Raw genomic sequence first — 283,043 nt, 5'->3', positions numbered from 1 at the left:
TGTATGGAACACGGGAAGGATGCCTGTTTGAATGCCTCTGTGCATGCAGTAGTTATTCTGATCTTGTCCTCGCAATCCCTATGTGAGTAATATGTCAGGTGTTGTTGTATATTCCTAGAGTTGTCATTTAAAGCTTGTTCTTCAAACTTTGTTATCAGACTTTCTCGGGATAGTTTACGTCTGTCTTTAAAAGTCTTCCAGTTCAGTTCCTTCAGTGTCTCTGTGACACTCGCCCATGGATTAAACAAATGTATGGCCATTCATGCTGCCCTTCTCTGTATATGTTCAAAATCCCTCATTTGCCCTATTTGGTATGGGTACCACACACACGAGCCATATTCTAGTTCTAGTTCCAGTTGCATGAGTGATTTGTGAGCAGTCTCTTTTGTAAATTGATTATACTTCCCCAGTATTCTACCAATAAACCAAAGTCTACCACCTCCTTTACCCACAGCTGAGCCTGTGTGATCCTTCCATTTCATATCATTACAAAGTGTTATGGCCACATACTTGTATGGGTTGGCTGATTCCAACAGGGACTGATATTATAGTCACAGATCACTATGTTGTTTCAGTTTGTGAAGTGAACAGTTTTACATTTCTGAACATTTAGAGTAAGTTGCCAATCTCTGCAACATGTTGAAATTTTATCAAGATCTGCCTGAATATTTATGCAGCTTGTCTCAGGTAGAACTTAATTATAGATAACTGCATCATCTACAAAAATCCTGATTTTGCTATTAATATTCTCTGCAAAGTCACTAATGTGCAGCATGAACAGCAAGGGTCCCAGCACACTTCCCAGGTGCACACCTGAAGTTACTTCTACATCTGACAATGGCTCTCTAACCAAAATAACATGCTGCATCCACACTACTAAAAACTCCTCAATCCAGTCACAAATTTCACTTGATGCCCTGTATGGTCATACTTTTAACAATAAGCGTAGGTGTGGAATTGAATCAAAGCTTTTTGGAAATCAGGAAATAACATATGTACCCGTTAGCCTTGATCTAAAGCTTTCAGTATGTCATGTGAGAAAAGTGTGAGTTGGGTTTCACATGATTGATGTTTTCATAATTCATGCTGGTTGGGATTGAGGAGGTCATTATTTTCAACATACCTCATTATGTTGGGGCTCAGAATACATTCTAAGATTTTGCAACAAATCGATGTCAAGGATACTGGACGGTAGTTTTGTGGATCACTTCTACTACCCTTCTTGTAGAGGGATTTGCCTTGTGCTTTTTTTTCCAAGAACTGGGCATGGTTCTTTGTTTGAGGGATCTCTGGTAGATTATAGTTAGAAGAGGGGCTAACTTGGCCACAAATTCAGTATAGAATCTGATATGGATTCTATTGGGCCCTGTAGCTTCCTCCAATTTTATTGATTTCAGCTGTTTCTCAAGACCACTCATACTAATATTTATTTAATTCATCTTTTCTGTGGTACGAGGATTAAACTGGGGCTATTTTCCTGGGTTTCATTGTAAAGGAACATTTGAAAGTGGAGTTAAGTATTTCAGCTTTTGCTTTGCTACCCTCAATTTCAGATCCTGTCTCATTCGCTATGGACTGGGCTCAAACGTTAGTGCCATTAACAGGCTTTACACATGACGACAATTTCCTTGGGTTTTGTGAAATATCATCTGATAATATTCTCTGATGGTAGTCATTGAAGGTATCATACATTGCTTGTTTGGCAGACAAATGTGTTTCATTCAGCATCCCTTTATCTATAGCCCTAACCTTCGTTTTACACCTATTATGTAGTAATCTTTGTTGCTTTAGAAATTTCTTTACAGTGACTGTATACCATGGAGGTTCCCTCCTGTTATGAACTGTTCTACTGGGTACATATCTATCCAGTGCATGGTCAACTATTCTTTTAAACTTGAGCCAGAGTTCCTCTACATGCTTCTTCCCTGTGCTAAAATATTCAAGTTCCTCACTGAGATGTGACATTACTGATTTTTTTGTCTAGTTTACTAAACATATACATCATTCTGCTTGTTTTAGTTGTTTTTGGTAATCAGTGTTGCCAGGATCACAGTTACATGACTCTCAGAAGCTATCCCAACACACCACTTCACAGCAGCTGCCAATTGTTTGACAGTAGTGAGGGTGATTTTCATCTGTTTATGAATGTCAACCAACTCATCCTGTGTTTGAAAACAACGTCCACAGTGGGGCTAATCAGTGTTGCCAGGATCACAGTTACATGACTCTCTGAAGCTCTCCCAACACACCACTTCACAGCAGCTGCCAATTGTTTGACAGTAGTGAGGGTGATTTTCATCTGTTTATGAATGTCAACCAACTCATCCTCTGTTTGAGAACAGCGTCCACAGTGGGACTGTGTTTTGGCTGGTGCAACATGTTACAGGGCAATGAACAGATGTATTGATGTAATCCACATGTAAACACCATTATTGCTTTGTTGCCAAGTGATTTGAAATCTAGTGTAACAGCAGAATTCAGGGAGTGCTGTAAGGATGCTGCAGATGACAACCAAACAGGTTCTGCCATGAAAAGAAATGGCACCCCAGACTATCACTCCTGGCTGTCAGGTTGTATGGCGGATGACAGTTTGCCATTTGCCATTGTTCTTGAAGGTGAGAGGAGAAATGGCCACATGAATAGAGAGAACGTGATTGTAGGTGGAAGATATGTATGCAGAGTGGCAAAAATTGATTCTCAGATATTCTAGAAGGTAGACGTATGGGTGCTTCAAGCAAAAACTAAAAAGTAAGATGCAGTCTGAGAGGAGAGACATCGTTTGGTCCCAGAGGAATAGACTCATCCTGAAGTGAGAGCGACACAAAATAGCCCGTCAGTAAAGCTACTGTTTGGATAAGAAATATACACATTAAAAGTCTTTAATAGCTGCATTGAGTGAATATAAGTGTTTGTGGTAATAAAAGTATTTCACTTATGTGTGTTATGAAAATAGACATATTTGAGATCACAGGTGGTGAGAAGTTTACAAAAAGGGATAGTGTTCTCTTGTTTGTGGCAGAATGTAATGAGGGTTGTGCAAACTCAGATCATGTGGCTGGTGGCTGTCAGTTACATGTGGAGCAATAACCAGATAATTAAGCCCACTGATTATCTTTTAATCTGTTGAGCTAAGAAGTTGCTAATTCTGTATAAGAATTTGAGCTAATATGCAAATGTGTTTTCTGTTAAGGCAACACAAAAACTTGTGGTAAAAATTGCTAGTCTCCTAAAATGTTTTGAGGTTAATTATAGCTGTTAGTAAACTCGGAAACAGAGCTAATTTATGATAATCTTTAATGGAAAACTAGATGTAACACAATATGTTAGAATATCTGCTACAGTAATTAAATCAGAAACACCAATTTACTGCAGATTACTTGTAGTTTATGCAAAGGACAATGGTAGCCTCCAAAAATTCCCCAACATGCATATTTATTTGCATTTGATATACAATGAACTTCAGGGGCAATGCATTCTTTGGCAATAATTGTGAACCTCAAATGCTGATTTGCTACAAAATTAGTTACATATCCAAAACTCTCATACAAGTAAGTTACAAAAATATACTTATGTAAGGGTGAGCATCCAAATATTCTCAAAAGTAATCTCTTTTGTAATTAGAAAACGATTGTCTTGTATGAGAATAGGCCTACTGTTCTCAAAAATTTTTAAAGAGCACAATTAAATTTAAGCATGCAATTGATGGTAATAGTCGAGTTTATTGCAACACTTTCCAATGTTCAAAATTTCACAATATCAATGGGTACTGATACAAACAATGAAAGATTCTGCAAAAGTGACCCGAATAGTAAAATCTACAAATTTTGCATGGATTTTCACTTATCTGTTTCTGTGCACACTTCTACACTGGCATGCCAAAGAAGAACACTGCAGCACAAGTTTATCTCCATCAAAATTGCTAAAATGTGCACCACCAGCAAACTACATCTTCTGCCTGTTGCAGCTAACAATGCTGCTTGTGAGTTTATACACTTGACGTCAGGTTTGAAGTGCTGCTTCGCACCATTTACCAAAAGTTTCCCCACTCCTATGATGTTACCTGCTAAATCATGACAATAAGGCCATCTGTGATTAAAACAAGACTGAGAATATCTGCAGCAGAATAGATAGCACAGACCTACTTACTAATAGACTGGAAAATGAACCAGCATAAGTGTTATTCCTCAGATCTAATTCGGTAAATATTGTTGCCATTGAAAATAAAACTTTTGCTTGCCAATGAAAGTCATTTCCTATGAAGCTGTACATGTTTTACTTTGCAGCATCAGATAAAGCACTAATCTGGTTATTGCTCCACACGTAATTGACAACCACAAGCCACATGATCTGAGTTTGCGCAACCCTCATTACATTCTGCCTCAAACAAGAGAACACTATCCCTTTTACTTCTCTTCACCTGTGATCTCAAATATGTCTATTTTCATAACACACATAAGTGAAATACTTTTATTACCACAAACACTTATATCTACTCAATGCAGCTATTAATGACTTTTAATGTGTATATTTCTTATCCAAACAGGATCTTTACTGTCGGGCTATTTTGTGTCGCTCTCACTTCAGGATGAGCCTATTGTGTTTTATTTGTAGTTTTTGCTGGAAGCACACATATGTCTACCTTCTAGAATATTTGAGAATCAATTTTTGCCATTCTCCGTACGTATCTTCCACCTACAATCATGTTCTCTCTAGTCATGAGGCCATTCCTCCTCTCACCTTCTAGAACAATGCCAAATGGCAAAATGTCATCCGCCATACAGCTTGACAGCCAGGAGCGATAGTCTGGGGTGCCATTTCTTTTCGTAGCAGAGCCTGTTTGGTTGACATCTGCAGCATCCTTACAGCACATGGCTGCCTTGCACTCCCTGAATTCTGCTGTTACACTAGATTTAAAATCACTTGGCAACAAAACAAAAGTTGCATTTACATGTGGATTGTATCAATAAATTGCAAATTTTCTACAGCATATTTGCCAAACGATTACACAGTAAGTTACCTTTCCCTCAGCTTAAATTATTATGTAGTACTGTGGTCATACATGAGTGTTATCAGGGAATAAAATTTTTTCAAGAGAAAGAGCTTCACAAATTTAGCAAGTCAATAATGTCTTGATCCATGTCTGGCCCTTATGCAAGCATTTACCTTTCTTGGCACTGATGACAGAATTGTTTGATGACCACCTGAGGGATATTATGCCAAATTGTGTCCAACTGGTGTGTTAGATCGTCAAACTCCTGAGCTGGTTGGAGAGCCCTGCCCATAATGCCCCGAATTTTCTCGATTGGGAAGAGATCTGGTGACCTTGCTGGCCAAGGTAGGTTTTCGCAATCATGAAGACAAGCAATAGAAACTCTCAATGTATGCGGGTGGGCATTATCTTGCTGAAATGTAAGCCCAGGACAGCTTGCCATGAAGGGCAACAGAATGGGATGGGGAATATTGTTGACAAGCCACTGTGCTATAAGGGTGCCATGGATGACAATCAAATGGGTATTGCTATAAAAAAAAAAATAAAATAAAATAAAAAAAAAATGGCACCCCACACCATCACTCCTTGGCCTGGACTCTCATTGACTGAAGTAGAATTGTCTTCAGTTATGAGTCCCACTTCAAATTTAGTCCTGATGACCAGTGAAGACATGTCTCAAGATGCCCTGGACAGCAGTAGGATATCAACCTGACTGTCATCTGCCATATGGCCCGACAGCCAGGAGTGATGGCCTGGGATGCCATTTATTTTCACAGCAGGCCCCCTTTGGTTGCCATCCATGGACCTTTACAGCACAGTGGCACATGGATGATATTCTATGCCATTTTTTGTTGTCCTTCATGGCAAGCCATCCTGGGCTTGTGTTTCAGCAAGTTACTGTACAATCACACACGGCAAGAATATCTACTGCTTGTCTTCATGCTTGCTGAATCTTAACTTGACCAGTCAGATCTCTCCCTAATTAAGAATATTTGGAGCATTATGGGCTGGGCCTTCCAACCATATCAGGATTTTGATGATCTGATGTGCCAGTTGGGCAGAATTTGGCATGATATCCCTCAGGAGGACATCCATCTTCTTTATTGATCAATATCAAGCTGAATAACTGCTTGCTTAAGAATCATAGGTGGACCAACATGTTACTGACTTGCTCAATTTGTGAAGCTCTTTGTCTTGAACAAATCATCCAATTTTTCTAAAATTGTAATCATTTGTTCGCCTGTACACGTACACCATGTCTACCAGTTTCTGTCCTATTCAGATTCCTTTGTGATAAGTCATTTTCTTCCTTTGTAGCTTATATTTGTCTGGTTTATGTAAGTTGTCTGGTGTTTTTGATGAATGTATGGATTGTTCATTCTCTTGACCTGTTATATGCTGTCGTTTTGATTATGCATTGAACTATTCATAAGTGGCATTTCCGGACGACTTATTCCAGAGGTACACATATCACTGTAATAACAACTTCCATAGCCTTTTGCCTGTGTCACATAAGTCCTGTCATTTGCCTGCTTCAGTATAACTGACTTCATTACCATACTGTGGTGACAAAGGATCTTGAAATTAGACAGTTTACAAATAACACTAGATTTAGGTATGTAGAGTTCATGAAAAAAAAAAAATCTCTATTTGATCTAAAATCCACTCAGAGTAAAGGAATATATACACTATTCATGTTGTCTTTGAGTTATCCATTGGTCTTTAAGATTCTGTTCAGCCAACATAAAAAAATGTACTGATTAATATTTTGCGATATTAACCTTAAAAGAATTACTTTGTGCTTCTGTTTGCACATACAGGGGCAGAGTCCAGACTCATACTTCTTCATTCCATGAGCCAACCTCTCAGACTAGCTACTTTTGTACCTTTTCTGCAGATGCTAAACATTTGCCACACTCCCTAACTGATGAGCATTCTCACGCCATCTGTGATTCTGGGCTCAGCAGAGATGGGCAAGTGTAAGATTTAACACATTGTAGCTGTATCAGTATTGAGTGTAGCTTAATACAGAATAGATTATAGAAAGTTCAGAAAAGAAGTGACTACAATTTGATCTATTTTTGCATTTGTCCTCTAGCCATTCTTTCTTTGCCAGTTTGCATTTCCTGTTGAATTCATTTTTTAGATATCAGCATTCTCACTCCCTTGTAGGCCTACATCTTTTAAGAATATGTGTTTTGCACCATTACCTGCTTGATCTTGTCCTTTAATTTAACACTATTTTCATCCCCTGACTTGTATACTCCATCATCTTCCACATTACTTTCTATTTTCTCCAGTTCATACTGAACATTGTTACTCATTTCTTCTACATCTACATCTATATCTGCCACTCTTCTGCATTACAGCTCATATGCTGATATATACTGTCTTAGCGGCCCCTTATCAGTTAGAGGGTCCGCACAACAGACAAGCAAGGTCGACTGCCAACCTCCCTTCCAGAGCTAAGATCAAAACATGGATGTAAACACCAACAGACTTTCTGCATAAACACGGAACTACTTTGTGAAAAGCCATGTGACAGAGGTCCACCAATTGGAACTAATCTGACTACGTGTATCACTCTGCCAAATTGGAATTGAAAGTGCACCATGAGAGTCAGACCGACAGTGTGTACCTACAGCTAGGACAGCTCCGGCCAATACCTATGCTGGCTCTAGCATAGTAAACACTCTCCATAGCCTGCAAAAGAAAGGTGTATCTTTGTAATTGTGTAGAGTAGTATTTTCATTATTATTTTCTTTTCATTTTCTTGCATTATTATCTGGCCCCGTCACCACAAGAATTGTGCTTCTTGTCATTCTTGTGTTTGAAAATTAGTGCATGCCAATAAGGTGTTTTTTTGTTATAATAAAGTGTGTTTAAACTTGATTGTAGTTCTTTCCTGCCGACCGCAGGACACTACATATACCACTCCAGAGGAGTCTGTGTATCCCTACATCTTCTGACTGACAAGTGGTACTCACCACCAAAAATTGTAAGATAAGATGCCATAGTAAAAGTGCAGTTATAGTATGGGGTTGTCATTTTTATTTGCATGTGGCAAGTCATGTAGGGGGACAGTGCATCTTTAACAGGGGACGTCAATTGCAGCAACCTTGTGAAAGGAAATACCTGCTTAGACATGAAGATAGAAATTCCATGAATTGTTGGTCTGGTATGAAGATGTGCATGAACAATGGAGATGAAGCTGTGTGTAACTCATTTGTTGATCTATCTGTGAGAAGTCAATGTATGATTCAAATTAGACTTCTTACCATATTTGATGATAAAGTAAAAATGTAGTATGTTGTTGTTGTTGTTGTTGTTGTTGTGGTTTTCAGTCCTGAGACTGGTTTGATGCAGCTCTCCATGCTACTCTATCCTGTGCAAGCTTCTTCATCTCCCAGTACCTACTGCAGCCTACATCCTTCTGAATCTGCTTAGTGTATTCATCTCTAGGTCTTCCTCTATGATTTTTACCGTCTACACTGCTCTCCAATACTAAATTGGTGTTCCCTCTTTAATACTTTTTTGTGGTATTCAAAAAATTTAAAAAATCTCTCTCATACCGACCTGATTTAGCTTCACTGATCAGGATAGTAAAAACATGCGTATGTTAAGGGAATTTTCATTCACAAAACAGGCTTATCGCATTCACACAGTTCAATACTGTTCTATCCTGATTAAATTGAGCTTAACTTAAATTCCATAAGGCAGTGAAGCAATTTCGAAGTCTCGGTGTGACGAAAATTGTCAGTCGATCTCCTGAAAACATTTGTAATAATTATTAACTTTCGGTGATCACATGGGGAAGACTGGAGATCTGCTGGTAAGACTGTGTTAGCCTATTTATTTGAAGTAACTGGATATCTTGAGCATACAAAATGGCAGGTTCGTCCAGTGTAAATCAGACGTTCCCCACTGATCCCGTGCAACACAGCATAGTAAGCAGACACTGTCACTAATAATCATTTAAATAATACGTGAACACACTTACTTTAGTTTAGTTCATGTATTAAATTCCTTCTCATACAGAATCTCATCAAGATGGTGACTAGCTCAACAGTACATACATATACATCCTCCTTCTTTCACGGCTAATCGGCAAGCACTGCCTCATTCTTTTCATAAGAGAAAACAGATAGCAGAGAAGCTATTCCATGGAGTAAATGGACGCTCCAAGGAATAATAGGGCTTGAAACTACATTGCATTGATAATCATCATATATTAAAGTTTAGGAATCGGTAAGATAAGAAGAGATATTTTGAGATATGTACTGAGTTATATAATTTATAAAATTTCTGAAAATATCGCAGAGAGACCGCTGCAAGAGACATTACACCTTGATGTCTCAGAACATGTCCTACCAACCAATCCCTTCTTCTAGTCAAGTTGTGCCACAAGCTCCTCTTCTCCCCAATTCTATTCAATACCTCCTCATTTGTTATGTGGTCTACCCATCTAATCTTCAACATTCTTCTGTAGCACCACATTTCGAAAGCTTCTATTCACTTCTTGTCTAAACTATTTATCATCCACATTTCACTTCCATACATGGCTACACTCCATACAAATACTTTCAGAAATGACTTCCTGACATTTAAATCTATACTCAATGTTAACAAATTTTTCTTCTTCAGAAACGCTTTCCTTGCCATTGCCAGTCTACATTTTATATACTCTCTACTTCGGCCATCATCAGTTATTTTGCTCCCCAAATAGTAAAGCTCCTTTACTACTTTAAGTGTCTCATTTCCTAATCTAATTCCCTCAGCATCACCCAACTTAATTCGATTACATTCCATTACCTCGTTTTCCTTTTGTTAATGTTCATCTTATGCCCTCCTTTCAAGACACTGTCCATTCCGTTCAACTGCTCTTCCAAATCCTTTGCTGTCTCTGACAGAATCACAATGTCATCAGCGAACCTCAAAGTTTTTATTTCTTCTCCATGGATTTTAATACTTACTCTGAACTTTTCTTTTGTTTCCTTTATTGCTTGCTCAATATACAGATTGAATAACATCGGGGAGAGGCTACAACCCTGTCTCACTCCCTTCCCAACCACTGCTTCCCTTTCATACCCCTCGACTCTTATAACTGCCATCTGCTTTCTGTACAAATTGTAAATAGCCTTTCGCTTGTTGTATTTTTCCCTGCCACCTTCAGAATTTGAAAGAGAGTATTCCAATCGACATTGTCAAAAGCTTTCCCTAAGTCTACAAATGCTAGAAATGTAGGTTTGCCTTTCCTTACTCTTTCTTCTAAGACAAGTCATAGGGTCAGTATTGCCTCATGTGTTCCAACATTCCTACGGAATCCAAACTGATCTTCCCCGAGGTCGGCTTCGATCAGTTTTTCCATTCGTCTGTAAAGAATTCGCGTTAGTATTTTGCAGCTGTGACTTATTAAACTGATAGTTTGGTAATTTTCATATCTGTTAACACCTGCTTTCTTTTGGATTGGAATTATTATATTCTTCTTGAAGTCTGTGGGTATTTCGCCTGTCTCATACATCTTGCTCACCAGATGGTAAAATTTTGTCAAGACTGGCTCTCCCAAGGCCGTCAGTAGTTCTAATGGAATGTTGTCTACTCCGGGGGCCTTGTTTCGACTCAGGTCTTTCAGTGCTCTGTCAAACTCTTCACGCAGTATTGTATCTCCCATTTCATCTTCATCTACATCCTCTTCCATTTCCATAATATTGTCCTCAAGTACATCGCCCTTGTATAGACCCTCTATATACTCCCACCTTTCTGCTTTCCCTTCTTTGCTTAGAACTGGGTTTCCATCAAAGCTCTTGATATTCATGGAAGTGGTTTTCCTTTCTCCAAAGGTCTCTTTAATTTTCCTGTAGGCAGTATCTATCTTACCACTAGTGAGATAAGCCTCTACATCCTTACATTTGTCCTCTAGCCATCCCTGCTTAGCCATTTTGCACTTCCTGTCGATATCATTTTTGAGACGTTTGTATTCCTTTTTGCCTGCTTCATTTACTGCATTTTTATATTTTCTCCTTTCATCAATTAAATTCAATATTTCTTCTGTTACCCAAGGGTTTCTACTAGCCCTTGTCGTTTTACCTACGTGATCCTCTGCTGCCTTCACTATTTTATCCCTCAAAGCTACCCATTCTTCTTCTACTGTATTTCTTTACCCCATTCCTGTCAATTGTTCCCTTATGCTCTCCCTGAAACTCTGTACAACCTCTGGTTCTTTCAGTTTATCCAGGTTCCATCTCCTTAAATTCCCACCTTTTTGCAGTTTCTTCAGTTTTAATCTACAGTTCATAACCAATAGATTGTGGTCAGAGTCCACATCTGCCCCTGGAAATGTCTTACAACTTAAAACCTGGTTCCTAAATCTCTGTCTTACCATTCTGTAATCTATCTGATACTTCTTAGTATCTCCAGGGTTCTTCCATGTATACAACCTTCTTTCATGATTCTTAAACCAAGTGTTAGCTATAATTAAGTTATGCTCTGCGCAGAATTCTACCAGACGGCTTCCTCTTTCATTTCTTAGCCCCAATTCATATTCACCTACTATGTTTTCTTCTCTCCCTTTTCCTACTCTTGAATTCCAGTCACCCATGACTATAAAATTTTCCTCTCGCTTCACTACCTGAATAATTCTTTTTTATCTCATCATACGTTTTATCAATTTCTTCGTCATCTGCAGAGCTAGTTGGCATATAAACTTGTACTACTGTAATAGGCGTGGGGTTCGTGTCTATCTTGGCCACAATAATGCGTTCACTATGCTGTTTGTAGTAGCTTACCCGTACTCCTAATTTTTTATTCATTATTTAACTTACTCCTGCATTACACCTATTTGATTTTGTATTTATAACCCTGTATTCACCTGACCAAAAGTCTTGTTCCTCCTGCCACCAAACTTCACTAATTCCCACTATATCTAACTTTAACCTATCCATTTCCCTTTTTAAATTTTCTAATGTACGTGCCTGATTAAGGGATCTGACATTCCACGCTCCGATCCGTGGAACGCCAGTTTTCTTTCTCCTTATAACAACGTCCTCTTGGGTAGTCTCCGCCCAGAGATCTGAATGGGGGACTATTTTACTTCCAGAATATTTTACCCAAGAGGACGCTATCATCATTTAATCATACAGTAAAGCTGCATGCCTTGGGGAGAAATTATGGCTGTAGTTTCCCCTTGCTTTCAGCTGTTCGCAGTACCAGCACAGCAAGGCCGTTTTGGTTAGTGTTAGAAGGCCAGATCAGTCAATCATCCAGACTGTTGCCCCTGCAACTACTGAAATGGCTGCTGCCCCTCTTCAGGAACCACACGTTTGTCTGGCCTCTCAACAGATACGCCTCTGTTGTGGTTGCACCTATGGTATGGTTGTCTGTATCGTTGAGGCACGCAAGCCTCCCCACCAACGGCAAGGTCCATGGTTCATGGGGGGAAATGTAGTATAACTTTCCTTAACACCAACGAAATTGCAGTCGGAACATGAGTACAAGGAGAATCTTGCAAAAAAACTTGGTTAAAAATAGTAAAGGTGAGCAAGAAGTAAATTAATAACATTGTCACTCGTCACATAGAAGACACACACACACACACACACACACACACACACACACACACACACACCCCTGTTACAGTCTCATCTGGACACTATGGATCTATGGAGGCAGTAACCATTTACACACACACCCCTGTTACAGTCTCATCTGGACACTATGGATCTATGGAGACAGTAACCATTTGTGTGTGATTTGCTACTGTATGAGTGAGTGGGATACTACTTCTGAGGAGGGGCTTTGTCCAAAAGCTTAAATATCTCTAATATTCTTTTTCATAGTGCCAATGTGCAACTCGCCACCTCTGTGTGGTGAGTAACAGTCTACTCTATCCATATTGTTAAATTAATAATAATATATTCCACAATGTCTGCCAAACACCAGACTTGACACCCACAGTGTTAATTCCTTACCATTCTGATCAAATCAAATCAAATTTTTATCATCATTTATCATACAGTCAAAGATTGCGACTTGTCCATTTTAAGATTAACATTCTTAGTAATAAACTAATCTAAGGTGACAATTCATATGTATTACTGTAAATGGTTATCATTGTTTTAAAAAATCTATGGGCTACAATATATATGTTGTTACTTTTTAGAGAGATACTGTATTACATGGTCATCATTCAAAAAATCTGCTACACTAAAGTAGCATTTACTTTTAAATGCTGTTTTCTTTATGTTCGATAAGATCATCACATTTATCAGTCATTTCTCCTCATCTGAATTATGAGCAGATGGTATAGTATATTGTGCATTAGTGTATCCATATCTCGTGTGTGAAACTGAAGTACGGCGATAGGATTCAGTCAAGCATATAAATAGAGTATTCATCCATTACAAAAAGAGTGGCACTGAGAAATCTGTGCAGTCTTCATTATAATGAGGTAATGTAAACTGATGCACAATATTAACACTTTTTTATATATCATCATTATCTATATTACTAAACAGCTAACCAGTTTGGCCAAACACTTGTTTGTGCTTCAAAAGAGGGCAATAAGGATAATCAGAGGTATGACACACAGATAATCATGTAAAAAAGTTTTCAAGAAACTAAAAATCATGACTCTAGCACGTATCTATACTTATGGAAGTATATGTTTTATGAAGGCACACCAGGAACATTCTTTGTTAAACAGTCAAGTTCATAACTACAAAACGAGAAATAGAGATGACTTTCATAGGGAAAGACACACAAAAGCTGTGTATCAAAAAAGTGTTCTTTATCAGCCAAATATCTTATTTAGTGCACTACAAAAGGAAATTAAAAGTATACCAAAGTTCCACATATTCAAAAAAGAACTTAAAAATGTTAAGTTTTTATAGAGTTTTTATAGTGTCGAGGAATACTTAAATCACCAGCATTCAATATACAGTAGCTTATTTCCTTCATCGTAATGACCCAAAATGCTCATTGAAAACTGAATTGTATTCATCTATTATTCTATTTTAGCATATTATGAATGTTGTCATGCATATGGTTTCATGTTGTGGTGACTACCGCACACATCGATCGCAGCCGACGCATAAAATTCGCGCCAACCACAGAGATTATTCTCCACAATTTGCACGGGAGTCACAGAGAAGAGAGCCGTCAACTGTGATTCTCATACCTACCTTTTTACTCTTTGTTGTTGATTCTCTTTTTATGTATTCTCTTACTTGACAACTTGTTATATGTGAAATAACAAAGAGAAACTTGAGTTCAGACTCCGTTAGTTTCCGATTTCTAACTGTGTTTGCGTGGGTACACACTACTTACACAACATTGGTGACCCTGACTGCAAAACAAACAGCAGATACGGATATGGACACGCCAGCAGTATCAAGACTAGTGGTTCGCGTACCACCCTTTTGGCCACACAACCCAACACTGTGGTTCGCACAGGTGGAAGCAAGTTTCACGTACACGGGAATAACTGCAGAAACAACTAAGTTTTCCCTCGTAGTAAGCCAACTCAATCATCGTTATGCAACTGAAGTTCAGGATATCATAAAAGATCCTCTGACAGAGAATGCATATGAACGGTTAAAGACTGAACTGATACGACGTTTAGCCGTTTTTCAAGAAGATAGAATCCAGCAAGTATTGATGCAGGAAGAAATCGGTGACCGGAAACCTTCACAGTTCCTTAGCCATCTCCGGAGCAAGGTGGACCCCGGCACAATTCCAGACAGCCTTCTGCGTACCCTGTGGAGTTCCCGCCTGTCACCGCAGGTAAAAGCAGTCATTGTCACGCAGAACGAGATGTCACTGGACATGGTAGCAGAACTCGCCGACCGCATACTGGAAGCGATCACGCCGAACACACAGGTCAGTGTTGTAGACATACCTGTCAGCGTAGCAGCTGCATCTACTACGGTGTCTCGGGTGGATTACGATGCACTAACCACCAAGGTCGACCTCCTATGCACACAGCTCTCGAAACTAATGTCAAATGGCTTCATTGTCAATCAGAGAAGCCGTAGCTGATGACGACATGGAAGTCGTTCTGCATCGCAATCTACAACTGAAAACAGACAGACCATTTGTTGGTATCATAGTCGGTATGGAGAGCAAGCACGTAAAGGCATTAGCCCATGCTCTTTCTCCAAATCGGAGCGGAAAGGGGCAGTAGACACTACCTCCTACCTTCCTGCATCTCGATGCCTTTTTATAACAGATCGTGCGTCAGGCAGGAAATTTTTAATCGGCACCGGTTCAGACCTCAGTATACTACCAAGGCAGTCCTTGCATTGTTGCCAGCTGCGCACTTCATTTAACTTATCCGCCGCCAACAGTTTGCAGATTTCAACATACGGATTACAACAAGAGACTCTGAACTTGCGACTCCGTAGAGATTTTAAATGGAATTTCACGGTAGCAGACATCACAGAAGCAATACTAAGAGCTGATTTCTTATCACACTTCAGACTTTTGCCAGACTTTGCCAATGCTCGCCTGATAGACAGTCTCACCAAGCTATCAGCGGCTTGTTATTATCGTGACACAGGTTCTACCAGTATTAAGTTAATTCAAATGGCAGACGCAGAGTACTGCACAATCCTAGCGGATTTTCCTGAATTAACGAAACCGCCAGGAGCACTGCAGAAAGCGTTGCATGATACAGTACACTACATAAAAACCACGGATTGTGTCTGTGCCTGTGTCATGTCGACCTAGGAGACTAGCACCGGAACGCCTTGCTATAGCTAAAGCGGAATTCGAGCTAATGCTTAAAGAAGGAATTATACGCCCGTCATCCAGTCCATGGGTGTCAGCCTTACACCTCGTAGCAAAAAAGGGTGGAGCCTGGTGTCCGTGTGGCGACTACAGAGCACTGAACACCAGAACTATTCCGAATCGTTATCCTGTACCTTTGTTAAGGGACTGCAATCACACGCTGCACAACACCACAGTCTTTAGTGTGCTAGATTGCGCAAGGGCCTATACACAAATTTCTGTGACACCAGAAGACGTACCAAAGACCGCCATAATAAAACCCTTTGGATTGTTCGAAAGTAATTTCATGATGTTTGGTCTGCGAAATGCCGCACAGACATGGCAACGTTTTCTGGATTCTGTATTACGAGGATTGCCCTTCTGTTTTGCCTACCTGGATCACGTTCTCATATATTCTGCAAACAATGAACAGCACAAGCAGCATTTAAAAGAAGTACTCCAACGCTTAGAGAAGTTTGGAATAGTGTTAAATACAGTGAAATGCCCGTTTGGTCAACCTGAAGTGGAATTTCTAGGCCATCGCATATCTGCTACAGGTTCAGCACCCTTACCCGGAGAAGTTGAGGCTATTCTACACATGCCCAAGCCTACTATGGTCAAAGAATTAAGAAGATACCTAGGCATGTTACATTTTTACAGAAGGCATCTACCACGGACAGCTGAACAGCAGCCACCGTTAAACGCGTTATTAGCCGGCCCAAAGGTTCACAGCAATGCAACCATACAATGGGATGAGGAATCTGATGCAGCATTCGAAGTGACACGTCAGAGCCTGGCTCAGGCCACACTGCTGGCACACCCTAAACTAGAAGCACCTTTGGCACTGGTGGTGGACGCTAGCCAGTTTGGTGTTGGTGCAGCCCTGCAACAATTGGTGGATACTGCATGGTAACCTCTGGCATACTATTCGCACAAGTTGTCACCAGCACAACAACACTGGAGTGCTTATGATAGAGAACTTTTGGCTATATATTTAGTGATCAAACACTTCAGACCACAAGTTGAAGCTCGTGATTTCGCAATTTTTACCGATCATAAGTCCTTGACTTACGCATTCAAGAAGAACAGTGACAAATGCTCTCCAAGGCAGTATTCTCAATTGGAGTTCATAAGCCAATTCACCATAGATTTATGCCACATCTCAGGTTTAACTAACATGGTAGCTGATTGTTTGTCACGAGTATCCAGTATAACACAGCCTGTAACTATGGCAGAACTAGCGCAAGCCCAGCAGGAAGATGATGAGCTAAATACCCTGTTGAGTGACAACACGGCATTGAAGTTACAGCTAGTTGAAATGCCCGGGGAAGATGTACGACTACATTGTGACGTACAACATGGTCGATCACGCCCTTATGTTCCAATCACACATCGCAGAAGAGTGTTTGATTGTCTCCATGGCCTATGTCACCCCACTGTTCGAGCAACTACCAGACTGGTTCCCAAAAGATTTGTATGGTCAGGAATAGACAGCGATTGCCATAACTGGACTAGATCTTGCCCACACTGTCAACTATGCAAAGTGAGCAGACACGTGCGCCCTCCAATCGGACAATTCCCGGATGTCAAGGCACACTTCTTGCACATTCATTTGGACGTCGTAGGACCTATACCACCATCAGATGGTAATCACTACCTGCTAACAATCATTGACAGGTATACACGCTGGCCGGAAGCAATACCTACCGATAACATCTCGGCGGTAACTCTGGCAACGGCATTCATGTCAACTTGGATATCGAGGTTCGACTGCCCACTCCATATAACGACTGATAGAGGATGACAGTTCGAATCAGAACTATTTGCTCAGTTAGCAAGATTCTGCAGGTACTGCCATCACCACACCACCGCCTACCATCCGGCAAGCAATGGGATGGTAGAAAGATGGCACCGTACCTTAAAAGCAGCCCTCATGTGCCACAGTACTAAATGGATGGAAGCATTACCCATTGTACTGTTAGGTCTTAGGACGATCTTTAAACCTGATATGGATGCCTCCCTGGCAGAGCTGGTCTACGGAGAAACAATACGTCTGTCCGGAGAGTTCGCTGACGACGCAGGGGTACCGAATGCAGATGACCAGTCAGAATATTTACAAGTATTGAGAGAAATGATCAAGAAAATCAAACCTGCAAAAGCATCCAGACATGGAGCCCCGGTAAAATTCATGCACAACGATTTCAAAACTTGCACGCATGTATTGTTATGCACAGATGGCGTCAAACCACCACTACAACCGCCATACACTGGACCTCGTCACGTGATACGCAGAGATGCACACACCCTAGATATAGTACTGAATGGGAAACAAGCCACCGTATCGCTAAGTAGAGTGAAACCTGCTTATATACTTCAAGACACTCCGGCGATGTCAGTGTCGTGCAGCGATCAGCACAAGACAACGATGCAGAACCCCACTCCACTACCTCCGCAGTCAATAAAGCAGCAGCCTCAATGCACCACGCGTTCTGGCAGACAAGTGCACTGTCCTGCCTGCTACAGAGAGGAACATCCGAGCTCCGCTCTCACCAAGGGGCCTCATGTGGCGACTACCGCACACGTCGATCGCAGCCGATGCGTAAAATTCGCGCCAACCACAGAGATTATTCTCCACAGTTCATACGGGGGTCACAGAGAAGAGAGCCATCGACTGTGATTCTCATACCTACCTTTTTACTCTTTGTTGTTGATTCTCTTTTATGTATTCTCTCACTTGACAACCTGTTATATGTGAAATAAATAAAAAGAAACTTATGTACACACTTCGTTAGTTTCCGATTTCTAACTGTGTTTGCGTGAGTACACACCTACTTACACAACAATGTTGTATGTAATAATATTTCATTTATGGACATATAATTGTAAATCTTGTCATGTCTTATTTTATATGTAAGGCAATGTGTGACAAACCCTATATCATTTTTATAATGATGAGATACAAGGATGCTAAGTAAATAAATAAATAAAATAATTATAAAGTTCATGTTAATATTGCATGGTCCTACTTGCAGGTTGCCTATATAAAAGCTTCCAGGGGCAACAAAAATTTCAGGATTTCTTAAAATTTTTAAATGGTGTCATAATCTTCTCATTAAGAGGTATAATCTTACAATGAAAGTTTAACACAGTCAGACAGATAGTACAGTTACAAAGTGTGTGTACGTCTTGAGGCAGCATGACTCACAGTGTGCAGTTTAGCCAGGCTATTTTCATACAGTATTTGAGAATGAGAGCACTTAGCAACATCCAACAAACTCAACTCATAATTTCAAATCTTTAAAAATGTGCTTACTACATTTTTGCTGTTCATGGAGTAAAGCAACAACACGATATTTCAATTTATTACTTCCTTACTACCACTGAATATACCCGTCAGCAAAATTATATCATTGTATGACACACAATTTAGGAGGTATGACACCATAAACATTAAGAAGCATGAAAAACTAGCTTAAAATGGAGTGCAAGTTACCCAGACTATACTCAGCTAATGTTTGGGTTAACAATGAGAGACCTTAGTGACTTCCGACAAATTTTGAACAAAATTTCAAACATTTTCTAACTTTTTCTTTCTTTGTGCGTCGCATCATATATTTAACACATTAACTCATTTGCAAAGGAATAAGATCTTTAGATAACTGGGAGGAGAGGGTGCAGGTTTATTCATACTTTTCTAAACTGTACAATAAAATTTAAAATCAAGCAGTGTAATAATGTAAAGAAAGGCGTATTTATTGAGCTATAACACTAGTGGATGCTGTGACTATCACTTGCCAAGGTATGTCAAATTTCATCACAGGATGGTTCAGTTGGCATGAGAGAGTTACAGAGATGCCTAGTAAACTCCACTGGCAAATACTACAAGAGAGGCATTGTGGAGCATGGAGGGGTTTACTACTGAAATTTTGAGAGAGCTAATTCCAAGAAGAGTGGGACATGTTACCTTCTCCCACACATCTCAAGAAATGACCACAATGAGAAAATTGGAGAAATTAAGAGTTAATATAGAGGTTTACTGACACTCATGTTCTCACTTGGCATTTGCGAGTGAAATTGGGAAGGGGGGAGGTCAAACAGTGGTACCAGAAGTACCCCTTGCCACACACCATCAGGTGATTTCCTGAGTGTTGACATAGATGATGTAGAAAAGGTGCAGATAACAATTATAACAATTCATACTGTATGCAAATCTTCCTAGGTACTGACCTTAGTATTGTTGGAGCCTTAAATACTGAAGCAAACTTCTGTAGTATAATGTACATGAGGTTTTCAGATACATTACATTCATGTAATCTTACAAATATAGTAATCTCTGACATGGAGGTAACAAAGTCAAGCTATAATAGAATAAATAATGCCACAATCAACATAAATGTGAAAGACAGCGTTAACTAGAGGAATGTTGATTTTCATTAGTTGGATTACTATTTTCAGTTGTTAGAATACACAAGCTTTGCTGTAGCAATAATAACTAAAAGGTATGAACAGAATCAGACTCTCGATAGTGCCAGCATCATTGGAACTTGGTGTACCACTTGACTGCCTTCAGGATTGGGCAAAGAGGGCTGAACACCAGCGGTCACACCAATAAATTTTAAATACACTTTATTAAATTCATCAATTTCCTTGACAGTAAAAATTAACATTGCAATTAAAAAATGTCAGCTGAAGTTCAAAGAATAATTTTCAAATCTGATGCCATGGGACACTTCACATGCTAGACTGGTCAAGGAAGTAAGACATCATCTCACTCTAAAAGACTGATGTAAAACCCGTAAAATGCATATAGTAACAATGGAGCACACTAACACTTTACACATCATAATTGATCACAACAAGCTTTCTTTCACAAACTAATTAAATATGCTTAATGGCAGTCAATGCTATGAATTTTTCTTACAGTGCACAAGCATTCAAATGGGAGCAAGCTACACACCGTAACCAATTTTCAATCAGTTCCAAAGGCAACTTAAATGTGCACAAAAATTAGTAAATATATCAGAATTTGGGGAATGCACATATGCTCAAATAACAATTAGAACAAATGCTTTGAATTAAATAAAGATCAAGTTCTTTAACAAGATGTGCTAAACCCCAAACAACTTGAGTGGTAAGACAGTAAACAAGAAACCAGATGTGGCCATCCACTTCATTGTATTAATGGAGCCTATGGTACAGTTTCACAACCTAGAAAGAATGACAGCTCCTGTCAACATGCACAGAAAGGAAGCAAAATTTATTTACCCTATTTCACAAGTTACCCAGAACATATAGTCCATATACATGAAGCACAGGCAGTGAGTCAATTACAGAATTCTTTTATAAACCACACAATTTAAAAGGGAATGCTTCTTAAAAAAAAAAAAAAAAAAAAAAAAACGTAATAATTACAGTAACCAGAAATACACTTTAAAGGAGGCTGAGTTGGACTGCATACAAATTTAACAATCTTAAACATGCTTGTCCAGCCCCAGAGAACCAAATTTATGTCAGTCAGTAAATTAGGAGCAGAGTAAATAACATCATTGGTTGAAACCACAGAAAAAATTGAAAGAACTCATTGCACAACAAACTGTCTTGCCCCAAGGCTACAACATGTGACATAATTAACGTAACTGTGAGGGAAGTTCCAAATAATGCTCACCCATAATGGGTGTCCAACAGGCTGCCAGAGGACACAGGCTGATATCAGTATAAGAGCCACTTTCTCCCAGTGGTTGAACTTCTTCACAGCTAACTGCTGCCCACAAGGATGTTGTTATGACAACAAACACCATGCAGACCACTCTGTGCAACTGGCTCCACTCTTTTCCATCCAAGCTGCCATGGCCAGGATGCCCCATGTCCACAAGGAAGGACTTCGGCGACGAATCACAGATCTAGAATATGAGGCCACTTCAGTCAGCACAAGTGTAAAATTGTGACCCCCTCCCACCTCTGCTCCTCAGTGAACCTCACTGTCTGATGGCCGAACTTCAAGAGAGTGCGGCTACTGCCACTGCAGCCCTCAGGCTGCCAGTCACCCTCTGGCCAAAGATGAATACTGTTAACAGTGTGACATGACCTATTGATTCATGGCCAGCTCAGTCAGCACCTTCAAAAGTAAGCTAGCAGAGGGGAGGGGTTACACCATTTATCAGGCTAAAGGATTTGAAATCAAATTGGATGAATTTTATACAACCATGCTGAGGCAGTACTACTGGAGAATATCAGGCAGGATTCAGAGTAGGCCATTCAACTCAAACTTAAAGCTAATGTTGAGGTATCACAGAATTTGTAACAAAAATTTAGTCTGCACATTTGTTGATGTCAAAAACATCTACAACCCAGTTGACGCATATCATTCTTCCAAATATTAAAAGAACAAGGTCTGGACCTGAAAACAGTTGTAATCATGAAACAGATAATGGCAGTTACAAAGTCCAAGGTTATATTAATGGAGGAAGTCTCACACCACTTCAAAATCAAAGTGGGAGCAAGACAAGGAGATGGGTTGTCTTCCACTCCCCCCCCCCCCCCCCCCCCCCCTCTCACCATCCCCCTGAACTACCCTTCAGGAAGTGATACAAGAATGGCACAAACAGAAATTACTCCTGGAAATTGACAAAACAATCACTTTAGACAGAGGCAAGTTACTTACAGATTACTTAGCATTTGCAGATGATTTAGCAATATTAACTCAAGATATTTCTTCAGACCAAAATCAGATAAACTCTTGAAGGAAGCAGCAGAAAAAGTCAGTCTCCAGATATATTTTGAAAAGATAGCGTACATGATCTGCAGCAAAAAAGCACCAAAATTCATGGAGACAAAATGTAGCAAAATAAAATGAGTTCCATAATTTAAATGTCTTGGTGAAACCACTCAAAAAAGGTATATCTCAGCACATAAAACTAAGACATTAAAATACAGTAATTTAACCAGAATGCCTCTATGGATCAGAAACACCAATATAGAACAGGAAAACAGACTTTGAAAACAGTGAGAAAAATGGATGCAAAATCACAAGAAAAATTTCAGGCCCAAATCTTGGGGATGCACAATATCGAATCAGAAACAATCAGGAAATCAAGCAATACACAAATATCCATAGTGATATTAGAAAATGCAGGTTAAGATTCTGTGGACATATTAAAAGAATGATCATAGACTTACAAAACAAATAGAAAATTTTTTCAATGAAAGAGGTAAAGCCAAAACAAACATGATGAATTGGGTTGGCAAGATCAAATTGATCCAAGATTGGGAGGAATTATATGAGAAGATCTCCAAAATTGTGAACTCTTCAGGTCCAAAATTCATGAATGGCAAGCTGACCAGGAAGAGAAACCAACCAATAATGTGGCTACAGTGTAGTCTGAAGGGAGAAAGGAAATGCACAGGAAGAGAATAAGGGGACAGAGGAAGGCAAATGACCATCTCTAGGCAGTTTGTGTAGTCTGAAAAGGTGTATTTACACATAATAAAAAAATATGTACCAGCTAGACATAAGATGTTTCAGGTATTTTTATAAATAAATAAGACAGTTTCATAAAAATTAAGGTTTATGGTGTGCGGTAAACTAATGATTCTTGTAACACTAATGCTTGTAAAGACTCTACTGAATTTTGAGAAGTATTATAGATTGCTGTAATTACTAGCTGTGGCATTAAGATGTGTGTGTATGATATTTCCAAAAGTCATCATACTGATGACTCCACTATACATAAAAAGAAAGTACACACACACACACACACACACATCTCTATAAATTATCAGCAAGATTTGCAGATCTGTCCCTGATGGTACATTGTGGGACCAGCTTGGACGTCAGCTCCTCCTCAGTGTAAGTATCTAGGTTATCAAGAGGGCTTATACCAACAAGTTCTTTGTATGAGGGGTGTTCAATAAGTAATGCAACCCATTTTTTTGGTCTTGGTCAATTTCAGTCAAAAAATGTGGAATTTGTTCTGGGACATCATGGAATATTCCCACTCCAACCCCTGTACTTTCGTGAAGTTCCAATAGGTGGTGGCGCCATATATAGCCTTCATAATGGCGTCTGCATTAGAGAGGCATTCCAAGCAGAGTTGTCATTGAGTTTCTTTTAGTGGAAAACCAGAGCATTGCAGATATTCACAGGTGATTTCAGAATGTCTATGGAGACCTGTCGGTGAAGAAAAGCACTGTGCTTCATTGGGCGAGATGTCTGTCATCATAACAAGGTCACACAAACCGAGTGCCTGCTGGCTACACACAGCTGTGAAATTGAAGGAATGACTTCAGAGTGTTCATCATGCAAACAAAATTCTCCTTCTCCATGAAAATGCAAGGTCCCACACAAGTCTGCACACCCAAGATGAGCTCACAAATCTTCATTGGACTGTTCTTCCTCATTGACCCTACAGCCTGGATCTTGCACCTTCCAATATCCATATGTTTGGCTCAAAGAAGGATGCATTCTGTGGGAAGAAGTACATGAATGTTGGGAGGTTATTGATGTGGCAAGGTGCTGTTCTGACGTTGACTAGTAGAGCAGGGTATTGTGCTGGCATATAGGTGCTCTGGTAAGGTGGTGTAAAGCAGTGCTATTGAACAGAGATTATGTTGAGAAATAGGATTTTGTAGCCAAAAGACTGGAGAATAATAGTGTGTATTGGAATCATAAATAAAAATACCCTACTTTTGGAAAAAAATGTGTTGCATTACTTATTGAACACCTCTCGTAAATTTGACTTGATTTTGTAATCACTGAAATAACACTTCACATCCTCTCAACTTGTGAATTTTCATTTCCTTTACTATTCACCTTCTGCTTCACTTGCTTTGCCAGGCAGTTTATTATTTGAGATGAATTGAATGATTTCCATCTTTTCAAAAAATGATAAGTTTTTATTATATACAAACATCTGACTTTAGCAGTAACTAATGTTACCCTGAAAATAGAAGTTTTTCATAAATTCCCATTTTATATATTTGCTTTCATTATTATCTGGTTCCTCCATGATTTTTCATAGAATAAAGTATCCTTAGATCCTCCTCGGTGCTCTGTATTGTCTTGGTAGCTCCATGTAGTACCTGTTGTGACACAAGGATGCCAGCTAAAGAACTCCATCTGCCATTCGCTGCTCAAGAATGAGTTCAGATACTATTTTTTTATTTTATTATTTGTCTGAGGTACTCCTTGGGTCATGTATGGCAGCTGGAGTTCTTTCAGAATCTCATTAACATAGAAATAACATATTTTGGGTCTTCTTTGGTTCCATTTCATTATTATTAGAACTATAATGAAACTACTTGTACAAATGCTTGCTCATTTACATATGACTCAGAGAGTTTTGCAGCTCCATTGTTCACGACACAGTTTCAGGATTTAATTCACCTGAATTCTGTACCCTCACACAGTGGGTCAAATCTTTGTCGAGCCATCCATGTCTAGGTTTTTTATTGTTTCTCTAAATGCATGAAGAAAGATGATATGCCCACATACCATCTCCAATCTCACTCTGTCTGCTCTCATTAATTGTTTCTAATGACATTGTCATCAGTGGGACATTATATCACAATCTTCATGGTATAAAATTTTCTCTGTGTTCTTCAGCATCACATTCAGGTTGAAACTTTGCCATACTCCAAAACTAAACAATACATCAATATTGTTGACAATAATACCACCACACATGGATCACAGCATCAGCCTCAGCACTTGCTGCAGCCAAGCCAGGCTGACCCTGACTGATCTCTGCCAATTGTGATGTCATGGCCTCCACATCGGACAGTGACTATCACACAAATGTGACAACCTTTCTGCACCTGGCAACCACACCCCCTACAACGCCATACCTGTATGGGGACAACTTAGCTGGTTTCACAGACAGTTTGGTGACACTGCGCATAGGTGTTGCCTGCCTTGCACCTTGCACATGGTCCACAATAGGTGCACTGGACCATGAAGGATATTCAAGTTGCCTCATCTCACACCATGGCAATGAATAGTCTTCCATGCTGCTGCTGCAGAATGGCAGCAGACTTAACAATCTTTACCACTCATGCCAACAATATTATCCCATCAATTTGGGCCCTGACATGAGTACTGCACTCTGACCATTCCTCTTTCATCACACGGTAGTTCTGCTATTCAGCTCCATTTGGTAAATGACTCTTTGATCATGGCTCTGAGTTTTTTACACTGGATCTAGATCTCAAAGATCTGTTCACATGTAACTTCCTCATTGCAGATGTCTGTGAACCTGTACTTGGTGCTGATGTCCTTTGATATTTCTGACTACTACCAGATTTGGTTAGCAGTACATTGATTCACCGAGACAGCACCTGGTCCATTGCCTGCATCAATATCCATGCCCTTCTGGCAGCAAACCATACCCTTGCCATGTTTCATTTGGACTACACACTGTGCCACATTTCATTGGATGATCATTGTCAGTATCTAAAAGACTGCATTACATCACTAGACAAAATCCCAACATGTCCAGTTACTACATTTTGAGATATGACTGGATTCCCTATAGCTACAGCTGGAAAATGATGCAACAAGCAATTCACAAGAATTTGGGGGAAGTCACCACAGCATGGCATCAGCTACACATTTATTAGACACAACACTCACCTCCACTCAATCACGATCACTTCATCATACCATCTCAACCTGGTCTTGACACTGTAATGGCAGTGTCTGAGCAAGTGCCTCTCTCAACACAACCTTCACTCATCAACAAGGTCAGTAACATGCCTCCTGCTGAAACTCCATGTGTTCCTGCTATCCCAGTCTCTCCCCAGATGTTGTTTGCACATTGTGCTATCAGAAACAGAATGGTGCATAAGATTACCCTCATGCCAGGCTCTCCAGTCCACCACAGGCCATACAGATTATCAATGGACAAGCTCCACACCTCTAAGGCAGCAGCTGATAATCTCGTAAAAGCTGAGTTTTGAGATCTTCAGATGGCTCATGGGCTTCACCCACGAAAGATGAGAGACTGTACATTTATGTGGAGACTGCAGGGCCATTAATCCTCACATGATAATTGACAGTTACCCAATAACAAACATTCAGGATTTCACTTATTATCTCATAGGTGTTTCTGTTTCCAGTGTCCTTAACTGTAAGCAAGTGTATATGCAGATACCAATGAGTGTGGAAGATGTTTAAAAGACAGTGATTATCGTGTACTTCAGCTTATTTGAGTTGCTGTTTTATGCCATATGGCCTTAAAAATCCAGATCAGATCAGTCAGTGATGTACTGATAGTATTTTGTTTAAGTCCTCTTTCTGCTACGCCAACCTTCACAACATCTTCATCTTTTTCCCAGACAAAGGCATGTATGAATAGCATCTTACACAAGTTTTTGACCTAATTGCTGATAACTGTGTCATGATTAACTAAGAAAAATGCCAACTTTGACAAACTGAGTTTATTTTTTTGAAAATGTTGTTTATACTGCTAGTCTTTTCCTAGGCCACAGAGCACAGAATGCATCCATCAGCTGCCACTGCCACAGGATTTTCAAGAGTTATATTGGTTCCAAGGGATTATTAATTTCTATCACCATTACCTTCTGCAGGCAGCCACCATTCTGGCCCTGCTCACAGATGTCCTAGTGGACAATAATGCCTCTGGTCTATGTAAGCTAGCTTGGACCTTCTACATGCAGCACATCTTTCACCAGCTTAAAGACTGCCTTGCACACACAATGACTGTGGCACACCAACTTCCTCACACCCAACTCACTATTACATCTGATGTGACTGACTTCACTACTCAGGTAGTTCTCCAGCAGGAAATGGCAAATGTACAGCTACCACTTCAATGTTTCTTGCATAAACTGATAGCTTCGCAACATAAGTGATCCACCTGTGACTGTAAACTTTTAGTGGTTTATGAAGCAGTTTGCCTGCTCAGAGATGATGTGGAAGGCAGGCAGGCCACTAGTATTTAAATGGGCCACCAATTGCTACTGAAACAAAAATCTGTCAGAAGACATGTGCCGCCTGTGATTCCATCACCTGGACTCTACTGCACAGTTTACCACCAACGTTCACCAACTGAAAAGAGTGGACAACTTGTTGTAAATTGTCTGTCATGGATCAATGCCATCTCCACACAAATTGAATAATAAAGTTTGTGAAGGCACAGCTGCAGGACCAGTAACTATAACACATCCATCTCGCTAATAACCTAATACTTCAACATCACTTGATTTTGGGTGCAACTAGACAGATCTTGTATGATGTGTCGCCAAAGCTAAACTAGCACCCTTGTCCCTCAGCTGCTTCAGAGAATTATATTCAACCAGTTGCATAACATCCTGGTTTCCACCCAACAACATGCCTCATCACAGATTGCTTTGCATGGCCGAACATTACAAAAGATTGTAAAGAGTGGACATGTGCACGCATGCCAAGCCAATGGGGTAAATTGGGGCACCACCTGAAACTGTCTCTTGGCCTGTTTGAGACTCCAAAAGGATGTTTCCAACTGTTCATTTCAATTTGGTAAGACCACTCCCCAAGTCCAATGGTTACTGATATATTCTTTTGGTCTTTGGCCATGTAACACAGTGAGTAGAGGCTGTACCTCTCAAGGACATCATGGAAGATTCAGCAGCCAGGGCTTTTGTTGATATGTGGATTTCTTGGCTTGGCTGCCTGGTGCCTATAAGTGCCAATCAAGGCTGGCCATTCAAATTGGCCCTTTTCAGTGAACTATGCAATCTTTGCAGCACTCATTAATATTGGACATCTGCCTACCACCCACTGAGAAATGGCCTCATCATATGGTGGCACTGCACCTTGAAAGTAGACTCATGTGCCACAGAGGCCAGTGGACTGAAGCCCTGCCTTTGGGTGCTCTTGGGTATGCACTCGACACATGAACATGACTTAGGGCTACTCTGCAGAGATCCTGTGTTGCGAAACACACCTATCACCAGCTGGTTTCGTATTGGTCATAGCCATAGATCTACCTCCCATCAACATGTGTCAAATTCCATATGGTGCACCTTCACGTCCTTCCTCCACAGCCTCACAGTGTGCCAAAAATCTTCATACACAAGGTGCTGACTGATGGTGATTTTGTTATGCTCTACAATGACATGATCCAGTTGGCCTAGCAGCCAATGCACATGGGCCCACAAAAAGTGCTTAAATGAGGGGTACATACTTTCAAAATATTACTGAACAGCAATGATAAACCAGCTAAGCCTGTGTGGACACTGCACAATGACTTGTCTACCAACAATGCATCACTTCCCTTGTGCCAGCCTCTCCCACCTCCTGACAGCATACACCGATGCTCCCAACAATTTTGATGTATTCCTTAGTGTCCAAAATTTCCTATCAGATGGCCTGAGCATCAAATTAGTTGACAATTTTCTGGTAGTCAAGAAGAAACACTTGGAAAGGCATTCCAAGGATGACTTCATCCCTGCCACTTCACACATACCTGTAATCTGCCATACGATGTGGAGTCAGTCTCTGTTATGTCATGGCTATCACCGGATAGCTACCTCATTACCACTGCAACCAGAGTACCACATCCACTCAACATCTCTTCTGAGGATTCCAGCGCTTCCACCCTGCTGGATGAACCCATGGGCTCCACTCTGACAACCGATGCCTATGATCAGTTTCACTAAGGCTGGACTTGATGACCTTCAGTACATCTTCTGGACTATCACCTCTACATGGTGACATGGAAACTGTTCCCAAGCATGGACATTCATGCTGGCATAAAAACCACCTTGAATGATATCTGCAATGTCTATGACCTCACAATGTCTCTCCTGTCACACAGGTGTCATGCTGTTTCAGCATCGTTGGATAACATCGGTACAGCAGTCATCTCTTAAAGTGCTCCACACTTCTGGGGCAGTGGGCATTGGGGGAGGGGGGGGGGGGGTAGGAGGAGGAGGGGAGGGTGGAGAGGGAGGGACCTCTATGGGACACCACAGAATATTAACCTCTCTGACTATCAACTATTCTCTCGTGCAGGTGATCTCTGAAACAGTGAGTGCACTTTAATTGGTTCTGTCCCTTCTACATCTACATAGATACTCCACAAGCCACTGTATGCTGCATGTCAGACGGAGCCATATGCCAGTACTTGTCATTTCCTTTCCTGTCCCACTAACAAATACAATGAGGGAAAAACAACAGTCTGTATGCCTCCATAAGAGGCCTAATTTTTTGAATCTTATCTTCATGGTTCTTATGCACAATGTATATTGGCAGCAGTAGAATTGTTTGGCAGTCATCTTCAAATGCCAGTTCCCTAAATTTTCTCAGCAGTGCTTCTTGAAATGTACATTGTCTTCCCCCCAGAGAATCCCAGTTGAGTCCCCGGAGTATCTCCGTAATACTTATGTGTTGTTAGAACCTACTGGTAACAAATCTAGCAGTCCACCACTAAATTGCTTCTATGTCTTCCTTCAACTCAACCTTGTATGGATTTCAAACTCTCAAGCAGTAATCAAGAATAGGTTGCACCAGTGTCACATATCCAGTCTCCTTTGCAGGTGAACCACTCTTTCCCAAAGTTCTCCCAATAAATCAGAGTTGACCATTCATCTTCCCTACCACAGTTTTCACATGTTCGTTCCAGCTCATTTTACTTTGCAAATGTTATGCCCAGATATGTAATTTTGCGGGCCTCTTCTTTTACCTTTATTATATACTGGAATCACCTGCCCTTTTTTCCAGTCATTTGGGATTTTGTGCTGGGTGAGAATTCACAATAAATGCAAACCATTTAAGGAGCCAGTAACATAGAGTACTCTTTGAGAAACTGAACTGGGATTCCATCTGGACCTGGTGATTTATTTGCTTTCAAATCTTTCAGTTGTTTCTCTATGCCAGGTATGCTTATTACTATGTCAGCCATAAGGCAGTCTGTCCAATGGTCGAGTGATGATATGTTTGTACAATTCACCTGTGTGGACAATTTTTCAAATGTGAAATTTAAAACTTCAGCTTTTGTTTTGCTGTCTTCAACTGCTACACCATACTGGTCAACAAGAGATTGAATGGAAGCCTAAGACCAACTTAGTGATTTTACATATGACCTGAATTTTCTCAGGTTCTCTGCTAGATCTTTTGCTGAGGTGTGACGGTGGTAACTGTTGTATACTTCATGCATAAATCTTTTCACAGATGCACAAATCTCTACTTATCTTGTTCTCATTTATATGTTCCCTTTTGAAATGAGAGTGCAACAGTCTCTGCTTCTTTGGCATTCACCAAATTTCATTATTAAACCATGGTGGCCTTTTCCATCCTTTATCCCTTACTAGGCACATAACTTTCACAGTTTACAATCTGCTTAACCCTTTTAGTGCCAAATACGATCTGATCGTGATCCAGATTTTCAGCGAAAAATGCCAGTAACGATCTGATCGTGATGCCTTTCTCATTCGCTAGGAAAAAAACAACTTTGCCTTCAAGCGCGGAAAAAATGAATGAGAAAGGCATCACAATCAGATCGTTACTGGCATTTTTCGCCGAAAATCTGGATCACGATCAGATCATATTTGGCACTAAAAGGGTTAAACTTTGCCCATAATTCCTTTACATCCATCTTAATGTAACTAAGTGATGTCAATGTCTTGTATTATGGTTATTTGTGCAATAAAGAGAGTGCTATCTCATATTCGGATGTGTTATCTCTCACCATGGTCCTATCCCAGGGTAGGAGACTAGAGACATGACGACTCACCTCAAAATTCTGAGACATTTTTCCTATGGCATAATGATATTACTGCCATGTCAGTCTTCTGCTAACCATGTGAAAATGTTTTCTGTTCTTGGTAATAAGGTTATGAATAGGATGCTAACGCTAATATAAATTCAAGAGTGGTGTCAATAGAAAAACTATGGCCACAGTGGCACTAGTAGTGGCAGAGACAAAATGTTTTGCAATCCAATTGAGAAGGTCTGGTGAGCAGAGAGGCCAAACCACCAGACCACCTCAATTGATACATGTTGTTGTTGTTGTTGTGCTCTTTAGTCCAGATATTGGTCTGATGCAGTTCTCAATGCTACTCTATCCTGTCCAAGCCTCTTCATCTCTGAGTAACTACTGCAATCTACATCCCTCTGAATCTGCTTAGTGTATTCGCCTCTTGGTCTCCCTCTACGATTTTTACCCTCCACTTTTCCCTCCAATACTAAATTGGTGATCCCTTTATGTCTCAGAATGTGTCCTACCAACTGATCCCTTCTTCTAGTCAAGTTGTGCTACAAATTCCTCTTCTCCCTAATTCTGTTCACTACCTCCTCATTGGTTACGTGATCTACTCATCTAACCTTCACCATTCTTATGTAGGACCGTATTTTGAAAGCTTCTATTCTCTTCTTGTCTACACTGTTTATTGTCCATGTTTCACTTCCATACATGGCTACACTCCATAGAAATACTTTCAGAAAAGACTTCCTAACACTTAAATCTATACTCGATGTTAACAAATTTCTCTTCTTTGGAAACACTTTCCTTGCCACCAGTCTACATTTTATATCCTCTCTACTTCAACCATCATCAGTTATTTTGCTCCCCAAATAGCAAAACTCATTTATTACTTTAAGTGTCTCATTTCCAAATATAATTCCCTCAGCATCACCTGAATTAATTCAACTTCATTCCATTATCCTCGTTTCGCTTTTTTTGATGTTCATCTTATATCCTCCTTTCAAGGCACTCTCCATTCCATTCAACTGCTCTTCCAGGTCCTTTGCTGACAGAATTACAATGTTGTTGGTAAACATTAAAGTTTTTATTTCTTCTTCATAGATTTTAATTCCTACTCCGAAGTTTTCTTTTGCTTCCTTTACTGCTTGCTCAATATATAGATTGAATAACATCAGGGATAGGCTTCAATGCTGTCTCACTCCCTTCTCAACCACTGCTTTCCTTTCATGCCCCTCGACTCTTATAACTGCCATCTGGTTTCTGTACAAATTGTAAATAGCCTTTCACTCCCTGTATTCCCTCCCACCTTCAGAATTTGATAGAGAGTATTCTAGTTAACATAGTCAAAAGCTTTCTCTAAGTCTACAAATTCTAGAAACATAGGTTCGCCTTTCCTTAACCTGTCTTCTAAGATAAATCATAGGGTCAGTATTGCCTTGTGTGTTCCAAGATTTCTACAGAATCCAAACTGATCTTTCCCAAGGTCAGCTTCTACCAGTTTTTCCATTTGCTTGTAAAGAATTCATGTTAGTATTTTGCAACCACGACTTATTAAACTGACAGTTCAGTAATTTTCCCACCTGTCAACACCTGCTTTATTTGGGATTGGAATTATTATATTCTTCTTGGAGTCTGAGGGTATTTTGTCTGTCTCATACATCTTGCACACCAGTTGGAAGAGTTTTGTCATGGTTGGCTCTCCCAAGGCTATCAGTAGTTCTAATGGAATGTTGTCTACTCCCAGAGCCAGGTTTCGACACAGCTCTTTCAGTGCTCTGTCAAATTCTTCACGCAGTACCATATCTCTCATTTAATCTTCATCTATGTCCTCTTCCATTTCCATAATATTGCCCTCAAGTACATCACCCAAGTACAGACCCTCTGTATACTCCTTCCACCTTTTTGCTTTCCCTTCTTTGCATAGAACTGGTTTTCCACCTGAGCTCTTGTTATTCATACAGGTGGTTCTCTATTCTCCAAAGGTCTCTTTAATTTTTCTGCAGGCAGTATCTATCTTACCACTAGTGATATGTGCTTCTACACCCTTACATCTAGCCATCCCTGCTTAGCCATTTTGCACTTCCTCTCGACCTCATTGTTGAGACATTTGTATTCCTTTTTGCCTGTTTCATTTACTGCATTTTTATATCTTCTCCTTTCATCAATTAAATTCAATATCTCTTCTGTTACCCAAGGATTTCTACTAGCCCTCATCTTTTTACCTACTTGATCCTCTGCTGCCCTCACTATTTCATCTCTCAAAGCTATTCATTCTTCTTCTATGGTATTTCTTTCCCCCGTTCTTGTCAACTCTTCCCTCATGCACACTCTGAAACTCTCTACAACCTCTTGTTCTTTCAGTTTATCCTGGTCCCATAACCTTAAATTCCAACCTTTTTGCAGTTTCTTCAGTTTTAATCTACACTTTATAACCAACAAAATTGTGGTCCAAGTTCACATCTGCTGCTGGAAATGTTTTACAGTTTAAAACCTGGTTCCTAAATTATTTTTCTTTCTCTTCCTTTTTCTACTATTGAATTCCAGTCCCCCATGACTATTAAATTTTTGTCTTTCTTCACTATTTGAATAATTTTTTTTATCGTATCATACATTTCTTCAATCTCTTCATCATCTGCAGAGCTAGTTGTCATATAAACTTGTACCACTGTGGTAGGTGTGGACTTTGTGTCTATCTTGGTTACAATAATGCATTCACTGTGCTGTTCGTATTAGTTTATGCATGTTCCTATTTTTTATTCATGATTAAACCTACTCCTGCATTACTGTTATTTGACTTTGTATTTACAACGCTGTATTCAGCTGACCGAAAGACTTGTTCTTCCTGCCACTGAACTTCACTAATTCCCACTATATTTAACTTTAACCTGTCCATTTCCCTTTTTATATTTTCTGACCTACATGCTCAATTAAGGGATCTGTCATTTCATGCTCCAATTCATTGAGTGCCAGTTTTGTTTCTGATTGATACATAGAGAATGAAATGTTAGGGTAAGGTGCTGTCACATGGTGCAGAAACCACAGTTATTGCCTGGACAGGTAATGTTCTCCAGTAGGATGCAGAAAATGGAGATACACAGCACCTGTTAATGTGTTTGGTAAAGTGTATGAGCCTATGACTCTGCCACCAATTCCTGCCCATACATTCATCCCAAAGTGCTCCTGGTGCCTCACCTTTATGATTGCTTGGGGATTTGCCTCTGCCCACATGTGTGTATTGTGGTATGCCATTTCTTGTGAATCTTACCTCATCTGTAGATAATATACTGGCTATGAATTGCAGGCATTCAGTGGCCCATATCTGAACAAGTATTGGTTTCCAGACATATCACTGTAGGAACTTTTCTTCTTATTTTGACCACTACTACCACCTGTATGAATATGTGGCACTTTTTTTTAAAAAAAAACCTCTATAACATAACAGGTTACACCAAGCCAAACCACCCAATCAATAGTGATTTAATATTAATAGAGTGAGCATATTTTTTAAATATAAATGGACTACTTGTTACTCCACTAGTAACACAATTAATTTTCTGTCACCTTTGGAGGTATAGACTGATTGAAGTGTGCATCAGTAGGGAAGTATATATTGTAGACCACTACAATTAAACATATCTGTTAACACTATGTGCTTACAAAGGTGACAAATGAAGATCTTATACAGTTAGCAAGAAACCCATTATTCTAGGGATAAAAACTGTCTTCTTTTCAGTTTATCGGTTCAGCTCACTGTAAATCTGCTACTGTTTCCTTGGCAGAGTATTGGGTACACTGATAAATATCAAAGAATCATAAACAGCTATGTGCCTAGAAAAAGGTCTGTTTCTAATTGATACAGTTGATTATTATGCTAGCCTAGCATAAGGTATTTTGGATTTCCAAATCTACAAAATTATAGAAATAGTGGAAGATGTTTTACTTTTGACTACGATATTTCTGACTTCACTGTCATATTTCTACAGTGAGCAGATTAAAAATCTTCAGAGAATGGAAATGATTTTTGTATCTTCTGTTATGGTTGTGTTCACCAGTTGATTTAAAATTGATTTTTTATTATTAAATATTAATGCCACTAAAAGGTAAATTTGCTGGGAAGCTGGGTGAAGGAATTTCCAGCTGTTTTTAAATAGGCTTATGTGAGGTCTGTACTATAACCTACTTTATGCTTTATAGTTACTGCTTGAACTGTATGCTATTTACTTTAGCTGTATTTCACTGGAAGATAATTCCATAAAACAACAGAAAGTGATAATATGTAAAATGTGATAATATTTTTCTCTGCATATCAATAACAGAGAGCTATTTCTAAGTGTAAAACATTCTGAAATAAATTTCCTGATCAATACTTGTGTTGCAGATATAAGTAATTTTTGTAGAGAGTTGTTTACCTTAACAAGTCACATGATACTACAATTTTCACTGATGAATTGTCATGCAACAATCTTGAACAAACTTTGAACAAAGTTCTCACTGAAATTTTAAACTGGTTTTCTTCGAAAGGTCTCTCAGTCAATGCATATAAAATCCATTATATGAGACACTATACACCACAAATAAATTTTGAACAAATTAATACAGTGTCCCCAACCAATACAAAAAGTTGAGGATACCAAATTGCTGTGTGCATGTATAGACTTCAACTTTAATTGGTCTGCCCACATTCTTCAACATTTTGAAAGCAATATTTTCACTTAGAAGAAGGTGTAATTAGATGAATGATGAACAATAACTTCACTTAACAAAGGTTTATTCAGCACTTGCACATACAGGAGCATGGAGTGAACTGCCTCCAGCCAGAACACATATGGTATATACAGGGTCTCCCATTTATCTTGACCACCCTAAATAACTGTTTGTCCAGATGCAAATTACAAAATGTTTCAAGGAAATGTTCTTTAGCCATAAGGGGGGACATCAATCAGCATGATTGCCTTCATTGTAGATTTTTTTTATTTTTTTTTACGAAGATATGAACAGCAGTATGACTTTTTTAAATGGCACCCTGTATTTTTCATTTGGAAATTCATTTCCTCTCCTAAAGACCTAATCAAAAATGTATCACAGTGTACCATTCACTGAAACACAATGTTATTAATTACATAACGCATCATTGACTTTGAGCCCAGGATCACAAACTCATCCACTTGCTGGAGTTATCAGAAAACAAATGAAAACCAAGTAAAAACATAACACAAAATTGACTTTGACTCTCCTGTACCATTTCCCAGGAGTAGAACATTCAAAGGTGCTCAGAGTGCTGACCCTGGACACTGATACACTGGTGCACTCGTTGAATGAAAGAATTATGTACTGCTTCCAGTGCTTCCTGCTGAAGAGAATTACAAGCAAGCACGATAAGTTGCTGCATGTCCTCTGGAGTTGTTGGAATATTACAATAGACATCGTCTTTAATGCATCCCAAAAGAAAAAAGTCCAGAGAATTTAAATCAGGAGACCTAGCAGGCCAAGTAACTGTTCCTCCTCGACCAATCCATCTGGCAGGATACCTTTGGTTCAGAACACGACGTGCATGCAAGGCATTATGTGCTGGACATCCATCATATTGATACCACATAAGCATTCTGGTTCTTAGCAGCACTTCATCCAGAAAAGGAGGAAGAATTCATCTGAGGAAGTTGGCATATACTGTGCCATTTAGACTACTGTTGATGAAATAAGGGCCAATAGTTGTAGTACCAAACATCCCACACCAGACGTTAACTCTCCATTGATGCTGATGTTCCACCTATCTAAGCCATGTGCCCACTGACAGAACTGTACACAGTTCTGGAAATTATTCCCATGCAATTCCTGATGTAGGTGTACATAGTAAGGATGGATCCCGTGACATATAAGAATACGATCTACACTGGTTTTAGGAATGCCAGTCTTGTGTTCAAGCTGTCGTGTGCTCACATGTTAATTCATAGCAGTGGAAGTGAGAACATTAACTTTGGCAGCTTTGTCTGGGTGAGTGCTATCACAATTGCATTGTCGTGGGTTGATACTTCCCATTTCCTGAAGCATTGCAACAAGACAAGAAAATATCCATCGGGAAGGTGGGTTTTTTGTCAAGATATCGCTCTCTGTACAGTTCTGCTGCCTGCGTAGCATTTAGCCTACCATCAACAACAACAACAACAACAACAACAATAAAAGAAATGTTCTGTTAATGCAGTTTGTAGGAAGGACAGCTTTTACTGTATGCCTACTCTAATCAACAGTATTTAAAAGGACTTAACTACTGTACTAAATGTATCCATACATAAGAAAACAGTAATGCAGTTACTGTTCTGCTAACTTACATTCCCCATAGATGAGTAGCATTTCTATCTTCTCTTTGTTGGTGTACATTCTACTCACACAACTCTTCAACTGATGATGGTTGATGAAACGACAGGTGTGCATTCTATTTATGTTTACATTTGTCCTCTGTCAACGTCAGCACGTGGATGTGTTCCATTACCCTGAGTACCTGCAGTAAGTGCTGGGAGCGTCAACGTCATTGTTGTGTTATGTAATTAATAATGTTGTGTTTCAGTGAATGGTACACTGTGATACATTTTTGAATAGGTCTTTAGGAGAGGAAATGAATTACCGAATAAAAAATACAGGATTCCATTTAAAAAAGTCATACCGCTGTTCATATCTTTGTAAAAAACAAAGCTACAATGAAGGCAATCACGCTGATTGATGTTACCCTGATGGCTGAAGAACATTTGCTTGAAACATTTTGTAATTTGCATCTGGACAAACAGTTATTTAGGGTGGTCAAGATACAGTAAATGGGACACCATGTACACAGTTACAGAACATTCCAGTACAATTATTCTTGACATTTGTGGATACTTCTAGAATGTACTCAAACTGAATATAGAAATTAGAATGTTACAGTTCAGGTGAGTGTTGAACTCATGACCCTCCATGCAACAGTTAGTATCATAACCACTACACCACGGTGATTGTGCTACTCAGCTTCTTCTGTGACAATATTTGCACTAAGTATTATTGGTTCTGTGCCTGAAGTGGATACCACTAAGTCTTACTACTTTGGCTATTTTCATTCATTAATGTCATATGGTATCATATTCTGGAGGAACCAACCTCTCGCAAACAAAAATTTTGCTGAGCGAAAAAAAGGTTATCAGAATAGTGAGTGGTGTCCATCATAGACACACTTGCAGGTACTTATTTCAAAGTATGGGGATCCTTAACATCTCACAGTATATAATTTCCTTGTTGATGTCTGTAATAAGGTGTAAATGGATAGATAAAAAATCTACTCACCAAGTGGCTGCAGGAGAACACACACACAAAAAGATTTAACTTTTACAAGCTTTGGAGCCAGTGGCTCCTTCTTCTGCCAGAGGAGTTTAAGGGGAAGAAGGAGATGTGAAGGAAAGGGACTGGAGAGGTTTTGGGGAAATGTCACAGTTCAGAAAAGTCACCCAGAACCCAAGGGAGACTTACTGGATGGGATGAGAAGGAAAGACTGATTGTTGGGGACTGTACTGGGCAAGATTTGAAAACCTGAGAGCTTCAAGATGGAAGACAGGATAATTTGGAAGACAGAGATTACTACTAAAGCATTATGCATGAGTTAATAAGAGTGAAAAGCTAAGTGCATTGAATGTAACAGAGGTGGGAAGGGGGACTACGAAAAATAGACAGGCCAGAAAATGAAAGATGTAGAAAACTAAAATGGCATGAAAAAGGAGTAGTTACTGTGAAGAATTGCTGAGATGGAAGGAATTAATGTAAATTAAGGCCAGGTTGGTGTCAAGAACCAAGGACGTATTGTAGCACTAGTTTCCACCTGCGGAGTTCTGAGAAAGTGGTGTCTGAGAGAAGAATCCAGAAGACATTGTGGTGAAATAGGCACTGAGGTCATGAATGTCATGTTGTAGAGCATGCTTTGCAACAGGATGTTTTGTGTTGCCATATACACCCTCTGCCTATGCTCATTTATCCTGGCTAGTAACTGGATGGTAGTCATGCCGATGTAAAAGATTGAACAGCGTTTACATAACAGCTGGCCATTTCACAGGTTGCTCTCCCTTTGATAGTATATGTTTTGCCAGTTACAGGGCTGGAACAGGTGGTGGTAGGAGGGTGCACAGGGCAAGTCTTGCAGTGGAGATGGTCACAGGGGTAGGAGCCATAGGGTAGGGAAATTGTTGCAGAAGGAGACTCGGTCTGACGAGGATATTGTGGAGATTGGGAGGGTGACAAAAAGCTATTCTAAGTGTGTTGGATAAAATCTCAGACAAAATTGATCTCATTTCAGGGCATTATTTTAGGAAGTCAAGGCCTTGTCTAAGTAGCTGATTGATACATTTGAGATCAGGATAATACTGGGTGACAAGTGGTATGCTCCGAAGTTGTTTTTTGGAGGCATCAGCAGTACCAGGATTGGATGTGATGACCCAGGAAATCTACTTCTGAGCTAGGCTGTTGGAATAACTATGTCCAGTGAAGGCTGAGGTGAGAGTGGTGGTGTATTGCTGCAAACAGTCTGCATCACAACAAATACATTTGCCTCAAACGCCGAGGCTGTATGGGAGGGAACATTTGATATGGAAGGGATGGCAACTGTCAAAATGTAAGTATCATTGTTTGTTAGTAGGTTTATTGTGCACGAAGTGTGTATGGCCTTCAGTGAGGATGAGATCAACATGAAGGAAAGTGGCATGGGATATGGAATAGGACCATGTGAAATTTAATTGGAAGAAAGTATTTAGAGATTCCAGGAATTTTAACAGTTGAGCCTCACCATCAGTCCATATGGCAAACCAAACCAGGGGCTGAAGGCTTATGGATCCCAGCAAAGCCCCCTCCAAGTGACCCATGAAAAGGTTGGTGTGGGAAGGAGTCATCCTGATTCTTTTGCATGTCTGCCCCTCAAAGGTGAAAGTAAGTATGAAGTTGATTAAGGTGAGCAAGGAGGATGTCATAGATCTAGAATCAGGTGGGTGTTAACTGAGTGGCAGACAGACCGTATGAGGGGGATGTCGGTATAAAGAGAGATGGCATCACGGGTGACAAACAAGGTGTGTGGTAGGAGTGGGATGGGCACGGATTTCAGACAATCTAGGAAATGGTTGGTATCTTTAACACAGGAGGGAAGTCTTTGTACTATGGGTTGCAGATGTTGGTCAACTAAGGCAGATATATGGTTGGTGGGTGCTTTGAAACCGGCAACTATAGGATGGCCAGCATGATTGGGTTTGTGGATCTTAGGAAGAAGGTAAAAGGTGGGAGTGTGTGGTTTGAGATGGGAAAGGAGCTCTGTGGATTGAGGTATAAGTCCTTGTGAGGCACCTGAGTTTACAAGAAAGGGCTGTAGGTCAGTTTGTATCCCATGGATGGGATCCTGTTGGCAGATGATTTACACAGATGTGTCAGACAGGTGGCATATTGCCTCACTTAAATATTCCAGTCGGTCAAGTACCACAGAGGTTGTTACCTCGTTTGCTAGGTGGATAATGATGGACTCATCAATTTTGGGGGACAAAGAGCCTGGAGTTCTGCAGAGGACAGGTTAGGGTCATGCTGTAGCGATCTGAGGAAGGATTGTGAAGCAGTGCTAGATGTGACAAATCCCTGGATGGCTTTTAAGGGACGATTTTGAGTTGTTGGTGGTGGATCAAGTTGGGATCATACTTGGGACTGTTCAAAGTAGGGTTTAATGTCAGCTTTGCTGCTGGAAGATTTTGGGATTTCGTTGCCCTCCCAATCTCCGCATCATCCTTGTCATACCTTATGCCCTCATCTCCCTATCCTCTGGCTACCACCCCTGTGACCATCCCCGCTGCAAGTCTTGTCATATGCACCCTCCTATCACCACCTATTCAAGCCATGTAACTGGCAAAACATATACTATGAAAGGGAGAGCCACCTGTGAAACGACACATGTCATATACTAGCTGTTATCTAAACACTGTTCGGCCTTTTACATTGGCATGACTACCACCAAGTTATCAGTTTAGATGAATGGGCACAGGCAGAGGGTGCATACCAACAACACACAATATCCTGTTGCAGAGCATGCTCTACAACATGACAGTCATTATCTCAGTGTCTCTGAATTCTTCCCCCAGACACCAGTTCTCAGAATTCTGCTGGTGGGAACTAGCACAACAACATGCTCTTGGTTCCCATCACTCTTCTGACCTTAATTTACATTAATTCCTTTCCAGTTTTCAGTTTTTCTTCACAGTAACTACTCCTTTTCCACTTCATTTTAGTTTTCTGCATCTTTCATTTTATGACCTGTCTATTTTTCATCGTCCCCCTCCCCACCTCTGTTACGTACAATGCTATAAAATGCACTTAGCTTCTCACTCTTATTAACTCGTGCACAATGTTTCAGTAGTAATCTCTGTCTTCCATATTACCATCTTCCACCTTGAAGTTTTCAGGTCTTCAAATCTTGCCTGGCGCATTCTCCAACAATCAGTCATTCCTTCTCATCCCATCTGGTAAGTCGCTCCTGAAACAGGGTTCTGGGTGAATTTTCTGAGGTGTGACATTTTCCCTAAACTTCTCCAGTCCTTTTCCTCCACCCCTTTTCCTTCCTCTTTAACTCTTCTGCCACAAGGAGCCACTGGCTCTGAAAACTTGTAAAAGTTAAACTTTTTTTGTGTGTGTTTTCCTGCAGCTCTTCAGTGACTAGATGTTTTATCTATATGTTTACACTATTTTGTATGTAATAACTTTTTTCTGTACAAAGCAATAGCAAATATTGTTACTACAACACCAGAACAAAAAACAGCCTGCACATTGAATTGAAAAGTCTAAATCTGGTTTAAAATGGGTTTATTACCCCAGCATTAATCTGTTCAATGCACTCCCACTGCATATCAAATCCCTTCATAAATAACTGCAGAAATCCAAACAAATTCTGAAGACTATATAACAGAGAAATCATTTTATACAGTTAATGGTTTTATGAGATGAAATGAATTCTACCACTGAACTTGGAATTGTTGTACAAATATTTTTAATTAATTTTGTTTATTGCCTGATCATTCTACAGCATAAGACAATTTTCTGTTAATTGGATATATATTCTTAATTTGATATCTTATTTACATTATATCTTTTATTGTACTTACCTAAGTTACATCTAACCTCTGTGCAGTTTGACACATTCCATATCATTGTGATTCATAAGGTACCTGGATCCATTGAACATGGAATAAATAAATAATTTGGCAATGTTCGGATTTCATTTTAGCTTGTCTTCAATACAAATACAAATGTTTGTTTTTAATCATTTGCTCTATGAATTGAAATAAATGATATATGCTTCAATGGGCTTTCAATGGGCACATAATCAAAGAATCTTATAAATGAGTTTTGCATTCCTCTCTCTGCCAAAGCTAGTTTCACAAGTGGGAAGAGTAGATCATTTTTCCCTCTAGTATTGTATTTGTGAATATCTCTATAACTCTTAAACTGCAGTGGTCTGTTGACAACAAATTTCATGAGTTAATAAATGTTCTGTGAAGCTGTAATTTGTTATTGTGGTCTTCCATCCTAAAACTGGTTTTACACAAATCTCCATGCTAGTCTATTCTGTGCAAGCCTCTTCATCTGTGCTTAACTACTGCAATCTACAGGAAGACAAAAATTATGGAATCACCTAAAAACACAACATATTACCATGCATAATATGGTGCAGGAAAACTGTTGGCATTTGAAAGAGCTTCCAGTCATCTCAGAATGAATAAATACGAGTAGCAAGTTAGGGTGACAATGATACAGGTGGATAGCAATCACTCACTCTTTTCTCCAAAGCAGACCACAAAGGCTCAGTACTATTGAGATCTGGAGCCTGTGGTGGCCAGGGGAGATGCAATCCATCCTCCTGGTAACAAAACCAGTCCTGGAGGATGTGAGCTGTGTGAACAATGGCGCTGTCATCTTGGAATACAGAATCACCATTGTACCATGGGATGGGCCTGGTCATACAAAATGGTTACATAATACTTCATAGTAATGCAGCCTTGCAGAGTAACTACAGGGCCCAAGGAATACCATGATATTACTGCCCAAATATTCACCATAACCCACCATATTCTGCTATTGGGGTGTAAACTCAACCAGAAGCTGGAAACAAGAGTTAAAAAAGACTCATCTGACAAGTAACAATCTTCCATTGCTCCATAGTCCAGGTTTCACGGCTTCGACACCATGTTTTTTTTGTTAAGAGCATTTGCATCACCGACGATTGATTTTGGAATACCAGCTCACTGTGGAATTACCTGCTTATGGAGCTCCCTTCATGTTGTTTTCATGCTAACAGTATTTGCAAATGTGACATCAGTTCTGCACTGACTTTCGCTACTGCCGCTGTCTTATTTTTTCGGTCACAATTCTCTTCAATGACAATTTGTGTTGTGACTTTGCAGACGATGACTTTTTTTTGCAGTCCCTAATGCAGTATAAACACTTTGGCTGGCATTTTTATGGAAGAGCACAACTGCCGTTAGCAGTCAGATATAATTTTGGAACCTGCAGGCTTGGTTAACATCTGCATTTATGTTAAAGCATGCATTTCACATGGTGTTTCCATATTTCTGTCTATCCACTGCATATACATTTGACATCAGTGAATGAAAATATGCAGAATATGTTAACTTACCAATTTCTATATCCCCTAAGTTAGCAACTATTACGAAGGTAATAGTAGCTGAACTGAAACATTGTATGTCTACTGTAGGGTTTCTCCAATTTACCCTGTTGTCATTATGCACATCAAAGAATGTAGAACTTTTTACCCTGTTCATTATTTTTGTTGGTAAACTATATTAATAGTATGAGAGTCATTTTTGACAGTGCAAAGATGAGTGAGCTACGTTTCTGTAAAATTTGAAGCTAGTCCATTTAAGCAAGAGCAAAATAGTTTTTGTTGATTCAATAAATTATGCAGCACCTTCACATGATAGAGTATATCATTTCTGAACAAAGCTAGTTAACATTTTAGCAAAAACACCATTTATTAATTTCCCTGAGCATGCTTCTTTGTGGGGCTTGACAGCAACACTCATGCCATTTGCAAAAACGACTAATTTTGACTTCCAATTTTTGACAATATAATGTGACTGGATAGATTAAAAAACTACTCACCAAGTAGCAGTAGGACTACACACATATAAAAAAAAGAAATTTTACTTATGCAAGCTTTGAGCCAGTGGCTCCTTCTTCTGGCAGAAAGGTTGAAGGGGAAGGAAGTGGGGTAAAGGGAAAGAAACTAGAGAGGTTTAGGAAAAGGGGTTAGAGTTGGAAAGTCATACAGCACCCTCGGTCACAGGAGACTTACAGTATGGGATGAGAAGGGAAAGATTGATTGTTGGGGACTGCACTGCATGATAACTAAAAACATGAGAGCTTAAAGGTGGAAGACAGGATAATGTCCAACACAGGGATTACTACTAAAACATTGTGCATGAGTTAGTAAAAGTGAAAAGCTAAGTACGTTATATGTAACAGAGGTGGAAGGGGGATGGCGAAAAATAGACAGACCAGAAAATGAAAGATGTAGAAAATTAAAACAGAGTGAAGAAAGGAGTAGTTACTGTGTAGAAATGCTGAGACGGAAGGAATTAATGAAAATTAAGGCCAGTTGGGTGTCGAGAACCAAGGATATGATGTAGCGCTAACTCCCACCTGTGAAGTTCTGAGAAACTGGTGTCTGGGGGTGGTGAAACAGGCACCTAGGTCATGACTGTCATGTTATAGAGCATGCTCTGCAATAAGATATTGTGTGTTGCTGGTATACACCCGCTGCCTCTGTCCGGTCATCCTAACTGATAAGTTGGTGGTAGTCATGCCAATATAAAATACTGAACAGTGTTTACATAACAGCTGATATATGACGTGTCATTTCACAGGTGTTCTCTCTATGATAGTGTGTGTTTTGACAGTTACAGGGCCGGCATAGTGGTGGTAAGTGCATAAGCCAAATCTTGCGGTGGGTACAGTCACAGGGGTAGGAACCATAGGGTGTGACAATGGGTGCAAAAGGAGCATTGGATCTGAGAAGGATGTTGCTAGGATTGGGAGGGTGATGAAACACTATTCTAGGTGTGGTTGGCAAACTCTCAGACAGAATGGATCTCATTTCAGGGCATGATTTTAGGAAGTCATGGCCTTGACGAAGTAGATGAGTAATACATTCACAACCAGGATAACACTGAGTGGCAAGTGATGTGCCCCAAAGTTGTTTTTTGGAGGGATCAGCAGTACCAGCCTATGGCTCCTACCCCTGTGACCGTCCCCACATCAAGATTTGCCTTGTGTACCCTCCTACCACCACATACACCAGACCAGTAGCTAGCAAAACATATACTATCAAAGAGAGAGAGCCACCAGTGAAACGACATGTTATAAACCAGCTGTTACGTAAACACTGTTCAGCCTCATGACTACCACCAAGTTATGAGTTAAGGATGAATGGGAACAGGCAGAGGGTGTATACAGGGAACACGGAATAACCTGTTGCAGAGCATGCTCTACAACATGACAGTTGTGACCTTGGTTCCTGTTTCAAGAGACACACCATCTGGGTTCTTCCCCAAGACACCAGTATCTCAGAACCCAGCAGGTGGGAACTAGCACGACAACATCTCCTTGGTTCTTGACACGCACCTGGCCTTAGTTTACATTAATTTCTTCTGCATTTCTTCAGAGCAGCTTCTCGTTTCTTTACTCCATTTTAGTTTTCAACAACTTTCGTTTTCTAACATGCTATTTTTCGCCTCCCCTTTCCCACCTGTTACATACAATGCATTTAGCTTTTTGCTCTTATTAACTCGTACATGAGGTTTTAGCAGTAATCTCTGTCTTGTATATTACCCTGTCTTCCACCTTTAAGCTCTCAGATTTTCAAATCTTGTTCGGTGCAGCCCCCAACAGTCAGTCTTGAACTTTGTGTGCAACATTCATTGTGATTTGTTTCTATTACTCAGTTATCCTAAACATAACTTTCTGTATCTTGTGTCTTACACAGAACTAACCCAGGAATTTGCTGGACCATGTATCCCACATAAGCTTAATTTTTCAAATAGAATATTATGACTCACTCAGTCAAATGCCATTGATACATCACAGAAGATCCCAACTGGTGATATTTTATAATTTGAAAATTTTATTATGTGCTCAGTAAAGATATACACAGATTTTTTAATAGAACAGCCCTTTTGAAATCCAAACTGTGTTTGATTAAGTATCCATTTACTACTCAGATGTGAGAACCACTGAGTTCATTATCATCTCAAAATTTTTGCAAATGATATCAGAAGTAAGACTGGCCAGTGTATACATCTGTGGAGTCGCCTTTCTTATAGAGTGGCCTAATAACTGATAATTTTAATGTGTCTGGAAAAAAAAAATAATCAGAACTAACGATGTATTACATACGTGACAAAAAATAAATTAAACAGCGACAACCATTTACTTTCTCATTGGAGATTTCATAAACTGTACAGAAACTTTTCCTTTTTAGGTTCATGTTGATCTTATTTCCAACGGGGATGAGTGACAAATATCCATTACACTAAATCTCCCCTAATTTGATTCTTCAGAGTACTGGTTTGCTACCACTTCTGAAATGGTCTCACATCTTTTTTAAAATGAAATCAATAAAAATAACTGCTGCACTTACTCTTCTACAATGTTCCCATTCTATTGATTAGAAATAGTTTCATCTTCTAAGGCTACTAACCTAGACTCTCTTTAAACAATATTCCATTTGAATGTCTTTTACTGTTTGACATCCCAATTCCTAACAAGATATGCATATTTCAATCTCTTTACTATTTTTCATAAAATGTTGCAACACTGTTTATAACATGAAAGTACTTAAGGATTCTTACTTGTTCTGGATATTTTGACAATTTCCCATTTTTGATCTGTGAGGCACTTAAATGCCTGTACTGATCCAAGGTTTCATATAAGACTTCCTATTAATGAATTTTTTAAACGAACGGGCGGGGGTGTTGCTTACAAACTAATAAGAAAATGTTGAATTTAGAGCCGGCTTTAGGCTCTATTTTATCATTAATGACCCTGACTGCTGTCACTGAATGATTCTGAACTGCATACATAGTTATGTACTATGACTAAGGGTTTATCATAATCTAACATTCCACTTACTACAGGACAGGTAGGTGTTTAACTTCTGCTTATTTACAAATACATTATCAATGTTCTACATATTGAGCTAGTTAAGGACGAGAATTTATAAATGATACTAAACTGTGTGTTGCTAATAACAACTCAAAAGGCATCAACATTTTTCATGGATATTTCTCAGTTTCGAAGTGAGGACATGTATACTTTAACAATCACAAATGCTATATTGTTCAATATTAACTCGCAAGCAAATGCTTAATGTATTTTGGCCTGTACACAATCTACTTGTTTTTATATTTTTGAATTTATGTTTTAATGAAAGTGACAACACTTTGTAATCTTAAGTTCTTGCATCTCTAAGAATGAAGTAGTGTTTGGGAGACCATATCTATGGGCTCAGCTTTTGGTATCTGTTCTTATCTTGCATTCAAATGTAGGAAAAGTCATTAAACTTGGTGGACAATTATTTCAATGTGTCATTTTTTTATGCCACTGCCATGGTCTATAGAATTAATTTTATATATGTGGCAATGTCTTTTTCTTAATTAATAAAGTTCCAAATTGCTATGTTTTGTCACCTCTCACAAACACACAAGAGACTGGAAGATTTTACAGCACTGAAAGCAGTTGGGTCCAAACAAAAGTTGACAGCTGTTGCCTATGCACTTGCCCCTGTTGAATGTAAATGCTTTTTGACTAGAAATGAAGTGAAGAGGTTCTGCTTGTGCATTAGCCAGCACAAATCTTCCACGTGTAAAAAGCCAAAGTCCTTTACAGTGTTTGCAACAAATGCACTATGAACTGTGTGACATTTACAAGCCTTCAGCTACAAGCAAGGGAAATGTAAGACAATATTTTCACACATTTAGAGTCGGCTGCACTAATCCTCATGACTGGGAGATGAGTGACATTCGGTAACCATTACTGATATTGATTATGAAAGAGGGTTCTTGTACCAATGTGAACCCTCAGCAGCAAGCCAACAAACTATTCATAAAGCCATTAAATTAAAGAACAATCTGCATAAAAAATCAAGCCAATTGTGTTTTGAGAGCAGAGAGATGTGGTCTTGCCAGATTTACAGAGACCAGCAACATTAATAGCATCTGAGGAGAACTAGTAAACATACGCCATGGCAACATGGGAAACCTCTCTCTACCTCTAATGATTCACGACAATGCATGCTCACAGACCGTCACTCATGATACATATGTGATCCAAACTTTGGGAACTTTTGAGGAGTAAGACCTTCTGAAAATTTCAGTTCTGTATTGGCTGAAACCCTAAACAGAATCATAAGCAAAGGTAAAAAAAGACTTGTTCCATGAGGGTAAATGCTTTCAGAATAATCGTACCTATGCAGAAAAATGGACAGAGAATGTTTATCCCTTAACAGTTTTTTGATCTGTGTTCTTTTCAGACCAATCAGGTCTTAATTTTGAAAGGAGTCTCAAGTAGTGGACAGGGTCACCAAGAACTGAGAGACAAGATTACACACATTGCGGAAAAAAGAAGCATACAAAAGATATAAAGATTTAAGGTAGTACAATAATAAGAAATTGCATTCACATTGAAACAGGTTAAAAGTGAATTTATTTCTGTATGAACTTTCAATACTCTATGGTGTAGGTGCATATACAAGTCTACACTACAAGGCTTCTTGCGAGAGTTTTTAACAGAATAACTTTTAGACTGATTTTAGATGTAAAGAACATTTTGTGGACTGAATGATGCTATGTCAATTATATCCACAAGCCAGTCAAGAGACCACCAAATCTTCTACAAATACAAGAAACATTCACCACAAAATTGGCAAGGCGATCAATCACTTTTGTTTTATCTGGCATTAAATTCAGTGGAGGCAAAGCATTTCTCACTTAAATTGATGAAATAACACAAACTGGACCTTCAAATAAAGCTATTGCTGTTTGCCTTAACAAATTTGTGAACACTATTCAAATATAAACTCTGGTGGTGATGACTCTCTTTGATAGCAGTCAAGCAAAGTGCTATATCCCATCAATTTATGAAGGAAGAGATGTACAGTACATAAAGAGTGAATACATATATATTCAATTTGTCTAAAACATGTTTGGATTTTTATAAATTTTTAGCTCCCAAACATTTATTTGATCACATCATGAGTACATAAACTTACACAGTTCAACATAAGTGCTGAAAGGCAAAGAATTACATGTCTTTCATGTTTCAGTTTAGTATTAATACTATAACATTTACTTGAAAGAATAATAGAAATAAAGGGACATATCCGAGGACGTTGGAATTCCATTTTATCAGAAAGGTCAATATTTAAATGACGTACATCTTACGACCATTTACAGACAATGCATATGTCCTCATTCTATTTAACCTGTAATCCTAAACTAAGCTATCACAGTGAATCATGTACAGGCTGTGATATGGTGTATCAGACCAGACAACAGATTCTTTTGCATAACAATAACAAGACTTTTATGTAAAGAAGGAAACGTTTATAAGGATATTTCTGCAGAATTTACAATTCTTATTGTTTGTATTGCTGGTGTTAACTGAGGAAGGTTTTTGAGAAGGCGGTTCACGTAATAAGCTTTGAGTGTAATATGGAGAAAGAGGATTAGAGGAAACACATTAAAAACAAAGAGAATGATTTTCCAACACATAAGATAATTATTTGATAGCAAATACAAAATTATTTGTTTACAGTGATACGTGTATGGAAACATGTGAAACTCTAATTAAATGAATAGTTGTGTTATTACCAGTTTTTAAAGCAACATAAGCAAAATGACTTGTGCAGTAAAGAATAGGTGAAATGATGATAAACTAGATTAAGTATTGGAGAGAAACTAATTCCAGTAGCTTGACAAAGCACAGACCATCATCGGAATTACATAAAATACATGCAGAGCCACTGAAAGTCTCTCTCTCTTAGGCTACAAAGAATTATGAGGCGTACAACAGAACCATTTGGTCGGCATCTCAAACGTACCATACACAATATAGCAAGCTGAGCAGGAAGATGAACCTTATTGAAAATACAAGAGAGATCGCAAGCGGATTTCTTCTGTACTTGCATTTCTGTTACAGGTGTTAAAATGGCAAACACTTTCCCACTGCAAAACAGAAAAGTCAGCCTAAAAAGTAACACAATTTGTAATGGCGTACTACATTATGGCAGCAAGCTGCACCAAAACAAATGACAATCACAGATAAATTAAAAAAAAAAATTATTGTGAATTTGATTTCTTGGCTAATTTATTTTCACAGAAAGACACATTAGTTTTTTGTTGCACACATTTATGCAAATGGAGCCACAACATTCATTTATAATGTCTAACAAACACTTAAATACATTTGTGTGTACCAAGTACAGAACACTCACCTATTAATAGGGCAATAAACCAGAAAAATATCACTCATACAGCCAATCAGAATTACATGTTCTTGATTCCACGTCCCAAGAAATTGTTGTCACACATTACTTTTCAGGCAGAAGCATATTATTCTTAATCAGCTATAAAATATATGGATGGAAAACGCCATCCCCATTTGAACTGAAATCAAGCAAGGGAAACAGCAACAGCCAACAACATCATATAGGGATATGGGGAACTTTAAGAATTTTAGTCTTCACATTGAGAGAACCATTACAAGCACTAGATAAAAAGAGCTGCATGTTGATTTACTTATTTCAAAAGTTTTTAGGCCTATGCAATGAAAAGTCACATAGTGTGTAAAATATTTTTATGCTAACAAAATAATTCTTATTCAAATGGACTGTGTGTTTTGCAGGCATCACATTTATTTTGTAGCTACACATTCACAACAGCAAAAAGTAGTTATTGTTATATGGACAATAAGCACAGATACCACAAAATTCCACATTTATTTAACTTAATTATTCTTATACGTTACGTTTAAGATCTTGCACGTCAGCAAAACATGAACGATATGCACAGTAGACACAAAGTAATTTTTTTAGGGTACAGGTGAAGCAGTAACTGTAAATTGGGTTCACAATACAACTTCGACATCACATTTTATTCACTACATAGGGGGGCTACAACATTTTGAATGTAGTATAGCACACTTATTTACAATTCTACAGGATAATAAAAAATAATGATTAAGACTCGGAAACAAAAATACACATTCTCACACAAACTGACAGTTTGAAATGTGGAACTTTTAATTATAATGGTAAAAAAAGTAATGCACCATGCTTCTATAAAATGAAAACCAACAGAGGAATGGAAAGAGATTAAGTATATTTCTTACTTTCACTTTCTACAAGTAGAATTGTGGTCATGACAATTTTATAGTTAACAGTGTCTCAGACAAACATTAAGTTTTGCACATAATACGCCTCCATATCAAATGCACAATGAGAGAACACTTCATTATGAATGGTTGCTCAGTAATCAAGCAAGATAACTGTAAGTGTCCTTCTGGCTCTCCGTTCTTTCCAAGTATTCCTTCTCAATCAGTATGTCAATACACTTCTTAATAATATGAACTCTGGGCTTAAATCTTGATGACAGCTGGTTGAGAACTTCTGCCACAAGTTGCTGATGCTTCAGGACTTTCCTCATTTTCATTATTCGGACAATTGCTGCTTGTATTAATAATTTACGGTCTTCTTCTATGTGTTTGTGTGTGGTCTCTTGTTCTACTTTCAATTCAGTCTTCATAGGTATGTTGATATTAACTCGCAGTTTCTTGTTTTTATAACCCGAAAACAAGGAGATAACAGAGCTTGGCTGCAATTCACTTTCATCATCATCCGATTGTAACAGCTTTGCTTTCAAGAGTATCTGAACAACTTGGATCAGAAAATCAAGCTTAATTTGAGTAGATTCATGAAGCTGCTGCAATACCCATACTTCACTTACATTAAACTGCAGTAAAACTGCCATCTGAAAAGTTGAGGCTTGAAGTGTGTATCTGTTTCGGAAACAGTTTGTAACGAGCTCTCCTTTTGACATGTTGTACAACCAGCTAAGTTTTCTCCCACTGTGCTGACTGCTGTAGAATGTTGCAAAGCGATGAACACTACGTTCCAATTCTGATGGCAAAGAAAATGTGAATGACTGCTGGAATGGCCAGGAACCAGACGAAAGAACTTGAATACTGAAATCTATGTCCAGGGGTTCATATGAATTAGCCAAATGCTTTCTGAAGGTCTCATTCAAGTCTTTTGATACACCAATGTCCTGAAACATTCTCTGTAATTTTGAAGTGTACTCAAATCCACATGCTTGCTTTAGTTTAGATATCATCGATGCTTCAGCATCATCACTAGCAGACATATGCTGTACAAGACGTTTTGCCAGCATTTTACTATAAAATTTTTGGAAAACATCTTTATCTTCTATATACTTGAATACTACCATGACTTGATTCAGAGTATCTTCAAGCTCTGCCTCTTCGGGATTTTTACTGCTCTTTTTTAGCAACAAATCACAATACTTAGCAAGTAGTTCAGGCGACTTTGATGAACTGTTTGCCTGACGAGTGACAGCATTGCTATTAATGAATCTCCCACATGCCTTGTCAAGGGCAGCAACAAATCCAGAATCATTATTAAAAGCTGTCAAAACCAGGGCATTGTACTTCTTATGTACTTCCAGTATAGTGTTGACATAAACTTTAGGATCACTGTTAGCCATTTCACCACATTTATCAATAGCGGCAAGGCCTTGGTTTACAATATAAATTTCAAGCAAGTTACGTAATTCACCAAGACCATCTGAAATCCGTGCCACCAATTGATACATTCTTCCAAGATCTTCGTTTTTGTCAGCATCAAGCAGATTCTGAAATTCTGCATGGAATATTTCTAAATGTTTCTGAATCAGTACTCTTTCACAAGTCTTGGCTAATCTCTCCAATGTTGTTTCATGAAGGTACACTTGTACCCTTCTTTGTTCTTCTAGAAGACGCTGCTCTGCCTTTTTCATGTACTCTGTAACTGGATTCTGGCGCAAAAATTCGGTACTTTCGTGGGTATAAAATCTTTCTGTATCTTCCAAAAATACATCTTCGAAAGAATTCATGTAGACTGACAAATTTCGCCCCTTAGCATTTGGATCTTCTTCATTGAGGCCCAATTCAACATAGCAGTTTATAACGCCACTCACAAGTCTTGTGTTAATTGTCTCACCACTGCGTTCCCTTTCTATAAATTTCAAAACTGCATTTGTCACTTGCTTATTCAGCTGCTTAAATAAATTATCTCTCCAGGTTACTAATGCCAATTGATACACTTCATACACACCCTTACGACCTTCTTCGTATTCTCGTCGAACCCAGTGCCTATTCAGATATGAACAAACTCCATTTAGCACCTTTGAACTGAATTGATAGTCTTCCCACTGTTTCGTGTAAAACTGGAGTACATCTTCATCCATGAGATCTATACCATCCATTTTCATCTTTTTGAGTAAATTGACAAGATAATTTCTTAGAAATTCTCTGAGTCTTTTATACAGCTCCAGACCCACAAGCTGTGCACCACCACTTGATACTTGTCCTTTCTTTGGCTTGTTTGTTGGGCGACTAACTTGCTGATGAACGCTTGTACAGTAATCGTACACATGGGTGTATAATTCCATGTATCGAGGTTTTGGCATACCTTGGCGATTATAAACTTGTTCGATGCCATCCTTCAGATCATCCCAGATTTGGTCGAGGTCAATCTGCTTCAGGCCTGAAGGGTTGCCATGGCTTTTATGAGCTGACATCTTACACACAGGATAAGCGAAGTGTTACTCAAGTTATTACAGGGAATACATTAAAATCTAAGATTTGCATTCATTCTGGTAACCCGCTGTTGCTCAGTCATTACACATTATGATATGTGGATCAGGAAGTTTGTAAACTTGCGTCGGGTCCAAGATGTAATCACCACATAACGTCCAGCTCTTTAACCGTATAAAACTTCGTAACAACTCACTAGTACATTTATTCTGTTCCAAATGCAAAAGCAATTTTCTTAGCAGTTGCTTCTTCCTTGGAGGAGCGAACTACACACGTTTGTACTAAACAAAAAATCTATTCTTCTTGCATCGTACTGTTAACCTCAACCACCACCATCACTGTGTGCAAGTAACCAAAGATGATAACAGCTGTGCACTGGTCCAAAGAACTTAAACCGTCACACATCTGTCGTAAGCCGAGTGTGTAACTTGTGTTTTTGTGTCAGGTGTTTGGGGTTGATTGGGTATCTTCAGTGATAAAAAAAGATAAAAGACTGGAACATGTCTTCTGTATGACACCAGTTTTTGGTTTTCTTAATCTTCATTCTGTAATTCAAAAATGACGGATGATCACGCGCTAGTATTTAGTGATGATGAAGATGATTCCGACAATGGATATAACCACCCCGAAATGCAAGGTGTCCTTAGCAAATGGACCAACTACATTCATGGATGGCAAAGCAGATTTATCGTTTTGAAGGATGGCACGCTCTCATACTACAAATCAGAACAAGATACAGGCTTCGGATGTCGAGGGGCTATTAGCATTTACAAGGCGACAGTTAAGGTTAGCTTTGTGAATTGTTGCACGAAGTACTTTTCAATCTGTTTCGTTTTGTCATTCACTGTTGTTGTATTCGAAACATTTCTTTTGTCGATACAACTGCGGACAGCACCGAAAATTAGGATAATTTTGTGTACACATGAATTAAAATCCAGCGTAAAAACAGAGTGCTAGATTTTCACAACGTTTCTGGTGATAAATGTTTTGCAAGGCTTAGTTTAATCACTCACTACCAAGGAGGTAGGTAAGATACTGAAAGGTCATTACCGATGAACTGCGAAAAAGTGACTAATTTGTGAGGTGGTGGTTCATCAAATCTATGTCGTTTCCTTCCAAAAAATATTAATATGCTACACATTGTGGAAAAGATAAATGTATCTGAACTTTCACAATAGGACGTGGACATTCTTGTTCTTATGTTTAGTATTATAATATCTGCTCATCTGTGTGATTTTCTTCTGTTATTAATGTTCTCATCTAGTTACGAGAAATCTTGGAGCGGTGAAGTCACGTTGTTGCCTGTTATTGCTAGTCGTTTTAATATTTGTTTTGAAACTTTCATGTTGAGTGTATTACAAAACACCAAAATCCTTTTTCAGCCGCATGAATTTGATGAATGCAGATTTGATGTTTCCGTTAATGACTGTGTGTGGTATCTGAGAGCTGACAACCCCGAAGAAAAACAACAATGGGTTGAAGTTCTGGAAGCGCACAAGGTAAGGCAGAACTCTACTTAGTATATAAAAATGGTACTTTGATAATAATTAAAATCTCTTTGTTTGAGTGCCCCATATTGTAATGTACGGTATGTTGCTTATGATACAAGTTCTCAATGGTCGTATATCTGAACTTTTTCTGTTGCGCGTAACTAGTTGGTTAGAAAGAGGGTGCTATTGAAAATAATTACAGAAATTGGCAAATTATATGCTAGCTTATCACAGAAGCAAACGTTTGTTCGATATGGTCCAGTGAGTCTCCACATATTTACAGTCAGTGATAAAGTGGTTTGAACTGTGTACTGTAAATAAAAGGACACAGCACAGTTGATTGGTCCATTACCCTAGTTTTTCATGTCCACAGCCTATATATCACCATTTCACCTCTGACAGGTAACACTGTTCATGTTGCTCAGAATTAAACTACATAATTTCTTATTAGTGGGAAAAGCTTTACTTATTCTCTGAATTTTCTACTACAAACCCGTTGCAAACAACGATTTTGCTCTGTTGCACTACAGAAAGATATTTGGTGCAAAGAACTACATTTTTAAATGAGAGAAGTTTGATGACAGTTCAGATGTTTTTAATCATAACATGGTATCATTGAGCTTGTGCAGTTATTAGACTCGTATTTCTCTCTTCCAGTCAGTGATATTACACACAGCATCCAGGGGCATGAGCTCCAAGCAAATGCTAAAAATTTGTTAGTGAGAGAGATCTGTTTCTGGGTTGAAACTTTTAGTCTAGCTCAGCCATAAGGCACTCATACTTTGATGACAGTTGGAAGAATTGTATTATTGGCAATTACGGTAGGTGTTCAGTTTAGAGTTCTATTCCAGCACTATTTCACATAGTAAATACCATGCTTACAGTTGCCATTTCAGTGTTCTCTCTTGAATGCCTCTAATGAGTAGTACTGTTAAAGGTAACCCATATCGAAGACAAAAGATGAAACTTAGAAAATAGGAAGTGGTGTTTGCAGAGTATTTATTTAACAGTGTGTTCTTATTTAGCTGTTCCTTTTGTTAATTAAGTCACTGTTCACAAAGAAACAGAATTCATGAATTTCACATAGCCCACATGTGAAGTATCCATTATTGATTTATAATGAGTGGTGTTGACTTCCAGTGAAAACAAACACAATTTCTAACAGTTTTCAAGATTAGAAATGATTATGCACCTACAGAGTACTGAGATACATTTTCTTAACTGCAAATATATTAAATATCTTGGAGCGTTGATAGCCCACTCTTGCTTAGAGTTATTTTTAATTCTTATGAAGATGGGTCACAACAAACTGTATTATTAGGAGGACTGTTAGGTCAAGAGCAGACAAATCGTTTGTTGATTTTGATCTGTAATGACAATCTTCATTTCAGTCAGAATCACCCATTTTTCTTTTAATAACAATAAATACCATTCACCCATTTTGATGTATTGTGTTTTGTCGGTATGATGCCTTGGAATAAATTTTAGTCCCAGAATACCTTTTTAGTTAATTTTTAGCTAACTGTACGTGAATTACACATAGCCCACATGTGAATTATTCAGTAGGCCCTACTGATTTATAATGCTGAGTGGTGACCATATCAATGGGCCATATCTACTGCCAAACAGATTAACAGGATCGATCTACCTCATATTTATTAGAGACTTTCCCCTACATCAGTGCAGAGCCTACATTGGCATTGCTGAGCCTCACACACGAGCCAATACGTGTCGTCGTCTTTGAACTGTTTCAGTTGCTCCATGGACTTGAGCAATAAGATTCTCCACTTACAGGTGTGCCATACAGTACTGTCTTCATACTGCCCCACAGAAAATAGTTGAGAGGTGTCAAATTTGGCAATTGTATTGTTGGTGGACCTGATCCACCCCTAATAATTCATTATTTGGGATATGTGAAGTTGAGGTGAGTCTGCACATTGACATCAAAGTGTGATGGAGCTCCATCATGTTGCAACCATGTGCACATCAGAACATTCATTGGCAATACATCCAATAGAGTAGGACAAAGTCTCTAATAAATGTGAGGTAGATCGATCCTGCTAATCCGTTTGCCAGTAGATATGGCCCATTGATATGGTAACCAATTATCCAAGTCCATGTGTTAATTGTTGATATTCGTCCACCCAAACATGCATGTTATGCAAGGTTAATATGCCATTTGTAGTCGGTGTGCATTCATCCATGACTAACACCAAGCCCAGGAATTGTGGCTGGAATATGCAGTGCTGCAAATACCACTTCAGAAAATGTACCCATCATGAGCAGTCCTCTTCCTGTAATGCCTGGACCTTCTGCAGATGTTATGGATGGAACTGGTGTTGATGGAGCTGGTGTTCATGGATAACACACAACTCACTACACAGCACTTTTATCTGTGTGCCATGTCTATGACAACTGCCAAGTGGTGGTGGCTGGGTCCTTTTCGAACATTTTCAGCACATCCTCCTCCAACTGTAGTGTTTAGAGTTTGAGCTGAATGGGGCAAGTACCAGGCACAAAGTGCTACTACTTCATTGGACAATGGACACACTGGAAATATCCACGTGCAACTTTCTGACTTCTCCGAGGCGTGTCTCGATGGCCGTGAATGTGGAATGGTGTGTGGTACATCTTCTTGGAAAACATTCCATCTACAATCTTGCAGTGCCTCTCCCATTGCAACCCACTGTGCGATATGCAAGCACGATGACTGTACTTTCTGCAGCTATGTACTGGTACGTGTTGCACTGCTGTCAACAATGTTACTGCACTGGCAAACCACAAAATGTCCACAATAGCATGCACACAAGGCAGATCTGAATGCGTTTATTATACATTCAGGATGATAGTCTGATGACAATTTATTCATGATCATTGACTAGATTTAAAGAAATAAATTCTGTACTTCCTGGACCAGTACCTTTATGTGTTGCTACGTCACAGCTTGTAATCAAAATTCTCAGTCATTTACAAGAGTGATAAGACGTCAACAACCGGAAAAGACACATGTACCCATGCTCTTATTATTTGGATTCAGAATGTCCCTTGCACGTAATCTCTTCTGCTATGTCAACTGGCAGCAGTGGTAGCACACATCATGGAGAAATAGTATTTCAAATAATACATACGTTTCTTGTCTGCATTTTATTCTCAAGTATGCTTTGAAATTGGTTGTTGATGCACGTTTCTTTTTTTACCTCCTTTTTACATTAAACTGGTTAATTCATTTTTGTGGTATAGCACTCTGTAGATAACTATTTTATTTATTCGTTTATTTTTTTACATTATCTAAACTCGAGTAACTTGTTGTATCCACAGAAAACTAAAACACAGTATTTGCAGAAGAATGGAAAGACTTGGTAAAACCAACCACAGGGAAGTTCAATTTGGGTTCCAGAGAAGTGTAGGAACATGTGAGGCAGAGCTGTGTGGTTCTCCAACTTATTTTGGAATGTAGATTGAAGAAACGAAAACCAGTGTCTACAGCATTTGTAGATATAGAGAAAGTTTTTGACTGTGTTGAGTGGAACACTTTTCACATTTCTGAAGGTGGTGGTTCTTACGGTCTTCAGTCCAAAGATTGGTTTGATGCAACTCTCCATGCTACTCTATCCTGTGAAAGATTCTTTATCTCTAACCTACATCCTTCTAAATCTGCTTAGTGTATTCGTCCCTTGGTCTCCCCGTACAATTTTTACCGTCCACGCTTCCCTCCAATACTAAATTGGTGATCCCTCGATCCCATCTTCTAGTCAAGTTGTGCCACAACCTCCTTTGCTCCCCAACTCTATTTAGTACTTCCTCATTAGTTACGTGATCTACCCATCTAATCTTCAGTATTCTTCTGTAGCACCACATTTCGAAAGCTTCTATTCTCTTCTTGTCCAAACTATTTATCATCCACGTTTCACTTCCATACATGGCTACACTCCATACAAATACTTTCAGAAACGACTTCCTGACACTTAAATCTATACTCAATGTTGATAAATTTCTCTTCTCCAGAAACGCTTTCCTTGCCATTGCCAGTCTACATTTTATATCCTCTCTACTTCAACCATCATCAGTTATTTTGCTCCCCAAATAGCAAAACTCCTTTACTACTTTAAGTGTCTCATTTCCTAACCTAATTCCCTCAGCATCACCCGACTTAATTCGACTACATTCCATTATCCTCATTTTGCTTTTGTTGTTGATCATCTTATACCCTCCTTTCAAGACACTATCCATTCCGTTCAACAGCTCTTCCAAGTCCTTTGCTGTCTCTGACAGAATTACAATGTCATCGGTGAACCTGAAAGTTTTTATTAATTCTCCATGGATTTTAATACCTACTCCGAATTTTTCTTTTGTTTCCTTTACTGCTTGCTCAATATACAGATTGAATAACATCGGTGATAGGCTACAACCCTGTCTCACTCCCTTCCCAACCACTACTTCCCTTTCATACCCCTCGACTCTTATAACTGCCATCTGCTTTCTGTACAAATTGTAAATAGCCTTTCGCTCCCTGTATTTTACCCCTGCCACCTTCAGAATTTGAAAGAGAGTATTCCAGTCAACATTGTCAAAAGCTTTCTCTAAGTCTACAAATGCTAGAAACGTAGGTTTGCCTTTCCTTAATCTATTTTCTAAGATAAGTCGTAGGGTCAGTATTGCCTCACGTGTTCCAATATTTCTACGGAATCCAAACTGACCTTCCCCGAGATCAGCTTCTACCAGTTTTTCCATTCGTCTGTAAAGAATTCGCGTTAGTATTTTGCAGCTGTGACTTATTAAACTGATAGTTCGGTAATTTTCACATCTGTCAACACGTGCTTTCTTTGGGACTGGAATTATTATATTCTTCTTGAAGTCTGAGGGAATTTCGCCTTTCTCATACATCTTGCTCACCAGATGGTAGTGTTTTGTCAGGACTGGCTCTCCCAAGGCTGTCAGTAGTCCTAATGGAATGTTGTCTACTCCCGGGGCCTTGTTTAGGCTTAGGTCTTTCAGTGCTCTGTCATGCTCTTCACGCAGTATCGTATCTCCTGTTCCATCTTCATCTACATCCTCTTCCATTTCCATAATACTGTCCTCAAGTGCATCGCCCTTGTATAGACCCTCTATATACTCCTTCCACCTTTCTGCTTACCCTTCTTTGCTTAGAACTGGGTTTCCATCTGAGCTCTTGATATTCATGCAAGTGGTTCTCTTTCCTCCAAAGGTCTCTTTAATTTTCCTGTAGGTAGTATCTATCATAACCCTCATGAGATAAGCCTCTACATCCTTACATTTGTCCTCTAGCCATCCCTGCTTAGCCATTTTGCACTTCCTATCGATCTCATTTTTGAGACGTTTGTATTCCTTTTTTGCCTGCTTCATTTACTGCATTTTTATATTCTCTCCTTTCATCAATTAAATTCAGTATTTCTTCTGTTAGCCAAGGGTTTCTACTAGCCCTCGTCTTTTTACCTACTTAATCCTCTGGTACCTTCAGTATTTCATCCCTCAGAGTTACCCATTCTCCTTCTACAGTATTTGTTTCCCCCATTCCTGTCAATTGTTCCCTTATGCTCTCCCTGAACCTCTGTACAACCTCTGGTTCTTTCAGTTTATCCGGGTCCCATCTCCTTAATTCCCACTTTTTTGCAGTTTCTTCAGTTTTAATCTACAGTTCATAACCAATAGATTGTGGTCAGAGTCCACATCTGTCCCTGGAAATGTCTTACAATTTAAAACCTGGTTCCTAAATCTCTGTCTTACCATTATATAATCTATCTGAAACCTTCTAGTATCACCAGGGTTCTTCCATGTATACAGCCATCTTACATTATTTTTAAACCAAGTGTTAGCTATGATTAATTTATGTTCTGTGCAAAATTCTACCAGGCAGCTTCCTCTTTCATTTCTTAGCCCTAATCTATATTCCCCTACTAAGTTTCCTTCTCTTCCTTTTCCAACTGTTGAATTTCAGTCACCCATGACTATTAAATTTTCGTGTCCCTTCACTATATGAATAATTTCTTTTATCTCATCATACATTTCATCAATTTCTTCATCATCTGTAGAGCTAGTTGGCATATAAACTTGTACTACTGTAGTAGGCGTGGGCTTCGTGTCTATCTCGGCCACAATAATGTGTTCACTATGCTGTTTGTAGTAGCTTACCCGCACTCCTATTTTTTTTTTTTTTATTCGTTATTAAACCTACTCTTGCATTACTCCTATTTGATTTTGTATTTATAACCCTGTATTCAACTGACCAAAAGTCTTGTTCCTCCTGCCACCGAACTTCACTAATTCCCACTATATCTAACTTTAACCTATCCATTTCCCTTTTTAAATTTTCTAATGTACGTGCCCGATTAAGGGATCTGACATTCCACGCTCCGATCCGTAGAACGCCAGTTTTCTTTCTCATGATAACTACATCCTCTTGAGTAGTCCCCGTCTGGAGATCCGAATGGGGGACTATTTTACCTCCGGAATATTTTACCCAAGAGGATGCCATCATCATTTAATCATTCAGTAAAGCCGCATGCCCTCGGGAAAGTATAGATTTAAATTAGAAAGCGAGCAGTTAGAATAACATCTGACGTTCACCCACAATCATCATGTAGGTAACTCTTCCAGAAGTTTTTACTGTATTTTAACTGCTCCATCACGATATATATATTCATTAATGCAATTTGTCATACATGATCCATCACAATTTGAGAAAAATAGTGATATAAATGCCTATGACACTAGAGGGAAAAAATGACCTTCACTTCCCATTATAGAAGCTGTTGGTTGGTCAGGAAGGAGATCAGTTGTCGCAAACAAAAACTATTGAGCACTTGCCCAGTAACATAAAATGTCTGGAAGGAAGCAATGCAAATTTTAAATCTAACATAAAATCGTTTCTCCTCACCAACTCTTACTATTATGTGGGTAAGCTTCTGCTTAAAAACTGGTAGCCTGTCAAAAATAAAGTTTTGTGTGTAGGATTGAAAATATGTTCATTATTGTTGACACTAATGCTGCAAACTGATTAGTTTCACATTATTTCGATCAAAATATCTGTAGAACAAGTAACTAACTAATATGTCTGTGGACTGAAGACCACAATAGTACTTTGAAGTCTGAGAATGGTTGATTGAAAATGCTGGCTGGCAGTTTCTTACTGTGTTCCCATAGTTTCATTTGTCAAGGAAATACAGCATTTCCTGCACAGCCCTTTATGGGAATTCAAACACCTACAATCTGTTCTGAATTAATTGCACACCCAAGCTATGACCGAAGATACAGTTGACTAGCCTGCAGCAAAATGTGCTTGGCTTTAATAGTAGCTTTGCAGCATATGCCATCTGGATCCCCTCTCTTCCAGTGTTTCTACACGATACTGGCTTCTGAACCATAAAGGTTATAATTGTCCTTAAAACACACTTTTAGATCCATCAAATCTTCCTTTCTCAATATCTGGCAGCTGACATCTGCATCCAGCCTCGTTTTCCTCTTCTGCCACCTCCTCCTTCAGCTTCTTTTCAACATAAAAACTCAAGAATTTAGAACATTTTGTTTCATTTGCTGAATTACCTGTGTTCATTATTTCCAAAGGTGTTCTCAATACTTCTACAGCACTGGATTGCATCTATTGTGGTTTGTGTAAGTTCAGTGACAGCCTGTTTGCTGAGAATCAGTTATTAATGTGCAAGAAAGTATTGTTTTCAGGTGTTGAAGTGTCTTCATTAGGCCTTACTATAATACTCGCATCATCAGCAAGAAGAATTATTTCTGCTTCTGGGATATTTGACGGCAGGTTATTTACATATAACAAGAGCTATCTTGACATTGAATATGTGCTACACGTTTTGTAATTATTCCAAATTATGAGGATGCTGTTTTATTGTATATGCTTTCTTGGTTTCACTTATATAGAAGGCTCTGTGACTGAAGACCAGTAGCAGTAAACAAAGAATGTAGTGTCTTTATGGCAGAATTAGTGACAAATCTACTCTCTATTTCTGCACTAAAAGACCACCTCTTGTGGACCTTAAGGACAACAGTAAGACAATTGTATTCCTCTGGTCCCCACCAGTCGTATTGGGATCGTGGGGAATGGCTATACGATCAATTTGCCAAGCATGTTGTTAGGAAGGGTTTATGGAAATAAAAGTACCAGAATTTGACACGAGGAAAACATTCTTTACTTTGTGGAGCATAGAATGAAATGTTACTGTCTGTAAGAGGGCCTGCAACTGTGTGCCTGTCTTCTCTTTGACCACTTTGACATGAATCTAATCCTCTGCTGCCTCCAGATTGATCTCAACAATCTGACACCCTGATATAATCCTATGACAATCTGACCTGCTTCGTTGTAGTTGTGACACCCTCTTGATAGTTGCCCAAATCCTGTTGGAGTGAAACCACCATTGCTGCTGCACGACGACCTTTGCAATTGGCTTCCCTGAAATCTTAGCTGGTGATGTCAAGGTGGAGAATCAGGCTTTTCATTTTTTCTGTAAGAGTAGACTTTATGTTTCTATTTGAAATCTTCATTGTTATGGTCCTCTGACTGCCATCTGGGGAGGATGGTTTCCTACTGCCACATTTTTACTTCCAAGACACATCCAGCTGCCTCCAGATGAAGGTCTGGTTATACACCCAATATCCCAACGCATTCAGATTGATTGTTGACCTTGTACAGTAGCCAGGTGAGCTTGGTTGGGTGGGAGTGCGTCTTCTGCCACATGAAATCTGCTGTGTGCCCTGATCCATTAATAAAACAGTGAAAGTAGTCAATTATTGATAATATAATGTAAATGGGTAGATAAAAAAATCTACTCACCAAGCTGTGGCAGGGGAACATACACACAAAAAGATTTAACTTTTACAAGCTTTTGGAGCCAGTGGCTCCTTCTTCTGGTAGAAGAGTTGAAGGGGAGGAATATGAGTAAAGGAGAAGGACTGGATTAGTTTAGGGAAAGGGGTACAGTTCAGGGAAGTCATCCAGAACTCCGTGTCAGAGAAGACTTACCAGACGTGATGAGAAAGAAAGACTGTTATCCTTCTCATCCCGTCTGGTAAGACTCCCATGACCCAGGATTCTGGGTGACTTTCCTGAACTGTACCCCTTTCCCTAAACCGATCCACTCTTTTTCCTTCACCCCTCTTCCTCCCCCTTCAACTCTTCTACCAGGAGGAGGAGCCATTGTGTGTGTGTGTGTGTGTGTGTGTGTGTGTGTGTGTGTGTGTGTGTGTGTGTGTGCCCCCCTGCTGCTGCCACTTGGTGAGTAGATTTTCTATCAATCCATTTACATTATACGACCCTTTAATAATTTATTCTTAACTCTCTTGTGCCAGGTTTATTTTTTGCTCTTTTGTTTATGGCTTAAAACTGCATGCCTTTTTTCCCTATGTTTTGAGGTACTCAGTATGGAGGGACCAGTGTTGACAGTAGTTTGGTACATTAAAACCATAGAATCCATCCATCCTTCCATATTTTACAGGCCTTACAGCTGACATTGTGCTTAATGTAATGAACATACCTCTAAAAATATGTGTGGGTCAGGCAGGTAACGGAATACTATTTTTAGTGATAAGAATAAGTTTCTCAGTGTGGTGTCACTCACTCAGGAACCATGGAAGTTGTACATAACCTCTCGATACCCAGGGAGTTTATTTGCACAAGTTTTCCAACTGACCTCTTCTTATCCTCTATTTACAGTGACAATTTCATGTTTGTCATATGTCCTGTTTAACAAACTTTTTTGACACTCCTGAAATACTGATTTTCCACTTATGTATGTTTCATTCCTTCTCTAGTAGGTAATGGTTTAGACAGTAATTTTCACATGTGGAGGTATATGAGAAAATTTTATCAGGATTTGCAAGTTGTTTTCAGTCCTGACATTCATGACTGGAAATAATTTGCTATGGATTGTGATGACAGCACGCAAACCATGTTGCTTTTATCTTTGTTTTTTCCCACAAGACATGCTGAAAGGTCTTTTTGAAAAGGTGTGTCTTACTTTTCTGGTATTTGCTCTGTCCATTACCTTACATGTGTACACAGTTATGTATCACAACTGAACAAAAATTCTTTTATGTAAAGTGAAGTAAAGGCAACATGCCACAGCCTACTGTGTGGCACATAGAAATAGGCAAGAGAGAACAATATTTACACTAGCTTTTGCGGTGTTGCTCTTTCTCTGGTAAAAGGACACACACACACACACACACACACACACACACACACACACACACACACACACACAAGTGAAAAGGTGACTCTTGATCATCTGTTATTGAGAACAGTTGTCTGGACAGATGAGGCTGGAAGGGGGTAGGAAAAGAGGACACATGAGGCAAGGAGTGGGTAGTGGTGAGGGTTAGGTCTTTCAACAGATGACAAACAACACAAAAGGAGTTCAGAGGGTAAAGGATGTAAAGAGATAGAAGAACGAGAGAATAGAATAAATGAGGGGAGGCAAGGAGAGGAAGGTGGACGACGAGGAAACAGAGAGCAAAGCTCAAACCATTCTTCACATCATCTACTCCTTTCGTAAAATCCTTCTACTCGACGGCCAAAACTTCCCAAATGCTACTACTGCAATAGAAACCCTTGCCCTTCAACAGTTGGAATGCCATTCTTGCAACAGCTGAGGAAACTGTTGTAGCTACTCCTGAGCTGTGCCCACATGGGATTATTTATAGCCAAGAAAAGCCTACCACTCGGGTCCAAACACTTCCTCCTTCCCTCCCCCTCCACCTGCCCCCCTTGTAGCTCCCCCGACCATGCCTTGCTGACTTATTCCACCTTCCACATCCCCAAAAATGTCCTCCATGTAACTGTTCCTCTGATTTGAAACCCACATCTCATTCTTAATCATCCTAGTCAGCCAGATCCTGCCCCATAATTATTTCACTTTCAAAAATCAAGTCTGTAAACAAGTCGGAGGTACTGCCATCCTATGCTAACTTATTTACGGGGCCATCTGGAGGAATACTTCTTACCCAGTCAACCACTCAACCCCATGCCTAGTTCAGATTTATTGTTGACATTTTTGTGATCCGGATTAATGCCCTTTTCTCCCTAACAGTGACTCCCGAATCCACTTTATCTAGTCTTTTTTAGCTCAGTGAGCCACCTTCCTAGGTCTTGATCTCCACCTCTCAGATAATTTTGTTCATATCAGGTGCGCCATCCACTGACATCATCTCCACTTTGACAGCTGAAACCAACCCATGTCAAAAAGCCCCTTTCTTACAGCCTCACCACCAGAGGACACTGCATCTGCAGTGGAAAGAAGGATTTATCAAAATATATTGATGACCAGAGCCAAGACAGTATAATATCCAGATTATCTATAAACTGATCTCTCTTGTCATCTCCGACTCTGACAACAGTAAATTGTTAATCAGCCACTGACTAGCACTCCTCTGATCAGCCAGTATCATCCTGTTCTTCAAAAGCTCAACCACATCCTTCACCAGAGCTTTGAATATATCTTATTGTGTCTTACGTAGAGTAATCCTAACCAATTATTACCCACATCACCCAAAGTAGTGGTCTGCCGTCCACACAGTGAACAGGATATCTTTGTCCATCCCTACTCCAATCCCATTCCCAGTCCTGCACCCCCATGGGTCATTCCCTTGTGGTTGACCCAGTTACAAGATATGTTCCATACACCCCTCCACCACCTCCTACTGCAATCCAGTCACAGGCATTTCCGATCCTATAGCAATCAGGGCCACATATGAGAGTAGCCACATTATATTGGGTTTCTCAGGAGGAATGATCAATATGACGGGAATGCTAGTTAGAAGCAAAAACCTCTATCTGGACATCTGCCACATCCTGAATGGTTTCCAATATAGAACAGTTAATGTACATTTGTTCTTGCACTAGTGGATTGCATTTATGTGTCTTATCCACACTTTTTACACACACTCGCTAAAATGCCACACATCTACACTAATGAAGAATATGCAGGTACAGTGTATATTTATGGCTTCTGCTGCTGTTGAAGAGTACATCATGAATGAAAACACACACAACACTAGTGTAATATTATCTGCAATATTCAGCTGTTGCACCATCATCCAGTAAAAAGATAAATATGTGGTGCAATGAAATTTTGCTGGATCAAAAATTTTAAACTAGTGCACATACAGAGTAGTTATATTTCCAGAGATGAAATATGTTAAGGTTAGATTTTGGGATAAAACAAGTGATTATTTCAGTATAAATGTCAGTGTAAATGCAATGTAAGACTATTTAACTAACATAAAATATGAGACACCTTAACTAACGAACTACATAAATACATTACAGCAGTTCATAGAAGAAAATAAATTGAGCAATAAACTTTGGTGGCATGTTCCAAAGGTGTGGCTTAACAAAATAATCTTGTCTTTAATATGTCCTAAATTACAAACAGATTAGATAGACCAGTGACATTAAACAGTTAATTAAAGCAGTTGTGTTAAAAAGGACTGCGTATAACCACAACAGGAAATAATATAGTAGCTAAAATAAAGGAAAGTGGGGCATGCGAGTAAGAGGGGTAATTTACAATATGGCCTGGATGAGATTATGAGTAGTATTTGCAGTCAGAAGTGGCAAATAGGGGAACTGTATCTGGTAATTCAGTACTGAGCCTGAGCTGATGGTCATATATTTCTTAATTTTGATACTTCATTTTTCACCTTATAATTATGGCCTTCTTTAATAGGTGATCTGCAAAAGTAGTGTCTCCTTTTGTAAGTTTCCAGCTAAACTGGTGTTCCTTCAGGCGGGTGCTTATTGCCCTGCCAGAGTGACCTATGTAGAATTTTTCACAATTACAAGTAATTTTACATATACCATACTTTTCCAGAGCTGGAGTGCTGTCTTTACCATTGGTCAAAAAGTGTCCAACAGTACTGTGCACATAAAATGATGTTTTCATGTTCCTGAGTTTAAGCTTTCTGGCTACATCCTGTGAAACTTTTCCTAGTTATGGAATTGTGCACTATTTATTGCGTTCTTGAGGTGATGGGTTGAGAACAGGGCAAAGAAGGGAGTACACCAGTTGTTTCTGCTTTTTGTATGTTGTGGGAGTCCACCAAGGTAGGAGGGTAGAAGCTGTTTGTTGCTATTTCTTTGATTGCTTTTAATTCCATTTGGAAACTGTCTTCACTTGTGGGTATGGATGTTAGGAGATTTTTGGTTAACTGAAAGGTAGGATGTTTATGGGTCACTGGGTGTTAAGAATTGCTGGGTATTACAATATCTGTGGTGGTAGGTTTCCTGTAAATCTTGAAAGTGTGGATATTGTTACTGATGTCCATAGTTAGATCTAAATAATTTTTGCAGTTATCCCCAACTCTATTCGGAATTTTATACTGTTATGTTTAAAATTTAATTGCTTGAGTAATTTTTGAAGTTGTAGATTTCAGGCAGGACTGGACTGAGGGAGGAATTCCATAGCTAGACCATCCAACTATTTGTATATCTTGCCATTAAAATAGAAATAATTTGGTGTTACGCAAGTTTGTGTAGTTAACCTTAAGTCCTGAAGATAGTAAAAATCATCATTAGGTGATGACACCTGCACTGAATATCTTGTAGCCCACGAACTGGAAATATCTAATCTCGTTTCTAGTGCTTCACCAGCTAAAGAACAAGTATTAAACAATATCAGGAAGAACATGATTGTCAATAATTTTGTAGCTCTCTAATCAAAGAAAATGCTGTTGACTTAATGACTATGTTAACACAGTGAAAGATATTCTAAACTCCACCAGCTTCCAACAGATACAGAAGGACCCCACGCAATCCTATAGTGATAAAATTAAAAGTGTTATTAAACTCTATAAAAGCATAATATTTGACCCTGATGCCTACTTTCCCACCAACATGAATCCTTGACCTCCTAGATTTTATGACCTCCATAAACTCCATAAAGATAATATGTCCTGTGGTGTCTTCATTCTCAGCTCCATGTTAGAAATTAGCCAGAGAATTAAATGAACTGATCAATGCCACAACCAAATTTAAACCTAGTCAATGTATTCTTAATTCATTTGACATTGTGGACAAGTTAAAAGACGTGCCGAGCTATTATCATTTGATGTTAGCAATTTATTCACTAATATATCTCTTCAGGAGTGCCTAAACATTCTCACAGACTTACTAGATAAATCAGCCCCAGGAGTTAACCGAGTTGTCAACAGATAACATGAGGCCAGTTACACAAACTTGCCTAACATAAAATTATTTCTGTTTTCAGTAGCAGGATGTACAAACAGCTGGTTGGTCTAGCTTTGGGATCCCCCACAGTCCAGTCCTTGCTGAAATCTTCATGGACAATTTTGAAAAACAGTTTTTGGAAATTAATCCACTCTCTTCCAAGGTTGACACTGGTTTAAGTGTGTTGATAATGTGTTGTGCTTATGGAAAGGTACTACCACACAACTTCAGAAAATCTCCAAGTAATTAAATTCCAAACACAACAGTATAAAATTCACAATGGAGTGTGGGGGTAACTGCATAAATTATTTAGTTCTAATTAAAGACATCAGTAACTCATACTTTCGAGATTTATACAAAATCTACCACCACAGGTATTGTAATACCTGCCTATTCTCAATACTTAGTAACCCATAAACATGCTGCCATTCATTCATGATACATCACCCAATATCCATCCCCATGAGTTAAGACAGTTTCCAAATGATTCTAAATGTAGTAATAATAATAATAAAAAAAAGAATCAAACAATGGCTGTACTCCTACCTTGGTGGACTCCATAATGCACAAAAAGCAGAAACAATGGGTCTACTCTCTTCTTCTACCCTGTTCTCGACCCACCACCCCAAGAACACAATAAATGGTGCACAATTCCATATTTAGGAAAAGTCACACTGGATGTAACCAGAAATCTTAAATCTAGGAATGTAAAAACATAATTTTATGTGCACAACACTGTTGGACATTTTTTGCCCAATGGTAAAGACAGCACTCCAACTTTGGAAATGAGTGGGGTACTGTCAAACGGGGTGATTTTGGACACCGGGGCGAATCGGACACAATGGCTTATTTGCTCTATGCTACTGCATAGAAACAAAGAGTTACTTATTTTAATGTCCGTGCGCCAGTTATTTTAAGCACAAGATTGCATTTATCACTTTCCACAACTTTTATTTTGCATCAATTGTTTCCCTAGGTGAATAATTGACGAACAGCCTCAGTGTTAAAAATCCATGTATTATCGTAAAGTAGAAACGTTCTATCGTTGCGCTGAGCGGGAAGTTATTGTAACCGTAACTGTTGACGCGCTCAGTAGCTAACAGCATTGAGACAATTTCTGTACAGGTTGTTCGAGTTTTCATGCAAGGTTATAAAATAATGATGGTTTTTGTAAAACTGTGTCCTGTGTGGGGTGATTTCGGACAATGCCAAGAACGTGTAAGAGCAGGAGAGGTGCTACAGTACGGTGTAATTTTGACCCGGAACTTTTAGATAAAGCTGTTCGTGATATTCAGATAGGTAAATTATCGTTCAGAAAAGCATATGATTTGTATGGTATACCTAAATCAACCCTACAAAATAAAATGCAGGAAGCACATCCGAAAAAAAATGGGAGGACAGCCATTGCTAAATGAAGAAGAAGAAGAAGAAGAAATGTTGAAGCAAGGTATCTTGAGGGCTGCACATTGGGGATTTCCCTTCACTAAATTGGATATTAGATATTTAGTTAAAGGCTACCTTGATAAACCTAGCCGAAATAAGAAGAAATTTCGTAATATCTTGCAGGAGAAGAATGGGTGCATTTATTCCTCAAACTACAGTGAGAAGATCTTTCCATTCGCTTAAGCGAAAATATTAAATGAGCTCTTGCAGAAGTGAACAAAATTAAAAGTGTTATTAAACTCTATAAAAGCATAATATTTGACTCTGATGCCTACTGTTTATTTAAATTCTTGCAAAATAAAAACTTATCTGTAATATATAAAATTCATTATATCATTCCATATCACTTATTCGTAACAAAGGGCTCCCTTAAAATGTGGAAAATGTCACCAAAATCAAATAAGAAACATGTAGGATTAAAAAAAGCAGTAACTGTCCGAATTCGCCCTCTATATACTGTAACTTCGGACAGAGATTTAAAAAACGCGTGTGTCTGAAGTCACCCCATTCCATGGGGTGACTTCGGACACTTTATTTAACTGCATCAGATAAATATACCTACACATACACTTTCTGGTCCTGGGATATTTTATTCGTTACACATATACCCTACCACTTCCTTAACAATCAATTTAATCTAACAATATAAACGAAAGTTACAATCAAAATAACGACAAAACCGTCCGAAATCACCCCGTTTGACGGTATATAAAATTACTTGTAATTGTTGAAAATTCTATATAGGTCACTCTGGCATGGCAATATGCAACCGCTTGAAGGAACACCACAGAAGTCGGAAACTTAGAAAAGAAGACATTCCTTTTGCTGACCACCTGTCAAAGGAGATCATAGTTATTCTTAGTGAAATATGAAGTATTACATAACATCCATAAAGGAAGGAAAATGAACTGTCTTGAAATAATGGCAAGTAATAAATATACGTCGATCAGTCCAAGCTTAGTACTGAATGACCAGACACAGTTCCCTTACTCGCCATTTCTAACTGCAGATACCACTCATAATCCCATCCAGGCCATGTTGTAAATTACTCCTCTTACTCATATGCCCCACTGTCCTTTATTTCAGCTACTATAATATTTCCTGTTGCGTTAAAAAAAGCTGTGTATAATCACAGCTGCTTCACTTACCTGCTCAACCTCACTAGTATATGTTATCTGTTTGTAATTTTGGACCTTTTAGAGACATTATTTTGTTCAGCCACAACTTTTGAACATGTCACAAAGTTTATTGCTCAATTCATTTTCATGTATGAACAACTGTTGCAATGTTATGTAGTTTGTTAATGTTTCTCATATTTTATGTTAGCAAAATAATCTCACATTGTATTTACAATGGAAAAATCAGTCTAGTTTTTAACATTAACATTTCTCATCTAGATGCTCTAATTTAAAATCTTTATTGCAACAAATTTCACTGCACTATATACTTATCTTTGTACCTGATGATGGGTTAACAGCCAAAAACCAGTTTGTGAAATAAATAATAAATATTGTAAAAAATATTACACCACCATTGTGTGTGTTCATTCATAATATATAAAATATTCTACGAAGAAGCAATAGAACAGTCAGTCAGTGCTGCTGAACAATACCGTCCGTGCTTTTCGATACATTGAATTTTTGATTGTGGAGTGTTTATCAGAGTTTTCAGCACGTTGTGTGAAACATGTATACTTCCCAATTCCCGTGTTTCTTTTGACTGTGTAGTTAAACAACCTGTGCTGGAACAGCAACACAGTGTTGAAATATTGCAGCATAATCATACGACCAGCACATGGCAACTTTGTGGTCGTGTCGGTATCTCACAAACATATGTTTGGTGAAACACATTACATGCGGAAAACGTGTACCCATTTCACATACAGCAAGTCCACAATCTTCTCATTATAAACAGTGCCACATAGCTTGAATTTTATCACTTGCTTCAGTTAATACTGTTCACTGACGAAGCCATGTTTACACGTAATTGAATCAACAACACACATAATAATCATTGAAGGTCACAGGAAAATACACACGCCATTGTGGAAACCATTCTCCAAGTTTGTTTTTTGATCAGTATTTGATGTGATGTGGTTGGTAACATGTTGATTAGTCCAGTCATTTTAGAAGAGCAAATTATGATACAGAATTACTTGCACAGTTGTGGAAAATTCGTCTGTTGAACTCATTGAGGTTGTTCCTTTGGCTATGTGAACTGCAGTATGCTTCCAGCATGTTGGTCGCCTCCATTTTTTAACAGACTTGTGAGGTAATATCTCAACCGCACTCACCCTAATCTGCGTATTGGTTGTAACCGTACAATTAACTGGCCACCAAGGTTGCCAAAACTTACACCATTAGAATTTCATTCACGGGGTTTGATAAAGTCTGAGATGTACAAGTGAAAAGTGAGTATGCGGGTTGAACTGCTTGGTTGCCTCATAGATACTGCTGCTCTCAGTAGGAAATGTGCCGTGTCACTCAGATAAGGAATGCAACATCACCTCTCGAGAATGCACATACATGCTGATGGTGTGATATTTTAACATTTATTGTGAATTGTACAAAAGCCATAATGTGACATGTACGATAACGCTTAGGGTGAATATGTTAAAAATTGTGTTTTTCAATAGATACTTTGTGAAACGCATGTTGTAATGTTCAGTGGCTGTTGTACTTGTGTAAACCTGACAGTGTGTTGAATAATGCTGAAAACAAATAACATTGTATATTAGATGTGTTATGTCTCGGAAATCAATTGGAATAGGGCACATGTCCATATGAAATTTTTTGTTTCAGATTATAGTCCCCTTAGTATCCCTGAATATTCGCCATACCCACTGGAACACCCTATGTGACAGCTAAGCTGCTATTACTTTCTATGTAGGCATGACACATAACCAACTGTTTTATTCACATGAATGGCCACCGCCAAACTGTGGGAAACCGTAAACTTGATCATCCAGTTGTTGAACGTGCTGCACACCACAACACAATTAACTTCAACAGCTGCTTCATACACAAGCCATTTGGGTACTCTCTTCTAGCACTAGTTCCTTTGAACTATGCAGGAGGGGATTGTGTTTCTAGCGGTGGGGATTGTGTTTCTAGCATACTGTTTCAATCCTCCTGCCCTCGGTCTCCACTAATTTGTTTCCTACTGCCTTACCTTACCTTTTCCCTTCTGTCTTCTGTCCATACCACTGCTTCCCTGCCTATATCGTGTACTGCCTTCTCCTACCACTCTTCCTCCCCCTCTCCACCAATGCAGGCATTCTCCTTCCCTCCCCCTCTGCCCCTTCTCTTTCTCCCCCTCTCTCTCTCTGCTGCTCCTCTCATCCCTTTCTTATTCTCTCTTCCACTGAGCAAGGTGGCACAGTGGTTAGCGCACTGGGGTCACATTCAGGAGGATGATGGTTCAAACCTATGTCTGGCCATCCTGGTTTAGGTTTTCAGTGATTTCCCCAAATCACTTCAGGCAAATGCCGGGATGGTTCCTTTGGTAGGGCACGGCTGACTTCCTTCCCCATCCTTTCCAAATCCGATGGGACCGATGACCTCGTTGTTTTGTCCCTTCCCCCAAATCAACCAACCACGCATTCTCTCTACCCTTCCTGTCTCCCTCATCATCTCCACATTCCTCTCCATGCCTCCCCTCCCTTAACCCACTCCCTCTCCTTCTGCCTCTTATATGCTCCACCCACTGAACTACATCATTCTTGTGCAGTGGCTGAGTCTTCTGTTGAAAGACCTGCCTCACACTAGTCCACTTTTCCCTCCTTTTGTCGTGCATTCTTTCCTATCTCCTCCCTACCTATGCCCAAGCAACTGCTCTCATTAATCAATAATCAACAGTCAGTCACATCTGTGAGTGTACGCGTTTGGGTTTCTGTGTGATTGTTTGTAAGTGAATATGTGCACTGCTACTAGAGAAAGAACAAGAACTGAAAATTGTAAGTACTGTTTTCTGTTTCTGTGTGCCAAACATGTCAGCTGTAGGTGAGTTGTTGACTTTTCTTTGTGTTGCATATAATCCCATTCAGGAATTTCAGATGCTGTTAAAAATGTTTTTAGGCAGACAGTAGTTTCCCACCAATTTTATGCCACTACTTGTCCAGGATAACTGTATTGTTCTGTTATATTTTCACTCTTTACTCCTTGACCTAGTACTCATTGTGAGAGTTTTTGATTCAGACAATTTGCTTTCGTGATTTTGAAATGCTCCAAATGAATTACTCAGCGATAAATGCTGGGGTTAATACATGGGAGGATTTAGCATCGGTGATTGGGGTAATACATGGGAGGACTCAACATCTGACCAGAGTGCTGTGTACCTCATTTACATTTACTGTGATTTTCAAATACCTCTTACAAATAAGAGTAGTGCATGGCTGCACTTAGGTGGAAATGTGTTATTGGACCCAGATAATGTGATTATGAACACCACTGGCATAAACATGTCTTTAGACGCAGTTAATGGAATTTTCACTTTAATGGAATAGACGCTTGGTAGAAGACAAAGTTTGAAATGGTGAATTTAAAGGGACTGTATCCCAGTTTGTAACAATAAAGCTGCTAGTGATGAATGGAATACATGCCAAATAAAATAAAATCTTGCTACTTTCACAGGCATCCACATCACAAATGTGCCGTGTAAATTTATTTACATTAGCTATAAAATAAACTATAAAACAGTTGTATTATGTACAAATAGTTCAGAAGATGAAGGTGGAGGGGTCGGAATGGAGTTCATATAGAACTGTCCATTCTTTACTACACAATCATTTCTTTCGTCAGTCTCACCATTAATTGTTGCCACATCTAAAAAGTGGTTAATTGGCTTGTTGACAAAAAGAGTGAATCCATATATATGCAGGGTAGTGGCAACTGATAAACACGAAGAAGAAAATTGAGGATGTTGGATGCATGGAACATGTTGCTCTAATAAAATTTTAAAATAAAAACTGTAAAGAGAAGAAGTGGAATTGCACTTAAGATCTCTTAGCAATGTTGGTCATATATTCTTAGGGAAGGTAGATCATTTGTGCAAGTTCCAATGTGACCTGTTGATACATTTCACATCTGTCCAGAAAACTGGCTAAAGTACTGCCAGTATGTCACAATATTATAGCTTTAGTTACAGTATCATTTTGCAATGATGCACACTCATCACAACATCTAGAACTTTGATGTTGTGCTCCTGTTAGGATGAGTATTAATTTCAAGATTAAATAAAAGTCAGTTCAGATTAGGAACATCAGTAGTGTATGGCTCATTCCTGTACACTAATGTCCCTACAGCTTATTTTACAGGGGTGCACATCAGTTTGTGTAGTGTGTAGTGATGTACAAAATTTTTATTGCTAGTTTGAATCGTAGGAAATTTTTTTTGCTTGTGGTGTTTTCACCCTACAGTACTTTTCGCAGGTATGTGGTAGGTGACTGTCTAAATGCGTTTCATTACCAGAGCAACTGTGAGCCTTGAATGAACATTATTTGAACTATCTTTGTCTGTTACCTGCAGTGGTATTCAGAAGGTTGCTACCTGTCTTGTATAAAAGCATCTAGCGTGGTGTTTACCATAGCCTCCAACATTGGAAAAATTATTGGCCAACATGAATATCAATCTATTACAGTTCAGCTGTAAAATATTTCTTTCTCATAATAACAACAAGCCTGCTGTATGTGTGTACTTGTGGTTAGATGCAAGTTGGATGGTTCAAAGTAACATCAGGGTGTGGTAATACAATGTGTGAGTTTGCTGTACTGTCAGTTCTGGCATTGGTGTTCAGCCTGTTTTTAGTCCAGTTTCTGTGCTTGGGTAGGTAAATGCAGCGTGTTGTTCTCATCCCTGACAGAGAAAGATTTTGAAATGATGCAGTGCCACCCCGATGAAACACTACTGTTTATGTATGGCCATCCTGTTATGTAGACATATCACAATATGATATTACCTTAGTGTCAGGTATAGCACATTGACACAGCTGTTGGTAAGGAGATTTCTTAAGAAATGACTGCATCTTGTTCTCATTGTCCCTCAAGTGCAGGAGTGTGTCATTATTCAGCTGTCCCACGATGAGTTATAAATGTGACAAAGTATCCTGTGGGCTCATTTGTTCTAATTGACATCTGAAATATTTGCCTTGGACTATGCTAGGAAATAGAGGTATCAGCAGCACAGCGAAACTTGCCGGATAGCAAATGTGAGTAGTCTGTAAGCAGCATAAAATGATCTTGTGAGATGTACTGGGTGATCAAAAAGTCAGTATAAATTTGAAAACTGAATAAATCACGGAATAATGTAGATAGAGAGGTACAAATTGACACACATGCTTGGAATGACATGGGGTTTTATTAGAACCAAAAAAATACAAAATTTCAAAAAATGTCCGACAGATGGCGTTTCGTCTGATCAGTATAGCAATAATTAGCATAACAAAGTATGACAAAGCAAAGATGATGTTCTTTGCAGGAAATGCTCAATATGTCCACCATCATTCCTCAACAATAGCTGTAGTCGAGGAATAATGTTGTGAACAGCACTGTAAAGCATGTCCGGAGTTATGGTGACACATTGGCGTCGGATGTTGTCTTTCAGCATCCCTAGAGATGTCGGTCGATCACGATACACTTGCGACTTCAGAAAACCCCAAAGCCAATAATCACACGGACTGAGGTCTGGGGACTTGGGAGGCCAAGCATGACGAAAGTGGTGGCTGAGCACACGATCATCACCAAACGACGCGCGCAAGAGATCTTTCACGCGTCTAGCAATATGGGATGGAGCGCCATCCTGCATAAACGTCGTACATTCCGGCAGGTGTTTATCAGCCAGGCTGGGGATGATGTGATTTTGTAACATATCGGCGTACCTCTCACCCGTCACGGTAGCAGTCACTGACGTTTTGCTGTCCAGCGCCACCTGTCGGACATTTTGTGAATTCCCCCCCCCCCCCCCCCTAATAAAACCTCATGTTATTCCAAGCATGTGTGTCAATTTTTACCTCTCTACCTACATTATTACGTTATCAAATTTATACTGACTTTTTGATCACCGTGTATTTAAACTTCTTGATGTCTGCATAAGCGGTGTAAAATTCATGATTGAATGAGGACAGTCTGTTCTGTTCTGAAGATAATTTCTGTGTAAAGAAAGCTGGTTATTTCCATTGGTGGTATGTGCAGTATTACAACATTGCTTCCTCAGTGGCTGCAGATGCAACCACTATTAAAGTGAGAGGTAACAGCAAACGTGTGTGTGTGCCCAGAGCACATATCCATCATCAGCTGCCTTACTTCATTAAAGGCTGTCATTGCTGTCTTAAATTCACTTTTGGGCATCTTCTGGTCTTGATGTACTTTGAGAAATCATGGAGCTATGTTGTAAAAAGGTAATTTCACACAAAATGCCAATAAAAACTGAACCCAAAAATCAGCAGAATTCTCTTACTACGATATAATGCAAAATTTTTTAAATGTTTTTATTCGTTCACTTTATTAGTTCCAAAATGCATTTGGAAGAATTAACTAACAATCTGTATTCTCACGCAGTAGTTACCGTAACAATTATTGTAAATGAATGAGAATTTCCTCTTCTGTCTTCTACATTATCAGTAATTTGACAATATAGAAATAACAGAATGTAAATAGCAAGTTACTTTGCCTACAAACCTTTGAAAAGTCTTCACCATGTTACGTGGTTGAATGCCGTAATTATAAATTTGTACAACCTGAAAACTGTACAAATCACAGCAGTATCTTTGGGCACGACTGGGAATTGACAATGAGCTTTGCCAGATCATGCGGGAAGTGTATCATTGTGTCATACACATTTGCTGCAAAATCTTCTTTTAGGGGACTACATAACAAGCTAGTACTGTTTCTGTATTCATTTGTCAGTCTCTACATGAATGACGCAAGGTGGTCTTTTTAGCTGTCATATGTTGTGGTGAGGCCAAACTGCTTTTTGATTGTAGACACATCCCTTGCTCTGTCTCAGGGTTACCTGTCGTAGTCCCACATATGTGACAGTAGTGATGTAATTATATGATGTCCTGTTCTGTGCAGGTGACCTCATGGAGTTGATATGGCAGTGTGACATGTAGTGTGTTGCCAGCAGTTATACTAATGTGCTCCCATTATTGAATATGAAATTTTTGCCGTGATAAAATGCCACACAAAATTTCACCGTAGTCACAGATTTCAAGGTATATTAACATATACATGTCATGATAGCTGGTCTGTTTGTAGCCTGTATCTATGCATTGCCTGCTTTTTTGTAGGCAAACTGGGCTGTGACAAACATTCAGTGTGTGTGTATTGCTCGGAATAAGTCACAACCACTAGTCACTCCTGTTAGGAATTTCCATTTCATAGGATAGTTTGCACTGAATTTTTTACAATTTCTATGTACCGGTTTTGTACTGGATGACCTCTGCTCTCTGGTTATAGAATGACAGATTTGAGTTGTATGACTGTGTCTCATTTTCAAGTCTGCATCCTGTTTTGTAAATGCTGATACTTGGGCCTGTAGTATGTCTGTAGGTTTATCACTTTATTTGTTTCTTCTGCATTAGCCATAGTGTGAATACCTTCAATATTCTCTTTGCCGTTTGTGCTAATTCAACCCAATCAACAATTCACATTGCTTAGATCTTCGGTGCATCCCCTGAGAAGCTCAAGGCTGCATATTGTGCAAAATATTATAATTTACCTTGGATTCAGGTAATATGCAGAGTTGTCAGATTGATTGAGTGAATATGCTATCTCAGGAGTTGTTCTATCGGAAATAGTTTTACTAGTTGTTTAGCCTCATATTGGGGTGATCGACTAATCAGTGCTTGCTTCATTGCATTATATTAGTGTATAAGCGGTGGCTGTACCAATATACACATACTGTTGTTTGGAGGCGGCCACAATGTCACTGAACCACCTCTAATCAGTCGACATATATAATACTATGAACTGGCTTTCAAGTAGCTCAAAGTAATGGTGGCTTCGTGGTCATTAGGTTGCATATCACACTGGTTTGGTACTGCTGTCACGGTGAATTACGTGTTTTACAAGTATGAACTTTGTGCTGACAGTGTGGATGATGCATTTTATTTTTTTAATTTGTTACTTAATTATTATTCATTCTCTCATCTTTTTTTGTCAGTCCAGCCTTCATGTATGTGGAACATATCGTGTTAAAAATTAACAAGCAGAAGCAGTGACTGCAGGGTACTTCTGTAAAGTTACCTAATAACAAATTATAGTTAGTTTATGCACATTGATAATTGTGGGATTTACTTCTAGATTAATTTATATATGTTTATGTGTATTAGGGGAACAAAAATCCACTACTCATCCTGTGCGACTACTCAGGTGTATTTATGTATTACTAGCTGTTCCTGGCCATGCATTGCTGAGCTCCCCCTGCCTCCGTCCATCTCCTCCCTGACCCCCCCCCCCCCCCCCCCCCTGTTTTTGTACATCTCCTCCTCCTTTTCCCTCTCTTTGTCCACCTCTACCTCCTTCCCCTTCTCTCTGTCCATCACCTCCTCCCCCTCCCTCTTTCTGCCCCCCTCTCTCGGTCCATATTCTCCTTTCCAATTTCTATGTCCATTTTCTCCCACGACTCCGTTTGTCTTCTCGTCCTCTCTCTCAGTGGCCTCGAGCCCTTTTTATTGTTGTTGAACATTCAGAGTCTGCAGTAGTATTTTAATCATAATTGAAGAGACCATAAATACAACTTTCCTTTTTGCTACCACTGTACGTGTCCAAACTTTTATTACAGTACCATGTAAAATTTGGAAGTAAAGCAGTCTAGTACTTTTTCAGAATTTTGATATCAAAACTTTCCTCTTTGTAATGTACGTATATATTGATATATGAAAAATGTGTAGCCTCTGTCCATCCTAATGTTTGTTAGGTTATTGTGTAAAAATGTGACATAAATCAGTAAAGTACTTATTGAGATTTTTGGTAACAATGTTTCCCCTTCACACTGCATATTTATTTATATATTACATATATTAAAAATAAACATATGTCTTCAAATACAACATTGTGTCAAAATTTCGAAGCAATGGATAAAGAACTTACAGACAAGTAGGATATTGATCAGATGAACATTTAGATTTTTATATATATTTCTCTTACGACTATTACAGTTATATTATATAGATGTAAATGTCTGTTAGTTCAAAATCTTAACTCATTGAAAGTTCTTCACCAGTTGCATTGAAATTTTTACACAATGTTGGACTCAAATATGTGCATGTTTTTATATATATGGAGGTGGTACATTGAGTCATGGAATATATATATATCAGAAAGACAAACTAGGTACCATAGGAAGGGGCGAGTGTTTTTTTTTCAGTTGACAAAATATTCTCTTTATTGAGGTTGAAGCTGAGTATGACAGTGAGGTTATCAGGTCGTGTATAAAAAGTCTAGGTGCAACCAAGTTAATTTTTGGATGTTTTTACTGGCTACCCAATTCTGCTGTGACAGTTTGTGAGTTATGCAAATAAGGTCTACAATCAGTAATGTGTAAATACCCAGATCATGTCGTACTAGTTGGAGGTGACTTTAACCTACAGAGTATAGAGTGGGATGTGTATGGATTGATTGTGGGGGATACAGACAGAAACTCTTGCAAATTACTTTTGAATACATTTTCTGAAAACTGTCTTGAGCAACTAGTTCAGCAGTCCACATGCAATGTAAATACTTCAAACTTTGTGCCAAAAAACAGGCCGGACCTTACAGCAGCATCAGTATAGAGATGGGGATTAGTGATCATGATGTCATTATAGCAACTGTGGCTATGAAAGTTAATAAATCAGTCAAGAAGGATGCGAGACTGTTCCTGCTAGAAAGAGCGAATAAACAATTACTATCATCTCACTTAGACAGTGAACGGACATCACTCAGTTCCAATAAGATGGATGTAGAGAAATTATGGGCAAAGTTTAAATAGACTGTAAATGGTGAACTGGAGAACTATGTTATGTGCCTTGCAAGTGGATTAAGAACAGAAAAGGCCCGCTATAGTTTAACAACGAATCTTGGAAAATGCTAAGGAAGCAAAGGCTGTTACACTCTTGGTTCAATAGAGAATGCACAAATGATGACAAATGGTTAATAGAGGTTCATGCATTTGTGAAAAGGCTGTGCATGAAGCGTACAACAGCTATCACTGTCACACCATAACATAAGATTTGGCTGACAATCTGAGAAAACTTTGGTGCTACATAAAATCCCTAATTGCATCTAAGGCCTCAATCCATTTACTTGTTGACCAGTCTGGTGTGGCAATTGAAGAAAGCCAAATAAAAGCCGAAGTTTTAAATTTTGTGTTTAAGAAACCGTTCACGCAGGAGAATCGTACAAACATACCATCGTTTGACCATCAGATAGACTCTATTTGGACAACTTAGTAATAAGCAACCCTCATGTAGAGAGAGAACTGAAAAAAGAAAAAGTAAAAAGAAAACTACCAGGTCTGAATGGAATCCAATCGATTTTACAAAGAGTACTCTATGGCATTGGCCCCTTGCTTAGCTTGCATTTATCGTGAATTCCTTGCCCAACGGAAAGGATGCAAGTTGGAAAAAGCACAGATAACACCCGCACATAAGAAGTGTACAAGAACATGCCCACAAAATTACAGACCAACATCCCTAACATCAATTTCCATCATAACCCTTGAACATATTCTCAATTCGAATATAATAAATTTTCTTGAGACTAAGAAACTTATGTCCATTGATCACCGTGGTTTTAGAAAGCATGACTTCTGTGTTTTGGAAGGCATCACTTCTGTGAAACTCAATTTGGCCTTTTCTTGCATGTTATTGTGCAGACTATGGATGAATGGTAACAGGCAAATTCCATGTTTCTAGATTTCCAGAAAGCATTTGACATGGTGCCCCACTGCAGATTGCAAATGAAGGTACAAGCATATGGTGTAGGTTCCCAGGTGCATGAGTGGCTCAAAGACTTCTTTAAGTAATAGACCCCAGTATGATGTCGTTGACAGCGAATGTCCATCCAAAACAAGGATATCGTCAGCAAAGTGTGATAGGACCGTTGTTATTTTCTATGTACGCAAATGTATGTTCAGTAAATTAGATAAAAAATCAGGAATGTCACATCTCAATTAGAAACTCTGGCTCAAGTTTAAAAGAACAGGTGATCATGCACTGGATAGATATGTACCTTGTAGAACAGTTCATAATAAGAGGGAATTTCCATGTGTCACAGTAAAGAAACGTCCAAGGAAACAAAGGTTGCTGCATAATTGGTGTAAAACAAAGGTTAGGGCTGTAGATTGAGGTATACTGAGTGAAACATATTTGGCTGTCAAGAGTGCAATGCATGATGCCTTCAGTGACAGAATATTGCCAAGTGATCTTTCACAGAATCCAAAGGAATTCTGGTCATACGTAAAGGCTGTTGGTGGCACCAAAGTTAGTGTCCAGTCTCTAGCGAATGAGACAGGAACTGAAATTTAGCGTAGCAAAGCAAAAGCTGAACTCAATTTTTAAATATTCCTGTTTTCGAATGTTCCTTTACAAAGGAAAACCCAGAAGAATTGCCTCAATTTCATTCTCGTACTACTGAGATAATGAATGAAATAAGTAATAGTGTCAGTGATGTTGAGAAATAGCTGAAATTATTTAAATTGAACAAAGCTCCAGCCCCTGATGGAATCCCTGTCAGATTCTGTACTGAATTTGCGGCTGAGTTATCCCCTCTTCTAACTATAATCTATCGTAGATCCCTCGAACAAAAAACCATGTCCCAGTTCTTGGAAAAATGCATAGGTCATGCTCGTCTGCAAGAAGGGTAATAAAAGTGATCGAGGAAACTGCCATCCAAGATCCTTGACATCAATTTGTTGCAGAACCTTAGAATATATTATGAGCTCAAACACAATGAGGTATCTAGAAAAAAATGACCACCTGTGTGTCAACCAGCATGGGTTTCGAAAACGTCAGTCATGTGAAACCCAGCTCACACTTTTCTCACATGGCATACTGAAAGTGTTGGATCGAGGCAATCAAGTAGATGTAGTATTCCTTGATTTCCAAAAAGCATTTGACTCAGTACTACACCTACATTTATTGTCAAAGATATAATCATATGGGTTATCAAGTGAAATTTATGACTGGGTTGAGGAGCTTTTGGCAGGGAGGACACAGCATGTTATCTTGGATGAAGTCATTGTTAGATGTAGTAGTAACTTTGGGTGTGCCCCAGGGAAGTGTGTTGGGACCCTTTCTGTTCATGTTGTATATTAATGACCGTGCAGATAGTATTAATCGTAAAATCAGGCTTTTTGCAGGTGATTAAGTTATCTGTAATGAAGTACTATCGGAAAGAAGCTGCATGAATATTCAGTCAGATCCTGGTAAGATTTCAACAGGGTGCAGAAATGTAAAATTTGGCACTTCACAAAATGAAAAAATGTATCACCCCATAACTGTGATATCAGTGAGTCACTGTTGGGATCAGCCAACTCATGCAAGTACCTGGGTGTAATATTTTGTAGAGGTATGAAATGGAATGGTCACACATGTTCAGTCATGGGTAAAGCAGGTGGTGGACTTCGGTTTATTGGTAGGAATACTGGGGAAGTGCAATCAATCTCCAAAAGAGATTGCTTAATCAGTTTCCAAAGGGAAAAAAATCACCTGTGCAACTGACTCTAGAATATTGCCCAAGTGTGCACCAAATAGGACTAACGGGGGATATCGAATGTGTACAGAGGAGGGCAGTGTGAATAGTAAGAGGTTTCTTTAATTCATGGGAGAGTGACTCAGAGATACTGAAGGAATTGAACTGGCAGACTCTTGAAGATAGATATAAACTATCTGGAGAAAGTCTTATTAACAAAGCTTCAAGAATAAGCTGTAAATTATGACTCTAGGAATATACTACAATCCCCTATGTATTGCTCATATAGGGATTGTGAGGATAAGATTAGAATAACTGCTGCATGCAAAGAGGCTTTCAACTGGTCATGCTTCCTGCACTCCATATGTGAATGGAACAGGAAGAAATCCTAATAACTGGTACCTTGGGATGTACCCTCCGCCCTGATCCTAACCTTGATTTGCAGAGTATAGATGTAGATGTAGAAATGATCTGGTAGACAGGGTGACGGCAATTTGTGGTTGTCTGCTGATGATGCAGTGGTGTGCGATAAGGTGTAGAAGTCAAGTGATTGTAGGAAGATACAAGATATTTTAGATAAAATTTCTAGTTTTTATGATGAATGGTAGCTTGCTGCAAATGTAGAAAAATGTAAGTTAATTCGGATGAGTAGGAAAAACAAACCCATAATGTTTGGATACAGCATTAGTACTGTCCTTCGTGACAGAGTCATGTCTTTTAAATGTTTGGGCTTACACTACAAAGTGATGTGAAATGGAATAAGCATGTGAGTATTGTGGTAGAAAACACGAATGGTCAGCTTCGCTTTATTGGGAGAATTTTGTGAAAGTGTGGTTAATATGTAAAGGAGACTGCATACAGGATGCTGAAGTGACCTATTCTTGAGTACTGGTCAAGTATTTGGGATCTGCAATTCAAAACTGAGCTGGTAGGTTTGTTGTTGGTAGGATCGAACAACACGCAAGTGTTGTAGAAATGTTTCAAGAACTTAAATGGGAACTCATGGGGGGAAATGTGACATTCTTTTTGATGAACAATATTGAGAAAGTTTAGTGAATTGGCATTTGAAGCTGAATGCAGAACGATTTTACTGCCACCAACATGCATTTCGCATAAGGATCACGAAGATAAGGTATGAGAAATGTAGAGTTCATATGGAGACATATAGTGTGTCATTTTTCCCTCACTCTTATTTGCGAGTGGGAATGGAAAGGAAATGGCTAGTAGTGGCACAAGGTACCCCCTGCCATATGTATACACACACACACACACACACACACACACACTGGTGACATCTACTGTTACCGTCAGTCCATCTTCTAGGCCTCCCTTTTCACCTAGCTGAATGGATCATACCTTTTCACAATTTTCTTTAGAATTTTACCCTCTGCCATTCTGTTCACATGTCCTAGCCATTGTATTTGCTAAATTTCACAAAAATTGCTAGGTTTCTACCTTGTATTACTTGTAATTTGACATTGTAGTGTCTTCTCCAGCCTTCTTCATGCCTTATTGGACCATAGATTTTTTGTAGTATTTTCCGTTCAAAGCTTCTTAGTGCATTTTTGCCATGTTCTGTCAATGTCTATACCTTTGAGCCATTTGTGATAACTGGGTGGACTAGGGAGTTATATGGCAGTAGCTACGTTTTTTCTTGCAACAAGATTATTTATGAAAAGTTGCATATTTGCAAAGTAGGCTCTGTTTCTTCCTTGTATTCTTTCCCTTATAGCTATTCCAATACGGTTATTATTTGTTATTAGGGCTCACAAGTTGTTAAAAGAGGACACTCCATTGAAGCATTCCCCATTAATATTTTGGTTTTTCTGGCCTCAGATTGTGACATTGTCATATATTTTGTTTTCATTTACTATGAAGCCAATTTTTTTCATAAATATGGTCCCTCTTTTTTTGGTTTTATTTACTACACTTTGCATGGCTATATTGAATAGAACAGTGGAGAGACTATGATCTTGCTTCATATCTTTGTTAAAGTCAGAGCTGTCACTTGTTCTGCTGAAGACCTTTACTTTTGCTCTTGTCTCTGTCATTGTCACTCTCACTAGTCTTATTAGTTTAGCACATGTGCCAACTTCTTCCAGTACTCTGTATATTTCTTGCCAGTTTATGCTGTCAGTACTCTGTGTAGTTCTTGCTGGTTTATGCTCTGAAATGCTTGGGTGAAGTCGATGAATAGGAACTGCAGATCTATATCGTATTAATAGAAACTTTCCATCATTAGTCTTATCACAAGTATTGGATCAGTTGTTCCCCTGTCTGGTCGAAAGCTCACTGATACTCTCGTAGTATATCTTCTGCACATTTGTGTATCCTTTCCTTTAATGTACTTGTGAAGATCTTATAAGCTGTGATTAGGAGTGTTATACCTCTTATAGTTTTCACATATTGTTCTTTCTCCTTTCTTATAAATTGGGATTATTATTCCAGTTTTCCAATTATCTGGCATAGTTTCTGTTTTCCATATATCTGATATTAATATGTGCAGTTCCTTTATTACATTCTCTCTACCAGTTTGTATTAATTCAGGGATTATTTTGTCTTCCCCAGGGGCTTAATTGTTTTTCATCTTGTGCAGCCTGGGAGACCTCTTGTAATGTTGGCTTTCTTCCCACTATCTTTCTTCCTACCTTATCATTTTCCTATCTTTACTGAAGCATGTCATTATTTTTGGCTGTAATCTGCTCTTAATTTTGCCTCCAGCATGATAGAACTTTATTTCACTCTGTTCCTTTAACTCATCATCATCATCATCATTTAAGACTGATTATGCCTTTCAGCGTTCAGTCTGGAGCATAGCCCCCCTTATACAGTTCCTCCATGATCCCCTATTCAGTGCTAACATTGGTGCCTCTTCTGATGTTAAACCTATTACTTCAAAATCATTCTTAACCGAATCCAGGTACCTTCTCCTCGGTCTGCCCCGACTCCTCCTACCCTCTACTGCTGAATCCGTGAGTCTCTTGGGTAACCTTGCTTCTCCCATGTGTGTAACATGACCCCACCATCTAAGCCTGTTCGCCCTGACTGCTACACCTATAGAGTTCATTCCCAGTTTTTCTTTGATTTCCTCATTGTGGACACCCTCCTGCCATTGTTCCCATCTACTAGTACCTGCAATCATCCTAGCTACTTTCATATCCGTAACCTCAACCTTGTCGATAAGGTAACCTGAATCCACCCAGCTTTCGCTCCCATACAACAAAGTTGGTCGAAAGATTGAACGGTGCACAGATAACTTAGTCTTGGTACTGACTTCCTTCTTGCAGAAGAGAGTAGATCGTAGCTGAGCGCTCACTGCATTAGCTTTGCTACACCTCGCTTCCATTCTTTCACTATGTTGCCATCCTGTGAGAATATGCATCCTAAGTACTTGAAACCGTCCACCTGTTCTAACTTTGTTCCTCCTATTTGGCACTCAATCCGTTTATATTTCTTTCCCACTGACATTACTTTCGTTTCGGAGATGCTAATCTTCATACCATAGTCCTTACATTTCTGATCTAGCTCTGAAATATTACTTTGCAAACTTTCAATCGAATCTGCCATCACAACTAAGTCATCCGCATATGCAAGACTGCTTATTTTGTGTTCACATATCTTAATCTCACCCAGCCAGTCTATTGTTTTCAACATATGATCCATAAATAATATGAACAACAGTGGAGACAGGTTGCAGCCTTGTCTTACCCCTGAAACTACTCTGAACCATGAACTCAGTTTACCGTCAACTCTAACTGCTGCCTGACTATCCATGTAAAGACCTTTAATTGCTTGCAAAAGTTTGCCTCCTATTCCATAATCTTGTAGAACAGACAAGAACTTCCTCCTAGGAACCCTGTCATATGCCTTTTCTAGATCTATAAAGCATAGATACAATTCCCTGTTCCACTCATAACACTTCTCCATTATTTGCTGTAAGCTAAAGATCTGGTCCTGACAACCTCTAAGAGGCCTAAACCCACACTGATTTTCATCCAATTGGTCCTCAACTAATACTCGCACTTTCCTTTCAACAATACCTGAGAAGATTTTACCCACAACACTGATTAAAGAGATACCTCTGTAGTTGTTACAATATTTTCTGTTTCCATGTTTAAAGATTGGTGTGATTACTGCTTTTGTCCAGTCTGATGGAACCTGTCCCGACTCCCAGGCCATTTCAATTATCCTGTGTAGCCATTTAAGACCTGACATTCCACTGTATTTGATGAGTTCCGACTTAATTTCATCCACCCCAGCCGCTTTATTGCACTGCAATCTATTGACCATTTTTTCCACTTCCTCAAATGTGATCCTATTTCCATCATCATTCCTATCCCATTCTACCTCGAAATCTGAAACATTACTGATCGCATTTTCACCTACATTGAGCAACTCTTCAAAATATTCCCTCCATCTGCCCAAGGCATCCACAGGATTCACCAGCAGTTTTCCTGACCTGTCCAAAATACTTGTCATTTCCTTCTTACCTCCCTTTCGAAGACTGCTAATTACACTCCAGAATGGTTTTCCAGCAGCTTGACCCACAGTCTCCAACCTGTTTCCAAAGTCTTCCCAAGATTTCTTCTTGGATGCTGCAATTATCTGTTTGGCTTTGTTTCTTTCTTCAACATAACTTTCTCTGTCTACCTGGGTTCTGGTATGTAGCCATTTTTGATACGCCTTCTTTTTCCTTTTACAGGCTGCCTTGACTGTATCATTCCACCAAGCTGTTTGCTTTATCCTACTTTTACACACTACCGTTCCAAGACATGCTTTAGCCACTTCTAGTACTGTGTCCCTGTACCTTGTCCATTCCTTTTCCAATGACTGTAATTGACTACATTCAACTAACTGGTACCTTTCTGAGATCGCTGTTATGTACTTGTGCCTGATTTCCTTATCCTGAAGCTTCTCCACTCTTATCCTCCTACATATGGACCTGACCTCCTGCACTTTCGGCCTCACAATCCCAATTTCACTGCAGATTAAATAATGATCAGTGTCATCAAAGAATCCCCTGAATACACGTGTGTCCCTCACAGCCTTCCTGAATTCCTGATCTTTAACTCTTCAAGTTCTTGAAATTTTTTCTTAATCCACTCTCTTTTCTTTCTCTTGCACAGCCCGTTAGCTCTTCTCTTTAAATCTCTATATTGTTTCACATTATTTCTGGTTTGTCTCTGTAACACTTTTCTTCTTGTCCTGTTCTTTTCCTTTATTGCTGACCTGCAGCACACATCAAACCATTCCTGGGTTCTTGTGTTCCTTCTTCCTTTTCATTATTTCTTTTGCATCATCTGTAATGGATTTTTCAATATTGCTCCATCTTTCATCTACTTCTACTGCAGTCTCTTCATTCCTCAACTTTTTGTTTAACATTACTTGGGATTTTTTTACTTCATCGGGGATTTTCTGTTTGTCAGGATTCCAGTTCATCTTCTTTTCTGTTCTGTTCCCATTTGTTAGTAACAGTTTCTCTCTCAAGACTGATTTTACCATAAAGTGTTCTGAGTAACAGTTTGGTCCTCTGCAGCTCTGTACATCTTCTATAATTGATGTGAAGTGGCATGCAGTCACTAAAATATGGTCAATCTGATTGACTACTCTATGGACTGCAGACTTCCAAATACCGAGATGGATCCTTCTGTGTGGAACGTAGGTACTTTGTAATAATCATATCATTCCTTGCTGCGAATTGGCATAGTAAGTGTCCATTCTCATTGTTTTCTTCATATAGTGAATATTTTTCAAAAGTTTCATGTTGTTGTTCATTTTTCCCTATTTTTGCACTAAGATCTCCTATTACTAGTATCAGCTCATATTTAGGTACTGCGCAGCATATTTTTTCCAAGTCTTCGTAGAACCGTCCTTTAAGTATATCCGCTTTTTTCCTGCGTTGGTGCATGTGTATTAATTTATTGATATATTCCTAAATTTCCCTCTTAGTCGAGTCTGCACATCCTTCGATTTATTGGTTCAAATTCTAACTTCTCCAGTTATTATAAACCCTGTTTCGAATTGACCTGTTCTTTGGTTCTAGATGTACATCTAGTGGTTACAGAAGTCAAGGATCACACTTTATTAATTATTATAGTACAAAGTAATATCTCTAGTTACGGTTGTATTTTCAGCAAGTACACCAAGTCCTTTCATCCATACATGAATTTTTTCATCATTACTAACTTTTCTACAGGCACAGGTATACAACATAAATGGCATATTACTATATACATAACTAGGTCTACTTTGGGTCTTGGGATCTATTCCACAGTGCCAAGTCTTGTAAGCGATGACATCTCGATCGGCGAAAGATTCAAGTCCAGGAAGTGAGGCATTCTCACAACGAACTATGGCTAGCGTAAACCAACCACTACCAGAATTTCCAGTAGCATCATCCTACGTAAAATTGACCTTGCAGCCACAGAAGAATATAGGTCCATTCAAAATACTGCCTGTGCTGTTCAATTGCCACCAAGTTTATTTTCAGGGCTAATAATGTGTTTGTAGACAGGCATGCAATGGCGCCGTTGACGATACACACGTCGACGAGGCATAGTGCTTCAATGCTGTTGCAGATAGAGCTCACAGCGGAATGGTTCCGCAGGCGTGCACTGCCCGCTTATATAGAAAGCGAAAGACCTTGGTTACGTAACGCGCTGAGAGGCTGTGAGCTCTATCTGCAACAGCATTGAAGCACTATGCCTCGTCTATGTGTGTATCGGCAACGCCGCCATCGCATGCCTGTCTACAAACACATTATTAGCCTAAAAAATAAACTTGGTGGCAATGGAACAGCACAGGCAGTTATTTTGAATGGACCTATATTCTTCCGTGGGTGCAAAGTCAATTTTACGTTGGATGTTGCTACTTCTTCCTGTTCCACTATATACCAATGCGTACTCAGGTTTATTGATGTGCCCATTTCCTGTAGCCCTACAACATCATATTTAAATTCTAAAATTTCATTGACTATTTTTTTCATTTTTCCAGGCTGAGGCATTGTTCTCACACTCTATGACGCTACTGTCAGATTCTTTATCTATTTCGTTTGCCAAGGCTGTGATACGTGTTTTCCATCCAGTTTCTGAGGCTTCTGTTGAATTTCCATAATTTTTCTAATAAATTATGGAAGGAATGGCTAATGAGATGAAGTAAAAAAAATGTCTTTAAACATCTTGAGCTTTTCAACAACGTGCCTGATGTTTTCTGGCATCCTGTTAATGTTTGTACTGGAATGTGAAGCTCCATTCTGAATCAAATGCAGTGATGCATAGTCTATATGGGAATTATTTTTACTTCTAGTATTGTGGTTGTGAATTTCACATTTCATCCTAAATTCAGTCTTCTTATTAACCACAAATACCATCAGGGAGCTTACATAGTAATGTGGGAATCCCTATGTTCCTGAAGAGGCTTCTGCAAAATGTTCAGCAATCAACTTCACATAATATTCTTACTGAATAGATGTGTAGAATTACTAGATTCTTGGCCTTCACTCTGTTGCCCCCCAAGACATTCCATTGCCCAACAAGATTATCCCATAGAAGCATTGAGTGAAAATATGATAGCAGTCCTGTCTACAGGTCAACACAGTGTGGAAAGCAGGTGGAAGTGGGCATTTCGGTTGACTTACATGCATGCCAACATTGTCACCTTTTTTTCCATTATTGTCACCTTTTTTTCCAACATTGTCACCGTTTTTTCCAACATTGTCACCTTTTTTTCCAACATTGTCACCGTTTTTTCCAACATTGTCACCGTTTTTTCCAACATTGTCACCGTTTTTTCCAACATTGTCACCTTTTTTTTCCCAACATTGTCACCTTTTTTTTCCCAACATTGTCACCTTTTTTTTCCCAACATTGTCACCTTTTTTTTCCCAACATTGTCACCTTTTTTTTCCCCAACATTGTCACCTTTTTTTTCCCCAACATTGTCACCTTTTTTTTCCCCAACATTGTCACCTTTTTTTTCCCCAACATTGTCACCTTTTTTTTCCCAACATTGTCACCTTTTTTTTCCCCAACATTGTCACCTTTTTTTTCCCCAACATTGTCACCTTTTTTTTCCCAACATTGTCACCTTTTTTTTCCCCAACATTGTCACCTTTTTTTTCCAACATTGTCACCTTTTTTTTTCCAACATTGTCACATGCTGGAAAAATCGCTCAGAACCATGGATCAGGGCAGACTTACGGGACTGTATGGGAAGGGAGACAAAAGAAGCATAGGGTCTGACCAGGATATTGCAAAAATTTGGGGTAAAGAAGGGGAGGGCAGCTATTCCAGGTGTAGTGGGCAAAATGCTGGACAGAATGTACCTCATTTCAGGGCATGATTGTAGGATGTCATTGCCTTGTTGAAGAAGGTGATTGATACATTCATGACCAGCATAATACTGATTGACTGGAGGTGTGTTCTGAAGTTATTTTTTTTGGAGGGATCAGCAGTACTAGGGTCCTGGTCCGGGAAGTCTGCTTTTGAACTAGGCTGGTGGGGTAATTATGTACAGTGAAGGCTGAGGTGAGAATAGTGGTGTATTGCTGTAAAGTGTCTACTTCTAAACAAATATGTTTGCCTTGAATGCAAAGGCTGTATGGGAGGGAACATTTGACATGGAAAAGATGGCAGCTGTCATTATGTAAGTACTATTGTTTGTTAGGCAGCTTAATGTGCAGAAGTGTGTAGCTGACCCCTCTGTGAGTATGTGTAGCTGACCCACTGTGAGGATGAAGTCAGCGTTAAGGAAAGTGGCATGGGATTCAGAATAAGACCCTGTGAAATTTAATTGGGAGAATGTATTTAGAGATTCCAAAAATTCACAATGAGTCAATATGACAAATATGTTATCAATATATATAAACCAAACAAGGGTCTGAAGGCTTATAGATTCCAGGAAAACCCCCTCCAAGTGACCCATGAAGAAACTGGCTTAGGAAGGAACCATCCAGGCCCCCATGGCCGTGATCATGTCCTAACACACGATAGAGGGAAGAAGGGGTTCCATGTCAGTCTCAAATTTCCAAGCAGTTAGGACCAAGTGCAGACATAAAAAGTCCAGTGAAGGCTGTAGATTTGTTTGCAGTAGCACCAAGCACTGTCACAAGTCATCTATGAGAGGTGCGGATTTTAAGTCTTGATTGCATGCTCACAGTAGGAGAGTTCAAGGCCTGATTAATGCTGTTTATTTGCAACCAAACTAACTACTATGATTAAGGCTAATTTCAAAAAGTCAGTATCCAAGCTCGTAGGATGAACACTAACAGAAACAGAGAACACTAGCAGCATTTTAATTACAAACTGAGAGAAACAGACTGTTGTGGCTTACCAAGGCTGGCAATGACTGATAAGGAGTTAATGGCCCAATGATCTGACTGAGAACTGCTTCTGAATACAAAATCATGGGCTTTTAAGGGATTGTGGAGGCGCACTAATTCTCCTTTCCTTTAGTTCTGACCAATCCACCAGCACTTTACAGGTTTCAGCCAATCTGGGTAGTGGCTCTGCACCTCAAAGGTGCCTGGTAGGGGTGCTTCTGGACTGTTCATTAACAAACTCTAATTATGTTAGCAACAGCATTTGGCTTAAAGCTAAATGTCACTGCCCTTCCTCTTACGGCCACCAACAACAGTGTTTTATGTCCCTTGGCCCCGTCCAGAGGCCTTTCGGGCTGTGTAAATCCATTGGCAGTCTTCAGGGGCAAGTTTAAAGATTGCTGTGTTTGTGAAAACATGCTTTTTTCTTACTATATGTTACTGTGACACTTTACAACAGTGGCTAGGCAGTGGATGGAGTTACAAGATAATTCTCTGAAGTGAAAATTTTCTTTTGGGACAGCTGCCCAGTGCATCTGCAACCTGGTTGGACTCTATCGTTACTGGTGATCTCCGGTAACCTAAATGCTACCGCTTTTGCCTGCTATCTCCATTGTGTCTTCAGTTTCTTATCTTGAAACGCCCTTGCTGGCTTCGAACAGTGTACACGTCATTACATTGTCAATATGTGACACCATGCCCCTGATCTGCTTGTATGTGTGCCCCTCAAAGGTAAAGTAGTTGTTAGTAAGTATAAGATAAGCAGGAAGGACATCATAGAGTGCAGCTGGGTGCTGGTCAAGGTAATGTTCCGCAGCAGACAGGCCATGTACATGGGGGTGTCGGTACAGAGGGAGATGTCATTAGTGGTGACAGGCAATATGTGTGACAGGAGTGGGGACAGATTTAAGATAATCTAGTAAATGTTTGGTGTCTTAAATATAGGAAGGTTTCATACTACAGTTTGCAGGTGTTGATTAAGGAAAATATATGTTCCGTGGGTGCTTTGAAGGCAGCAGCTATCTAATGGCCAGAGTCATTGGATTTGTGAATATTGGGAAGAAGGTAAAAGGTGAAGGTGCATTGTTTGGGTGTGGTGAGAAGTTTTGTGCATTGAGGTGTTAGTCCTTGTGAGGAGCCTGAGGTTTTAAGGGGACAAGGAGATCATGAGGGCTGAAAGAATTGAATTTGCTGTATGTAATAAAATTCTAAGGTTCCTCTTGATTTTAGAAATATATACTGTATGTATAGTACCTCACCGCGTTTGTGTTTAAATGCCTTTATTAAGCAGATGCGGCGCATGAATGCCTAGCTGTCACACTCCTTTCAGACACAAAACCTTGCCTATAATGTATTGTTATTTAATTTTGGCACTGCTATTTCCATAACAATTCACTTGTGTAATATCCTTGAAGACCACCAAATCAGAAACAGAAAACCTCATTGCATATTATGGTCTAGCCATCAGGAGAAACAGAAAAAATGTCATTGAGATGAAAAAAGGAATTTGGGTAACTCTGTTTGACAGAAGATCCACTGATGAACATCCACAAGATGATCTCTACCCAAAAGCAAACACTTAATGGTGCAAGTACAATAGGTGTGAAACAAATGGACAAAAGCGTACTCATGCACAACCCATACCAGAAACTGTTATGGTAGAACCAAAGCCAGTATGTAGATATCTTTCAGATTCTAAACTCCTGGAAAAATTTTACATGGAAAAACACAGAATCCGAATTAAAGCTTCACTAGTTATATACGGGCACACTTATCAGAAACTGGTTTTGTTGTCACGTCAGCTTTTCATATTAGTGTGATGGATGCCATAATACGTTTTAGTGATGGAATAACAGAGAGACAAAAAACCATGAGCAGACAAACCGTCAAAGCTGGAACAGGCAATATGTCGCTGTAGCGTAAAAAACTGCTGAAAGTCTGATAAAGGAGGCCAGAATAACAAAGTAAAGAAAGAAAACTATAGAACGTGAAACAGACATGTTGAGTCAACAAGATGGAGCTAGAATGTTTGACATGTTATCATTGAGAAGACAATGACATGCAAATCTTTTGTTTCAGTTTCCTGTAATTAACATTTTTGTGTGCTTAGGTATCATTATCTCATTCAGTACTAAAGGTACAAGAAATTTTGCATGAGTAATAATACAGTGCTGTCTGCACAGTGAACAACCTTATTCAACAGTGTATTATATATTTTGAGTTGGAACATGTCACCCGTTCTTAAATTATTAGGAAGAAAAATTGACTTCTAAAAAACATACTAAAAACTACACAAAACAAAAGACTGGTAATTATTCTTGGTTTAAAGTTTCAGCAAGCCAACAGTTAAAAGAACAAAATTTGTTATGACATTTCATTTTGAATAATACACGTAATTCAGTATGTAAGGAAAAAATCAATATTCACTCCACAATTCTTAATTTTTTTCACATAATTATTATTATTATTATTAAGCATTACAATCCATGAAGGCTTTTTGCTGCAGAATGGACAATGTTGAACCACTTTGCTCTGTCTTTACAAGTAATTTGCCACTGTCTGTCATGTCCTAGTTTTCTGAGATCGTCTTGAATATTGTCCAAGTATCTCATGCGTGGGCGTCCAAGAGGTCGTCTTCCGGTGGGAATCTCTTCAGTCACTTTCTTGATGGTCCTGTTTGGTGGTGCTCTGATGACATGCCCTATCCATTTCAGTCTTTTGGCTTTAATTTTGGCCACTATATCGGAGTCTTTATATAATTTGTAAATTTCATTGTTATTTAGCAATCTCCATTCATCACTGATCCTATCTCTTATGGGTCCAAATATTTTTCTTAAAATTTTTCGTTCAAATACTCTTAATCTGTTTTCCTCTTTTTGTGAGAGTCCAGGTTTCAGATCCATAGGTGAGTACTGGTATAATCAATGATTTGTATACTTGTAGTTTGGTGTTCCTAGAAATTAACTTGCTTTTGAAAACTGTCAAGAGACTATAGTAGCATTTGTTAGCCTTCTGAATTCGTGATTCTATTTCAATTTTTATGGAGTTGTCAGAGGTTACTATTGTACCAAGGTAATTAAATTCATTTGTCTTTGTGAAAGCTGTGTTATTAATTTGCAGTACATTATTATTTGATGGATAGCGGGATAAGATAAAGTACATTGTTTTGTCTGTATTCAGCTGGAGGCCTGTGCCATTTGTGGCTTTAATTAATTGTGCTGTAAGAAGCTTCAAATCATTCTCACTGTCAGATAATAATGCAATGTCATCAGCGTATGCTACAATGTTAATTTTGCTTTCCAGTTGTGCTCCAATTTGTAGTAGCTTTACTTTTTGGATTATTCTATTGATTACTATGTTAAAAAGAACTGGTGAGAGTGAATCCCCTTGTTTGACTCCAGTTTTAACCTCAAAGTCTTCAGAAAGTTTGCTAGCTACTTTTATTTTGTATTTTGAGTTTAAAGTGCAAGATTTTATTAAATTTATCAATTTGTTAGGGATGCCAATCTGCCTCATGCACTTCCATAAATATTCCCTGTTGATACTGTCAAAAGCTTTTTTAAAATCAATGAAAAGCATATGTACATTTTGATTGAATTCATATTTCTTTTCACCCAACATCCTTAGGACATATATATTGTCAATAGTCGATCTGTTAGGTCTAAATCCACATTGGGCATCATCTAGGGAGTCTTCAACGTAAGGGCTTATCCTTGCTAACAGTATATTTGTCAGAATTTTATATGTTGTGTTTAGTAACGCAATTCCTCTGTAGTTTGAACAATTTGTTGGGTCCCCCTTCTTGTATATAGGGCACACAACTACTTCTTTCCAATCATGTGGGACCTGTTCCTGCTTCCAGATGTTGGTGATGATTTTGTGTAAGCAGTTTACAAAAGGAAATTTACTGAGCTTCCATATATCTGTGTCTATACCATCACTTCCAGGAGCTTTATGTCTCTTCAGCTTCTTGATGCTTTCTTTAATTTCTGCTAAGCTGGGCTCTTCGTCCGATGGGTCAGCAGTAAGATATTCATTGTCATCTTCCTGAGAGACGCTTATAGTTGGAGCATTTAGTAACTCATTAAAATATTCCTTCCATCTGTTAGCAATGTCACTTCTTTCTGTTAGCAAGGAGCCATCTGGGTCTGTTATGAACTGTCCATAATTTTTTATATTCCCACTTTTAAACATATTTATGCTCTTGAAAAATCCTCTGGAGTCTGTGGTACGGTCATTCTCAGCTCTTTTTAATTTGTAATTCATAAAATCCCTTTTCTTTTTCCTAATGAGTTTCCTGGCAAGTTTCTGTTTCTCTTCAAAAATAAGTTTGTTTTGTGTTATTGGTTTTTGTAGGAATTTTTCCCTTGCTAATTTTCTATCTTCGATAGCGTTCGAGCACTCGGCATCAAACCAGGGGTTCTTAGTTGTAGTAAAATGTCCCAAAACTGAGGTAGTTGCTCGTGTGATATTTTCTTTCAGAGCGTTCCAGGCTTGATTAGTATCATCTTTGTTAATTTTACTTTCCACTTCAGGTTTGTGTGTTTCTAATTCTCTAATGTACTGGTTGAGAATGTTTGGGTTTTTCAGTTTCATTGTATTAAACCTAGGAACACCATTTAATTTAGACCATTTATGTCTTGAGAGTGAGATCTTGAACTTGGCTTTTACAAGAAAGTGATCCGAATCACAGTCTGCTCCCCTTTGACTTCTGATATCATGTATGCATTTATGATGTTGTTTTTCGATTAATACATGATCAATTTGATTTTTTGTGATGCCATCTCTTGAAGCCCATGTTTGTTTATGTATATCTTTATGTGCAAAATATGTACTTTTGATCAACATGTTTTTGGAAGTGGCAAAGCTAATAAGTTTTGTTCCGTTTTCATTACTCTGCTGATGTAGACTATGAGGTCCAATTGTAGGTTTATAATGATTTTCATGTCCTAACTTGGCATTGAAATCTCCTAGAATTATTTTAATTGAATTTTTCGAGAATGTATCATATACCTGTTCCAATTTGTTGTAAAATTCTTCTTTAATATTGTCCTCTTTATCCTCTGTTGGAGCATGGCAATTTATAACATTTAAAGTCTTATATTTGCATTGAATCGTAATGTGAGATATCCTTTCATTCACTGCCTCAAATTTCCTAATAAAAGGTAACAATTTGTTGTTTATTATAAATCCTGTCCCTAGTGCATGTATTTGTGTATCATTTCCCCCATACATTATTGTATACTTATTTTTGTTTATACTTCCATTACCCGTCCATCTGATTTCTTGTACTGCAACTAAATCCATTTTATACCTTTCAAGTTCCTGTATGACATTTATCAGTGATCCTGATCTATAGAGACTTAATACATTCCATGTTCCCATATTCATAACCTTTAAATTTTGCAAGTTCGTCATCAAGTTTGGTGGCCCAGCATTCTTGTCATTCTGATTCGTAGCAATCCATTTTCTCCTACAGGATCCTGTGATAGGGTCGCTGGCCCTAAGCACAACCCCCAACCTGGAGGACCAGGGTCTTGATTTCGGGGATGCCTACCCCTAGAGCAGTTGCTTTCACTTCAGCTAACGAACTTGCTCTGCCCGGCCTGTTGGTCCGCGGGAGGTATTTGATTTCCCTCCTACCACCCATATCTGGGAGGCGTTCCCCGATCCGCCACCTGGGGACGCGCCCTCTAGGAGTTACAGGCTCTCCCGAGGGTTTTTTCACATAATGGTAACAATATTCTAATTATTTGCTGAAGTTTTGTTCCAATGTCTGTGAAAGTTATTTTAAAAGTTATTAAGTTATTAAAGTTCAAAATATTATTAAAAACTACATGACATGATACCGAGATCCCCTTAAGGAGGGACTGAATGTCAGCTTGTGTCCCAGGGATGGGATCTTGATGGCAGATGATGTATATAGATGTGTCAGACAGCTCGGACAGACTGTTGCTTACATATTCCCATGGCTCAAGTACCACAGTGGTAGATACCTTGTCTACTGGGAGAATACTGATGGAGTCGTCAGCTTTTAGGGAACAGAGAGACTGGGAGTTCTGTGGAGGACAGTTTAGGGTCATGTTTTAGGGATCCGAGAAAGGGTTGTGAAGCAATGCTGGATGTTAGGAATTCTTGGAATGCTTGTAAGGGGTGATTTTGAGGTAGTGGTGGAGGATCGAGTTGGCACCGTTCAAGGTAGGGTTCAGTGTCAGGTTAGCTGTTGGAAAGGTTTTGGGATTGGGGTGCAAAGTGATATGGCACTACATGTGAAGGAAAATAGGTCCTTCACCAAAGCAGCATGATTAAATGCAGGTCGTAGTGCTGAAAGTTAGACTCCTGGATAGTACAGATAACTTTCCCCATTTCCTAAAACTTGCCGTTCCTTTTCCTTCGCTTTCAACCCTTCTGCCAGAAGTAGAAGTCACTAGCTCCCAAAGCTTGCACATTTACTTAATCTTCATGTATGTTTCCTCCTGCCACCACTTTGTGAGTAAATTTTTTATCTACCCTGTTAATAAATTTTCAAAAATTATTTTTTGTTGATATATTAGCACTTGTGGCAATCACTACTGCTAATGTAACTGTCCTTCCCCCCCTCTCCCCCTGTCGTCTTAGTTCGGTTGTTTATTTATCCATACCACCTATATTAATCATCATCTTGCCCCGGCATATTTGATTTCCACGTGCTTAGATGGGTTCATTGTTGTTTACAAATTTGCATACAACACTTCATTTACAATTTGTCAGCGTTTTATTTGCAAATTTGGCAGCATTTTTGTTTCCTATTTACCACTTACCTTGCTTTTATGTGATTCTTTCACATTTTTGTGCATTTGTTTTTCACCAAACCATGCTGATCAATTGTTACTGCCTCTGCTGCATATTTTCCAAATACAGTGGATTCCGTTTTTTCCATGACTTCCTCTTTCCGTTTGCCATGATTTTAAACTTTTGTCTGTTTCATGTCTTTTGCACGATATTCCCAATCGGAATTTAACATCTTTGTATCATATAATCTACTTTTGTGGTGAGAAATTCTGCCCCCCCCCCTCCCCCCAATTACCTCTTATTTATCCCTGACAATTTGCCCATTCCCCCCCACTTATCTTCCATTTTTCTGTCTTGTTTCCCTCTGTGCTTCTTTTTTTGTCACGCCCACCATCCTGAATACTTCAAACTCTCCTCTGTTGACAGGATGAATCCCATCACATATTGTATTTGGCCCTTTCAAAATAGTGCTTTTGCGCTATCAAAAGTCTCACCGTCTGTTTCTTGGAACCTGCCTGTCCCTGGGAGTCACCTCCTAAGGTCTGATTTTGAAATTCACTGTTTCTGGATGTAATCCTACTCTGCACCAGCCGCTTTTACAGTTTCAAATACAGCAATCTCTTGCACTTGGCTAATCTGTGACTTTCACGCCTCATCTTGTCAATTTCTGCACCATCAGTCTTCTTTTCTTCTACAACATCCTGTAGCTATCTACCTCTCATGTTTCCTTGGATGATGGTATCATCTGCCAGACCAACTTGAAACTGCATCAGCTGGTCTGATTTCACCTCCTTAACCAATTCAACAGTAGTGTTTCCCTTCCTGTCCTTCTCTAGCTCCCTAAACAGCCACATCATCAACCACCACTCCTCTTCCCTCCTGAACTATCTGTATTGTTAAAGACTCTCACGTTCTATCCTAAACCTGCATTTAATCAAACTCTTTGGTGAAGGAGCTACTTCCCTTAATACCCAAGGTCAACTAAAAATATCACTTTGCAAACCAATCCCAAAATCTTTCCAACAAGAAACCTGACATTGAACCATGCCTTGAACAGTATGACAAGCATTCTAAGAATTCCTAATATCCAAAGTTGCTTCACAACCCTTCGTCAGGTCCCTACAACATGACCTTGACCAGGGCTCTGCAGAACTCCAGTCTTTTTGTTCCTTAAAATTTGATGACCATCATTAACCTCTCGCCAAACAAGGTAACTACCACTGTGGTAATTAAGCAACAGGAATATGTAAGCGAGGCCCTATTCCCAGCTCTCTGACACCTCTGTGTAAATCGTCTGCCATCAAGATCCCATCCATGGGATACAAACTGACCTACAGCCCTCCCTTAGAACCTCAGGCCCCTCACAAGGACTTACGCCTCAGTCTATAGAACTTCTTACCCCACCCAAACCATGCACCCCCACCTTTTACGTTCTTCCTAAGATCCACAAACTCAATTACCCTGACTGTCCCTTAGTTGCTAACATCAAAACACCTGCAGAACGTATATCTGCCTCAGTTGATCAATACCTGCAACCTATAGTACGACAACTTCCCTCCTATATTAAAGACACCAACTATTTCCTAGATCGTCTGAAATATGTGCCCACCCCACTCCAACCATACACTTTGCTTGTCAGCATTGATGCCATCTCCCTCTATACCAGCACCCCCATGTATATAGTCTGTCTGTTGCTGCCAAAGACCATCGCATCGACACCGGGGCCTTTATCCTCGCCTTTGAGGGGGACGTTCTCCCGGAGAAGGTAAAGATGATGTGCTACCGGTGCGACGTGCGACCTTACGTCCCGCCTCCTATGCGCTGTTTTCGGTGTTTGCGCTTTGGGCACATGTCGTCACGGTGTGAGGCTGAGCCCCTTTGTGGCGATTGTGGACGTCCTCTTCGTGAGGAACATACATGCACCCCACCACCTCGGTGCATTAATTGTCCTGGCATCCACTCGCCTAGATCCTCAGACTGCCCCACATATCAGAAGGAGAAGAAGATACAAGAACTCAAGACTTTGGATCGGCTCTCTTATTCTGAGGCCAGGAAGAAGTATGACTGCCTCCATCCCGTGCCGTTGACCACTTCGTTTGCCTCAGTTGTGTCCACTCCTTCCGCGGTATCCTCACCCCTATCCTGTCCCCCCTCCACCTCCTCCGCCCATCAGGGGGCTCTGCCTCCGCCTCCCAAATCCCTCCCTTCCAAATCCTCCTCCCCCGTGGCCCCCGCCCCCTCTGCCCCAGGGGCCACCCTTCCTCCTCCTCCTCTCCCCCCGCCACCTGAGAAGCGATCCTCTTCTCAGGCGTCCATCGGGGAAACGTTCCGGACCCCAGCTTCTGAGGTCCGGCGTTCCAAAACGGACCCCGCGCGTGAGGACCTTCTTCGGGTCCAGCCCACCATCCCTGTGCCTCCTCGGCCTTCCAAGAAGGCCTCCAAGAAGAAGTCTCTATCCCCCTCTCCACCCCGGCGCGTTTTGTCTGACGCTCCATCCGTGAGTCGCTGCTCCCGGCCGTCCTCAGTTTCGCCGGGACGCTCTGCTGCCAGGCGCTCAGCTGGCCTCTTGTCGGCAAATGATGCTGCCCCTCCTACACAACCAGGGACAGTGGCCGCAGCTGGCGACGACTCGATGGAACAGGATCCGCCTCCCGCCGGTTGTAGCATTGTTCCCTCGCAACCTGGCCCTCCGCGACCGTCGAGGTGACCAGCTCTTCCCCCGTCTCGTTCCCCCAACTTTTTGACTAGCGATGGCCTTGTTACATTGGAACATAAGAGGTATTCGATCTAATCGGGAGGAATTACAACTGCTCCTCCGCCTGCACTATCCGCTCGTCCTTGGTTTCCAGGAAACCAAGTTGTGCCCGACTGACCGTATTGCCTTTACCCACTATACCTCGGAGCGGTATGACCTCACCCCTGTGGACGGTATCCCAGCTCATGGTGGGGTTATGTTGCTCGTTCGGGACGATGTCTATTACCATCCCATCCCATTGACCACCCCACTCCAAGCAATAGCTGTCCGTATTACTCTTTCTGCTTTTACTTTTTCAGTTTGTACCATCTACACTCCATCGTCATCTGCTGTTAGTCGGGCTGACATGATGCACCTGATCGTTCAGCTTCCCCCGCCGTTTTTATTGTTTGGCGACTTCAATGCCCATCATCCCCTTTGGGGCTCTCCTGCATCCTGTCAAAGAGGCTCACTCTTGGCGGATGTCTTCAACCATCTCAATCTTGTCTGCCTCAATACCGGCGCCCCGACTTTCCTTTCGGACTCTACTCATACCTACTCCCACTTGGACCTCTCGATCTGTTCTACCACTCTTGCCCCTCGGTTCGAGTGGTATGTCCTTTCTGACACCTATTCGAGCGACCACTTCCCCCGTGTCGTTCGTCTCCTGCCCCACACCCCATCCCCACGTCCTTCGCGCTGGAACATACCGAAAGCTGACTGGGGACTTTACTCCTCCCTGGCGACCTTTCCGGACCACGATTTTCTCAGTTGTGACAGTCAGGTCGAATACCTCACGGCTGTTATCATCAATGCTGCCGAACATTCCCTTCCTCGTACTACCTCTTCTTCAAGTCGCGTTTCCGTCCCCTGGTTGAACAAGGCTTGTAGTGTATTGAATACAAACGACTCCGAGCGCAATGCCGTAGAGTCATCAAAGACAGCAAAAAATCTTGTTGGGCCTCTTTCACCAGCTCCTTTAACAGTTTTACTCCCTCTTCCGTCGTTTGGGGTGGCCTGCGCCGGCTGTCGGGCATTAAGGCCCACTCCTCGGTACCTGACCTGACCTCAGGTAATGAGGTCCTTGTTGATCCTGTGGCTGTCTCCAACGCCTTTGGCCGCTTTTTCGCGGAGGTTTCAAGCTCCGCCCATTACCACCCTGCCTTCCTTCCCAGGAAAGAGGCAGAAGAGGCTCGGCGACCTTCCTTCCACTCGCTGAGTCTGGAAACTTATAATGCCCCCTTTACTATGCGGGAACTCGAACGTGCGCTTGCACTGTCCCGGTCCTCTGCTCCGGGGCCAGATGCCATTCACGTTCAGATGCTGGCACACCTTTCTCTGGCGGGCAAAAGCTTCCTTCTTCGTACCTACAATCGCGTCTGGACCGAAGGTCAGGTCCCCATGCGTTGGCGTGACGCCGTCGTTGTTCCTATACCCAAACCCGGGAAGGATAGACACCTTCCTTCTAGTTACCGCCCCATTTCTCTTACAAGCTGTGTCTGTAAGGTGATGGAGCGCATGGCTAATGCTCGGTTAGTCTGGATTCTTGAATCTCGACGGCTACTTACTAATGTCCAATGCGGCTTTCGTCGCCGCCGCTCCGCTGTTGACCACCTTGTGACCTTGTCGACATTCATCATGAACAACTTTTTGCGAAGGCGCCAAACGGTAGCCGTGTTCTTCGACTTGGAGAAGGCTTATGATGCCTGTTGGAGAGGAGGTATCCTCCGCACTATGCACAGGTGGGGCCTACGCGGTCGCCTGCCCCTTTTTATTGATTCCTTTTTAACGGATCGAAAGTTGAGGGTGCGTGTGGGTTCCGTATTGTCCGACGTCTTCCTCTCAGGCTCTCTCTTTGTCGATGACTTCGCGATCTACTGCAGTGCCCAGAGAACATGCCTCCTGGAGCGCTGCCTTCAGCATTGTCTAGACAGCCTCTACTCATGGAGTGTGGCAAATGGCTTCCGGGTCTCTGAAGAGAAGATGGTTTGTATCAACTTTTGGCGATATAAAGCGTTCCTTCCGCCATTCTTACATCTCGGTCCCGTTGTTCTCCCATTCGTGGAAACAACTAAGTTTCTAGGGCTCGCGTTGAACAGGAAACTGTGTTGGTCTCCACATGTCTCTTATTTGGCGGCCCGTTGTACACGTTCCCTTAATGTCCTCAGAGTTCTTAGCAGTTCATCTTGGGGAGCGGATCGCACTGTCCTGCTTCGCTTGTATCGGTCCATAGTCCGATCGAAGCTGGATTATGGGAACTTCGTCTACTCTTCTGCTCGGCCATCTCTCTTACGCCGGCTCAACTCCATCCACCATCGGGGGATACGTCTTGCGACCGGAGCCTTCTACACTAGTCCTGTAGAGAGTCTTTATGCTGAAGCTGCCGAATTACCATTGACCTACCGGCGCGACGTACTGCTGTGTCGGTATGCCTGCCGGCTGTTGTCTATGCCCAACCACCCCTCTTACCAGTCCTTCTTCGCCGATTCTCTCAACCGTCAGTACGGGTTGTATGTGTCTGCCCTGCTGCCCCCCGGAGTCCGCTTCCGTCGCCTGCTTCAACAATTGGATTTTGCCCTCCCTACCACCTTCAGAGAGGGTGAGAGCCCGACACCACCTTGGCTCCAGGCTCCGGTTCATATTTATCTCGACCTCAGCTCACTCCCCCCCCCAAGGAGGGTACTCCGGCTGCAGTGTATTGCTCACGGTTTGTCGAACTTCGTGCTCGACTTGCCGGTCACACCTTTATTTACACTGATGGCTCCAAAACTGACAATGGTGTTGGCTGTGCCTTTGTCGTCGGGGCCGCCACCTTTAAATACCGGCTCCTTGACCAATGTTCGAGCTTTACGGCCGAGCTTTTTGCTCTCCATCAGGCCGTTCAGTATGCCCGCCGCCATCGCCATTCATCGTATGTACTCTGCTCTGACTCACTCAGTGCTCTTCAGAGCCTTGGATCTCCCTATCCGGTCCATCCCTTGATTCAACGGATACAGCAGTCCCTCCATTCTTTTGCTGCTAATGGTTCTCCTGTCAGCTTTCTGTGGGTTCCCGGACATGTAGGAGTGCCTGGGAATGAGGCTGCGGATGCTGCAGCCAAGGCTGCAGTCCTCCTGCCTCGGCCAGCCTCCCATTGTGTCCCGTCATCTGACGTTCGTGGGGATGTATGTAAGAGGCTTGTGTCGTTGTGGTGGGATGCTTGGTCATCCCTCCAAGGAAACAAGCTCCGGGCAGCAAAACTGCTTCCAACTGCTTGGACAACCTCCTCCCGACCATCTCGGCGAGAGGAGGTCCTTCTGACCAGGTTGTGGATTGGGCATTGCCGGTTTAGCCACCGCTACCTGCTCTCCGGTGACCCAGCCCTGCAGTGCCCTTGTGGTCAGGCATTAACAGTGCGCCATGTTTTATTGTCGTGTCCCCGTTTTAGTCAATTTCGTGTTGTCCTGTCCCTGCCATCTACTTTACCAGATGTTTTAGCTGATGACGCTCGAGCAGCTGCTCGTATTCTGCGTTTTATAACTTTGACTGGCTTGTCCAGAGACATCTAACCTTTTTACTTATTTTATCTGCATCTTTGTCAGGTCCTTCTGGTGTCCCCCCCCCCCCCCCTCCCCATCCCCTTGAGTTTTACTAGATTCCATGTGCTCTAACAACAGTCACTGGGCGCTAATGACCTCAGTAGTTGAGCGCCCTTAAACCCCACAAAAAAAAAAAAAAAAAAAAATCCACCAGCCTAGTTCAAAACCAGACTTCCCAGGCCATCCCTCCAAAAACAGCTTCAGAATACACCTTCTGTCAATCAGTATTATGCTAGTCTTGAATGTATCAGTCAGCTACTTCCAACGAGGCTATGACATCCTAAAATCATGCCAAAATGAGGTACATTTTGCCCACTACACCTGGAATAGCTCCCCCCCCCCCCCCCCTTCCCCTAATTTCTACAGTATCCTGGTCAGACCCTATGCTTCCTCTGCACCCATTTCCCTACCCTGTGGCTCCTACCTCTGTGACCATCCCCACTATAAGAGTTGCTCTGTGAACCTCCTGCAATCACCTATACCAATCCTGTAACTGGCAAAAGGTATACTGTTAAAGGAAGAGGCAATTGTGAAATGATATGCCATGTACCACCTGTTATGTAAACACTGTTTGGCCCTTTACATTGGTATGACTACCACCAAGTTATCAATTAGGATGAATGGACATAAAGAGAGGGGATATACAGGCAACACACAATATCCTGTTGCAGAGCATTCTCTAACACATGACACTTGTGACTTCAGTGCCTGTTTCACCATATGTGCCATCTTGGTTATTCTCCCAGAGACCAGTTTCTCACAACTCCACAGATGGGAACTTTAATTAAAATATATCCTTGGTTCTCACCACTCACCTGGCCTTAATTTACATTAATTTCTTTGTTCTCAGTATTTCTTCTCTGTAATTATTCCTTTCTTCTCTCCCTTTTAGTCTTCTATGTCTCTTATTTTCTGACCTGTCAGTTTTCCCTGCCCTCCATCTCTACCACATACAGTGCACTTTGCTTTCTGCTCTTAATGACACGTGCACAATATTTCACTAGTAATCTCTGTCTTGTTTGTTACTCTATCTTCCACCTGCAAGCTCTCAGGTTTTCAAATATTGTCCAGTTCAGTTCCCAATAGTCAGTGTTTCCTTGTGATCCAGTCCAGTAAGTCTCTCCTGACCTGGGGTTCAAGATGACTTTTACCAACTCTCCCCGTTTGCTAAACCTCGCCAGTCCTTTATCTTCATCCCTCTTCCTTCCCCTTCAACCTTCTGTCACAAGATGGAACCACTGCCTCCAAAAGCTGCACATTTGTTTGACTTTTATGTATGTTTTCACTTGCTGTCACCTTGTGAGTAGATTTCTTATACATCCAATTACACTGGATTTTCAAAAAGTTATAATTTTCATTGTTATTAGTGTCAAATGATCCTCCAATGCAACTGCTTCTAATTTTGTGCCAGAGTCTAACTTTGCCTTAGTTACAAAACTACTGCTGTTATACTCTGTTCTGTTTTGAAAATAAACTTTCTGAGAAGGAAGTTTCAAATTCCATATGATTGGCTTGAAAAGACAGATAGTCAGTAAAAGTGAGCTATTTTGCAGTGTCTGTTCTTGCCGTATTAATCTTGGGGCAATTTTTAATAACTACTTTTAACAAAACATACATAAAATTTTGAAATTAAATGTGATACCTATCAGTTACATTTATAACTTTTGAGGTCACATTACAATTACCAGGTTTGGTACGTGCCAATAATATGGATGTTAAGTACGAAGGATAGTTCCACCATGACTGAATTGATTTGGGCAATGAAATGAGTAATTTCCGGTTCCTCTTTGGATTCATCAGATAGATTTGTTTCGTTTTGAATAAGATTTTCCCTGATAGTGTTCTGAACATTTTTTATTTTTGTCTAAGAAAATGAAATACCTAGTACATAATGAACTGGAACCGTATTTCTGCAAAACATATGTGAGAAGAAGCATGTTCATCATATTACACATTGAGTTTCAATGGAAATGCCATTGTTAAATATAAATACTTACAAATAAACACTGCTTTTTGATCAATGAGTAAGTGTTGCACATGGACGTGTCAGCTAAGAACTTTCTGTATCGGCATAGCAGATGGCGAAAAAGTTAAATTAGAAATTAGGCAAAACACTGAAGCCAACATACCCCTAAATAAATGGGATCAGATAGATCTAATGCCAATAAAAAAAGAATTTTAGTGTTTTAATGAACTGGAGTTTTCATTGTTTAGTTTAGTGTTTTATGTAGTGATGAACACACGACCAGAGGCAGGCGACTTACAAACGTCAGAACTGGCAACATTTGTACAATGCAAAATTCCTATGTAAAGGCTTTGGAGTGTTTTGGTGAAGAAGCACCCGATTTTCTCATTTACCTTTAACATTAATTTGATGGTTGGTTCAGTCACTGGAAAGAATTTCAAGGATTTCAGTCGAAGTTTAAAATTCTGTAGCACAATTTTGGAGACACATAACCACATGGTGGTGGCTTACGTTAGGAACTTCAGCCAACAATATTAGTGAACAGTGGGAGGGTACTCAATATTTTAAAGAATTCTGCTACTGTTCTATCCATATCCTATAATATCAGTTTCAATGCTTTAAAATTATTTCAAGTACAGCAGAACTTCATTTTATATTTGCATCTGCAGAGCTATTTGGTAAATTCACATGTTTGCAAAACCATGCAACTTTGATTTACAGAAGTAGAAAACATAGTTAAAATGTTTTTGGCTTGTGTTTTGGAGGTTTCTGCTCTGAGAAAAATTGACAGTATTTCTGAGGTTCTTACTAATGAACTCCTTGCATTGGATAATCTGATCCTTCTTTAGCAATTAGGTAGTTGGCTTGTAACTGTGTGGCAAGTGGTTTCTAAAGAATGTCCAAAAGCATTATATCACAGCTTGTAAATGTGATGGGAAACATGTACTTAACAATTGCATCAAAAGTTTCACGTTTTTAGACCCTAAAGAAAGAGTAGAGCGCAGAAGCTACAGTGATGTTGCTGTTGTTGTTGTTGTTGTTGTTGTTGTCGTTGTCGTCGTCTTCAGTCCTGAGACTGGCTTGATGCAGCTCTCCATGCTACTCTATCCTGTGCAAGCTTCTTCATCTCCCAGTACTTACTGCAACCTACATCCTTCTGAATCTGCTTAGTGTATTCATCTCTTGGTCTCCCTCTATGATTTTTACCTTCCACGCTGCCCTCCAATGCTAAATTTGTGATCCCTTGATGCCTCAGAACATGTCCTACCAACCGGTCCCTTCTTCTTGTCAAGTTGTGCCACAAACTCCTCTTCTCCCCAATTCTATTCAATACCTCCTCATTAGTTATGTGATCTACCCATCTAATCTTCAGCATTCTTCTGTAGCACCACATATCAAAATCTTCCATTCTCTTCCATTCATGGCTGCACTCCATACAAATACTTTCAGAAACGACTTCCTGACACTTAAATCTATACTCGATGTTAGCAAATTTTTCTTCTTCAGAAACGCTTTCCTTGCCATTGCCAGTCTACATTTTATATCCTCTCTACTTTGACCATCATCAGTTATTTTGCTCCCCAAATAGCAAAACTCCTTTACTACTTTAAGTGTCTCGTTTCCTAATCTAATTCCCTCAGCATCACCTGACTTACTTCGACTGCATTCCATTATCCTCATTTTGCTTTTGTTGATGTTCATCTTATATCCTCCTTTCAAGACACTGTCCATTCCGTTCAACTGCTCTTCCAAGTCCTTTGCTGTCTCTGACAGAATTACAATGTCATCGGCGAACCTCAATGTTTTTATTTCTTCTCCATGGACTTTAATACCTACTCCGAATTTTTCTTTTGTTTCCTTCACTGCTTGCTCAATATACAGATTGAATAACATCGGGGACAGGCTACAACCCTGTCTCACTCCCTTCCCAACCGCTGCTTCCCTTTCGTGCCCCTCGACTCTTATAACTGCCATCTGGTTTCTGCACAAATTGTAAATAGCCTTTCGCTCCCTGTATTTTACCCCTGCCAACTTTAGAATTTGAAAGAGAGTATTCGAGTCAACATGGTCAAAAGCTTTCTCTAAGTCTACAAATACTAGACCCATAGGTTTGCCTTTCCTTAATCTATTTTCTAAGATAAGTTGTAGGGTCAGTATTGCCTCACAAGTTCCAACATTTCTGCAGAATTCAAACTGATCTTCGCCGAGGTCGGCTTCTACCAGTTTTTCCATTCATCTGTAAAGAATTCGCGTTAGTATTTTGCAGCTGTGACTTATTAAAATGATAGTTCGGTAATTTTCACATCTGTCAACACCTGCTTTCTTTGGGATTGGAATTATTATATTCTTCTTGAAGTCTGAGGGTATTTCACCTGTCTCATACATCTTGCTCACCAGATGGTAGAATTTTGTCAGGACTGGCTCTCCCAAGGCCGTCAGTAGTTCCAATGGAATGTTGTCTATTCCTGGGGCCTTGTTTCGATTCAGGTCTTTCAGTGCTCTGTCAAACTCTTCACGCAGTATCATATCTCCCATTTCATCTACATCCTCTTCCATTTCCATAATATTGTCCTCAAGTAAATCGCCCTTGTATAGACCCTCTATATACTCCTTCCACCTTTCTGCTTTCCCTTCTTTGCTTAGAACTGGGTTTCCATCTGAGCTCTTGATATTCATGCAAGTGGTTCTGTTTTCTCCAAAGGTCTCTTTAATTTTCCTGTAGGCAGTATCTATCTTACCACTAGTGAGATAAGCCTCTACATCCTTACATTTGTCCTCTAGCCATCCCTGCTTAGCCATTTTGCACTTCCTGTCGATCTCATTTTTGAGACATTTGTATTCCCTTTTGCGTGCTTCATTTACTGCATTTTTATATTTTCTCCTTTCATCAATTAAATCCAATATTTCTTCTGCTAGCCAAGGATTTCTACTAGCCCTCGTCTTTTTACCTACTTGATCCTCTGCTGCCTTCACTACTTCATCCCTCAGAGCTACCCATTCTTCTTCTACTGTATTTCTTTCCCCCATTCCTGTCAATTCTTCCCTTATGCTCTCCCTGAAACACTGTACAACCTCTGGTTCTTTCAGTTTATCCAGGTCCCATATCCTTAAATTCCCACCTTTTTGCAGTTTCTTCAGTTTTAATCTACAGTTCATAACCAATAGATTGTGGTCAGAGTCTACATCTGTCCCTGGAAATGTCTTACAATTTCAAACCTGGTTCTGTAATCTCTGTCTTACCATTATATAATCTATCTGATACCTTCTAGTATCTCCAGGATTCTTCCATGTATACAACCTTCTTTTATGATTCTTGAACCAAGTGTTAGCTATGATTAAGTTATGCTCTGTGCAAAATTCTACCAGACGGCTTCCTCTTTCGTTTCTCTCCCCCAATCCATATTCACCCACTATGTTTCCTTCTCTCTCTTTTCCAACTCTCAAATTCCAGTTACCCATGACTATTAAATTTTCGTCTCCCTTCACTACCTGAATAATTTCTTTTATCTCATCATACATTTCATCAATTTCTTCTTCATCTGCAGAGCTAGTTGGCATATAAACTTGTACTACCGTAGTAGTACTGTAGTGATGTGTTAACGGTTGTAAAAATGATGCCGTTCAATGTGCTGTGGGATTACTTATTAGATGAGTGGGAAGTCCTACAGTTTGAAGAAGATGAACCAGATTTACACAACAGAGGCATTGACCATCTGACAGCAAAACATCACAAAAAGAGACTAATTATCAATATACCAAGCAGGGTAGCGCAGTGGTTGGCACAACGGTCTTGCATTCGGGAGGCCGACGGTTCAAACCCGCATCCGTCCATCCTGATTTAGGTTTTCAGTGATTTCCCGAAATTGCTTAAGGCAAATGCCGGGATGGTTCCTTCTAAAGGGCATGGCCGTTTTCCTTCTCCATCTTTCCATAATCTGAGCGTGTGCTCCATCTCTAATGACCTCATTGTCAACGGGATGTTAAACGCTAATCTCCCTCTCCTTCTCCTCCTCCTCCTCCTCCTCCTCCTCCATCATCCATAGATTTAAAGTATCAAAATGTTTCAAAACTTGTTGAGATTTCTCTTAATGTTGTTCAATGGAAATACAAACATAGAAAGAAGATATTCTGTGTTTAAGTGCACGTTAGGGGAAGAAAAGGCAGTGATGATGAGTGAGAAATTTGTAAAAAGTGTTTTGCTGAAAGAGATGCTTTGGGACAGTAGCCCCATTGACATTCTGTGTCCATTGACTCACAGCTCATCAACTGTGGACAGAAAGCAAGCACATGCAAATTATGCTGCTTGTGAGGAAGAATTTGAAAGGGAAAGAAAACTTCAATTAGAAGAAAAATAAAAAGAGGAACAAAACCAAAGGCAACTTAAAACAGGAGGTTAAAAGGATGAATAACACAAAATCAATTGACTGTGAGATAGCTACTCTGAAAGAAAAGAAAAAAAGAACACCAACTATCTAAGGAGACATGAGAGTAGCTTTTCTCTCAAGCTTCAGCTAAACTGTAGGAAGAACTAAAAAGATTTAAAGACACTACACTGGCCCAGGATATTGTGCAGGGAGCACAAACCATATAAGTAGAAGAAAGAGTGAAAGAAAAGAAGGTATAAACCACACAGAAAACTCTTGAGAAAAGAAAATCTAGTATGATTACTTCATTTTGCTGAGATTCCTAAGAAATATTAACCCAAAAATAACTTTTTGACATTTTTCCAATACTGAAGTATAGAATGTCATTTGTTGTAAAAATGTGATGACGTAGATTTTGTTTGTTAATTACGATTAACAATGCAAAATTACCAATCTACCTGCATATGTTAATTAATTTGTATGAAAGAAAAAGACGGCCATGCTCCATCCAAAATTATAGAAGAGAAATTTATTATCGTCTTAATTTGTGTATTTAGTAGGGGATTATAAGATAGAAAATGATTCATTTGTGTCATATCTGTTGACTGAAATAATTTGTTACCTTTTAAAAATATTTTATCACCTTTTAATTACTGTTTTCAAATGTTTCGTCACCTTTCTTGACCTATTCAAGTGCCCCCATTGCTCTCCACCCTTCGTGTTTAATGTTGTTCCGCTCAGAATTTAATCTTATTATAGTTGTATCACTCATTAACATGATACTCTGCTTTCTGTTGTTATGGTAGACCCCTTTTCATGCAAGGAAAATGACTTTATCATCATCCCATATTAGCTTCTCTAGTAAAATTTATGATCTACACAATCAAAGGCACTGAGATAATAGAAAATGCTAAAAGAGTGATTCTTCTTGTTAGTATTTCTGTCAGGATTGAGTTTGTAAGGTCACATTTGCATTTACAGAAGCTGAATTTGGCTGTTGGTAAAATGTTTTTCTCAGAAAAAAGGTTTAATTTTATGTTTTAAGTACTTCTCGAAATGTTTTGAGAACATAGCAAGGAGTGAGAATGTAGGAAAGAGGAAGTATTGTCTATGATTGTAGAGTGGAATTACCAAAGGCGTTGAGTGCCAAAATGTTCATAACTGAGATTTTTGATCAGAAAGTGTATTAAGCTAAGGCCATTTCCCCAAGAATCATCTCCAGTTTGAAACTGATGGCAATAGATGGCACTCCTGTCAACTCCATTAGTCATGATCTTTTGAAAAGTGTTAAGCACCACATTGATATTCTCACTGATGTGATTCAAATCGGCGTAGTTAATGTTGGTAGTTCTGAATTTAGTGTAGTTCATGCCTTATGAGGCCAATTATATACATTACCTGTATTTAAAGTGAAAAGGATATATTTTATTGTTGTGACCATGTGTGCTAGTACAATATTTAAAGAGAAGAAACCTCCAGCACTTGAGGTACCTGAATTGCATGTTAAGATTAATTATATTAAATTGTGATTTAAAACTGTAACCATTATATAGGATAGGTATTGGTTACTAATTTGGCAACCACCTTTGCTCTGTCTGCAAGGTAGTGCTAGTGTGCAATCTCTTCTGCCATATTTCACATATGTGAAATTGAATCCCTTGCTCTCCAAAAGCTGGAGAAACATTGCAGACACCACCTTCATAAGTTAGCACCTAGAGTGCAGTCACTAATTTAAATCTACCGACCCTTGTGCCAGCCCTTATAACAGTCTCCTTCCCCATTTGCCAGACGTTTTCACTGTAATTTGACTTCTAGCTACAAGCTCAGATACAGTAGATACTTGAAAATATTTTCTGTGCTTTGAAAAAATAAAGTTTATAAATTGCTCTTTAAGAAAATGGTAAATATATTGACGTACTCTCAAACCCCACTTTACACACACCACACTGAAAAGACATATCTTTTCCCTTGGCTGCTCCTTGTTTCTTACTCCTTTCTGAGCATACACTGCAAGTTTTCTGCGCTTTCTTTTTTCCTGGTGGCATTGGTATTCTCTTCAGGAAATGATTTCCAGCAAGTTGTTAAATATTAGTGCCGCTGGGGAAAGTTGAGGGTCGGTATTGCATGCCATGCACAGGTCCTTACAAACAGTAGTATTGAACTGGCTGGTACTAATTTTTTTTTTTTTTTTTTTTTTTTGTTACCTGCATGTAGAGTATACAAGCATTGGAAATAGCCATGAGAAGTAGATGAAATGACAGTTTTCTCCATCGCCTCACAGAGTGAATCTGTATGACATTCTCTGGTCACATAGATCAACACTAAACTTCTTTTTGTAACTGAGGACTTCTGCTGATTTGATTTTTTCCTCATCTTCTCCTGTCAGTATAGAAAATCATGTCTTCCTGTGCCTTGTGCTTATCATGAAAACTGCTCCTTTGTCTTTCCATCATAGGGCTAAAATATTTTTCTTACAACAGAAAAGCATTTCATTTCATGGAAGAGATGTAGCACACAAATCAGATGACATTCCTCTTTTGTTCTTTTTGACAGTGCCAAAGAGACCATTGCCTTTTACTTCAACAGCTGTTTCTAATGAAAAACTGGTATAGTACCAGTCAGTGAACAGTGTGTAACCCTTTCCTACTAAATTGTCAAGCAGTCGTAGGACAACATTGGTTACAACACTGTAGTGCACACAGAATACTTCAAAGTTCCAGATGTACCCAGACTGTGCCTCTGAAAGCATGTATAGCTTGATTCCATGTCGGTACAGTTTTTGTGGCCTATATTGTTGGAAACTGAGATGTCCCCGAAACGGACATACCCTTCATCAATTGTGATGTTACAGTTCAGTTGCACCTCTGACATATCTTCTGCTTCCCAGGTGTACTTTGAATAATGGATCGAACCCTGGCTCACCTTAATCTTTCATTTGGTTTTTATCATTTAGGAGAATGAAGGTTGGAGGTATTAGCAGAAACGCTGTTTCTGCTCATCATGTTTAGACAAAAACTGCAAGAAATTACTGTATTTGTGCTCCAGTGATGTACAATTGATGGTTCCATAAACACCAGTATAGAGTGGAATAATATTTGAGATGAAATCTCACTCCAGTCATCATTCCTCTCCACTATTGTCTGTTTCCTACCTGACATTTGCTGTCTGCGAAGTTTATGAGGACACGGGAACTGCTGTGTCACATTTTCAGTTCCATCACTAAGTTTTGAATAATAAGTGAACATGAGTGCCAGTTAAACATGACTGTAAAAACTAGCAGTATGAAAAATCGTAGAACATTATCTCATCTTATACATTATACTGAAAATGTTCGTAAACGATATAAAAATTTACCACAGTTTTCCTACGTGAATCAGATTAAGTTGGATCTTCATCTGTGTCATCAGCAACAATTGTTGTGTCAATTATCGGACTGCACTGTGGCAATCCCAAGTGATGGAAATATATACTAGAAGCATTTGCATGCCTTCCAGTAGCCAACAGATGCATAATACTACCCAAGCTAGTTAAAAGGCGAGTGGGGCAAGCTAACAATTGACTGGCGAGCACCACCTGTAATATTACGGGCGTCACAGGTCTTAAGAAAGCACACTGCCCCAACTCTGCTAGCAATGTAATATTATGGGCACGGCACTCTTAAATGTTATCTAACCTGCTGACATCTTACTGCCACCTCGAGTCATTGCTATCCAACCCCTATCCTATCCCAAAGTGTTCCTCCTTGTCAGCCCCTCATAGCAACCAGACCCTGCCTAGATGTTCTTTTCAGCTTGCCACATTCCCCAAAACTCCTTACCAACATTCCACCAAATTCAGAGCTGAAACTTTCCTGCAGTACTATTGTTAACCTATCCACCAAAACCCTCAGTCCCACAGAAGTTTCAGTCCTATCCAAAGGCCTCACCTTTAGCCCTACAGCCAAATTTAATCATGTTGGACTTGTCAAAGACTTACTCTCCTTCTCCTGATCTTTGCAATGGAAAAATTTCTTTGCCAGCTATCCCTCAAACCAAAATCAACCTAATCCCAACATTGAACCCTGCCTCTCCTGAAAAAATGAAATGTCGTGTGGCTAGGGCCTCCCATCGGGTAGACCGTTCGCCTGGTGCAGGTCTTTCGATTTGACGCCACTTTGGCGACCTGCGCGTCGATGGGGATTCTCCTAAGTCACACCACCATCTAACTTTGATCCTCCCCCTCCCGTTTCCCACCTAACCACCACTGGCTGGTCACCTTCCAGGAAAACCTTACCTCCAACTTGGCCCCACCAACCTTGCACAGGTCCCTTCCTCAGAAAACCAACCTTTCAGCAGCAGAAGTGACAGCCATGCACAACTTCAAAACAAATCCAGATGTAATCATTCCTCCTACACACAAAGGGTCCACCATTGTTGTTATGAAATGCAGTGACTACCTGGTGGGAGGCCTCTGCTAGTTATCTGATTCTTGCTGCACCTACAAACTCTGCCAGAGTGATCCCATCCCAGAAGTCCAACATAACTTCCAATCTCTGCTTAAAGCATTAGATCCTTCCTAGAAGCTCTCCCCTAAATCCATTTCCCTCCTCACACCCAACTTGCTACATGCTCTTCAAAATCCTCAAACTCAGCAATCCTGGACACCCCATTGTAGCTTATTATTGTGCCTCCAGTGTAAGAAATTGGCCCTCATTGACCAATACCTCCACCCAATTGCCCCTAATGTAGCCTCTCACGTCAAAGATACCAACCTCTTCCCTTATGTCTCGCCGCTACTTCCCTGCACACCAACATCTCTCATGCCTGTGATCTTACTGCTGTTGAACACCATCTTTCCCAATGTCCTTCAGATTCCAAACCCATTACCTAATTCCTCATACAGCACTATACTAACTTTGTCCAACTCGCAACTACTTCTCCTTTGAAGGGAAGCTATACAAACAAATCCATGGCACATCTTTGGGCACCTGCTTGGCAACCTCCTATGCAAACCTTTTTATGTGCCATATAGAGAAGATCTTCCTAGCCTCCCAAAATGACTAACCCCTAGTGTGATCCAGGTTCATTGATGATATCTTCATGCTCTGGACTCAGGGCCAAGACAGCTGTGTATTCATTCCATCACAACCTCAGCTCCTTCTCTCCCATCCACTTTATGTGGTCCTCCACCTTCCTGGAAATTGACCTTATCCTCTCTGATGGCTCCATCCTCACCTGTATCCACATTAAAACCACCAGCAGTACCTGCGTTTCGATCCCATCTACACCAGCCTGGCCACCTGGGGTTGGAATATTTGCAGTGACAAGAATTCCTTTGCGCAGTATGCTAAGGGTCTCACCAAGGCACTATCACAAGTGAACAACATCCTTTGTCAGGGCTTTGATTACATGTCATCATGCCCTGAAATGAGGGACATCCTACCCAAGATCCTTCCCACCCCTCCTAAAGTGGTGTTCCATTGGGCCTGCATCTCCACAAGATCCTAATCAATCCTTATGCCACTCCTAATTCCACTACCTGTGGGAGACCTAGGTTGAAGACCTGCCCAGTCCACCTACTCAGTGCTTCCTGTTCCAATCCTGTCACAGGCTTATTGTACCATTAGATACTGGGGCATCTGTGAAAGCAGCTGTATCATTTACCACCTCTGCTGCAATAATTGCACAGCTTTTTATATTGGTGTGACTACCAACCACCTGTCCACCAGGATGAACGGCAGTTGCCAAACTGTGGCCAAGAGAAAGTAGACCACCCTTTGCCACAACATGCAGCTGGACAAAACATACTTGACTTCAAAGGCTGCTTTTCACTATCCAAGCCATCTGGATCCTTCCCACCTTAACAGACAGTAAAATACTATCCCCACACTCCCCACCCAACAGTTTCCACCCCGTGTCCTATTACCTCCTCCCTGTTTTAGTCTCCCACCCTCTTGTGTGCCTCCCTCTGCCAACGCACCTGTCCCTCTTTATTCTCACTGGCTCATCTCCTTTTTTGCTCCCCATTTTCCCTCTCCACATCTCTCTGCCCCATAGCCTCCCTATGCTGCCCTTGTTGGAATGTGGTCCCTACACGTTCCGCCAGACAATTCTCTTCTCCTCCCCTACACTTGTACCCTGCTATGCTTCCCCCTTCACTGCTCCGTCCAGACTGCTGCTTCTGTTCTGTGTGATGTTGCATTCCGGTCCGAGCTGCTGGAGATGGTGGTTGTGTGTGTGTGTGTGTGTGTGTGTGTGTGTGTGTGTGTGTGTGTGTGTGTGTGTCCTTTTCTGATGAAGGCTTTTGCTAAAAGCTAATGTGAAAGTATCTTTTCATTTTCTGCAATTCAGTTGATCACCTTTACGGTGAACAGCAATCTCTCTCTCTTCCTTATATTTTTGATATTCTGACCTGGAGTTTCCATTACTTAATTTACATCTTTATAATTCATTCTTACAGAAAATATGGCAAAAGCAAATTCAAATGCAGAGAACTTGACAAAGATTCAAAGCTGCATGCCTTCATTTAATTCTGTAAGCTGGATTGGGTAAGCCAAGACATGTTCCCATTGGAGAGGTCCAGAAACACTAAAAACATAATAATGAGAGTGAAGGTACCAGTAGGCAGCAGATTACTGCAATGTACATAGTGTGTTGATGAAAGGAGAAAATATAAAAATGCAGTAAATGAAGCAGGCAAAAAGGAATACAAACGTCTCATAAATGAGATCGACAGGAAGTGCAAAATGGCTAAGCAGGGATGGCTAGAGGACAAATGTAAGGATGTAGAGGCCTATCTCACTAGGGGTAAGATAGATACTGCCTACAGGAAAATTAAAGAGACCTTTGGAGATAAGAGAACGACTTGTATGAATATCAAGAGCTCAGATGGAAACCCAGTTCTAAGCAAAGAAGGGAAAGCAGAAAGGTGGAAGGATTATATAGAGGGTCTATACAAGGGTGATGTACTTGAGGACAATATTATGGAAATGGTAGAGGATGTAGATGAAGATGAAATGGGAGATGTGATACTGCGTGAAGAGTTTGACAGAGCACTGAAAGACCTGAGTCGAAACAAGGGCCCCGGAGTAGACAACATTCCATTGGAACTACTGACGGCCTTGGGAGAGCCAGTCCTGACAAAACTCTACCATCTGGTGAGCAAGATGTATGAAACAGGTGAAATACCCTCAGACTTAAGAAGAATATAATAATTCCAATCCCAAAGAAAGCAGGTGTTGACAGATGTGAAAATTACCAAACTATCAGTTTAATAAGTCACAGCTGCAAAATACTAACACGAATTCTTTACAGACGAATGGAAAAACTAGTAGAAGCCAACCTCTGGGAAGATCAGTTTGGATTCCGTAGAAACACTGGAACACGTGAGGCAATACTGACCTTACGACTTATCTTAGAAGAAAGATTAAGGAAAGGCAAACCTACGTTTCTAGCATTTGTAGACTTAGAGAAAGCCGTTGACAATTTTGACTGGAATACTCTCTTTCAAGTTCTAAAGGTGGCAGGGGTAAAATACAAGTAGCGAAAGGCTATTTACAATTTGTACAGAAACCAGATGGCAGTTATAAGAGTCGAGGGACATGAAAGGGAAGCAGTGGTTGGGAAGGGACTAAGACAGGGTTGTAGCCTCTCCCCGATGTTATTCAATCTGTATATTGAGCAAGCAGTAAAGGAAACAAAAGAAAAATTCGGAGTAGGTATTAAAATTCATGAAGAAGAAATAAAAACTTTGAGGTTGGCCGATGACATTGTAATTCTGTCAGAGACAGCAAAGGACTTGGAAGAGCAGTTGAATGGAATGGACAGTGTCTTGAAAGGAGGATATAAGATGAACATCAACAAAAGCAAAACATGGATAATGGAATGTAGTCTAATTAAGTCGGGTGATGCTGAGGGAATTGGATTAGGAAATGAGGCACTTAAAGTAGTAAAGGAGTTTTGCTATTTGGGGAGCAAAATAACTTATGATGGTTGAAGTAGAGAGGATATAAAATGTAGGCTGGCAATAGCAAGGAAAGCGTTTCTGAAGAAGAGAAATTTGTTAACATCCAGTATTGATTTAAGTGTCCGGAAGTAATTTCTGAAAGTATTTGTATGGAGTGTAGCCATGTATGGAAGTGAAACATGGACGATAAATAGTTTGGACAAGAAGAGAATAGAAGCTTTCGAAATGTGGTGCTACAGAAAAATGCTGAAGATTAGATGGGTAAATCACATAATTAATGAGGAAGTATTGAATAGGATTGGGGAGAAGAGAAGTTTGTGGCACAACTTGACCAGAAAAAGGGATCTGTTGGTAGGATATGTTCTGAGGCATCAAGGGATCACCAATTTAGTATTGGAGGGCAGCGTGGAGGGTAAAAATCGTAGAGGGAGACCAAGAAATGAATACACTAAGCAGATTCAGAAGGATGTAGGTTGCAGTAGGTACTGGGAGATGAAAAAGCTTGCACAGGATAGAGTAGCATGGAGAGCTGCATCAAACCAGTCTCAGGACTGAAGACCACAACAACAACAACAACAACAACAACAACAACAACATAGTGTGTTCAAAAAAATACCACAACTTTGTCCACAAATTTTTTTATGCTTACCTTTTACTTAATGTGCATGGTCTCCTTCGAAATACTCAGCACCACAATTGATAAACATCGTTTCCAGTTCCAGAAGCAGGCTTGGAACACCTCTTGCTCTATCGCACGAAGTTCTCATCCTTTCAACAGGGTTTTCAACTTTAGAAATAAAGTAAGTCCACAGGGGCCAGCTATGGAGTGTACGGAGGACTTTGACTGCTATAGTCATGCACCAAGAGGGAAGAATGTGTGGGTGTGTTGACATGACGCAAGAACCACGAATTGTCTTGTACATTTCAGACCATTTCCTTCTCACATTTTCTTGCAGGCGTCGCAACACATACCAATAGTATCATTGATTAACAGTTTGTCCCTGTGGCACGAATTCATGATGAGTAAGCCTTCAGAGTCTAGGAAAACTATAAGCATGGCTTTGACATTTGACCTGGCCTGACGAGCTTGTTTTGGTCTTGGAGAACCTCTCCTGACCCATTGTGAAGATAGAACCTTGGTCTCACCTTCAGAACCATAGACTCCCATCTCTTCACTAGCTGTGATTCCCTTAAGGAACATCTCATTCTAATTTTGCGCAATCCAAAAGCTCTTCACAGATTGTGAGGCGAAGGTCTTTCTGGTCGTGACTCATGAGGCGAGGGACGAATGCACCACATGCCACCAAGCACATGGTGCATTCTAAGATGCCACCAAGCACATGGTGCATTCTAAGATGCCACGTCAGGATTTCATAACATGATCCAACTGAAATGTTACGTTCTTCCGCAATCTCTCTTGGACATTCAGTCTTTGATTGGCACGCACAATTTTGTTGACGTTCCTGACATGAGCGCCATCGATAGATTTCCTGAATGAGGCTCATCTTTAACTTCTGTCCATCCATTTTTAAACTGTAAGAATCATTCGTAACACCAAGTATGGCTTAAGCACTCATCATTGCTTACTGCATCATGTGGTGTGTCTCTGTAAAGGTTCTCTTGAATTTCATACAAAATTTAATGCAGACACATTGCTCCTCTAACTCTGCTATCTCAGAATTTGCAAACTCTGCGACACAATGTTCTAATCAATACAGCAGTGAACAATAACTAACAGACATACAAAATGAAAGCTTTGGTAACTACACTTTAAACATAGGCATGTGCTGGGATGCCAGTTGCATTTTGCTCCAACATACCATTGTTGTGAAATTATGGATGTTTCGAAATTATTTTGAATAGACGTCGTACAGTGTCCCAAATGGGAAACGTGACTTGATTTGTGTTTGCAAAAATACATTAATGAACATTTGTGATGTAGGCTGCAAAGAAATAGAAGTGGTAATTTCTAAAAAGGATCAGGGTGACATAAGTTACTTTGACAACAGGGAATTTAATATACTCTCTAAGTATACAGATGACGATGAGTGCTGATTGAAAAATCATGTTAATTAATTTTCAAAGCCATTACTCAAAGGCAGAATTTAACACCCAATTTCTAAGTCCAGACTTGAATATCCACAAAATGTCAGTTGCATTTAATGAAATATTTCCAAACAACAAAGTTACATACATATTGTATAAGAAGGTCTTCAAGCAACAATTTCCTGAACTGAAATTCCATCACCCCGAGCTAGATAAATGTGAAAACTGTTGACAACCTGCAATGCGAAATTCGAGAATGAACTCTACAACGTTTACATGCAAAACATGCACGAGAATTGCACCTTTGTAAGTAGGTTGTGCGGAAAATGAGATGAATCCACAGTTGCTCTTACTTAAGTGCCAGGAAGTGAAATATCCGCTATTTCTATGGATTTGCAGCAAGTAGTGTATGTCCCTACACTTACTCATTCTGAAATGTGTTAACTTCGTCAGTTAAGCTGTTTTAATTTCTGCACCAGCTTAGGTGACATCCAGACTCCCTATGTGTGTGTTTATGGCATGAAGGTACTGTTAATAGTTAATAAAATAGCTTCATGTCTTATAAGTGTTATCAATCTTGTTATTATAGAACAAAAAGAACTACATTTGTTTAGTGCTAACAGAATAGGACAAAATAAAAACAGAGTAATGATGTATTTTTACCTATTTCTGATTTTCCTTGGAGTTTTTGAAGTTATTTAGCATAATTTTCTTGTTAGCAGTCAAGGCTATTTACAGTGAAACAGATAGTTTGCTCTTGTTGAGAAGCATAAAATAGTAATGAAGTCATTTGTCCCAGCAGAACTTGAAAAAGTGATTACATCAGCAAAAATATAAAGAACTTCAAAGTTGTACATATGGAGGCAATTTGTTGCAGAATTCTTAATTTTAATTAACAAAATGAACATAAAAAATGCCTCCTGGTACTGAGTAGATGTGAGATATCCTAGAGAAAATGTAATGAAAACAATTTTCAGTGATATAGAAGACCGGAAAGAATTTCATGTTTGAAAAAGGGAAGACACAGAGGTATACACAGAAATCTGGAATACCTGTCCTGAAATGTCAAAATAGTATCACTGCTGGAAAGAAGAAAGATCTGTTGTCAGTGTTGGACTGCCTTCCTGAAGAAGTCAAGTCATTCTGCATTGAACTGTCAGGAATAATGGTGAAAAGTGTTCATATTCATATTGTTTAATGTCAGTTTTGTATTGATAAAGACATTTTGTTTTATTATTGTTTGAAAAATATGTTTTTGCAAGATCAGTGACATAACATTTTCATGTTTCATATTGTTTAACACCAGTTTTTTATTGATGAAGACATTTTAGTTATATTATCATCTGACAGACATGTAGCAACCAGATCATTATGACCACCTCCCTAAAAGCCAGTACGTCCACCTTTGTTGTGGATAACAGTCTCAACGCATTGTGGCATGGGAGTAGTGAGGCCTTGGTAGGTCGCTAGAGGGAGTTGGTACCACATCTGCATACATGTCACCTAACTCCAGTAAATTCCGGGGAGGGGTTGGGGCAATGAGCTCTGACGCCAAATTCAGTCACATCCCAGATGTGTTTGATCGGGTTCAATTCCAGGAGTTTGGGGGCGAGCACCTCAGTTGGAACTTGTCACTGTGTTCCTGACCTTGTGACATAGTGCATTATCTTGTTGAAAAATTCCACTGGCATTGAGAAACATGATTGTCGTGAAGGATTGTATGTGTCTGCAACCAGTGTATGAGACTATTTGGCCGCCATGGTACCTTGCACAAGCCCCATTTGACTCATGGATGCCCACGTGAATGTTCCCCAGTGCATAATAGAGCCACCATCAACTTATCACCATCCTGCAGTACAGGTGTCAGGGAGCTGTTCCCCTGTAACTGTGACCTCAGTTGCCTGAGACTGCAGTCGTGTGTGCGAGTTGCGTTTGCGTGAGTGCAACTTTCCTTTTCACAATATTGTTATTAACACACAGTATTGTTTATAATAGAACAGCAATGTTTTGTCATGTGACACCTTTGAGAATTATGTTCTTCAATTAGAAATTGCTTACTTAACCCTGCTTAAGTGGATGTTGCTGCCTTGTATTTCAGTCTTTCGGTCGTACATCTTGAATCATCAACTGTATATAAAGGCTGCTCATGGGGCCCACTACCTTGTCATTACAAGTTCTTCGGCTGGAATACTATCATAGTAAGAAGAGTTACTGCTTGTTGGTGACCGAGCGAGGTGACGCAGTGGTTTGCGCACTGGACTCGCATTTGGGAGGAAGATGGTTCAAACTCATGTCTGCCCATCCTGATTTAGGCTTACGTGATTTCCCTAAATCGCTTCAGGCAAATGCTGGGATGGTTTGTTTGTAAGGGCACAGCCGACTTCCTTCTCCATTGTTCCCCAAACTGATGGGATTGATGACTTCCTTGTTTGGTCCCTTCCCACAATCAACCAACGAACCGCTTGTCATTTATCCAATGATTTTTGTGATCTCTTTGGCAATGGACTTGGTAAAAATAATGTGTGTTGGCGGTGATGGTGATGGAGCATGCAATACCTATCTAACTAAGTCTAAAGGATGTCTTTTAAATCGTCCTTTTTTCCCTATGTTTACAACTACTGTTGGAAGAATACATAAAGGTTAGTATCTAGTGATTTGAATTTATGATCTTCTGTCTCATTGCTACTGTCATCAGTTAGTTGATTATGCTTGGTCATACCAACTTTATTTTTTACTATAGACTGGAGTGACAGGAAGTATTTGGATCAAGAAGGGAGGTGTGCCAGGGTAATCCATGCATTTGTGTAAACCGCTGTGCCAAGGTGGCTTAAGGGGAGCCGGAGGTGGTCAAATCCAAAAAAATTACGAAAATTAATTGTAACATTCCTCGCCCTAGAAGTGGAGTTATTACCATTTTCCCCCACGCCTGCATAGGAAATGGGTGTCCGCTGAATGCATCTAACACCCTCTCGTGACTTCCTGGTGAACTGCTTGGGATTTTCTCAGCCTGTTACGCATACAGCGCCTTATGTTACGCATACAGCGAGTGTGCAAGGGTTGGCTACATTGTTTTCTGTGACAAATGAAGCGCTAAGAGCGCGGAACATCATTTCTATGCTGTTTACCGTTTGGAATTAGTTCAGTGTTGCGCCTGTTGGTAGTATTATACTTCTTGTGTAAAGCGTTGTTCTGGTTACGATGCCACGTTTTAGTAACCGTGTATATAAGAAGAGGAAGAACGATACTACAATTACTGAAACAGTGCGTTCTTCTGCTAAGCAACACTTGGCCGGCCATAGCCCTGTGACATCTTCTAGTAAGAAGCTGACTGGTGGAAGTGACAGATTTTGTGAATATGTTAGTGACAGTGATGATATTAACGAAGTACTGAATATTGGATTATTATCTTCTGTGCTGAAAGAAAGTGTTCTGTGCAAAATGTGTTCAAGTGTAGGAGTGGGACTAGAGATAACAAAGCACTTTGGTTTAGCTTGTGAGATGATGATAATCTGTGCATGTTGCAAGTATCAAGTGACTTTCTACAATTCACATGCCAGTCTCTTTGGTGAAAATGGACGATCTATAGTGTTTGATGTGAATGTTCGACTTGTGTGTGGTCTTCGATCCATTGGAAAAGGGCCTGCTGCTGGTAAACTGTTTTGTGGTATTAGGAACTTGCCATCACCTCCAAGCAAATTCGTCTCCGGCCATCCTGATTTAGATTTTCCGTGATTTCCCTAAATCGCTTCAGGCAAATGCCGGGATGGTTCCTTTGAAAGGGCACGGCCGATTTCCTTCCCCATCCTTCCCTCACCCGAGCTTGCGCTCCGTCTCTAATGACCTCGTTGTCGACGGGACGTTAAACACTAATATCTTCCTCATTCTCCAAGCAAATTTGGGTACTACTGTGAACTGGTAGGATCCTCTGTTGAAGATGTGGCTTTGAAAACCATGAAGGAAGCAGTGGAGGAATCTGTAGAAATGAACGGTGGTTCTAGGGATTTGGTAGTGGCATTAGATGGTTCCTGGCAAAAGAGGGGTCATAAATCCCTGAGTGGGGTTGTAACTGCTACTTGTGGTGATAGTGCAAAAGTGATAGATGTTGCAATATTATCAAAACATTGTAGGTGCAAAAATAAAATCAAAGGAGAGCACAGTGGAACCTGTGAGGCAAATTTTAGTGGATCAAGTGGAGCAATGGAAGTGGATGGAGTGAAACAAATTTTTGAACGTTCAGTTCCCAGATACAACGTTAGGTACAAATACTACCTTGGGGATGGTGACGAGGATGGTGACTCCAAAGATTTCAAGACTATAGAGGAACTGAAACCATATGGAAATTAATTTGTAGTTGAAAAGTTGGAATGCATTGGGCATGTGCAAAAGCGTATGGGTGCACAGCTTCGAAGGCTCAAACAAACTTTGGGTTCAAGTAAGCTCAGTGTTGGAAAGACAATAGGAGGGAGAGGCAGGCTTACTGATGAGGTGATTGAACATCTACAGAGATACTATGGGTATGCTATAAGGCAAAATACTAGTAATGTTAGTGACATACGAAAAGCAGTGTGGGCATTATTCCTTCATACTGCCTCTTCCAATGAATACCCTCAACACAGCCTGTGCCCAAAAGATTCCTGGTGCAAATATAATGCAAAAAAGGACTATGTTCACAAACATGGTTTGCCAGCAGCTGTGATAAACGCAATAAAACCAATTTTTCATGACTTAGCACAGCCAGAATTGTTACACAAATGTCTACACGGAAAGACGCAGAATCCTAATGAGAGCGTATAAACAATTTGATTTGGAAAGTGATCCCTAAAAGGCTTTTTGTAAGCATAAAAACACTGCACTTTGGCATTTATGATTCAATAGCAACCTACAACCAAGGGAACAGTGTAAAGTGTGAAGTTCTGAAGGCATTAGGATTTACAGCTGGGGTGAACACTGTACGAGCACTAAGAAATATTGACAGAGAAAGGATAAGAGGAGCAGAAAGAAGAGAAAGGCATATGAAGTATGATGGAACAACAGGCCAGAAAAGAAGACAGAAGAGGAAGCTTTTGGAGGATGAAGAAGAAGACCCTGATAATCCATCCTATAGTGCAGGAATGTATTGAGAAACTTTGATAGCCATTTCCCGTAAATTAGAATTTTTCGAATATAAGGAACATTTTCTCAAAATCCACTCAAGCTAGAGAGATGAAATTTTTATACAGCACTCCTAGTGGTCAAACTTACATTGTAAAACAGCCATTTGGCAATATGTTCAGTAGTTTCATTTCAGTTTAATTATAAAGCAATTATTTGTAAAAAAAAGTTTGGGTCATTAATAAAAAAAATAATTGGAAGGAAACTAGAAAAGATACTCCAAAATCCCTCTGTCATAACTGCAATACTAAACCACTCTATATATAAATTTTTCTATTTGGTAGTTTATTCATAAATGTTCCTCAAACTTGGTGATTTTAACATGGGCGGCATAGGCACCTCCGGCTCCCCTTAATGGCAAATGTACTTGCCTAATAAGCAGGAGACCTGGGGTCAAGTCCCAGCCTTGGTACAGATTTTTACTCGCAGCTTCAATCTATATACATAAAAATGATACCTGTATGAGACCAGTAAAGCCTCTGACATTGTATCATTTCACTTTACTTTTTGTTTTGTGGTTAGTAATAATGTCTGCAAAGTACTACTTCAGTGTGACTTCATGGTGCGAGTTAATTACTATTGTCTCTGTGTGAACTCATCAGATTGTAGTGGCCAACAGTGTGTGGGAAAATTAGCAGGACTATTAATTTCAAAACTAACACTTTCATGTTTGTCATGTGAGAAGCAGAAATCTTTATTTAAACCTAAAAAGAAGATTAAAGGAGGATACAGTAAGCAAGTAAAAAAAAATATCGATGTTACAAAATGTATAATGTTCTAACAGTGGAATTTAGATGAAAGTTCTTGATGTTGATGTGTTTCTGGAAGTGACATTTTTAACCTTAGTTACTCTATCTGTCACCATTCATTCTGTTAGTGGCCATGAAAATGTAACTTGTCAAATGACGGCTGTGGTTTACCAAATTGCATTCACTTTTTGTTGTTGATACAAAGGCCAGTTAAAAGTTAGTGACTGAGGTTGTGGCATACGTAAGAGGTGAAACAGTATTTATCTGGATGGAACCTGCATAGCTAGCAATACAGAACTGAAATGTCTACAAGTATCATGTGGTGACAAAAAAATGTCAGAATAAAATGCTGTATATAAGCAGGCATCAGCATGCAGAGGAGTTGCTCCCGTAACAGAAATGTGATGAGTGTACTGCTACTTGTTCTTATACTATCAATAGCACACTAGTGGAAGAAATGTTCTTTGATACCTCCATCCGAGACTAATGCCGACATCAGCAACATACATTCCAAAAAAGATGTGAAAGGGAGCTTCAGCAACTTGTTGATGCCTTGTTGTTACTGATAATACAAGACACTCTCACCAGGTAACACCAAAAGTATACTTGATGTTGGTTTGAAAATTGATTTTCAAATATTCTTTAGTATTCAGACAGGTGTTCCCTGGGAACCCGAGAACATTTCAAAATTACACCAGGAAAGCATAATGTCACACAGTGTGGAAATTATTGTCTGTAGACATGAAAGATGGTGAATTTCCGTGTTCAGCAGGTAATATGATGTCTATTTCTTAGGCTGCTGTGTAGTTGGTAATTCCTCCAGTGTGTAGTAATTGCTGGAGAATATTACTTGTAAAGATACCTGGCAGGACTGCCTGGGTGGAACAGTTAATCAGAGCTGATATCACATTAATGGCTTTTACTTGACATCTGACCAAAAAGAACAGTTAATGTTTTGTGATTCTCTCTTTTATTATTTGTACCAGAACTACTTGTCAAATATTTAAAGGACCAGATATCATTCAGGGGAAAATATGGGTAACTTCTGAAAGTAGGTTCCAGAACAGGTAGATTAGGCCGAGATCATACAACAAAAAACTAAATGTCAAATTGCACTGCACCTACATATTTATTTAGAGTATAAAGTTCATTCTTAATTTTCATAAATTTCAAGTTTGAGCTATAAGAATGTGGTGTTGGTGGTGTGGAGGACACAGTTGACAGGGACTCCTTGGAAGACCTCTTTGAGATTTGGGAAGTAGTTCAGATAATTATCATGATCGTCATCTCTTTGTCCGTAGTGAGTGTGTGTGTGTGTGTGTGTGTGTGTGTGTGTGTGTTTGTTTTCCCTCATAGACTATACCTTATTAAGTACAAGTGAAGAACTATTTTTAATTGGTAAATTCGGATTTCTGGTGAATGTTACAGGCTGAATCCGGTTATGGCAGTGAGAACAACTTGAAACGTCACGGTAGTGCCGTATCGCTGACTTCAAACACTTTATCAACAGCTTCTACATCAAGTTTCAAGAAGGGTAGAGGTACAGCTTCAGAGATCGATTTGCTTTACAGCTCTTAATCTACTGTAGTTCTGTATGTGTACAGCTCCACCTGTCATGAACCATGGACCTTGCTGACTTGGGGTGACTTGAGTGGAGCAGTACAGATAGCCATATTGTAAGTGCAGCCACATTGATTCTTGAAGAGAGCCTTTTCGGTAGTTGCAGGGGCAACCATCTAAATGACTGACTGAACCGCCCTTGTAGCACTAGCCAACACAGCTTTGCTGTATTGGTACTGCAAGCAGCTGAAAGAAAACAGAAACTACAACCACAGTTGTTCCTGAAGGAATGCAGCTCTTATGTGTGGTTGAATGATGATAGCGTTCTCTTGGGTAAAATATTCTGGAGGTAAAATAGTCATGCATTCGAAACTCAAGGCAGGGGACAACTTAGGAGGATACTGTCATCAGGGAAAACAAAACTCATTCTACGAGTTGGAGTGTAGAATGTTAAGTACCTTAATTGGATAGAGAGGTTACAGAATTTAAGAAGGAAAATGGGTAGGTTGTAATTAGATACGGGGAAAATTAGTGAAGTTTGGTGGCAGGGTAAAGAGGACTTCTGGCCTGTTGATTACAGGGTTGTAAGTGTGAAGTTGACTAAGGATAATGCAGGAGTAGGTGTAATAATGAAAAAGAAAATAGAAATGTGAATAAGCTAGACATGATGCCGGCACCCATCATAGTAGTATTAGTTTATTGTATGGCAGATAGCTCCACAGATGATGAAGATATTGAAAAAAATATATGATGAGAGAAAAGAAATTGTTCAGTTTAGTGAGTGAAAATTTAAAGGAAAGGGAGGAGAAGGAAAAATTGTAGGGGAATACTGACAGAAGAGGTGGGGGGGGGGGGGGGGATGAAAGAAGTAGTAATCTGGAAGAATTTTGCACAGAGCTTAACTTAATCATTGCTAATGCTTGGTTTAAGACTCAAGAAACAAAGTTGTATACGTGCAAGAGCCTTCAGGAAACTAAGGTTTCTCATTAAATATGTAATGGTAAAGCAGAGATCTTGGAACCAGATTTTAAACTGTAAGACATTTCCAGGGGCGGGTGCAAACTGTGAGCTTAATTTATTGGTTATGAACTGTAACTTAAACATAAGAAATTGCAAAAAGTTAGGAAATTACAGAGATGGGACATGGATAATTTGATATACGTAAATCTGACATGGTGGACAGAGTTAGCAGGAGTCTGTGGCTGTTTGCTTATGATGGCGTAGTTTAGGGAAGGTGTCATCATTGAGTGACTGTAGGAGGATACAATATGACTAAGACAAACTCCATAGTTGGTGTGATGAATGGCAGCTAGCTCTAAAAGTAGACAAATGTAAGTTAATGCAGATGAATAGGAAAAACAAATCTATAATGTTAAGAGTACAGCATCAGTAGCATGCCACTTGACACAGTCGCGTGGATTAAATATTTAGATATAACATTGCAAAGCAATATGAAATGGAATGACCATGTAAGGATTGTTGTAGGGAAGGAGAATGGTTGACTATATTTTATTGGAAGAATTTTAAGAAACTGCATATAGGACACTAGGGCACCCCCATTGTTGAGTACTGTTAAGAGTATTTGGGATCTGCACCAGGTCGGATTAAAGGAAGACATTGAAGCGGTTCAGAGGCAGGCTGCTAGATTTGTTACCGGTAGTTTCGAACAACATGCAAGTATTACAGAGATGCTATGGGAACTCAAATGGAAATCATTGGAGGGAAGGCACCTTTTTTCCCCACAGGTATTGTTATTGAGAAACTCTAGAGAACTGGCATTTGATGCTGACTGCAGAACGGTTCTACTGCTGCCATCATACATTTCACATAAGGATCATGAAGATAAGATAGGAGAGATTAGAGCTCGTATGGAGGCATATAAACTGTTGTTTCTTTCTCTCTGTTTGCAAGTGGAATAGAAAAGGAAATTACTGTTAGAGTCACAAGTTCCCTTCCACCATGCACCCCACGGTGGCTTGCAGAATATGTATGTAGCTGCAAATGGAAGAACAAGACATTGTTGAGAGTTGCAGAGGGATCATTAGATAATAATTGACTGCAACAGGGGAAGCGAATACAGTAAAAGATGAAAGGAGAAAATACAAAAGTGCAGCAGATGAGGCAGGTGAAAGTGAATACAGGTGCCTAAGAGACAAGATTGGCAGAAATTGCAAAATTGGTAAGCAGCAAATGTTAGAGACAAATGAAAGGCTGTAGAAGCATGTATAACATAGCCTATATAGGAAGAGGAAAGGGGCCTATGGAGAAAAGACAAGCAACTGTATGTTTAATAAAAGCTGGCAAGTGCTAAATAAAGAAGGGAATATGCACTGAGGTGACAAAAGTCATGGGGTACCTCCTAATACCGTGTCGGACTTCCATTTGCCCGGCATAGTGCCGCAGCTCGACATGCCATGGACTCAACAAGTCATTGGAAGTTTCCTGCTGCCTCTATATCCATCCATAATTGTGAAAGAGTTTCGAGTACAGGATTTTGTGCACAAACTGAGCTCTCGATTATGTCCCGTAAATGTGTGTGGAATTCATGTCGGGCAGTCTGGCGTGACGATATGATTCGCTCGAATTGTCCAGAATGTCCTTCAGATCAGTTGTGAACAATTGTGGTCCAGTGATAGAGCATGTGGTAATCCATAAGCATCAACACGCAAGTTGCCCAATGTGGCATCAACTGGAAAGACTTGCAACTTGGCGGCCAAACATCCCCAGGTGGGGACTCGTGGCTGTCAATGCCATATGATTATCTCATTTTTCATCCATAAAAATTTCATTGCTGAACATTTGCACGTGGTCTCCAAGTAGCTGAACATAACCATTTTCCATCAGTGATTGGCTCAGTTGGGCCTGAGGAACCAGTCCTTTTCATTGGCTTGCACAGTGCCTTATTGACAACCTGGGTCTATGGTCTCATGGGGTATGTGCCACACTCTAAAACCGTATGATCAGCTCTCATCAACTGAAATTGGGACTCAGTTGACCAGGCCACAATTTTCCAGTAACCTAGGGTCCAACCGAAATGGTCACGAGCACAGGTGAGCCACTGGAAGTGATGCTGTGCTGTCAGCAGAGGCACTAAAATTGGTCATCTGATGCCATTGCCCATTAACATCAATTTTCGTTGCACTGTCCTAACAGATTGCTTGTCTGTTAGAACTGACAACTCTACACAAACACCACTGCTTTCAGTCATTAAGTGAAGGCCGTCGGCTGCTGTGTGATGAGAGGTAATGCCTGAACTTTGGTATAACTGGCACACGCTTGACATTGTGTGGATGTCAGAATATTGAATTCCTCAAAGATTTCTGAAGTAGAATGTCCTATGTGTCAGCTTGAAGTACTATTCCACCTTCAAAGCCTGTTAATTCCCTTAGTGCAGCCATAATCATGTTGGAAATCTTTTTACATAAGTCACCTGAGTGCAAATGACAGGTCTGCCAATGCACTGCCCTTTTATAACTTGTGTATTACTGCCGCCATCTGTATATTTGCATGTCGCTATCCCATGACTTTGTTGCTTCAGTGTATTTATGGACTCTACAAGGGAAATGAACAAGTAGATAATATTGTTGAAAGGGAAGTGGAAGCGTGTGAAAATGAGACAGGCGATATGGTACTGTGAGAAGAATTTGCGGAGCACTGGAAGATCTAAGTTGAAACAAAAGCCCTGGAGTAGTCAAATGTCCTCTCAGAAATATTGAGATCCTTAGGACAGTCAGCCATGACATAACTATTTCACCTGGTGTGCAAGATGTATGAGAAAGGCAAAATACCTTAGAGTCATTCCGTGTCAGAGTTAAAAGGTGTCAACCTGACCCTCTTCAATTTTCATAAAATTTGTTGTGTTCCTTGCACATGACAAGAAAATGGCAAATACCAAATTGCAGAATTTTAGCACAAGTAAGATGAGACTAGTGGCCACTCAAAAGTTCTAAAAAGAGTGGAAAATTTGACAAACGCTGCTGACAAATATGACTGTAACTTCTGTTCTAACAAAGATAGAAACCTTCCTCTTCATAATATTGTTGCATTACGTCTCGGATTTTCCATTGTTTAGTACGTGCAACAATGTGTTGCATTAATGCAAAATAAATTGTTTTCAGACTCCAACATTATGACACCGAAAAACATGTTTATTGTTAAAAAGGTGGTGTTACAACATAGCATAGTAAGTTACTACAGTCAACAGACCAGTAGCAAGCATTTATAATATATAAGATCACGCAGTACGACATCTGACCTTCAATGATGTGAAACATAATAATACTCATCCCAGCCGAGCACCTGCTTGGAGGGTACAGTAAACAGATTCAGATTTATGAGAATGTGTCTTGTCCATAGTTAAGGCATCATGTTTCTCAGGGTATACATACGAAGGTGAAAGTGAAGGCCCACAAGAATGTAAGAAGCTACTTGAAACCTTTTTGGTATCCTCATTAACATTAAAAACACTTCTAAGTGGTACTGATGGCCTTTGTAGTCTGGTTCCTTCAACCCCCACAAACCAACAAGTTCTAAACCAGTAGTGACGTTCATACATGCATACAACAAACCCTGTGATATCACTGAGATATTAGTTTTGTTGGGTCCTAGTTAGAGATTTATTTCTGATATCTAGCAAACTGGAGAAAACTTTCGTTTGGGTATTGTAGTGGCCAGCGGAAACTAGTATTGTTACTGTCAGTTGTAGGCTTAAACTAAATTATGTTCTTTTAAAATTTTTATGGACAGAGGCTGTCCTCGCCCAAAACAATCTTTCTCTAGTTTCATTGTACAATTACATGAAAAATAGGGTAGTTTCAGAATTTTTGGACACTTACAAAACTACATTTTTGTAAGTTAGTGGTGTCAGTGTTTTGGATATGTAATTTAATTCATAGGAAATCAACGTTTGTGTTTCACAGTTCAGTCAAAGAATACATCACCCCTGAATTTCAACACAAATAAATGTGCGTTTTAGAGAATTTTTGGAAGCTACCATTGTCTTTGCATAATCTACGAGCAATTTGTAACAAATCGGGGTTAGTGATTTAGTTACTTTAACAGATTTTCTAATTTAATATTTTGTGTCATATCTAGTTTTCCCTTAAAGAGGAGTAGCCCTATATATTATCTGCATTTAACATAAATTAACTTGGTTTTCAAATTTGCTAACAGCTATAACTAACATCAAAACATTTTAGGAAACCAGTAACTCTTACCACAGGTGTTTGTGTTGCGTTAATAGAAATCTCATTTTGTGTATCTGTTTCAAATTATTCTTATAGGGATTAAGCAACTTTTTAGCTCAACAGATTAAAAGATAATCAGCGGGTTTAATTTAAACTCCCTTGTTCACAGCCTTGTAATACATTGCACGAGCCAAAATGCAGCCCCACTGTGAATGCTGTTCTCAAACACGGGATAAGTTGGTTCACATTCGTAAGCAGCTGGAAATCACTATGACTACTGTCAAACAATTGAGAGTTGTTGCGAATCGGTGTGTTGGAAGAGCTTCCGAGAATCGTGTACCTGTGATACCTGTAACAGTGGTACCTCAAGTGTTACCCTCTCCCGTGGGTCCTGTCTCCTCTTCAGGAAGTACAGGATCTGTCATTACCTGTCCACTTGACTGCGAGTGGTGTATCAGTGGTGGATTTAGGCACCATCTACAGGGTGGACGGGGACCAGAGAGGGCTCAACACGTCTTTCACTGGAACTGACCCAATGGGTCTCATTTCACCTTTTTTGGGGAAACGTGTTTTGTCCGGCATCAGGAGGAGGTCTAGTAATCGTCGGCAGTTCAATCGTACGGTGAATGATGTTACCTCTTAGGGAAATGGCAGCAAGGGACTGGAAAGGACACTAGATGCACTCCGTGCATATGCCTGGGAGCCTCATTCAGTATGTTGAAGAGCCTATTCCGGCAGCCATTGAGGGAACAGGATTCAACCAATTGCAGATAGTGGTACACATCGGAGCAAATAATGCCTGTTGTCTGGGCTCCAGAGTCATTCTTTGTCATTCCAGCAACTGGCAGAGAAGGTTGAGAAGACCAGCCTTGCGCTTGGAGTTTCAACGAAGCTCACAGTTTGCAGCATTGTCCCCATAACTGATTGTGGCCCTTTGGTTCCGAGTCAAGTGGATGGACTGAACCAGAGACTTCAAAAGTTTTGCGACAATGTAGGTTGTGACTTCTGGACTTGTGTCATAGTGTTGAGAACCGTATGTTCCCCTAAATAAGTCAGGTGTGCACTTCATATCAGAGGCTGCTACTCAGGTAGCTGACTGTGTGTGGGGTGCACACAAGGGTTTTTTTTTTTTAGATTAGGCGACTCGGTCCAGTCCAGATAACGGTAGCTGTAAGAAACCCAGGAGTGTGAGTGTAAGATCAAAAGAAATGCCTCCCATAGGTGAGAGTATTAAAATCCTAATGGTAAACTGCCAAAGATTGGCAACAAAACCCCCGAGTTTGAAGTGCTCATGAAGAGCAGCGAAGCTCACATAATACTAGGTACAGAAAACTGGTTGAAACAGAACATTGATAGCAGTGAGATTTTTGAGGAAAATTTAAGTTTATATTGAAAATGGGAAATGGAGATGGTGTATTCGTCACATTAGACAAGAAACTCAATTCCACTGAGATAGAAACTGTTGCCCTATGTCAGATTGTTTGGGGAAGACCCAATATCAGGGGTGGTCATAAAATGATAATTGGATCCTTCTATCGCACACCAGACTCGTCTCCTGATGTAAAAAAAACTTCAGAGAAAACCTCAGTATGTAAGTTCACCAATCATACTATAATCATTGGTGGAGACTATAATCATCCAACAATTAATTGAGAAAATTACAGTTTTGTTAGTGGTGAGAGGGTGATACGACATCCAGTGAAACATTACTAAATGCCTTCTCTGAAAACTACCTAGAACAGATAGTTAGGAACCACTCATGATGAAAACATGAGTGCTGTTCAAAAAGTAAGGTGACTTTTCAAATTGCGTGGGCAACATACACTAAGTGTTCAAAAGTATTTGGACACCTGGCTAAAAATTAGTTCGTGGTGCCCTCCATCGATGATGCTGGAATTCAGTATTGTGTTGGCCCACCCTTAGCCTTGAAGATGGCATCCATTCTTGCAGCTATACGTTCAGTAAGGTGCTGGAAGGTTTCTTGGGCAATGGCAGCCCATTCTTCATGGAGTGCTGCACTGAGGAAAGGTATCGATGTCAGTCAGTGAGGCCTGGCACGAAGTCGGTGTTGCGAAACATCCCAAAGGTGTTCTATAGGATTCAGGTGAGGACTCTGTTCAGGCCAGTCCATTTCAGGGATGTTATTGTCATGTAACCACTCCGCCACATGCCGTGCATTATGAACAGGTGCTAGATCATGTTGAAAGATGCAGTCGCCATCCCCAAATTGCTCTTCAACAGTTGGTAGCAAGAAGGTGCTTAAAAAATTAATGTAGGCGTAAGCTGTGATAGTGCCACGCAAAACAACAAGGGGTGCAAGCCCCCTCCATGAAAAACATGACCACACCGTAACACCACCGCCTCCGAATTTTACTGTTGGCACTACACACGCTGGCATATGACGTTTACTGGGCATTCACCATACCCACACCCTACCATCTGGATCTCCACATTGTGTACCGTGATTCATCACTCCACACAACGTTTTTCTACTGTTCAATCGTCCAATGTTTATGCTCCATACACCAAGTGAGGCATCGTTTGACATTTACTGGTATGATGTGTGGCTTATGAGCAGCTGCTCGACCGTGAAATCGAAATTTTCTCACCTTTGACGTAATGGTCATAGTACTTGCAGTGGATCCTGATGCAGTTTAGAATTCCTGTGTGATGGTCTGGATAAATGTCTGCCTATTACACATTACGACCCTGTTCAACTGTCTGCATTCTCTGTCAGTCAAAAATGAGGTCAGCCTGTACACTTTTGTGCTGTACGTGTCCCTTCACGTTTCCACTTCACTATCACATCGTAAACAGTGGATCCAGGGAAGTTTAGGGGTGGGAAATCTCGCATACAGATTTGTGACACAAGTGACAGCCAATCACTTGACAATGTTCGAAGTCTGTGAGTTCTGCGAAGCGCCCCATTCGGCTCTCTCACAATGTCTTAAGACTACTGAGGTCACTGACATGAAGTACCTGGCAGTAGGTGGCAGCATAATGCACCTAATATGAAAGACGTATGTTTTTGGGGGTGTCCGGATACTTTTGATCACACAGTGCACATTCGACTATCGATCTGTTTTTGTTATATTGGTACACATGTCCCGAACATATGTTCACAGTTTCAGGTGTACAGCACACTTCATTTGTTTTTGACAGACTGAAAGGTTAGACTTCTCTTAGTGTGCTCAGTGAATTTGGATTATTAAAAAAAAATGGAGGAAAGAAATTGCATCGTATTTTGTGTGAAAAATGGAATCAAGTGCTCTAAAATACTGGAAATGTTGACAGTGGCATACGGTGAGTCTGCTCAAAAAAAAAAAAAAGTTTACAAATGGTTCAAAATGGTTCTGAGCACTATGGGACTCAACATCTGAGGTCATCAGTCCCCTAGACTTAGAACTAGTTAAACCTAAGGACATCACACACATCCATGCCCGAGGCAGGATTCGAACCTGCGACCATAGCAGTAGCGCGGTGCTGGACTGGAGCGACTAGAACCGCATGGCCACTGCGACCGGCTTCCAAGTGGTACAAACTCTTTCAAGATAGAAGATGCCAAGGATGAACCTCACTCTGGATGTTCCAGTATGTCAACAACAGATGATAACTTCGAAGCTGTGAAGAAAATTGTTTTGGAAAATTGTCGAATTACTGTAAGAGAAGTTGCTGAGGATGTTGGCAAGTCAGTCGGCTCATGCCATTCAATTTTTTCAGGCATTTTGGCCATGAGACGTTTCAGCAAAGTTTGTTCCAAAGCTTCTCAATATTGATCAGAAGAACCGCCGCATGAACATTGCTCAGGAGCTCTTGAATGACATCAATGATGATCCTTATTTGCTCAGAAGAGTCATAAATGGTGATGAAACGTGGGTATACAGTTATGACGTTGAAACCAAAGCCCAATCGTCCCAATGTAGGCATCCCAGAGAACCAAGACCAAAGGAAGCACGTCAAGTTCGATGAAATGTTAGTCCCCCCCCCCAATTACAATGGCATAGTGCATCATGAATTTTTGCCTCCAGGTTGTACAGTCAGTAAGGAGTATTACATTGATGTTATACGTCGTTTGCGAGAAGCAATACGCAAAAAAACACCCGAGTTTGTGGAAAAACAATTCATGGCTTTTGCATCACACCAATGCACCTGCTCATTCATTGTTGCTTGTGAGAAACTGTTTGGCCAGAAACAACACGATAATCATGCCTCAGCCACCATATTCACTACATTTGCCCCCCCCCTGTGACTTTTTCCTTTTCCCAAAACAGAAGAGACCTATGAAAGGACGAAGATTTTCAGTGATTGGGGAAATAAAAACTGCATCACTGGAAGTACTCAAGGCTGTACCAAAAAATGCTTGTGAAAAGTGCTTTGGGGATTGGAAGAAGTGTTGGCACAAGTGTATTGTATTTGAGGGGATTACTTTGAAGAGGAAAACATAAGTATTCATGAATAAATAAGTATTTCTTCATAAAAATTTAAAGTCACCTTACTTTTTGAACACAATTCGTATATTGCATCTAATGGCAACAAATAGACCTGATCTCTTTGAGGATATCCACATTAAAACTGGTATCAGTGACTGTGGTGTGGTTATGGCAACAATGATTGCAAAGAGTAAACTAGTTAAAAAATCAGCCAGTAGTGTCGTATGTCAATGAGAAGCCCGAAATATTCAGCACAGGTCAGGAGCATGTAGAGGAACTCTCGCTCAGGTTTAAAAGAATAGTTGACCGTGTCCTGCATAGATATTTGCCCAGTAGAACAGTTCACAATGGGATGGAACATCCATGGTGGACAGTCACTGTAAAGAAACTTTTAAAGAAACAGAGATTACTGCATAATAGGTGTAAAACAAAGCAAAGGGCTATAGATAGAGAGATGCTGAATGAATGTGTTTGGCTGTCAAGAGAGCTATATGTAATACCTTCAATGTCTACCATAGCAGAATATTGTCAAATGACATTTCACAAAATCGAAAAAAATTCTGGTTGTATGTAAAGGCTGTTAGTGGCAACAAAGTTAGTCTCCAGTCCCTAACAAATGAGACAAGAACTGAAATTTAGAGTAGTAAAACAAAAGCTGAAGTGCTTAACACAGTTTTTTTCAAATGTTCCTTTACACACACACACACACACACACACACACACACACACACACACACACACACACATAATTGCCCCAATTTAATCTTCATACCGCTGAAATGGTGAATGAAATAATTATTAGTGTCACTGGTGTTGAAAAAGAGCTGAAATTGTTAAAACTGAACAAAGCTTCAAGCCCCGATGGACTCCCTGTCAGATTCTGTACTGAATTTGCAGCTGAATTAGCCCCTCTGCTCGCTATAATCTATTGTAGATCACTCGAGCAAAAAACCATGCCATAGGTCTTGGAAAAACGCACAGGTCACACTCGTCTGCAGGAAGGGTAGTAGAAGTGATCGAGGAAACTGCTGTCCAAGATCCTTGACATCACTTTGTTGTAGAATATGTTATGAGCTCAAAAACAATGAGGTATCTTATAAAATGACCTCCTCAGTGTCAACCAGATGGGTTTCGGAAACATCAGTCACGTGAAACCCAACTCGCGCTTTTCACACACGACATACTGAGAGCTTTGGATCAAGACAGCCAGCAAGTAGATGCAGTGTTTCTTGATTTCCGAAAAGCATTAACTCACTACTGCACCTACGCTTATTGTCAAAAGTATGATCATATGGGGTATCAAGTGAAATTTGCGACTGGATTGAGGAGTTTCTGGCAGGGAGGCCATGTTATCTTGGATGTAGAGTCATTGTCAGATGTAGAAGTGATTTTGGGTGCGTCCCAGGGAAGTGTGTTGGGACCCTTAAACTGTTCATGTTGCATATTAATAGCATGCAGACAATATTAATAGTAAAATCAGGCATTTTGCAGATGATGCAGTTATCTATAATGAAGTACTATCTGTGAGAAGCTGCATAAATATTCAGTCAGATCTTGAAAAGATTTCAACATGTTGCAGAGATTTGAAACTTGCTTAAATGTTCAGAAGTGTAAAATTTGCACATCACAAAATTAAAAAAAACATCATGTCCTATGACTATAATATCAGCGAGTCACTGTTGCAATCAGTCAACTCATACAAATACCTGGATGTAACACTTTGTAAGGATATGAACTGGAATGATAACATAGGTTCAGTCTTGGGTAAAGCAGCTGGTGGACTTCGGTCTATTGGTAGAATACCACGAAAGATCAGTGTGTCTCCAAAAGAGATCGTTAGCAAATCACTCTTGCAACTGGTTCTAGAGTATTGCTTAAGTGTGTGGAACCTATACCAAATAGGGCTTATAGGAGATATCAAACATACACGGAGAACGGCTGCATGAATAGTCAAAGGATTGTTTAATCCTTCGGAGAGTGTCACAGAGATACTGAAGGAACTGGACTTGAAGATTCTTGAATATAGAAGTAAACTATCCTGAGAGTCTGTAAACAGAGTTTCAAGAACCGATTTTAAATTTGAAAAAAACTGTGTTAAGCACTTCAGCTTTTGTTTTACTACTCTAAATTTCAGTTCTTGTCTCATTTGTTAGGGACTGGAGACTAACTTTGTTGCCACTAACAGCCTTTACATACAACCAGAATTTTTAAATGATTGCTCTAGGGATATACTACAATCCCCTACGTATTGCTCACACAGGGATCATGAGGATAAGCTTAGAATAATTTCTGCAAGCACAGTGGCATTTAAACGATCATTCCGTCCTTGCTCCATATGTGAATGGAACAGGGAGAGATCCTAATAACTGGTACAATGGGAGGTACCCTCTGCCATGCACTTCACAGTGGTTTGCAGAGTGTAGGTGTAGATGTAGAATAACACTATGTAACTTGTGGGTACATGCAATTGTGTCAATTTGTGCAAACCATTCTTGAAGGAGATATTCTTCTTCATCATACTCACTGTTCGTTGTGTAATGTAAGTGACACACTGCTATGTTCTTGGAGCACCATTCAACCAGTAGTCTGGGTGTCATTAACTGAGAGTTGTAGTTGCACAGCAGACTGGCATGGGCAGCACGTCTCTTGATAATACTCGTTGTACCATCACATGGTTCTTTGGCATGTGATGCAGCAAAGAAATGACACTCCGCAGAGATATAAAAGTCGGCCTGATGAAAAGTTATCCTTACAAAGTGTTACATCCAGGTATTTGTATGAATTGACTGATTGCAACAGTGACTCGCTGATATTATAGTCATAGGACATACTGGGCTGCAGCACATCAGAGAAGTAGTGCACATATTTGGGTGTTCTATGGAAATGGGATCTCATGAAGCTAACCAAGTGAGGCTGAAAAAGATAATCACTCACTGTGTATTGTCTAAAGCATTCTGATATTATAACAGAGGAAATGTGATCAGTTGCACAGTTTTCTGGATGTCTATAATAAACAACAGATGGGTGAATGGTGGCCTGTGCATTGTTCCAATGAAACCCCTGTATCTCCTCCTGCAGGACAAGTGCAAAATCACATATTATAATGTATTCATTGTCACAAAGTGTCTCTTTCAGATGTTGTAGAAATTCAGACTGTTGGGTGACTCTGAAGGAATGCATCATCATCATCATCATCATCATCATTTAAGACTGATTATGCCTTTCAGCGTTCAGTCTGGAGCATAGCCCCCCCTATACAGTCCCTCCATGATCCCCTATTCAGTGCTAACATTGGTGCCTCTTCTGATGTTAAACCTATTACTTCAAAATCATTCTTATCCGAATCCAGGTACCTTCTCCTCAGTCTGCCCCGACTCCTCTTACCCTTTACTGCTGAATCCATGAGTCTCTTGGGTAACCTTGCTTCTCCCATGCGTGTAACATGACCCCACCATCTAAGCCTGTTCGCCCTGACTCCTACACCTATAGAGTTCATTCCCAGTTTTTCTTTGATTTCCTCATTGTGGACACCCTCCTGCCATTGTTCCCATTTACTAGTACCTGCAATCATCCTAGCTACTTTCATATCCGTAAGCTCAACCTTGTTGATAAGGTAACCTGAATCCATCCAGCTTTCGCTCCCATACAACAAAGTTGGTCGAAAGATTGAACGGTGCACAGATAACTTACTCTTGGTACTGACTTCCTTCTTGCAGAAGAGAATAGATCGTAGCTGAGCGCTCACTGCATTAGCTTTGCTACACCTCGCTTCCAGTTCCTTCACTATGTTGCCATCCTGTGAGAACATGCATCCTAAGTACTTGAAACCGTCTACCTGTTCTAACTTTGTTCCTCCTATTTGGCACTCAATCCGTTTATATTTCTTTCCCACTGACATTACTTTCGTTTTGGAGATGCTAATCTTCATACCATAGTCCTTACATTTCTGATCTAGCTCTGAAATATTACTTTGCCAACTTTCAATCGAATTTGCCATCACAACTAAGTCATCCGCATATGCAAGACTGCTTATTTTGTGTTCACATATCTTAATCTCACCCAGCCAGTCTATTGTTTTCAACATATGATCCATAAATAATATGAACAACAGTGGAGACAGGTTGCAGCCTTGTCTTACCCCTGAAACTACTCTGAACCATGAACTCAATTTACCGTCAACTCTAACTGCTGCCTGACTATCCATGTAAAGACCTTTAATTGCTTGCAAAAGTTTGCCTCCTATTCCATAATCTTGTAGAACAGACAAGAACTTCCTCCTAGGAACCCTGTCATATGCCTTTTCTAGATCTATAAAGCATAGATACATTTCCCTGTTCCACTCATAACACTTCTCCATTATTTGCCGTAAGCTAAAGATCTGGTCCTGACAACCTCTAAGAGGCCTAAACCCACACTGATTTTCATCCAATTGGTCCTCAACTAGTACTCGCACTTTCCTTTCAACAATACCTGAGAAGATTTTACCCACAACGCTGATTAAAGAGATACCTCTGTAGTTGTTACAATCTTTTCTGTTTCCATGTTTAAAGATTGGTGTGATTACTGTTTTTGTCCAGTCTGATGGAACCTGTCCCGACTCCCAGGCCATTTCAATTATCCTGTGTAGCCATTTAAGACCTGACATTCCACTGTATTTGATGAGTTCCGACTTAATTTCATCCACCCCAGCCGCTTTATTGCACTGCAATCTATTGACCATTTTTTCCACTTCCTCAAATGTGATCCTATTTCCATCATCATTCCTATCCCATTCTACCTCGAAATCTGAAACTTTGCTGATCGTATTTTCACCTACATTATGCAACTCTTCAAAATATTCCCTCCATCTGCCCAAGGCATCCACAGGATTCACCAGCAGTTTTCCTGACCTGTCCAAAATACTTGTCATTTCCTTCTTACCTCCCTTTCGAAGACTGCTAATTACACTCCAGAATGGTTTTCCAGCAGCTTGACCCATAGTCTCCAACCTGTTTCCAAAGTCTTCCCAAGATTTCTTCTTGGATGCTGCAATTATCTGTTTGGCTTTGTTTCTTTCTTCAACATAACTTTCTCTGTCTACCTGGGTTCTGGTATGTAGCCATTTTTGATACGCCTCCTTTTTCCTACAGGCTGCCTTGACTGTATCATTCCACCAAGCTGTTTGCTTTATCCTACTTTTACACACTACTGTTCCAAGATATTCTTTAGCCACTTCTAGTACTGTGTCCCTGTACCTTGTCCATTCCTTTTCCAATGACTGTAATTGACTACACTCAACTAACTGGTACCTTTCTGAGATCGCTGTTATGTACTTGTGCCTGATTTCCTTATCCTGAAGCTTCTCCACTGTTATCCTCCCACATATGGACCTGACCTCCTGCACTTTCGGCCTCACATTCCCAATTTCACTGCAGATTAAATAATGATCAGTGTCATCAAAGAATCCCCTGAATACACGTGTGTCCCTCACAGCCTTCCTGAATTCCTGATCTGTTATTATATAGTTAATGACAGATCTGGTTCCCCTGCCTTCCCAAGTATACCGGTGAATGTTCTTATGTTTAAAAAAGGAGTTTGTGATTACTAAGCCCATACTGGCACAGAAATCCAAGAGTTGTTTCCCGTTCCTGTTGGCCTCCATATCCTCTCCAAATTTACCCATAACCTTTTCATACCCTTCTGTTCGATTTCCAATCCTGGCGTTAAAATCACCCATGAGCAGAACACTGTCCTTGTCCTTTACTCTAACAACTGCATCTCTGAGTGCCTCATAAAAACTATCCATCTTATCTTGATCTGTCCCTTCACAATGCGAATATACTGACACAATCCTAATTTTCTTGCTAAACACTGTCAAATCTATCCACATCAGTCGTTCGTTTACATACCTTATTGCAACTACGCTGGATTCCATTTCTTTCCTGATGTAAAGCCCTACACCCCATTGTGCTATTCCTGCTTTGACTCCTGACAGGTAGACCTTGTATTCTCCCACTACCTCTTCTTTCTCACCCCTTACCCGAATGTCACTAACAGCTAAAACGTCCAGCCCCATCTTACTTGCAGTCTCTGCCAGCTCTACCTTCTTCCCAGAGTAGCCCCCATTGATATTAATAGCTCCCCATCTCATTACCATTTGTTTGCCAAGTCGTATCTTAGGAGTCCCTGGTTTGTCAGTCAGAGGTGGGACTCCGTCACCTCCGAAGGTCCGAGGCATTTTGCTCTGATTGTTGCCAGCATCATATTTAAAGTACCAGGGAAGCAGGTTGCTAGCCTTACTTGCCCAGAGTCCCATTGGGTTTTACCCCTAACGGCTGAGGGACTAACCGGTGGATTTGGTAGTCTTTGTCGTATGAGCACAAAGGTGACCACGACTCAGAATATGTCCGAGATGCCCAGCCTTATTCCAAAGTAACTGGTATCCCAACTGTCGGGACCACTCATACGTTGCCCGTGGTTCATGAACTAGGACATGACTACAGGAAGGAATGCAACAGAAACTTTTTTGTCTACAAGGTTTTCCAAGAAGTCTTCCACAGATGATACACAAGTCTGGCGAGTTGTTCTATCTGTAGATGCCCACAGTTTATATGCTATTTCATCAATTCCATCTTCATCAAACGACTCTTGCAGGTGTGTCATGGTAGAATGTGTACCTGTGCAGTTGTCGCTGTGAACATATAATATTTTGACTGTGAAGGTTTACAAATGATCAGAGCAAGACAGTTTAGGTGCTAAGTTGACTGTCTGTTTCATGTGTCAACTCTTTTAATCTGGAACCTTCCAAAATGATTTCACATTTTGGTGAATACTGCAAACACACACACACACACACACACACACACACACACACACACACAGTGAGTACCAGTTGCACCAGCCAAAACACAGTTCTTGGCTCACAACTGACAGAATTTCAATAACTGTGTTTTCAATTCTGGGTGTTCACCTTTGAATGCCTGATACAGTTCATGCAGGTTTCCCAACATTAGCCATTCTTGTTTATGAATCCTGGAACCATTTTCCTTGACAGAAACAAAATCCTTCTTCCCAGGCAAAAAGCAGCTTATATTGTCTCTATTGTAGCATTTTGTGACACCGTTCACAATTTCTTCACTTAAGACACGTTTAGATATTGGATTGGGGGTTGCTAAGATACCACAATCTTTGACAAATTGTTTTGCTTTTCTCACTAAATAGTTAGAGGCTCCAAATTTGTTTTCAATCCTTTTAATGCTTCAACTTTTTGGAAGGAGGTCAAAATTTGGATCTTTCCACTGCTTGTGGTGCTGGTACCTAATTTGTCTTTCAATTGGATTATCATTTCAGATTCAAAATTTGTTTCATAATCTGCAATTTCTTCCACACTAGGTACTTATACCTCAGACACTTGCTCGGACTTTTTCTGCACATACGTTTTTTCTCCCAGTCTCTTCTTTTTCTCAGGGGACTCGCCAAGATATAAGAAACTATCATTTAATGCATCTAAAGCAATTTTTGTGGCTACAGATGTGTCTGACTCATCTGAGGAGCTATGCAGGTTTGTGATTTACACTTGTTCCAATGTAGTTGGGTCAGCTACAAGCCCTTATCCCCGAGTTAATTTCTTCTACATTTATCACATACTTTGTAGTCTGTCATTGCGCCACCGATCGTATCAACCATCCACATTTACACTTTATGTGGATTTTTTAAAAATTGTATAGGGAGACATAAGAACAGAATACAGTAAGTAGGTGCAAATGAATGTAGGTTGCAGTAGTTATTCGGAGAGGAAGAGGCTTGCACTGTCTAGACTTGCATGGAGAGCTGCAGAGAACCAATCTTCGGACTGAAGACAGCTGCTGCTGCTGCTGCTGCTGCTGCTGCTGCTAGTACTACTACTACTACTACTACTACTACTACTACTACAACAATTTGTATTCAAGTAAGATACATACCCCATTAAGAAAACCAGAGTTTGAGGCAGTTGTTTTACTGCAAAGAATTTGTACACTGTCTTCAGTACCCATAATACATTAATGCATTCATAACAGCATTGGCTTCCTCGTTACCAGAACCATTCTGTAATTTTGGAAGACCTATGAGCTGTTCTCTGTTCCCAAATGCAACAGTTATTGGAAGCCTTTCTTATTTTGGGTCCCTGACATTTAGTGGTGGCAACAGTGTATCATCCCAATAAACAGTCAGAACTGCAGGGATATCATTCTTGAAAACAGATTTTATTGTTTCAGAGTGTTCTCTTCTCTTCTGCTGTCTGATTCTGTGAAGAGAAGATGATTAATACATAGCTCTTCAGTGTTGTGACCAATTGTGTCTGCAGTCACCTGAAGAATATATACAGGATCTCTTACACTCAGCTGACATTTGTCCAAGTCAGCTGTTAACTTTTCAGTAATAAAATCTTTGCACCTTGCCTTGCAGCAATTTCTTGTGAACTGATGATGCTTTATCTGATTCCTGAGATGATGAAGAAGGAAGTACAGCAGAAGATGTGGAAGTAGATGTTGTGCGCATTTGTTTTTCTTGCTTTTTCTCATCTTCAAGCTTTCTCTGCCTCACCTTTTCTGCTTTATCCACAAGTATTCAATCTACTCTTTTGAGGTAGCCTTTACGTCCTGGCTCTCTCTGTCGAAGTAACAACAACCTGTCTTCTTCTGACTTGCTTGGCACTTACAATTTCAAATAAACTGTCCAAACCATTTATAGTTCTGTTCGCAGCACTTAAGCACGTCTTGACACTTCTTTGTAATTTTCTCAACTCTGAATGCAAGTTAAAAAGTTTTTCTTCCAAAGTATAATGCACTCTTGAACCATAAGATTTGGACTTTTACTAATTGTTAAGTTTTACTTCCAGTATGTTATAAAATAAAAACTTCTATCACTTGTCCACTTGACAGTAACTCGTGTCCGGTTATTTGGTGTATATAGCTCCTGTTAAAAACACACATTGCTTGGCGCTGTGTAACTGATGCGATATGTTAGGCAGCGACTGGAAAATACATTCAATGCGATCAATAAAAAACAAACAAGTGAAATTAGCATGACATCTGCAAACAGTGTGAAAGATTATATTCCTCATTAGAGTTTGTACTCAAGTCTGCATGGGCTACAGTGTTTCAGTCACAATACAATTTTGTACAGATTTGTTTTTGAGTCATTCAAACAGTACTAAAGGGTGAGCACTCACATACTAAAGTCAGAAAGTAATGTACATATATACACTTTTCGTCCTAAAGGACATTTGAAAACGCAATTCAAAACAAGTCAAAGGTTTGATGTTCAGGGCTTGAAATGCATTATGCATTGAGATAAAATCACAATATGTGCCGAAGGTGGCTTGGTTTTTATTCTGAATAGAAATTGAAGTGTTCCAGGCTCAGAACACACCCTCAGGTAAATATAAGAAAGTTCTGTCTCCATTTATGAACAAAATGATTTTCTTCAACCTGACAACAGCTGGTCTCCTTTGGCCTATACTGAAGCTCAACACAGACAAAGTGCAAAAATATCAATAATGTGGAACAAAATCTTAGACTAAATGGAAATTTCAATGAATGTGTGATATGCAATCCTTCTACAACTGGAAAACCCAAAAATATTGTCTGTTATGTGATACAGCCCTCCCACTTAATGAACATCTGGAAATCTCGAATGCCACACTCCCATAGGGAGGCACAAGTTTGAACAGGTTCTGACAAGACCAGAATAATTTCAAAGTCATTCAATCTCACCTGAGGAATCTGTCAGTAATGAGTAAGCTAACAGTTCCTGGGAGCATGTTGCTGAACTTAGCACTGTCCACTGGAGGCGGAGGTGGCTTGCAGTCAGAAGTGATGCTGGATGCATAGCAGAAGGCATCAGTTGACTGGCTACATTGGACTGCCTGGATAGGGTCCATAGCAGTCCTAAATACTCACATAGCGGAGGTATATGATTGGCTGCCCGTGAAATGACAGAATGTAGCGAATGGTCTGCAGCAGTTTGTGTGCATCACCTGTTTTCATGTCTGGTGTACGCAAAGGCCCTCAGTGAGTGGAGCTGCAAATTTCTTGGCTCACTGGACAGTGCAGTTGTTGAATCACAGGAGCAGTGCTTTCTGCAGCTCACTTGGCAGAGGTGTGTTGCAGGGTGGTGTTGGCACCTGATTACTTCCCTGACATGCTGGAATCTTGGTATCAGGAAACTGTCACAAGTAATAGTGATATAAGTAATGATGTAGGTCAGTAATGTCTACCACACATAATTTACACTGATACAAAACTTTATATTATAGGAAAATCATTGTTTCCAAAAGAGTCGCTGGGATTTACTTATCTCTCTGTTTCAGTCTTACAGTCTCATGATGCTGTCATTGTCTAATCTTATAATCCCAAGGAGCAGTTGGTTGGTGATGACAGTGGTCCATAACTACTTCATACACGATTGTGATGACAGTGGTCCATAACTACTCCATACACGATTGTGATGACAGTGGTCCATAACTACTCCATACACAATTTTGACATCAGCGTATTGATTTGTGCAGTGCTGTAAACTGTTGTCAGATCTTTTCAGCCCACCTCAGTCCATGAACATCCTGCTTACAAGAAAATCTTGTGATGCCTTACAGAGGCACACTAGCACAGTCTCCCATTTTTAAGCATCCCTGGAGCTTGAATTAGTGATGCATCCAACTTGCAGCTCAGTTCAACAACATCTAAATACATACTCTGAAAGCCACAGTAATGTGCGTGGTAGAGGGTATTTTGTGCCACTGTTAGTCATTTCCTTAACCTGCTTCACTCAAAAATGGAGCAAGAATGGAGTCTTCTATTGCAAAGAAGCAAGGGAGAGGATGTTGTTATAGGTGGCCAGCATCCTCTTTCTACAACAAAAATACACACATGGATTAATACAGTTCTTTATTTACATGAATTGGAAACATTTACTTAACTTGAATAGTGTTCATGTGTTGTGGTATAAGCTCATCAGTAATAGTCTTCTTGCAGACTGATGTAAGGTACAATTCTGGTTGAGGTAAACTAGTCCCGCTGTAGTCACTAATGTGGTCACTGTGTACTGCCATAGCATGTGACGATCTAAATCCATTCTGCGAGTAAACTGACAGACGTCAAACTGAATGATTGAGTGAGTGAGGCCCTCCAGTCAGCGGCGGTAGCCTAAATACATGCTGTCAATAGGGCATGGCGGCGTGTTGCTGGTGAGTGTCTCTCTGGCCTCATTCATGATAGGCGCCTTTGATCCAGTGCCTACTAATTGATCTTTGCACTTCATCTTTCACATTCCTCCCCCCTGAAATGCCTCACTGTTGTTGTGTGGGGAGGATGTGAACGACAACGGGGAGGGAGGCAGGATGCTGGACATAGAAATGAACTGGTAGCCGTGACCATGGAGGGTGGCATGCTGCTGACTGTACAATCCTCCCCCACCCCACCCCTTTCCTCCCATTTGGCTTGTGATGCAACAGGAACATCCTCCAGAAAACTTCTGCCAGGGCACATGTCCAGGTCAGAGGGCGTGTCCCGGGGTTGATGATGGCGACGACGGGTCCATGTCCATTAGGCCGGTGAGCAGGGATGGCAGGGACGAGGGTGCATCGTAATTCCGCTTCTCCTGGGTGCATCAAAGTCGAAGTCTATGTGTGCTCGTTGCCGTGGGGATTGAATCTTAGGCCAAGCTGAGAATGTCTGTGGTGGAGCTGATCGGTTGTCCGCGCATGCACGACACTGTGACATCATCATTTCTGTGTGGGCGTCCATGCCCTGCAAAGCTCAGTGCCAACACACTAACTGTTGACTGCGAACAATTCCCCAATGTCCTTGGTGAAGCAGTTGTAACACATCCTTTGTCAGCACTGTGGGAATAAGCACATGTGGTTGTCCACTGTCATGTTGAACTAGAATCAGACCTTGTTGAACTGAAATGTTATGCCGACATGTGAAGTATCGTCACACAACTGAGTTCTGGATACTGTTCAATGAATGAAGCCAAGACTGGCGAGTGTAATGCAACAAAATCTGAGATGTGGACCTGCTTCCATGGCCTGTGCAATTTTTCTGTAGTGCAAGGGAAAAAATTCCAGCATCTCGGAGTCCTGCACATCGATTTGGCAACAAGATGTGGCAGACACATCAAAATCAGAGTCTGGGCCAATTGGAAGGCAAGATAAAATGTCTGCATTGCCATGCTTTGCCACAGATCCATACACAGTTTCATGCTGATACTGTGAAAGCAAAAAAGCCCAATGTTGCAATTTTTGAGCAATGCAGCTTTGACAGATGAAACAAGGACTGCGAAGGCTTGTGATTTGTTACTGAAAAGAACTTGTGACCATAAAAATAGTGATGGAAGTTGGTCACACCATACTCAATATTGAGAAATTCTTTTTCAACTTGTGAGTAATTGCACCGAGTTTTAGTTAAAAACTTTGAGGAAAAGCAAAAGATCTGTCTTGTGCACCAGTTCTGTGCAAAAGCACAGTGCTGATTCCGTAGGAAGAAGCATCGACTTGTGAAACTATTTGCTTGGCAGGGTCAAAATGCACTAAACATCTGTCACTAAGCAAAGCATTTTTGAGTCCTTGAAATGCGTCGTGACACTCTTTGGTCGATACTAAAGGCACATTTTTGTGATGCAAGCGATGCAGTGGAGCCATGATCTGAGCAGGATTCGGTATGAACCGAACGCAGTATGTCATTTTGCGTAGTACTGACTGCAGTTCAGACACATTGCAAGAAACAGGCAGGCCACGGCTTGCAAGCAAATGAGATTGGAAAGGGTGCACACCCTGACTGTTTATCACATGACCAAATTTTTTCAATTTGAAAAAAAGTCACACTTTTCTTGATGACACTTGAGTCCCGCTTCTGACGACACTTGAGGAAGAGTACGCAAATTGGCAATGTGTTCCTCTGGTGTACAGCCTGAGATGACAATATAGTCAAGGTAGTTTGAACAAAATGGCACTTTTGTTGCAGTCGGCTGCCCCAAGTAATGTTGAAAAAATGGCAGGTGTGGAAGCACTGCTGAAGGGCACATGCAAAGACCTGAACAGCCCTAAGGGTGTATTTACAACACCTTATGTGATTCTTCATCCAATGAAATTTGCAAGTAGGCATCATGCAAATCTATCTAAGAAAAGTAATGGTCAGTGCCGAGCCTGCCCATAAGTTCCTCAGGGCGAGGTAATTGACAAGTGTCTGTGGGTTGACTGTAGACTTGAAGTCAACACAAATGCGAATTTCATCAGAAGGCTTAGTCAACAAAACAAGAGGACTTGCCCATTGACTTACTTTATTGGGAGCAATTACACTATTATCTTGCAAGTCTTTCAATTCACTGACTACTTTGTCTCTTAAAGCAACTGGAATGGGTTAGGACCGGAATAACTTAGGCTGTGCATTGTCTTTCAATGTTAACATGTGCTACAAAGTTATTAGCTTCTCCAATTCCTTCTGAAACTAGTTCAGGAAATTCTTTAAGCAAGCTAGCTGACACTGACACTGAAAGTATATTGTCTTGGATTGCTAAATAGTACATTGTCTTGGATGCTAAACCCAAACAAATCAAAGGCATCTGAACTGAATATGTTCTCACTGTCTCTTGATTTCAACACTGTAAAATTCACTGTCCTAGTGTGAGATTTGTAAGTGGCGGGCAAACTACTCTCTCCAAGCATTGGAATTTACTGTCATTTGTAAGCAGTGAGGTGCTTGCTGGATTTAGAAAGGCATATTGAGCCCAACTGTTCATACATGGCACGATAAGCAAAGTTACTGAGGCATCTGTGTCTAAGTGAAAGTTCACACGACAGCCACCAATTTGTAATGAGACAAAGAATTTGTTAGAATGTTGTTGCTCAGCACTAGGAGGCACATCCTTAATCTTACTTTTGTCAGAACCTGTTGTAGGTTTTGAAAACACTGCATTCATTGCAAGTGCATGAGCCTGTTTTTTTTTTCTGGGAGTGAGCAAAACTGGCATTTTTGTGCCATTGCAAACAGATTGCTTGGATATGGCCTTTTTTTCCACGTATGTAACATGTTGCATTATGTGATGGAGAGTCCTGTCTTTTATGGCGAGCAAAACATCTAGGGCAAGACTTCACTAAATTCACGGGCCAGTTTACATGTCTATGTCGCTGTCCGCACGGCTATGTACGCGCTCGTTGTTGTGACTGCGTGGAGTGGTCGCTATAAGGGCAACTCGACCCAACAAATCAGGGCCTGGATAGTATTACACTATCTGGGACATTGAATGTTATTGTATCATGTGTCATAAAATCACTGTAAAAGTAGCCACAAACTTAAATTTACACTTCATAGTCATGCCCATTGATTAACCATTGGTGGTACATCTGTTCCAACTTTTCTGCAAGTGAAGGAACTGATATCTAGCTGCAGCTACTTGGACTTGCTGGTCATAGTATTGAGTTAATGCAGTGATTACTTGGTCGTAGATGAGATCGTCGGGAGATGCAGTTGAGAATAGGTTTTGTATTAACCGGACTACTGAAGACCCTGCAATTGAATGGAAGTACGTAACTTTACAGTACCTTGAACACGATTAACTTGACAATGTGCTTGGAACTGAGTCATATTCAGTCCATTTCTCCTCTGTTTCCTTAAATTGCTGGAATGTGGTATACCAGTCAGTGGCATGTGTTGGGCTGGTTGGTTGGTTGGTCGGTTGTGGTTGTGTGGCCAATGCAGATCGAAAAGAGGAATTTGATTAATTCTGCGGCTTCCCTCCTGGAATACATGCAACAACAAAACAACAAATTAGCAAATAGAAACAGTTGAACAAGAGTGCCCCTGCAAGCTGAAACACAAGAGAAACATGCAAAACCTTCGGCCAAGTTGATTAACTTCGATTGCCACTGAATTATCCTCATTCGCCACTGTAGTCGTGTACTGCAAGGAAGCAAGGGAGAGGATGGTGTTATGGGTGGCTATTATTCTCTTTCTACAACTCAAAGCACATGTGGATTAATATGGTTCTTTATTTACATGAACTGAAAATTTTACTTAACTTGTATGGAGTCCATGTGTTATGGTATGAGCTCATCAGTAGTAATCCTCCTGCAGACTGATGTAAAATACAATTCTGGTTGAGGTAAACTAGTCCTGCTATAGTCATGAATGTGGTCACTGTGTACTGCCACAGCCTGTGTCGAACTAAACACATTCTGTGAGTAAATTGACAGACGCCAGACTGGATGATTGAGTGATTGAGTCCCTCTGGTCAGCAGCGGCAGCCTAAATATATGCTGTCGAGAGGGTGTTGGCGGAATGTTGGTTGTGGGCGTGTTTGTGGCTTCTCTCGTCATAGGCGCGCTTGAACCAGCGCCTACTAATCGATCTTCGCACTTCATCTTTGCCGACCAATGTGTTGGTGACAGCTTACGCCAGCACAGCAAGAGAAAAACAGATGTGTGTAAGCCTCCGTATGAGCCAAATTTCTCTTATCTTGTCTTTGTTTACGGCAATAACATCATTCTGAAGTCAACCATAAATGTCAATTCTCTAAATTTTCTCAATAGTGTTTCAAAAAAAGAATTCCTTCTTCTCTAGGGATTTTCTTGTGACTTAATGAAGCATATCTATAATACGTGTTGATCAAACTTACTGGTATCAAATCTAGCATCACACCTCTGAATTGCTATGTCTGTCCTTAATCCAATGGTGGGGTCCCAGACATTCAAGCAGTGCTAAAGAATGGGTTGCAGTAGTGTTCAGTTTGTGGTCTCCATAAAATTCTCTTCCCTAGAATTCTCCCAATAAACCGAAGTCAACCATTCGCCTTCCCTACTACTGACCTTGTGTGTGGGTGTGGGTGTGGGTGTGGGTGTGTGTGTGGGTGTGGGTGTGGGTGTGGGTGTGTGGGTGGGTGCGCGTGCGCATCTGTAAGTGTGAATGCACGTGCATGTGCGCATATGTGTGCTCATATCATATTGCACTGTTACTCAGATATTTAATCAGTGTGACTCCGTCAAGAAGCACAGCACTAATACTGCATTCGAACACTATAGGATTAATTTTCCTACTCATCTGCTTTAACTTACATGCTTCTGTATTTAGATCAAGTTGCCACTATCGCTTCACTTACAAATTATCCTGTATCCTCCTACAGCCCCTCAACGATGACACTGTTCTGTACAATACAGTGTCACCAACAAACAGTCACAGACAGCTGCTTGCCATATCCATTGGGTTGCTTGTGTGAATAGAGAATAAGAATGGTCCTGTCACAGTCTCCTGGAACACTCCTGATGATACCCTTGTCTCTGATGAACACTCACTGTCCAGGGCAACATACTGGGTTCCGTTACCTAAAGAGATCTTCCAGCTACTCAGATATCTGAGATCATGTACTGTAACTTAGACCTTCATTAATGGTTTACAGTGACACTGTCTGACTTTCCAGAAATATAAGTCTGTTGCCCTTCACCCATGGTTTGCAGGATATTGTGTGAATAATGGACAAGCACAAGCAATACTTTCTAAATTAGTGCTGATTTGTGAACAGAAGCTTTTTTTGTCTCGAGGAAGTTCATTGCATTCAGACTTAGAATATGCTCAAGAATTCTGCAGCAAATCAATGCTAGGGATATTGGTCTGTAATGCAACCTTTTCAGCATGCAGTTGCACACGCTGAGGTCCAAAAGTCATTGTTTGGGAGATGTCCAGTCTTCTCTTTGCCTTATTCTATCCCAGTGATTACTGTAGTTACACAATGACATAAGCATCGAATTTTTTGATAAAATGCACTTTATCCAAAATGCCCTGGAAACAATAAATCGCAAACTGTTACTTTATACTAGAGACAAAAAATTGCATTACTTGACACTGTTGGGGCATTACAACATGTAAAAATCTGATGTGGCTGTGATGATGAACAGAAAATGCTGAATAAATCTTCTTTGATTTTTTTAACTTTATAAATTAAACAAATTTATTTCCTGATTTGTGGAAATAACTGCTTTTCATTCTTCTCTCCAAGCCTGAGAAATACTGTACATTTCCAAATAGCCATTGTACAGCTGTTCTCAATAGCTGCGTTGGATAGTGTGATATGTAATTTTATCGTTGATAAGTCCAACCTTCTGGAGGTGGCTTACATATTATCATCAATATTGACATTATATTGTGAGGGGCAGTCAAATAAAAAGAAGTCAGATGGAAAAAAGTAAATAAGGTGTTTATTATTTCGAAATTAATTGCCATAAATGTTAATTGTATCCTACTGTGAGACGAGATGATCAGTGCCTTCAAGGAAAATTGTGTGTAAAGTTGTTTTGACTATGCTGCTGAAGTTTTGCTGCGAACCTCTTGCACATCCATGCGGTTTCCATGCTTTTGGAGGCCTGAAAAAACATTCATGGCCGTTGATTTGCGTTGGATGAAGTCTTGCACATCTGGGTACAATCTCATGGTTCAGTAGGCAGCCAAAAACATGTTACCATGAATATATTGTCTGTCTTGTCTCACAGTGGGATAAATGTATTAACAATTACAGTGATTTATAAATAATAAACAGTGTACTTAGTTTTTTTTTTTTTTTTTTTTTTTTACATCTGTCTTGTTTTCCATTCACTGCCCAATCTATATTGTTATATAAAGACAAGTTGTTGTTCAACATTGTTAATAAAAATCTCAAAGTTGCTGACTGATTTACTTCAAAGGAGGGATGAATGCGGACTGAAACTTGTTTGGCTGTCAGGAGAGCAATGCATGAAGCCTTCAGTGACTATCATAGCAGAATATTGTCAAATGATCTTTCACAAAACCCAAAGGAATTGAGGCCATATGTAAGGGCTATTAGTGACACCAGTGTTAATACCCAGTCCCTAGCAAATGAGACAGGAACTGAAATTGAAAGTAGCAAAGGGAAAGGTGAAATGCTTAACTCTGTTTCCAAATGTTCCTGTTCAAAGGTAGGTCCAGGAGAATTGTCCCAATTTAATCCTTGTACCACTGAAAAGATGAGTGAAACCAGTATAAGTATCATTGGTGTAGAGAAACAACTGAAATCATTAAAATCAAACAAAGCTCCAAGGCTGATAGAATCCCTATCAGATTCTATACTGAATTTGTAGCTGGTTTAGTCCCTCTTCTAACCATAATCCTCCTAGATCTCTCTAACAGAAAAGTGTGTCAAGTAGTTGTTGGAAGAAAGCACAGCTCGCACCTGTCCACAGGAAGGGTAGTAGAATTGATGCACAAACTGCCATCCAGTATCCTTGACATCAAATTGTTGTAGAATTTTCGAACGTATTGTGGGCTCAAGCAGAATGAGGTATTTTGAACAGAATGACCTCCTCCTTGCCAACCAGTATGGATCCCAAAAACATCGACCACGTGAAACCCAATTCACACTTTTCTCACATGAGATATTGAAAGCTTTGGGTCAAGGCAGCACCAACACTTACTGTCAAAAGTACGATCACATGGGGTATCAGTTGTAATTTGTGACTGGATTAAGGACTTTTTGGTAAGGAGGACACAGCATGTTATCTTAGATTTAGAGTCATCATCAGATGTAGAAGTAACTTCAGATGTGCTCCAGGGAAGTGTGTTTGAACCCTTGCTGTTTATGTTGTATATTAATGACCTTGTGGACAACATTGTCACCTCAGGCTGTTTGCACATGATGCAGTTATTTATAACAAAATACTGTCTGAGAGAAGCTGCATAAATATTCACTCAGAGCATGATATAATTTCAAAGTGGTGCAAAGACTGGCAACTTGCTTTAAATATACTTCTCAACACGGAAAACATAATTTTCTATGACTATAATACCAATGAGTCACGGCTGGAATTAACCAGCTCATACAAACACCTGGGTATAATACTTCGTGGGGATGTGAAATGAAATGATCACATAGGCTCAGTTATGGGTTACACAGGTGGTAGATAGACTTTGGTGTAATACTGGTGAAAGCTGGTCAGTCTACAAAAGAGATTGCTTGAAAATCACTTGTGGCACCCATTCTAGAATACTGCTCAAGTGTATGGGATCTGTACAGAATAGGACTAACAGGTGATATTGAATATGTATTGAGAAGGGCGGCACGAATGGTCGCAGGTTTGTTTGACACAGGGAAAAGTGTTAGAGATTCCGAAGAAACTGATTCTTGCAGATAGATGTAAACTATCTGAAGAACCGGCTTTAATTGATGATTCTACAAATATACTACAACCTCCTAGTATTTCTCACATAGGGATCATGAGGACAAAATCAGAATAAAGACAGCATGCACAGAGGCATTCAATCAGTCATTATTCCCGCACTCTGTACAAGGGAAGTATCCAGCGCTGTGCACTTCAGTGGTTTGCAGAGTATAGATATGGCTGTAGATATAGCTGTAGATGCAGATGCAGGTGTAGAGGAGATGGTCATGTAGAATCCGGAATTGAGCACTACAAGGAATCTAATAGTGTTTACTTTTTGAGCCACCTTCCAGTAGTTTCTCAAATCAACAACTCTCACGAATATAGTTCGTTACCTTGTGTTTGTTTTGTGGGTCCATGGTGTCATGGGCGTTTCAATTACAAACAGAAACTTAACATAATGTGTGTTTGTTATTGTTAGCCTCCAGCCCAAATTACAAATGTGTATCTGCTCCACTGCAGTGCTGCTACTGTACTCTTACTCAGAAAAGAATACATGTCATCAGAAGTGTCAGGCCAAACTACTGCCTGTTGAACCCATCACTTTGCAAGTAACTGCGAGACCTTGCTGAAAAATTGGGCCCACCGTTAGCTGAGGCAACTCCTTCTGTTACGGCGGTGTGTGGCACCATTCTTGTGATGTCAGCCAAGTGGTATATCAGAATTACAATGTTTCTTTTGAATCATACAATCATTTATACAATTTCAAATGACACTAAAGGCCCATTTTAAACAATACTCAGGGGATCAGAATAGAATTTGGGCACCTGAACAGATTGCCGGTTCTGTCCGTAGTTTGTGATGTTCTCATCATATGATGATAACGGTCAGAATATGTAGTGTGTCCTTAGTGTGAAGTAGTGGCATCATTATTTTTTCTCCCCTTTGTATCCAAATAAAGAAACTACTAGTTTTTGTGTGCCCTCCTTATATGTTTCGTTTCATTAATTACATACGTGTAACAAGTACAGTCATCATACATTCACAATCAATACAAACTAGCTCATTGAGGTTTTCGTCATTTCATTAGCATGTACCTTTGTGTGGAAATGTGTGAGGTTTTCAAGTGGATCGTAATTCTAAAAACATCCTATGTCTTGATAAGTTCTAAACTGCCGTGTGTGTACATTGAAAATATTTTCCAAAAACTGATTGCAAGTGTTGTAGGGAATTTAACAAACTACAGTTAGAACTGATATCTAGCTGCAGCTTGTCGGACTTGCTGGTCATAGTTTAAAACTTCGTCTCTATCTTTGAACATGCTAGTCTCCAAAACTACTATGTGAATTTTTATGAGGTTTCCACAGGTAACTATCCACAGCACCAGTAGATGGCACTGTATGTTGTTCCATGGTACACCAGAGAACCGCTACATGGCACTGCTATTTTTTACATCAGTGTAGAAGTATTTTCGTAAGTTTATGTCTGTGACAGAATTAAGTCCTACAATCATATCTTTGGAAAAGAAAAAAAAAAAACAATTGCTTAGCTGGGATGTATGGATTTACTGATTTCACTTTGTGTATTAAAATCTTAATGAAATTGCTTTGCTTCTTTTGATGGATCATGTTTATATTTGACTTCTTGGGTAGGAAAAATAAATTTATTAGGCCTAAGTTTGGTTTGCAATTTTGGTGCATACTTATTACATTTTGATTTTGTTTTGTTTATGAATAAAAATCCATAGGAAACTTTTCAGTACACCAGAACAGCAAAAAGACAGAGTACTATGTGGTCTCAAGAATCCAGTGAAGATTGTGAGACAAACCTTCCTGTGGTTCTAGAATGTCAGGCTGTAACTACTCTTTGGAAACTTGTTCCAAAAGCGAGGTGTGACATAACTCTGATCAAGAGTGTCATGCATGATCTTACTCCTCACTATAAAGGTTGTCCAGCCATAGAGACAGGGTGACAGTTATTGAACTATATAAGAAAAAAAAGTAAATTAGTTACAGAGTATGGCATGCACACACTTTATTCAAAATGTAAATATCACTACAGATATTCGGATTTAGGTTATGACACGTTTGATATGCCTACCATCATTGGTGGTGATGGGGTGCAAACGAAAAATGAAATTCTGCGTGACCCGCTGAAGTATCAGAACATTGATGCTGTCAGTGACCTCCTGAATGGCTGTTTTCAGCTCACCAATTGTTTCGGGGTTATTGCTGTACACCTTGTCTTTAATATAGCCCCACAAAAAGGAGTCACAAGTGTTTAGATCCGGAGAGTATGGGGGCTAATCGAGGCCCATGCCAGTGGCCTCTGGGTACCCCAGAGCCCGAATGCAGTCCCCAAAGTGCTCCTCCATAACATTAAACTCGCTCCGGCTTCGCTGGGGTCAAGCTCCATTTTGCATGAACCATATCATGTCGAAATCAGGGCCATTTTTCATAATGGGGATGAAATTGTCCTCCAAAACCTTCATGTACTGTTCGGTAGTCACTGTGCCATCAAGGAATATTGCATTGATTGTTCTGTCACTGGGCATTCAAAAATGGTTCAAATGGCGCTGTGCACTATGGGAATTAACATCTGAGGTCATCAGTCCCCTAGAATGTAGAACTAATGAAACCTAACCAACCTAAGGACATCACACACATCCATGCCCGCGGCAGGATTCGAACCTGCTACCAAAGCAGTCACGCAGTTCCATACTGAAGCACCTAGAACCGCTCGGCCACACCGCCCAGCGACTGGGCATTTGCACACCACACCTTCACCCATTGAGGGCGGAGAGAGTTCTCCATTGCTAATTGCGTTTTTTAGTCCCCCAAATGCACCAGTTTTGCTTATTGACGAACCCATCCAAATAAAAGTGGGCTTCATTGCTAAACTGAGCCATGCATGTGCATACAAATTCTCATCGTGCCCCGCAGCCAACTGTGCCGTTTGAATGTTCTAACACAAACTGTTCAGAAATTGTCACCCTGTACTTAGTGCTACCCATGCGAAGCTGGACAGGTCACTAGTTGATGATGATGATGATGATGATGATGATGATGATGGTATATTGCTTAAATATAGATGTTGAGCTATTGACAGTTTTGTGACAACAGTGGTTTTGCTTCCAATATGCTGCATTAATCTCTTTTTAATCTTAGTATTTTCGAGGTTACAGCCTCTTCATTCCAGATTAGCTGCTGAAATTCCCATTTCAAAATAAATTCATATTATAATTCATATTGCAAATGCGTGACTAATATTTATGATTAATAATCAAAATTATTGTACAAGTCTCCTGCTTTAAAATCCTTGACTGCAACATATGGAGTTCATATTTGCCAGATTGGGAATTTTCTAAAGAATTGCTGCTACCACCTGTTAAATTTTGTGGAGTTACACATATTATTCTTGCAGTTTCTAAAAGAAGGGGTGGTGATGCATGAAATGTCCTGTATACATTCATATGTGAATTCAAACAGTAAAGCTATAAGCAAATGAAGGTTAGTGGAGAGATATGTAATTTGAGAATGTAAGAGGTGGGAAACTTCAGGTTTATGGATGATATTAGGCATGATTATCAAAAATGTTCTTTACATTACCAGTTTCTTAACTATCTTTATGTTGAGAGTAGTTGTGGGTTTGTACTGGTCTGCTTTATTATCGTGATGGTGGAAAATGATCTTGATTTTGAAGAGTGCTGTGATAAAAGTCCTCATGAGAATGGGGAAACAGAATTTTGAAATATTTGAAATGATGTAACCTATTTATGGGGAGGAACCCAAAATAATTAGCGACACTGGTCCACAACACCCTTCTGTAAGTTCGTGATGACACCGCTGTCTTAACAACAATGAGCTGAAGGAAATTCTTCGGACATGGGAAATAAATATTGCCTTATTTACGGACAGATTGACCACTGTACCACTGCAGCTGTGACATGTTTGTATGAGGATGTGGCCTTTGACAACATGGCAGTCAGATGTAACTCAGCATTGGGTGTGAAGTATAAAGCATAAATCTCGTGGGATCCTAATCACTTTGAATGGCGTTAATGAGCAGCACACGTCCACCATTTTTCAACGAATCCTATTCTCAGCTCACTCAGTATATTTTATGCACCTCTGGACTGTGATACAGTAACAAGTTACATGCGGTATCATTTGTTGCACGTTCCAGTACCCGAAATTTTTTAATGTACTGGTGTAAAGTACGCGAGATCTGTTGAGAACAAATAGTAATTGAAATTGGCAGTTGGTTGTGCCCAGAATGTGATGACCATACCTGATAGTGCTTTACTTAGGTGAAAAATGTGAAGTTGTCACAGTATAGATTCTGTGTTTAAAATGTGGAAAGTGCCTTCTCTCACTCTCAATAAACTTGTGGCCTGAGCCACTTTATGGGATGGAGGAAGATCAGCTGTGTAACCTCCCACAGAACAGTAACTACCGTTTTTCATTGTTGTTTTACTTCCTCATTGCTGTAGTGAGGATTTACGAGTATCTCTTCCTGTTTTCTATACTTTTTCCATCTTGCTGTCTTTTAGTTACATGTCTTCAGTTTTTCTGCGTAGTTTGTCTTTTAGATGTTGTTGTTGTGGTCTTCAGTCCTGAGACTGGTTTGATGCAGCTCTCCATGCTACTCTATCCTGTGCAAGCTTCTTCATCTCCCAGTACCTACTGCAACCTACACCTACATCTTTCTGAATCTGTTTAGTGTATTCATATCTTGGTCTCCCTCTACGATTTTTACCCTCCACGCTGCCCTCCAATACTAAATTGGTGATCCCTTGATGCCTCGGAATATGCCCTACCAACCGATCCCCTCTTCTAGTCAAGTTGTGCCACAAATTTCTCTTCTCTCCAATTCTATTCAATACCTCCTCATTAGTTATGTGATCTACCCATCTAATATTCAGCATTCTTCTGTAGCACCACATTTCGAAAGCTTCTATTCTCTTCTTGTCTAAACTATTTATCGTCCATGTTTCACTTCCTTACATGGCTACACTCCATACAAATACTTTCAGAAACGACTTCCTGACACTTAAATCTATATTTGATGTTAACAAATTTCTCTTCTTCAGGAACGCTTTCCTTGCCATTGCCAGTCTACATTTTATATCCTCTCTACTTCGACCATCATAAGTTATTTTGCTCCCCGAATAGCAAAACTCCTTTACTACTTTAAGTGTCTCATTTCCTAATCTGATTCCCTCAGCATCACCCGACTTAATTCGACTACATTCCATTATCCTCGTTTTGCTTTTGTTGATGTTCATCTTATACCCTCCTCTCAAGACATCATCCATTCTGTTCCACTGCTCTTTCAAGTCCTTTGCTGTCTCTGACAGAATTACAATGTCATCGGAGAACCTCAAAGTTTTTATTTCTTCTCCATGGATTTCAATTCCTACTCCGAAGTTTTCTTTTGTTTCCTTTACTGCTTGCTCAATATACAGATTGAATAACATTGGGGACAGGCTACAACCTCGTCTCACTCCCTTTCATGCCCCTCGACTCCTATAACTGTCATCTGGTTTCTGTACAAATTGTAAATAGCCTTTTGCTCCCTGTATTTTACCCCTGCCAACTTTAGAATTTGGAAGAGAGTATTCGAGTCAACATGGTCAAAAGCTTTCTCTAAGTCTACAAATGCTAGAAACGTAGGTTTGCCTTTCCCTAATCTATTTTCTAAGGTAAGTCGTAGGGTCAGCATTGCCTCACGTGTTCCAACATTTCTACGGAATCCAAACTGATCTTCCCCGAGGTTGGCTTCTACCAGTTTTTCCATTTGTCTGTAAAGAATTTGTGTTAGTATTTTACAGCCGTGGCTTATTAAACTGATAGTTTGGTGATTTTCACATCTGTCAACACCTTCTTTCTTTGGAATTGGCATTATTATATTGTTCTTGAAGTCTGAGGGTATTTCGCCTGTCTCTTACATCTTGCTCACCAGATGCTAGAGTTTTGTTAGGCCTTGCTCTCCCAAGGCTGTCAGTAGTTCTATGGAATGTTGTCTACTCCCGGGGCCATGTTTCGACTTAAGTCTTTCAGTGCTCTGTCAAACTCTTCATGCAGTATCATACCTCCCATTTCATCTTCATATACATTCTCTTCCATTTCTACAATACTGTCCTCAAGAACATCGCCCTAATATAGACCCTCTATATACTCTTTCCACCTTTCTGCATTCTCTTCTTTGCTTAGAACTGGGTTTCCATCTGAGCTCTTGATATTCATGCAAGTGGTTCTCTTTTCTCCAAAGGTCTCTTTAATTTTCCTGTAGGCAGTATCTATCTTACCCCTCGTGAGATAAGCCTCTACATTCTTTCATTTGTCCTCTAGCCATCCCTGATTAGCCACTTTGCACTTCCTGTCAATCTAATTTTTGAGACGTTTGTATTCCTTTTTGCCTGCTTCATATACTACATTTTTGTATTTTCTCCTGTCATCAGTTAAATTCAATATATCTTCTGTTACCCAAGGGTTTCTACTAGCCCTCGTCGTTTTACCTACGTGATCGTCTGCTGCCTTCACTATTTTATCCCTCAAAGCTACCCATTCTTCTTCTACTACATTTATTTGCCCCATTCTTATCAATTGTTCCCTAATGCTCTCCCTGGAGCTCTCTACAACCTCTGGTTCTTTCAGTTTATCCAGGTCCCATCTCCTCAAATTCCCACCTTTTTGCAGTTTCTTCAGTTTTAATCTACAATTCATAACCAATAGATTGTGGTCAGAGGCCACTTCTGCCCCTGGAAATGTCTTACAATTTAATACCTGGTTCCTGAATTTCTGTCTTACCATAATATAATCTATCTGAGACCTTCAAGTATGTCCAAGCTTCTTCCACGTATACAGCCTTCTTTTATGATTCTTGAACGCAGTGTTAGCTATGATTTATTTATGCTCTGTGCAAAATTCTACCAGGCAGCTTCCTCTTTCGTTCCTTATTCCCATTCCATATTCAACTACTACGTTTCCTTCTCTTCCTTTTCCTGCTATAGAGTTCCAGTCACCCATGACTATTAAATTTTCGTCTCCCTTCACAATATGAATAATTTCTTTTATCTCATCATACGTTTCATCAATCTCTGTGTCATCTGCGGAGCTAGTTGGCATATAAACTTGTACTACTATGGTAGGCATGTGCTTCGTATCTATCTTGGCCACAATAATGCGTTTACTATGCTGTTTGTAGTAGCTTACCCGCATTCCTGTTTTCCTATTCATTATTAAACCTACTCCTGCATTACCCCTATTTGATTTTGTATTTATAACCCTTCACTCACCTGACCAGAAGTCGTGTTCCTCCTGCCACCGAACTGCACTAATTCCCACTACATCTAACTTTAACCTATCCATTTCCCTTTTTAAATTTTCTAATGTACGTGCTCGATTAAGGGATCTGACACTCCATGCTCCGATCTGTAGAATGCCAGTTTTCTTTCTCATGATAACAATGTTCTCCAGACTACCCCCCCCCCCCCCCCCCCCCTCCCCAACACCCGGAGGTCCAAAGAGGGGGACTATTTTACCAAAGAGGACGCCATCATCATTTAACTTGACAGTAAAGCTGCATGCCTTGGGGAAAAATTACGGCTGTAGTTTCCCCTTGTTTTCAGCTGTTCGCAATACCAGCACAGCGGGGCCGTTTTGATTAGTGTTAGAAGATCAGTCAATCATCCAGACTGTTGCCCCTGCAACTACTGAAAAGGCTGCTGCCCCTCTTCAGGAACCACACGTTTGTCTGGCCTTGCAACAGATACCACTCCGTTGTGGTTGTACCTGCAGTACGGCTAACTGTATCGCGCTGAGGCACGCAAACCTCCCCACCAACGGCGAGGTCCATGGTTCATTTGGGGGGGGGGGGGGGGGGTTTGAAATATCATTCTTTCAGTTATTTTTGTACTACCAAACAATGTTATATACACAAATAGGTAATGAATGCAACAGTTGTGTATCATTTCTTTATCGTAGTTATGTAATAAATAGAATGTGGGATCCATCGTAGTAGTATCTAGATTGCAGGCCACAAAGTTCAACCAGCTAATAAATAAATAAATTTTTTACTTCCCCATATATCAACTGGTTGGTGTGGCTTCAATATTTAAACTGAAAATGAGTTTTTTAGTGTGAATTCAACTTGTTGTTTGTTGTTAATTTATCACACAAACAGTGTTACACAATGAACATTATTTTTATCTTATGAAGATAGATTTACTCTTTACAAGTACTAGAAATATGTTACCTAGGACACTGCATCCCACTAAGTACGCAGTATTGAAGTGGCACTATGCAGATAGCTTTCCAGTGGCTTCTCATTTGTATTTCAGTAGACATAGCTTTTAAGTGTAAAAGTTTTGTGATATATCTTTCATGGCCTTAAGCAAACATAGACTCAATTATTTGACTGTCTTTCAGGTTTGAAGGAAAAAGTTGCCGAAATAGAAACTTTTCGAGACATACTCTGTCAGCAAATTGATACTCTTCAACAATACTTTGATGCTTGTGCCGAAACAACTCCATCACTCCGTGGTGCATCCGGTTTGTACAATTTGATTATACTAATTATTTATGCGTTACTCAATTTGTCTGTGTATGAGTGTTGTATGTCCTGGCTATATTTAAAATTTGATAACTTGTTGTAGGAGAACTTCAAGTCGCAGACTTCAAAGGGGAAGCATTAACTTTCAAGGCCACAGCTGCAGGAGTGATAGCAACCCTGCAGCACTGTGTGGAATTGGTTGGACAGCGCGAAGAAGTGTGGAGGCGTAGGATGGAACGTGAAGTGGAGAAGAGGCGGAAGGCGGAAGAGCAGGCACGCACTGCTGCATCCCGCCGTCTCATCATACATAGCAGCCCAGATTATGAGGTAGACATCCAGAAAGAGAGAGAGAGGGGGGGGGGGGGGCTCAGATGTTACCAAAATGTCAGACCAACTAGCATTCAGTAGCACATTTAAGATCATTGAATTCAAATTGCACGTTCAAAGAATGAAAATGGGATTTGCGTGTACATTATTTTTTGCACTATTAAGTAAGGAAAGACAGCTATTAACTATACCCTCACAGGTAAGTGATTAAATTATTAATGGTGCATACAAAATGGCTATGTACATTTAAACATGAAACAGAAAACAAGTGTATCCAGAAATAACTCTTATCATTAAAGAAAGTCTTATAATGTACCATGTACACTGCTGGCCATCCAAAAAGCAACAGTCTGAAGGAAGCATCCAAATCAGGTATAATTTGCAGTATGTGTGTGCAGCAATGGGAGGTGCACATGATTAGTATTTGAGTGGAAGCACACATCTCAGGCACGAGTAGCACCACCTGCAAGCTCTTTGTAAAATGGTACAGGTGGCCATGTGGATGTAATGGAATCTTCTTTTGTGCAGTTGTTTTGCGTAAACAGTTTCAGTATTCCTCATAGAATATAGTGAGCGTCTTAGGAGCACCTTTCAGAGTTCGACCAAGGAAGAATAGTTGCCTATAGGGATTGTGGATCATCCTTCAGAAAAATGATCATGTCAGATGGATCCAACCAACTGTGATGCATATATCTAATCTCAGGATGCAGGAGGGAATGACAGACCGATGAGACAGATTGCGCTCGCCTCATTGCACCACTACACACAATGACGGGCATATCATGCAAATGGCAGTAATGGATCACACTGTCATATCACGAGCTGTATCACAACAAATTTGGTCTGTTGCGCAGAGCATGATCATCGTTTTCTTTGATACCAAGGGAATTGTGCACAAGGAATTCATCCCAACCAACCAAACAAGGAATTCCGCATACTACTGTGATGTTTTGCAACGGCTCTGTGAAAACGTACGGCGATGGTGGCCTGAACTTTGGTGTCAAGGGAACTGGCTGCTGCATTACGGCAACGCGCCCTGTCACACGGCCTTGCTCACGAGGACCTTTTTGGCAAAAAACAACATGGCGGTTGTACCCCACCCACGGTACTCGCCAGATTTGGCACCTTGCAACTTCGCACTATTCCCAAAACTGAAACTCAAGTTGAAAGGCTGTCGGTTCAACACTCTTTAAGAGGGGGTTCAAGAGCAGGACTTACAGAAAACGTTTGACCAGTGGCAGAAGCACTGGGACCAGTGTGTATGTGTGGATGGGAACTACTTTGAGGGTGATGGTGACTTTTAGTCGAAAGGTAAGTTTTTCAACAAGTGTCCTTAGCAGTCCTGAAAATCTTGTATAGCACCTCGTATAGTTAATGTAATGTAAATGGATAGATAAAAAACATACCCATCAAGTGGTGGCAGGGGAAAACACACTCAAAAGGATTTAACTTTTACAAGGTTTCGGAGCAAGTCACTCCTCCTCCTGGTAGAAGAGTTGAAGGGGAAGGAAGAGGGGTGAAAGAAGAGGACTGGATCGGTTTACGGAGAGGGGTACATTTCAGGAGAGTCACCCAGAACTCCAGATCAGGGGAGACTTACTGGATGGGATAAGAAGCAAAGAAATTTTCGTTGTTATATTAGAACGTATAGTTATGTATAGAAGTTAATGACCAGCTGGCAAACTACCGAACTACAAATAACCTACTAGATGAATACAATCATGTTTCCATAAACATTGTGGATGAGCTGAACCTTGCCATGGATGCACAAGAGGCAGCTATGGCAGCTATCATGTGCTTCTTAGACTTAAACAAAGCCTTTGACATTGTCGACTTTGACATTTTATGTGCTAAACTTAGCAGCCTAAATTTCTGGCCAAATGCAGTGCAGTGATTTCACTCATACCTGACGTCTCTCCAGCAGTAAGTCATATCTGGCACCATAAAATGACAATGGAGGCAGGTAGTATCAGGCATTCCCTGTTCTTTCGTATTAGGTCCTACACTTTTTCCATTGTACATTAGTAATGTCTCATCAATTTTTCCCTACTGCAAGTACCATATGTATGCTGATGATCTCCAGTTGTATCTAATGGAAAAATCAATGCACTTGAAGACTGCTATAGGGAATCTCAGTACCAACCAGTGTGCACCATCAAAATGGGTGAAGGATATAGGGTTAAAGTTCAACACACCCAAAAACCGCATTGTACTGGTTGGCCATTTTAGGCTCATTAACCTGTAATATTGAGAATCCCTACCATCTTTAACCCTAAATTGGACAGATATCAATTTCTCTACTTCAGTAAAGAGTCAAGGAGTAATGCTAGATGAAAATCCAAATTGGACTGAGCCTGTAACTGCAGCATGCAAGAAGGCTACAGCATCTCTCCATGCCCTACAAAAATACCAAAAGCTGTTCCCTCTTGACCTGAAAAGCAAACTTGTACAAACACTCATACTTTCAATTGTTGATCACAGTGATGTTATCTTGCAAGGCCTTTCTCAGGAAAGCTCACAGTTCTGGAATTGGTTATGAATGCTTTTGTTGGTTATATCAATAATGTTCGGCTCTTTGATCATCTTTAACCATCATATGCTCAGTTATCTTGTCTGTGTGAAGGCAAGTGCAGAGATTTCCATATCCTCGGCCTCTCTATTGTACTATCAACAAATACTGTCCCTCATCTCTCTTCTCGACCTTAATGCTGTCATGTGAACAATATGGCAGAAACACCCATTCCAATCAGAGCAAAAACCCTTTTTGTCCCCCTCCATAGAACAGCCACTTTCACAAAGTCCATCTCAGTGGCAAGAACCTGACTCTAGAATAACCTCCTGCATTATATTAGCATACTGGATAATATATCCAGCTTCAGAAGACAATTAATGGCTTACCTACAAAAGCAACAATATGGATTACCATTGTCCCTGTATGTACTCACTTCGCTATTACATCCTTAATTTTCCTTTCCACAAGGCTCGCTATATCAGAAAACGTGTATCTTGTCACCTATAAATTCTTTTTATATCTGCCGTGATGATTATTGTTGTTGTAGTTATTACTACTATTACTGCTACTGTTATCACTATTAGTGGCAGCAGCTGCAATAGTACAAGTATTGCCAGTATTAACTTCAATAGTTCACAGTTAGTATTATTTACTTATATTGCCACTTCAGACACTCAAACAATTTTAATACTATTTGCCATATTAAAACTGTTGTTTCTTAGGTAACTATGATTGAAAAAAACAAAAGGTTCTGTATGTGTGAAACCATGTATGAAACCCTTGTCTGATGTAAGAGAAGACCTGATTGACCTAATCAGATTGGGTCAAGTAATTAAATAAGTAAATAAATAAATAAATAAATAAAATATTATAAAAAGAACAGAGTGCTGCCATATATAGAGGAGATGCCGAGTCACAGACACACAATAAAAAAGTCTCCTATACATTCAAGCTCTTGGTCAAAAAGCCTTCTTCTAAAGTAGAAAACACACAGACATTCACATAAACACAACTCACTCACACATGAGCACTGTCTCTGGTCACTGAGGCTGAACTGCCTGCAGCAGCTGTACCTAATGAGAGAAGCAACTTCTGGGTGGTGGGTATAGGGAGATGGCTGGGGCATGGAAGTGGAGGGAGAAATGGTGCTGCTCGTGGGAGGGTACTTGAACATGGTGGTGATGCTAGATGCAGTCGAGAGGTTTGGGTGGGGGTGGGGGGAGGGGGGAAGTTGTTTAAGGGGCAAGAAGACTAGCAGGTGTGTTGGTGGAATTGAAGGCTATGCAGTGCTGGAGTGGGAACAGAGAAGAAGATAGGTGCGTGAAGGACAGTGACTAATGAAGGTTGAGTCAAGGACAGTTGTGGGAACATAGAATATGTTGCAGTTAAGAGTTCCCATCTGCACACTTTTGAAAAGTGGGTGCTTTTTGTAATGATCCAGATGGCACAGATTGTGAAACAATCATTGAAGTGAAGCATGTTATTTTGGTCAACATGTTAAGCAACTGGGTGGTCCAGCTCTCTCTGGGCCACAGTTTGTCAATGGCTTTTCATGGAGGCAAGCAGCTTGATGTATGTCGTGCCTGCTTTACTATACAGTGACACTGCACCTTCTTCTCCCCCCCCCCCCCCCCCCCCCCAATACACGCACACAGAACTAGCTTAATTTTTTTTTGTAGTTTATAATTTTTAATCTTGACTGGAATACTCTCTTTCAAATTCTAAAGGTGGCAGGGGTAAAATACAGGGAGCAAAAGGCTATTTACAATTTGTACAGAAACCAGATGGCAGTTACAAGAGTCGAGGGACATGAAAGGGAAGCAGTGGTTGGGAAGGAAGTAAGACAGGGTTGTAGCCTCTCCCCGATGTTATTCAATCTGTATATTGAGCAAGCAGTAAAGGAAACAAAAGAAAAATTCGGAGTAGGTATTAAAATTCATGGAGAAGAAATAAAAACTTTGAGGTTCGCCGATGACATTGTAATTCTGTCAGAGACGGCAAAGGACTTGGAAGAGCAGTTGAATGGAATGGACAGTGTCTTGAAAGGAGGATATAAGATGAACACCAACAAAAGCAAAACAAGGATAATGGAATGTAGTCTAATTAAGTCGGGTGATGCTGAGGGAATTAGATTAGGAAATGAGGCACTTAAAGTAGTAAAGGAGTTTTGCTATTTGGGGAGCAAAATAACTGATGATGGTCGAAGTAGAGAGGATATAAAATGTAGGCTGGCAATGGCAAAGAAAGCGTTTCTGAAGAAGAGAAATTTGTTAACATCGAGTATAGATTTAAGTGTCAGGAAGTCATTTCTGAAAGTATTCGTATGGAGTGTAGCCATGTATGGAAGTGAAACATGGACGATAAATAGTTTGGACAAGAAGAGAATAGAAGCTTTCGAAATGTGGTGCTACAGAAGAATGCTGAAGATTAGATGGGTAGATCACATAACTAATGAGGAAGTATTGAATAGGATTGGGGAGAAGAGAAGTTTGTGGCACAACTTGACCAGAAGAAGGGATCGGTTGGTAGGACATGTTCTGAGGCATCAAGGGATCACCAATTTAGTATTGGAGGGCAGCGTGGAGGGTAAAAATCGTAGAGGGAGACCAAGAGATGAATACACTAAGCAGATTCAGAAGGATGTAGGTTGCAGCAGGTACTGGGAGATGAAGAAGCTTGCACAGGATAGAATAGCATGGAGAGCTGCATCAAACCAGTCTCAGGACTGAAGACCACAACAACAACAATTTTTAATCCCTATGGTCTTGCGATATTATTGTATACACTATTGTGGTGCAGAAAGTTGCACTTAGATTAATGTGTGTCATTCATAATTCCTCTTTGAGTCTATATTTCAGATAGCAGAAGGCATTATAATCTGTCTCTCTTGTTTTCATTATGTCCTACCAAGTCTGACATGTTAATTTCAACAACAGGAGGGTCTGCGTAGCACTGGATAAAATCCTAATGTCATGTGTCCATGTTACACTGTATGTTCATATTTTAGTATTTTTCTCCTATCCTGTGGCAGCAAAGAAAGATGCTCATTTTATGATACTCTTCAGTGCTGCTCACTGTTTTCAGGAAGGACCTCACAGTGCTCTAAATGATGAAGAATTTTATGACGCAGTTGAAACTGGATTGGACAGGTTGGAGGAGGAGGACGAGTTCAGGGAACGACTCAAAAACAAGAGTAGCATGAAGCCTCTCTTGTCCAAAGCCTCACAACACCCACTGTGGCCTGAAGTAAGAACCGAACATTTAGAATTACCTACTCTAGTAAATTTAATGGATAAAATAGTGTCCCCTGTCTTCTTAATTGTGATTTGTTGTTGGTCTTTTGCAGAGGCATTTAATACAATTTTGGACTAAATTTTTGTGTGAGGGTTGAGACAATTCAGTCAGTGTTGTATTTTAGTATGTGTAATTTTGTTCAATGCTGTCAGTTTGATTCAGACATAGAGTGTCTCAGTGAATTTTTATGCAAGTGCTACGAACATTAACAGAAGAGTATTTTGTACCAGACACAGTTAGGATCTCAGTGTTGACTGTATTTTATCATATGAAGGTTTTAGGAATAAAGATGTGTGAGAACTGTCTGTCTCAGTCACTTATCACCAATATAGTGCATGTAACTCTAGATCTTGGTTTATCAGTATTAGCAGTCAATAGAACGTAGGTCCTGAGTGGACTCTTAATGGGGAGAGGCTAGCAGTAGAGGGTGTTCCAAGCTGGAGATGTGGCGCATGGGCCTGGTGGTCTGACCCAGAATGGTAAGGTCTTGTGTAACTGTGCTCACCTCGAGATTGAAATTGATTAGAGTAGGCCTGAGCAAGATGTATAAGACAGGCGAAATACCCTCTGACTTCAAGAAGAATATAATAATTCCAATCCCAAAGAAAGCAGGTGTTGACGGATGTGAAAATTACCGAACTGTCAGTTTAATAAGTCACAGCTGCAAAATACTAACGTGAATTCTTTCCAGATGAATGGAAAAACTGGTAGAAGCCGACCTCGGGGAAGATCAGTTTGGATTCCGTAGAAATGTTGGAACACGTGAGGCAATGCTGACCCTACGACTTATCTTAGAAAATAGATAAAGGAAAGGCAAACCTACGTTTCTAGCATTTGTAGACTTAGAGAAAGCTTTTGACAATGTTGACTGGAATACTCTCTTTCAAATTCTGAAAGTGGCAGGGGGAAAATACAAGGAGCAAAAGGATATTTACAATTTGTACAGAAACCAGATGGCAGTTATAAGAGTCAAGGGGGCATGAAAGGGAAGCAGTGGTTGGGAAGGGAGTGAGACAGGGTTGTAGCCTCTCCCCAATGTTATTCAATCTGTATATTGAGCAAGCAGTAAAGGAAACAAAAGAAAAATTCAGAGTAGGTATTAAAATCCATGGAGAAGAAATAAAAACTTTCAGGTTCGCCGATGACATTGTAATTCTGTCAGAGACAGCAAAGGACTTGGAAGAGCAGTTGAACGGAATGGACAATGTCTTGAAAGGAGGATATAAGATGAACATAAAAAAAAAGCAAAACGAGGATAATGGAATGTAGTCTAATTAAGTCGGGTGATGCTGAGGGAATTAGATTAGGAAATGAGACACTTAAAGTAGTAAAGGAGTTTTGCTATTTGGGGAGCAAAATAACTGATGATGGTCGAAGTAGAGAAGATATAAAATGTAGACTGGCAATGGCAAGGAAAGTGTTTCTGAAGAAGAGAAATTTGTTGACATCAAATATAGATTTAAGTGTCAGGAAGTCGTTTCTGAAAGTATTTGTATGGAGTGTAGCCATGTATGGAAGTGAAACATGGACGATAAATAGTTTGGACAAGAAGAGAATAGAAGCTTTCGAAATGTGGTGCTACAGAAGAATGCTGAAGATTAGATGGGTAGATCACATAACTAATGATGAAGTATTGAATAGAATTGGGGAGAAGAGGAGTATGTGGCACAACTTGACAAAAAGAAGGGACCGGTTAGTAGGACATGTACTGAGGCATCAAGGGATCACAAATTTAGCATTGGAGGGCAGCGTGGAGGGTAAAAATCGTAGAGGGAGACCAAGAGATGAATACACTAAGCAGATTCAGAAGGATGTGGGTTGAAGTAAGTACTGGGAGATGAAGAAGCTTGCACAGGATAGGGTAGCATGGAGAGCTGCATCAAACCAGTCTCAGGACTGAAGACAACAACAACAACAACAGGCCTCTGTTCAGCTGCTGCGGTGACAGCCATGGATTGCTTGCAAAACTAAACTTGTGTGGAAGGTACCATTTTGTTTGAATTATAGTAGTGAGAACAGACTGTCCGAGAGCTGTAGTGCTGTGCAGCTCTCCTTGAGGCAGGAGCCCTGCAGTCAGAGTCACGTCCTTATCTTCATCCAGGTGATATTTGAAATACCCTTGGATTATCTGATTATTACATTTTCATTGGTGGATATCAAGTATCATGTTGTTTGTTGTCTGAGAAGGATTAGAAATTCCACCCACCTTCCCCTCTTCTGAAGTTAGGCATAATGTTAGAGCAAAGCTAACATCAAACTGAAGGTTGGTTTGAACATCACAGTACTCTACTAAGAGAAGTTCTAGTGGAGCTGGTGTGCCCTAGTGGAGGTGGTATGCCCTTGCCTTCCTTCAGCCTCTAAATTGATTAATCGAGCCAGTTTAATGTGATCTCCAAAACACAGTTCACAGTGCATTTTGTCACTTTTGATATTAACAAATCTTTGCCAGAAGTGAAAGAAGTGTTTGAAGGAAATCCTTCTATTGACAGAAGACTGAATGTTGGGTGCTTGAATTTGTAGTCTGGCACTGAGCCTACCGTTTATACTTACTCATATGTGGACACGAACTGACAACTCCAACTGTGTGTTGTGTTGGGTGAGAGGTGATTGATGGGACATTTGTACGTTCCTCAAATGTGGGCTCCCCATTCACTACAGGTTCCAAGGAACAGCCAAAATCTCTCCAGTGTTGTGTAGCCCATCTAAATGAGATAATTGTGGAACAGCTATCAGTGGAGATAGTGTGGCCCATCTCAGTGGTTCCACAAGGGAGTGACAGAAGTATACCGAGTCAAGATGTAGTTCCAGTGCCTGTGGATGATACTGTAAAGCATAATCACTGTAAATGCTAGAGATCCCAAAAGTACCAGCTGTGACTTTGTCTGTGATCCACAAATGCTTTGAATAACAGTCAAGTTGTGCGCCTCTGTAGTGTCACGACTACAGGCACACCATTGCAAAGGGTTGCATTCATTTACAGTGAAGGAGGTCAATTTTACAGATCTAATGCATGGGTTGCATCACCATAGCTGCCATGCTGGTCCTTTACAAACTGCTTTTAGAAGAATCTCAGTGTGCCCTCATTCTTCTTTTTGGCTGCCTTCTTTTTATAACAGTAGTAGTATTTCAGTATTGAGATTCATAAAAAGAAGGCCCCTCATGTCAGGTCTCTAGCTGTTTGTGTAATTTCTTTTGGCAACATGTATGTTAAGCACCAGTACCGACACAAAAAAGAGCTGAGAAAATGCAGTACATTAACAGTCAGTGCAAGCTGACCTCATCATAATTTGGTTAATAGAGTTTGTAGCCTACTAAAACCCGTTTAAAACATTGTTGAACTTCACTTTTTGCTGCACAGATGGTTTATAATGTGCATAGGAGTTATAATCTAGCCCATTACAAACGTTTTATTTTGTCAATACATTTCAGTTGTCCATCTGTGTGTCTCATTTGCACATTAGTGACAGTCCTTATGTCTCATATTTCTGTGATCTCCAGACAAACCTGTTTTAAATGGTGTCGGTTTCTTACAGATAGATAGGATAACCGTGGAGCAGTTGCATTATGCAAGACTCGGTGTGGGTGAGGGAGGCTGGCAGTTGTTTGCTGAAGATGGGGAGATGAAGATGTACAAGCGAGAGGAAGAGGTCGATGGACTGGTGGTGGACCCACTGAAAGCTTGCCATGTGGTGAAAGGAGTCACGGGGCACGAGATGTGCCATTACTTCTTCTCACCAGACTACCGCATGGACTGGGAAAGTGAGTCTGATAATTTAAATTCTTTCTATTGTTGGTGATAGCATTGTCTCTGGCTGTGCAGCTCACAAGAAATGCTGCATTATCAGCTTGGCTGGAAATGCACCGATATCACCACAGGCCGCTGCAGTATGTTCTTGCATTTTGGCAACTTCGCAATTGGCTCGTGTGAATCTGCCTCATGTTTGAAGACTGAGTACTCTTTAAAAATAAGGTCCCTTGCCTGTTTGTGAAACTGTTGGTGCCTTTTAGGTGTTTCAACCATTACAAGAAAGCTCACAGAACACACAGAAATCACCAGTCGTAGTTTCACGCAGGTAAAACACATGAGAATGCTCAAGTATGACAGAAATGTACACAGTGTGGAATGCAAAAGCGGACTGTGCACTGATTGTGTGGCTGCTGACTATTATGTCATTAAAGTGTATTTATTGTTGAGAGACAAGATCTTAAAACAGAAAATGAAGACCGTTTGGCAGTAAGGACATGGTACATTTAAGTGAGATTTACGTAGATAATTACACAAGCCAGAAACTGTGTTGATCTGGTGAAGCTCTTAGAGTGTTGTCTTACATAGCTGTCAAAATATTTGAATGCACAAAGATACTCTTCTTACATTACTCAGTTGCTGTTTTTATCTATTACTTCATACTACAGTGTGAAAGGTGGACATTAGTAGAAACTGAAAAACATGTGAAAAGAAAAGAAGAATCTAAGATAAAGACACAAAAGAATATGTGGGCAAAAGAAAGGATAAAAAAAGAAATCTATGATGAAGTAAAATTAATTGAGTGTAGATTATACTTAACATCTACTAATTATTTCAATAATGACATGCTCACTTAGGTAAGCTGCCACTTAAACAAAACAATTTTTCAACTTCTAGTTTCAGTCGCACATGTATTGTAGCTAATACTATGTTGTTAGTAATAAAAGATAATCTGTGGGGTTCAGTTAGTCATAACTAATAAATGATTATACAGCATACCACGCAGAGTGCTCACACAGCATTTACTATGACGTTTAGAACTTAAATAGTGGCAACTATTTATTTACAACCGATTCAAAAGAGTTACATGTTTGCACCCGTTACTGTCCTTCGAAGTAGTCACCAGCGTTGTGTAGAACCCATTGCCAGCGATGTGGAAGGCATAGTATACTGTTAGCAGAGCCTCTTCTGTTGATGGTGCAAATGGAACAGTTAAAGTTATGGTGATTCTCGTGTACGACTATGATGGTGTTACCCTAACGCATTATGTTCCTCCATGGATGACTGTCAGTGCACAGTATTACTGTTTGTTTTTGGAGCATCACCTGCGACCGTCTTTGCAAAAGAAGCAGCGACACTTTCTGCGCAACCCAACCATCATTTTGCACAAGAATGCGCGGGTGCATACAGCGCAAGCTGTGGCTGTTCTGTTTGGTTGATGGGACTGGAAGTACTGTACCATCCACCATACTCCCCAGACTTAAGTCCTTCTGATTTTGATTTGATTCTGAAGACGAAGGAACCACTTCGTGGAATTCGCTTCAGAACTGTTACAGAGATTCGACAGACAGTAGACTGCTCCATTCGCACCATCAATAGAACAGGCTCTGCTAACGGCATACTACGCCTTCCACATCACTGGCAACGGGCTCTACACAACATTGGGGACTACTTTGAAGGACAGTAACAGGTACAAACATGTAACTCTTGTGTATCTGTTGTGAATAAATGGTTGCCACTATTTATGTTCCAACCCTCATATATTTCAGAAATGCCTGCATGTGTTTGTGTATGGAATTCGATCCTAAACATCAATAACAGACGTGATTTGTAATCAGACCCATTGTTCACAGTTAGTGCCTAACCCCTATAATAATTGTGATGCTGTGTGACTTTTTAGCAGCTATGACTGTAATAGAGCCCATAGAATATATTTTATTATTTACGATATAGTATTATCTGCTTATGATAAAGTATCTATGTAATAAAAAGTAGTAGCAAATGTATGTAATTTTTTTTCAATCAATAGTTCATATTTGTGAACATAATTTTTGTAACACTTAACGGTGCTGGTCTCATAGGTAGCTGCCATCATGTGTGGACTAGCTAAAATCTGTGGGATATTTTTATTTATTTTTTTTAAAGTTATAACTTGGTTGAAGAAAACCGTTGTTGAAATTTAAAAACTTTTTAGTTTTATTGGACTTTCTACTTCAAACTCAATATTTCTTGTATTGCTAGTGTTAAAATGGATACACAGGTGAAACTTCAATTCAGTAGTATTAATTGCAGAAAAAAATTGAAAAATAGTTCTAGTACTGTAGTACATTAGCAAACATTTAATCTTTTTGTTTACATTTCTTTTGCAGCCAGTTTAAATCACAAACAAACACACAAATTACAAGATAAAAAGTACAGTTTCGTTTTCGTAGTGCAGTACAGTGTGATACAACTTGAAGCAATTAGTGATACACTGTCTGACGTTGCATTCACTGCACACATATGAGGTGTCCATTCTGCCAGCCTTCTCTGTTAAAAGATTTTCTTTTTCCATTGTATGCCAGACATCAGCAGGAGAATCATTCATAACAGTCCGTCAAAGTAATGTGATGAACATATGCAACAACTCGGCTCTGAATAAATCTAGACTTACCACTATTTTCAGATGATGAATCATTATCAGGTATTTCATTCTATCACCTCACGAATTATCAGAGACTTGATAAATCGTTTGCTCTAAATATTTCTCCTCTTCACTGCCCATTTTGAATACAAAATTGGCATAAAAAACACACAACTTACAAAATAGAGGGAATTTGGATATCGGCTTATAAAATACATGACAATAACAAAGGATTCAATAATGACAGATTTTTATAGTGATGCTGCTACTGCCATGTAGGGGTCACAGTAGAAATTACAAAGTCTGTAGACTCCACAGATGTTCGTGGAGTTGTAAATACATTAATGAGATTGGAATCCATGTGATCCTGTTGTGTGCAGTATATGTAAAATAGTAGATCTAGATTTCACCTATTACGTAGTCATCTTCAGTGCTAAAAATTATAAAACGAGAGAATAGGGGAAAAATATAAGATAGTTGACACCATACCATAAGAGCAAACATAAGCACCACACAATTACTGTATTTGCCTGATTATAAGACGAAGTTTTTTTCACTCATTTGAAAAATATGAGAGTATCTTATAATCGCATATTAAGCTATTGCTGCTGACGTCAGTGTTTTTAATTTGTTTAATAGATTGCTCCAGCAGTTATCTTAAGTTTACAGATGAAGTTTGTTAGTGAGGTTTCATACAAATTTATTTTGGAATATCCTGCAAAGGGGAACGCAAGAAACATGAACAAAATGACAATTTTGTGAAACACTGGAAGAAGAAATAACATTAAATTCCATCAGGTTACAAGCTTTTGTTGTGCTTAAACAGATCTGGAGTAAAAGTTGCTGGACTTTTGTGGATACTCTATACATATATTGGTGCTGCTTTTTAAGTAAAGGTAACATTCAAAGGTGAAAATCTTGCCCTTCAAAAACTATTACTTGATTTTCAAAAACCCATTACTTCATTGTGCTCCCAAGTCAAAACTTTATTTAGTTATGAGAAATTGTAATGATCTACCAAGTGGGTTGCAAATGAGAAATTTGTTTGCTGTTCACTTATTAGAATATCAGGAAAAAACCTTGCCAGATTTTCATCAGCTTTAGACCAAGATGGGATTTAGATGAAATGAGAAATATAATTAATCCACAAGTAGATCTCATTAAAATGTCTGTAATTGTTATTGCAAGATCAAATTCAGTGGAAAAACCTGTTGTGGAGATAATAGCTACACGAGTCACCAGATAACGGGACAAGTGAAAGCTCGAGAATTGGACTGACTCATGATTGCGATCTTTCATTTATGTATTGGTTGCTCTTATTACATATGACATACGTCGTTGCCATTCATGTTTCATTGTTGCCCAAGTGCAACACTGGATTGTCGGAGGGGGACAGTATTGCCAGTTTGGCCGAGAACTACGATGAGTGCTGGGAAGGGAGTGTTCAGCAGGTTTCATCATACAGGTAACAGTGAGAATGTACACTGCGTACTTTGGCATTTTGTGAACATCTACCATGTTTAAACTGTAGTTTGCCTGAATCCATTTGTACTCAGAGTCGAATTGACTTTAAAAATGGACAGAAACTCAACAATAGCATAAATTTCTGCAGAAGGTGCTAAAAGTCTAAATTGGGGCTAGTGGCGTATTAAGTGTTTTGTGCCTCAATGTTGTTGATGCTCACTTTGAGGCATTACTGGAATGATAGGGATGTGTTGGCTGCTGGTTCTACACAGCCAATGAGAGTGTCGGGCAGATGATATGTTTGGAAGCAAGAGATGTGCAACATTCCCATTTCAGTATAGGTGCGAAATCTGCAGTGTGTTCAGAAAAAACAGTTTCTCAGGTCCCATCGTCACTACTGCCTCAGAAATTGCAGCATATTCCGCAGGAAAGTCAAATATTTGTGGCAACGAAGATATATGTTTCACAGCTGTCTTGTTGGGATGATAATGATTATGTTTTGAATGGATGTAATGTTAATAGTTGAGGCAGATACCTTACGTCAATAAAAGTTTGTGATGTTAATTACTCAGAGTATGCTAAAAAAATATTTTTTTCTCAAGGAATTTCTTAAAAAAGGGGGAGGGGGAGTGCGGTCTTATATTCAGGGTCATTTTATAGTGTAGTTAATATGGTACATTTGGGGTCCTGCCCACTCATCTCGTATAGGGCACCCAAAAGGATGCTGCGTTCGCGTAATGCTATACAACAATTCAATCAAATGAGATTAATAGTTTTTATTACAAAATAGAAGATTGACAATACTTAACTTTGAATGTACAACAGTGGCGCAAGCGATGGGCAATCAAAGTCTTTTGCTGCATACAAGGTCCATGTAAGCAATTGATACGGATCACACGTCACTGCTATCGAGTGCTCTCCTAGTACAGTGCTAATACTATGCTGGTCTGTATGTGCTAATACTGTCTGGCCAAGGCTGGCAGAAGTGGCGCTTACATTCATTTCACCTAGATGCCACCCCTATTGTGGTAACGTCCTGGTCAGCACGCTATGGGCCAATGTCATTTCACAGCCTTCTCTGCAGTTGCGTTCTTCATCTTTGTATTGGTGCTTTTTGTTATGCCAGAACATTCCCCCCAAAGTGACAGATCGTCTACTTGTAGGGACTGTGACCATGGCGGGAGGGGGGGAGTGGCAGGAGTGTGGGCGCATCGCTGGGCTGGAAGCTGTGGCTGGAGGGAACATCAAGCTTCCAGCTGTACCCCACCATCCGGCTGGCCTGTGCTCTGACGGAAACGTCCCCCAGAAAATGACCAGAAGGGTACTCGCCCACCTCCTGCTGCCATGAACCAGATGAAGAAGGCAGCGATTGCTGCGGTAAGGGCAGTTCCAGCTACATCAGTAGGACGAGAGGAGACAGAGGCAGTGAAGGCTCCGTCTCCATGGGGTCGTCCCGCAGTGTCATGATAACACCCTCTGGGGGCTGCTATGGCCGCACTGTCCTCTGGACCCGTGAATCTGGGGGAAGATAATCGTGCACATTGACAGAGGCAAAGTTGATTTTGATGGCAGTGCTGCAAGCCATCCGGATCTGAAATAAGATACATGCAAGCATCAAATTGACAGACAATCTCGCCTCATGCCCACCGTCTGCTGCTGCAAAAAACCCTGTAAAAGGCAATACCGTGCAGCGCAAAGCGATATTTGTGGACTTCATTGTGCACTGGATGCCAAGGAGGGTGGAGCAGTGTCCGATGGAGGCAGCTGTGAAGTAGTTCCACCTACAATGATCCATCTCATGGTTCTCAACAATATGAGGCAACAAACAGTTGCAATGCTTGACCCCTGGTGCCTGCGGAGCAAAGTTTGGCCATCTGCTGCTTAAATGTTCTGACAAAACATTCCACTTCGCTGTTTTACTGTGGGTGGAATGGTGCACTAGTTAGGTGCTGTATGCTATTGCATTCGCAGAATGTTTCAAATTCATTTGACGTGAACTTAGGGACGTTGTTTGACACTATTACTGCAGGTAAACTTTCAAGGCAAAAAAACGATGTCAACACCTGAATTGTGCTAATGAGTTATTGCGTTCATTGGCAGAGCAAAAGGAAGCTTGCTCTACGAGTCAACCACAATCAACCATTGAGTGTTCCAAAAAGGTCCTGCAAGTCCATGTGCACAAATTGCCATGGCAATTGCAACTTAGGCCAAGCAGAGAATTTTTGTGGTGGAGCGGACTGATTTTTCCTCACATACCTGACACTGTGGCTTCATCTCTTCTATTTGGATGTCTATACCCTGCCAAGTACAGTGTCGATGCGCTAACTGTTTTGTACGAACAATCCCTCAGTGTCCTTTTTGAAGTAACTGCAACACTTCTTTTTGCAAAGCTTTAGGGATCAACACACGTGACTGTCCACTTTCATTTCGAACAAGAATCACTCCTTTCTGTACAGCGAGGCTATGCTGATGGGCAAAGTATCGGCACACTGCAGAGTTCTTTATGCTATGCAAGGAACAAGGCCAAGATGTGTGACTGTATTTTAGCAAAATGTTCAAATCTGAATCAGCTTCCATGACTGGTGCAGTTTTGCTATAGTTCAGCGGAAAAGACTGAACATTTCGGAATCCTGAGCACCGATGTGACAACAAGATGCAGCAGAAGCACCAAAGTGTGTGTCAGGGCCAATCGGAAGCCATGAAAGTGTGCCCGCATTACCTTGTTGAGCTGTCAGATGATACACAATCTCATGCCGGTATTGAGACAATGACAACAAAGCCCATCTTTGCAATTTTTGGGCAGTTTGGATAGGAACCAGTTTCGTTGGATCAAACAAGGACTGCAAAGGCTTGTGATCCATTACTAAGTAGAATTTTCTGCCATACAAATAGTGGTGAAGTTTGGCATCACCATACACAATAGCCAAAGCCTCTTTTCCAACTTATGAATACTTACACTAAGCTTTGGACAACACTTTCGATGCGAAAGCAATAGGCCTGTCTTTATCACCAATTCTGTGTGAAAGCACTGAACCGTTTCCGTACGAGGAAGTGTCAATTGCAGTGCGACTGCTTTGTCAGGATCAAAGTGAACTGATCATCAGTCACTGAGCAATGCATCTTTAAGTTAGTGAAAAGCTTCTTGGCACTCATCTGTCGAAACAAAGGGGACGTTCTTGTGACACACTGTATGCAGTGGAGCCTCTATTTGTGCAGCATTCAGTATGAACCGAATACAATAGTTCATTTTCACCAAGACTGGCTGCAATTCTGTGTCATTGCTAGGAACTTGCAAATTTCGTATTGCTAACAAATGTGACTGGAAAGGCTGTACACCTTGACTGTTATGACATGATAAAGATACTGCAACTCAGGTTTTTAAAAATCACACTTGTCCAGTCTACACTTTAGTCCTGCATCAGATAACACACAAAACAAAGCAGGTAAATTTGCAATATGTTCTTCCGGTGTACAACCTGCTACTACAATCTCATCCAAATAGTTTGAACAGTCAGCTTGCGCAGTCAGCTGTTTCAAATACCATTGGTAAATGGTGGGTTCGGAAGCACTGCCAAAAGGCAAACGCAAATATCTAAACAAGCCCAAATGAGTATTTACTACACACACGTTTTGAGATCCGTCATTAAGCGGTATTTAAAGATGCGCGTCATGCAAATCAATTTTTGAAAAGCGGCATCCAGCTGTCCATGAGACCCTCTTGAGCATGGCAATGGATAAGTATCAATATCAGTTTGTGGGTTGACTGTAGATTTAAAGTCGAATGTGATATGGGTGCACTACCTCCGTTATCTTGCAATTCTTTAAGTTCAGCAGCAACTTTGTGCCGTAATGCAATGGGAACAATTCTGACCCAGCAAAATTTTGTCTGGGCATTGTTTTCAGAGTAACATGTGCAACAAAATTGTTAGCTTTGCCTAAAACTTCAGAAAAGACATTTGGGAATTCTTTTGGCAAGCTATCTACACTGTCTTTTGCATTGAAATGCAGAGACAGACAACACATTGTCCTGAATGTTAAAGCCAAACAAATCAAAAGAATCAAGATCAAATATGTTCTCACACTCGTGTGATTGTAGCACTATAAAAGGCACTGTTCACATATGCGAGCTATACATGGCAGGCAAAGTACATGTTCCGAGAATGGGAATGTCTTGTCCATTATAAGCCATCAATTGCGTGCTAGTTTTGGACAGGTGTGGGAAGCCTAACAGTTCATATGAGTGACGATTTAGCAGTGTGACAGAGGCACCTGTGTCCAACTGAAATTTCCCACAAAGAAGTAAATGAACAAGAAGCTCGTTTGACTGGTGCATCGCTGAAGAAACTGCATGTGACTTGGGCCTTGTGACTAGATTTTTGTGAGTGGGCTGAATTCTTATGTTTGTTCCATTGCAAACATGCAGATTCTACATGTCCTTTCCTACCACAAGCATAACACTGAGCTTGTCGGGAGGGGCAGTCTTGACATTTGTGCCGTGAATAATACCGAGGGCAAGAATTTATTCTGTTCACCTGTGTAGCCACCTGTTTAGCGAACTGCTTATGTGGCGTGGAAGATCATTTACTCGGCGTGGCGAGCTGTCGCCGAATGGGCCGATCACAACTAAGGGACTTGACACGACAAATAGCTGGCCGCTCAAACTTATGACCTGACAAGGGACCTGAATTGTACTGATCTATTATTTGTACTGCCTGCTGAAATGATGGATCAGACTGTTTGAAAATTTGTTCTCTGAGTTTGGCATCAGGTGCATTGTACATGATCACATCACGCAACATAACATCTTAATATAAAGCACCGCAAGCACATTTGAATTTGTATTTCCTTGTCATAACCTCCAAATCTGTTATCGCTATAAGTTTGTTCTGACCATTTTTTGCAATTAGAGAATTGATACCTACCTGTTATCATATTCACTCGTTGGTCATAATAGTTAGTCAGTGAAGAGATAACTTGATCACATGCAAGTTCACTCGGAGTGGCTTAGGGAAAAGTTTTGTGATTAAGCAGAACAGTGCACTTCCTGTCGTTGATAATAGGTAATGGCTTTTCACAGTAACTGGTACATTGTGAGCTAGGAGGTGGGCCTCAGACTGGGACAACCACTCGAGCCATTCCTCTCCTTGTTCACTAAACTGCCAAAAAGGTGGTATGACAATGGGTGTTCCTGTAGGTGGTGCTTGTTCTGTAGGGTGCGCAGCATTGGCTAGTAGCTGCTGCACCGTGTTGAGTAACTTGCAAGATCTGTTGCGTCTGGAACTGAAACATCTGCATTAGCTGTGTGGCATCTTAACACTTGCAGATGTGGCACCTGAGCAGGGGATGGGAGAGGCGGGGTGGGCATTTTGGAAGACACAAAATGCAACTAACAGACAAGGCAAGCAAGCAAAAAAAAAGCAAGGAAAATTTCTGCAATGCCCACCTGAAAACACTGATTAGCAAAAACGACAAGAAACTGTTAAATCAATGAAAGACAGAATTAGGGCTCCAGCAAAAAAAAAAAAATAGAAAATTCGGTGGCCATCAGGTGCGGAGTTCGGTTGTTAGACCTCGTCGCCAAATGTGGGGTACTGCCCACTCGTCTCGTATAGGATGCCTAAAGGGTGCTGTGGTCTCAGAATGCTATACAACAATTCAAGAAAATCAGATTAATAGTTTTTATTACAAAACAGAAGATTGACAGTACTTAACTTTGACATTACAACAGTGTCACAAGTGATGAGCAACATGCAAACAATCAAAGTCCTTTGCTGTATACAAGGTCCATGTAAACAATTGATATGGATCACACAACACTACTATCGTAGTGCTTTCCTAGTACTGTGTGCTAATACTGTGCTGGTCTGCGAGTCTGGTACTGTGCTAATACTGTCTGCCTAAGGCTGGCGGGAGAATCGCTTATATTCACTTTGTCTAGATGCTGCTCCTATCTTGGTGACGTCCTGATCAGTGTGCTATTGACTGATGTCATTTCACAGCCTTCTCTGTGGTTGCTTTTTATTATGCCGGAACAGTACATACCATGTAACAACAGGTGTAGAGCTTACAGGAGTCTAACATGAACTGAAGCCATTGCTTACATGGCTGAACGGGAAGAAAGAGTGACTTCAGAGCCATGTGATGCCCCCTGTTGAGCATGATAGTAAAGCTATATAATTTTTAAAAAAATTGTTAAAAATGTACTGAGCAATGGAACCACAAGTAATGGCTATAAACATGGAAAGCAATTAATGTGTGGAGCCGTAAGCATAGCCCGCTCAATCGTAGTAAGTACGGGATAGTATGTCATGTATTTTTGCATTACAAATTAATGGAAGGGGATCCATTTACAGTTCCACACAACACAAAAAGTACAGTGTTAAAACAACGTACCAAAGCAATTAAAATTTAGAAGAAATAAAAATAGTGCAATAAACTGAAGTATTCCCTTTGGGACATAAACTCACGTTGTCCAACTGATAAAATACACTGGCACTAGGGCTTATAGTATAGGCATCATCGAAAGGTATTAAGATAGCCAGTAGTGCATAAATAAGTTGTATGAGCATATTTTATTTTCCATAACCCTGTCATACGACCGGGATTAACCCTTCCTGGTCCACAGTCGGACTATGTCCGACATTACAATTTTCCAACACAGCTCCAGTGTTGGATGATGTCTAACACATTTCCATTATTGTGCTATTAGTGCAGTCCATTGTTGGAATTTGCTAGGTGCATGGCACCACTTAGCACAAAGATCCGACAACTCAATGCGATTGCATTTGCAGTGATAGAAAATGTGTAAATGATGATGATATTGCCATGTGGCTTCTTGAAGACATTCAACAGTTGATTTATCAAAAATCAGAAATTAACAGTTGATCTGTAGCTCATAATGAGATCTATCCCATTGCTTAATGTACTGCTGGCTTTTCTGTTATCACCACAAGTGTGTCGTATTACTAGTACATATTGTGTCCGTATGTTGTTAGACATTTCAAGTTGGTACTTCATATCTTTTATGGATGCCCTTTTTAACTTCCTATACAATTTTTTATAATTTTATTTGTTTCTGGGGGCATAAAAATAACAAAAAGTGTGGTTGTCTTGTTCCTTGGCTAATTTTATCTTATATTAGCCCAGAGAGGGTGTGCATTTGAAAATAACCGTGTTCTCTCTTCTCTGTTGCATTTCTTTATTTTACTTGTATGTTCACTTTGTATGCACCATTGGCTAGCTTCACACCTTCTGATGTTGTATACTGTTTTATCGCACGTGTTTGCACTGTAAGCCCAGAGATGGCACTAACACATTTTTACAAGTTTTACTATGTTAGTTTATGCTCATATAGGGTATGTCTTGGTTTATTGTACTATCTTCATTTCCTATCATTTTTAATTGCTTTGGTACATTATTTTAATATTGTGCTTTTTGTATTGTATGGAATTGTAAATGGGTCCTCTTCCTTTAGTTTTTAATGCAAAAATACGTGACATACTATCCTGTGCTTACTGCCATTGAGCAGGTAATATTTATGGCTCCAAACATATGATTTGCTTTCCATGTTTAACCATCACTTGTGGTTTTATTGTTCAGCACTTTTTTAAAGAAATTTGTTAAAAATTATATAGCTTTACTATCCTGCATCTATTCACCAGAGCCTCGATAGAAGGCAGCACGTGGCTCTGACTTCACTTTTTCCTCCTGTTCAACCATGTAAGCAACGGCTTCATTTAATGTTAGACTCCTGTAAGCTCTACACCAATATTGTTTACTACGTGACACTTTGGACTAATGTCACCTGTTGCTATGCGGTATGTAACTGTGTGGTGCTTTTTGTTGCACTTACAATATGGTGTCAACTATATTATATTTCTCCCTGATTCTTCTGTTTTGTGATTTTTAACACTGAAGATGACTCTGTAATAGTTGAAATCTTATAAATCTGGTGTAATAAAACAACAGATTTGATGTTCAATTGCTGTTGTCTTCTCCAGTGTCATAAATATATGTTTGTCAACTCAGAAAATCACCATAACTGGTGGGAATTAGTATTACGGTACGTCTGCTGCACATTCCCATTTCCTACAGTTGCCATAATGTTACATCAACTGCACGAAAATCATCATAACTGATAGGAAGTAGTATTACAGTGCATCCGCTGCACATTCCCATTTCCTACAGTTGCCGTAATGTTACATCAACCGCACGCTAAGTGTTAAAGGTATATTAATATTTTTAGGCAATTGAAGGTCAAGATAGGTAATGGGGAAAGATAAGGATTTATGGGTATCTAATTTTCATGAAGCTTTGAAATGGAAGAGCAGATTGAGATCGCAAACTTGAGTGTGCTTAGTTATTAAAATTCTTCTGGGTATTATGCCGTGTCATTGCTAAAAACTAACAACAATAATAAACTAAAACCGACGTTTCGGCCAAATTGCAATGGCCTTCCTCAGGGCACAACTGGTTTTGCATGGGGATAGGTGCTTCTATTTATTACAGACTATCGATGTCTGACGTCACTGTTGTAAAACTTTTAAATGGCCCTCTAATATGATTGGCTAGTCAGGACATAAGGGGAGATGGAAGCAAAGAGGCTATTTGTGGATGTCCATGTCGTCAACGATTGGTAGCTGTCCACCAATCAACGTTTGGCTTCTGGTCAGCAAGATTACCTCCTGGTGTGCACAGAAATGGACTTACAGTTGCTATACGGCTGTTTGTGCAGATATGTCCGTGTCCCATGTAGCTTCTGCCCCGCTCGCGGCCCATTGGACTGGGATGGCCGGTTGTGTTTTTGGCCAAACAATCTCTCACTAGCAACAATGAGTGAGCAGGTGCACTGTCGTGATGCAAAAGCTATGAACTGTACTTACACAATTCTGGATGTTTTTTGCATATTGCTTTTCGCAAACGGCACATAACGACAAGGTAATACTCCTTTTTGACTGGATGACCTTGAAACACAAATTCCTGATGCGCTATGCGTGGTAATGGAAAAAAATAAAGCGAGCAAAACTTTGACATTTGATTGAACTTGGTGTGCTTTTTTCGGTCTTGGCTCTTCAGGATGTTTTCATTGGGACAATTGGGCTTTGGTTTCGACATCATAACTATAAACCCATGTTTCATCATCAGTTACGACTCTTTCGTGCAAATCAGGATCATCATTGTCAACATTTCAAGTGTTTTAGAGCACTTGATTCCATTTTTCACACAAAATTTGATGTTAATTTCTTGCTCCATTGTTTATAATAATTGAAAATCACTGAGCACACATAAACACATCTAACCTTTCTATCTGTCAAAAACAAATGAAGTATGCTGTGCACTTGAACCTGTGAACATATGTTTGGGACATGTGTACCAACATAAAATTAAAAAAATGATAATCAAATGTATGTTGCCTGTGCAATTTGAAAAGTCACCTTACTTTTTGAACAGCCCTCATATGTCATCAGTAGTCACGGAAGCAGTTACGAAATGCTCACACATTCATATAAGAAAATTGGGATATCTGTAAATTGTCAAAGGTGCCTGTGATGTCTATCCTAACTGTAATCTTGTAGTTATCGGAGACGTTATGTACTATGTTGTTGCTCAGGAAACAGCATCCTCAATAGAGTTATACTGTGTGAAGCCAAACTGGCATGGGCTGAGACTGAGAATCTCTTTGTATCAGAAAACCTTCATAGAGGAGATATTTTTGCAGTTTAATAAATGTATTGTTTGGACAGATAAGTCTATAAATCTTAGGATTGCAGGGTACCTTTGTAGGAGGTGTTTAAAATAATTACTTTTCTGCCAGACTTCGAGAACTTGTCTAATTTAATTCTTCATTTGGGTATAGCACAATTTGTAGTTTTGGATGCTGCAGAATTTTCAATTAAGTACCATGTGGATGGGAAGACTTTTCTCTATTGGTCTTGGCCAGCATCAACACAATCTCCTCTTGTGCATACAGATAAATAAGGCATTTACTCAGTAATTTTACTTTACCCCTGACTTGACTTGTGTACAGATTACCCAGTGCGTGTCACTATACAAGTAATTTTACTTTACTCTGCCTTGAGTTGTATCCAAATTAGTCGGTATGTGTCACTATACAATCACAAGAACAGAGAGTGGATAGTGAATTGGAGGTTAACATTTGAAACAAAGGTCATAGTTGATTTATGTGGAAGACATGCTAGTGATAGTATAATTGACTGGTTTTAGTAACCAATTGGCCTGTCAATTTCCCCCCCCCCCCCCCCCCATGTGGTTCCCTCCCCCACCCCACCCCGTTAGGTGAAACAACTGAATGAAAGTAGTTTCTGTGGCTATGTTGGCTATACAAATCAAATATTTTTACTTACTCTCCAGATTTGAGTATTTTCACTTAATGTGAGACAACTGACTGACCCAAGTTGTTATCTGATTGTTTTTTTTCTGCGTCCGGGTTGGAGGGATTTCATTTGCATACTACTTCAGCATTTTCGGCTATACATGAACCATAAGAAGGCTTGTCAACTTTTTAGAGACAAATAACATATCTTACTTCAAGAAGATGTGAATAGAAAGTATATTCTAAAAATGAAGTATTTTCAAAATTTATATGTTAATTTACTTAAATATGAATATTTTGTACTTCTTGAAGCAACCCCTCTTTCACTGCCTCCTTCTCCTCCTCCAGTGCCACCACCACCACCACCACCACCACCACCACCACCACCACCACCACCTCTCTTCCTGCGCTGCTGGATTGCACCCATCGCAAATAATTCTATCGCAGTAAATGCTGAGGTGATGTGAACAGGAAGTATATAAGATAAAATTTCTTTAATTGTTTGGTGACTTAATTGCTTGCTTTTTAATTATATACTGTCACTCATCAGAAGTCCCCCCTCCCCTGTCCAAGGAGTCACAGCCTAGTTTGTCACAGAACCTTTGAAGTCTGGTTAAGCCATTCTACTTGACTCAGAACCAGGGGCACGATCAGTTTTAAGGACAATGGTGAAGATTGTAAGCTTTGTTAAAACTCCGTGTGCAAGACTGGTTTTCTCAATCTACTCTGCCCGTTGCTGGATTGACCCAAGTATAACCTCAAAGACCAGATGACTTTTGTTCCAACATGTTCCACAATCTACAGGTAGGAACACCCTGTTATCTCAATAACTGAAAATTTGTATATAGGCTCTATTTCCTGCTTGTATCCTTTCTTTTACAGATTATTTCATATTATTTTCACTAGTTAAAAGGACATCTAGATAATGAAAGTAACTGACAACTTTGAAACGTGTATTAGAGCCCTTCAAGCCATGTGGTTTTCTTCTAGCCTAGAACTGGAATTTATCACGTATTTTTGTCTTGTTTTCATTTACAGTCAGTTCAATTTTTCTCTTTCTGCTACCATTACATTTCTTTAAGCATTTTGCCACAATTGCAAGAGTACCTGCATTTGCATGCATCCAGCAGGATTTAATCATTATTGTACCTCTCTTTTTGTGTTTTTTGTATCAGACTGTTTAGAGCTAAGGTAAACAGAACTGTAAAGAGATCATCACCCTATTTCCCCCCATCTGTGATTTTTCCTTGTCCTTCATATTACATGATACAATTCTCTTGTTGCCTTCTGTTTCATTAATTCTTTTACCTTGAAATTTTGTCTCCGGTCATTTCTTTTTCATATGTATCATATGTGCATTTGACCTTGCTTCCTTATACACTTCCAAATTTTTGTTGCCTCTCTCTCTGTAGCGTTCTCAGTTTTGCTGAATTTCTATTGTCTATCGCTAGTTTACATTCATCATCAACCCATTCATTCATTTCTTTGCTTGCTTCTTGTGCTGCTGCTTTCACCACTTTCTCACTTCTATTCCTCCTATTATTTCCTCGTCTGCTGTCAGGGTGTCTGTAATTTTTATTTGGTTTGTTTTTACAGTTTTTACTAGTAGAAAACTGACATGGCATAGATCCATTCTCAGTTCTTTTTTCTTGCGTAAAGTGTATCTCATTGATACTCTTTCACATTGGTTTCCCACAACCTTTGCAATAAACTCTCCCAAAACTAGCAGTAGGTTGTATTTTCCTGCATGTACTTGCAAGGACATCTTTAATTTTGAGTCTACTGAGTTTTTTCTTTATAGGTTCAAATTCCAAAGTACTTCTCTTTATCCATTTGTTGTTATAAATCCTGTTCCAGACTGACCTATTCTTCTTTCTGCTCCACTCTACAGCAAAGAATACTGAGGTATATCATATCTATTCGTCCTTGACCTTGCCATCTCACATCTCGTAGTGCCACAATATTGCAATATATTTATTACCATCCTAATAGGGGATCTGGAACTACTACTTCATCTCTCAAACACTTACACATTTTTTGGGAAGGAATTATTTAATAGTTCCAACATAGCTTTTATATTTTTGGAATCCAGTTCATCGGCTTTCTTTTATTTATTTATGTATTAAGTAGCTAAATAACATTTTACAGGTGAATTGTATGTAGTATGGGCTAGTACACTTTCAGTCACTTTAATTAGCAATTTACAATAAAGGAATGAGAAATTTAAACTAGGTTCTGTGTTGATTTTTGAAAGTAAATACATGTTGCCACAACTAAAGAATTTGTAATTATTTTGTTTCCAGGCACTATTGAGCAGATGACAGTGCTCGAGAAAGTTTCCGAGGACACGCTGATATTCCTACAGGTTCACAAACGTATATGGCCGGCATCTCAGCGAGACTCACTCTTCTGGTCTCACATACGTAAAGTACCGGATGACAAGGACAGGGACAGTCAGGATTTATGGATAGTGTGTAATCACTCCACTGACAGCAGCGAGTTTCCGGTCAGTACAATTGCTGTCAAGAGTATTATACATGAATATTATTTCAACAAACATTTTTATTGTGTAGGGAAATAAAGGTAATGTATTGTATTGTATTGTATTGTATTGTGTACAATGGTGAATTTCAGAAATTAGACCCTTGAACAGTAATGTTACAGTGTCTAATGACTGTGCCAGAAGAGATGTTTAAAGAACAAAGTGAAAACAGTAATATTTGTTTGCTGATGTATACATGGGCATAGAAGTGGATGGAGGAAATGAGGGAGAGAATTGAAGAAGCCTAATTATGAAATTGGCTAATGAGGTACGGGAACAGAGTTGGCAAGATCCAAAGTCGATTGACTATTACTTTGACAGATATTATTTGGAGCACTACTGAGTTATCACCTTTGTAGTTTTTCTCATGTTATGTAAAGTGTGCCACATTCTGTTTTGTGTAATATGGTGCATGGTGTAGTAAGTTTACCCTCTATATCACTACTAATAAATCCTTATCTCTGAAACTGAGTACATCTACATCCTCATACATACTCCACAGACCACTATGTGATGCAGGGTGCAGCATACCATGTACCATTACTGGTCATGTTCTTTCCTATTCCACTCCCAGATAAAGTAAGGGAAAAACTACTATTTATAAGCCTTCATATGAGCCCTAATTTATCATTGTGGTCCTTAGACAAAATGTACATTGGCAGGAGTAGTATCATTCCGTAGTTGTTCTCAAATGCTGGTTCTCTGAATTTCCTCGATTGTGCCTCACAAAAGAACGCCATCTTCCCTCCAAGGTTTCCCATTTGACTTCAGGTAGTGTCTTCATAATACTTTCATGGTAATCAAACTTACCAGTGTCAAATTGTGCTTTTACGTCTTCCTTTAATGCAACCTCGATCAGTATGCAGTAATGGGTCACACTGCTGTCCTATGTGGTCTGCTTTATAGATGAACTACACTAGCCTGAAGTTCTCCCACTAAAACAAAGTCAACCATTTACCTTCCCTGCTATCAGTAGGTTGTGCTCATTCCATTTGTATCACTTTGTGGCGTTCTCTCTCTCTCTCTTTTACAGCACTCTACCATTCATCACACTAACAAGAAATTGTAAGTCTTCCTGTACCCTTTTACAGTCACCCAATAATGACATCTTCCCCTGCACCACAGCATCATCAGCAAACAGCTGTAAGTTGCTACTCACCCTGTCCATCAGATCACTATGTGATCAAAAGTATCCAGACACCACCAAAAACATACTTTTTTCATATTACGTGCATTGTGCTGCCACCTACTGCCAGTAACTCCATATCAGCAGCTTCAGTAGTCATTAGACATCGTGAGAGAGCAGAATCGAGCGCTCTGCGGAACTCACAGACTTCGAACGTGGTCAAGTGATTGGATGTCACTTGTGTCATACATCTGTAAGCGAGATTTCCACACTCCTGCCGGCCAGTGTGGCCGAGCGGTTCTAGGCGCTTCAGTCTGGAACTGCGCGACTGCTACGGTCGCAGGTTTGAATCCTGCCTCGGGCATGGATGTGTGTGATGTCCTTAGGTTAATTAGGTTGAAGTAGTTCTAAGTTCTAGGGGACTGATGACCTCAGATGTTAAGTCCCACAGTGGTCAGATCCATTTGAATCCACACTCCGGAACATCCCTAGGTCCAATGATACTGAAGTGGAAACATGAAGGACATGTACAGCACGAAAGCATACAGGCCGACCTCATCTGTTGACTGACAGAGACCGCTGACAGTTGAAGAGGTTCGTAATGTGTAATAGGCAGACATCTATCCAGACCATCACACAGGAATTCTAAATTACATCAAGATCCACTGCAAGTACTATGACAGTTACGTGGGAGGTGAGGAAACTTGATTTCATAGTCGACTGCCTGCGCATAAGCCACACATCAAGACTGTAAATGCCAAACGACACCTCGCTTGGTGCAAGGAGTGTAAACATTGGATGATTGAACAGTGGAAAAATGTTGGGTGGAATGACAAATCACGATACACAATGTGGCAATCTGATGGCAGGGTGTGGGTATGGCGAGTGCCCAGTGAATGTCATCTGCCAGTGTGTGTAATGCCAACAGTAAAATTTGGAAGTGTTGGTGTTATGGTGTGGTCATGTTTTTCATGGAGGAGGCTTGCACCCTTCGTTGTTTTGCGTGGCACTATCACAGCACAGGCCTGTATTGATGTTTTAAGCTCCTGCTTGCTTCACACTGTTGAAGAGCAATTCAGGTATGGCGATTGCATCTCTCAACACACTCGTGCACCTGTTCATAATACACGGCCTGTGGCGGAGTGGTTGCACAACAATAACATTCCCGTAATGGACTGGCCTGTACAGAGTCCTGACCTGAATCCTATAGAACACCTTTGGGATGTTTTGGAATGCCGACTTCATGTTAGGCTTCACCAACTGACATTGATACCTCTCCTCAGTGCAGCACCCCATAAAGAATGCACTGCCATTCCCCTAGAAATCTTCCAGCACGTAATTGAACGTATGCCTGCGAGAGTGGAAGCTGTCATCAAGGCTAGCCAACATCATATTGAATTCCAGCATTACCAGTGGAGGGCACCACGAACTTGTAAGTCATTTCCAGCCAGATGTCTGGATTCTTTTGATCACATAGTGATGTATCTAGGGAATAGGAGTGATCCCATCACACTTCCTGGGGGCACTCCTGATGCTACCCTTGTTTGTTATGAACAGTCACCATCAAGGACAGTGTACTGGGTTCTTTACTTAAGTAGTCTTGAAGTCACTCACAAATCTGAGAACCTTATCTGTATGCTCAAACCTTTATTAACTGCCTGCAGTGGGTCACCATATCAAACACTTACAAGATAGTTAGAAATATGGAAGATGCTTGTTGCTCCACGTCCATGGTTCGCAGGATATCATGTGGGAAAAGGTTGAGCTGGGCTTCACCCTGGCTTTGGTTTCTAAATCTATGCTGATTTGTAGATACAAGCTTTTCCGTCTCAAGGAAATTTATTACATTTGAATTCTGTATGTTTTCAAGAATTCTGCAGCAAACCAGTGTTAAGGGTATTGGTCTTTACTTATGCGGGTCTGTTTCATGCCTTTCTTATATGCTGGAATTGCCTGCACTTTTTTCAGTTGCTTGGGACTTTGCACGGGGCAAGAGATTCCCATCATTTGCTCTTTCATTGATGGTTAAGAGCCCAGAGTATTAGAAAAAGATGGAGAAATGCAATGTGACATCACTAATTTACATTCTGTTATTTTGTATAATGTTTTATCTCTCAAACAGTAACAGATAATTTTATTGCTCCAATGAATTTAGTCGTGGTTATTGTAGAAAGTCTCAGTGAGACACAAGTTTTAAAATAGTTTCCAGTTGTAAAAATTGCAATATTCAGTGCTTAAGAAACACTTAATTTAATGAGTTATAAAAAGTTAATTTTATTTTCTTGTTCTAGGTGTCTACTATATCATGGAATTAATATTTATCTGTTTATGTGAATGTACTTACATGTAGGTGAGAAAAGTCACGGGACACCACCTAATATCGTATTGGACCTCCTATTGCCTGTTGCAATGCAGCAACTTATTGTGGCATGGACTCAGCAAGTTGTTGGAAGTCCCTGCACATATATTGAGCCAAGCAGCCTCTATTGTCATCCGTAATTGCGAAAGTTTTGCCAATGCACAATTTTGTGCATGAACTGGCTCTTGATTATGTCCCACAAATGTTCGATGGGATTCATGTCGGGCAATCTGGGTAGCCAAATAATTTGCTTGAACTGTCCAGAATGTTCTTCAAACCAGTCGTGAAGAGTTGTGGCCGGGTGACATGGCACATTGTCATCCGTAAAAATTCCAACTTGGTTTGGGAATATGAAGTCCATGAATGGCTGCAAATGGTCTCTAAAGTAGCCGAACATAATCATTTTCTGTCAAGGACCAGTTCAGTTGCCCCAGAGGACCCAGTCTATTCCATGTAAACATAATTCACACCATTATGGAGACACCATCAGATTGCACAGCGCCTCATGGACAACCTGGGTCCCTGGCTTTGTGGGGTCTGCGCTACCCTCAAACCCTGCATCAGTTCTTACCAACTGAAATTGGGACTCTTCTGACCAAGTCATGGTTTTCCAGTCATCCAGGGTCCAACTGATACGGTCACAAGCCCATTTCTGTGATTTTTTTCATGCAGTTTTGCTTGTCTGTTAGCACGGACAACTCTATGCAAATACCGTTTCTCTCAGTGATTAAGTGAAGGCCATCAGCCACTGCATTGTCCATGATAAGAATAATGCCTGAAATTTTGTATTCTTGGTGCACTCTTTATACTGTGGATCTCAGAATATTGAATTCCATAACAATTTCCAAAATAGAATGTCTAATGTCTATAGCTCCAACTACAATGTAATGTCCAAAGACTATCAATTCCCGTCATGTGGAAACCTTTTTACATGTATCATTTGAGTACAAATGATGATGCACTGCCCTTTTATACCTTGTGTCGTGATGATACTGCTATCTGTATATGGGCATATACTCAGTGTACATGGAACTGAATCTGTCTGGTCAAGGAACCTGTATTACTCTGAGTCTGGATTATTTGAAAGGCTCCATAACTGTGTCTCTGCCAGTTTTTCTCTGGATGGTCACTGTATCCTAGTTTTTTCTTCAAGCCCCTATACACATGTGATTCTACGAGGGTGGTTTGAAAAGTTCTCGGAATCACCATGAGAGATCAGTGCTAGCGCAACAGGTTGTTCACGTGATATTCATTGGACTGTTGCCTGTAAACACATGCCACATCAGTGGTCTTGGAAGAGAGCTGTGGTAGTGACATAGCTCTCTTGTTGTTCCTGTGTAGTGATTTGCGAAGATGGAAAAAATTGAGATTCAAACAGTGATTAAGTACTTAATAAAGAAAGGTATGAAAGCAAAGGATATTCATGCCAATTTCCAGAATACACTGGGGGACTCTGCTCCTTTATATTCAACTGCTGCCAAGTGGACAATTGAACTTAAATTTGGTCAGGAGAGCTTAGATGATGACCTGCACAGTGGTCAGCCAAGATGTGTCATTACTCCAGAAATCATTGCAAAAGTGCACAAAATGGTCATGGAGAATTGCTGATTGAAAGTGCATGAAATTGCTCACACTTACCAGATGTCATCTGGAAGGTCGTATCACATTTTAACTGAAGAATTACAAATGAAGGAAAAATCTGCAAGATGGGTGCTGCGACTCTTGATGTGCGCCCGCACTCATGTACCATTGCTGTGGCAAAATAACACAAACTAAGGTACGAATTGTTGCCACACCTGCCTTATTCAACTGATATGACACCATCAGACTTCCATCTCTTCCCAAAACTGAAAATTTTTCTTGGTGGTCGAAGATTCACTTCAAACGAAGAATTGATAGCCAGAGTTGACAACTATTTTACAGGCCTGGAGGAAACTTATTTTCGAGATGGGATCAAGCCACTGGAACATCGTTGGACCAAGTGCATTAATCTACAAGGAGACTACATTGACAAACAAAATAAGTTTCAGTGATGTAAGTACTTTTTTTTCTGTTCCGTTCCGAGAATTTTTCGAACCACCCTCGTAAATACACTGTTCTTGTCTCCAATATATGACTTCACTGTAGCATACACATGCCATGTCTTTATGTCATCTCAGTCATAAATATGTTACATTGGCATGTGGGACTTGAGCAGGAGCAGATGTTCTACTGTGACCAGCATTAAAAGTATAGTTCTCTAAGGCCGGCTATGTCTTTATATTTGACTTTTTGTGTTCGTAGTGGTGGCTCCTGTTCACTGAAACATAGTGTCTGCTCCTGTTGTTCTTTGTGATGACTGAATGTGCTGCAATAATTGTTCTTCAACCTCTGCTTCAAGACACTTAGTATTGGAGAATTGTAGGCTTCACAATGTTTTGCCTTTGACACTTTAAAAATCAGCATCTTTGAGGAGTAAATGAGTTTGTTGATCTTATGTGAAGCACAGTAAGTCAACTACCTTTGCCACCCAAATTCTTAGTCCACCATACCTGAAGCTCATTTTCCAGCATGTTCCCTGTGCACATTTTTGGGTCGTGAAAGTTTCAAGGACATAACAAAATTCAAGATGTCTTCCGTTGTTGTTCTCAAAAGAACGGTCCCCACTGCTACAGCATCAATATGTTCCACCAGTAGTTTTCCTGTCATTGTTTGTTTCCTGATATGAAGAATTTATATTTATCATTGTGTTAAACATTTACCGTTACTTCTGTTAAAATTATTGGCATATTTTCTGCTGATGGAGCAGTTTTCTGCTGGTGGAGCAGCATGCAGTAAAATTCAGGAAAATTGCCCAGTAGTCCAGCAGCTTATTGTATTCAGCTTTCTGGGTTATAGTAGAACAGTCAGACCCATCACTAATTCTTCAGGTGTTCATGCTCCTGCAAGACAAACCAGATCAACTTGTGTGGCACTCAAAGGCCTCTTCAAGGTTAAGGAAAGCAAGGTGGGGGTGCTTTGACTTCTCAATATCTTTTTCCATAAGCAGGCAAGCAACATGAAAAGCATCTGCCATGCCAGAGCCCCTCACGAGTCCACATTGATTGCCAATTGTCAGATCCTTTTGTCAATGATGTGTTCACAGATCTTAATCGTGTGTGAGAGAAGATATATTGAGCAGTAGTTGCAACATTCAGCTGGGCTACCCTTCTGCTTCCAAATTGCAATTGTTGTACTACATGTCCACCAGTTGGAATCCTTTCCTGTTCAACAAAATTTTTTTGAAGAAATCTCAGCCATTAAGTTGAATCCCAGTGCTTTGATTTCCACAAAGCTGAAGCTATTCAGTTGAATCCCAGTTCTTTGGTTTTATACAGCTCTGCAGATAGTTGTCTGGTCCTGTTCCCTTTCCATTTTTCATTTTATACACTGTTTTGACAACACCACAATTGGTGTCTTGGTTTCCTGTACAGGTGCTGGCACTTGAATCAGAGTATGTGGAAACTCCTGATTGCAAATTTTCTCAGAGTATTAATGCCATCACTCAGCTACATTCTTCCTACTGGTGACAAGTTTTGCTTCTTCATAGTCGCTTCCACGGAATTTTTCTATGGCCTCTGTTTGTCTGAAATGCTGCTTCGCAAGGCGGTAGAGTTCTCTTCTGTTGTTGGCGAAAGTTTATCACAGACTTTGCTGGAGTGGAACGATTTTTCTGCCATCACTGCCTTCTTTGCTGCACTGCTAGCATCATGAAAATAATTCTACTTTTTCCCCATCATAGAAGCTTTCAATGTAGCCGCTTTTTAAAACACAACATTTTTCACTTCTTCAGTCCATAGACATGACTGGCGATAGATTTTACATCATCCGGATTTTGTGGTACCCAATTTTTAATGAGGATTTGCTGTGACACAATCTTTCAGGGTGTCCCACTTTTTTTCCCCTCAATGCCAGTAATAGGTGGAAGGGTGATGTCTGAAATGATGTTATTTTCCAGTTCTTTGAATAGTTACCCTGTAGTCCACGCTGGACCACTGCAATCTCACAGAGGTCTGATGTGCATTCGGACATAAGATGGGTAATTTGTGTGGCAACTGTTTCATAGGGAAGGACCTTTGTATTCAAGATAACTTGTAGACCATGTTGCTGTACAAGAATATTTAGATATGGCTCATTCTGTTACCACTGTGTTAAGTCCAAAGATGGGATATTTGCTTCTTGTAGTAGGTATTCAACGAAGTTAAGTATTCTCTCACCATTTGCATTCTAGTTCCCAGCACCACTGTCATAATGGCATAGATATACATCTGCATTTGAACCATCATGACCATTGACATCAACAGAGACAATGGGTGTATGCTCAGTTTTTGCCTTTATATGGAGGATAATGTGAGAAGATATAAATCTTCCACTAATCAGATGCCAAAACAACTTTCATTAAGTGATGATCAAATCATTCTATTTTTGCTTCAAAACCACAAAATTTTGTGCTGATAATGATCCCAACTCCATTGATGGTTTTTGGGCTGCCATTATAAATGATTTTATGTACGTCACAAATATCTTGTGGTTTTGCATATCTCCACTTGGTGTCCCACACTGTGCAAATGTCAATTTTATCCCATTTTAATACCACAATTACTACATCTGCTCATCCTGTCATAGAGCTGATGTTAAGAGAGGCAAATCTTGTGACTAGAGCTTGCCTGTTTAGCTACCATTGCTCTGAAAAAGTCGGTAATCCTTGCTCGTTTATCACATCATTTGAGCCTGGATAGCACCCATCTTCTAAGGGGAGTGCCCACTGAATACACTGAGGTGACAAAAGTCATAGGATAGTAATATGCACGTATACAAATGATGGAAGTATCGCATACAAAAGGTATAAAAGGGCAGTGCATTGGCAGAGTTGTCATATATGCTCAGGTGATTCATATGAAGAGGTTTCCAATGTGATTATGGCCACACAGTGGAAATTAAGAGACTATATGGTCTCACAAAAGAAATTAAGAGATTTTGAACACAGAATGGTTGTTGGAGCTAGACGGATGGACCATTCCATTTCAGAAATAATTATAGAATTCAATATTACGAGATCCGCAGTGTCAAGAGTGTGCTGAGAATACAAAATTTCCGGTATTACCTCTTACCACAGACAATGCAGTGGCCGACAGCCGTCACTTAATGACCGAGAGCAATAAAAGTTTTGCAGAATTGTCAGTGTTAACAAACAAACAACACTGCATTAAATAACTGCAGAAACCAATGTGGGATGTACGACGAAAGTATCCATTAGGACAGTGTGGCGAAATCTCGCATTAATCGGTTATGCCAGTACACTACCAACCCAAGTGCCTTTTCAAATGGCACAACTTTGCCTTCAATGCCTCTTCCTGGGCTGATGACCATATGGTTGGACTCTTGATGACTGGAATACTGTGGCTTGGTCAGATGAGTCCCACTTTCAGTTGGTAAGAGCTGATGGTAGGGTTCAAATGTGGTGCAGACCCCCACAAAGCCATGGACCCAGGTTGTCAATAATGCACTGTGCAAGCTGGTGGTTGCCCCATAATGGTGTGGATTGTGTTTACATGGAATGGACTGGTCCCTCTGGTACAACTGAACTGATCGTTGACAGAAAATGGGTTATGTTCGGTTACTTGGAGGACATTTGCAGCCATTCATGGATGTGAGGTTCCCAAACCAAGTTGGAATTTTTATGGATGACAATACGGTATGTCACCTGCCCACGATTGTTTGTGATTGGTTTGAAGAACATTCTGGACAGTTCGAGCAAATGATTTGGCTACCAAGATCGCCCAACATGAATCCCGTCGAACATTTATGGGAAATAATCGAGAGTTCAGTTCAAGCAAAAAATCCTGCGTTGGCAAACTTTTGCTATCATGCACAGCTATAGAGGCAATGTGGCTCAGTATTTCTGCAATGGACTTCCTACGGCTTATTGAACCCAAGCCATTTCAGGTTGCTTCATTATTGCAATTTTTGTCAACTCAGAGTGCTATCCAACCTCACAAGTTTTTTGCTAAATTGTGTAAGTGTCACACTTTCTTTTGTGGTGGCAATACTCATCGAACGGCTTTGAAATGTCTGCGCCACTGGTTCGAACATGTGCATTAGTTTAGCTAGAAATTCTCTACAGGTTTCAGGATGGCACCATGTGCTTTTGCCACCTGCTTCCCTCTTTTTTCTGTGTAAGGACATATATACTGTGCTGCATGGATTGTACCTGCAGATACCAATTAAAAAATTGATATACATGGAGCACTATTACTCTCATTCCTTTTTGTAGTGCTTGGCACGATTTCTTTGCATCTCTCATCTTGAACACCAAGAGGCAAAATAATCACCCAATGCAGAGAGGAAAAGCAAATATTTTATTCACGGCATCACATGCACAGAAGAAAGATGAAAATGTGGCCAGCATGCAGCTGATTACACACAATTTGGTGCACATTAGTTAGCTACTACACATCTATCTTTGAGCTGCTTTCACTTGCATAAAGTTCTTCACACACAACAGCGAATAATGCCAACAATATTGCAGCATACATCAGCTGCACTTGTCCCAAAACAGATACTTTTATGTATGTTCAGTTCCACATATAAGACTGTATCAACCACCAAACCTGCTCTGCCTCTGATAACAGCGCTGAAAACTTATACTTGCAGCTTGTTGTCTGCAAAGGATGTTTGTACATTTTATTTTATCCATCATTGCTTTTCTGATGTTAATTTCATTTACTGGGTCATTCCATTACTAAGACTATGGAAATTTGCTCCTCAGTTTGATGCTTCAGAACTAGAAATGTAAAATACAAATAAAAAACATTTGAGCAGTTGGTGTGTGTTACTGCCTTACCTGCACACAAAAGAGAAAGTTCAAAAGTAAAAGTTATATGACCCAAAATCATCTGTTGCTTGCAATGCCAAACGCTCATACTGGCAAAACATCAGAAAATGATTCAGTTCAAGGACCGAGGTGAGATGGAGGAAAAAAAAGCTTCTAACACAGATAAGGACCATTTGTATCAGCAGAAAAGGTGCATTTTAAAATCTGATCTCCACGTATTTTGAGGCTCTCCTGTCCACAGATGGGATTGTGTAGATGCTCAGAGGGCAAAGGCCGAAGGGGCAACAATTGCCCATGATACCACTGTGTTTTCATCATCATCATTCACTTTATATCAGTAGCAGTTCAAATGTGTATACTGTTCTTAACAACTGTGTATTTTCCATACCTTCCAACCCCACGCCAAGATCCAGGAAAATGGGTAATTTATGACAGTGTCGTGTGTGTGTGTGTGTGTGTGTGTGTGTGTGTGTGTGTGTGTGTGTGTTTTGGGGGGCCTGTAAATTTGATGAAGTGCTGTAACTGAAAGCAAACCTAATAGTCACGCTCCAATTGGGCAAGCACACAACCTAGATAATTACGTGATTCACTGCTCTTTGGTGGTTCTGTTCCATACTGTCACCTTTTGGTCCAATTAACACAGAATGCACGTGGTGTGCAGAATTGTCAGTCCAGCTTGATGACTAAGCAATTCAACAGAGTACACATACAAAGAATTAATAAAATGATGATAAAAGAAAAAGTACCCCAAGGGATAATAATGTTGATGAAATGCACAGAATCAAGTATTAACTTGGCAGTGTTTATTTCAGGTAAAGTAACACCAAAGAAATGGTGTACGATCTGTGGCCACACAATTCTTTTACTAATAGGAGTTTCTTAAATCACCGAGGAAAATAAATAAAACAGTGAGCAGCATGCAGAGTGATAGACAATGTTCCAAGTGCCATTTATTGTTAAAGTTCTTACCACAGATGAGTTACTGTAGTAATCACAAATTTAACATCATCAAAGTCTGTCACTAACAGAAGTACTGCAGTTTGCGCATGGAGCCTTTAAACGGTCAGTGTGATAACTGAAATTTACGCAGGGTACAAAAAATGCAAATACTAAGCACTCTGGACTGCCCAAAATCTCACCAGTCTTACCACAAACCACAATCGAAGCTCATCGTGAACCAAAGAAAGCCACTAGACTCACTCCACCTGCTTATTTAAAGCCTCTGTCATGTGCCCTACTGCTGTATACAACACACAAGCTTCCCTATGTCACAGTATTGTAATATTTACAATTTTGTCACACTCCATTTAATTGACATATAGTCACAGTTTCTTACATATTTGCATCACATTCATTATTCCAATGGTTTTAAGTACTCCGTCTTCAGGCCACGAGTGGCCTAGGCCTACTGAGACCCCCTGACCGCCGTGTCGTCCTCAGTGGAGGATGCGGGTAGGAGGAGCATGAGGTCAGCACACTGCTCTCCCGGTCGTTATGATGGTATTCTTGAATGAAGCCGCTACTATACAGTCGAGTAGCTCCTCAATTGGCATCACGAGGTAGAGTGCACCCCGAAAAATGGCAACAGCGCATGGTAGCCTGGATGGTCACCCATCCAAGTGCCAACCACACCCGACTGCATTTAACTTTGGTGCTCTCACAGGAACCGGTGTGTCCACTGCGGCAAGGCCGTTGCCAATGGTTTTAAGTATTTGACAAAAATTATATAAATTACACTCGTACTGAGCAGATGGCCGAGCTCAAGTCAGATGCATGACTAAATTCTGCGTACTGTCACAGCACCATACAGATCAAAGAAAACACTGTTTACATTAATAATTACTACAAAATCTATTTCCACTAATTATTACTACAGGGTACATACTAAAAACGGAACAAGCTGCTGTTAGTGATTTATGTTAAAGTGCAGAACGTTTTTCGGCCACTGTTTCAGCAACAAGAAATAATAATGTAAACAATGGAAAATCCAGGATGGAATAACATCAGTATTATCAAAAGGACAGATCCAGACTCCCCATATAACGGAGATGTTGAGTCACAGGCAGGCACTATAAAAAGACTGTTAAACAAGTAAGCTGTTGACCAAAAGCCTCCATCTGAAGTGGACGACAAAAAACACACACACACACACACACACACACACACACACACACACACACACACGTGTCAGTGGCCCCCAAGACGAGACTGTGAGCAGCTGCACATAATGGGAGAAGCAATCAGGATGTGTAGGGTAAGGAGGAGGCTGGGGCGGAGAGGAGGAGGCATAGAAGGACAGGGTTGGGGTAAAGTAAAGCGCTGCTTGTGACAGCATTCAGGGACATGGTAGGGAGAGGGAAGTATAGGTGGGAAGTTGGAAGGGGAGGGTTAGGGGAGTAAAAGAGAGAAGTAAAAAGCCTGTACATCCATTGGTGGAATATAATGTGGTGTAGTGCTAGAGTGGGAACAGAGAAAGGGATATATGCATGAAGGACAGTGACTAATCAAGGTTGAGACTAGGGCATTGTGGGAATGTAGGGTATATTGTAGGGAGAGTTCCCATCAGCACTGCTCATAAAAGCTGGTGTTGATAGGAAGACTCCGTATGGCGTGGGCTGTGAAACAGTCATTGAAGTGAAAAATGTGTTAGACAGCGTGCTCGGCAACTGGGTGGTCCAGCTGTTTCTTTGCCACAGTTTGTAGGTTGCCATTCACGCAGACAGCTTGTTGGTTGTAATGTCAATGTAGAACACAATGCGGTAGTTTCAGCTTAGCTTGTAGGCCAAGTAATTGCTTTCACAGGTAGCCCTGCCTTCATGGGATAGGTGATGCTTGTGACCAAAAGGGGCTAGGTGGGAGGATGTATGGGACAGGTCTTGCATTCCCCCCAGGGGGTCCACAACTCTTTTGTGGATACATGCATAGCGAACACAGGACTCCGAGCTAATGCGGCGCTCTTTCCTTTCCGAGCTGCATAGCTTCCTTTTCCACATCCTTCCCCATCCCCCATCTTGCCCCGCCCCCCCACCTCCGCCTCTTCCCTTCCCTTTCTCCCCCTCTGGTGGGAGTATGTTTAGTGCCAACATCTGGAGATGGACGCTTGAAACTGTCAAACAGTCTCTCTTCTTCGCTTTCTCTGCTGGCAAGTTTCTGTCCTTCTCTTTTCCTTACCTATTTACCCTCTTCGCTTCGGCGTTTGAGACCTCTCTTCTTTGCTTTCCTTTTCATTGTTTGTCCCTATCTCTTTTTTCCTCCCTGTGTGTGTCTGAAGGCCAACCCACACATTCCCACGCGTAGCCTGTGACGGGGTAACGCATACCGTATTTACTCGAATCTAAGCCGCACCCGAAAAATGAGACTCTAAATCAAGGAAAACAATTTTTCCCGAATCTAAGCCGCTCCCGAAATTTGAGACTCGAAATTCAAGGTGAGAGAAAAGTTTTAGACCGCTCCTCCAAATCGAAAAACAGTTGGTCCATTGTAACGTGAAACACAATTGAGGTCGAATGGATGAAGATACAGCTACAGTAGTTTGGTTCGAGTCGTAATCTTAACAGTTAAGCTTTACCAGGTAGCCATTGCTATGTCAGGCGCTCCATCCGTATTTATACGAGTACCCTTCCTTTTTTCGTGTGCTTCGTCTGGTTTGAATCGATTGCTTATTTTGTTTTGATCTGATAAGTGCCGTTCTCTTTGTTATAGGTGTTTATGTCAGTCTAAGCTGAAAATGCATTATTCTACTGTGTCATGCATTGTTTTGTTACATTCTGATAATGCGTGTTTACGACCTGTCGCCGCTCGCGGCAAGGCTTGCTTTTGTGCGCGCTACCGCAGCTTACAATTAAGGGGGGGGGGAGAGAGAAAGAGAGAGAGAGAGAGAGAGAGAGAGAGAGAGAGAGAGAGAGAGAGAGAGAGAGAGAGAGAGAGAAGAGGAATTGTCTCATAAGCGAAACAATGGCGGGAGTCTACTATTTGTTGTTACTTAAACTGCTGCTTTCTTTGATAATGATCAACAAGAACCAAATAACAGACTGCATATGATAGAAGATGTTCTGAACGAAAGTTTAGCGAAAATTTTTCTCTGTTTGAAAATCTTTGCAGACGACTTCTTTAGTACATTACATTCTGCACAGAAATTAGAGTCATCTTAGATTTAAAAATCTAGTCAGTTGCCGTGCTTAGTTTCTGACTTTATCACTATTCAGCATAAGAATAATACGAATATAAACATAACATGATATGTATATTCTTCCGCGTTTGCTGTTCTAGTTTCGTAGTTTATTAGGCAGACAGGATTTAAATGAAATAGCAGCAAACACGAAAGAATACATTGCATAATGTTAACATTCTTCTACCTTTTAATTTAGTTACTGACGCAGAGGTTTTGGCGCCAGTATTTATCTTTGTGCCTGCAAAGCATACCTGTCTAGCGCGATATATATTTGATGGCAGAAGTTAGTTGTGGCGACACCTACCAACATTTTTCAGAACTTCCGCTTACTTTGCACTCGATTCTAAGCCGCAGGCAGTTTTTTGGATTATAAAAACTGGAAAAAAGTGCGGCTTAGATTCGAGTAAATACGGTAATTCCCCGCCCCGGGTAGACAGGTAGGACACGTACGTACCCCCTGGATGGCCAGGCCCAGGGAGGGGTGATTACCTGAGCTGGTACCTTCCGAATGTGCCGATTGATCCCTCTGTCCGTTTCTTGGGAGGTGTGAATAATCACCTAAGGCGGGAGTGCCCTCAGAGAGTGCCCCCACAAGGAAGGAGACGCCGGTAATCATGGGGGATACTTCAGCAATGGTTTCCTCATCATCTACTATGTCTGCTCACAAGCAAAAGTTAAATGAGTCTGAGCCATGGACAATTCTTCCATCAGTGCCACAGTTCCTTGTTGTTTCTCAGTCGGACGAAAGTCAAGACTTCTCCGTAGTCAACCCTTTCATTATTCAGAAAGGTGTCGACGCAATTGCAGGTCCTGTAAAGTCTTGTTCCCGATTACAAAATGGCACCTTGTTGTTAGAAACAGTTAGTGCCCTCCAGGCACAAAAATTGCTGCGTACTTCACTGCTACACACCTTCCCTGTCTAGGTGGTAGCTCACCGCACTTTAAATTCATCACATGAGGTGGTTTATACACGCTCCCTTGACGGATTGTCCGACGAGGAAATTCAAAACTACCTGTCTGACCAGGGCGTAACGGCTGTTCATCGAGTCACGAAAAGGGTTGAAAGGACTTTGTTCCAACCCGTACTGTCTTCTTAACATTTGACAGAGTTCAACTTACATCGAACGTAAAAGCGGGCTAAGAGATAATTTCCGTTTGCCCTTACATCCCAAACCCTACGTGTTGCTATCGGTGTCAGCAGTTCAATCATACCAGCCAGACATGTTCCAATCCAGCCAAATGCGTTACGTGTGGCAAGGATGCCCATGAGGGTGCTTGTCCACCTCCATCCCCTCGTTGCATCAACTGTATGGGTGACCACGCTGCTTCCTCTAGAGATTGCCCCATTTTCAAAGACGAACGGCTCATTCAGGAAATCAGAGTGAAGGAAAAGGTGTCGACATTTGCTGCTCGAAAGTTATTCACCAGTCAAAAGCCCACTGTGCCTCACGCAGGTAAATACAGCACTGTCCTTGCCTCTCCTTGGCCTACAAAGGAGGCAGCCACACAGACTTGTGATCTCACCTTCAGTGCCACAGTCGTCAGATCGGCCAGCGCAAAGATCGCCCATTCAACCTCTCCACTCTCACCTGTTCACTCTATGGCTCACACTCATTGGGTTTTGCTAAATCATGAGCCCCAAAATCAGACACCTGGACTTCCAAAAACGAGCCTACTCATGAAGATTTTTTACGTACCCCGTCTTCACAACCATCGATTCCTCCCTCATCTCAATGTCCTGTTTCCAAGAAGGCTAATAATAAACCCAGGAAGGAGACTTCTCTGCCACGGCGTGTCTCATCTACAGCATCACCTGGCTGTAACCGCCCTCAGCCGTCTTCTGTCTTGCCAAGGCGCACTGCTGGTGGCCGACCTACCGGCCGATCGCTGGTGGCAGGAGCTGCTCCCGAACAACCTATGAATCAGGATCTTCTGCCTTCGGCTGAATGCCGTTACACGCTGTTGGGTGCCGGCTCTGAGCAGCTGTTGAGTTGAGGGCACCCTTGGTCACGTTCTTCCCTTTTCTGCCCGCCCTAAGTCCATTATCCATTGGAATATCCGTGGCATTCGAGCCAATCGGGATGAATTGTCAATCCTCTTACGATCCTGCTCGCCAGTCATCTTCTGTCTTCAGGAAACAAACCTGTGTACCCATGATCGCTTTGTTTTCCCTCATTTTCAGTCAGTCCAATTTGATCTCCCCTCTGTTGATGGCACTCCGGCACATGGAGGACTCATGATTCTTCTCCATGATACTGTCCATTACCACCCAATTCCCTTAAACAGTTCCTTCCAAGCTGTTGTTGTCCGTTTTTCCCTTTCTCTCTTTGTACTGTATACATTCCATCGTCCACACCAGTGGCAAGAGCTGACCTCCTTCATCTTCTTGGTCCACCCGCTTTGGGGATCTCTGTGTCCTTGTCCGCATGGCTCACTATTGATGGACGTCTTCCACCAAGTGGATCTTGTTTACCTCAACACTGGGGCCCTACATTTTTGTCTGCCTCCATTACAAATTTCTCTCATTTGGACCTTTCGGTCGGTACTGTTCCGCTAGCTCGGCGCTTAGAATGGTTTTATCTTGCTGATACACACTCGAGTGACCACTTTCCCTGTGTCCTTAGATTGCAGCTACAAGTGCCATGTATGCGCCTGAGACGCTGGAAGTTTGCCCAAGCCGATTGGACACTTTTTTCATCTCTAGCGGCATTCGATGACCATCACTTTCCTACCATCGACGATGATGTCACTCATATTACAGAAGTTATTCTTACAGCTGCGAAACGTTCAATACCTTACACCTCCGATTTGCCCCCCCCCCCCCCCCCCACCTCCCCAGTTCCTTGGTGGAACGAGGCATGCCATGATGCAATACTTGAGCGGCGATGTGTTCTGCGCGTTTTCCACCACCATCCTACTTTGGCCATCTGTATCCGCTATAAGCAGTGCCGTGCGCGATGCTGTCGCATCATCCGCGATAGCAAGAAGGCAAGCTGGGACTTCTTTACTAGCTCATTTAACACCTCCACTCCCTCCTCGGAAGTTTGGAGTCGGATTCGACGGTTATCTGGCGCGCCTAGTTTCTCCCCGGTCTCTGGGCTCACTGTCACGCATAATATCTTAGTGGACCCTGTCGCAATTTCTAACTCATTGGATCAACACTTTGCTGAGATTTTGAGCTCTTCAAATTACCCGCCAGCTTTTCTCCCAAAGAAGTGTGCAGCGGAAGTGCGACCTCTTGCTTTCTCCTCTCAAAACTACGAAAGCTATAATACTGTTTTTTCCATGCAGGGGCTCCAACACGCAGTCTCATCTTCTCGCTCTTGCGCCCCAGGACCAGATGGTATCCACATCCAAATGTTGCTGCATTTATCATACCCTAGTCTGCACTACCTCCTTCGCCTTTATAATCGAATTTGGATCAACAGTACTTTTCCCAGACAATGGCGGGAAACTATCGTCATTCCTGTTCCGAAACCTGGAAAGGACAAACATCTCCCCTCTAGCTATCGCCCCATTTCTCTCACTAGTAGTGTATATAAGGTTTTGGAGCGTATGGTGAATTGCCGTTTAGCCTGGTGGCTGGGGTCCTGAAGTCTTTTAACACCTGCCCAATGCAGTTTCCGAAAGCATCGTTCTGCTGTTGACCATCTTGTTGCTCTCTCCACTTATATCATGAACAATTTTCTCCGGAAACGCCAAACAGTAGCAATATTTTTTGATCTGGAGAGAGCGTACGATACCTGTTGGGGGACAGGCATTCTCCGCACACTGTTCTCTTGGGGCTTTTGAGGTCGGCTGCCCCTTTTCCTTCATGAATTTATGGCAGAGCACACATTTAAAGTGCAGGTGAACACTACTTTCTCCTGTACTTTCTCCCAAGAAAACGGGGTACCCCAGGGCTCCGTGCTAAGTGTTGTACTGTTCGCCATGGCCATAAATCCAATTATGGATTGTCTCCTTCCCGATGTCTCGGGCTCCCTCTTTGTGGATGATTTTGCAATCTACTACAACTCTCAATGGACCAGCCGTCTTGAACGTCTTCAAGGATGTCTCGATCACCTCCACTCTTGGAGCATTGAAACCGGCTTCCGCTTTTCTCCCAGTAAGACCGTTTGTGTCAATTTTTGGCACCATACGGAGTTTCTTCAACTTTCCTTACATCTAGGACCTGTCAACCTTCCATTCGCGGACGTCGCTAAATTCTTGGGTCTTACGTTTGACAGAAAACTGTGCTGGTCCTCCCACATTTCCTATCTTTTGGCTCGCTGTCTGCGATCCCTCAGCACCCTCCGTGTCCTGAATGGTACCTCCTGGGGAGCAGATCAAGTGGTCCTTCTTGGCCTCTATGACGTCTCAGTACACTCGAAATTGGACTATGGAAGCATAGTTTACTCCTCTGCTCGGCTGTCTATCCTTCAGCGTGTCGACTCTGTCCACCACTGTGGATTATGTTTAGCGTCTGGAGCTTTTTACGCCAGCCCTTTGGAAAGCCTTTATGCTGAGACTGATGAACCTGCACTGTCCAATCGGCGAGCTGTCCTTCTGAGTCATTATGCTAGCCATCTGTCTTCTATGCCTGCTAATCCGGCCCATGACATTTTTTTCAACGCCTTCTTGGATTTAGGGTATGCAGGTTGCCCTTCCTCTCTACTACCACTGGGAGTCTGCTTCCATCAACTGCTACGTTCTCTTTCCTTCCACTTTTCTAAAACTTTCTTGACAACTTGGGGTACAGCACCGCCTTGGCTCCGGCCCCGGAACTGCCTGCTCCGTGACCTTTGTCAGTTTCCCAAGGATGGTACCCCTTCTCTTGTTTATCGTTGGGCATTTGCTGCTCTATGCGCACAAATGAAGGATGCCACATTTATTTACACTGATGGTTCAAAAACATCATTTGGTGTTGGGAACGCCTATATTGTTGGCGACACCCCTAATCGATTTCGGCTTCCCGACCAGTGTTAGCTTTTTACTGCTGAGCTTTACGCTGTTCTCCAGGCTGTCCAATACATCCATCGCCATCACCAGATAGAGTATATTATATGCTCAGATTTGCTCAGCTCTCTCCTCAGTCCCCAAGCTCTCTACCCTGTGCACCCTCTGGTCCACTGGATTCGGGACTGCCTCCACTTGCTCCACTTGGGGGCGTCTCTGTGGCATTCCTCTGGATCCCAGGTCATGTTGGTATCCGTGGAAATGAGGTGGCCGATATAGCGGCCAAGGCTGCAGTCTCTCTTCTTCAGCCTGCTGTTTGCATGGTTCCCTTCGCTGATCTACAGAGTGTTTTATGTCGTCGTGTTACTCTTCTTTGGCACGCACATTGGTTGACACTTCCCAATAATAAATTGCGGGACGTGAGAGCCCTTCCCTGTGCTTGGGCCTCTTCCTCCTGAACTCGTCATCGGGAGGAGGTAATTTTAACTAGACTCCGGATAGGGCACTGTCTTCTTAGCCATCAACATCTTTTAAGGGCGATCCTACCCCGCTTTGTCCCCTCTGCTCTCAACTGTGGACAGTGAGACACCTTTTACTTGAGTGCCTCTATTTTACTCCGTTACGCGCCCGTCTACAGCTGTCACCTAGTATATCTTCCCTTTTAGCAGATGACGTGCTCAGCTGATTGCGTTCTCGAGTTTATTAGTGTCAGTGAGATGACGTCAGTCATTTGAAGCTCTTTTTGGGGACAAACAACCCCCGCTTCTATAGTGGTTTTTTAAGCTTTCCTTCTGTTTTTAGTTTCCCCACTTTTTAGAGTTGCGCTCCCATTGCTGCTGGTTTTCAGTTTTTTTTTTTTTTAATACCTTTTCCTAAGTCACAGACCGAGTGCTAATGACCATAGCAGTTTTGTGCCCTAAAACCATAACAAAAAGGAGAGAGAGAGAGAGAGAGAGAGAGAGAGAGAGAGAGAGAGAGAGAGAGAAAGTCTTGCATTTAGGTATATCTCAGAGATACGAGCCATGAGGCGAGGGTTTGGGACAGGGGTGGAGTAGGTATCGCTGAGGGTACTGTTAAGATTTGGTGGGACGGGAGAGTACCACTGTGGGAGGGGTGGGGAGGATGATGGGTAGGACATTCCTCTATGAGAGGTAGTTGAAACCATGGCAGAGAATGTGATTCAGTTGCTCTCCACTGCTGGATGGTAGAGTGCATGCAGAAAATAACATGGTCAGTAGATGAGCAGTCAACAACGCAGGTGTGGGGAGAGTGGCAGTGGTGGGGGCTGCGTGCAGGTGTTGCAGGGAAAATGCCAAGCACTAGACTTCTAAACTGAAGCCTACACTGACATTTTGTGTAAATAGTAAGTGAAACCTCTCCATGCCCAAACTTTCTCATGCTTTAGACGACCTGGAGTGTGGTGCGAAATTGGATTGCATGCAAAATTCACACCTCTCCCATCGGTTGACTTACTTAATCACCACAGCGGATCTTCTTCTTTGGATTGCCAGCTCCGTCGATCCCCTAAACCTTCTCCTCTGAAGAATAATGCTGGTTACGGGAATTTATAAGACTCTCTCTCTATTTTTTAAATAATTTAGTACTCAAAGAATACTTTTAACTCAGTCATAGTATATTTCAACTTCCCCGTAGGACAAATTCAATATTTCCCAAATATATATATTCAAACTCGTGCAAGTCAACCAACTCGTCTCACGTCAGATTCGATTAAATACATTTGCAATAGTGTAGTTTTCATAACCACATAATTTATGAACATGTCTTGCTTTTATCAAGTCCAACACAAAGTATAATTAACAATGTTTCAACTGTTCCCCTTTTTTCTCATTACGACAATCAACAATATAAAACACCATAAGATACATAAACACTCCTTGTTCTTCCAATACAACTTCCGTGGCACGAGTGGCAAACACTTGTCGATGCCGCTTGACCATCGTGTCTACCTTGTGCTGATGGCTCCTTTTCAGCCTGCACACACAAATGTGTGTCACACAGTATGTACATTCTCTCACACTTATTTTTTAAAATATTGTATGTTCGAGATGTAAGAAGGACGACTGGTTCTAGAATTTACGCGGAAATTCTCGAATCACTACATATCCCTCCCCTCAGCTCGAACATGTGATATTTTATACATACTCTTTATATACATTAGTATTACATACAATAACAATTCATAATTCCACAGTATACATTCCACATTCTTTTATTAACTGTGCTTAACCTTTTTATTTGCTATTTAGCTTTTCTTTTTTCATTTTACTTTAATTATAAAATGGGAGTATTTCACTCAGTGTTGGAGTCAATTCTTTTATATATAGGAGTCATGGGCCTAAACCTTTGGTTTCCAATCGTAAGCTCCAGGTATTCATGACACTTGAGTATTTTAATCATTATTCTAATTCTTTGTACTGCTTCTATAATACATAGTAGCCTCCTTAATTATAGACTGTTTGTTGTAGTCTGCAGGAACTCTGGGCAAATGAAAGTGTTCTTCTCGACTCTTGTAAACTCTCATAAAACATAATAATGCTGGTGGAATATAGAATTCAAACTTACCAGAATAATTCCTATTAAATGTGTGGCTCCTGTCATGATAACTGTCCTTTTCCTCTAGGATCAGTAACTGTGCCTTACATGTGGGTTTACCCTATGAGTGCACTTCCTCCTTACGTTCTGGTAGGTATGCCCCTTTTTAACAAATCCCTGTTCTTCAGGCCACCGGTCGTCCTATCTCTATATGGGTACACCTGCCCTATATCCTTAGCAAATGTCGGGTACTCCCCCTTATGCTTTATGAATAGGCTTCATGGTTCATTGCCCTAGTTTACATCTTTATGTACACTATAATTAAATATTTCCTGGTAAAAATAAAAATCTATTTCACACTTCACACCCACTTCTTAATACTTCATTTCGTACCCTGTGTGAAAGCACGCACGTGATTTACCAACTGATCTGCCTACACTGTGAAGCTTTCTATGTGGGAATGACCAGCAACAAACTGTCCATTCGCTTGAATGGACACAGGCAGACAGTGTTTGTTGGTAATGAGCACCCTGTGGCTAAACATGCCTTGGTGCACGGCCAGCACATCTTGGCACAGTGTTACACCGTCCGGGTTATCTGGATACTTCCCACTAACACCAGCCTGTCGGAACTCAGGAGATGGGAACTTGCCCTTCAATATATCCTCTCTTCCCGTTACCCACCAGGCCTCAACCTCCGCTAATTTCAAGTTGCCGCCGCTCACATCTCACTAGTCATTCAACAACATCTTTGCCTCTGTACTTCCGCCTCGACTGACATCTCTGCCCAAATTCTTTGCCTTTACATATGTCTGCTTGTGTCTGTATATGTGTGGATGGCTATGTGTGTGTGCGCGAGTGTATACCTGTCCTTTTTTCCCCCTAAGGTAAGTCTTTCCGCTCCCGGGATTGGAATGACTCCTTACCCTCTCCCTTAAAACCCACATCCTTTCGTCTTTCCCTCTCCTTCCCTCTTTCCTGATGAAGCAACCGTTGGTTGCGAAAGCTTGAATTTTGTGTGTGTGTTTGTGTGTCTGTCAACATACCAACGCCTTCGTTTGGTAAGTTACATCATCTTTGTTTTTGGATATATATTTTCCTGTATGTAAGTGTGATGTAGAACCGTCACAATAAACAACAATGTGTGCATATTTCCCGATGTACACATACCTTCTCCCTACTACAACACTTGACAGTTCTCACCTTTTGACAGGTTTCCAGTCAGTAGTTTCATTGTTTGTGTACTCTTGTATCTTTGTGTGTTTGTGCAGCCTGATTCTTCGGCCTTCTTATCTGGAGATAAGTTCTTGGTTATTGGACCACGGAAAATATGGATTTCTGTGATAGAAGTAGATGAATATGGAAAGAGGGAAAAAATAGGCAGGTACTCAAAAGAGAAGAAAGAAATGGTTGCATAGGGGTGTTCCAGGTGATAGTCTCAGATTTAGCTGAAATTTAGCACACCAATGCTACCAGGTGTGGAACACTCGTACAAAATTTTAAATTCCCCTGCCAATTAGTTCCAGAATTATGAATTGTGAAAGAAGGTGGTGTGACACGGAAAATGCAACCCGCATCTGGCAATCTATCTTCAGACCCAACTTCAGGTCTTCATAACTTTGGAACTATTCCCTACAGTCCAGTGAAATTTTTACAACCCAGTAACATCCTCTTAGAGAACACACATTATGAATCAAAACACCAACAACATGTTTCTGAGGGAAAATAAAAAATTCCAAAATGTGATTTAAAAAATGTAATTTGTTAAAAGGTACATATTGTAGATGCCCTCTATGCCAAATATAATTCACTCAAAAAGGGTATAATTTTTTTTGTGGTAAGTTTAATGTGGCCTAAACACACACAGAACTCATCTTGCCCTTACCAGTCACACAAACAAGAGTTACATGCACACGAAAATACATAAATTTGAAAAATTACCTGAAAAACATGGATTCAATGTATCTACATATATGGTAAAGCAAGCTAGGAAAATAAAAGCAACCCAAGGAGTGCTTCCACAACTTCAGCCGGCTCAGGGTAAGCAATGGAGTTCAGAAATAAAGGTGCTAGTGTCGGAGTTTTATGAAAATAATGACTACAGCCGAATAATGCCTGGAAAAGAAGACTGTGTAACGGTGAAAATGGGAAATTTACTTGCACAGATGCAAAAAAGACTGTTGCTATGCAACATATCAGAACTATATGTCGAATTCAAGGAAAAGTATCCCAATACCAAAGTAGGATTATCATCTTTTTTCAATCTTCGGCCAAAATGGGTTGTACCTGTAAGTGCAAGGGGCACACACAATGTTTGTGTATGTGAGACCCATCAAAATGCTAAGCTGGTGTTTGCTGCTATAAAGGATTCTGGTCTGGATTACAAAGGTGCAATGAAGCTGCTAGTGTGTGACATCAGTTCCTACCAGTGCACAATACACAGGTGTGAAAAGTGTCCTGGTAAGGCATATATTCCAGAACACATGAATAACAAACTGTATGGTGAACTCCTTATGGATGATGATGAACGTGTTTCTTGTAAACAATGGGCACACATGGATCGCACAAGTCTTGAAACAAAGCAAAGTACAGTGGAAGATTTTGTTGAAATGTGTTGTCAAAAAACGGACAAACTGACCACACACAGCTTCACAGCAACAGCACAATCGGTTTATCTCCAGTTTTGTAAGGATAATTTGAAACAAGATGAAATTATAGTAATACTAGACTTTTCTGAAAATTATGCATTTATAGTTCAAGATGCCATCCGAGGATATCATTGGGACAACACTCAAGCAACTCTCCAGCCATTTGCGATTTACTATAGAAGTGAATCAGGTGATGTGTCTGTCATGAACCTGTGCGTGTTTAGTGACTGTTAATTCGTGATGCCATTGCAGTTCATGCCCACATTCGCACTATCATGACGTGTGTGAAAAACAAACTGCCTCGCATACATTTTGCGAAATGCTTCAGTGATGGGGCAGCTAGTCAGTACAAAAACTGTAAAAATCTCAAAAATTTATGCATGCATTACCATGATTTTCAGATTCATGCAGAAAGGAATTTTTTCACAACAAGCCATGGAAAAAATGCATGTGATGGTGTTGGTGCTACCATTAAGCGCATGGCACCACGAGCTAGTCTGCAGCACCCTAGAGGAGGTCACATTCCAACACCTCTTCAGTTATTTACCTGGTTACAGAAAAATATCTCTGGCATACAGTCATTTTATGTTTTGAAAGATGAGGTGAAATCAGTCGAAGAGTAGCTAAAAAGCAGACTAGAACATGTTCAAACTGTTGCAGGCACAAGGAGCCATCATCACTTCTCTCCAGCGGACTCTGACAATGTGCAGATGAGCAGACTATCTGGTTATAACTATAGGTTCTTGCACAACTTGTGTCTTCACAGTGTGTCTGACTCAGGATTAGAAGCAAAAGCAGCAACATACAACCAGGTTGCTATGTTATTGCTGTTAATGACGACAAATGGTACTTAGGATGTGTTGCAGAGTGCTGTGAAGCAGAAGGTGATGTATTTGTGAGCTTCATGGCACCAGCAGGACCAGCAAAATCATTTCATTGGCTACATTTGGCAAACAGGTGTTGGATTCCTTTTGAACATATTCTTATGACACTTCCAGTTCCTACCACAGTGTCAGGAAGACAGTACAATTTGCCACTAAGTGTGCAGAGGACAGTAGCTAAAGTGTGGGAGAACTTCTGTTCGAAGCACAATCGACTGGTTTTTAGCAGTTAAGGTGCAGTAAACATTAATGATAGGTTGTGTTAATCTGTCTATATGCTGTTGCTTAGTGATTAAACAGTGATGGGAGAGGATAAGAAGAGGCAGAACAGTTTACAATATGTTTTTACAAAATTGTGTTGTGGAGCAATGGCCACATCACCAAATACATCTGTCAACTTCCATTGTACACAAATGTCTTGCAATAACATGCTGAAATTTTGAGGTATATATCATTATGGTCTACTTATGCAATGTGTGAAATTTGGCTTGGATACCACTTGTCCCTTTTGTGCTACCACACTTTGAAAATCCACATTTTTCAGGTAATTTTTCAAATTTTTGTATTTTCGTGTGCATGTAACTCAGTTTTTGTGACTGATATGGGCATGATGAGTTCTGTGTGTGTTTAGGCCACATTAAGCTTACCACAAAAAAATTTATACCCTTTTTGAGTGAATTATATTTGGCATAGAGGGCATCTACAATATGTACCTTTTAACGTATTACATTTATTTAATCACATTTTGGAATTTTTTATTTTCCCTCAGAAATATGTTGTTGGTGTTTGGATTCAAGGAGTGTGTTCTCTAAATGGATGTTACTGGGTTGTAAAATTTTCACTGGACTGTAGGGAATAGTTCCAAAGTTATGAAGACCTGAAGTTGGGTCTGAGGATAGATTGCCAGATGCGAGTTTCAATTTCCGGGTCACACCACCTTCTTTCACAAGTCATAATTCTGGAACTAATTGGCAGGGCAAACTAATACTTTGTACCCGAGTGTTACACACATGGTAGAATTAGTGTACTCAATTTCAGTCAAATCTGAGACTATGAGCTGGCGTCCCTGGTTGAACTGACATATCTCAGTAGTATGCCTAGCAGAGCACTGGCTTTGCACTGATGTAGTTAATTTAATCTCACTACCAAACTTCAAATTGTGTGAACACTACTCCAGAGAAAATGATGGACATGGAGTTGCCATCTTCATCAAACAACACATTGGATATAGATCACTTCCTACCCTAAAGGAAATAGGAACAGACAAGATCTTTGAATGTGCAGCCATAAAGCTTACAGATCTAATTCTAATTGTAGCTACAATTTACCGTCCCCCCTCCAGTAGTATTAATGATTTTCTGTTACAAATGGACTTGTTTCTATCCGAAATAAGTCAGTAGAAACAGGATGTGATTATATGTGGTGACTTTAATATAGACTTTCTCACCCACAACAGAAACAGGGAGACATTGCAAAAACTTATAATCTGCATGGCCTTGTAAACAAGCCCACTAGAATAACACCGACATCCCAGACAGCTCTAGGTCAAATTTTTGCAAATAGAAATAAACTTAACCCAACTTTAGAAGAATACATTGCAGTAGTCAGCAACCACCAAGCTGTCAATCTAAAGGTCGATGTTAACAAAGATACCTCAAACCCAGTCCCACCTAAAACTTTACGAAGGTTTTTCACCCAAAATAACTTGAACAAGCTAAATGCCCTCCTTAGTAAAGAAAAGTGGACAGAGATGTACACAGCCCATGATGTCAACATGAAATTCAACATATTTCTTAACAAAATGATCCACCACTTTGAAGAGGCCTTTCCACAAAAACCAGTAATAATAAATAATAATAATAAGAGAAACAAGAGTTGGATTACACTAGCTGTAAAAACCTCTTGCAAACATAAAAGAATACTCCACATGTTATGTAAACAAAGTAGTGACTCCCTACACCCTAAGAAGAGTGATAATACAAGCAAAAAGGACGCAAAATGATGAGTACATTGACAAATCCAGCAATAAAGTAAAAGCAGTGTGGAATCTCGTAAAAAGAGAAAGAGGCGAAGTGAAAGCTTCACACATGAATATAGAAATCAAACTCAACAATAAATCTATATCTAATCCTGAACTTGTGGTGAACTCTTTCAACAATTTCTTTACAAGCAAAGCTGAAAAATTGGTCAAAAATAATCCTAACACAAATTACCAACCAGCAAACCAAAAATATCACACATGTGCAGAGGCAATTTTCATTACTAAAGTCACTGAAAATTATGTTACAAAAGCCCTCAGAGAGTTAAAAAATTCATATTCAGCTGGAATTGATGGTCTCCCAGCAGCTGTAATCAAAAATTGTGAACACACAATTGCTGAACCATTAACTCACCTCTGTGACTGTTCTTTCCAGGCAGGTATTTTCCCTGAAGCTCTGAAACTTTCTAAAGTAATTCCTGTCTTCAAAAAAAGGTGATAATAAAGATATGAATAACTACAGGCCTATCTCAATCTCATCCTGCTTTACTAAAGTTTTTGAAAAAATAATTTACAAAAAACTGATGGACTTCATTGAAAAAAAAAAAAAAAAAAAAAGACTTACTAAGTTTAGTTCAGCATGGGTTCAGAAGCAACAAATCTACTGAAACTACAGTATATGATTGCATAAATACGCTATTAGATCTGTTAGATAGGAAACAACCCATAACAGGCATATTTCTGGATCTGTCAAAGGCTTTTGACACTGTTGACCACAAAGGAAAAAATAGAACACTATGGTATCAGAGGAATTGCAAACAATTGGATTGCTACATTCCTAACCAATTGGAAGCAGAGTGTCAGCATGAAATACACTAATAGACAAAGCAACTCGATAACCGAAATACTATCATGCAATAAAACTGTAAAGCAAGGTGTTCCACAGGGCTCAGTATTGGGACCCCTACTTTTCCTCCTGTATATTAATGACTTGAGCCTGAATGTTGATGCACACAAAACAATAATATTTGCTGATGACACAACTGTACTCCTCAAAGGGGAGAATACAGAGGCTGTGCAAAAAGCTGTGAACTTGGCCACTGAACAACTCAGCAACTGGACTAAAATCAACAGATTAACTATCAACACCAAAAAGACAGCTTCCATGAACTTTCACACAATACAAAATGCTAATTCCTCTCAGCCATTTGTCACTGTAAATAACCAGCCAATAGATACCGACACTGTTTTCAAATTCCTGGGCCTGTGGGTTCAAGATAACCTGAAATGGAATACACATACAGGAAAGGTAAATGCCAGAATTAGTACTGGCTGTTATGCATTGAGCGTACTAAAATCATGTGCTAGCCTGAAAACATTAACCAGTGCGTACTTACATGCAAGCCCACTTAAAATATGGTGTGATATTCTGGGGAAATTTTCCAACTGCTCTGAGCACATCCAGAAGAGAGCAATGAGGATTATTACTGGGAGCAAACCCAGAGACTCCTGCAAACCCATCTTCAGAAAGTTGGAAATCCTTACACTACCTTGCCTATACTTTCTTGAGACTCTAAAATTTTTCAGAAACCACATAGTGCCAACTGACACCATATTCTTAAAAAATATTGAAATACATGAACACAACACCAGGAAAAATGCAAATCTGCATGTTTTACCTACAAACACCCAACTGTGTAAAAAGGGACCTTTCCACATGGGCCTCCAACTATTCAACAATCTTCCCACTCATATTAAGTCTATCGAAGACAAGATAAAATTTAGCAAAGCCGTGAAGTCATATTTGTTGTGTCACTGTTTTTACTCTCTAAATGAATACTTAGAACAGTAATCTTGCTATTTGTTTTAAATTGAAAACATTGAGCAATATAATACATTAGGATACTACAGGCCTATGTTAATATGTGTTAACAGTGTTAACTGATATTTTCCGACATCTGCAACACACTGTGTACCATCAGATCACATGGAGTAAATAAATATAGAATGACCCATAGATCAAAGAAGAGAAAGAAGATAACCCAAAAGACAGGAAACCCTTCCCATCCCCCTTCCCCAGGATCCCTACCTCGCCGGTACAGTGAGAAGCCGGAGGAGGTATGATGTTAAATTGTCTCCTACAGAACGGACAGCCTCACCTTCACCCTTGAGGTTCCTGAAGAAAATCTTAGCAACCCCTATGGATTGGCAGACGGTGAAGAACCAGTCACACTTGTTTGCGAGGGTTGTCTGAAAGGTGTAGTGTGTTCTGTGTTGGCCATTTTTTATATGTTGGTGTAAATCATGTTTTAATCTACAATACCCACCCCTCCCAAAAAATCATATAAACCCTCCCATTTACATCACATTTCTTAAAAGGTATAAAATATTCTATACCAATTAGAAAACTATACACCACTATAAAATAGTTGTCTAGTTAGTCTCTTTATATTATCTTTTATACACACATAAAATTCTCTATTTAGTTTATGTCGTCTTGACATCACTCTGTTTAAATAGTACCGTCATATCATACTTTTCACTAATATAACATTCTACTCGTTTCATTTCTCCAGAGATCAATGTTCATTCATGACTCTTAAGTTTTATGCTTGACTGTCATATCTGGTTTCCTACATAATGTAATTATAGGATAGTTTAAGATTTAGGAATAGATTATAGAATAGTTTAAGATTTGAAGAGAATTCGTTGCAGGAAAACTATCTTGGAAGAAACACCGAAAACAACTCGGGATCGGAACGACTCAGAATGTTAACGTCCCTGGGCGATATACAACTTCATGTCCTTAACATTGTATTTTCCTTTTTCTGATCCAGTTAAAGGCTCTACTAAAAATAATACTTTGGGATGGATTACCGTTTGTACTTGGTAAGGTCCTTCATATTTTTGAAAAAAATTGTGTTTTTCCTTCTTCAGGGCAGAGCTCTGAAGATGTTTTACCAGAACTAGGTCATCGACCTTGTATTGAGGTTCAACTGCTTTCTCCTTATGTTTACTTACTCTTTGTTCTGCCTTTTCAACTAAATTTTTAGAAACCCTTTCTTGTTTAAGTTCATAATTTTCAATAGGCGGTTCTGGCCAAATAAAACATTTAATAAGAGGTTCTCCTACAAAGGGTTTGCCTATTACTTCTAAAGGTGTTATTCTCGTTGAAAAATGTGGTAGTTAATTTAAAATAAGTTCAAAGTCTGTGATCTCCGTTGCCCATAAAGTATGTTTTTCATGGCAGTAGGTGCGTCATAATTTCCCAATCTCTTTCATTATCTGTTCACATGGATTCGAGGATGGGTTATAGGTGGATATTAATACTTGACGAATCATACGATCATGATGTATGTTCTCTGTTACTCTTTGTGCCACCTCTTGTACCCTGGTGTGTGGATACTCTCCTGTCAGAAAATTAATTGCAAAAATTACGTTGGGTCCTTCAGTCCGTTTCAACTCTTCCATACCTATAGGTAACCTAGACAAAGCGTCTGGTACAATATTCTCAGATCCTTTTACACACTGTACTCTAATGTCATATTCTTGTAGGAACAACATCCATTGCATTAATCTACTATGTAATAAACAATTATTCATCAAAAATTATAGAGCTTGATGATCTGTGTAGATATGGATTTCTGACCCCCATACTAGTGTTTGGAATTTTTGGATACTCCATACTGTTGCTAACAGTTCTTTTTCAGTAGCTCTGTAGTTTAATTCATGTTTATTAAGACTTATTGCTAGCAAAAGCTATAGATCTGTTGTGATTTACGCTATCTACACCCCACTCTCATTGGAATAGTTCTGCCACAATCCCATAATCAGATGCTTCGGTTGCAATTTTAAATGGTTCGCCCATACTCAGATGATGCAACATGGGTGCTTCTACAAGTGCTCTTTTTATGTTTTCAAACACATTATTTGCCTCTTGATCCCAAAACCACGGTATTCCCTTTCTTAACAAACGTAAAATTCTTGCGTCATTTAGTTCTTGTCCCCAAACATACCATCTATAGTACCTGGCCATTCTGATAAATCCCTTCAACTGTCTCAAGTTTTTTGCGGGTGGACATTCTTTAATAGCTTTTATATGCTCAGGATCCCGTCTAGTTCCATGTATTTATTTATTTATTGTTCCGTGGGACCAAATTAAGGACAAGTCTCCATGGTCATGGAACGAGTCAATACATGGAATTATAACACGATAGTAGAAACAGATAAAATGAAATATACAAAACATATTCAGGCGATAAGTCTGAAGTTTAAATAAAAAAAAATGAATAATGTAACACTGGAATTTGCTTAATTTTTTAGCTCTTCCAGGAGCTCCTCGACAGAACAGAAGGAGTGAGCCATGAGGAAACTCTTCAGTTTAGACTTAAAAGCATTTGGGCTACTGCTAAGATTTTTGAGTTCTTGTGGTAGCTTATTGAAAATGGATGTAGCAGAATACTGCACTCCTTTCTGCACAAGAGTCAAGGAAGTGCATTCCACATGCAGATTTGATTTCTGCCTAGTATTAACTGAGTGAAAGCTGCTAACTCTTGGAAATAGGCTGATATTGCTAACAACAAACAACATTAAGGAAAATATATACTGTGAGGGCAATGTCAGAATTCCCAGACTGTTGAATAGGCGTCGACAAGAGGTTCTCGAATTTACACCACATATAGCTCGAACAGCCCGTTTTTGAGCCAAAAATACCCTTTTTGAACCAGAAGAATTACCCCAAAAATAATACCATACGACATAAGTGTATGAAAATAAGCGAAGTAGACTACTTTTCGTGTTGAATTGCCACTTATTTCAGATACTGTTCTAATGGTAAATAAAGCAGCATTTAGTTTCTGAACAAAATCCTGAACATGGGCTTTCCACAACAGATTACTATCTATCCGAACGCCTTGGAATTTGAACTGTTCTGTCTCGCTTATAATATGCCCATTCTGTCTGATCAAAATATCGGTTCTTGTTGAATTGTGAGTTAGAAACTGTAAAAACTGAGTCTTACTGTGATTTAGCATCAAATTATTTTCCACAAGCCACAAACTTATTTCATGAACTACATTATTTGATACTGTTTCAATATTAAATAAAAGATCCTTCACTACCAAGCTGGTGTCATCAGCAAACAGTAATATTTTTGAATCACCTGTAATACTAGAAGACATATCATTTATATAAATAAGAAACAGCAGTGGCCGCAGCACCGACCCTTGGGAAACGCCCCACTTAACAGTGCCCCATTGGGACTGAACATCACTACCACTCTCAATATTGTGGAGAATTACCTTCTGCTTTCTGTTCTTAAAGTAAGAGGCAAACCAATTGTAAGCTACCCCCCTTACTCCATAATGGTCCAACTTCTGCAGTAATATTTTGTTGTCAACACAGTCAAAAGCCTTTGTTAAATCAAAGAAAATACCTAGCGTTCGCAACCTTTTATTTAATCCATCCAAAACCTCACAGAGAAAAGAGAATATAGCATTTTCAGTTGTTAAACCATTTCTAAAACCAAGCTATACATTTGACAGCAAATTATGTGAATTTAAATGCTCCAGTAACCTTGTATATACAACCTTCTTGATAACTTTAGCAAACACCGATGGCATAGAAAAAGGTCTAAAATTGTCAACATTATCCCTGTCTCCCTTTTTATAAAGTGGCTTCACTACCGAGTACTTTTATCGGTCAGGAAACCGACCACACCTAAAGGAAAAGTTACAGATATGGCTAAGTACTGGGCTAACATACATAGAACAATACTTCAGTATTCTGCTAGATACCCCGTCATATCCATGAGAGTTCTTGGTCTTTAGTGATTTAATTATTAACTCAATCTCCCTCTTGTCAGTATCATGGAGGAGCATTTCAGGTAACAGTCTCGGAACACTTTTTTCAACAGCGCTATATGATTCCCTGTTGGGACTAGGTTTCTATTTAGTTCACCTGCTATATTCAGAAAGTGATTATTAAATACTGTACATATATGCGGCTTATCAGTAACACGGACATTCCCACTACGCACTGATTCTATGTCCTCAACCTGTCTCTGCAGACCAGCTACTTCCTTTACGACTGACCATATGGTTTTAATTTTATCCTGAGACTTAGCTATTCTATCTGCATACCACATACTTTTTGCCTTCCTGATAACATTTTTAAGCACCTTACAATACTGTTTGTAATGGGCTGCTGCATTTAGATTTTGCCTGTTTCTAACATTTTGATATAATTGCCACTTTGTTCTACAAGATATTCTTAAACCTCTAGTCAGCCACCCAGGCTGCCTGTTTGTGCTAGTACCCTGTTTTGAACGTTCTAACGGAAAGCAACTTTCAAAGAGCACGAGAAAAGTCTTGAGAAAAGCATTATATTTATTATCTACTGTATCAGCGCTATAAACATCTTGCCACTCTTGTTCCTTGATAAGGTTTACAAAGGTCTCTACAGCAACTGGATCAGCTTTCCTTAAGTTTTTTCGGGATCTTACTCAGTGTTAGGCAATATTCTTCCCAGATAGCTGAGATTATGAGAATATCATCTGCATATATTATTTAAATCCTTCACTAAATCTCTTCCTAATGCTTCGTCCAGACGACATACAAATACTGATAAGTCCAAAAGATAAAACACTGAAGTGATAAGATTTACCATCAAACAGGAATACTGTATACTTTTTTGACGCCAGATGTAACCTAATTTGCCAATATCCAGTAGTCAGGTCCATTGTGCTAAAAAACTTGCTTTCTCAAATTTGGATAACAGTTCATCGATGTTAATTGGTCTGTCTCTTTCTGTTTCTGTATGCTTATTCAATGTAGCCATGTGTAGCACTAGTTGCACACCTCCTGTGACCTTTTTTACCACTACTAAAGGGTTATTTATGACACTAGGACTACGTTCTATTATATTGTTGTCAATCATTTTGTCAATTTCCTCCTTAACTGCTTGTTTCAAACTTACTGGTATTGGATATGGCTTACAGAAAAATGGGGTGTCATCTTTGATTTTAAACTCGCATATGTAATCACTGATATTACCGGGACGATTGGAAAATACTTCTGCATATTCAATTAGAATTCTATATAAAACTAGTTTTTGTGCATTGGTTAATATTGCGGATTCTTTAATTTTGTTTTGTATGTCAATCCTATATGCTAATTGGTCTACATTATTGATGTCCGGTGACAGTTGTGTTGTAGCTGTTAATCGCAGACATTAACTCTCAGTTGTTTGTTTACCAATGTAGCTGTCTGTCACCAACTTTACCCAATATCTACTGCCCCCTTTCCCAAAACATAGAAGATTTTTCCTCAAAATTTAAAATGACTTTCAATTCTAATAGCCAGTCTAAACCAAATAATAAATCTCTACTGATATTTTCTACTATTAAAAATGTCTGACGAAACATGTTATTTCCAATGTGACAATACACCTGCGTTTTGTGTTTCTCAACTTTGCTCTTCACTCTTGTTATACCAACTATGTACACTCCAGTTAATGGTAACAGAAGTAGGTGATGTTTAGTTTGTAATAAGTTAAAGAACACACTAGAAATGAGTGACACCACACTCCCTGAATCTATGAATATGTTAACTTCAGAAGTCTCCCATGTTTCCTACTATTATTAGCTGTGGATTATTGGTAGTCAGGTTTGGTTCTTTCAGTAACAACCAGTCTTTTGTTGGTATTTTGTGTGTGAAATTAACATACTTATAAACTAGGCCTCCTAATGTATCTCTATGACTTGGGCCCCGGCCCTGGATCCAGATCGCGCTATGTTTTTCTCATTACTAGTAATGACTGGTTGATTACCAAATCAGGATACTACGTTACCACTTTGTGCTATATTATTGTTGTTGTTGTTGTTGTTGTTGTTGTCTTCAGACCTGAGACTGGTTTGATGCAGCTCTCCATTCTTCTCTCACCTGTGCAAGCTTCTTCATCTCACAGTACTTACTGCAACCTACATCCTTCTGAATCTGCTTAGTGTATTCATCTCTTGGCCTCCCTCTACGATTTTTACTCTCCACGCTGCCCTCCAATGCTAAATTTGTGATCCCTTGATGCCTCAGAACATGTCCTACCAACCGGTCCCTTCTTCTTGTCAAGTTGTGCCACAAACTCCTCTTCTCCCCAATTCTATTCAATCCTCCTCATTAGTTATGTGATCTACCCATCTAATCTTCAGCATTCTTCTGTAGCACCACATCTCGAAACCTTCTATACTCTTCTTGTCCAAACTATTTATTGTCCATGTTTCACTTCCGTACATGGCTACACTCCATACAAATACTTTCAGAAACGACTTCCTGACGCTTAAATCTATACTCGATGTTAACAAATTTCTCTTCTTCAGAAACGCTTTCCTTGCCATTGCCAGTCTACATTTTATATCCTCTCTACTTTGAACATCATCAGTTATTTTGCTCCCCAAATAGCAAAACTCCTTTACTACTTTAAGTGTCTCATTTCCTAATCTGATTCCCTCAGCATCACCCGACTTAATTCGACTACATTCCATTATCCTCGTTTTGCTTTTGTTGATGTTCATCTTATATCCTCCTTTCAAGACCCTGTCCATTCCATTCAACTGCTCTTCCAAGTCCTTTGCTGTCTCTGACAGAATTACAATGTCATCGGCGAACCTCAATGTTTTTATTTCTTCTCCATGGACTTTAATACCTACTCCAAATTTTTCTTTTGTTTCCTTCACTGCTTGCTCAATATACAGATTGAATAACATCGGGGACAGGCTACAACCCTGTCTCACTCCCTTCCCAACCGCTGCTTCCCTTTCGTGCCCCTCGACTCTTATGACTGCCATCTGGTTTCTGTACAAATTGTAAATAGCCTTTCGCTCCCTGTATTTTACCCCTGCCACCTTTAGAACTTGAAAGAGAGTATTCCAGTCAACATTGTCAAAAGCTTTCTCTAAGTCTACAAATGCTAGAAATGTAGGTTTGCCTTTCCTTAATCTATTTTCTAAGATAAGACGTAGGGTCAGTATTGCCTCACGTGTTCCAATATTTCTGCGGAATCCAAACTGATCTTCCCCGAGGTCGGCTTCTACCAGTTTTTCCATTCGTCTGTAAATAATCCGCGTTAGTATTTTGCAGCTGTAACTTATTAAACTAATAGTTTGGTAATTTTCACATCTGTCAACACCTGCTTTCTTTGGGATTGGAGTTATTATATTCTTCTTGACGTCTGAGGGAGTTTCGCCTGTCTCATACATCTTGCTCACGAGATGGTAGAGTTTTGTCAGGACTGGCTCTCCCAAGGCCGTCAGTAGTTCTAATGGAATGTTGTCTACTCCCGGGGCCCTGTTTCGACTCAGGTCTTTCAGTGCTCTATGAAACTCTTCACGCAGTATCATATCTCCCATTTCATCTTCATCTACATCCTCTTCCATTTCCATAATATTGTCCTCAAGTACGTCGCCCTTGTATAGACCCTCTATATACTCCTTCCACCTTTCTGCCTTCCCTTCTTTGCTTAGAACTGGGTTTCCATCTGAGCTCTTGATATTCATACAAGTAGCTCTCTTTTCTCCAAACGTCTCTTCAATTTTCCTGTAGGCAGTGTCTATCTTACCCCTAATGAGATAAGCCTCTACATCCTTACATTTGTCCTCTAGCCATCCCTGCTTAGCCATTTTGCACTTCCTGTCGATCTCATTTTTGAGACATTTGTATTCCCTTTTGCTTGTTTCATATACTGCATTTTTATATTTTCTCCTTTCATCAATTAAATTCAATGTTTCTTCTGTTACCCAAGGATTTCTACTAGCCCTCGTCTTTTTACCTACTTGATCCTCTGCTGCCTTCACTACTTCATCCCTCGGAGCTACGCATTCTTCTTCTACTGTATTTCTTTCCCCCCATTCCTGTCAATTGTTCCCTTATGCTCTCCCTGAAACTCTGCCCAACCTCTTGTTTAGTCAGTTTATCCAGGTCCCATCTCCTTAAATTCCCACCTTTTTGCAGTTCTTTCAGTTTTAATCTACAGTTCATAACCAATAGATTGTGGTCGGAGTCCACATCTGCCCGTGGAAATGTCTTACATTTTAAAACCTGGTTCCTAAATCTCTGTCTTACCATTATATAATATATCTGATACCTTCTAGTATCTCCAGGATTTGTCCATGTATACAACCTTCTTTTATGATTCTTGAACCAAGTGTTAGCTATGATTAATTTATGCTCTGTGCAAAATTCTACCAGACGGCTTCCTCTTTCATTTCTCTCCCCCAATCCATATTCACCCACTATGCTTCCTTCTCTCCCTTTTCCTACTCTCGAATTCCAGTCACCCATGACTATTAAATTTTCATATCCCTTCACTACCTGAATAATTTCTTTTATCTCATCATACATTTCATCAATTTCATCATCATCTGCAGAGCTAGTAGGCATATAAACTTGTGCTACTGTAGTAGGCATGGGCTTCGTGTCTATCTTGGCCACAATAATGCATTCACTATGCTGTTGGTAGTAGCTTACCCGCACTCCTATTTTTTTATTCATTATTAAACCTACTCCTGCATTACCCCTATTTGTTTTGTATTTATAACCCTGTATTCACCTGACCAAAAGTCTTGTTCCTCCTGCCACCGAACTTCACTAATTCCCACTATATCTAACTTTAAACTATCCATTTCCCTTTTTAAATTTTCTAACCTACCTGCCCGATTAAGGGATCTGACATTCCACACTTCGATCCGTAGAATGCCAGTTTTCTTTCTCCTGATAACGACATCCTCTAGAGTAGTCCCTGCCCGGAGATCCGAATGGGGGACTATTTTACCTCCGAAATATTTTACCCAAGAGGACGCCATCATCAATTAACCATACAGTAAAGCTGCATACCCTCGGGAAAAATTACGGCTGTAGTTTCCCCTTGCTTTCAGCCGTTCGCAGTACCAGTACAGCAAGGTCGTTTTGGTTAGTGTTGCAAGGCCAGATCAGTCAATCATCCAGACTGTTGCCCCTGCAACTACTGAGAAGGCTGCTGCCCCTCTTCAGGAACCACTCGTTTGTCTGGCCTTTCAACAGATACCCCCCGTTGTGGTTGCACCTACGGTAGGGCCATCTGTATCGCTGAGGCACGGAAGCCTCCCCACCAATGGCAAGGTCAATGGTTCACTGGGGTAGGGCTATATTATTACTTGGCACAAATTCCTGCGAAGTTACTGGACCTAAAATCAAATGTGGATGCTTCTTCTGATAATTGTCGTTGCTATTATTCCTGCTACACTGGTGTACTCTAGCTAAGTTGGCCACATGTCTTTTAATGTTATTATTACTAATTCTTTTGTAATTCTGATTTTTGTTTTGGTGTACGCTCTCGTTGTGGTCCTTGTTTAAGGTATCCAGTGCGTCCACGAAGGATTTTCCACCCCCTACATAATATATCCTTCCTCGCATAAATGGGCAATCTTCATATTAAAATTCGAACTAAGCGCTCTACCTCCATCGGCTTATCTCTGTATTTCGCTCGTGTTAAATGCCAGTCGAAATACTTTCTCATTGTTCCCCACGTATTACTGTAATACTTTGGGTCCCAGAAATCCGATAACAGTTTTTCCTGATCACTTGCTGACCAATACTTCTCTTTAAGCTTCTTTTGAAAATCTTCCCAAGAGGAATAGTTTTCAATGTTTACCATACCCCACTCTGAGACTTCCCCTAATAGATACCCCACAGCAAACTCAAATTTTTTCGAATCCTCCCGGTTCTTGGGCCAGTCTTGGTTGAACCTTTTTTTTAAAAAAAAATGGGTAAGATGTACTTCCCTGTCTCGCTTAAACTTAGGGAATTGCCTAGATAACCCTGAATTGGCTCCCCATTGTAAATCTGTCATTACCTCACTAGTTAATACCACATTAGAAGAAGTCACCCTGTTATCTACTTTGTCCTGAATAAGTTTGAATTCCTTCCATAAATTATCTATACCTCTCTTGGTATCGTTAAGTGCAGAAGACAAATTTGTAGACACGTTGTCGGAGGTTACTCTCACGGCCACTTTTCGGTCTTTCATTTCATCTACCTGTTCCTCCAGGCTACTTACCTTTATCATATCTGAATCTGCTAATTTCTCTTTAAAGTTTCGTTCCACGTTATCTGCCCGAGTATTGACGCCTGCAATTTGCGGTTGCACTATTGGTAATAATTTGTCCTGCTTCTCAACATTCTCTCTTAAAGTGTGCAAACTATATCTTACAACCTCAAACGTAACATTACATACACTTTGAAATGATCCTAATTTTTCGCTAAGTTCAGTTTCTCCACTATTTTATTTATCTTCAATATCCAATTCTAATTTTTTAGCTAAGTCCTGAAATTGGTTATTCTGTGTCTGACTAAAGTCAGTGAACAGGTGGTTTACATGACCGCTTAACGACATAGTTAATTCCTCTTTCAAATCTATTTTAAAATTTTGTACTGTAGTAGTTAAAGCATCAAATTCAGTCTTCAGATTTCCCATACCTTCACATAAATTACTAAAGTCTTTACTTTGTTAATCTACCTTAGCACTTAACAATCCTAAAATTTCATTCTGAACATCTAATTTATTATTTGAGTATTCACTGAATCTAATTTAAAACTTTGAGCATTTAAAGTTGTATTTTGATCATCCAATCGAGAATTTAAAGTTTCATTAAAATGGGCTTCTAGTTTGGCATTTAAAGTCTCACTTATTTCATTTCTCAAAGAAGTACGCTTGTCATCTGTTTTATCATTTAGTTGAGTATTTACTGGGTCTAATTTAAAACTTTGATCATTTAAAGCTGCATTTAGTTCCTTTCATAAAGCTGCTGACTCTGCACTTTGGTTATCTATTTTATTATTTAAAGTTTCGGTCAAATTCGCTAATTCAGACCAGTCTGGCACCTCCTTACTTGCTTTCATTGCCATGGCTGGTTTTGAAGTTTCCCCAATTCTCTGTGTTTTATCCATGCATCGAGTATAATAACTATACTAACAGTCTATTATTCAACAGTTTCTTCTCAAACAATTATTGTTTTGCCCTCACCCGGTGTAGAGTTCTAGCTGCGTTGGTGAGCAGATGCGTAATCAGCGCCAGTGAACTGCACTGACCCTGGAGGCGTTGAATGTTGGTTTCAGCGTCAGCGATCATATGTGGAATCAGCACTGCTGATCAGCGACTGGTGCCGGCATCGTCAGAGTTAGGCTAGTTTCCACATCTGTGTGCCCGCGGTGTGAGTGAGAGCCACTTACTCCCCACACCAGATCTTCTTCGATGAATTATTCTTGTCGTATTTCATCTTAGTCTAATACGCCGAGGTCTTCTTTCCGTATTTTTAACATTATTACTTTTGTATGTCTTTCGCTGTGTTATGTTTATGAATTTTTGCCTTTTGAACTTTTTAGGCAGAATCCAATTCCGCGAAACAGTTCTCTTGTCTTGTTATACCTGGTTGCTATGGCAACACATCATATCTTCTGCTTCGATTTCCTCTCAAAATTCCCGTTTTTTGAAGTCTTTTCCACTGGTCACCACGTTCTCACGCTTTAGACGACCTGGAGTGTGGTGCGAAATTGGATTGCATGCAAAATTCACACCTCTCTCACATCAGTTGACTTACTTGATCTGCACGGCCAATCTCTGGATTGCCAGCTCCGTCGATCTCCAAAACCTACTTCTCCGAAGAATAATGCTGGTTACGGGATCTTTTATATAGGAGGGTAGTTTTTGGATAATAAGCTGAAGGTGTTTGTCTATGAGAACGGAAATTCTCTCAGTGAGGGCACAGTGACCGGCCACAGTGGGGCGTCCTCAGTGCTTTAGCTTATGGATTGAAGGAAGCGTGTAGAAGGTAGGAGTGCGGGTAGTGGTAGGGGTGGGGAGAGACTGGAGATCATGTTGGATTTCTGGAATGTTGTAACTGTGGCAGGATTTGTAGGTTGATGAATCTGACAGCTGGCGGAGTCTTTCTGCCAGATAATCCATGTGACTCAAAACCAAAACGGTGGAGCATTTGTCAGATGGTAGGATTATGAGATAGTATCAGTTTTTAGGTGGTGGGTATAAGATTAGTTTGTGTGTTGAGGGATGTGGGAAATGATGGTGAGGCAAGGCTTGAGGTCAAGAAATTTAGAAAGTTAACAGGGTATAATTGGGGCAGTGGAGGTGGATCTCGTTCGGATGGAGATTGAATTGAGTCGGGCAGGGTTCAGCATTGGTTGGGTGGAGTCTGATTGGGAAGGTTGGTGGGGGAAAAGTGTTTCCACTGTAGGGACCAGGAGAAGGAGTGGAGGTGTTTAATGAGTCCAGCATGATTGAATTTGGAGTGGGGCAAAAAGTAAGGCCTTTAAAAAGAATTGATACTGCTGTGGGACTAAGGTTTTTGGAGGAAAGGTTCATGACTGTGTTTCAAGTCTGTGCGTTGTGACAAAGCAAGCTGGAATATTTTTACTTTCCCCTCTTGTTTTGCCATCTGCCTTCTTAAAATTCATTTTTTCACTTTTAACTAATTATCTTTAACATACATTAGTATAATCTGCATTCTCACAAAAGAGAAAGGTTGGCACTCGTTCTTAAAGAATATAGCACCAGATCTTATTTTGTGCTTAGTTTTATGTATGTAATTGATTTTCTAATTTATTTTGACTATTCCTAGTTAGTATCTTTCATTATAGGGTGGAATCTGTAATTGTTTCATAACGTAAATTCTGCTGTTGACTTATAGACAAATATAAATTCTGTACTAAGTATAAACATTTGGAGGAACAACTAATAGCATTCTTTAAGTATTTATTTGGCTCTATTCAAAAACATGTTAGCAAAGCTAGCTCTTAATTCCAAAGTAATTACCAGTTTTGTCCAAAGTATTCTTTGCATAACTATATCCATTAATTTCATCATTTAAACAAATAATTTGGCCTAACTCTTGTAATAGAAGAAACTGTTAAAAAGACGGAATTTTTCGATGTATTCAGTTAATTTAATGACGGGGTGTATACGCCCCGGGAGATCCGGGAAGAAACCAGGAATTTTTTCATCCGGGAGAAAACCCGGAAAAATCTGGAAATTTTTTAGAATTACGGGAATTTTTCATTGTTTTAGTTTTCAGTTAAATTTTTGTGATTTTGGCTGCTAAGATCCAATACTCTAACAAAGAATATTACTGTATGAAGCAGAATAATACTGCAGCAACAAAACATGAACGAGAGACAAAAAACGAAAGTAAAACTTAAGTCACAAAGGAAATGCACCATATACAACAACGTAACACAGTGCTCATACAAGCGTCTGCCAACAGCAAAGTGTGTCAAAGCCTTTATGAAGACTATGCAATGCTTCTTAACAACAAATTGCTTCCGATGAGCATGACGTGACAGCTGTTTACAGTAGATTCGTTTTAATACAAGATCTCAATGTTTTACACGTACAAACATACGGGCTTCCTGCGTCATCGTAGCTGCGCAAGCGCAATGACGCCTGTTATCTGGCGCGCTCTGGCAACTGCTGAAACGAATCAATTTCCAACAGGTCAGGGGAAAATATTGCGAATGGTGTCTTGAAAAGCTTTACTTTCAAAGTAAATTTCCTTGTATGCAAGATGAATTATGTGCGAGAATGTACGACGAATTTCTTAAATCACAGAGCGTTTGACTCTCATTTAAAAAACAGCTCTTTGTGGACGACCCTCTAGAAGAATTTCGAGCCCAGAAGATCAGACATTTACGTCGTTATTAAAAATGTTACTGGCACTTTTATGTTATGTATCTTAAAGTCAAAAAAAGATCAATGTTATATGTGGAAGCTTAGCTTCTGTTGCACCTTATTAATCTTCCAGACCAATATTATATGTGAAAGCTTTGCTTTTCTTGTAGCAGCAATACGTCTATTAACTTAAATCATTACCTTTTCTTATTTGTTTGTTCACCCTATTTAAGAGTGATCTTGCTATTGGCTTACTACATCACGTGTCCTATGCTGTCATTAGCTGGCGAGATCATGTGACATGAGCTGTGACTGGCTTACAAAAGGGCGTCACAATCTCGATTTCAATGCTTTGGAAATAACATGCGGTGTTTGATGGAATTGAAATTTATACCTTCATAACACGAAAATTTGCAGCGTACATGTTGCTGCACATCAAAGATCTTTCCAAAACATGTTTTTTTTCCCCTGAGTTTCATTTTCTAAAGTGCCGGGAAATTCTACTTCTGTGTATAAAACCATAAGGCATCAGAGGATTGATAAGTTTTACAGAGCCGTGGAAAAGTTTACTGTCACTTAACACAGAAAAAATGTATTTTCACTCAGGAGAAAGTGTATTTTCAACCAGGAAATCCGGGAAAAATCCAGGAATTTTTTTCCTTCTCCATGTATACACCACATCGAGTATAGATTTAAGTGTCAGGAAGTCGTTTCTGTAAGTATTTGTATGGAGTGTAGCCATGTATGGAAGTGAAACATGGACAATAAATAGTTTGGACAAGAAGAGAATAGAAGCTTTCGAAATGTGGTGCTACAGAAGAATGCTGAAGATTAGATGGGTAAATCACATAACTAATGAGGAGGTATTGAATAGAATTGGGGAGAAGAGGAGTTTGTGGCACAACTTGACAAAAAGAAGGGACCGGTTGGTAGGACATGTTCTGAGGCATCAAGGGATCACAAATTTAGCATTGGAGGGCAGCGTGGAGGGTAAAAATCGTAGAGGGAGACCAAGAGATGAAAACACTAAGCAGATTCAGAAGGGCGTAGGTTGCAGTAAGTACTGGGAGATGAAGAAGCTTGCACAGGATAGAGTAGCATGGAGAGCTGCATCAAACCAGTCTCAGGACTGAAGACCACAACAACAACAACAACAACAACAATAACAATGTATACACCCTGAATGAGTTAATTTTTAATTGTAATTTCTGAAAAGTAAACATCAAACAATGTGCAGTTCCAGTGCCTATTATTATGATTATAAATATAAGGGCCCGATTTTTGGTTCCGAGACAGTCAGTATACGGCCGAATTTCAGACAAGGAGCCTGCGTTGGTTAGATCAACAACAATACATCCTCTTTACCATGACGTGTGTAATTGGCCGTGTGCTAAAATAAAGACAGTGTCTGTTCAATACTTACCATAATATGCGGCAAGAACTGTGTGGTTAGTTTTTACTGCTTGTAGATGTTCAACAGTAAACTGTTGTAGCAGTATGTTGATGTTGGCCTGCAAACTTTTAATGAGGCTCCCTCCGCCGTCCATCTAATGTCCCATCTGCACCTAGCTGTGCACCCTCTCCCCACCACATCCCTGCATGCTGCCACAAGTAACCCCTTACCATACCTGACACCATTTCTGTCTGACGCCGCTAGGCACGCGCTGATCGCGTATATTTTGGTATGTGCGTGCTCAGCAGCTCAGTCGGCCTCCATCCGTGACTGGGAATGTCTCTGCGCATTTGGTTTTTTCGGTATTGAAATTTGAAATGTGTGCAGCAATTGAAAATCCCACCAGTTGTGAGGTGTGGTCTGTGATACAGTTTTTGTTGGCAAAAAACCTAGAACCTATAGAAATTTCATCAGGTTACCTTCCATTGGGAAATGGGTGCACTCAGTGACTGTTATGCGATTTATAAATTATAGAGCGCAGCAATCAGTCCACCCCCCTCCCCCCCCCCCCCCCCCCCCTCCCCCTCTCTCTCTCTCTCTAGGTTTTATTACGCAAATCCAAATTTCGGCTAGTGCCTAGCCATTATCAATGATGATTTGTGTAATAAAACCTATGAAAAAAGGATGACTGATTGCTGTGCTCTGTAATCTATAGAAATTTATTGTGAACTGTGCAAAGTGTATGGAAACAACGTAATGAGTGAGTGTTCCATCCAGAAGCGGTGCATTTGGTTAAAAAATGGCTGAACCCATGCAATGTTCATCGTGAAGAGAAAAGTGGACACGTGAGCTTTGTGACTGACGATCTTGTTGCTAAAGTTGATGAAACGATTCGTGAAAACCGTCGCTTCATAATAATGGAGCTTTCGCTTTGTTTTCCACTAGTTTCACGGACTTTGTTGTTCGAAATTGTCACTCAAAAGCTAGGCTACCACAAATTTTGTGCACGATGGGTGCCCAAAATGCTTACAGAGCACCACAGAGAACAGCGAATGGGGGCAACATTGACTTTTCTGGAGGCCTACCACAAACATGGTGTTCATTACTGGGTCAAATGGTAACCAGTGATGAGACTTGGATGCAACATGTCAATTGCGAGACAAAATTACAGTCCATGGAGTGGGGGCACACAAGGTCCCCTCAAAAACCAAGAAAATGTTTGCAAACTGTGTCAGCAAGGAAGTTGATGGCGACATTGTTTTGGGATATGCAAAGTGTGCTTCTTATTGATTTTCTCGAATGTGGAGTAACCATAAATTCTGCCCAGTACTGTCAAACTTTGCACAACCTTAGAAGAGCAGTTCAAAATAAATGTCGAGGAAAGCTTGACGTCCAAAATTTTGTTTTTGCACAACAATGCTCGACCTCACGCAGCAAACCACACTAAAGAACTCATTAATTCATTCAAATGGGATATTTTCCCTCATCCACCCTGCAGCCCTGATCTTGCACCAAGCAACTTCCACTTGTTTCCCAAGATGAAGAACTGGCTTGCACCGCAGCACTTTGATGACAACGCAGAACTCCAGGTGGGTGTGACGCACTGGCTGAAGTCTCAGGTGGCAGAATTTTACAACAAATGTCTTTCGAAGCTTGTCCACTGCTATGATAAGTGCCTCAATGTGTTTGAAGACTATGTGGAAAAGTAGTATGTCAGTCGCTCTTTCAGATTTTTATAATAAAATGTATTTCTTATACTTTGTTTTTCTTTTTAAATGCCAAAACATTCCGTACTTTCTGAATAGCCCTCGTAATTACGTGGCTGATGTTAGCACTGCTGTCCTGTAACCGACTAACATGTATAGTAGATTGTATCAAGTAGCCTGTGTTACAGGTCGCATGAATATTTCACATTTAATTAATCATATTATATTGCCATTATCTTCCTTACAATATTTTAATAAAATTCTTAGGTGCTTCATGTATGTCACTGCAACTATTGGAATATGAAACAATCACTGACGTAAATGTGTCCAGTTGCTATTAACAAGAGAGTAAATTCTAGCCTTTCTTCATGTTATGTTAGTCATCTGTGTAATGAGTGTTCTGCTTTTAAATCTCTGCAATTGTATGAGAATCCAGCAAAAAGTATCAGCCGACATATATACAAAGTTTTGGACTAATGCGAAGAAAATCTGGAATTGCAATTTAGTTTCAAGTACGCTATGTATGTGTACGTACAAATTGAGAAACCTAAACTCTTCCTTTCCTATGCCATTGTACTTATGTCCTTAAATAAGCCACTCACCATATAAAATAGTCCTCTCGTAGTACAAAGTTTTGTGTTGTGGCTCTAACTGTGTAGTGTTGTATCTTGTGTGCTAATTATTAGCACCATAAAAGTAATAACATAGCATTCATAAGCTATGAAATTGTTCGCAGATTCTCATTCACTTATGATTACTTCCATTTGCTCCTTTGTAACGTGATACAGGGGACAAGTAGTGGAGAGGCTGATCTTGAACATCAGCTACCGTATGCATTGGAGGAAAGTGACATACTTCAGTTCTGCCACATGTCTGTGTGCTCCCCTTGCTCGTTGACACTACACTGTCGAACATAGAATTCTGCAGACCAGGATGGAAAAGTGATTTTAGTGTTCCTGGAAACTATGTGATCTCCAAACAGATGTTATACTACTGCTATAGACTGGCACTGAACTAGGTCCTTATGAAACAGGTGTGCTGAATCCCAAAATTTAGTTATGTTTGGAGTCTTGGAGCGAGAAATGGCTGTACCATGTTGACATAATGTTCAGTAATCACAGTGACGGCAGTGCCTCATTCATCGTTAAAAACAAGGACCTTTTACCTTACAATATGACACTGCAACCCATAATGGTTGTTTTCGTATTGTGTAATGTAAGTCGGTGAAGATGCGCGGGGTTTCCTTGAGCCTAGTGATAGAAGTCCAGCTTTTCCATGTAACCACTGAAGTGAATTGAAAAAAGCTTGGTCATTGGACACCCAGACATATTGAATTACAGACTTGATGGAACAATTGTTTGTACCATGTAAAGTTCTTACGGATAAAATTAAAGCGAATGGATTATTCTTTGAGCATGCTAATGCCAGAACTGCACAGACTATGCAAGTTTTCAAACTGAATGAATATGAGTCTTTTCGATGGCAGGCGTACATGCAGACCGTTTGGTGCCAATAGCTGTTTCTTCTGAGCTATTCTTGACTCTTCAAACTTCCAAATTCACATTGCAATTGTGCATTATGGCAGAACATCACACACACAAAAACACACACACACACACACACACACACACACACACACACACACACACACACCTCACCCTCACCCCTCACCCTCCATGTAATGTGCTAAAGTTCGTGAAATCTTCTCGGGTGATCAGCCGAGTAAAGGCGTCGTCTTCTCGCAACGTTTCGAGGGGTTTCGTACCCATCATCTTCAAGCTTGAAGATGATGGGTACGAAACCCCTCGAAACGTTGCGAGAAGACGACGCCTTTACTCGGCTGATCACCCGAGAAGATTTCACGAATGGAATACGCCGAGAAAGTCTCAAATCACATGTGCTAAAGTTGTCTTAGAGCATTGCCACACTACTCATGTCTGTTACAAATGTATCATCTACTTTACTGCACAACAGAGGAGCTGGGGAAATGGGAAGACTATTGACTTATCACCACATCTCTGTAGTGTATTGTAGACAATTACAGCTTTGTTAAAGATCTGAGGAATTTATTTTCTTCACAGAAATTTGCAAAAAAAAAAAAAAAAAAAAAAAAAAAAAAAAAAAAAAAAAAAAAAAAAAAAAAAAAAAATAATAATTTGTGTCATTAGATGAAATGGTATGTTTATTGATATGCCATGCATCATTGCTGGCTGGGTCCAGCTGAGTACGTTTGCCTCTTCCCTACTCCCTTGTTACTACTACTTCCCCCCTTTCTACCACTCCCCTCAACTTACAGTAAGTGCTGCCACCACTTCTTGCTGCTTGCCTAGCAGCTGCTGACGAGAGGCAGGGAAGCATGAGGAGTGGTTTTTTGGATCTGATTCTCAGAGACTGTAGACACAGCGGAAGGAGACGGTGATCATGTGTGCATCAGTGCCTGAGTGATTGTGTGAATGTGTATGTGCTCTCTTTCTGACAAAAGCTGTGGATGAAAATTTAATTGTGATATCGTGATTGCCTTTTCTATGTGCCTGTCTGCGGCTCAGCAATCATCTTTACTGTGAGTTGTTACCTATCCTCACTATTATTGATTCTCGCAGTATTTGAACAAGTTATCTGTTGCATGGATTGATCACTGTGGTCTCATTTGATCAACATTCTGTCTGTGGCTTGTGAATAACCGGCCACACCAATGGATTTCTGTGACCGGCCAAAACTGCAGGCCATTCTGCAGGTATCTGTAATGGATCGGGCCTGCCAATCTGAAGCCATTCAGTCCCACTAATGTGCAGGCCCTGCCGGTCAGATCTAGTCGCACCGATCTCTCTCAGGCCAAGTCTGTCTGTGTGTGTGTGGCGTATAGAAAGTATGGATGACAAGAAGAGAATTCTCAGTCGCTGGTGGTTTCTATTCTATGTACTAATATATTTCTCAAAAGAAAAATCATACAATACCTGTAAAATAATATATATAACATAGCGGGCAATAACTGACAGTAACAAACATAGTAGAACAAACATTTCATTGGCGATCAGCTACAGTGTTGGTTTACACAATTCTTCCACACCATGTACACTTCTTCCAAGAGGCCTACTTTTTTCTGAGGTTACTTCTCAAATCAGTGAAGATATTTTAAATCTGTCTTGCGAACTCCAAAGAAATGCATATCTTGTCACCAAATGTGCTTTGTTTTATTGAAATAAAATAACATCAGTGGTTATAATGAAACAAGTACACTATTTAGCTTGCTTCCTCCATCTAACAATAGTTCATTATAAAAGATGTTGATGTTAGTACTTAAGATTTTTGCTCGCGCCAGGAAACACCATCTGCTTGCAAGTCTTTTTTAGATATTTCCTCATTTGCACCATTGTTTCTTGTGCCATAGCTGCAAAGACAGATTGTCAACTTACGTCTTAAATTGCCCTTGAGATCTCAAAATTTGTGAGGGAAAAATGCTAAAACTTATCTGGAAATTAGGGAAATATCAGGGAATTTCACTTGGGGAAACTTGTGGCAACCCTCATTAGGTCAGCATAAAATGAATATGTTTTACAACAAAAAGATTTTAAGACCTGAAGATAAAAAAGGTGATCTTGGATGGTTTTTAATGTTTTATTTTTTTCATATCCTTATCTATCTCTCTCTCTCTCTCTCTCTCTCTCTCTCTCTCTAATTCCAGTGTATTCCAACACATTACTGTTATCATTAGCTCAAACTTTCTGGAATAATGTTAATTTCTTTCTAGCTTTGTGTATATTTGTGCTCTGCATGCAGAGAACCTACAGTCACTTGCAACTCAAAAATGGTTGGGACCGTCACATTCAATGTATGAGATTCTCAAAATTTTTATTAGTGCCAACTTTTAAATTTTTTCACAGCCGTAATTATGATTCTTGGAAATTTTTTCAGCTGTGGTACACTGGGTATTGTTTAATCTTTTTCATTATACTTAACACAGTGCTATATTGTCTCCACTACAAAATTACAAAGAAGGTGTAACTTTAATTGCAATTGCAGTTCCATCACAACTGGCTGGCAGATTTAGCATGGCACACTTGACCAAAGATTACGAGGATGAAATGCATTGTGGTGAACAGATCACAATCTTACACTTGCCTTTCATCACCAACACTTCTTTTCTGTGAAATCAAGAAATGCATCTGGTGATCATATAGCAGTTAATTACAGATAGCTTTTATTAATGTACTCATCTACATAAATTAATGTTTGCACAGAATTTTTGTGTTTTACAATTGACAGTGTCATAATGATATTCATAAGGAAATAATGAATGCAATACAAGAAATTAGTGACATTCTGGTCACAGTGACCTGCAAAATCATTGACCTCTTCTGCAAAAGGCTCTGACTGTGTACCTTTTGTAACATCTAGGACTTGAGCAATGTACTCATATTCTTTGATGGAAGTTTTTCATTGTAATATGCTTTTTAAATAAACAATTCTCATGAGAGAGTTTATATATTTACAAACTTTTCAATATGCTAGCACTAACTGTCTAAAGCCATCAAAGATTCAGTTTTGTCAGGGAATATTCAAGTCATGGGGTAATTCATTGTTCACAGTTCTCGTGTATGTGTTGTACCCTAACTAGTTTGTTTTCATTTACAGGCAAATACCAGTAAATGTGTACGGATTTATCTGACTGTGTGCCTAGTTTGCCAAACTTTGGTGGATCCACCAAAGGATGATGCCAAGATAACAAGGGATAACATTACATGTAAAGTAACTTACTGTTCAGTAGGTAAGCATCAACACTGAGTGGCTTTCTACTTTGAATTAAATTTGAAAGTATGTAAAAATTGTGGTAAGTTAATTATATTGAATAAGAAAATATTTATAAAAGAGAAATTTAATAGTGATAGCAATGGTGGGCAGAGAAACTTCCTTCTTCAGCTCTTCTGTCTGCATACTGTCAGTGATTGCTTCTGTAATCTTTATAGTACAGTGGTCTCATCTTAAATAATAGTGAAAGGACCTCATAATTGTCTCATACCAACAGTAGACTGGAACTAATAGGGAACAGCAGCATTGCAACACTTGGTCGGACATATTTTTCAGAGATCATACAGGAGAAGAGTTTCATGAAAATAACAAGAATGATTCGCCCCAGGGGGCTCGTCACTCTTAGGCGGGTTCGTGCTTGGCTACCACGGGCCCCCAGCCTCTGCAGCACTTTTTCCCTTACGTGCTGCATGTCTATCCTCTAGCTATTGTTGTTCCCCTCTCTTGGGAAACATGTCTGTGGTATTATTGGGAATGTTCTTCATTCTGTTGCTGACATGCGAACAGTCTATACTTTATTTTTGGCTCCCTTTTCCTTTTTTTGGTTTCCCTTCTCCTCTCGTTCCTCCACTTCGGTGTTCGAGGACCCTCTTTTTTCTTATTCCTCGCTGTACGCTCCTGAAGGCCGCGTAACAGGTGACTGTGTAACGCGTAATTCCCAGCACTGGGTCGGTAGGTAGGGTTCGCACATATTCCCTGGTACAGGCCAGGCCCAGAGAGGCGTGACTGCCTGAGCTGTAACCATCCCAAATTGTCGGTTGGCCCCTCCATCAGGTGTTCAGGAGGTGTGACCTGAGGTCAATCACCTAAGGCGGGTGTGCCCCCTTGTGAAGGGGTCCCCCAGTTGGAAGAAGTTCACCAACGGAGATGATGGCAGTCATGGGGGATTTCCTTGCTATGAGTCAATCATCTTTCCACCCAACGTCTGCAAAACGTAAACGTTATGAGGCTAATGATTCAGAGATCCTTCTCACTGCACCACAGTTCCTTGTGGTCTCACATACTGAAGACGGTCAGTCCTTCACCACGATCAATCCGTTTTTTATCCAGAAAGGTGTTGATGCAATTGCTGGCCCTGTGAAATCCTGCTCCCGTATACAGAATGACACTCTTCTTTTGGAGACAGCTTCTGACTCTCAAACACAACTGCTTGCTGACTCGCTTCTCCACAGTTATCGTGTTCGTGTCGAGGCACATAGAACTTTGAATTCTTTCGGTGGTGTAATTTGCACCAGGCTACTTGATGGTCTAACTGAGGCTGAAATACAGTCTTACTTCTCTGATCAGAGTGTCATTGCTGTCCATCGTGTAATGAAGAAGGTCGATTCCTCCTTGGTGCCCACTCGCACTCTTTTCCTCATCTTTGGCAGGATGGTGCTGCCATCCAAGATCAGAGCAAGCTATAAAATTATCACAGTCTGGCCATACATTCCGAATCTGATGCCCTGTCACCAGTGTCATTGATTCAACCACACTCGAACATCTTGTTGACACCCAGCCAAATGCGTAACCTGTGGCAGGGATGCACGAGGGCAAATGTCTGCTTCCTTCTCCCCACTGTATCAACTGCAATGGCGGCCATATCGCCTCCTCTCGGGATTGTCCCGTTTATCTAGATGAGTGGGCCATTCAAGAGATACGGGTAAAGGAAAAAGTGCCTTACCCAGTAGCTCACAAGTTACTGGCTAGTCACAAACCTTGTGTTCTTGTGTCTGGCATCTATAGTTCTGTTCTTGTTACCACTCGCTCCATGAAGGACATTCCCCAATTTCTGTCTTGACAGCGGCTGATGATGTCATCGTGGACCCTACTGCTATCTCCAACACCTTGGGCCACCATTTTGCAGAAGTTTCGAGCTCTTCCCACTATCACCCTGCCTTCATCCATCAGAAACGAGTGAAGGAGATTCGGATGATACCCTTCTCTTCTCAGAACCATGAGTGCTACAATGCTTCCTTTACTATGAGGGAGCTAGATCATGCTCTCAGTTCATCCCGATCCTCTGCCCCAGGGCCAGACGCCATCCACATTCAGATGATGCAGCACCTCTCTCTTGCAGCCTTCCCAATTGTGTTTTCTGCTCAGACTCACTCAGCGCCCACCAAAGTCTCTGTGCGCTGTACACTGTTCATCCCTTAGTGCAGCGGGCCCAGGAAAACTGTTACTCGCTCACTCTTGGTGGAGCCAATGGCATGTTTCTGTGGGTCTCTGGTCATGTTGGTCTGCAGGAAACGAGGCTGCAGTCCTCGTACCTCAGCCCACGACTACCTATATTCCCTCTGATGATCTCTGTGTTGCTGTCTGTCAGGAGGTGGTGTCCCTTTGGCATTGCCAATGGTCCTTCCTTCACAGGAATAACTTTCAACTTATTAAGCCTCTCCTGGCTTCTTGGACGACCTCCTCTCGACCGCCCCATCGGGAGGAGATTATTTTAACTCAGCTGTGTATTGGGCACTGCCTTTTTAGCCATCATCATTTGCTCAGTGGCACTACCCCACCTCTTTGTACGCATTGAGCCCAAATTTTCAGTGTCTGACACTTCCTGCCGGAATGCCCTTTTTTTTTACTAATTTATGTTCCATCTTGGCTTTGCCTTGTAATTTATCCGTTGTTTTAGTGAATGAGGCGCGGGCTGTCTACCGCTTTTTACTTTTTATCCACCGAAGCAGTAAGGCGAAGGCCATTTAATTTTTAGTTACGGACTTCCATTTTTGTATGTATTGTGTTTTTTAGCCCTCTTTCTACATGCCTCTTTTTAGCTGTCTCCTATTCTATCCGTTGGGACTGACGTATCGTTGTTTCCTTCCTCTCGGTGTTTGTGTTCTATAGTTTTGACTCGGGCACGTATGACCCCAGTTGTTTTATGCGCCCTAAAACAAAATGAAACAAACAAGAATTATTCATTTCTTCAGTTGGGCTGAGCTGAGAAAAGTCCATCATGTTCTTTGATTGTGAAGATTGTTGCCAATGATTTTAGACTGTTATATCAAATGAAATATTAAAAAGGACAAATTTTAGTTTCTGACCTCCACTGCTGGATGGTAGAGTGCATGCAGAAAATAACATGGTCAGTAGATGAGCAGTCAACAACGCAGGTGTGGGGAGAGTGGTAGTGGTGGGGGTTGCGTGCAGGTGTTGCAGGGAAAATGCCAAGCACTAGACTTCTAAACTGAAGCCTACACTGACATTTTGTGTAAATAGTAAATACCTCCCCCCATGAACCATGGACCTTGCCGTTGGTGGGGAGGCTTGCGTGCCTCAGCGATACAGATAGCTGTATCGTAGGTGCAACCACAACGGAGGGGTATCTGTTGAGAGGCCAGACAAACGTGTGGTTCCTGAAGAGGGGCAGCAGCCTTTACAGTAGTTGCTGTGGCAACAGTCTGGATGATTGACTGATCTGGCCCTGTAACACTAACCAAAACGGCCTTGCTGTTGTGGTACTGCGAACGGCTGAAAGCAAGGGGAAACTACGGCCGTAATTTTTCCCGAGGGCATGCAGCTTTACTGTATGATTAAATGATGATGGCGTCCTCTTTGATAAAATATTCCGGAGGTAAAATAGTCCCCCATTCGGATCTCTGGGCGGGAATTACTCAAGAGGACATAGTTATCAGGAGAAAGAAAACTGGCGTTCTACGGATCGGAGTGTGGAATGTCAGATCCCTTAATCGGGCAGGTAGGTTAGAAAATTTAAAAAGGGAAATGGATAGGTTCAAGTTAGATATAGTAGGAATTAGTGAAGTTCGGTGGCAGGAGGAACAAGACTTTTGGTCAGGTGAATACAGGGTTATAAATACAAAATCAAATAGGGGTAATGCAGGAGTAGGTTTAATAATGAATAAAAAAATAAAGTGCAGGTAAGCTACTACAAACAGCATAGTGAACGCATTATTGTGGCCAAGATAGACATGAAGCCCACACCTACTACAGTAGTACAAGTTTATATGCCAACTAGCTCTGCAGATGATGAAGAAATTGATGAAATGTATGATGAGATAAACGAAGTTATTCAGGTAGTGAAGGGAGACGAAATTTTAATAGTCATGGGTGACTGGAATTCGACAGTAGGAAAAGGAAGAGAATTAAATGTAGTAGGTGAATATGGATTGGGGCTAAGAAATGAAAGAGGAAGCCACCTGGTAGAATTTTGCACAGAGCATAATTAATCATAGCTAACACTTGGTTCAAGAATCATGAAAGAAGGTTGTATACATGGAAGAACCCTGGAGATACTAGAAGGTTTCAGATAGATTATATAATGGTAAGACAGAGATTTAGGAACCAGGTTTTAAATTGTAAGACATTTCCACGGGCAGATGTGGACTCTGACCACAATCTATTAGTTATGAACTGTAGATTAAAACTGAAGAAACTGCAAAAAGGTGGGAATTTAAGGAGATGGGAACTGGATAGACTGAAAGAACCAGAGGTTGTACAGTGTTTCAGGGAGAGCATAAGGGAAGAATTGACAGGAATGGGGGAAAGAAATACAGTAGAAGAAGAATGGGTAACTTTGAGGAATGAAATAGTGAAGGCCGCAGAGGATCAAGTAGGTAAAAAAATGAGGGCTAGTAGAAAACCTTGGGTAACAGAAGAGATACTGAATTTAATTGGTGAAAGGAGAAAATACAAAAATGCAGTAAGTGAAGCAGGCAAAAAGGAATACAAATGTCTCAAAAATGAGATCGACAGGAAGTGCAAAATGGCTAAGCAGAGATGGCTAGAGGACAAATGTAAGGATGTAGAGGCTTATCTAACGAGGGGTAAGATAGGTACTGCCTACAGGAAAATTGAAGAGACGTTTGGAGAAAAAGAGAACCACTTGCATGAATATTGAGAACTCAGATGGAAACCCAGTTCTAAGCAAAGAAGGGAAAACAGAAAGATGGAAGGAGTATAGAGGTTCTATACAGGGGTGATGTTCTTGAGGACAATATTATGGAAATGGAAGAGGATGTAGATGAAGATGGAATGGGAGATATGATACTGTGGGAAGAGTTTGACAGAGCACTGAAAGACCTAAGTCGAAAGAAGGCCCCGGGAGTAGACAACATTCCATTAGAACTACTGATGGCCTTGGGAGAGCCAGTCCTGACAAAACTCTACCATCTCGTGAGCAAGATGTATGAGACAGGCGAAACTCCCTCAGACGTCAAGAAGAATATTATAATTCCAATCCCAAAGAAAGCAGGTGTTGACAGATGTGAAAATTACCGAACTATCAGTTTAATAAGCCACAGCTGTAAAATACTAACGCGAATTCCTTACAGACGAATGGAAAAACTGGTAGAAGCCGACCTCGGGGAAGATCAGTTTGGATTCTGCAGAAACGTTGGAACACGTGAGGCAATGCTTACCCTACGACTTATCTTAGAGGAAAGATTAAGGGAAGGCAAACCTACGTTTCTAGCATTTGTAGACTTAGAGAAAGCTTTTGACAATGTTGACTGGAATACTCTCTTTCAAATTCTGAAGGTGGCAGGGGTAAAACCGGGGAGAGAAAGGCTATTTACAATTTGTACAGAAACCAGATGGCAGTTATAAGAGTCGAGGGGCATGAAAGGGAAGCAGTTGTTGGGAAGGGACTAAGACAGGGTTGTAGCCTCTCCCTGATGCTATTCGGTCTGTATATTGAGCAAGCAGTAAAGGAAACAAAGTAAAAGTTCGGAGTAGGTATTAAAATCCATGGAGAAGAAATAAAATCTTTTGAGGTTCGCCGATGACATTGTAATTCTGTCAGAGACAGCAAAGGACTTGGAAGAGCAGTTGAACGGAATGGACAGTGTCTTCAAAGGTGGGTATAAGACAAACATCAACAAAAGCAAAACGAGGATAATGTAATGTAGTCGAATTAAGTCGGGTGATGCTGATGGAATTAGATTAGGAAATGAGACACTTAAAGTAGTAAATGAGGTTTGCTATTTGGGGAGCAAAATAACTGATGATGGTCAAAGTAGAGAGGATATAAACTGGCAGTGGCAAGGAAAGTGTTTCTGAAGAAGAAAAATTTGTTAACATCGAGTATAGATTTAAATGTCAGGAAGTCATTTCTGAAAGTATTTGTATGGAGTGTAGCCATATATGGAAGTGAAACATGGACGATAAATAGTTTGGACAAGAAGAGAATAGAAGCTGTCAAAATGTGGTGCTACAGAAGAGTGCTGAAGATGAGATGGGTAGATCACATAACGAGGAGGTATTGAACAGAATTGGGGAGAAGAGGAGCTTGTGGCACAACTTGACTACAAGAAAGGATCGGTTTTGTAGTGCATGTTCTGAGGCAGCAAGGGATCACTAATTCAGTACTGGAGGGCAGTGTGGAGTGTAAAAATCGTAGAGGGAGACCAAGAGATGAATACACTAAGTAGATTCAGAAGGATGTATGTTGCAGTAAGTACTGGGAGATGAAGAAGCTTGCACAAGATAGAGTTGCATGGAGAGCTGCATCAAACAATTCTCAGGACTGAAGACCACAACAACAACCACTTCAAACAAAATAGTGAAGCATTGAACATGTACCATGCATACCATATTAATTGTGATTCAGAATTTGAAGCACTTCCTGTTAGATACAAACTCATTTCACACTGGGTGATATGTAGCATGTGAAATGCAATATTGTTCTTGTAGAATATTTCTCTTGATCACATAATCATATTCTCCTCAAGGAGATGATGCAAACACCGATAACCGTGTTCTCTCCAGTATGATGAATTGTGAAATATGTTTAGACCATGGTTTTAAAAAATCATATAAATCATCATCTCTACATTTATTACACAATGAGTAGTGGTTGTGTCAATATTTTCTACATTGTTTTATAGACAGTTTTATTCTAATGTGGTATTTTTGTCCTGTCCACATTCTTGAGACATTTCCAGTTCTTTATTGCAATAGATTGTACTAGTTTGGGCTTCTCTGAAGTCTCTTTCAGCATTTCTCTGGGTATTTTTTCCCTCTAATAGAGGTGCAGCTGCTTTCAATTACATCCACTGTCTGACATTTTTGAGGTTGAAAACTTTCTGTGTACTGTTTACCTTTCCAGTAGAGGTTCGGTAATTAGAGACTACATGACAAAATCTTCACAGCCAACTGTTTCAGGCTTTGTGCTGCAGTAGTCTAAATTGTATGAATAAAAAGTTCATTAAACCATTATGATTTTTCACTCTTTATTTTACCTCCTTTACAAGCTCTTTAGATGATGATTTTGTGTCTATTCAAAAACCACTATTAACTTTTTGTTCTTGCAAACATTTATAAGATAGTTGAATAACTGTTGTGCTGTATTCCATAGTTTTGCTATGTCTTTACTAGGCATTTTATAATTAGTTCCGAATACATACAATTTTGATTCAAACATTCACATGGATACCACTTTTGTTTTCAATTTATATCCAGTTATCATCTGGCAAAATTTGTTTATTACACATTTTACTTTCTCTTCACATTGTCAATTTACTGCAGTATGTTGTGTGGTCCATTTAACAACACTTGTCACTTAGTAGATTTCTTCATGTTATTGGACAGATTCTCTGCATAGTATTGTAATGTGTCTTACATATTCAATCCATTCTTAGTTTATGTAACTGATAAATTACTAGCCTGTAACTGGTAAATTACTAGCCCAGTCAAAAGCAGGTAGCAGAAACTTGGAAAATCCATATCAGTTTTTGAAGTATGTTTCCCATGCACTTGCAGTGATTTCTGAACTTGCTTTCAGTGGAAGTTATGTTATCTTATCAGTTGTCACAGTTGGCTTTCATGCTTTTGACTTTCAAATCATTTCTTAAAACTACTTAACTAAATATTGAGTTTCTTAAGAACTTGACTCGTGTACACCCAGTAAAGATCTGTTGAACCTTTCTCTCTGTGTGATCAGCCTACTACTTCAGAAACAATTATATATATTGTGGGTATTCTATTAAAGAGAGAAATGATCTGCCCCTACCAAAGAAAGTGCAATGTGTTCTATATATGTCAAAGTTTTAACATAATTTAGGCACTGCTTTAATGAACTGGAGATAAGATGAATGAATTGTTATTCCTGTAGTTCATCTGGCAGTTAATTTGGCCTCCACTGCTCAAGATTATTACATTACATTTTTATTGGTCCTTTTGATCATTTGTTGTACAAGGTATACAATGTGATATTGGACAAGTCATTGTGATTTACAGTACACGTTTTTAAATCATCAAGAATTTACATTGATTTAGGCTTAATATTATCACAACTGAAGGTTAAGCTTCCATACATTATATTTAACCTTGGCACTAAATTTTTATATTTCGAGATATTCATCTATACTGTAATAACATTTTTGCATTATGGACAGCAGTTTTAAATTTTGATGTGTCATTTATTGTTTTAATGTTTGTAGGTAGCCTATTGTATTTTCTGTTTCCAGTTTGCAGTGGTCCATTATGTTTTAGTGTTGTGTGTGCATGTTGAACATGTATGTCCTGCTTTCTCCTTGTGTTATACAGGTGGATACTTTGGTTGGTTGACACAAGATTGTTGCTATTGTCTAAGATTTTCCTTAAAAATACAATTACTTGTAAATCTAGCTAACATTAATTTAGTAATGGAAAATCCAAATGGAATAATGTTAATATTATGAAAAGAATAGATTGCTACTCACCATGCAGTGGAGATGTTGAGTCGCAGAGAGGCACAACAAAAGGACTGCTAAACAAGTAATCTTTCAGCCAAGAGGCATTTGTCTGGATTACACACACACACACACACACACACACACACACACAAAATGTTAAACAAGACAGCTTTCAGCCAAAAGGCTTTCTTCTGGAGTAGACAACACACACACACACACACACACACACACACACCTTCTCAACTGGCTTCAGCAACCCGTGTGTGTGTGTGTGTGTGTGTGTGTGTGTGTGTGTGTGTGTGTGTGTGTGTGTGTGTGTGTCTATAAGTCAACATCTCCACCGTATGATGAAATAGCAATCTATCTTCTTCATAATGTTAACATAAAAAACTGAGCTATCAGAGAACAAAAACCAGAAACCTCTCGAGACCACATTTTCTGGGAAGTCAGTGTCAAAGGTGACTGTAAATCATAATAAAACTAAAAATGAAAAACTCCTGCCAGATCAAAACTGTGTGCTGGATTAGGATTTGAACCCAGAACCTCGCTTTTAGTGAGTTCTGATCTTATTGAGTGAGCCATCCGAGTGTGACCTACAACTCTCCGTCACCTCTCCTACCTTCCCAACTTTGCAGAAGCTCTCCTCCATACCTTGCTGGACTGGCACTTCTGGAAGAAAGGGTATTGCAAAGAAGTGGATTAGCCATAGCCTAGAGGTCTTGGAAAGTGAATCTTTCTCTCTGCTGCAGAGTGCATCGTTTTGAAACTTCCCATCAGGTTAAAAGGGTGGTTGAACCTATACCCACATCTTTTGAGTGCAATGCTCTTACCAACTTAGCTAACCAGGCATAACTCAGCCTTCAAATGGCAAAATGCCTGGGTAAAGTCCTGATCCAGTATTTACCTTTGCTAGAAAGTGTCAAGTTAAGGGTATTGCAATGCGTAAAGAGAGTCATTCTAGAAGACAGACTTTTAGCTTGAATACGAAACAAATGGCAAATGTAAAACCTTACAGTGGAATAAGAAGTTGAGTCTTTGCTCATTCAATCAAATTTGTTATTGATGTGTGACTCCATGCTTCAGTCATCTATCTCATGAGCCCTCTGTAACCTGTTCCCCACATGGAAGGAAGGCAGATTAATTTTCCTTTAATCTTGAGGTCATTAGACATGGAGATCAAGCTCTGGGTGGGAAGGATGCGGAAGGAAATCAACAGTGTCCTTTTCATAGAAACTGTTGTGTCATTTGCCTTACGTGAATTTTAGAAATCACACAAACCTAACTATGGAGGTCTTGGCAGGGACTTGTGTCTGTCCTGTTTAAAGCGAAATTAGTGTGCTAAGTACTGTTCGACTTTCCTCCGTACCCAGGTAGAAAAAGTATACCAGACGACAAGTTAATTGTGACTGTTACTTATTGCAGTAAATCTTTGATTCAGTATTTTATATGTATGTATAAAAACTTATTGCTGAGGCCAGTTGCCTGAAAGGGATGTGAATGCTCCTGACTAGAAGGAAATCTGCTTTCAAGTTGCAGTCTTGGCACAAATTTTCAATTTTCTCCTCAGGTGCCTATGGTAGTGAAATTAAGAGTATATTATTATTAAACTTCTTGGAAGATTAAAACTTTATAGTCAACCAGTACAAAAACTGGATGTGGTATGTTTACCTTATTCAGACAACAATTTGCCATCAAGCAGCCGGAACATGTCTGGTCTGGCTCAGAGCTATCCAGATCTTTCTCATGGGGGAATTTTAATAATCATCACATCTGCCACAGTCAATATGAAATACACATTCTAAGAAATATACTCCTTCTCCTCACTGTAACATTCTAAATTAGAACCTGTCTTAGTTTTTATTATTTCAGAAGTATTATGGTGTTAGAACAAAAACGTATGGACAAGCAAACATATCAGTGTTATGTACATAATTAAGAAAGATTATCCATTTCATTTAATGATGATATAATTCCACAAATTGTGCATTTGAAGAATACACATTCATAAAATTTGTTAGTTAGCTCCATAAGCTCTTTTTCTCATGATATGTTAATAAGATCCATAGTATATTTTTCATATACTATTGTTTTATTGCTCTGTTAATCAGATCCCAAGTAAATTTTTCATACACGCAGACATTCATTAGAATTTTAGTTATGTGTATGTTAAGTTTGATAGTTGACTTCAGTTTATTCTTTGACAGAAAATCCAGTGTGTACTCGATAATAGCTATTCCATATAACAGTATTAACTTTTGTGTTGGTAAACAGTGAATCCTGGAGGCTGGGCACCAGCATCAGTGCTGAGGGCTGTATACAAGCGGGAGTACCCAAAGTTCCTGAAACGTTTCACGTCGTATGTCGCCGACCAGTGCAAAGATAAACCTATCATGTTCTGAATGTGAAACAAACATAAAAAAGAAACAGAATATTTTGTTATGGTCTAGAGAGTTACATATTGTAAATGCATTATAGAAGTTTACATAAATATGTTACCTGCCATAAATATATTTTTTAAAATATCTTTTTTCTGCTTGTATTTTTCTCATGCTGTATAGACACTTTTTTTTTTTTTCATTTTGTATCCCGTGTTATTTAAAGAGGTACATTTTTTCTGTCTGAGTTAATTGTGTTGTTAAAGAACTTATTGTATTTAAAGTTACTGAGTCATTTGGATGGGCCATCGATTGGAAGAAATGAAATATTATGCTACTGTGCTGTTGCTGTACCTTGTGCCTTGCTTTCATGCTGTTTAATCTGTTGTGAACATTGATCTCTTCCATTTACTTCAGTTCTACTTACTCTGTGCTCTTTCGGGTGTATTAACTGAGAGATACCAAAGATGTCAATTTAAGCATTTACAGGTGTTTATTTTCCCCTTACTGATATCTACTTTTTTGAGACATCTCGCATTTATTAGTATATATTGTTAGATTTTTTTGCATAAGAACATAAAATTGTCACTTTCCACTTGATTTATTCCATATCTTAAATTTCAAAAAAAGTTGTTGTCTGAGTGATTGTTGGTAAAAATTACCTTAAAATGCACTTACATTTTCTGATTTGTTACTTTAGGCATTTGGCTCTGAAATATCCCATCGTGCACGCACATTAATTTATAATTGGGCATATTCTGTATTTATTAGTGTGTCATTATGTGAACTCACGTGGAAAATAACAGGTTGATTAATTTCAGGCAGACAGCTTGCACATACTTCTATGCCAACAAAATAAATTAAATTATGTTAAAAAAGGTGTAAAATATTTTTGCACAAGGGAAGTGTATAGTCTTCCATTTTGTGTATAAAGAATTGTAAACAAGTTAAATGGTACAGTTGTTTATATTACTTACTTTATGGAATTACTTGTATCTCGATGTACATAATTGCAATGAAAATTTATTGTAAATGCCATTATAGCAGGACTGTTGTAAGTGATTGTGGCATTTCCCAGGGCAGGTGATGTGTGATGGATGTAGTGGTTGCTACAACTTAAAATTATATTTGTTGAAGTGTTCTTCAGTTTGTTTCTAGAGTTTGGAAGATGTTTTTTGTGATTATAAGGTTGGTCTTGGATTGGCATTTGCCAATAAGACTGTCACGTTGTCTACATGTTGGTACAGATTTGCAACTAAGCTTTGTGGGTAAAGTTATTTTTGTATGCCATTTGGCAGTATTAAATGCATATGGTCTACTGACTGATGTAAATAATGTACGATGACATAATTAGATCTTTGCCGTGCTGAAACATACATATGTATAAATCTAGTCAGAATAATGTAAGGGACAGCACCTATTTTTTCCCATAATTGTTTATTCTTTGATGATTTTGTAGCATATTTCAGTGTTTGGATTAAATAAGTAGACACTTTAGTATCAAATCAACTTCATGCAATTTTTGCCAAATTGTTCATTTTTGTGTGGAAATCTTGCGATATTATGGAACAGTAATTGTTTTATGAAATGTGGGTTTTTTCTTTTTTATAAAAAAGATATTTTTCTATTAAACAACTGTTTACTGAAGCTTTTAGTTTTTAAACAAATACTGCTGAATCAACTTTTTCATCATGTAGCACACACTGAGTCTGCTTTTGAACATTTAGCAAGCCTAATGCTGAAAACATTTTGTTACACTGAGAGAATCAACTGGAAAACAAACAATTAAGTCAGTGATCAGATTGATTACAAATGAAACTACTTCTTCTTCTTCTGCCCCCCCCCCCCCCCCCCCTCACTTGCAGTGTTCTTTCGTGGGTATCAGGAGATACAGAAGTAGATTTTAATTGTTTCTTTATCCCTCTGTCGTCTATTTCTATATCTACCATTTTCTCATCTGTACGGCAATCTAGAGAAGGAACTACAGTGCAGTCTTCCTCCGTGAAACAGCTTTGGAAAAATACATTTAGTATTTCGGCCTTTAGTCTGTCATCCTCTGTTTCAGTACCATTTTGGTCATAGAGTGTCTGGACGTTTTGTTTTGATCCACCTACTGCTTTGACATAAGGGATTATGTGTCCATTCTGCAAGCATCATGGAACCCTTTTTATATATATTATCTATCTCTCATACACACAGGGGGGGGGGGGGGTTCCATAAAAATGCAATTTTTAATTTAATAACAAAAAATACAATTTATTTAAAAATTGGTAGTATTATTATATCAGTATGAAACACAAAGGCTGCGATTAAACATGAAAGAAAATATCAGGCAAATGTCGTGGCTTCGTCTGCATGCTTCCACTCTACAGATAAAATTTTTGACAACTAGAGCAAAGTTCCTCTTGAATTTGACCCATGACACATCTAATTTCTGCCTTGAGTTAATGGATGGTTCATGGATTGTTCACATAAAACAAGATTTGACACACCCCTTAAAAAAAAACAACCAAAAAAAAAAAATATCCACAGTGACAAATCACACAATCTAAGTGGACAGTTCTGGTCACCATTGTGAGAGGTGAGACGAGCAGGGAATCTTTCTCTCACCTAACTGTTTGTTTCAACAGCACTGTGGCAGGTTGTCCATCATGTTGAAACCACACATTCCACATTCAGTACTTGCAATTGTGGCCATAAAAACTGTGCAGTCATGTGGCAATAACAATGCCGAGTCAGTGTCACATCTGAGTAGTGAGGTGGGTATTTAGACTGGTGGCCTCTCAAATGCAAATCCAATGTCTTAATCGCTGTTCCAACACATTTATGCCATATTTACTCAGGAATTTATCTCAAGATCTGGTGTAGAACTCCAGTTTTACAGAATTCAGTGTTGCTGACTTGGCTCAAAAGCTAACTCAATGGTAAAGCTATAGAGAAACACAGAATTTACACTTAGGATGCCACTCTTTTTCTGACGATATTGAATCGAGGCAATAAGTCTTCAGTGATACACCACAACACTGAGGAGAGGAAAGGTTTAACAGTTAAACTGTTTTTTTTTTTTTTTTTTGCATTAAGTAATTCAGCACAACAGCTGCTTAAAGAGTCTATCCTGAACTGTATTGAAATTATTCCTTGCCTGTTCCTTTCTAGAACTCAAGTTCTTCAAGCATTTCAGCTCTACATCTTCATTTACGTGTACTGTCTTTATTCGATTAGGTATATTTTTTGTTCAAAGAACCACAATAGAGAGATCCTCAAGGATATAAAAAATGTAATAAAACAAAAATACTTGTTTCCAAAAAGAGAGATGTTAATTATATTTTCATGTAAGGGTTAATAACAAACTTGTAATAAAAAATGTAGTTGTATTATACAGTGAGGTGCATAAGAGAATTCTTAGGCTCTTGCAGCCGTGCATCATGAGAGAAAATTGATCTTCAGCAGTACATCACATTATTGCACTACAGATGTGCAAAAATTAGGTTTCGTGAATCACATAATTTGTTGTTGTTAATAATATGGACGTCAGTCGGTTGTATTAAGAAATTTGTCAGTGACGTAGAGAGAGCTAGCCACCAATAAATCTTTTTGGCAGATAGTACACAGAACACTAGAATAATTTTCCCCACATCCTGGCCATTTCATGTATAGTACACGGAAGAAAGACTGTATGTGCCATTCTGTATGAGCTGAAATTTCTTTAATTTTACAGGTACAACCATTATGCAAGACATGTTGGTTTCTCAACTTATGTGGGCTCTCAATTCTGAGTGTGTGGTAAACAGCACAATCTCAGACTAGAGTCTGTTGAAAAGCTGAAGATATGTCCATAATATTTTTTTCCCAGGGATTCACAACATTTACCAGGTTCCACGCAGAAAGGAATGTAGGCACTTAGTAAAGGTGATGAAGCAGTACCCTAGTTTTCCCCATCCACCTATCCTGAAGTACAGTAAGGCATCTTTGTTTGTCAGAGCAAAATATATTGTGAAGGCTAGTTGGGGAGAAATGGAAAGAATATTTTATTGTATGGGAATCAGTCGCCAGGCAGCATGTAGATTTGGAAGTGCAAGGATAGTCAGAGACTATATATGTACTACGTGTTGGTACCTATTGGGGGCGTACCTTGTGTCATGACTGGGGCTCTGCAGAAATTACGATATGAAATGAAGAGAGCCAGAAAACTCTACCAGAGAACAAAGAATCCGCTGTACAGATAAATATATGTAGATGACACTTAAAAGAAAGTACAGAGAATAAGCACAATAATAGGGACAAAATGTGGAAACTAATCCAGAAATGGGTTCCTTGGGAATAGCACATAAAGTAGTTGGTGATAAGATATGGTCATCGGCAATCTGTTTCTCACTAGAATGAAATTGAGGGACAGTAACGGAAAACAAGAAACAGCCAGTGCTCCTGCCAATGACAACACTGATTCTTGATAATGTAGGAGGAGGCAAGACTGAAGATATGCACAGTTTATGAGCATTGTTAAAAGTAAGCTATTTAAACAATAAGTTTATTTACCCCTAATGAGATCCCTCCTTCCTCTGCTCAACCTTTGGAAAATCTGTTACTCCAAACTTTCTCTGTATTTCATGAAGTCAAGTAGCAGGTTCTGTATGTTAATGTGCTGCTTAAATACTGTACACACATTTTAAATTCTGATCTGATATGTTCTTATACTAGTATTTTTGCAATGTATTTGAGACTGAATGTACACGACTTAGTGATGAAGTATATCTGCAACCTTCCCACTTCTTTTACACGAGTCGACTTACATTGTAAATGTGCAGCCGATCTTCTTCGCTGGTTAGACGGCTGCTGGAATCTCTTATAACTTCTTCTCCGGAGAATGATGTTAGTTAAAGGAACATATAGGACTCTCTCTACTTGTGAAATAAATAGGTACTCAAAGAAATAGTTTTAGTTCACTGTCGTTATATTTCAACTTCCATAAAGAACAGCTTGTCATTTCTCACATAAATATTTGAGTTCTTGTAAGTCGCATATGTCGTCTCCCATTCGACACCGTTAAGTTACATTTACAACGGAGCTGGTTTAACAATTACATCTCTATTACACAGATATCAGAAACATGTCTTGCCTCTAGCAAGTCCAAGTTAAGAATCTCTAAAAAGTCTTCTCAACTCAACTGTTCTTTTATCACTAACAATAGTCACCATTACAAAACAGCACAGAGTAACACAGAAGTTCCTTGGTTCTTTCGTGTGCTTTCACTACGACTTCTGTGGATCGACCAACAGGTACTTGTTGGTGCCATTCAACCACCGTGTCTACAATCTTCTCACGAAAACTTCAGACCTGCACACACAGACAGATAACGTGCACCTAAAATATCGTGTGTTCGAGATGGTGGAAGGCCGAATTTACACAGAAATTCTCAAATCATCCCCCTCCCCCTCAGATCAAACATGCGATATTTTATACATTATCATTATGTACATTAATATCACACACAATAACAATTCACATACTAACAGTATACATTTCTTTTCTTTCAATAACCATGAATAAACTTTTGCTTACTATTTAGCTATTCTTTTCTAATTTTCTTTGATAATAAAATGTGAGCATTTCACTCAAGGTTTTAGTCATCTCTTTTAATATCTAGGAACCATGGGGGCTATATTTTCCTTTTTCTCTTTTTTCTGCTATCTTTACAATCGTAACCTCCAGGTGTTCATGACACATGAGTAATCTACTTGTTCTCACCTTTTTTACTACCTTTCCTAAGTATGTAGTCATTCATTGTCTGTTGTAGTTTAGTGGAACCCTTGGCTACATGAAAGTGTTCTTTTTGATACTCGTAAACTTACATAAAACGTAATAATGCTCTTTGTGCATAGAATTCATACCTTCCAGGATCATGGCAGCCGGAGTGGCCGAGCAGTTCTAGGCGTTACAGTCTGGAACCGTGCGACCGCTACGGTCGCAGGTTCGAATCCTGCCTCGGGCATGGATGTGTGTGATGTCCTTAGGTTAGTTAGGTTTATGTAGTTCTAAGTTCTAGGGGACTGATGACCTCAGATGTTAAGTCCCATAGTGCTCAGAGCCATTTGAACCATTTCCAGAATAATTCCTATAAAATGTGTGACTTCTATCACGATACTGTCCCCTTCTGCTAGGATCAGTACCTATACCTTGCCTGTGGGTTGACCATATGAGTGCACTTCCTCTTTCCCTTCTGGTAGGTAAGCCCCTTTATAAAACATTCCTATTTTTTAGGCCACAGGCCGTCCTATCTGCCCTATATATTTAGCAAATGCGAGGTACGCCACCCTTATCCTTTCTGAGTGGGCCTCATGGTTCATTACCGCAGTATATGTTCCCATGTATACTATAATTAAGTATTTTCTGGTAAAGCTACAAATCTACTCTACACTTTGCATATACTTCTTAATACTTCATGTAATCCCTAGAGTCCTCAACTTCTATACTCTTAGTAGATACTACGTCTACCTGTAGTTTTCAAGTCCTACTATCCTACAGTTCATCAGAGCATTTATTAAACTGACATTCCTTAATGATTATCACAATTAATTCCTCTCTGGCTTAAGTTCTCTTTCATTACTCACACCTCCTCCTTATATATACTCTATGTGAAATCATCACAGTTTTATATATATATGTGTGTGTGTGCGTTTCCCTGTGTACCTGGCCGTACTATCATTGCGACAGATTTCTAATATGTAATTTTAATGTTTGTGTTGAAATCTAATTTTGTGTGTATGCGGATGTGTGTTCGTGTAGTCTGATTCTTCAGCCTTCTTATCTGAAGATAAGATTTAGGTTATTAGAAACAACGGAAACTAGGAAGGACTTCTGCGATAAAAGTAGGTGCATATGGAAAGGGGAAAAATGGATAGGTCGTCAAATGAGAAGTAAGAAAGGAAATAAATAGAATGAAGATAGCCCCCAAAGAAAGGAAACTCTTCCCACCACCCTTCCCCAGGATCCCCACTTCGCAGGTACTTGAGCGAGACGCCAGAGGAGATTTGGTGTTACATTGTCTCGTACAGAACGGACATTTCCACCTTCACCCTTGAGGTCCCTGAAGGAAATCTTAGCCACCTTACGGATATGGCAAATGAAGGATAAGGCACACTTGTTTGTGACGGTTGTTTGAAAGGTGTGGTGTGTGTGTTTTGTGTTAGTCATGATTTGTGTGTTCTCATTAACCATGCTTTTATCCATAATACCCACCCCTTTCAAAACTGATACAAACCCTCCCATCTACAGCACCTCTCATAAAAGTATAAAATATTCTGTAAAAAGTAGAAAATATATACTATAGTATCACAGTTGTTTAATTAGTCACCCAATATTATATCTTCAGCTAACTTAATATTTCCTTCAGTTCACTAAGAAAAATGTGCGTCGAGAAGTATTTTTGGAACTTTGGCCTGATTATATTACATTCAGTATGAGAATAGTATTCCAATGAATTCAGAAATTATTTTGAAAGCTATGTGCCAGGACATGGTTCTCCGTATTTGCACAGAAATGTGTGACAAATAAAGGGATTACCAGGCAGCTTTCAAGAAAACCAGTGTCGGTGTCATTGCAATGACACCTTATATCAACAGAACATACAAGATTGATGACGTTGATTTCACCAAGACCTCTACACACGGGTTTGCAAAGAAACTGGTGAAGAGATTACATACAAAGACCATTTCAAGCAAAACATGTCCTAAAATGTGTGGAGACCACGCCGATCGAAACCGGGGGAGAGAAGAGTTGACGAGGCGGACTTAATATATCTTGTTCCTCCAGAGCTGTGCCAAATGACAGGGATCGGGGACAACATGTGTGCATATTTCCACCTCATGCTGCAGCCAAGCAAAGTTGGGTCTGAAAGGGCCTGGGGACTGGTAGGTGTGAATGCACTGTGAAAATATCTACCTCATGCGTGCTCTTGCAGGCCACATAAGAGTAGTACCAGAAGCATGTATGCACAAGCTTCTTTAGTTCCGTGAGAAATTATATAGGGAGCCAGAGGTTGTTAGTAGTCTAACTGAATGGAATAATGAAATCACCCACCAGGAACCATTGTGGCTGAGGGAATAGATAACAGAATAGTTTGACAGGAATTCGGTGCAGAACTATTACGGAAGAAACACCGAAAACAACTCGGGATCCGACGGTTGTCACTCCGCCCGTTAACTCAGAATGTTAACGTCCCTGGGGGGTATGTACAACTTTACATCTTTTACACTGTACTTCCCCTTCTCTGATCCAGTTGTAGGGCCTACTAAAAATAGTGTCTTAGGATGGGTTACCGTTTGTACCCGGTATGGTCCTTCATATTTTTGGAAAAATTTTTTGTCTCTCTTTCTTCATGGCAGAGCTTTGAAGATGATGTACTGGAACTAGGTCATTGACCTTTTACTGAGGTTCAACAGCTTTTTCATTATATTTACTTACTCTTTGTTGTGCTTTTTCAATTAAATTCTTAGAAACTAATTCCTGATTCAGTTCGTCGGTGACAGTTGGTTGTTTAGGCCAATTAACACATTTAATCAGAGGTTCTCCTACAAAGGTTCTGCCTATTACTTCTAAAGGTCTCAACCCAGTTTATAAATGTGGTAATTCATTTAGAATAAGTTCAAAGTCTTTAATTTTTGTTGCCCATAAGGTATGTCTTTCATGGCAGTGGCTACGGCATAGTTTTCCAATTTCCTTCATTACTCGTTCACACAGATTTGAGGATGGGTTATAGTTGGATATTAACACTTGATGAATACCTTCCCACACTGGAAATTCTTTAAATTCATTACTCAATAATTGCGGGCCATTATCCATAAGAAACTGTTTTGGTTTACCTACTTCCAGAAAGTATTGTTGCAAACAGTGTATAACTGTCTGCATATTGGCTCTTTTGACTCAATATAGTGTAACATATTTTGTCCAACACTCTATGATGAACAAAATGTATGACACCCCTCCGTTTCCTCTTGGAACTGGTCCAAAAAAAATCTGCTGCTGTGAGATTGTGTAACGACTTAGGAATAGTCAGATACATTTGGTATTTCACTGGAGTATTAGGAGTAATTAGATACATTTTGTATATCACAGGAGTATTAGAAATAATCAGATAGATTTTGTATTTCCCAGGAGTATTATTCTCTTTCACCTTCTGACAGATTTCATAAGTTCTAATCAAAGATGCTATCTTATACCCTAACTTCTTAAAATAATAGAATTTATTCATATGGGTTATACACTTTTTGATTCCAAAGTGTCCATATCCTGTATGAACATACCACAAAAGTGCACCTTCCATTACCTTCAGAAACCATAAGCGCCAACGTTGCGATGTTACGCTGTCTCCCCAAAACGCATTACGACCTATAATTTTCCATTTTCCTACTTGATTAGGAGGTAAGGAATTCCGGATACACATAGAAAACATTTCTGTAAAATAGTGATCTTGATGGATATTTTCTGTTGTTCTTTGAGCTATCTCTTGTACCCTAATGTTCAGATATTCTACTGGCATAAAATTAATTGCATAATATTAATTGCTGGGTCCTTCCATATGTTTTAATTCTTCCATTCCTATGGGTAACATAGACAAAGCATCCAGTACAATATTCTCGGAACCTTTTACATATTGTATCCTATTATAATATTCCTGTAGGAAAAGCATCCATTGCATTAATCTACTGTGTAACAATTGACTACTCATTAGAAAGGATAGAGCTTGATGATCAGTATAATCATGGATTTCTGACCCCCATACCAGTGTTTGAAATATTTGGATACTCCATACAATTGTCAACAGTTCTTTTTCAGTAGCCATGTAATTTAATTCATGCTTATTTAAAGTACGGCTAGCAAAAGCTATGGTTCCGTGTTCTACTTTATTTAGAGCTCACTCTCCTTGGAAAAGTTCTGCAGCAATACTGTAACCAGATGTATCTTTTGAAATTTTAAATTGTTCACCCATAACCGGATGATGTAATATGGGTGATTCAACACGCACACTTTTGATGTTTTCAAACGCATCATTTGCCTCTTTATCCGAAATCCATGGTACTCCCTTCCTTAATAAACGTAAAATTTTTGGGTCATTCAGTTCATGACCTCGTATGTACCGTTGATAGTATCCTGCCATTCCTATAAATCCTTTCAACTGTCTTATATTTCTAGGGTGTGGACATTCTTTAATAGCTTTTATGCGTTCAGGGTCTGGTCTAATTCTCTTGACCCCTGAAAACTTAAGCTCTTGGCGCACAAAATATGATTTTGACAGCTTCACCATAATACCTTTCTCTTTAAATTTTTTTAGAGTCCTGCATAAGGTGAGACAATGTTCTTCTCAAGTAGCTGATATTATTAGGATAGCATCTACATATATTATCAAATCTCTTAATGAATCTCTCCCTAATGCCTCATCCAGCGCATGTAAAAATAGGATACAGAAATATTAAGTCCGAATAGCAGTACATTGAAATGATATGATTTACCATCAAAGAGAAACGCTGTACACTTTTTGGATTCTGGGTGTAATTTTATTTGCCAATATCCCGCAGTCAGGTCCATTGTGCTTAAAAAACCGTGCTTTTTCAAATTCATATAACAGTTCGTCAATATTAATTGGTCTGTCTCTTTCTGTCTTTATACAATGTACGAGCGTCTAATGCTAATCGCACCCCACCTGTAGCTTTTTTCACCAAGACCAAAGGGTTATTTATGATGCAGGAGCTACGTTCTATTATATTGTTATCAATCGTTTTGTTGATTTCCTCCCTAACTGCTTCTTTCAAACTTACAGGTATTGGATACAGCTTACAGAAGAATGGAGTGTCATCTTTGATTTTGAATTTACAAATATAGCCACTGATGTTGATGGGACAATCGGAGAACACTGCTTCATACTCCATTAAAATTTTATATAAATATCACTTTTGTTGATCGGTTAATATTAGAGATTCGTTAACTTTGTCCTGTATGTCAATTCGATGTGTCACTTGATCTACATTGACACTCAGTTGTTTGTTTTACATATAGTTACTGTCCCTTTTACCAAAACATAGAAGATTTTTGTCAAAGTTCAAAATAACTTTAAACTCTAATAGCCAATCTAAACCAAACAATACATCCCTATTGATATTCTGTACTATTAATATAGGTAAGTGTTGTTTAGTCTGTCGTGAAGTAAAGAATAAGTTGGAGATTAGTGATACCTCACTCCCTGAATCTATAAACATGTTAACCTTAGAATTCTCCAAGATCCCTGCTATTATAGGTTGTGATTATTGGTAGTCAAGCTTGGTTCTTCCAGTAGCAACTATTCCTTTGTAGGTATTTTGTGAGTAAAGTTAACATACTTTTATGGACTAAGGCCTCCTAGTGTATTTCCACGACCTGGGCCCCGGCCCTGGATCCAGATCGCACTATGTTTTCCTCATTATTAGTAATCACAGGTTGGTTTCTGATTTGAGATACTACATTACCACTTTGCGTTCTATTACTACTCGATACAAATTTCTGCGAAGTTACTGGACCTAAATTCGAAGGTGAATGATTCGTCTGATAATTGTCGTTACCATTTTTTTCTGTTGCTCTGGTGTACTCTAGTTAGGTTACCTCATGCTTTTTTAAAATTATTACCACTGTTCCTTTTGTAGTTCAGGCCATCACTTTGGTGTAAGTTTTCATTGCGGTCCTTATTTAATGCATCCAGTGCGTCCACAAAGGACAACAATTCTTCTACTGTTTTCCAACCATTACATAACATATCTTTCCTCACATAAATGGGTAATCGTCTTATGAAAATTCTCACTAACCCTTCTTCTTCCATCAGCTTATCTAAGTACTTCGCCCATGCTAGATGCCAGTCGAAATACTTTCTCATAGTACCCTATGTATTATTGTAACATTTCGGGTCCCACAAATCTGATATTAATTTCTCTTGTGCACTAGCAGACCAGTATTTCTCTTTAAATTTCTTCTGGAAGTCTTCCCAAGAAGAAGTTCTCAATATTTACAGTACCCCATTCTGAGGCTTCCCCTACAAGGTACCCCACAGCAAATTCAATCTTTTTTAGAATCCTCCCATTTCTTTGGCAAAGTCTGGTTGAATCTCTTAAAAAAATGAGTCAGATGTACCTCTCCATCCGGCTTACGCTTAGGGAATTGCCTGGATAATACTGAATTGCCCCCCCCCCCCCCCCCCCATTGTAAATCAGTCACCATTTCACAAGTCAATACCACATTAGGAGAAGTCTTCTTTATCCTGGATAAGTTTAAATTCTTTCCAAAAATCATCTATATCCTTTCAGGTATCTGAAAGTTTGGAAGAAACAATAGGCGATATGTTCCTGGAGGTTACTCTCACAGCAACTTTTCGATTTATAATTTCCTCTACCTGTTCCTCCAAACTACTCACATTTATGATGTCTGAGTTCGCTAGTTTCTCTTTGAAGCTTCTCTCTACATTATCTACTCGTGTATTAACGCCTGCAGTTTACGATTGGATTATTGGCATTAACTTATCTTGCTTTTCAACACCCTCTTTCAAAGTATGCAATCCCTGCTTTACAGCATAAAACGTTACATTACACACATTTTCAAATGATCCTAACTTTTCATTGATTTCGGATTCTACCATATTACATTTTTCCTCAATATAAAATTCTAACTTTTTTCTCAAATCCCGAAAATTATCATTCTGTTTTTGGTTGAATTCAGTAAACATTTGATTTACATGAATGTTCAAAGAATTAGTTAGTTCATTTTTTGAATCTAATATCAGATTTTCAACTTTACTATTTATGGTATCAAATTCAGTCTTTAAAGCATCCATGCCTTCACATAGTTACTAAATTCTCTATTCTGTGTGTCAACTGTGGCATTTAATAAACCTACACTAAAAGAGTTCAATCAATAGTTTATATCATTTCTTGCTAAGGTACTAAAGTTTTGTTTTGCGCTCCCAAATGTAGACTTCTCGCAGTGTAGGTGGATGGATGTGACGGCAGGTCAGCACTGGTAAACAGAAGCTGGTGTCGGTGACGTCGGATGTAGGCTGGTTTCCACACCTGCGTCCCCGCGGTGCATATGAGAGCTGTATACTCACTACACCAGATCTTCTTAATCGTATCATTCTAGGCGTATCTCTTCTTAGTCTAATATGTAAAGATGTTGTCTCCAGTTTTTCAAGTTGTGACTTTCTCAAGTCTTCTCCCTTATTTGCATTTACAAATTTTCTCCTTCATGTACTCCAGTTTCTCTTAATGGTTCTCTTGTCTTGTTATGCTCGATTGCTATGGCAACACTTGATAGCCTTTTCTCTCGTTTTCATCTCAAAATTCCTTTTTTCCTTCTGTCCTTTCACACCGGTCGCCTTGTTCTAACAGTTTGGACGACTTGAAGTGGTGAAGTATGTGTGCAACCTTCCCACTTCTTTTACATGAGTCAACTTAGTTGTGAATGCGCAGCCAATTTTTTTTGCTGGTTAGACAACTACTGTAATCTCTAAAAACTTCTTCTCCAAAGAATAATGCTAGTTAAAGGAACATAAAAGACTCTCTCTCTCTCTCTCTCTCTCTCTCTCTCTCTCTCTCTCTCTCTACTTGTAAAATAAGTAGGTACTCAAAGAAATGCTTTTAGTTCACTATCGGTATATGTCAACTTCCATAAAGAACAACTTATCATTTCTCACATAAATATTTGACTTCTTGTAAGTCGCTCATGTCATCTCCCATTAGACACCATTATGTTACATTTACAACAGAGTTGGTTTAACAATCATGCCTCTATTACACAGATATCAGAAACATGTCTTGCCTCTAGCAAGTCCAAGTTAAGAATCTCTAAAAAGCCTTCTCAGCTTAACTGTTCTTTTGTCACTAACAATAGTCACCATTACAAAACAGCACAGAATTACACAGAAGTTCCATGATTCTTCCACGTGCTTTCACTATGATTTCCATGGATCGACTGACAAGTACTTGTCGGTGCTGTTTGACCGCCGTGTCTACAATCTTCTCACGACAAACTTCAGACCTACACACACAGTAGATAGGGTTCCTTTTTCCCACTCACACCTAAAATATTGTGTGTTTGAGACAGTGGAAGCCCGAGTGGTTCTAGAATTTAAGCAGAAATTCTCAAATCAGTTCAACTGACAAAAATGTCATCAATAATAAAGCTTAATTGGTGTGTTCCTAATCATTGGCATAGCAAAACAATGCTTAGAGATTACTGTGAACTGAAGAGAAAGTTTTCTCTCCTCATAAAGGGCAGTGTGGATGTGTGAATTCATGCTGGAAGAAACGAACACCAATGACATTACGGTTAAAAAATGGGGAAAAAAAGACCTCTAGTGCCAGAAGTGATTCCACCAGATGTAATACAATCTCGATCATATACCCGTGTAAACTGTCCCTGTTGGAGGGAAGGTGCCTGCTCCTTGAAAGAATTCTGGGATGGTGATTACCAGTCATATTCATTTGTCCCTTGAGTGTTCTGGGAAAGGTTCTCAAGAAACAGTCATGTAAAATATTGTGAGACCAGTGACTGCTGCATGGCAAAAGTAGACCAATAACTGCTGCATGGCAAAAGTATGGGTTAGGAGAGGAGAATCAACTGGAGAAATAATGAATAAGATGATCTTGCTTGCAACAGCCACTCTTTCCACGTATGTTCTAGCAATAGGCAAGACATAACTGGTACTTGTCATGTGGTGGCATTCTTCCTTTAGTCACCTGAGGAAAAAAGTGTCCAGAGACACTGTACAGCTGCCCAAGGCATTAGTGCTGCAAGTGCCAAACCTCTTTAATCACAAAGGTAATCTCAAAAACTGTCCTGAGTGACACTGGAGACCATACCATGGGAGTTATGTCATGAAGGTAATGTAAATGGACTGGTAGCATATGCAGACAGTTTTTGGGAAGAATTGTTCATGAATTTAAAGACTGATGTAGAAAGTGTCAAATTGTCACTAGTGTCAGAAACGACATAATTTGAAATGGAATGTGTAAAGAAATCATAAAATTAAACAATGAGTGGGGTATAATGAGTGCTGACTGACAAATTGCTGGTGTATCTGGGAAAATATATGATAGAAATGGAAATCATAGAAAGGGGAACCTTTATTGATGGAAAAGAAGTATAATGTTGTGCAAAAGTTGGGTAGAACGCAAACATTTTAGATTGGAGGAGACCACTCTCCAATACACAAAAGCATCCAGTTGTCGATGAGCTCACACAAAAAGAAAGAAAACTTGCTAGCTTTTGGTGTAACTCTTTTTCAAGTTAAAGGAAAATACACATGAACATGTATGCAAGTGTATGCCATTACATGGTGTTGGCTGGACGAACAGTGACACTGCTGCATTGCAGCAGGTGGACTAGGTTTAGGTGGAAGTTGTGTTGGTGGGGTGGATGGAGAGAGAGAGGCATGGAGAGGGATTGAGAGTGAGTGACTAGCAATTTGAAAAGAGGCAGCCGGTTTCTGGCTAGGAATGCTGGAGGAAGTGTGGCAGCTATACAAGTTAGGCATGTGATGCTTAGTTTTCAGAGTATGGTGGCCAGACCTGTTGCTGGAGTGAAGGCACGCCGCAACACGAGCCAGATGCAGTAAAACAGAAGAAACACAACCGTGAGGAAGATTCCGAAGAGAAGACTACTACAAACTCACCCAGGCAGAAGTAGGAAAGGCGTGATCCGCTCACCCTACAACACACCGGAGTACGAAGCTCCGTGCATTTGCGTAGCGTAGCGCTAAGGTATGGCTCCGGCACTTCAGATCATCAGATGTTCTGTCTTGCAATTGTACGCCATCTTGGCTTATTGCGTTTTTGCCATTGTCAACAATAATGGAAACTGATTTTTGTGCAATTTTGATTGAATATTAAAATCAAAATTTTGAATGGCTACTTTTATGACGCACGAAATGTTGTGACACAAAAACTTCAAACTTTTCTCTCGCTGATCATTACGTAAAATTTCTGAAGAATTCATTACAATACATTTAGGAAGGAAAATTAAGGAAAAGGATGTCTAATTACTACGCAGGAGACGCTACCAAGCATAGCTAAGCAAGCAGTTGCGTAGCGGTCCTACCTTTGCTGTGATGAAACAATCATCATATTTCCAAAATTTTCCGTAAATTCCGGTTTCACTTTTGATTCCCTTCTGAACTGGTTACTTCATCCATGAAAATTTTTGGTTCTGGTTATTTTGCTCCCAGTCGTTGCACATGAAAATGTGAAATTAATTAGTACATGCAAAAACTTTTCATCAATGTCATAAATAGTTTTGCATAATTTACACCACTGGTTTCATGGCTTTCTCAATGTCATGTCACCAGGTCGGCAATTGTGCAAATTTATATTAAAAAAATATAATATAATTAGCTAAACAAATTGATTTTTCCGTACTTTTATCATTTTGATTCCTTGTAGATTTTTAAGCGAATGCAATGTCTTTTGCTTTTAACTTACATCGATTCCTACATTCTCCATGCTGTTGAGATTTACGCCATTTCATTATATTCGTTCTCTTCCGCCATAAGTATTTCTCATTTAAGTATTTCTCATTCTTGACCGTGGATACAATAAGGATTTTTAATTGGACTTTCTCTTTTGATGCAGGCAGCTACAGTGACACGACATTGGGATAATGCGCGGAAGAAAAGAAAGCTTTCATGGTTCTGCACTAAATGAACTCACACTTCATACTTTCATAGGATTATTATTCAGACAACACCTTGTACCACAAGAAATACGTCTTCTAGCCATGAGAACTAAAGATAGAGCCTCTATAATAATTGTTTAAAAAAATTGAAAAAGTTTCCACCATTTGCCTTTCGCCTTCCGGCGTAGCAAAATATCTCTTTGCCGATGCTTACAGCGGCCGCGCTAGTGTTTATTGGTAATAACTTTTATCGTAACATGTCGGGGCTTTTCCTTTATGTACCTATACAGAAGCCATGACCCTAATGAACAAAGAAGAGAGAGAAATTTAGTGATAGTAGTAGATGTGCAAATGATTAACAGATTATAAAATTTGTAGTGGTAGAATCAAATTTTTCTTTGCCCTTTTGTATATTAGTCTTGTTTTGTATTATTAGTATGTAGAAAGAAATATTTTTGTAATATGGACAGACAGAAAAAGATCAGACTGAAAGAAAAAGATCGGACTTAAAAATGACACAATTCTGGTAATCACAAATGAAACTTTGTGTAACATCAGCAGGACATTTAGGACTTAAGTATGTTGGACACAAAATTGCCATTTCCAGGAGACATGCTAATACCATGTAACACTGTCTCTAGCCTTGATCATGGCTTTAGTTCAGTGAGGAAATGTATCCACAAGTTTCTTCAGGAATGTTGTATTCTTGATGTTTAGGTCCTGTAGAGCTACCACATTTTAAGGGGATATTGCTACTTTTTGCATACAGTTTCAAATAGTTTGGGTGTAGATTGGTTGATTTACAGGGCCAGTAAGCTGCAAAAGGATGACTGAGTGTTTGTAAACTCAGGATTGCATATGTACAGTACTGTGAACGTGGCTGTTTTCATCGTGGAAGACATAGAGTGTTCACCTCATACTCATGAAGCTGTAAAAGAAAGGACAACACTTGGTCATTGAAAGTGTTAAAATAAACATTCTGATGTACCCTGAAAGAGTGGCCTCCAGTCATGGCACAAAAAAACACCTCTGAAAGTTTCACAGCACCACTTCCGACCTGGAATACATCCGTTGTGGGTTAAATGTCTCACTGGACAGTTAGTTACTTTGCATTCATTTGAAAATGACCAACATCACTACTCATTGGATCACACTACACTCCTCCAGTCAGTTACTGTCCAGTTTCTGTGTTGTTTGACTGCTAAAGGTGGACAGCACTATGTACCACTGTGAATCTTGGATCGGGTTCATGTCGACCTGCATTCAATAAGAGCAGCGACTACCATCGGGTGTTTGTTGTGGACAAGGTGTGATGCCGGTCTATGGACCAAATGATGTGGTCCATCGGTTAGCACACTGCACTCGCATTTGGGAGGACTACTGTTCAAACCCACGTCTGGCCACCCTGATTTAGTTTTTCTGTGATTTCCCTAAATTGCTTCTCACAAATGCTGGGATGGTTCCTTTAACAGGGCTCGGCCACCTCCCTTCCCTAATCCAGTGGGACCGATGACCTCGCTGTTTGGTCCCCTCCCCCAAATCAACAACTGGTCTCTGGTTCTTGTTGGTAAAAATTTTTTCACTACACTATGGAACATGGGTGTGAGTGGTACACCATTCCATGTGGGCACATTGGACAGTCTACACTAGGCAACTTTATTCATGGTGTGATCATGACAGCTCCTTTTTGTCACATTTCCATGTTGAGCCATCTTCCAGTATCAATCCCATACAATAGACTGTCACATACATTCTGCTTCACTGCCATGACTTGCATCAGGTGATGGTGGATCATATGACACTACGATATCGGTTGTACACCATTTACAGTGCTCTAAAGTGACCAGTGTGATCTTTTAATGGATAACTAATATTTTGTCTGTTGAGTTAATGGAATTAGTCTCCACATCCATGTTAATCCTAACCATTGTCTGTAAGTCTCTTCTCGTGCCATTGCTGTTCAAGATTTTTTTGATACACTGTTGGTACTATGTCCTACATGGGAATAACCTGTTACAAGTGAACAGAAACTCATTTCTGCTTCTCATAACATATCACACAGTAGTAAGCAAGGGCTGAGTGATAAATTTTCCAGTCTAATAACAGAGGACTATGACATGTTAAATTATTTCTGCTGATCAGAACATAAGGACACAGGTGTCACTGCATAAAATTTAAAAGAAAATGAAACAATGGAAAATCCAGGATGGAGTGTAACAATATAGTGAAAAGGATAGTTGCTACTCGCCAAATAACAGAGATGCTGAGTCGCAAAAAAGCACAACAAAAACACATGACCTAAGTCTGTGGCAGCTGGAGTCAGACTGCAAGCAGCAGGGCATTATGGCAGAGACAACCTTGTAGGCGTAAGGAGGAGGCAGGTAGGGGATGGGATAGCAGGGTAGGGATGGGGGCTGGTGAGTGCTGCTGGCAGCATGCAGGGATGAGGTGGAGAATGGGACAGCTAGGTGCAGTTGGGAGGTTAGGCTGAGGTCAAGTGAGAGAGTGAGGGTTAGCAGAAAAGGAGAGAAGTAAAAAGACTGAGTGTGTCAGTGGAATAGAGGGCTGTATAGTGGTGGAATGGTAGCAGGGAAGGGGCTAAATGGGAAAGGACAATGACTAACAAAAATTGAGGCTAGGAGTGTTACTGGAACATAGGATATATTGCAGGGAGAGATACCACATGCACAATTCAGAAAAGCTGGTGTTGGTGGGAAGGATCAAGATGGCACAGGCTGTGAAGCAGTCATGGAAATGAAGAATGTCGTGTGGGCGGCGTGCTCAGCAACATGGTGGTCTAGTTGTTTCTTGGCCACAGTTTGTTGGTGCCATCCATATGGACAGACAGCTTGTTGTTTGTCATGCCCACATCGAGTGGTTGCAGCTTAGCTCATAGATCACATGACTGGTTTCACAGGTAGCCCTGCCTTTGATGGGATAGGTAATGCTTGTGACTGAACTGGAGTAGGTGGTGGTGGTGGGAGAATGGCTGGGACAGGTCTCAGAGATGGACAAGGATATTGTGTAGATTCTGAAGGCAGTGAAATACCGTTGTGGAAGGGGTGGGGACGATAATGGGTAAGACACTTCCTATTTCAGGGCATGACAAGAGGTAGTCAAAACCCTGGTGGAGAATGTAATTCTGTTGATCCAGTTGTGGTTGGTACCGAGTCATGAAGAGAATGCCCCTCTGAGCCTGGACAGTGGGCTTTGGGAGGTGTTGGGTGACTGGAAAGATAAGGCACAGGAGATCTGTTTTTGTACAAGGTTGGGAGGGTATTACGATCTGCAAAGGCCTCATTGAGACCCTCAGTATATTTTGAAATGGACTGCTCATCACTACAGATGTGAAGGCCATGGCTGGTTGGCTGTATGGAAGAGATCTCTTGATATGGAATGGGTGGCAGCTGTCGAAGTGCAAGTATGCTGGTGGTTGGTAGGTTTGATATGGACAGAGGTACTGAAAGAACCATTTTTGATGTGGAGATCAACATCAGCGAGGGTGGCTTGATGGGTTGATTAGGACCAGATGAAGCAAATGGAGGAGGAGGTGTTGAGGTTCTGGAATAATGTAGATAGGATGTCCTAACCCTCAATCCAGATCATGAAGATGTCATTAATGAATCTCAAGCAGGTGAGTGGTTTTGGATTCTGAGTGTTTACGAAGGATTCCTCTAGATGGACCATGAATAGGTTGGCATATGACGGTGCCATGTGGGTGCCCGTAGCTGTACCCTGGATATGTTTGTAGGTAATGCCTATAAAGGAGAAGTAATTGTGGGTAAGGATATATTTGGTCATGGCAACTAGGAAGGAGATGGTTGGTTGGCAATCCATCAGGCATTGGGAAAGGTACTGTTCAATAGGAGTAAGGCAGCGGACAGTAAGGATGTTAGTGTAAAGGTAGGTGGCATCAATAATGAGGAGCGGGATAGCTTGTGGTAAAGGAGCAGCAACTGTGAAGAGTTGGTGGAGGAAACTTTTATGTAGGAGAGTAGGTTGTGGGTAATGGGCTGAATGTGTTGGTCTATGAGAACAGAGATTCTCTCAGTGGGGGCACAGTAACTGGCCACAGTGGGGCATCCTGGGCACCTTACCTCCATCTGCTTGCTGCTCCCATAATGCCCTCCTGCTCATAGCGTGGCTCCAGCTGCCAGAGACTGTGGTCATGTGTATGTCACTTGCATTTGTGTGAGTGTATGTTGTCTACTTTTGGCGAAAACCTTGTTGGCTGAAAGCTAACTTTCTGACAGACTTTTTTTTGTGCCTTTCTGCGACTCAGCATCTCTGCTATATAGTGACTAGCAACTATCCTTTTCATTATATTTTTATAAAAGAATATGAGTGTTGTAAATGAATAAACATGTTACCATGTAAATAAGAAGTCTGAAATGACCAGCACAGAGTAGTAACAATTTTCTGAATAAACAGGTCTTTGAATGGTAATACTGCCATATCTACAAAAATCTAACAGAATTATTACTGAATAAAATGAAAAATATTGTGTTGTTTTGAGGCTACAACTCAGAGATGTGTAAAGAATCAAAAACCAGTAATAATCAACAAAAGTATTATATTTGAATAATAAGTAAAAAAAAAAAAAATACATTTCTACAAGAATGACTGATCAAAACTAGACGATCATTGAGAATGCTATCATTAGCACTGATACTAGTGAATGTGAAGCAAAAGTTGTGCAAACAGCAGTCTCTAATTATTGTGGATTGCTGTGCTATATCTATAGGAATAGGCACTATGAAGCAAAAACTAAAACATACACATTTTGAGAACTGCACTGGGGAAAGAAAATTGGTCTGAAAACATGCAAGCACAAGCAAGCAGTATTTTGCAGTTATTAACACACTATTGCACTTCAGTTCATGAAACCTCCCCAAAGTGACTTGTTAGGAAAAAAAAAAGCAGGGTCCCTATAGTTAGTGTTTTATGAAAGAAATATTGGAATGCTTTTTTGTTATATGTAAGTGACGCATAAATGTAAAGTCCCCATCAGCTCTATTTGCCAATGTTACTTCTGCATTAGTAACAGCTGATAACACTGAACAGATTCTGAGCCCCACTGTGAGCCCACTCAGTACTCCAGCCAAACTGGTTCCATGTAAATGGATTAAGCTGAACATTGAAAAACCCTGTATTATTGTACATTTAAAAACTAAAGCTTCGAAATACTTAAGAGTTTAAAATACAAAATAACAGTCAACTTATGGAAGAAGCTGATATGGCCAAATTCCTTCGATTAAATGTGGACAATAATCACACACATTAGGTATGCTATAGTTTTCTAGGCAAGTTCCAAGTGGTGTATCTTGATAGTGAAGCTGGAGAAGAAAATTATCATGTACACTTAACAGCAAAAATAGTCTTGTCATCCATTTTTTAGTAACTCCAAACCTTATTTTCCCTTCTATACATTTAAGAAATTATAATCTTCTTATATGGCAGACAAAAATTATTTGGGGTGAACCATTTTAGATGCACTTGTAAACATGAGAAACAAAGAAAATTTTATGCTTCCACAACACCAATTGAAATCATATGCTCTACAGTATACGGAGATGAAAGAATTTAATTAATTCAGCGACTATCGATAGCCAAACAAACGACTCCTATTAAGGGGTGTGATCTTTGACTTCTGTCTCTGCTCTCATGTGTTAATTTTACATATGCTACTGTTAATACATTGTGTTTCTTTGACAATAAAGTGAATTCTGTTTCTAAAGTGGTATCTTCCCTTATATCCATCGAGCAGAGTGTGAGATAACCCACAGTGTTGATCCCAAATCCATGTTTGCTCACAAATTATTTGTTTTCTTTCATTTTGCTTGTTTCTGTTACTTGTTGCCAACCAACAGACAATGGATTGCTTACCGTGTAGTACTTCAGATCCTGCTTTTCATTCCTACATATTGAAATTCGACTGTGAAGCACAGGCAACAACAACAGTGTAAGTACCAGCTTCACTTGATTGTGGATCTACATTCCTATCGTCCTTCATACAATGAACTTAACCTTGTCTGTGCCACAATGGCAGCACAACATACAACAGCTCTGCTCTAAATGGTAGTGTACAGCGGTTACCACTTTTGCTAGTAACATTGCTGTTGAGTGCCCATAAGCTCAGCTACCACTTTCTGCCCACTGTCCCACATCGTGGCCTACACTAGTTGAAACAGAAATTCATAACACAACCTTTCGTCTTGATGCATCTACCTCATCCGTCCGCATCCTACGCACCACAGAAGAGGACAGTTATTCCAGATTTGTGTTGCAAGGTACCGTTCTGCCTTCCGATCTACCACCTTGTCCTTTGACGACCACGGTCATTCCATCCATGCCTGTAGTTTACTCATTTGTGCCTGCCACATCATGCAACACATGTGGGCAGATCCTCATTACTCCCACCATAAGGCAACCTCAGGTGACACATCACTTCCTCATCCCACTTCATGTGGCACTGTCGATCAAGATTCTACACCATCCTTTGGGGAGGTACATCATAGCCTCCTCCACAGTATACAACATTTCAACCATTGTCTATGTAACATGTCCTGTGAGCAGATTTCCCAAGCTGCCTCAACTACAAAAGGAAAATCCAAAGACTTGGTTCATCATGGTGGACAACCTTTTAGACTTCGTGGAATCATGCATGGTGACACTCAGTTTATTTGCTTATTTAGCCACTTATATGATCACATTGATCTTATCAGCAACCTGCTACTGAGCCTGCCAAGCACATCTCAAGTGTGCTCTGGCAAAGGCAAGAATCATATAATGCTTATCGTATCCATCAGCAGAAGCTATGCACCACATAATGCTTAAAGAACACTTCAGCACAAGATCAACTTCACAGCTGTGGAAGCACTTGTGGGCAGAAGTGGGATACGCACTGTGGACATTATGGCTTGTCAAGATTCCTCATGAACTCCAAATGCAGCTCCTCTACCACGCAGCTTCTCTACCACTCTGCTGATCCTTAGGAAAGAAAGCATTGGACCATAGACCAGGCCTACAGAATTATTAGACACAGGCAACAACTCCCAGCTACAAATGCTCCGGTGAATGAGAATGTTGAAGCAGTGGTTCCACTCCCCTTCCTCTGCTGGTGCGCTCGACTGGTAGAGGTTGTGCGAGAGCCCACTTGTCACAGCAGATTAGCCCACAGCCACCTAGTGGTCGGCTCCGAATACTGCCAGCTTCAGATTTCCAAGCACCAAAGAGTCCTGCTGACTCATTATCCAGACCAGCAAGCAAACCACAGCACAGCACAACAGGTGACGCAAGTGATGACCGCCTTACCCCCCACCCTAAGTTCCCACTTGGTTAGTTGAAGAGTATTGTGGCAAGAAATTGCTGCCCTCACTGCCCCCAACTAAACTCTTTGTATGGGCCAGTGTAGGCACCATGGATTGTGACACTCCTGCAGGGTGCCACTTCAGACAGCAGTCATCTAATATGGCAACCACAACATGTGGGCATCTCTACATCTCGAACCACTGCAATAACATGAACTTTATCATCAACACTGGAGCAGATGCCTTCATCATCTCATCCTCTTGTGCTCCCATGCAGTTAGTTCCTGTGAAATTTGCTCTCTGCACAGCTAAAGCTTGCACATCAACATTCATGGTGCAGTGGAACTCTGGACTTTGCAGATGTTGGTGGCCCAGTCCTTGGTATTGACGTTTTGAAAAACTTCAGTCTCTCTCCAGACATGCAGACAATGTCCCTGATCCGTGCAACAGGCACTTGCATCCCAGGCTTCTTCGGGCCTTCTGGTATTACATCTTCCTCAAGATCCGATCAGCTTCTCCTAGGTATATTGAGTGTGCAACACTGATGGCTTCCTCACCAACACACTGTTAGAGCTCACTACTAAATGCATCAAGATCAATGCTGAGCTCACAAACCTTACCAACAATATGTCGCAGGAATTGTTGTGTACTCAACACAGACTCAGCCTCCTCACCAATTCACGGCTGAAGCATACCGCCATCATGCCCTCCCTAACTGCCATGGCCCCTCCGGGGCCTCCGCCTCCACAAGCTAATCTCAGTGACATCCCATCTCCAAGTGTTTTGCGTTTTTGCACCAACTCTTTGTGACATGATAATTATGTTCTTCCCTCTCTTGTTCCAGCTACACATCTAAGTGCTATCACTAATGGTATTTGCCACAGGATAATGATGATGGAAGGTCCTCCCATTCATTATAAAGCAGGATGTCTCAACTGCAAAAATTATCTCATGCTAAAGCAGTTATTAGTGAGCTTTTAGGTGTGCGCGTAGTACGCCCTTCAGACAGTAATTGGTCTTCTCCCATCCACCTTATGCCCAAGACGGACGGTTCATTTTGGTTGTGTGGTGATTATATGCAACTTAATGCCTGTACTATTGAGGACAATTATCCCGTCCCTCACATTCAGGACTTTGCCCAACTGTTTAATGAGGCACAAGTGTTTAGTGCTCTTGACTGTTGCAAAACGTACCTCCAGATTCGTATGTTCAAAGATGGCATCTCAAAAACAACAGCCATTACACTGATCAGATTATTTGAATACTGATTGATGCCTTACAGTCTGAAAAATGCAGCTCAGACTTGGCAAAGGTTGACTGACTCTGTTTTATTTAATCTCTGTGTTGCTACATCTAGCTTAATCACATTCTGATGTACTCCACCTTTACCAAAGAGCACAACCAACATTTAACACAGATCCTTAAAGCCGGTGCCAACCACGATGTGGAGATTGGCTCT

General features: G+C 40.0%; 2 protein-coding genes across 2 annotated transcripts; one reads left to right on the top strand and one right to left on the bottom strand.

The window, feature by feature from the left end:
- Window positions 1-49,190: 49,190 nt before the first annotated feature.
- On the bottom strand, window positions 49,191-54,718 carry LOC124797914 (cullin-1). Its single transcript, XM_047261045.1, has one exon. It carries the CDS (start codon window positions 54,357-54,359, stop codon window positions 52,038-52,040), a length of 2,322 nt encoding a protein of 773 aa, XP_047117001.1. The 5' UTR covers window positions 54,360-54,718; the 3' UTR covers window positions 49,191-52,037.
- Window positions 54,719-54,795: 77 nt separating this feature from the next.
- LOC124798110 (ceramide transfer protein) lies at window positions 54,796-259,195 on the top strand. The gene is made up of 10 exons (XM_047261367.1): window positions 54,796-55,161; window positions 55,758-55,874; window positions 131,228-131,339; window positions 168,525-168,647; window positions 168,752-168,975; window positions 174,572-174,733; window positions 178,315-178,540; window positions 195,250-195,452; window positions 246,428-246,560; window positions 257,488-259,195. The coding sequence occupies exons 1-10, from the start codon at window positions 54,934-54,936 to the stop codon at window positions 257,613-257,615; spliced, it is 1,656 nt and encodes a 551-aa protein (XP_047117323.1). The 5' UTR covers window positions 54,796-54,933; the 3' UTR covers window positions 257,616-259,195.
- The last annotated feature ends 23,848 nt before the right edge of the window (window positions 259,196-283,043 follow it).

Source organism: Schistocerca piceifrons, chromosome 5 (genome assembly GCF_021461385.2).
Source record: "Schistocerca piceifrons isolate TAMUIC-IGC-003096 chromosome 5, iqSchPice1.1, whole genome shotgun sequence".
NCBI classification, from domain to species: Eukaryota; Metazoa; Arthropoda; class Insecta; order Orthoptera; family Acrididae; genus Schistocerca; species Schistocerca piceifrons.
Note: the sequence above shows the minus strand (reverse complement) of the source record. Positions and strands in the feature narration are given on the sequence as shown.

What these genes read in the sequence shown, in the direction of transcription:
- LOC124797914 (XM_047261045.1), bottom strand. Translation starts at nt 54,359, where the DNA reads ATGTCAGCTCATAAAAGCCATGGCAACCCTTCAGGCCTGAAGCAGATT.
- LOC124798110 (XM_047261367.1), top strand. Translation starts at nt 54,934, where the DNA reads ATGACGGATGATCACGCGCTAGTATTTAGTGATGATGAAGATGATTCC. An exon ending in AAGTTTCAAGAAGGGTAGAG is followed by an intron (nt 131,340 to 168,524) that starts GTACAGCTTCAG and finishes ACTGTCTTTCAG; the next exon opens with GTTTGAAGGAAAAAGTTGCC. An exon ending in AACACCCACTGTGGCCTGAA is followed by an intron (nt 174,734 to 178,314) that starts GTAAGAACCGAA and finishes GGTTTCTTACAG; the next exon opens with ATAGATAGGATAACCGTGGA.